The sequence below is a fragment of the Pteronotus mesoamericanus genome, unplaced genomic scaffold (assembly GCF_021234165.1).
Source record: "Pteronotus mesoamericanus isolate MK-2021 breed Mesoamerican mustached bat unplaced genomic scaffold, CSHL_Meso_final scaffold_174, whole genome shotgun sequence".
Taxonomy (NCBI): Eukaryota; Metazoa; Chordata; class Mammalia; order Chiroptera; family Mormoopidae; genus Pteronotus; species Pteronotus mesoamericanus.
Genome location: NW_026555309.1, coordinates 3,519,716 through 3,808,073, shown reverse-complemented (window position 1 = coordinate 3,808,073; position 288,358 = coordinate 3,519,716). Strand labels below are relative to the sequence as shown.

The following is a 288,358-nucleotide window of genomic DNA, read 5'->3' as shown; positions in this document are numbered from 1 at the left end:
AGAATCTATTCAAAGCATCTTTTCCTCCTTCTTTCAAATTAAGGGGTTCCATGTTACTTCTGACCAGTTCGTGATAGTGATATTGGAAGTAGGGAGGCTTCCAAGGGATATTTCAGTACAAGCCTCTCGACGGTGTATGCAAATTCAAGCATAAAAACCAGACAGGAGAGTGCAAGGGAGAATGCCAAGTACATGCACAGTTTTCTGGGAAATCTGTAGGTATAATTTCTACCTTCGATCAGTCTCATTGTGCAAATCATTTTGCATGTAATGTATAGACTTTTTTTTTAGCTTGACTATCAGGCTAAGGAGAAAAACACTGTGGCCTTTTATAAGGGAAAGTGTTTCCCTAAGGAAATAATTGAAGGCCCCAATTGCTCCAGTCTTTCAAAAGAGAGCGTACAGAGCTCTCCTGAAAACACTGTGGGGAATAATTCCGTGTCAGCTGGGGAATTGGCTAGATGATCTAATAGGTCTTTGCCCTCACTCTAATTTCTATGATTCATGTGTGACTTATTTAATTGTTATCAGCTATTGCAGGTATATAAAGAATGCTTTTATTCTTTAAAAAAATCTAAATTCAAATCATCTTTAATATCACACCAAGTTCTCACTCCCATCACCCATCAGAACACTGACATATTAACTTTTTGACCTGCCCTGAACCCTCCTGCTACCTCCCAGGATACAAAAAATACATCTGCCACGCGCCGCTGGGTGTAATGGGGAGCCCCCCCCCACAGTGCGTTGAAAACGGGTTTGGGAGGACCAAGGGGTAAGTGAAGTCCCCCGGGAACTCCAATCTGTTGCAGGCTGCTAATTCCCGCGCTTGCCTGGGGTCTAGGTGTAACCACAGCTAGGAAACAATGCCTAACTGCCTTATCCTCCACAGCATTTAGCATTTATCATGGTCAGAAAACCACCTGTTACTTGGGAGAGATTCAAAAGAATTCTGAGCCATAATTAAAGCAATAATGAATAAAAACATATTGTGAATTGCTACCCAAACCCCAGGCAGATGTGTTATTTAACTGTGGGCTTGATCCGTGCTATTAATTTGGAATAAAAATAACAGACAACAGAGCATATACAAAGCAAAGACCCCGACTGCCCCCTTTCAAGTTCTCGAGAGCTGTGGTTAGCGACCCATTGCAAGTGAAGCTGACTGTTCTTGCAAACCTGAGTGGTGTCTGGCAGCAGGCAGCCCATCAGAATTAAATGAACCACTGGATCACTGTGACTCCCCGCAGATGAACTGCAGGAGGTGGGCGAGCTGCGGGAGCCAGGTTGCATCTTCCCGAGCTGCTGAGAGCTCTGGCAGGCAGAGGCCTTCTAGCCCCGCGGAGGCCAACCGCAGATCTTCTCCCCTGGAAGGATACACACACCCGACCTCTCGGATCCCACCCAGAGACCAGGCATTCCACGGAGAAACATCTGAAAACACATTTTTCCCACTGTCAGCAGAACTGCAATTAAGTACAGAAACTCACTTGGAAGCGACAGTGACAGGGAGGGGTCAGTTTCTAACGGCCAGTTCTTTCTGGTGGCTATTGGTTCGTGTTTAATGCTCTGAGTCTATCTCTTTAAGCTCCTACGAAACGTTCAGAGAGAAACGTGCTGTAGAGAGGGTGAAGGGGAGGGCAGTGGGGGTGTGAAGTGCAGAAGAGAGGGGCAAAGCAATTTGTGGTACGCGGGTGTTCATAACTTTGTATTAAACATTGCTCTTAAAAGAATTCAGAATTCAGTTGACAGATCTATGCAAATGTATGAAAAGTGGAAAAAGACAAGTTAGCGTTCATTTCAAAAGTTGAAAGCATCACTTTGATTTGCAATGATCTTTAATCTACCTCTTTTACCACAAAGAAACACTGCAAAGAATGGAGCCACAAATGTCACGAAATAAAGCCTGATAATGTTCTGTTGGCATATATTTTAATTCTTGAACAATTACTCTGCCATATACATTTATTCTTGAATTTTATATATTGACACATTAAATTTTGGAGCTGAAAGAGAAAATGACACATGTAAATACCCCCAGTTGCAGAACTGACTTTAAACTGCAGCCTACTAACACGTGTATGTGCGTGCGTGCGTGCGTGTGTGTGTGTGTGTGCGCGTGCTCGCATGCGCTGCAGTAAATCTGCAACAAGTGCATAAGTAGTGCTGGTTTACTGCTCTTGACTTAATGTCACCCTCAAAGACTGAATATACATGTTCATGCCATGAAAACGTTTCCAGCAGGTCTTTTCTGGGATAGGCTATCATTTATTTAGGACATGATCGCTAAATTAACTAAAATAAGTTGCACTAATGTCAATTCATAGTTGGAAGTGGCCTTTATGTGACTGCAATCAGCTTATTGCCTTCCAATGGCTTGCCATTGCCTCTCACATTAATTACAAAATTGCCTAAGTACGTTCCCAAATGCCTTTTCTGAATTCAACTTCCATTACTCTATAAACTTAACCTGGCCACAGATGACTCCGGATCACTTTACAAAGCTTGCTTATTTTTTATTTCTAAGTCTTTACTCACCCAATTTTGTCCTCTTGAAATGCCCTTCCCAACCAATCCCAGGTGAAATCCCATCCCTAAGACCACTCCCTGGGTACCACGACCATGTCTTAGTTTCATCGGTATCCCCAGCATCTACCGTAATAACTGGCAAACGGTAGAGCTGCAACATTCATTGAGTGGATGGATTTTCATATCCTTTCCAAAAATTAGTTTTTTTAAAGACTATATTTATTTGTTTGTTTGTTTTTTAGTGAGAGGGGAAAGGGTAGGGGAGAAAGAAAAGGAGAGAAACATTGATGTGAGCGAGAAGCATCAATTAGTTGCCTTCCATATGCATCCCGACCAGGACTGAACCTGCAACCCAGCCATATGCCCTGACCAGGAATCCAACTGGTGATCTTTCACTTTGCGGGGTGGCGCCCAACCAACTGAGCCATATCAGTCAGGGCTCAAACAGTTTTTTAATGAAGCCTTTCTGATCCTTTCTCTACTGGACCTCAGAGTGCAGTGTTGGGATTCTTTTGTGGGACTTTCCATATTCAGGGTGGTATTACTCCTCTTCCCCAAGCCCCTGTCTCCAGCACCTCCTCCCCAATGGTAGCCTCCTCGTCTTGCTGTCTGCTAAAGCTATTAATTCACATACCTTACATATACTTTACACTCAGTCAGTGTTTAATAACAAAAATAATACTACCTAACATTTGAGCAGTGCAGAATATTTTACAAAGCACTTCACATTCATTATCCCATATCATTGCTATAGTAAGTATGTAAAATAGAAAGGACCACCATTTGATAGATAGTAATAACAGGTAACATTAATTGAGGGCTTACTTCAAGCCAAGCATGTTAAACACATGGCCTTATTTAACTCTCACAACCCCATGAGGACACTCCTCTTTTTGTCCTCCTGTTATGGAGGAAGAACCAGTGGCCTCAATCAGATAAGTAGAGGACACCCAGCTGGTAAGGGGCACAGCAGGGGTGTGAGCCAGGACTGGTCCTGCTCCAGCATCAGGACACTTAGCAGTTGCCCCCAAATAAAGCTTAGGGAGGCCCATCTGGAAATAGAGCTATAAACAGTAGAGCTGGACAGGAAGGCAGTTCTTTCCACTACACTGTACTCCTTCTTCTGTCTTCTCTGTAAAGGACTCTGAAAAAAAAAACAAAACCTAAATATAGTTTGAGAGCTGAATCTCGATTGGTGGGATAGTGGTTAAGAACACTCATAATGGAACCTGACTTCCTGGGTTCAAAGTCCAGCTCCACCACTCACCAGCAGTGTGACACAGAGCAAGCTGGTTAATTTCTCTGTGCCTTCTATGTTCACCCATACAACAGGACAACAATAGTATCTGCCACTTAAGGGTGTTGTGAGGAGTAATGAATTAATATTTGAAGAGCATGAGGAATGGTGCATGCTTTATGCACACTTGGCACCTTGCCCCATTTGGCAGCGTTCTGAAGTCCATTGGTAAGTCCATCCATCCAAAAAGCTTTCACTTGGGCTTCCAGGATCTCCAAATGCTAGGGCCATGCCTAAAAATTTAAGAGAATGATTTTCACTCTACGTAGAACAGGCCTTCACATCTTAGCCCCAGTATGATGACCTGGTGGGCACTCTACCATCTCCCCAGCCTCATGTATGAGCAAGAGGCTGAGGGTAAAGCCTCCTGCTGTGAAAACACAGGTCTTCCAGCTCACCCCTCCCAGAACTCCCTCCCAGCCCATTAAGGAAATACTAACGACCATACAGATGCTCACTTTGCCCTCATTTCACACATGGTCCTCCAGATGGGACTGACATTCTACACTATCCCATTTTCCATTTGTGTGCACTTAACCCAACTAAAAGGCCACCAACAGTGCCCGTCTGGACATGCTCCCAAGCCCTCTTATCTGTCCATCTCTCTACTTCTAGTTCTCTGCTTCTTTCTTTGTTTCCTTCTGTCCGTTTCTCTGTGTCTCCTTCTTCTCTTAAGTCTCTCTCCATTTCTCTTTCTCTGTGCCAGTTTTTTCTTTCTTTTTCCTTCTCTCACACATACCCCACACACAATGTGACATGCTAATTGGGCTCTCAAGTGAGTTTTCCTCACCCCTACAAGCAGAAGTGAGTAGAAATGGGCTAGAAAGGACATACTTTACACCTGTCAGTTAAGCTCAATTGCTTGTGGTGTGAAAATAGACCCAATGCCCAGGAACAGGCAGACCTGACTGGACTGGGCCCAGCCTCAGCTGTCCCCTACAGTGGGCTCAGGGAACAAATGCTCCTTCTGTTCTCAGTGGATGAGAGCGTCTCCTGGAATGTCCCGGGAGCAGGTGTGGGCCCCTCCACAGCGTGGGTAGAGGGGCCCGTTCCCAGAGAGTTTACAGAACTATCTGTACTGCAGTTGGTCAGCTATTTTTACAAAATTCCAATTACACAGCAAAAGGACAAATACCACATAAGAAGGAAATAGGTGATGTCCCAGCGCTGATGTCACTGGAATACATCAGTAGCAAGGAAATGTCTTAAGACTGAACTAGCCATAATAGGAAAGAAATATTACCAGAAACAAAGGTGCCTCTATTAATATATTACTTTCGATTTAAAATGAGCTGCCAACTGGAACAGAGCCCATCAAGAATAAAAACTGGATGTTGCTGCAAGGGAATGGTAGGAATATTTGTAAGGTTAGGCCAAGATCCAAGTCTTCTCCTACCACTTTATTCACTTGACAATTATTTGATGGCACATGGCATTGAAAGCATGGTGCCAGCCAGAGGATGTCCCCCAGCCTCACAGAGCTCACAGGTTAGATAGAGGAGGTTAAGGACCAGTGAACAAGAAATGACCACTTTGTGTGCTGAGTGGAGGGAATGGGAGAGGGACTAATTAGTAGAGCAGTCAGGAATGGCCTCCAAAAGGCAATGACAGGGAAGCTGAGTCCAGACTGATGAGTAGGACGAACAAGCAGGGAGAAGAAGAGTGTGTTCCAGGTAAAGAGACAGAAAGTGTAAAGGCCAGAAGAGAGAGAAATTGGAGAAGGGTGGGAAGCCAGATGGCAAAGGGTCTGATGGGCCTGTTGAGGAATCTGGGCTTCATCCTAAGGTCCCTGGAAAGTTATTAAAGGGTTTTAAGTAAGGTACAACGTACCCAGAACTGCAGTTCAGAAATGTCACTCTGGCTGCTGTGGAAAGAAAAGAATGGAGGCAAGCAGGAGACTGTTACGGTAAATGGTGGAGGGAATGAAGGAATAAGTGGTATTTAGGAGGCAAATCAATAGGGCTCAGTTGCTGATTGTATGAGAGGCTGGTTAGGCAAAGGAATCAGGGAGGATCTGGACCTTTGGTTTGAAAGGTGGCACCATTTCCTCCTGTGGAGAAGATGGAAGAAGAGCAGAGTGGTCAGGAGGTAATGTGTCCCCTGGGGGCATGTTGATGATATCTATCGACATCGGTGGCACTCAGATGCTAGAGTGACCCGTGATCCAACCTCCTGGTTTTCAGGCGCCTGTATAATCCCTTCCTCTTGAATGTGTGCAGGACCTGTGGCTTCCATCTAACCAAGAGAATATGGCAAAGGGGTTGGGATGTCATTCCTGTGGTCCCATTATGTTATAGAAGACTCTCTCTTAACCAACTGAAAACAGACAGAGGCTGTCCTATAGGCTGAGAAAGTGAGAGCCATTTTGGGAAAGTCCACGTGGTGAGGAATGGGGAGCAGCCTCTAGAAGCTGAGAATGGCCTCTAGCCAGCAGCCTGCAAACAGGCAGGCCCTGAATCATATAGCCACAAGGGTATTAATTACGCCAACAACCCGGGTGTGTTTGGCAGTGGATTCTTCCCCGGTTAAGCCTCCAGGTGAGAGCACAGCCCAGCTGACAGTGAGTGTGAGTGCAATCATGGAGGGAGGACCTAAGCGAAGGACCCAGCTAAGCCATGCCTGGACTCCTGGCCCAAGAAAACAGTGAGGTAAAAAATGTGTGTTGGTTTAAGACGCTAAGTGTATAGTAATTTGTTATGCAGCAATAGAAAAAAATACAGCATCTAATTGCAGATAACAAACAAGCAATTGTATATTTGGATCTGTACCACAAGATAGATATTTGGTGACAGATATTTGGCCGGCACTGACATGCAGATAGTAGCCAAGGCTATGGTCGGGTATGCAGTGGTCAGGAAAAAGTCTAGGACAGAAACCTGAGGGCCCACCTTCACTTAGTTGATGAATAGATTAGAAAGAGCCTCACAGGATTCTGATAAAAGAGTACCCAGCAAGGCAGGAGGAAAACTGAGACTATGGTCTTATTAACTATAGAGTTCTTACATTTATTAAGAACTTTCTATGTACCAGGTATTGTTCTAAGTGGATGATAAGAATTAACTCAGGTAATTCTTACACCTCCTCTGTGCGGTATTATCATGTTAGTATCCTTAACGCTGCAGATGAGGTGACTGAGGCACAGAGAGAATAAGTAACTTACCCATGGTCACACAGCTAGTAAATGACACAGCAAGGATTCTAACTCAGGTGGCTGCCTCCAGTGTCCATGTTCTCACCCATTTATGCCAAGTAGACTCTTTCTGTTCTGAAGTACAGAAACCCAACACAAGCTGACTTAACCATATGTGCGAATTTGCTAGTTTACCATAACTAAAATGACGAGGAATAAAACGTAGAGCAATTTCAGGCACACCTGGGGTGAATTAAAGCAATATCATTTCTCTCTCTCTCTGTCTCTCTCCCTCTCTCACCTCCCCCTTCCACCTCCCTCTCCCACCCATTCCTTCCTCTCTCCATCTTTCAGCTCAGCGTTCCTTCTCTTGGCTTTATTCTCACACACTCTCTATTGACAAGACAGCAAAGATAGCTTCCCGCAGGTCCAGACTGACATTATCTTCATACAAGAGCTCCTCTCCTATCACTTGCCAACACTAAATCAATTATTGGGTCCAGATAAATGAGTTCCCCCTCCCTCACCTCAAATTTAGAATTAATTGAGAGGTAGGTACAAGAGCCAGACAAATAGAGTCCATGTGTCAGATTTAAGTGGAGAGGGAGCCCTGGCCGGTAGCTCAGTTGGTTAGAGAATCACCCCAATAACCCAAGATTGTAGGCTTGATCCCCAGTTAGGACACATATAAGAATCAACCAATGAAAGCATAAATAAGTGGAACAACAAATTGATATATATCTCTCTCTCAAAAAAATCAATCAATATTTTTTTTTTAATTTAAAAGCAGGGAGGGAGTGTTATAATAAAGACATGCCTTATGCATTTGGCAAAAATGGGATTTCTAGTATTGCATGTAGAAGTTACCCCCGGTCATAGGTAATACTGGACAACTGGAAGCAGCCCAGCCGGGGTACAGCCTGGGAACAGAGCCTGCCCCGCTAAGCTTGCCACACAGCGTCTTGTTGCACCTTCTCTTCAAACAGAAGAATAGAAGGGAACTGGGTCACACAGGCCTTCTCCCAACCCACCCATCAGATGATTCACCTCTCTACACAGATTTCCCCCTACCCCTCCACCATCCCCTAGGGAATAATGAAGAAGGAAAAAATAATCCTAGGTACATTCCTATTAGAAGGGCTAAAATTTAGAAACCTGACAATACCAAGTGCTGATGAGGGAAGTCTCATCCATTGCTGATGGGAGTGCAAAATAGTCCGGTCACATTGGAAGACAGTTTCTAATGAAGCCAAATGTACCAGCAATCCCACTCCTAAATATTTATCCAAGAAAAATGAAAACATATGTCCACACAAAGGTCTGTACGTGAATGTTTACAGAAGTTTCATTCATAGTTGCCAAAAACTGGAAACCATCCAAGATGAAGAATCTCAAAAGCACTGTGCTAAGTTAAAGAAGCCAGTTTCAAAGGGCCATATACTATGTGATTCCATTTATACAATATTTTGGAAACAACAAAATTATAGGAACAAAAATAAGACCAGCAGTTGCCATGTGTCGGGGATGGAGGAAGGGATTAAATACAAAGGGGGATAAGGGAGCTTTTTGTGGTGATGGAAATATTCACCTTATTAATGATAGTGATTACCCAACTGTACACATTCGTTAAAGTTCTTAGAACTGAGTGTCAAATGAGCAAATATTCCTGTTTGTAAGTTCAACTTCAATAAACCTAAAACAAAACAAACAACAAAAATGGGAGTGTTATGCTAGTTCTCAAACATTAATGTGCTTCAGAATCACCAGGAGAGCTTATGAAACAGATTGCTGAGCCCCACCCAAGTTTCTAATTCAGTGAATCTGGGGCAGGGCCTGAGAACCTGCGTTTCCAAGGGATGCTGATTCGAGCAGAAGGGGACAAGTGTTCCTTCTTGGCCAGGTATTTGAGCCAGCCCGGGACAGGTGGTGGATCTGTGAGGGAGACCTATGTTTTCATGGACAGCCGCACAAGTAAGGCTGGGAATTTCCAAATGGACAAAAGGGGTTCTTTTCCCAAAGGATGAGGATCAGAAGGTAAATAGCCCAAAACAACATCTACTTTGGGTGCACATCAAAGAAGCCAAAGAAAGCATTTCTCCAAGAAAGAGTTGGGAATGCTGTCAGGTGCTCACATAGGTCAAGGGGATAAGGACTAAAGTGCCTTCACTAGATGCCTTGGAATGACCACATGGAGAGACAGTGTCAAGTGTCAACAGTGGAGTCAGTTTGCAGAGGGGTGGGGATGCCAGGTGGGAAAATAAGTGTGGGAATTTACACCACCCGTCTAGCAATCATAGAGCACATGGGTACTTATGTGGAGAGCTGTGATGGCAGGTGTGGATTACATTTCTTTTTTTAATATGGGAGATACTTACGTGAGGAAAGGAGTCAGTAAATAAGAGGAGATTGAAGGTAGAAGAGAAAGAGAATGTCATCGAGGGAAGTCCTTAAGAAGGCAGGCCAGGGTGGGACCCTGAGCACAGATGGATCCAGCAGCTGCAGAAAAGCACAAGGTAGGCACAGGGGGAAAAGGTGCGGTACAGATATAGGTAGGTTTGTAAGTTTACCAGAGGGAAGTGAGCGTCCTCCCATCCAATGGCTTCTATTTGTCTGGGAGAAGGTAACAAGTCAATCAAGGGAGGTCCTAATACACTGGGTTGAGAATTCAGTCTTCTAGGTCAGAGTGCAAACTTGCTGGATAATATTGGATGGGTTACTCCAATGCTTAATCAATATCTATAGAGCAGGAATAGTAATAGGACCTTTCTCAATGTGAAAGTGCTTAGAATTGTGCCTTAAACACAAACACAAGAAAGCGTTTGCTTACTGCGAGTAAAGAGCTTAAGAAGTAAAGAGAATATCTGAGGTAGAGACTATTTTCCATAGAATTGCTAATAGGTCACAGCTATTAAAGTTTAACCCTCTACCCAAAGAAGCGAAACCCTCATTAATTCGGTCACCTGCAGTCTAGGCAATCTGTGAAACGTCATTAGCTGACCCTCTTCAACCTCAAACAGAAGGTCAACTTTGTTTGTAAAACTCTGGGAGCCAGTGTGCATACGAGTCCCAGATTCTCCCAACGCCTGAGCCACCACCAGCTGTGGGAACATGAGCATTCTGTAGGCAAGGCCATTATTAAGGTCACCTCTAAAGTTCCATCAAGATCCAACACGTTGGTGTTTCAGAGGCCCAGAAGTGACTCACTAGCCTACAGTTGGCACCTTCTAATGGATCCTTTGTGTAAGACACCTGGATAGCAAGAGCAGGGCTCACTGGATTTAGTTAACCTGGGAGGACCAAAGATGACTCTTCTCCCCACTCAGACCACCAGGCACCACGCAAGGCCATAGGTTAAGGACACAGCTTCCCTTTCATATAGCAAGTGATAACAAGTGAAAAAGGGAGAGCGTCCCCGCCTGCCCCCCACCCCCACCCCGGCTCAAAGCATTCCTTCCTCCGTTCTGTGTGCCAGAGCTGAGCTTGCATTTCCAGAGAAGCTTTTTCTCCTTGGATTCTTTGGGCATGAGTAGGTAGGAGAGCTGTCCCAGGTGTGGGCTTCAATTTAATCACAGGAAAAACAGGACTGCTCCAGTTCCTTTGTTCCTTTTCCAAAAGGTGAGGCTTTTCTGAGCTTCTGTTTTTTCCTTTATGACCTTTTACTTAGGAACTCACTAAAAGGCAGTTGCCACATCTCATCTGTTCTAGAATGCACATTTGCCTCACATTTTAACATCTGGGAAATGGGGGTACATTTTTCTGTCCGTGGCACCTCAGCTTTGTGTAATAGTTATATTGCCCACCTGACAACCAGTGCCTATGTTTTGATAAACTATGCAGCTGGCCCTGCAGCGAGTGCCTCGGTGCAGCGGCTTTACTTAAACGTTTTCCTTAGGTCTCACCACAGCCTGGGGCATTTGATAGGATGCCCCCCTATTATGGTGGAACACAAGGATTAGACAGATTTAGTGATGTGCCCAAAGCCACAAGGTTAGTAAGTAGCAGAGCGGGATGATACAAAGTCACACTGCTTCCTGGATCAGAACCATCAGCCGACCATATCCCTGGACATTACAGAGAGGAACAAGGTTCGCAGGAGGATATGAGCTGAAACTACATCATAATGTATGGACATATACAGACTGCCATGTGCAGGGAAATTTAGAACCAGCCGTGGGAAGAAGCAAGCAGTGAACTGTTACTTTCCCTGGGCCTCAGGGGCCTTGTAAGTTTTGTCACTGTAACAATGGACACCAGTTCTTGAGGACTTGCCTGTAACTGGATATGTGCCAAGCATTTTACCACATTGTCTTATCTATTTCTCCAAAAACCCAAAAAGTAGATACCATTTTCCTCAATAGAAACTAGTGCTCCGAATGTTTAAGCAGCTCACCAAAGATTACAGATCCTGTAAGTAACAGAACTGAAATTCGATTCTGCCTGGTTGGCTCCAGGAAGCCTTAACCCTGTGCCACCCCATCCCACCTGTCAAAGGGAGTAAGTGACCACATGGCCTCTAAGCCCTGTCCCTGAGAGGCAATGACACTTGTTTCATAAATAAGCACACAGTGGGGCTGTGCTCGAGGAACATGCTCTAGGGTGAGATTTTTAAAAGTGATTTGGGGTTGGTGCTTTCTCAAAAAGTAAAATATAAAATGACCACATCATCTAGCAATTCTACTGTAAGCACATACACATAGAATTGAAAGCAGGGACCCAAACAGATACCCGTATACTGTTGTTCACAGCGGCATTATCCACAATGGGCAAAAAGATGGCAGCAACACAAATGTCCATCCACAGAGGAATGGATAAACAAAATGTGGTATACAGAGGGTGGGACTAAAGTAGGTTTACCATTGTTGGTATGGAAAATAAATAATAATTAGTAAGTAATAATACAAGAATAAACTCTTTCATGTACTCACGGCTGTATACCGACTTTTGTCCCACCCTGCACTTGAAATGGAATATTATTCAGCCTTGAAAAGGAGTGAATTCTGATATATGCTACAACATGGATGAATCTTGAAGGCGTTATGCAAAAAGAAATAAGCCAGACATAAAAGGACAAATACTGTGTGATTGCACTAATAGAAAGTACCTAGAATAGGCCAATTCGTAGATACAGGAAGTAGGGTAGAGGTTACCAGGAGCTGGAGGGAGAGGACAGGCACAGACCTGTTTGAGAGGATGGAAAGTTCTGGAGATGGACAGCGGTGATAGCTGCACAACACTGCAAATGTGCTTAGTGTCTCTGAACTGCTCATGCCATGTATGCTCTATCACAATTTTTAAATCACAAAAAAAAAAAAGAAAAATTGGGGACTAATCATGCCACACCAAAGCAAGACTAGGAAACCTTTTGAGATGTGGTTGAAGGTAGAGTAAGGAATCATGTTCCGAAGTCTGTCTTGGAGACAGGTGAGGGGGTGAGAGGGGAAAGTCGCAGGTGCTGGCAAGAGAGAAGATGGGACGCGCAGAGGATGTGAGTTCTGCTAGACAATCCCGGGCACAGACCCGGAGCATCTCAGAGCAGATGGCAAGTTCGGTCGTGACAGCCAGGACCAAGCAGAGGGATTCCATGCCGCTGAGAAATAAACCATCTATTTCAGGACTCTGGGGAATTCGTTTAAAAACAAGACACACAAGCCCTTTCACATATTAAACAATACTGCATCCTTCCTCAAGCCTGTAAATAAACATCTGTGCATCTTAACTTTCCTTGCAAAGGAAGCCGTTGACTTATGAAGTCACTATTTGGCCTTCAGGAGACGTTCAAGTAATCTAAGATGTTTACTCACACCAGATCCCAAATACCTGGATTATAGAACATTGTGGTACTCAGGATAAATGTGTGCTGACCGGCAGGAAGTGTTCTGCAGGTGGCCTGTCGGAGCTCTGGCCCCCGCAGGGAGGCCAGGGTGCCAGCTCGCTGAAGGAGGGTACCTTGCCTGCCTCCAACTGAAACAAGCTGCACCCCGGTGGGATGCTTTCATAGTGTTTTTACAGAGAAAGGAATAAAGTCCTCTGTTCAGAAGAATCAGGAAGGACTCTAGTATTCAACCCGTCTCAACTCTTGTTTGTGTGGGTGTTGTGGGTGGAGATGAGAAGGAAGATGAGACAGTACACGTCTCATCTGGGTATCGTGGGGGCTGCGGAAGAGTCTGTACTGGTTTCGAGATTTATCAGAAAAACAAACAAAGGAAAGTATTCTCTGAAAATGTAGCAAAAGTCCCAACTCAGGATCAGAGGACGATCTCACTTAATCCTCCTGTCTATTTCCGTTGGCCTGCATAAATCTAAGAACCAAACCAACTAGCTCCCTGCAAACTTTACCTGCCTGGTGCAGGCAGAGCGCAGAGCTGGGGCTGGGTGCGGCTGTGTCTGGCAACTACCCTGTCACTCCATCTCAGCTTCCTTTCTCCAAAGTGAAGAGACTGAAATACATGGTTTCTAAGGGGAATATCTGTGCAGTGTCTCCATTTATTTTGCATTTATAATTTTTAACGATAAAGATGATATAACAACAATAAAATTCATGAAATAGACACATTTATTCAACTCTAATCCTATTATCCTCAGTCACTTAGTTTTATATTTAAATGTTTTAAACCTTGCAGCATAACTGATTTTAGAAAACATACTGTCTCAGAAAAACACTAAAATGTTTTAGCTGGGTTTTAAAAAGAAATACTTATTAATACATTTGATTGTTTTTTCATCGTTAAGCCCCTGTACTTTCTAACTTCCAAGGCCCTGTCCTATGTCATGATGGTTCTTGGTGAGCGCTCTGGGTTGAACGGTGTCCCCCTCAAATTCATATGCTGAAGCCCTAATACCCAGTACCTCCGAAAGTGATTGTATTTGAGGCAGCGTCTTTAAAGGAGGTAATTAAGCTAAAATGAAGTTATTCTGTTGGAGGCTAATATGACCGGTGTTTTTTATAAGGAGAGATTAGGACACAGACATACACGGAGGGACCACGGGGGGAAGATCGTGTCCGACAGAGGGGGAAGCAGGGTACAACGAGCAATGGAGTCTCCTCGGAAGGAACCACCTCTGCAACATCTTGATCTCCAACCACTTCTGGCTTCCAAAACTGTGAGAAAACTAATCTCTGTTGTGTAAGCCCCCCCAGTCTGTAGCGATTAGTGTGGCAGCCCTAGCAGAGTAATACAATAGGATGTGGCCGTCTTTCTTGGTAAAATATACCGATCACACTGAACGGTCACTGATGGCAAGACCCAGGAAAACACCTGCACACCTACACACACACACACACACACACACACACACACACACACACAGTTTCAATGGCTATAAGGCTATTAAATTCTAACATGAGTGTGTTTTGCAACAATTTTTTTTTATCCTGTAGCAGAACAGGGTCTTGCAGAGCAACCACATCCTCTCCCTCAGCTGCTTCTCCCTTCCTGCCAGCCTGCTGCTACACGCTGAGAGGCTCTGAGAGAGAGCCCAGGACAAGGGTTAAGTGGAATACCTCCTTCCAAGCGGGCCGCGTCTTCTGTCATTTCAGAGAAGGCTTGCTTAAGTCTATCCACTTCTCCCAAAAGGAGATGAGAAACGTCTCACGCAGCCCACATGACTGCAGCTTCTTCAGGGCAGCTGGAAGCAAGAAGCACTCTCCAGGGATCAGACCTTTGATGGCTCATTCCTCCAGCTTTGTCCTGACAAACACTGACAGACACAGTGGCTTGCCAGCAGCAGCTGGAGCAGCCTCATTCACCTGCCTAAAGGGGAGAATGCTTCCCAGCAGCACGATACTGTTTGCTCTGAGATTTAAAGCACCAGCTTCCCTTGTGCAGACCAGCGGGTAGGGCTTGGCAGCTGCACAGAGACTCATGTACGCAGTGACCAGCACAGCATTAAACAGCAACAAAGAGGACAGAGAGTCAGGCTGCTTTACCTCAGGGGAGCAGGCCACCAGGTCCCCTGGTTTTAAGTGGGCATCACCAGGAACCACCAAGAATCAGAAAGGTAAACAGTTCACCCTTTCCTCACTTTCTACAATGTTCTGAAGAAAGAATGGAGGCTGAAAGGGATGTGCCACTTCTGGACCAAACTGCACAAACGAGTTGCTGCCAACAGTTGTAGCCCAGCAGCCAGGATGACCTCAAAGGGGTGGGAAGTAGAAATGAACATTAAACATAGTACATGCAGGAAAGGATGGGGCCTGAACACCCCCGAGGCTTTCTGGTCGATCAGACAATCAGTTACTGTGCAGGGGACAACTGCTGAAAGGAACAGCAACTTTAATGAACATCGACAACCGACTGCTGCGGTTACAACTGAGTTTCAGCTTTTGCCTCAGCCAGACAGTTCCTCCTCTTTCTCATGGGGAACTCTCCCATGACCAAACTACCTCCTCTCATTAAAGATCAGCCTCTGCATTATCACTTCCTTTGCATTGTCATTGAGGCCACAAAAATGAACGGGAGAGAGCGACACCCACTAGTCCTGCCCCTCGGTGTTCCTCCAACCTCCCCAGTGACATCATGTTTTGCCGGGTTGGAGAGCCATTTGGTAGGCTGCCCGCAGAGGTGCTCCTCCAGGCCTGGGCTGACCTCTGGGAGCAGGTAACAGAAAAACGCCGCCCAGGCCCGCAGAGGGGTCCTAAGCTTATGCTCATTCAGAGGCAATGATAACACCTGCAATTTCCGAAGAAGGCACTGACAAAACAAAGGCAAAGGCTCCAGCTCTGTGGGCAAGCCTTCCACACACTTCATCCCACTTACCCCTCACAAATTTGTAAATTATTCATCCCCATCCTGTCCTTCTGGCGTCTGTTCAATGTCACCTTCTCAGTGAAGCTTTCCCTGGTACCATGTGGCCTCCTTCCTGGCAGAAGCGGACAAACTGCTTTATCAGCTGGCAACATGGGACATGGAGACCAAACAAAATTTGGTGCAATAGGACCCATTGGGGAACAAACACATGCTGTCTGCATTTTCTTTGAGAAAGGCTAGAAAAGCAAAGGCAAGTTGAAGGACCCCTGAGAAAAGAGAAAAGTGGCAGCTGATTCCAGGCTGCCAAAAGAAGAAAAACAGAGGAAGGGGAGGCAAAATGAAAATAGGAACAGAGCTGGGGGTGGTGGAGCCCAACCCAACCCTGGGGCTTTCTTTAGCAGCAGATGGAGAAAGAAACAATTCATTCAGCTTCCTGGAGAGTCCGGAAAAGACAGAGAGCAACCAACTTGTAAGAGACTGGCCTTTTTAACAGCCTGAGAAAGCTCTGAGGGTTGGAGGGGGGATGGGATTTCAAGAGGTTAGAATAAGAAAGTTGGGGGTGGGGGACTTCTTTTGGGGTCGTCTACAGAAGGCTCGAGGAGCCTGGGTAGTACTGGCACATTGAAGACTAGCCCAGTGGACTAGAAGAAGGAACTCCATGCCTCCCTGAACAAGAGCTGCCCACACAGCCAGGCTGTACAGGATACACTGATGCAGGCATTCAGGGGTCCAGGGACCCAAGGGTTCGAGACCCGCTGTGGGTACTTGGCTGTGCAAAGGAAAGAATTCAAATTTGAGCCAGGATAGAGTTTAAAGTGTAAGCACAGTGTTTAAAGTGTGAGTTTATTAGTGAAGCAGTGAGACAGAGTGGGCTACTCCACAGACAGAACAGCCCCCTTTAGCAAAATTTGCTTCCTTTATTGGGGTTCATTTAATGGGAGGTTAGGGTATTCAATAAGGGGGATGACTAAGGAACATTCAGGATCTTCCCAGGAGAGGGATGATTTCTCAGAGGAGCTCGGTTGGCCATTTTGCGTCCTTATATGGGCTTTCGGTTTCCAATCACGGTGGGGCGGGAGGGCGGTGTCTCGTTTAGCATACTAATGTATTACTGCGAATGAGCATATAATGAGGCGAGGGGTTACCATTAGGTGAAATTTGTCACCATGTTGGATGGAGCTAGTGTCTGCTGGTTTTAAGCCATAAATCCATAAACCCAGTGCGGTGGCAGGGGTGGGGGAGGGGTGGTCTTCCTTCTTCCTGACAGTTCCTATATCTTTTATCAATTGCAGCTGTTTTGCCACATACCCGATCTCGCCACCGCTAAAGGGAGGTCGAACTGGGCTTCACTGATGGCCATTCCCAGAAGCTCTGAGCTGAAAGCTCCCCTTTTCCAATACCAGGAAGTACAAGATGGGCAGGCAGTTCCTAACACCTTCCCTTGGCGTGTGAGCCCAGGATTCTTAGAGAAGGATGCAAAGATTCAAAATATCTCTGAGGGCTTGCACTGTTGTGTTTCCACCCCCCACCTCTGGAGGTTCAAAGCTCCGTCCTGGGAAAGGTGCCTTGTTAGGAAAGCACTTGAGGGTACTTGTGGTCATGGGAGTACATGCTGACAGACTGAGGATAATAACCCAAGCTGCAAGACGGGGCCCAGGTGGCAGCACCAGCTGGCTGGAAAATCCAGCAGCGGCCTGAGGACCGGACAAGTTCTGTTGGTGAGAAACTCCTTTAGGGTGGTCTCGGAACCAGGATGCACATGTGGCTTTCACGGAGAGAGGCTCTGGACTTGGCCCCCAGGTGAACGGGCCAGAAGGTAGGCTGACCTGACTACTCCAGTACCTCTCAGAGCATTTAGTCCTCTTGGCTTAAGTTACTATTGAATTAAAGATCAACCCAGGGGTGAAATGACATGAGGCCTGGGATTTCCTTAAAAGTCTCCAGCAAACCAAAGAGTTGGGCCGGGGGGGGGGGGGGGGGGGGGCCGGGGATTGAAGAAACATGATGAGGTAAATGTTACATATTTTGGAGCTGGTGAGGGTTACAGGGAATTTATGCTGCCCATGGATGTCAAAGTGATTCTCCCAGACCAGCAGCAGCACCTGGAAATTCTAACAAGCTGCCATTCTCAGACTGAAGCAAAAGACCCCAAATCTACTAATTAAAAAAAAAAAACTGTAGGGGAGGGGGACGGGCAATCTGTGTTTTCACAGGAATGCCCGGGGCTTCTGCTTCAAGATTCTGATGCTTTCTCAAATTTAAGACCCCCTGCATTATACCATTTTCTCTCCTCTAGTGTTTATGCGATTATTTCCATCACAAAGGCTTTTTAAAACCATCCCCATGGATGTATTTGTCGTTGAGTTGTTTATTTCTTACATCACTTGTCCTCATTGCTATTTAACTATTGTTTTGATCTTTTCCTGAAGCCAGAACAAAAAGCCAGGAAGCAGATGCGACTAGGACTGTCTCCCTCTCTCCCTCGCAGTTTGCAAATGTAAACTTCCTGTAAGAGTCGCCCGGGCCGCGAACACCACTCACACCTGCAGCACCGTGGCTGCCGGGGCGGGCGGCCCAGGAGCAGCCCCGGGCCAGATGCATGTCATTTCGGAGAGACCTTCCTGGGGTCTCGGCCGCTGGTCTCGGTGCGCGCCAGACCTCCAAGAGCCTGGTCCCTCCCGGACCTCACTGCCACGCAGGGGTCCTGGGGGAGTTACCCGGCGCTCGCCAGAAACATCCCCCTGCGTTGACTTTCAAAACTGCAACTCACAAGGCACGGGTACTCTGGTCTTTTCCATTCTCCGCTGCAGAAGTTCTTTAGAGAGAAGCCGAGGAAGGGGATGCTAAAAGGCGGAGGCCGGAGCACAGGGCGGCCCCTTTAGCACCGTTATCTCCTCCCCACTGTTCCAAGTCGTGGGAGGCAACGGGCGGCCGCGGGAGGGCAGGGGTTAAGAGCAGGGGACCCGTCTCCGTCGCCCAGCGCTCCCGCCCCCCACCCCCTTGTGCTGTAAAACAATCCCTTTGTCTCCACTTTAAGACGTTAGCCTCAGGGGCCATTATAGGAAGGAAGGTAGCGGGGCTCTTTTATCTGCGAGAATCCATTAAGCTTGGCCTCGGTCAGCGGCCTTTCGTCTCTGGGCTTCTGCACGAGGGCACCCTGCGGGGACTCCTCCCCAGGGACGACCCAGAACTCCTGGGGAAATGTGGTGGCCGTGGCAAGTAAGACGCTCCCAAGCCAAACAGGAGTTAAAATAACAGACCCACGGAGCTGTGCTGAGCTGGGGGATGGGGGAAGAGGGTCCTCCAAGCACCCGGTCACACACCTTTGGGTCCTTGCAGCAGGCCTTCCAACACAATCCTGGAAGGAGGAGTAAACTTTCAAAGGCCAGAGGGAAAAGGAGACACCCCTTCAGATGCGGATGAGGGCAGCTGCGCCTCGGGGAGGCGAGGGCACATGCCCACGTGGGCCGTGGGGCCGTGGGTCTGCGTGGACACGTCTGCGCCCGGGTCTTGGGAAGGCAGACACAGGCTCCACGTGCGTTTGGCTGTGGCGCTGCGGGACAGTGTGCGTCTTCCCACTAGAGGCTGGAAGAGGGCCCTTTTCCTTTCTTCGGAAGCTGTGATGCAAAATGCCGACTGGAAAGCCCTGGAAAAGGCATGAGAGGTTTCATGTGGCTCATCAGAAAGTCAGTTAACACCTGTTAATTATCAAGCACCGGTTGCCCCAAACGCCCCGCTTTGCCTGTCTGATCTCGTACCTGGTGCCCCAATGAGAAGGACAAGAGGGGAACACTGATAAGCCCAAGGCCCAAGGCCCAAGTGGCCAGAGCAGCTTTGAATTCTAGTCTGGAGATCAGAGGCGGTGGGGAGGGAAGGTGGTGGGCGCTTGGCGGGGCCCTGGGAAGATCCAGTGTGATGCTTTAATGGCACTTAGAGGGAGGGATGGTCCTTTTTTAAAACTGCCTACAATTCAGATTAAGAGGAGCAAAGAAGGCAGGACAAACAACAAAACAAAACTCTTTAATTTATCTGTTGTATCCAGGCCAGAGACAGAGTATCAAGCCTGGGAGTCTCCTGCTTGAAACCTCTGTGGAATGACCTTGTTTGGATCTTCTCCTGCTCTTTCCCCATGAATATAAATATTTTCTCCACTTGCCATATGTTACCCACGCACTTCCACAGACCCCACCGCCACTGCCCTGCTGGGCTCCTTGAAAAAAGAAAGTCTGCCCTCCTCTCAACCTGGAGGCAGGGGGAGGAGGGAGCAGCCTTGTTTAAGGGACAATGTCACTTTCCCCTTCGTCAAGATTCTTTGTCAATTGCTAGGGAAATAATTGACCTCAAGCTACTTCAGTCACAACCAATAGAAAAATGGAATGATGACGTGTTCAGCTGCTAAGGGAAGGCAAGCAGGAGAGCTGGAAAACAAAGATGGTAGGGAATAGAGCTGACATGAAAAATATGTAAAGCTTCATGTTGGAATTCCTGGGCAATAGAAGAATTTCAGTTAAACATACAGCAAAACAAAACAACTAGTATTCTGTTGACTTGCCACATCTTCAAGTTTGTGGTCCTTAATTTATGCCTTTGCATAGCTGAAAAGGAGAAACCCCAACACAGAAGCCCTTTAATTCAGCTGCAGTCTTTTGGGTTCTCTGACCCTTAACTCACACAATGGTACTTCTTTCCAACATCCTCCACTCGATTGGCAGCCAGAGTGACTCAGTTCTGTCTGATTCAGGGGCCTAGGGAATGATTTGAAGTTCAGCGAGTATTGTTTGGGTTTTTTTGTTTGTAAGCAGTGGGAGAAAGTAGCAGGAGAGAAAGGAGGCCATGAGCAGGAGCAAGAAGGCTTATTGTTGCTGGACAGGAAGCCAAGAAGAAATTCATAAATTGCCTTTACTTGGTTCCCTGGGAGAGATGCTGGTTAAGATGGTTTGTTAAAACAAATCTCATATTTCAGACCACAAGATGTCCCATTTATGAAGCTGATCCTGTTCCAGGTTGGACCAATCAGGAAAAAATCAATAAGGACATTTGACGCCATCAGTGTGGTAACAAGCAAGAGCAATTCCAAACAGCAGCTCAACTGGACCTCAGACATGAGCGCTGAGCCCAAACTGTGCAGTTGGTCTTGCAAAGGAGAGAAAAAAGGACTTTGGAGGAAAAAACTCCAGATACTACAAAAAAAGCCCAACAGCTTTGCTAGTACAAATTCCTCTAATAAGAGACTAAACCTGTATGGGGGGTAAGTGAGTCTTGACCAACAGTCACCATAGGGAAGAAGTAAGGTCCTGCCTTCTCCAGGCTTAGCACTAAAACAGAGAGTGAGGTGTACTATCAATATGGCACAAACCCCTGTCCCCCAGGCAGAAGAAGCCACCAGAGCCCACACATGGAGCTCCAAACAGCCTCCATCTTCTTCACAGAGCTCTAAGAACTGGTGGGTATGTGTGCACCGTCATCTGGAAAAGAAAGCACATCAGTGTGCAGAAAAGGTCTCGTGGTAGAGCAAGGACTGGTAAAGCTTAATGGGAACTTTCAGCAGCAAATATTTAGTGTCACTGAAGAAATTTCCTCAGTATGTGATACATTTTTCTCAAAGAGTATTTTTGAAATTTTTGTGTCGGCTCTAAGAATATCTCAGGTAAACAGGTTAATAAATGTATTTCCTTTTTTAACATTTTTTTAATTTATTGATTTTTAGAGATAGAGAAACATTGACTTACTGTTCCACCTATCCATGCATTCATTGGTTGACCCCTGTGTGTGCCCCAAGTGGGGATCGAACCTGCAACCTTGGTGTAGGGGGATGATACTCCAACCAACTGAGCTACTCTGCCAGGGCCTGCACGTTTCCCAACCTCTTCAACCTCTCAGAAGTACTTTCCAGGATCTTTTTCAGATTCATTCAAGTCATAGCCCAATGGATAGCTATACCTTACTACCAGTGGGATGGTGTTAGAAAGAAAAAAAAACCTACTGAAAGAATTCTCTAGGTTTCATCCTTATTTGAAGCTGTTGATCCCTATTTCATTCTAAGCTGGAGAGATATTTTTTCCCACATACTATCCTTGAAAAGAGCTGGATCTGAACTAGTTTTGTTTAGCTGGATCTAGAATTTTCATTCTAGAATCCAACAATTCTTTAATCACTGAATATTCTAATTGTGCCTATTAAGCATCCCTCACCGAGTTCACCTAATGTTTCAAAGATGAAGCTGGGAGTTTGCTGTCTAGTACTGGTAGTGGATTTGCATTGGAAGTTCCATATTCTCTTTCAATCTCCCTGGTGACTCCTGCCATTCATTTCACCAAGCTTGAGGTGTAATCTGTGGCTGTAATACTTAGGAAGGCTAATTGGCTCGTGTGAGGAGAATAAAACCTGTGGCTTGGCCTCATTAGCCTTGCATTAAACCTAACATATCAAAGTACAATTGAATGGGCATAGCTCTTGCCTGGGACATATTTGTAACTCACTAGAATTAAATCTGGTTCTAACTGAACATTGCCTCATCTGTGAGATGTTCTGGAAAAAAAGAGAGAAAATTAGAGTAAAATACCAAAATCTGGCATAAATCTGGAATGTTGATTCTAAATTTATGAAAATTAAATGCTTTTCAAGTACAAGGTCCGGCAGAAGTAACGCCTGCTTGAGTGTGATTGGTAGGGTAATTATAGTTTTAATTTGAACATTTCACCTAAAATGTCATATGGTGTGCTTGAGTGTGATGTTATGTTACAGAATTATATGCTTATGATTTTGTAAAAGATTTTGTAATTAAAAAGGGGCGTTATTTGTGGAGGACTCTGCATATCTACTTTTATCCTACAAATCATTTGTTGAAACATTTTAAAACACTGTATTTTATTATGTGTAAATTATGATTCTATTTCATTTAAAAAATGCATAGGAAAAGAGCTGAAGAGAAATATACCAAATAGTTTGAGTTTTTATTTAGATGGATATGGATAAGTGATTTTTTCCTCATCTCCATTTTCTAAAATGTTATTGAGTGATTACAACTACTTTTAAGGGAATAAAATACATGGTCATTCTATAAACATCTATTAATACTCATGCATAAGAATCACCATTAAAAAGTGACTTGAGTATAATTCCCGTTTTCTGGGAAAACAGTGACTTGAACAAGCAAGCGTAAAGGAGAAGTAAAAGGAAGGAAGGAAGGAGCAGTCGCCGAGTGCTTCCTGCCATCTGTCAAGCGTTTCACAGTATTGTCTCACTTGCTTCTCTCTCCCAGAGAGGTAGACCATCACTGACCTTACAGAGGGGAGGAATGAAGCTCTAAGTATGTATGTAAACCTCCCAACATCTCACTGGGAAAGGAGACATGCAGACTCTGTTTTGTCTGCCCAGGCTCTTTCTTCCTGCCAGAGGGAACACAGGAAGAGCAGAATCAACATTTAATAGCTTAGACAAGTAAATAAACAATGTGCCAACATTGTATCCAACCAAAAGTTCTGTAGTCCACACTACAACTGGCCTGACCACTCCCCTCAGACAAAATTGCGCCCCCACTCATATACACACATAGACATATATACACACACGTGCATATACACACAGGTACACACAGACACATATATACATATACACTCATGCATATGCCCACAAACACACATATACAAAACACAGAGACACACACGCTGCTGCTCTCACTGCTTGGACCAAGGATGATCACCTGACCCAAAGCTGCCATGCCATTCACTTCTTAGTGTCAATCAGATCCTCTCTTCTTAAGAATTTGAATAAAGAGATGTATAAATGTGAAGTAATAATAAGCTTTTTAATCTAGATGTTAGGTTTGTTGAGTGAGAGCAGGAGTCAGCTCTGGAGGGAGCAAGGATATGGAGGATGGAGGCGTCGTGGATGAGCAGAGAACTCTGGCCAACCAGCAGGGCGTGGGCGGAAGTGAAGGAATGAGGGGCCACGTTGCCCTGTGTGGCTCGGAAGAGCCCTTCCTGTCCTCACAGCTTCCCTGAAGGAGGCAGAGCTCATGAAACTCTGTATCCTCACGATTCCGCATTTTATTTGAGCTAGCTTGAGTGAATTTCTTTCCTTACAGCCAAAAGATCCCAGACTACAGTATAACTAAACACACCGATTATCTGAGTGATTTTCGCAAGTCTCTCCTGGCTTTCCCAATGATGACGGGAGTCCCCAAACTCACATCCACTTAGACGTGTCTCAGGAACCTAAAACCTAACATGCGCACAGGCAGACCCATCCACTTCCCCACGTGTTTTCAAACTCAGCAAATGTCACTAATATCCTCCCACTTGTCTAAGTCAGAAACCTAGGAGTCACCCCCAATCTTCCTCTTTGCTTCGCACCCCATACCCAGACTATTACAAGTCCTCTCAGATACTGCTCAGGTCCATCCATTTCTCTGCCCATCCCCACCCCCACCCCGCTGCTCTGCCGAGCCCGGGCCCGTCACCTCACATTTGGTATGTGCAGCAACCTCCTACCTGGTTTCCCTGCCTTAGCCTTGCTCCCCTCCAATGCCCTTCTAATATCCAGTCTGACCCTTACACACACACACACACACACACACACACACACACACACACACCCCCCAGAATTTAAAACGCTCCCATAGCTTTCATTTACCTTTTAGGGTAAAATCAAAACTCATGTGCACTGTCTGCAAGGTCCTGCTCATTGTACCCTCCCCAGTCCTGACTCTCAGCCTCCTGCCCACACTCTGCTCAGGCTGAACCTCTTTCAGTTCCTCAGACATCTCATGCTTCTCTGCCTGAAGGGCTTTTGTGAGCACTGTTCCCCTCTGTGTGGAACTCTTCCTGTACCTGGCTGGTTCCTACTGTCCTCTAGTGTCTCAGCGTATCTTCCATGTCCTCTGCAAAGCCTCACCGGAGTCTCAGCTTAAAGTGAGGTATCCCCAGTGTGTGGTCCTGTGACCTTCTGTGCCTGCCCACCCACACCACGTGCCGATCCTCATGGTCATTACTCGTTTGTGTTTTTGCCTCCCCGACTTGGCTGCAAAGGCGGTGCAGGCACATCTGCACTGCTGAGCCCGCAGTGCATGCTTGGGAAGCGCTGGGGGGAGGTGAATGCCTTTGTACATCAAAGTGTTCTTCTCATGGGTATTGTCTTTTCTTTTTTCCACTACTTCTTATTTTTACTTATTTTTTTATTTTATTTTTTAATTTTTTATTTTTTGTTCAAATACATTTGTCTCCACCTTCTCATAGATATTTTCATGAACCAGCTCTTCTACTCATTTTGTTACAGCTTATACTTGTTAAGGATCTGGTGCAAAGCCTGAAAGGGAAGGTGGGAGATGAGGCTAGACAACAACATTATGATAATATTGACTATTACTATTATCAGTGCACCTGAAATTTCTCCTCCTTTTTTGCACTAGGCCTGTAACTTATCCTATCATTATTCTTATAAGACCCTCGTGGATCATGTAAATCAAACTTGGCAGGCCTTTCCAGAAGTCCCTCCTCCTAACATTGAACTTAGAGTGAGCATAAGCCAAAAAAATCTCTAGTACACACATGCAGGAGCATGTGATTCAGATGAGGAAATCAATTTCACACAATGAGGCTGAGCGAAGAAACCAGGCTGCTGTCTCCCTCCCACTGGCCGCCTGCGGGGCCCGATCGGCCTGCTGCAGAACAGATCAGACAGAACTTGGAGCCTGGCGGGGAATGGGCAGGAGGCAGGTTAGGTAGAAGCTAGAACATTGTAGGCACAAAGCACTCAGGAACTAGAAATATATGATAGTCTTGGAAAGAAAATAGTTAGAGAAAGATGCTTCAGACTCAGAGTCTCAGAAGATGAAGACAGTGGTGAGGAGGAAGGGTATTCAGGAGAAGGTGGAACAGTCACTCCAAGAATAGCATCCTACACTGGAAGGCTGGGAGAGGATTTCTGATTTAGAGGGAAGATGGTGACTTGGTTTTTAGACAGACTGGATTTGTGATGACATGAGAAGTCCCAGTAGAACTTAGAGCCACAGGAAGTCAGCTGCAGAGAGGTAAGGGCTGGGGATGACAATTTAGAAGTGACCCATATAGAGTTGATAGTGGCAGGATGGATGAGGGAGATTCTACAAGGTGAGCCAAGTACAACGCCAATGGGCACTCTCCAGTTAGATTAATAAAAAAAAAAAAAAAAAAAAAGCAGAGAAGACTGGGATCAGAACTTCAAGGAGATAAAGAAGACCAAAGTGAGAGGTCATCTGGATGTAGTGTGAGATTACAGAAGCCAGGGCAGGAGAGACTTTAAGAAGGGTTGGTTCACAATATTCCATGCTGATCATTTGATTTGAGCCCTTCCCGTGGGCTAGGTATGTTTTGAGGAACTCTTCATCAGTGATTTCATTTAATTTAGCTATGGAATTAAGAGGTGCTATTATTACCCTCATTTGACAAATGAGCTGAGACTCAGAGAAATCATAATACTTACTGATCAGGGCCATCTGGGCCGTAAAAGGCACAGCGCTAGGGTTCAAACCCATTGTCTTGGAAGCCAGAGCTGGATCTTGGGAGATGAAGGGAAAGCTAGAATAGGATGTATTTTCAGTTTGCTTTGACTCTGAGTAGCTTGACAAAATAAAACAGAAGTCTCTATTCCGGATGAGAATTGAAGCTGAAAGAGGTAGGAAGCCTGGATGCTCTTCTGATTAAGTGTCCCAAGGTTAGAGAGCAAGTGTGAGAGAGGAGCCTGGGCCTCGCCACCGGGCTGCTGTTTCTGCTGCGCCTGAGCCCGGGAGGTTCTCCAGGGCCTTCTCCCCGCCTGACTGGCGGTGCCACCAGCCCCAGGCTTCCCATTCTGGGTGCTTTTCAGAGGCAAGGACCCAGGGAGAGAGCACAGAGAGCAGAGATGGAGAACAGCTGACCCACTCCCCAGTGCCCCTTCCGTAAAACTCCCCACAACCCAGGAAGGAGACAGAGGTCCCTAGAGGAAAGGGGTGTGGGTGCTGGCCATGTAGCTCAGTTGACTGGAGCATCATCCTAATATGCCAAGGTTGCAGGTTTGATTCCCCGTTAAGGCACACACAAGAAGCAACCAATGGGTACACGAATAAGTGGAACGAGTTGATATTTTTCTCTCTCTCTCTCTCTCAAATCAATCAATAAAAAATGTTTTTAAAAGTACACGCATACTGCCCTGACTGGTGTGGCTCAGTGGGTTGGGCGTCCTTTCACAAACCAAAAGGTCGCTGGTTGGACTCCCAGTCAGGGCACATGCCTGAGTTTCGGGCCAGGTCCCCAGTTGGGGGCATGAGAGAGGCAACTGATACATTTCTCTCTCTAAAAATAAATAAATAATGTCTTTTTTTTTTTTTTAATTATACACTCATACAAGAAATGGTGTCTGGCAGCCAAGTTAGAGACCCTCCTGGGGGCTTGCCTGAAGCGAACAGCTGTGGGAGGGCAAGGGGAGGTGGGATGGGGAAGATAGCCATTAAAAAGAAAAAAGCCAGAAAGGGTCAGTCAACTGCAGAGCACATGAGTTTGCTTGCAGGTAAAAACAAGTCTCCCAAACACAGGGATCTAGGGATTAAAGCCAGAGGGTTGTCCCACACCCACCTCCCCCCTAGATCCTGTTCTTCCTGCTGCCTCATTTAATAGTCCTTTCATCTTCTCCCTCATATTCTACCCCAAAACTGGAAAACCCTTCCAATCAGAAATCTAAATATAGGAAAGAGTAGAGCAGGAAGAGGAGAGAGGGGGGCTGTTTTCCTAGGAAATTCAGAGGTAACTTGGTGCTTTTATGGGAGTGAACAGCCAGACCTGTCACCTCACACCCTGGACGCTGTGACAGGCCAAAGAGGGTGAGTGAGGGACGCCCCAGGCCTCCTGGAAGAAATTGGAAGCAGATCTGGGGACTGGATGTCAGGGCTCTGGGATGTGTACAGTTAGAAGGAAAGGAAGAGGAGAAATGGAGGCTACCCCAGGTCTGAGGGGATTGCTCCTGGTGGGCACAATTCTCTCCAGAGGGGGACTGTTGGTCCTGTTTTGTGTCATGGATCTCTCACCTCAGAACTGTGTAACCCCAGCCTGTCCCCGCCAGTTGGCCAACTCCACGAGACACATACCCTTCACTTCCCCTCCCCCACCTCAGACACTCCTTTTTTTTTCCTTTGCTCTACAATAGCTGTGTCTTCTGCTTTCAATCAGTATTGCTAGCTTTCAAGTCAAAGAAGGTTTGTAGATAAAGGGACATGTCTGACCTCTCAGCTGTTTTGCTGGTTTGCATGTGGAAGTCAGGGCAGATGCTGGTTGCCAGCAGCTATAAGTTAGGATAGCGCCCCCTGGAGTTGTGCGAATCGCCAACCCTAGAGAGCATAAAAGAATCTGAAAGTGAAGGAACCCTGAGCCCTGAGCCTCCTCTCCACCCTCCTTGTCGCCAACCCTGTGATCCACCTTCTTTCTGCCTGTGCAACTCCAGCAGCTCAGCCCAGCCTCAGGCCTTCGAGTCCTCCTGCTCGGGCTACCTCTCCCAGGCAGCCGCCTTCCACGGTTGCCTTCCTTTTGCTTCTGCATCTCAGCTCAGCTATCAGCTCCCTAGGGAGGCCTTCTCTCTGTCCTGTGTTATTATTTTCAAAGCACATATCCCTATCCAAAAGTTATTTTAAAAATACTGATCAACCCTCTCCCTGACTAGAATATGAACTCCAGGAGCTCATGGCCTCAGGGTGCCTTGCTCCCTTCTGTGTCCTTGGCACCTAGGAAAGCACCTGGCTCCTCCTGAGGCCACTCAAAGTGTGACAAGTTACATTCATTGAAATTGAAGGTCCCATCCACAAGAGACCAAACGTTTAAAATTGTTGATAAGTAATTCAAATTTAGTTACAAAGATTGATTTTTGCCCCTGCCTCCAAATGGTTGCCCACCTTCTCCCTAATCATTTTGCCTCTTCCCTGTCATCTCACTGGATGCTACATTCGGGATGTTGGGAATGGCTGTAAACTCCCAATAGTTAAAGGGAACCTATGACTTTAAAAAAGACGCTCATCTCTGAAGATTGTATAAAACACGCTGTAAAGAAAAATCTCCAAAGGAGATAAAGGGCATCAGGAGTAGGGCGTCTCCTTTTTATAAACAGTTCCTAGGTGGTGCCTGGCCAGCTGCTCCACCCCAACAAAATAGGCCAGCAGGGAGACCTGCCCCTGGCCTGGCTTAACCCTTCTCTGGCCCTCACCTCAGTAAGATGCTGGGAAAGATCAGAAGGATTCAAGCACTACTTGCCGACTGGAAGAAAACAGCAAAAGCTGTGGGTTGGGGTAGGGGGGTGGGGGCGGGGGGGCGGGGCGGGGACTGATTCCAATGTTTCTCCCCACCTCCCAGCTTTCTTCTTCCAAAGAGCCTTCTGTTCAGAGAAATTAAAGGACTCTGATAGCAGATCACAAATTGAGGACAGAAAAGCTTCACTATGCAGCCAGAGACTGTATTGTGGGGAACCAGACGTTGGACACTTTTTTTGCTTATGAACTTTTGGAGACCATTCGAATAAAAGACTATTTGTTCCTGGACAAACACTCACCAGCAAAGAAGCCTTTAAGAGCAGGGGGAATTTTGTTTTGCATTTCCTCTTTGGAGAGAGAGAGAGAGAGAGAGAGAGACAAAGACAGAGACAGACTTGCTCTACTTACTTTTCAGATAAAAGAACCTAAACTAATTTGTTTACTATTGCTGGGGATTCATATTTACAAGTTCCTGTGCCACTGTGGTAAAAAGAAATGCTATTTTTAAAAAGTAAAAACCCACACAAACCTCCCTATGTAGGGTTCTTCTTCCCCTTCCTGCCTCCCACTTTCATTTTACAGATGGCCAAGAACAGACAAGCCAAGTCACAGCTCCCCCAGGTTAACTCAGAGGTGCCTTCTCTCTCCCCCATACTTCCCTCCAGAAAGGCCATACCTGAATTGGGAGAGCAGCCTCTAGTCAAAGTTCAGTGAAACTCTGCGTGCCTCAAAAGGCACAGCCCAGATTTGCTCCTTCTCAAAAAATCCGACTTCTGACATAGTGAACCCACGCCCTAGCTTTCCATCCCCCGCCCCTCACAGGCTTCTTTTTCCTTGTATACATGGAACATTTCTGAAATCAAGCAAGCAAGATGTTGAATAATGTCCCTTTAAAAGAGGGTGTGCCATAACTGGGTCACTAACTGTGTGACTAATCACGGTTGCCTATAACCACAGCTACTGTGGCCTCAATCTGACGTGGTCATTTGTAAACCACAAAATGACCCAGTCATCTGCAGGGGCTGCTGGCTCCGCAGTTCACCGATCATCCCAGGCCCGGTGCCCTCTCGGCCCAGGTAGGAAGGGCCTCTCGGCACACGCAGCTGTGGGAATGGAGGTGACCACTTCAGATCTCCGCTTAGTCAAGTCTCCACTGCCTCAACAAGCATTTGCCACGTTATGCCCTGGTCTGCATTCCAGGGAGCAACACTGAGTACAACGGAGAAAAACAAGGCTCCTAGAAAAAGTTGCTTTTCAAGAAGAAAGAAAACTTTCCCCCAACGTAGTTTGGGTCCTGTGTGGTGCCTATCACTTATTTATTGCACTAAAACTTGATAAAATCCGTAAGTTTTTCCCCAAACACCACAGTAATTTAGGGAACTTTCAAGACAGGAGCATCCTTTGCCAAAGGGTCCCTCAAGGTGTCTTTGCTTCTTGCAAGAAGGAACAAGTAACCCCTTCCCTTGCTGCGACCTAACTCATCATTTTTGCGGGCCTGCAGTGCTAAAAAAAAATCCGCTTAGGGCCCAGGGTTCATCTCTAAATGAGAAAAATGTTGCTGGCGGGCGGTGGAGGGGGGGTGGCAGAGGAATATCTGTTCTCACTACTTCTCAGCACCCTCCACCCCCAGCTCCCTGGAAATAGTTATTTTTTTCTGCACAGTTTGGGTGACATTAGTTGAAGGTACCCAGTGCACAAAGCGCTCTCTCTTTCAGCCCTTCCCCTTACCTGTGTCCCCTCAGCCCCCTCAGCAATCCCTCAAGTGGAAACCCACTCATTTTTCCAATCACATTAAGTCAGGACGTAAATGCCACTGTCTCAGGAAGGGGAAGAGGAGCCTTCTCCGAATAGATGGAAGCAACAAATAAGAAGGGAACAGACAACGCTTGTGAAATCCCAAACCGGACTGGTAAGAACAACATCATAAATTATGGATCCCTCCAACCGCCTCCGGCCTGTCACTGCGTGGTCTGTCTCCATGGACTTGCCCGGCGCTGGCGACACTGGCTTGCCCCACAAGGGCAACACTGTAGTCCAGGAGTGAAGGTCGCCTGGGTCTCCGAGGACCCCGCCCGCCCGCAACGGCCCAGGAGGTGCTCGGGTCTAGGGCCCTGGGACGGCTCAGAGCTCCGCACTGCTGGCCCGGCAGCAGAGCCAAACCTCGCCCCTCCCCGCCCGACAGCACAGGCTTGTCATTGTTCCTGGGGACCCTGCAAAAGCACCCAGCAAGGGCCTCGGCGCTCAGGTCCCAGCGGGATCTGGCCAGGGGACACCAGAGGCACACAGCGAGGGTGCGGGTTTGCACCGGACATCCCTGGGCGCACAGGGTGTGAGGCATCGTGGGCAGCGTGGCCCGGGAGCCGCGGGCGACATCTGCACGAGAGCGCGGAGGCGGGTGGGAGTGGTCACACGCAGGACGCCCATCTGGACCGGCTTTCCTCCTGTGCCAGATGCGAGGAGGGAAAAGTCAAGGTTAAATGCTGGATCGGGGGCTGCGGCGGGGGCTGCGGCGTGGGCTGCGGCAGGGGCTGCGGCAGGCGAGCAAAGCTAAGGCCCCTCCGCGGCGCCCTGCTCGGCCCGCAGGCCGCTCAGCCCCACCTTGCTCTTTGTCTTCCTCCGGAGCAGATGTGCTGTGACCCCCGTATTATTCGTGCTGTCAAGATTAAAGGAGCCCCCACCCTGATTAGAAATTGCAGCTCTTGTCCCCAACCCTCATCAACCCCACCTATTGTTTTGTTTTTGTTTTGTTTTTTGGCAGCAACTCAACCTCTCATCACAAGGTGGGCAAACCCCTCGGTTCACATTTAAATTTGTTTGTGTGCCAAATTGGCCTGCTGTTTCGCCCTCTTAGCGACTGTAACTAGCACCACAGAAACAATGAATTATAGGAGATTAAAGTTACTGAAAACCGACTCATCATGCAGATGTATCTGCTGAAGGCTGCTCTGTGGACCAATGTGTAAAGGGTCTTTGTGTGTGTGTGTGTGTGTGTGTGTGTGTGTGTGTGTGTGTGTGTGTGTGAGAGAGAGAGAGAGAGAGAGAGAGAGAGGGAGAGAGAGAGAGAGAAGCCAACAGCCTCACATTTGTTCTTTGGTAATTTGTCTTCAATATGCCCCACCCCTTTTTTAATGATGATGAAAGGTCAATTATGGGACTCAAAAATAAGCAACCTTATCTGACCAGCCGGTACTCCCAGAAATGAATGGCAGAGTTGGGGTTTCTCATGGGACAGAGAAAAGGGAACTCCAAATCAAGCTGAATTGTGTGTGAGTCAGGCCCCGGAGAAAATTGTGGGTAGAGGAAGTGTGGGGGGCGGTTTCCTGGATTTCTGTCGCAGGAAGAAACCACCAGTGGGAGGGAGGGCAGTGAGGGGAAGGGGCTAGGGAGGGGGGAGGGCGGAGAGGTCTGGAAGGGAGGGAGAAGGACCTCCTTCAGGCCGAGGGGGAAGGGCCTGCGGATCGGTAGGAAGGCTGGGCGGTCTTTGTTTTGTTTGTGCGGGCAGGGGCCCGGCCCAGTGAATGAGCCTGAGTGTGCACCAGGCAGTCAGCTGCCCGGCGAGGTAACAGCTGGCACCTGTGCGTGAAAATGCAGCGTGCATTAGCAGCATCATTATTTAGCATTAGAGCATTACAAAGATAATTACTGCCAGTTAGAAAGGCAGAGGACAGAGGGAATTGAAACCCCAGACCCCTTGGCTTTTCAGACTTCCAGGTTACAAGTATATTCCCAGCAGCCTTTGGAAGGCCACCTCTCACTGAGCTGCAGAGTCCGTGCCTGTAGATTCAACAGCTGGAGCCAGTGCCCTGGGGCTCTTTTCTAGGTCTCACCCTGGCTCCAGGGTCAGATTAGGGTCATAGATAAACTATCAAACATCATCACACTGAAGTTTTCTGGTAGCCAGAGAGGTTTTTACCTGGAATGCCAAAACTATCCTTTTTATCTCCAATTAAAGCAGTCAAATAACAGAGAGCAGGTATTTTGGTCTTCAAATAGTAGTAGTAACCAGTTAACAATTGTTGAGCTCTTTTCATGTGTCAGACATTATGAAAACATTTTAATGAATTCCCTTCCTTTATCTTCACAGCCTTCAAAGGATAACACAGTTATTTCAACCATTTGCTAGATGAGTAAACCCAGGCTTAGGTCCAGGAGAGTGCACAAACTTACTCAGCTGTTTTCAGTTCTGCCCCACTGCCTAAAGGTTAAGATGTCCTTAGGTGCTCAAAACTGACCAGAGAGCAAGGAGATTAGAGTACAATAAGGACCCTTTCCCAAAGCTTGAGATTTAATTCACAATTGCTAGTTTTCCAAACACACATTCCCTCTACATAGATCCTTGGTTTGGTCAGAAGTAAATCTCCTAAAAGAAAACACCATGATATCTAAAAAATAAAGTGTTTTTAAGTATCTTCTTAAATATTGAACCACTATGCTGTGCACCTGAAACTAATATAATATTGAATGTCAACTGTGATGGGGGGGTCTTTTTTAATGGATTGGTATAGTAATTTAATTAGTGAAAAAATGTTGGGACTTCTGGTCATGATGGCAGCATAGGAAGACATGTCTCAAATCTGCACACAGCCGCACCAAAATTACAACTAAAATATAGAACAACCATCACTCAGAACCATCAGAAATCGAGTTGAGTGGAAGTCCGACAACTACGGAATTAAAGAAACCACATCCATCCAGACCGGGAGAAGGAGTGCAGGTGTGGAATGGACTGGTCCTTTACCCACACATAGTGGATAAAAATTCAGGAGGGATATCTCAGGAGTGAGGAGTCCCAGCCTGACACCAGGCCCCACAGCCCAGGGTTCCAGTGCCAAGAAGATAAGTCCCTACAACTTCTGGCTGCAAAAACCAGCAGGGATTGAGTCAATGGAAGAAATTTCTGGAGCCCCAAGCAGTTCCTCTTAAAGAACCCACATACAGACTCATCTTCTCAGACTCACTCCTTCTAAGCTCCAGCACCAGGGTAGCAACTTAAAAGACACCAGTGCCATAAAGGAAGGAACTGAAGTGTCTGGCATTAAGGTGAGCAGAGGCCATTGTCCCTTTTCTAAACCCTCCCCCCACAGAGCCAGCAAACTGCTGCCATATCTGAGACTTCAACAACCTGGCTAACACTGTTTGACCCACCTTGGAGATCCCCAGAGACTCCACCCTACCCAACTTATGGGCCTACCCAAGTTGCTTTTCCATAAGAATGGCTGGTTTTGGCTCATGCTTCACAACTTCCTAAATCCTATCTAATAAACAAGAGATGGCCTCAGTGAGTCCCAGGCCCAGCACTAGCAGCAGCCAGCCTAGATTCACAGGTTGGCTTCACCTGGGAATCTCCAAGTCCAGCACAAGTAGTAGCCATCTCACATTGCTTTACAGCCAGGCAGAGTGGCTCTGGGTGAAATACAGGTGGTGACTGACCTTGGCCTGCACCACCTGGGAAACCGCAGGGCCAGCGTAGCCACTGGGTGACTATAGGCCATGTCAGAGCACCACCAACCTGCCCATGCACAGCTGATTCCCCACAGAGGGTGGAAGTAAGTGGTCACAGGAAATCTTTGCAGTTGATTGGCCTGGGTAAATCCCTCCCATTGATCTGCCAACAGCAATCAAGGCTCAACTACAAGAGGAGGTTGTACTCAGCCCACACAAAGGGCACACCTTGAGTACCTAGCTTGGGTGATAGGGGAGGCTGTGCCACTGGACCCTATAGGACATCTACTACATTAGGCCTCACTACAAAGACACTGAGTCAGAGCAGCTCTACCGAATATGTAGAAACAAACACAGGGAGACTGCCAAAATGAGGAGATGAAGAAACATGGCCCAGTTAAAGAACAGATCAAATATCCAGAAAAAGAACCAAACAAAATGGAGATAAGCAATCTATGAGATGCAGAGTTCAAAATACTGGTTATAAAGATACTCAAGGAACTTAGTGAGGACCTCAGCAGCATAAAAATGAAGTCAGAAGTGAAAGATATACTAATTGAAATAAAGAACAATTTACAGGGAAACAACAGTAGAGTGGGTGAAGCCAAGAATCAAATCAATGATTTGGAACATAAGGAAGCAAAAGCAACAAGTCAGAACAACAAGAAGAGCCCTGGGTGGTGTGGCTCCATGGATTGAGTGCCAGCCTGTGAACCAAGGGGTCTCTCGTTCAATTCCTAGTCAGGGCACATGTCTGGGTTGCAGGCCAGGTCCCCAGTTGGGGGTGTGTGAGAGGCAACCTATCTATGTATCTCTCACATGTCTATGGTTCTCTCCCTCTCTCCCTCCTTCCCTGCCCCCCTCTCTAAAATAAATAAATAAAGTACTTTTTTAAAAAAACAAGAAGAAAAAAGAATCCAAAAAAAAAAAAAAGGAGGCTAGTATAAGCAGCCTCTGGACAGCTTCAAGAGGGACAACATTTGCATCATAGGAGTTCCAGGAAGAGAAAAGAAAGAGCAAGAAACTGGAAATCTATTTGAAAAAATAATGAAAGAAAAGTTCCCTAATTTGGTGAAAGAAATAAACATGCAAGTCCAAGAAGCACAGAGAGTCCCAAATAAGATGGATGCAAAGAGGCCCACTCCAAGGCACATCATAATTAAAATGCCAAAGATTAATGATAAAGAGAGAATCTTAAAAGCAGCAAGAAAAAAGAAGTTAGTTACCTTCAGGGGAGTACCCATGAGACTGTCAGCTCATTTCTCAAAAGAAACTTTCCAGGCTAGAAGGGATTGGCAAGAAATATTCAAAGTCATGAAATGCTGGGACCTACAGCCAAGATTGCTCCACCCAGCGAAGCTGTCATTTATAATTGGAGGGCAGACAAAGCTTCCCCAGACAAGAAAAAAATAGAGGAGTTCATCATCACCAAACCCTTGTTATTTGAAATGTTAAAGGGGCTCGTTTAAGAAAAAGATCAAAACTATGAACAATAAAATGGCAACAGATACATATCTATCAACAATGGAATCTAAAAAAAAAAAATTAAGCAAACAAGAAGAACAGAGAGAGAGTCATGGATACAGAGAGCATTTTGATGGTTGCCTGATGGGAGGGGGATGTGAGGGGATGGGTGAAAAAGTGAGGGGATTAAAAAGTACAGATAGGCAGTTACAGAATAGCCATGGGGATATAAAGTACAGCATAGGGAATGGAGTAGCCAAGGAACTTTCACACATGACCCTTGGACATGACCGATGGTGAGGGGATCTCCTGAGGGAGTGGGGGGGTGGGACAAAGGGGGAAAAATCAGGACAACTGTAATAGCATAATCAATAAAATATAATTTAAAAAAAGTTTCACAATCTTGCTCATTAAAAAGTTTGCGCTCAACATATATAACTTACTATATGAACAATACCACAGTAAGGAGTTTAGGAATCAAAATTGGCTTTACTTTTGAGTCCCAGCTAGGTCAATAAACTCACCTCCCAATTCCTTATCTAATTTGTTTTTTGACATTGTACTGAATGGAATCAGAGAAGACATTTCATTTCAGATGTGCATGTTGAATTCATACCATTAGATTATGATGCCAAACTAAAGTGTTATTATTATTAATATTAATAATAATTATTAATAACAATCACTAACATTAACTGGGCAATTATTAGGTGTCGTGTACTGCACCAAATGCTAAGCATTTATTATCTCATTAATCCTGAAAAAGAAGGCCCTGGCTTCTGCTCCTTTCCCACCCCTTCTGCACCAGAAAGTAGCCAGGAAGCTCTTTGAAATGTAAGCAAAGTCCTGCTTTTGGTTAAAGTCCTCAGGTGGCTTCCCATCCCAAAGCTCTCAGAAAAACTCCAACTGCTTCCCTTGGCCTACAAAGCAGTACCACCGAGACCAGCCTACTGCCTAGCTACTCCAGCCTCCCACATCACTATCCTCCAGTCATGAGCCAGGAGCACATCCTTTGCCAAAAACATTCATATCTCAGGGCCTTTGCACATCCTTCTCCTGCTGCCTGAAATATCCTGCTTTTGCCAGGCTAATTTTTTTTTCTTTCTTCAATTTAAATGTTTCCACATCATGAAGACCTTCCTTCAAACCATTCAAATTACTCTAGCACTCTTTTACTTCACAGCACTAATATCATGTCAAATAACTTATTCTTTATTTGCTTACTTGTTTATTTCCTTCTCTGAGCCATAACAGCCAGCAGAACAGGGGCACACATTCAGTGTTGTTCTCCACTCCATCCTTGATGCCTGGTGCTTCTGGGACAAGCAACGATATTTGTTAAGTTAGTAAACAGAGAAACACTCTCAGAGGTAGATATTATTTTGAAACCAAAACAAAATGACAAACACACCTGATCACGAAGAAATGTTAAAATCAAATTGGAGTCAATAGAAAATGAACTTAACATGTAAACAATTTAAATGTACATCAGAGTAATATTTCCAAATGCATCAGAGGTTAATTCATCAGATTGCACACTTATTCCAGCCACACAGGTTAACATTAAATATTCTGGGACTTCAGATGTAATGTTTCCTATTACTTCTGAATTTTCAAAGTATTTTAGCATTTAAATTATTTGTGGGCGTTCCGTCTAGTCATTTCTGCTGTTACCTAAGGAAACCAGCAGAACATGGTTTTATTGCACAGGGGTAGGAACCAAACGTAGCCACAAACCCAGTGACATAGTCTCCAGTGCTGCTAAATCTTTGAACAACTCACAAGCAGCCCTCACCCAAGGGAAAGGTGACATTCAAATAAAAGAGGAGAGGCCATGTTCATCCGTACATCCATGGAGTTCCTTCAAAATAAAGGACTCACTGTTTCTCCAGACAGTAAGCAGACAGCTTTTTTGCAACAAGGAAAACTTCATGGGTCTTATCTTTGTGTTGATTTCACAGCTTAGCTAAACCTGCATGTCCTACCAAGGAAATGGGTTCCAGTAAAACAGGCTTCCAGTAAAGGTCTCCGTGCTGCACACAAAGTAGGTTCCCTTTAGAGAACTGAAGTTTTCTGTTTCCTTCTGGCAGGAAAATAGATGCTCTGTAGGAAAATGCAGGAATCAGATTCCCACAGGACAAAACAGAACAACCCCAGAGGAAGGGGGAGATTTTCCTGAAGTATATACACTCCCCTGATTTCACATGACACTGTGAATGGTTTATAATTCATGTACCACAGGAAGCTGAAATTGTCACTTCCTCGCCCCTCCAATGGTGGTTTTCCAGCGAGGAGAGAATTCTGACTAATCAGTGCAATTTTTTTTTTCTTTGAGTCTTCATAATGAAAGAAAGCCACCTTATGATGGGGAGGGGAGGTGGTTTGAGAAAGTGGGCTACAGAGAAACAACCTAGAGTTGGTCTCGTTATCAATCATGTCCGCCTCCTGTGAGAGTTTTAACAAGCAAGACCTACCCACACAAACTGGCATTGGTATGCATTTTCAGTATGTTATTTAGAGCACAAATTAGACATCATCTACCCTTCTATCAGAAGGACTTTTTAACAGACCAAAGTCAGACCAAACTTGATCGTGAAAACATAGGCAAGAGAGATTATGTGTACATTCAGTGTTTTTTAATGAATAATTACATTTTCCCCAGTTGGCTCACTTTCATATGCAGACATGTGTGTATTGTGGGATAGAGTTTTCAAATCTTGAGACTTCTATGTAACATTTTTTTGCTGTTACACTTAAATGCAGGTGACCTTCAGCAGAAGTAGGCAAAGTGAACTTTCAGTTTGCTGTGGTTTCATAGAGACATCAATCATTTCTTCTTTTTTTGTGTGATCATTGTAAAAATTGTCTGAGCATGGAAGTGACAGCAGAGCCCACTCAGCCCTTCAGGAAGGCCCCCTGTGGTGTGGGGAAAACCTCGGCAGACTAGGTGAGGTCAGCTGTTCGTAAGAACAATAGACTCTGACGGGGAGTCAGTGCATGTATGGCTTCCAGAAATTTAAGAACCGCAGTTCCACAGAGTGATGAGCTTACATTCTCAGGAAGGTAATATCAAGTCACCAAACAGGAGCTTGGGCCAAACATAGTGAACAAATGAAGGGTAGCAGTCTCAAGGAAGACTCTTCATACAAGATCGAAAAGATCAGCATGGGAACTAAAAGGGAGTTAGATCCAAAAATTGTCACTCTCTCCCAGGTATTGCTGGGGGAAGAGGAAGGTGATGACCTGACCAATGAATACTATTATCACGGGCTCTAGGATATACCTCCTTACAATGGAAATGGAAGCAGGAAGCTTTTATGGACAGATGTCAGCAGCCACCAGCGCTTTACATATTCTTGACCATTGATTGGTATATTTTGCTTTAAATATGAATTAACTGGACTTTTGGTTGACAAGTCAGTTTCTTGGGGATTTTGGTAAGCGAGAGGCAACTCGAAGGCAAATGCTCCCTGGTGCCCTGGGAAGCCCGTGACCAGACTGGGGACTTGCCATGGTGGTGTCCCTGGGAGACCATCCTGACCAACCAAATAGCCCCCAGATGACATCATCAGTTTGACACTAACTGAAACAAACCAGTAAACTGAAGCAAAACTCCAGGACATGGTGAGCCCAGGAGAGGGAAAGTGCTAGTTTCTTCCCAACACTGCATCCCAGAGTTGCAACACCAATATCCGATTTTTTTTACATGATTCATAACTTAGCCGAAAAATGTAGTTATTTTTCAATGTAGTTTTGAAAACAGACACCCCAAAGTCAGGGTTTCTAGGGATTTTTCCTCCAGAAGTACATGTTTGAAGAAGAATCTTCCTGAAAGAATATAAATATTTCTGGTGGGGCAAGAAGCATGGAATATTTTCCACAGAAATTCCATGTTTACTCTTATGAGGTACATGCAGCTTCGAAAGTGAGGCCTCTTAGGAAGCAAAAGAATGACTGAACGAGTGAGTGAATTCGGTACCACTCCAACAGCAAGGGAACGAGGGCTCTCTGGCCCCATTCTTTTCTGAGGAAAAGCACTTACTTGTTCTCAAGACTTTTTTTTTATGGCTGGAGGAGAGCCACCCACGAGGCGGTTCTGTCAGGCAAGCTGGACACAATTAGCCAGATGTTCAGAGAATCTCCTGCTCCAGTCCAGGTTGGGGATTGCCTCAAAGCCGTCCTCATCAGCTTCCAGTTACCCAGGTGATCCTTCCACTAACCGGAAGGCGCTGGAGGAGTCATGTAAAAATCTGGAAGAATTGAGCTCACGAAGTGATAAGTAACGCAACTCTGCCAGCCTGTTAGAGGGGAAAATTGAAAAGGCCGCAGCCAATTATTAATAACACAGGTGAACATGAGATGTCTAGAGGGGCACTAGGACTCCAGGAAACAGATTGCAGATCCGAGAGCTCCTGGGGCACAAGTGGCCACCTGGCAGCCCCGCGGGGGAATCCAGACAGGAGAGGAGGGGTTTTGATAGCCCACAGGGATTCTTTTTTTTTCTTTTTAAGTGAGCTAACACGAAATCAAGATTTTCTTTTTTACATTTAGGAAAATCTGAATTTTTACCTTCTCTGTCTCACAGAAAAGTCTTTATTTTTAGTTTGAGTCCACTACCAGGTTCAGAATGAGCAGAATAAAGTGATTCATCTCATCTAAACAACCCAAACATTTTATTTTTAAGAAAATGAAACCACCACAGTTCTGTGAAGAGGGCCAGGGCTCAGGGGCGAGAGGCAGGATCGTAGGGCACAAACGCGAAGGGGTTACTGGCTCTCAGGCTCCTGCAGGTATAGAGTCAGCACCTGAGAGGGAAGGCCTCCTTAAGTTCTGTGCTTGCCTCATCCTAGTTCCAACCTACTAGTAATCACAGTTAGGAGGGAAGGAAGACAGCGTGGTAGATAAAATGAAGGCTCATCTATGAAAATAAAATCAAATAAGTATGGGGTTTCCCATTTCCTAATATATTTCAGAACTCAAATGACAAAACAATGAATTTGAATCCCCCTTATTCTCTTGAAGTAGTCAGGCATCTCTTCCATCACCTCATCAAAAACATGCTCTTAGGAGCGTTCAGAAGCTTCTCTCAGTACTACAATCTGTGGTTTTAATAAGGTGGTTTCTTGCCCCTGTTGAAACCACTCTGCCAGGTTCAGCACTCCCTGTACATGTGGAATAGCTGAGCAATGTCCTCTTTCACCTTTATTTTCCTAAAAACACCTTGTGGTCACCTTTTAGCCTTTCACAACCCCTTTCATCTTTTCTTATCAAACCCATTTTCCTTTAGTCATTGAGACTGTTGGTTTCTAGAGTTTCCATCTAGTCACACACACAACAGTGGTATATGAGTAAACCTAACATTTTTTTTAATAAGGAAAAGGAAAATCATTGTCTCTACAAAGATCTTTCTTTCAGTAAATATTGTTTAAGTTTTCTTGCATATACTAGAATCAATGGGGGCTGGCCCTTTAGAAAATATACTGTGTTCTAAATAAGTTCTTCAGGCCACAAAGCTGTGATTATCATGCTCTCTGAACAAAACCAAAGGTTATACCTTCTACATAGGCCCTTGACGGATGACACAACACATGGCTTTACTGTCCTGCTTGATCTAGGAAAGGGGTCTGAGCTGAAAGAAACCATGCGTAGGCTATGAGGTGGCCTTACATGACGACACTACTCAATATGGACACTGCCCTAGATGCTAAAAAACCCAAGCAGATGGACTTTCAGGGAATGCAGCATGTCGTTAAAAAAGGAACAACAGCGGAGTAAGCAGAAATGGAAGTAAACAGAAGGCATGAAGGGGTGGAAGTTGGGAGGCAGTGAGAGCCGTGAGTTAATAGTGTCCAGGAGGTAAGGGGAAGGAGGGGGAGAGAGAGGTTAGATGGTAGTGACAGGAGAAATGGAAGCAAGAAGCGGGGGCTGAGAGATTCTGAGGACCTGACGTGGGTTGTTGCATTTGCCTGTGAATATCTGTGGTCCTTTCTTCAGGCAGCAGCGGCATGATTTTCCTTGGAGCAAGTTGCCTCCCTGTTTTCAGTCGCTTTGTTTTTGTAGGCAGGGTCCTGGACCGAGCCCTGCCTGAGCTCCAGCCCCAGGACCGGCCCCTTGGAGCGTCCACCTGGCCACAGGGACTGGTGCAAGGATGGGCCTGTGACCCAAACCACGTCAGTGAGAGCCCAGGGAGTGGCTTCCAGAACTGTTGCCATAGCTCTGCAAGAAGAAGCTTTTTTTTTTTTTTTTTTAACTGCACTTGGGGGGATAACAGTGCCAGGAACCACCGTGTGGAGAAACTCAGCCCCCAAAGTGAAGTCAACCCATAGAAGAGCAGAGCCTTGGGGTTGAGGGGGGCCTCCCTAGCCGTGAAAGCGAGGCCTGCCCCCAGGCCTCTCTGATGCAGTGGAGGCACCATAATGGAGCACCTGCAGAGTGAGAACCGCCAGACTCTTGCTTCTGAGGACAATAGCATAATTGGATACAGCATGGAAGGATCAGCCCTCATTATTTCTAGGATATACTACATAAACCTAACACAATACTTGCTGAAAGAAAGAAGCTTGGAATATAATTGCTTCTTAGCAGGTGATAGTTATGATTATCAGGACGTGATACACTCATTATCATCCAATGGAGTGCCCTCCCAGAGTCACAGGGCTAGGTCACACATTTTCGAAAGCACCCTTGAGCATCCCTTAGAAAGCTGCCATACTGGAGAGAGTTGCTCCAAAGTCCAAAACATCTAGATTTGCCTCATTTCTGGAGGAAATCACTGCTCCTTCAGCAGAGCACCAACTGGGGTTGTGGGTTTGCATGGGGAGCTCGTGGAGAACACAGAGCTCATACACAAAGGCACGGGGCACCTGACTCACTGAAAGAATGACAGACCTCTGACTCCCACAGCGGCCTCCTAGGGCTGTTGCTCAGCAGGTGGCCGTGCGGACATCGCCTGCACTACTGCTTTGTTGTGCCGCCGCCTCTGTCATGTTTTTGGTTTTTGGCCTGAGTGCTTACGGCCAAACTCACTTAGGCAAAGGCACATATGACTATTATGCTATAATGTTACTGCCAATACAGGCCTTTATCACCATCAAATTACATACTATGTGGACCAGCACCCAAATACCCATTAACAGGTAAACCCATCTGGAAAATATCTTGACATTTGGATTGCCTTTCCCCCAGCTAAAGGAAGCATTTTCAGGAAGCAAAGTTTGTAGTATTTCTAAAATCATTCTTGGATGCTTGAAAATGTTCCAGTTTAGCAACTCAGAGGTTTGGCTTTCCCCAGAAAATGAATGGTTGATGATAACAACGCGAGCACAAGTGACAAGTGTCATTTCCTCCGTGACTGAGCTGGCCAAGGGAGTGTTTTCGTGGGATGCCTGCCCAAGGCGGGCCGGTGTGGTGAAACCCCCACCATGGAGACACATGGGAAGTACAGGTGTCCTATCAATTCGCCTCAAAGGAGGAAACTTGACTCAGTTTGCACCCTCTTTACACACGAAACCCAGGCCAGATAGAGACTTGATGGGATTTGCAAGCGCATAGGAGGACCTAGAAAAGCTGAGACCACAGAGGAGGGGAGGAGATGGGGATGGAGTGGAAGGAAGGGGGAGAAGGAGTGAAAGTCCTTGAAGGAAACCATTCCAGTCAACTTTCTGGAGCCACACCTGCCACCTGGGAGAATTAGGGGGTGGGAGGTGAACGGAGCCAAGGAACATTGTTGACAGGTCGGGAATAATCTGCCAGAAGACATGGGACCCTATTAACTATTTGTTCTAGGTCTTTCCACGCCCCTTCCTTCCAAAAGATAATAGACAAATAAAATGGTTGAGTTCAGGGTCCGAGTCAGATACACTTGGATTCAAATCTTGACTTTATCACCTGGTAGTTGTGTGCCCTGGGACAAGTTATTTCACTTCTCTTTGCCTCAATTTCCCCATCAATGAAGATGATAATAATACTGTCTGTCTCAGAGGATTATAAGAGATGATGGATGAAAAGTGCCCGACACAGAGAAAATGTTCCGTAAATATTAGTTGCTGCTATGATACCATCTTTCCCATCCTTAATTATTTACGCAGTGCCTGCAATAACTATTTATTGACAAAGCAGCATTCTCCTCTGGGCATCCCGAGGCTGCGCAGAGTGCTCGGGATGTCACTTTGATCTTGCATGTGTTTACAGTCAGCAGAAATTAATTCACATACTAGATTTGTCAATTGCCATAGGCTTCGGGGTCCTGATCAGGAAAGACCTTGAGCAAAATAAGAAAAAAACTTTCAATGTCAATAAGTAAATTTAAATCTTCACCAAAGTGAGCTCTTATTCAAATGAAATAGTATAAAATGTGAAACTTTTTGGCATGATCTCCATTCAAAATCAGGTGAAAGCTTTGGTCTTTCCATTTCAGGAGAGTATTGCAAGAAATGGGCCTTGTCAAGGACCCTAAATTCACACCAGAAAGAAAACATGTAGAATATCTCCATAGAAGCCATCATAGGCAAACTTGCTGAAAAGTGGTTGTGACTGTCTTTGCAACTTTATATTTCCATTGAGGGTGGGTTTCCTCAATGTTCGCCCCACAGGGAACTTAAACTACAGTGGTTGTTTTAGAAGAACAAAGGGACATCTTTGATGATGAGATTATCACATCTATTTTCTGCTGAATTACCCAATTAATTGTGGTTTGCCATCTTCTGCCTCTGCAGAAGGAGATTTAGATTCATGAAGTCATCTACTCATCTTTGAAAAATAAACTGGTTAAGAAAGTAGCTCTGGTAATATTCATTATGGTTTTAAACAACTCTCTTTTTTCCATTTCATCACAGTCGTAATTAATTTCATGGCTCAGGTACACGAAGAGATTTAAAGCGATGTTTATGAAATGAATTAGCCTCTCCCTCATCTTATTTAGAGTTCTCCATTGTGAATATACTCAAATTGTAATGGAGAGGCAATTTATGAGAAAGCTCTCTGGTGTCCTTGATTCTGTAGCCTCTAGAGGGTTTATTATCTAGTTCTTTTCCTTTCTTGGGGCCAGAAGACCAGGTGGCGGAAAGACAGCGGCTTTGGGATATTTTGATGAGGCGCAGCAGAGGGGGCTAGGGCGAAGTGAGGTGGGCAGGGAAGGGTGGGATGGAGTTCATCCACAGCTCATCAGTATGTGTGCAGGTATAACATGAATGGGGTGCAAATGTAATCTTTAGTTCCCCATGTGTGAGGCCACATGCAATCGCGCACAGCCCTGGAATGGGGCAGGGGACACCTGGTTCTTGTCCTGCCTCTGTCCACGAAAATCACATACTCCTTGTGGTCTCCAGCTTTCTTGGCAGTGAAATGAGGAGTTTGGAACAGAGGAGCTCTAAGGTGTCTTCCACCCATGAAATCCCACAATTTACCAATTTATCAATTGTCAAACTATTCATTTGGCTTCTCCTTTTTTCAACTTTTCAATTTATCTTTGGGATTTTAAGTACTTGATTACCAACATACATAGACATCTTGAAAAGTTTATCTCTTTACCTATATTGGGCCATATCATGATCAACAGGAAAAAAGAAAAAGGCTTGAGCTAGCTACTGGAGCTCTCTGTGAGATATGCCAGCTATTAGTCTCATATGGCTGTCTACCTTTAACTTGTTCTTCCATTGCAGGAGCCACTTCTCAAGTGCTCCACAGCCACATGGGTTAGTGGCAGCAGTACAGGACAGCACAGATATAGAACGGTCCCATCACCACAGAAATTTCTGTTGGATAATGCTGTAGTTAGGAGGAAAATCGCTTCTATATAGGAGACTAGCTCTTCCTCCTAATCCCAGATTGATAAATTATGATCTCCAAAGCCAATCCCATAAGCAAATAGTCATCTTAGGGGCAGAATTTAAAGCATCCCAAAGCTCTGCTTTAAAATATCTTCCCCGCGAGCTTGTCATGGGGTCTCCCCACCCCCTCTTGCCCACCTCTCTCTTTCTCTTCTCACCCTTCCAACTTCCTCTTCTCTCTGCTCGTCACGGGTGTCTAGGAACCCTGATGTGGTAACTCATGAAAGCAGCAGATGGAGAGGGGAAAATATAGCATTTTCACTCTGTTCAAATGTGCCATTAGTTATAAGGCATAATATTGTTTGTTTTTACCCTGTTGTTTTGAGATAATTTTAGTTATACAGATGAATTGCTGAAATAGTACAGAATTCCTGTATACTCCATACAGCTTCCTCTGTGTTAACACTTCACATACTATAATACAAGTAAAACTAGAAAATTAAGGTTAGTGTAATTCCATTAGCCAAATTCTAGGCTTTATTTGGACTCCCCCTGTTTTTTCACTCTGAACTTTTTCTGTTCCAGGACACAGTACAGCATCCTAGATTGCATTTAGTTGTCATGTCTCTTTATCTCTTCTTCCAGTTGATGACCATTCCTCAGTCTTTCCTTGTCTTTCGTGACCTTGACACTTTTGAAGAACGCTGGTCAGTCATTCTTGTAGGCTGTTCTTCAACTTGGCTTAGCCAGATGCTTTCTCATAATTAGCCTGAGCTCATGCATTATTGGGAAGATACTTCCGAGGTAATGTCTTTCATAATACATCATACTGGGAGGTACAGAATCTCTCTCTGACAGAGTGACAATTGTGAAAGCAGATTCAACGGTGCTGGTCCTTGTGCCTCATGACTGCAGCCAATGATGCCAGAGGTGGGAACTGTAACAGAGGGTACTGGGGTTCAGTAACCATGGGGTCCTCATGGGATAGATTCTGTGATGTAATTTGGGAGTATTATTCTTTCTTCTTTCACTCTCCTAGAAATTCTCTGAGATTCTTGATACCCTTTTAATGAATTTCTTTTCTACTTAAATCAATCACGGTAAATTTCTGCTGCTTACAACTAAGAATGTTCACAGGTGGAGAAATTGGAACCAGAGGTGGTTATAGGAAACAGACCTCAAGGTAACGAGGGAAATCTGGGATTGGTTATCATGACTCACTGGGGCAGATGTTAGAAAGAAAGTGCAGGTAAAGATGTGATTCTGTCAGGTCATGTGGTACAGTGGCAAAATGGTGTTCTGAATAAAGTGCTTATTCACAGCAGGCATTATGGGGACATGTGACTGCTGCTAAACAATGGCGTGAAGGTCGCGGGGAATGAAAGCACTAAGGGTGGGTGGGTATCTCTACAGGAGATGAACAGTTAAAGAAAATGCAAATATATAACTTCTTAGCCCAAAGCATAGTCAAAAAACATGGGATTGTTACAGTAACCTCTTATTCTTGCAGCCAGAAAGCTGAGGAAGCCATAAGCAACCGCTTGACTACACTGTCACTTGAATTCACAGCCTTACTAGGTCTTTTATAGAAAATTTAGGGCATTGATGAGGAAACGGTAAAAACCTAGGTGGTAGAATGAGGATTTGGAGGGCAATCCAATGGGCTTCAAGGACTAGGATCCTCCGGCACCCCCTGACCTTTCCACGAGGGCTTTAGCAACCATTCATCCTCCCTTCTCTGGCAAAACCATTGGTGCCTTGTGAAAGACCCCTCGCTGCTTCATCTGAGCAAAATTTGTGCTTGAGCTGCACACTTACAATACTCTAAGGCTTCTAGTTAGCTTCGGAACTAGAATCAGGTCTCAGGATGCTTCTAGAAGAACACCAAACCTAAGCAGAGAAGACTTACATAGCAAAATAAGTAGTTTATTTTCTCACAAATCAGGCAAATGCATATGGAGATGTATTCAGAAGAGCAACACCAAGGAGGGAAGGGCATATTTGAAGATTGAACTGAATTTAATTGATGTAGGGTGTTTCCCAGAGAGTCTGGATTCAGTGAACTAGCTCAGACAGCTGAAACAGTTTCAGTTGTTTATTTGTTTAGTCAACTGAAGTCCGCACTCACTCACAGTCCCCGCTAAATGAGACTGAGATGTCAAAAATTCATTGATGAAATGTAGTTGAAGGAATCTAAAAACTTGGAATTTAAAGAGGAATGTTGAATAAGTGAAACACATTCCGTCAAACCTTTCCATTTCTTCAAAGAGGGCCCCAAGAGAACAGTGTCTTCATCAAAGCATCAGGAAATGCATGGGTGAGGTGAGGGCCAATGTTTTCGTATGTCATTTTCTACAATCTGGGTTACTGGTGGTCTTAGGAAACATCCGCTCCCAGAGACCCGGGCACCACTGTCATCCTTCAGTCAGAGAGGAAGCTTTTGGTGAGTGAAGTAAGAAATTGAGTTTTGACTAAAGTCCTCTCCCAGGAGATTCCTTGAAATCTTAACCCCATCCCTCAGGTTACTAGCGTGTCATCTCAACAATTGGTAGAATCCTCACTTTGGTTCTCCCTGAGAAGTGAAGGCTTCTGTGATCAAAGAATTGGATGGAAGTCTCTAAAGCATACTGACTAACCCCAGCAAATAGTAAATCAAAAACTGTGCTTTATCTTTGGGAGAATTGCAGAGATAAGTTCTCTCACCAGAGATACAGGGGGCTGTACATAAATCAGCCAGAGTCGGTTACCGTTGCTACTGATTGAGGATGTTCATTGATAAAAGAACTGGAATCAGAAGTGGTTATAGGCAACAGACCTCAGGGTGATGCAGAAGGTAGGTGGGTTTTGGAGAATGAATGACAGGGACTTATCACAAGGTTAATAAGGTAGTTGCGCTAATTGTGCTGCTGCTCTTCCAGATGTGGTCTCTCTCCACTGAAATAAATCAGCATAGCCCCTGGTACATTCTGTGCAAGCTCTGATCTTAAAAAAATGCTTTTTCTCTACCCCAGTAAGTATAGAACATAAGAAGTTTGTTTTTGCCTGCTTGGGCAGGAGGACCTTGTCATCATCTTGTTTCTCCTGCACAGGGTGAAGAGACAGACGGAAGGAAGGAAGGAAGGAAGGAAGGAAGGAAGGAAGGAAGGAAGGAAGGAAGGAAGGAAGGAAGGAAGGAAGGGAGGGAGGGAGGGAGGGAGGGAGGAATACGTGTGTGTCTGTGTGTGTGTATTAGGAATTTGGGCTGAAGTAATTACCTCGTCATCATTGCACTGCTCTACTTCATTGAAAACATCATAATAACAGAACAATAAGCAGAGCAGGAAATAGCAGGTGCCATCGATGTCTTGGTAAGATATATGTAATCCAACAGTATCAGACATATCAAATGAAAATAAAGGCTGCCTCAGTAAAGTATGGAGGGGAGGGAGGTTAGGAATCTGGGCTGAAGTCATTGATCTGCTCATAATGAGGAGATGTTACGTGAGATCCAGCCTAGATGGGATCCAGGGAAGTCCCCAGGGTATCTCTTGGAAACTGAGGTGGGTGAATTTTTCTTTTTCTGCTTAAATGAGACAAAATTGGTTGCTACAATTTGTCACTAAGAACTTTGCCACACTGGGCTGTGCCTCAGGTCCACAGCTGTAAAATAGAAGTAATAAAAAGGCCCACTTATAGGGCAATGGTTAAGGCCACAGCCTTACGTATCAGAGAGTTCTTAATTCATGTTCTTTTTCTGCCACTTCCTGGTATGGCATCTTAGGGATGTCACTTGACTTTTCCAACCTGCTTTGTCATCTATAAAACAGGAGTCACAATAATAGCACTCATATCATACAGCTTTTGTGGGGATTAAATGAGATAATCCACATAAAATGCAAAAAGCAATGATATTAGCTATCATTATCTATATTTTTCTAGTCTTAAGGAAAAATACCTAAAATGGTAGTGTTGGTTATTATTTACAATATATCTCCCCCTCTCCCCCCTTCTTTTCCTTCTGTGTCATCCTTGACGTTTACTTTCAATGGATTTCACCTGTTGGAAGTAGAAGGCAGGACATCTGTGTGCTGGTAGGAGTTCTGGGGTGATCGTGCGCCTGAATGTTTATACCTGCCTCTGGCTCTGTGGGTTGGAGGTGGCTGATTTCCTCATCTGTAACTTGAGAAAGTTGGACTTAATTTCTTTCAGTTTTTTCCAGCTCCAACATGCTCAGTGGTCAAGGGGAAGGATTGAAGGCTTCACTTCTGGAGCCTCATGTCTCAGGGGTATGTCCCATAATGGACTAGTTGAAAGGTGTTGAATAAAATAGAAATTGTTTCAGATTCCAATTTTCCCTGCACCAGACCTAATGACAGTTCCCCTAAAATATTTCCGTCAACAGAATTAGAATCTTCAAAGGAGCTAGGTAGGACATGGCAAACACTTAGAACAGCTTTGGGTAACCATGCAATTATAAACTATGATACCACACACTTCCTCGATGTGTGCAGCTCAACTAATGTTCCAAGTTATGTGTTCCCTTTAAAAAAAATAGGATGTGAAATTGACTCGGAAAAAAATGATTCAACCTTTATAGACTAAGCTGGATTGTTATAGTTTACTGACTATATTAAACAAATAACAAGAGGGGAAAGGAAAAGATTGAGTAATCAATACCCAGAATGTTGAAAGAAGATAATTACTGGGAACATGATATTGTTACAGTAAGTGTCATATTTTTAATTCTTCAAGTTTTCTGAATTTCATTCCTCCATTATATGTTATAAGGCTAAATTTAAAGTCTTGACTAAACAAGGAATGCTAAAGAGAAAGTCTCAACAAGGAGTGTATATTTAATAATTTTAAGTAATTACATCTTTGTAAAACATTACCCTTCTTTTCTTGTTTTCCTCACAGGTATACGGAGATAACAGCAAGGCAGCGATCATTAAGTACATTTCAAATGTTATTATACTCAACAAAAGGAAAAGTGTTTTGAATCAGGGACTCTCTAATTAAGGGAATAAAGATTTCATTGGATTTTGTGAGGGGGGGGATGTTTTCTAAAGCATTACACAAAAAATCAAAATACAATTTAAAAATATAAATAAATAAAAAATATATACTGGCGTCGTTTGCAGATAATGTGATCATCTAGCAAGGGGTGGGGGAAGGCAGCTGGGGAGAATCAACAATCAACCATGAGAGCTAATCAAGAGTTTAGCAATGTTGTCAGTGTGATCAACCTTTTAAATCAATAACAGTTTTTTATGCCAGAAAATAAACAACTAGAAATTATCATAAAAATAAAATCATTTGTTCATAATAGCAGCAAAATCTGAGAATTGTCTGTGAATTGACCAAAAATCTTTAAGTCTTCTACGGAGAAAACTAAATTTGATGAAGGACATAGAAGGTGATCTGAAGGAATAGGAAGCTATTCCATGCTTTTGGATGGATGACTTAATAGTTTAAGTATGTCAGTGTGTCTTTCTAAATTAACCCATAATTTCAATGCAACCATAATCATGATTAGAAATCCAATTTTTTGAGGAACTTAAACTTAAATTAACGTGTATGTAAAAGAACAAAAACATCTAAAATTATCTTGAAATTAACAGAGAGGATTTTCCACACTAGATAATAAAGCACACCATAAAGCCAGAGTAAAGAAAAAAAAGGTGTTATATTGGTATGAGAAAAAAGAAGTTAATGGAATGCTACACACACACACACACACACACACACACACACACAGGAATTTTATATGTGATAATGGTGCTACTACCAACCAATGGAGAAAGGACAGAATTTTTAGTAGCTGGCAATGAGAAAATTGGCTCATTCTATGGGGGAGAATATCATTGCATCTTTATGTAAAAGCCCATACATATGACGTTCATATAGATGAAAACCTATATGAAAGGAAAACTACAGAATCAAGAAATCTAGGATAAGACCTTTCTGAGATAGGCATGGAGATGACCTTTGTAAATAAAATCAAATTAACCAGGCAGAGGCAACCCCAACAGAAAAATGGGTAAGGGAGCTGAACAGAAAGTTGACAAAGATGAGCCCCAAAACACTAATAAGCATAAAGTGATGTTCAAACTCTTTGATAATTAGAGAAATGCAAAATAAAACCATAGGACATAACTTTACAATTGGCAACAGTTAGGAAGACAGACAATGGCAATTGGTGGTGAGGATATGGAAACAGAGAAACGTTTTTTCATGGTTGGTGGTGGAAAGTCTTTCTGGAAAGCAACCAGTCATTGCTCAGCCACAGTAAGTGTACACACACATCAGTGACCCAGCAATGACATTCCTGAGTACAAGTTTGCACACCAGCCCATAAGAAGACATGAATGAGGATGCCCTTTGCAGCAGTTTTGTAGTAGTAGGGAGTGGGGGTGGCCTGGCGTCCATCGCTGGGAAAGTGTGTACCTAAAATGTGGTGGATACATGGATGAATAATGGCTCCCAAATATGTTCCCATCCTAATTCTTGAAACCGGTTTAGGTTAGTTTACATGGCAAAAGGGACTTCGCAGACATGGTAAAGTTAAGGCTCTTGAAATGAGGAGATTGTCCTGGGTGACCCACAGGAGGGAAGCAGGAAGCTCAGAGTCACAGAGGGAGATGCGATGACCGAAGGAGGTTGGTGTGATGTGTTTGGAGACGGAGAAAGGGCCGCAGCCACAGGACATAAGCAGCCACTCAAAACTGGAAAAGGCAAGAAAAAGGATGCTCAGCTCAGAGCTTCCAGAAGGAAACAGACTGACTGACACTTTGACTTTCACCCAGTGAAACTGACTTCAGGCTTCTGCCCTCCAGAACTGTAAGAGTAGATTTACGTTGTTTTAAACCATTAACCTTGTGTAATTTGTTAAAATAGTAAAATGAAATTAATACACATTCAGATTATGCAAGAGTCGGAAGCAATGTACACATAGCAACATAAATTAGTCTTAAATTTTTCAATGCTATAAGAAAATTTTTTTTTAAATATCATGCTTACGGGTAGGAAGATTCAATGCAATTCAATCAAATTCTCAGCAGCCTTTTTTTGTAGAAATTGACAGGCTGATTCTAAAATTTATATGGAAATACAAATGAACTAGAATAGCTAAGACAACTTTGAAAAAGAATAAAGTTGGAGAACTTTATGAATTGACTTCAAGACTTACTATAGAGCTACAGTAATAAAGACAGTATGATTTGGGCATGATGATCAATGGAACAGAATATAGCATTCACATACAACATCAAAAGTATAATCTGTAAAAATAACAAACTGATAAATTGTACTTCATCAAAATTAAAAATTTTGCTTTTCAAAAGCCTCTGTAAAGAGATTGAAAAGAAAGCCATAGACTAATGAATTTATTAATAATCTATCTGATGAAACACTTGTATCCAGATTATAAAATAACTCTCAACATTCATTAATGTAAGAAAACAAGCACCCTCCTCCACAAATAGGCAGAAGATATGAATAGACACCTCACCAAAGAAGATGTACAGATGGCCAATAAACACATAAAAATATTCTCAACTTCATTAGTCATTAGGGAAATGCAAGTTAAAATCATGGGATACCACAATACACCTATTAGAATGTCAAAAATTAAAACAACTTTTTATACAAAGTCTTGGTGAGTCTGTGGAGGAACTGGAACATTCAAACACTTCTGGGAGGAAAATGAAATAATGCAATTGTTTTGGAAATAAGCTTGACAATTTTGAAAAAGTTAAATGTACACCTACTATATAATCCAGATATTTGATTCCTATGCATTTATCTAAAAATAATCAAGACATTTGTCCATGAAAACATTAGCACATGACTGTTCATAGCAGCTTTATTTCTAATAGTCAGAAACGGTGAAATCCCAAATGTCCTTGAGCAGGTGACTAGGTAAATAAACTGATATATTCATACAATGGAATACTACTCAACCACAGAACTACTGTGCACTACTGATTCACACAACATTAATGAATCCCCAAAACAATTATGCTTTGTAAAAGAAGTCAGACCAAAAAAAGGACTACGTACCATATAACTCCACTTAATGGAAATTAAACTACAGTGATAGACAGCAGATCAGTGGTTACTCAGTGATGAGGGGTGGAGGAGTGTGAGGGAGGGGTTACAAAGAAACAGGAGGAAATCTTTGTGGGCGCTCTGTTCATTATCTTGACGGCAGTGATGGTTTCACTGGTGCCCAAACTTATCTAGACATGTTCAGTATAATTTAAGCCAATGATATCCCAATAAAGCTACTAAAAATAAGATAAACTCATAAAAGTTAACAAAGTAGAATGACACGGAACAATATACCATTTACACAATTAACTACATGATATGTATATGCACATAAAACAACATCCGCTTTGAAAAAATAGAAGCAAAAATAAACACATCTACACACAGCGATTATACACAATAAACTCTTTGGAAAGCTACCTTTCGGTGAGTGGCAGCCGAGGGGCTGGCACTGGGGGAAAAGAGAACCGAGAAAGCAATGCAAGAGGAGAGAGCCTTGTCCACACCAGTGGAGAACACAATAAACCCTCTCCAGAAAAAATTTTTCTCTTTCTTGACTATTTTTTAGAAAGTTTCCTAGGACAAGATAAGTTGGTCTTGATTTCTGCAATTTTTATGAAACTAGTGCAATGATTTTGCCTCCAAAGGAACACAAGTTACATTTTAGAGATTTCGGAGGTTGACTTGTGGCTTGTGTGTGTCATGTCTCTGAAAATCCTGCTAGAAAACCTACTAGAGGCAGAATGCAGCCGTTCGATAAGGATGTAATTACCTCCCTGTTTGCAAAGCACCATCACACCCTATATGTAGGCCCATTGCACAGATGTTCAAGTACCTGCAAGCTGTGTTTTCACATGTACAGCTCATAATTCCTAGCTGCGGTTTCCCTTTAAATAAAGCCAAGAATAACCAACAGATATGCTGGCAGAGAGGTTTCTGTATGTAAAACGTTGTTTATTTTTAGTTTATTGCAGAAAAATGTGTGTGGGGAGGTGGTGGTTAGAAAATAATTAAAAGTGTGTGCTTCCTTATAACGTGCTATCTCCACTAACTGAACTTCTAACCTGACATAAATACATTGCACACTGTAACCTGTTTCTCCTGATTATTAACCTTGAGTGTGGCAACCTATAAATCATCCCCGAAACAGCTGGCGCTCAGCATTGCCCCAAAGGTACATGATTACGATCGTTTTATATATATCTTGGTATGCAGACATGAAAAATTCATTGAAGAGGTTGGTATTGTAAGACTCATTGTAATGAATTTTCTCCAAAACATAGATCATGCTTAAAATAGGTGTCTGCTTATTATAATGCAGCCATTTATATCTTCTTGAATTACCTTGCCCATAGCTCAGCCATTCTCTTAAAGTCAAACACGATGATACCTAACCAGATTTACTGCAGTCACTTTGCACTGCTTAAAAGTAGAAGTTTGCTTTTTCCCCCCTTTTTGTGTCAATGTCTACAGAATCCAAGGGTACAGTATTTTTTTTTAAGGGAATCATTTGGAAGGTCATTCCTACAGGCATCGCCATTTACTTGGGTTCGTCAACCATGAACACATAGAATATAGAAACCCCCCAAAGTGTTAGGCTTCTCACAACTCACCAAGGTGTTCCATTACTCCCTGCAGAAGGGTTCATATCAATATTTATTAGGATAATAAAATGTCAGAGCTGAAGGGTCCTCAGCGATCACTGTGGTCTTCACTGTTCCCGTGAAGCAGCCCCAGGGAGGTGGTCACTTCCTCAAGGTCACACATCTGGAAAGGAGGGGGTCCCAGACTGGCAGCCATGACTCAGGTTTGTAATGCTAACAAACTAATCAATCAAAAAGTGCAATAAATGCTTGACACACGTCAGCCCGTGGAATCCTTGCTGCAGGCTTGGCATGGGAGCGCTGTCACCACCGTCCTCGACCTCATCGTCACTCGCACTTCATATCTAAGGCAACAGGCCCAGAGAGGCGGGGAAGCTTGCTCTGGGGCACAGGCCTTGTCGTTGGTGGAGCAGGATTCGGCCGGGCGCGCCCAGCCGAAGTCCATCGCCGCCCTAACTACAGCATTACTGCACTGCTTTTGAACCACTGGGTGGGTCCTCTCTCTTTTCTTTCCTGTTGTGGTGGGTCCAATGTATGAACTGTTAGTATAGGAATTTATTTAAAAAAAAAACAAACAGGTCTGAGTTTGCTAGGGCTGCTGTAACAAAGTGCCACAGGGCAGGTTAAAAAAAAAAAAAAAAGTACTCTTTCATGGTTCTGGAGGCTGGAAGTCCAAGATCAAGGTGCCGTCAGGGTTGGATCCTTCTGAGGCCCTTCTGCTTGTCTGGTAGATGGCTGTCTCCTCCTTGTGTGCCTTCACGTGGTCTTCTCTCTCTGCCTGTGTCCTAGTCTCTTCTTATTAGAACACCGGTCTGATTGGACTAGGGCCCACGCATACTTTTAATTGTACCTTAGTTACCTCTTTAAAGTCTCTATCTCCAAATAGTCATATCTGAAGCAGAGGGGCGGGGGGTGTGTGGATACAATTCAGCCTGTAGCACGTGGTATGCTTTTTTTCCAGTGGAAAACCTACCCAAACATCTGATTACAAACAAACAAACCCAGTTCTTGTAGGAGTATAAATCATCATTCTTTACCAGTAGGCGTGAGCTGTTAAACCAGTAAAGCCTTTGTCTCTGTGTCCTTTTAAACCAAGCTTTGGAAAAGAAGAGCTGGTTCCTGGCAGAGAACTTGTCTGCCTGCCTTCCGTCCTCTCCTTGGAGGCTAGGACCTTATCCCACGGTCCCTCTGGGGCCTGTGCAGCCTGAGCCTGCTGCATCCCTGACTGAGCCCCCAAGCCTGAGCAGCAAGGTGGCAAATTATGTGGCGGACCTTTTAAACAGGAAAGCAGAAATTCAGGCTCCCCTGTAGCAAGCACCTTATGCAGAAAGGCCTTTTACCTTTCACCTCAGCTTCTTCCTCATAAAGACAGAAACCTAAGGGCAACCCTCCAGGACCTATTTTGTTATATTTTAATTTGATTTTTATACCAAAAGTCACAGGTATGAACATGGGGCGGGGGACACGTCCTGTGCTTGCTGGGGCAAAGGAAGTGATGACTAAGGGGCTGTTTGCCATCTGGCAAGCGGCTGGGAGGCGGGGTGGGGGGACACACCTGTATGTCCAGGAACCTGGGTTAGCTCGGCAGGGGTGCCATTCAGGTCCCAGGGCCTGCTACTGGCAACTAGGCAGGGAGAAAAGTACTCATTCCTGTGTTCTAGCGTTGCATGCAGACCGAGGAGAGGCCTCCAGGTAAACTAGATTGCCCTGAATTTCCACAGGCCTTGATGCTGATGAATGAGGGAAATAATTCATCCCACTAAAAATAAACACACTCACACAAGAATGGAACAAATACAATGGGGACAACCTTCCTGGTGGTACCATCATCATGCAGGGACCGTATGCACAATAGTTGACATTGTGAAAGTGTTTATTTTGTGCCAGTTCGGCTCAGTAGTTCCACATGCATTATCTCATTCAGCCTTCACAGCAAGCCTGCAAGGCAGGTGCTATTACCACGCCCAGTTTGTGCGGGAGAAAAAGGAGGCAGTCACGACTGCTGGCTGGGACACAGTGGAGGCAGGAGTCCTCTGTGCAGGGGAACTTCGAGGGGAAATACTCAGTTTAATTGCAAACTGGGTTTTCCTCTTCAGGGACTGGTCTTTCATCAGTTTTCATTTGTAATTGGCATTTAAATACAATCCCAAATGTAAAGTACAGAATAGGGAATATAATCAATAACATGGTAGTAACTATGTCACATGTCAGATGGGTACCAGACTCAGGGTGATCACTTTGTAATGTACATAAATATCTAATAACTATGTTGTACACCTAAAACTAATATAAGTCAACTGTAATTAAAAATAAAGTATAAAAAATATTTAAAAATACGAGCAATTCCAAATCAACTCAAATTTAATTTTATGGCTCTTTCTCGCTACCCTCTCAAAGAGGGAGTCATAGATACTTTGAAGACCAGATGAAGCTTAGGGACTCCCTTTCCAGAAAAATATATGCGCACAAAATTGTGCATCCAACTTCAGAGGCCTTGAGGCTACCTTCACCTTCCTCCCTCAAAGCCCATCCATGGACCCTGGGTAAGAACCCTTTTATTAAAGCATGATTTTTCAAAAAGAAGGACCCTGCCCATTATTGAATCTTAAAATCAATTTAGAGGGGAATGATGAATTTTTTTAATGAAATAGAATACAACAGAAAAGATTAGAGTGCATTACGGGGAGAAAGAATATGTTGCATTTCGTGAAGTTTTGAAACAATTCTTATCCAAATATAAATGTGTAACTGGTCCTGGTGTCACTGTACTTCTCTCTGTTGTTTGAGAGCCAGTGTTCTAGGGACCTCCTGCCCCCCCCAACTCCCTCCTCCAGGCCCACTTTGCTCTCGTCAATACAGGATGCCCTATGTTTTCAGGACGGCACCGGCCTCGTTTCTGTGGATGTTCCTCACAGAGCAGATCACCCCAGCCACTCCCTCAGGGTTCTTTGCTGCACCCCACCTGCTGTGCCACTTCTTTGAAACTCATTATATGATGGTTTAAAATGGGGTGTCCGGGGGAGAATCGAGATGGCGGAGGAGTGAGTGGAAGTCACACTGAGCTCCTCCCAGGACCAATCTGGAATTACAACTAAATTGTGGAGAAATCACCTGGAACAAACAACTGAACTACAACAAGAGAGGAGCCTTGTAACCTCGGAGACAGAAGAATAGGTTTTAGTGCAACCTAACTGGTACAGAGTGCGGTAGAGACTTGGGAAGGTGGGCAGGGCGCCCACGGGTGGCAGCACCAGAAGGATGAAGAAATGGCGAGTTGGATCCCCCTGAGAAGAATGGGATTAAACCATAAGCAGGGATCTCCAGCCTACAGCACCAGAGCCCAAAAAGTACATAGAAAACAACCAGTTACAAAAAGCGGCAGGATTGCTCTCCGTCACAGACAGGCGGCTGGAGACACAAAGAGCCATTTAAAGGGCCAACGCATAAATTTTTACTTGCACCCACTTACCCTGGTCTCTGGCAAAGGTGGAGGCAGAGTGGGCTGGAGACTCCTGAGGAGAAACTGGGGAAGGAGGCTTTGGGGAGAGACCTGACAGAGTAGCCAACGAGATCTGAGTGTTGACTCCTCCCCCATGCGGCAGCAGCCATCTGGCCCAGGCAGAGACCCCTGCCCTGAGTAGCAACAGCGTGAGAGGACACAATAGCTCTACCGCCCCCCAGGAGGGACTCGGCCCCACCCTGTGGTGTCTAAGCTGGCCTGCTGAGTGCCGAGTGACTAAATTAACAGCTGAAGGAGACAGCCACAGACAATAAATTCCTGGAAGTGTCAAACAGAATGCCTAAAATCAGACAGGATCGACATATGACATCATCTGAGGCAGATCCAGAAAGGAAAAAAACAGTGGTCTCCTACCATAGAAGTTCACACCACAAAGTCAGGAAATCAAGACAGATCAACTTAAGAATCAGAAGCAAAAGAGAATAGTTTCACAAATAATGGGAAGACAAAGAAATGCCCCCCAATTGAAGGAAAAGGAAGAATCCCCAGAAAAAGAACGAAATGAAATAGAGGCAAGTAAGCTATTAGATATTGAGTTCGAAACAATGGCTCTAAGGAAGCTCAATGAGCTCAGTGTGCTCAGAGAGAATTACAAAAAACTACAAGGAACTTAGTGTAGACTATATGAGCGTGAAAAAGGACATAGAAACTATTAACAAGAAACAAGAGGAAATGAAGAATACAATTTCTGAATTGAAGAACACAGTAGAAGGAATGAATCAAAAGCACGCTATATGAAGCAGAGGAATGAATCAGTGAGCTGGAGGATAAGGTAGAAAAAAAGCTCCCAGAAAGAGCAAGAATATGAAAAAAGACTCAAAAAGAATGAAGAGGCATTTAGGGAAATGCAGGACAACCGGAAATGTAATAATATCTGTATAATAGGGATACCAGAAGAAGAGGAGGAGGAGGAAGGGATAGAGAACCTGTTTGAAAAAGTAATGATGGAAAACTTCTCTAATTTGAGGAGAGAAGAACTCACACAAGTCCAGGAAGCACAGAGGGTCCCATTCAAGAGGAACCCAATGAGGCCCACTCCAAGACACATCATCATTAAAATGGCAAATATCAAAGACAAACAGAGAATCCTAAAGGCAGCAAGGGAGAAAGAGGTAGTAACATATAAGGGAGCCCCAGTACAGCTAGCAGCTGACTTCTCAACAGAAACACTACAAGTCAGAAGAGAATGGCAAGAAATATTCCAAGTCATGAAAAGCAAAGACCTGCAACCAAAGCTGCTCTACGCAGCAAGGCTCTCCATTAAAATGGAAGGCAAAATAAGGGGTTTCCCAGACAAAAGAAGGCTAAAAGAATACACCGCCACCAAAACAGCACTGCAAAATATGCTAAAGGGGCTGTTTTAAGAAGATGAAGAAAAAAAGTCTATGAATACCCTGTTCCTTTCACAGTCACCATTACTTGATATTACCAATATTTTTAATACTTATTAATCTGATTGTGACAATGATGTGTTATTTTAATTGTTACTTTGTGATTTGTTGAAGCTAAACCTGTTTTTGTATATTTCTTGCCTATTTTATTATTTTTAAAAAGCTTTAAATGACTTTTTGGTATTCTTTATCCATTTTTTGATTAAATGTTTGTATAATTTTTGCCCCCCCCCAAAAAACAAAGAACTATTAACCCTGCTTTAGATGTGTGGCAAAAACTTTCCTATTCTATTACTTGTCCTTTAACTTTTTTTATATGTATATTACTGTATAGTCTTAAATGTTTAATATAGTCATATTGTCAATATTTTACTTTATAGCTTCTGGGTTTGAATATTTTACTTCAGGGTAAGAAAAATATTAGTTTGTATTTTCTCCTTAAACTCCTTAGATTTTACATATTGATTTTTAACTCACCTGAACGTTTTTTGTATAATGTGTGAAATAGGGCTCTATATTTGTTTTATTTCAAGTAATAGTGGTCCATGCACCTTATTTATTGACTAACCCTTATTTTCCCATTGATTCGAAATATCAATTTAATCATATATTACATTGTCAGACAGGTATATACGTTTGTTTCTAGAATGCTCATTTTATTTCATTGATCTACTTGATTATTTCTGTGCTGGTGTCATGTTGTTTTAATTGCTGAGACTTTATAATGGATTTAATTTTTAAATATTTTATAATGGATTTTGACATTTTAAGAAAGAAAGAAAGAAAGAAAAAAAATCTGCATTAAAAAAAAAAAGAAAGAAGGAACTCCTACCTTTTGTGACAACATGGATGGAACTGGAGAATTATGCTAAGTGAAATAATCCAGTTGGTGAAAGACAAATACCATATGATCTCACCTGTAAGTGGAATCTATTCAACAAAATAAACTAATGGACAAAATCAACCACAGGCAAGGAAACATAGAGCAGACTGAAAGTGACCAGAGGGGATGGGGAAGGAGGACAATGGTGGAAAGAAGAAGGGACTAAACAAAGAACATGTATGAATGACCCATGGACATGGACAACAGCCTGGGAATTGACTGTGGGAGAGGGGGTGGGGTGGGATGGGTGGAGGAGGGCAAAGGGGGAAAAATTGAGACAACTGTAATAGAATAAACACATGATTTAAAAATAAAAATTTTTTTTAAAAAGAGGGAGAAAAACATCAATGCATGCATGAGAAATACATCTACTGGCTGTCTCTCTCATGCCCCCAACTGGGGACCTGACCCATAACCCAGGCATGTGCCCTGACCGGAAACTGAACCAGTGACCTTTTGGTTTGCAGGCCAGCACTCAATCCACTGAGCCACACCAGCCACGGCCACAGTTAAATATTTTAAAAAGACATATGAAAGTAGTGCTTTAGGCAAAGACAAATGAACATGTTTCTAAAATATGCATGTAAAGGAGAACGTGGTACATTCTGGGAACTGCACGTGATTTTATGTGCCTGGATGGACTTGACAATATAGGACCTCATAAACCATGTTTAAGAATTTAGACTTTAGCCCTGACCGGTGTGGTCCAGTGGTTGGGTGTCATCCTGCAAAGTGAAAGGTCACCAGTTCAATTCCTCATCAGAGTGCATGCCCGTGTTACAGGTTCATTTCCTGACAGTGCATTTATGAGAGGCAACTGATCGATGTTTCTCTCTCACATCAACGTTTCTTTCCCTCTCTCTCTCCCTCCCTTCTCCTCTCTTGAAAAATAAATAAAATCTTAAAAAAAAAAGGGGGGGTGTCCAAACTTTTGGCGTCTCTGGGACACACTAGAAGAAGAAAAGTTGTCTTGGGCCACACATTAAGTACACAAACAAAAACTGATGAGCAAAAAAAGATTTTAAGTAAAATTACGATTTTGTGTTGGGCCGCATTCATAGCCATCGTGGGCCACGTGCAGCCCATGGGCTGCGGGTTGGATACCCTTGGACCTGTCAATTCAGTGCTGAATGTTAAGGACTTCACAGCTTCACTATGTCTAATTTTCATACAATGCTACCAGGAGGGCACTGTCGTGGTTAGAATGATTATTACTCCAAATTTACAAATGAGGAAGGTAAGGCTCAGAGAGGAACGCAAGATCTTGTGTATGGGGCTGCCACACTGTACGGTGAAGTTGCCCATTTGGTGTCTGAATGTGCTAGAAAGAAAGATCTCTGGGTTTAGAGTGCAGACTTGCCTGCAAGACCCAACCAAGCCCCTCACTAGCCTTGAATTGCCGAGCCTTAATCGCTTTAATCTCTAAACTTGTGGTTTCAAAGTTGTCTCACTTAAGATAATGCATGCAAAACGTTTTGAAATCTGTAAATTGCAGGCAGATACGTTATTTATATCAACTATGTCAGCAACATGCTAAGGCCCTTGAGATCAAAAACCCTGACTACATTCTTTGTCCCTCACCCCCAGCCCCAGCATACCCTCCAGCTGCAATGAAATGTTTGCCAAGTGACTGCTGCTGCGTCCTTAAGAATGATGCCTATCGTTTCTCTTCTCTAGTGAACTTAACAAAAAGTGTCCTTAATATACACTCCAACGCATTTGTCCTTGAGTGAGAGGAGGCTTCATGTAGGAAGGCCCATTGTGCAAAGTGTCCGCAATGAATCCCTCAGGCGAGGTGTCCGGTCCCAGAAGGAAATCAGCCTGCGGACACTAGCAGCAGCGGTGCCACTCTCAGCCATCGCTGCCATCATTTTTAGATCGCTGTTGGTGGCACCTTCAAGAGAGGTGGCATCATGACCGTGTTCATGCCGGAGAGGCTGACGAGTGAGCCATTAAACTGAAGTTTCTAAAGTTATATGTATATATTTGGCAACAATTCAGAAGCCCTGATGGCCACACCTTCAGGTAAAACCAGGTAAGTTTAAGCTGTTCGTGCTCTAGAGGAGGCCGCCTGGGGCAGGGAGCAAAAATCACCTACAACTGAGGACAACCAGTCATGTTACCTGCCCTCTCCCAGGATCTACAGGCTCAGGATCTTTTAAATTATTCAATACATTTAGCTGCAACTGACAACCAACAGGCCAGGATAATTTGTACTGGTAACAGCTATTCAAAGTGTAAGTTTGCCTAGAGTCTCAAGTTATGGTGAATTTCGGTGTCTCCTTGAGGCAGGGAGAGGCAGCGTGCTTTGCAGCACCCGGGAGAAGTATGTCACATCAACAGCGTTTCAGCTCCTTGGGCCTGTGTCCAGGGCACGGCACTGCCGTCAGTCCTCTCCATCTTTAGGCCTCACTGCTAGACCACACAATGAAGTAAAATAGTGAAGTACTTAGAGTAGGCTTTATGATACACGCAGACATGCATACAGACATAAGTACAGGCATGTTTGAAGCATGTCACCTAGAGAAATTTTTAGCCATGTAGTCATTTGAGTGCCAACTACAAGGAGAAACAACAAATGAGTCTCAAAGTTGCTTCTTGCAAAAATTTTACACCTTGGTCTCTTAGTTCCTTCCCACTTTTCACAGGTCAGTGTTGTTTTGCTCATTCGGCCCACCCCCAAGCCGCATTAAAAAAAACAACATAAATACAAAAAGCTTTTTTTTTCCTCTGACATCATAAAGTTTTCAGGTTTTTGCAGTAATTTTATCCACAACAGGAATTTAATGGGACTAAACAATTGATACTTGCATCGATAGACAGGTTGGGGGTTGAAATATAGATTTTCAACTTTGTTTTCTCCCCAACCTCTCCCCACCCCCCACCACCTCACTCCACTTATTCTGATGGCCAAAGGAACTTCTCAAATTTCTCGTGGGGGCTGACGGGCAGGGCCAAGCACCTTGCCACTGAGGTGCCCTTGCTGTTAGTCACTGTCTTTTCTAAAACACACAGGTTCTATACAAAATGGGACCCTAAGGAAAAGGGGGGTTGGGGTTTGTTTGTAACTTTACATTGTGGAGAAGGAGGGGGAACGGGAGACTTTTAAATGGTTTTATGCAACTCTTTGGGCTATTCTGAGTCGGCCCAGCTGCTCCTCAGAAGTTAGCCATGGCTGAGGAGACAGAAATCGAGGAGCTGAGGCAGAGGCCAGCTTCGTCTGGGGGAGAACAATGCCTCCGCAGTCAGAGACAATGGCGCCTCTCATTTTCCAGGAACTCTCACAATGAGATGGAAAGGATCCTGGAGTTGCCTGGCAGGGCCCCTGAGCCTAGTGAGAGAACATTGGCTCTGCAGCCACAGATATGCAAATCCGTTTTGAGTGCTATGACAGCCTAGAAAACCTTGTGCGCAGAGGTGGATGCGCAACACCATGCTGCCGGGGCTATTTGCCATCCGTGAGGGAACTTCAAGTTCCAGACTTAGCTGGGGCTGGAAATTCAGCACTAATTTACTACCCAAAATCCTACAGAATAAGCTTTAATAATTTACAAAAAAATATTTAGACTATAAGTTGCATAGGTGATATCATAAAACTAGCATGGATGTAAAAGCATGCCTGTAATTGCTTAAATATTTTCACTCTAACATCTTTCAGTCACCCTTCACTAGTACTTTGGTCTCGCAGCATGAGATTCTGGAAACTTCGGATTTGTTCTTCAGATCATAGTATCAGTTGTTATTAAGAGTTTGCAGCTTATCCTATTTTAGGTTTGGGGGTTTTAAGACCGTATGTATACCTGAGCTGATGTGAAGGGCAGGTTTCTATTTTAGACATATAGTCCACAGCTAGACACAGCCCACACTGGAAAAGTCTAAATTTTACTTTTCTCCCACCACACTTGTCTTACCACTGGGCCATGGGCAAGTGACTTCGCCTCACCAAGGGGTGGTGGCAAGAACACTAGGGTGTGGCATGGATTAACTCACAAGTGCCTATTAACAAACAAAAATGCTGAAGTTTAAAATGTTGAGCTTCCTGACTTGTAAGGAAACATGGTGAAACATGTTGCCCAGGAAGAATGCTCTGCTCTAAATGTGATGTGTACTCCCCAAACTATTCAATTTGCAGCCTGCTTAGGTTTCAGGTATCCAGTCCAGCCTACCTCCAAGCTGAGGTCTCTTGAGCTGCGCCTGGCAACCGAGATGGTTTTGGGTTGCAAAGGATACGAAGCCACTGTGGTACCTGGCTCCAGTCACAGAAAGGAGTCGGGTTTCTCTCATTTGTAATTTTGAAATCGAGCTTTCGGATCCAAATGCAAAGGCAGGCAAGGGACGATGGAGGAAGCCACCTCAAGTAGATTATTGATTCCTGACCAGTATCTGACTTAGTGTTTCTTTTTATTATACATTAGAAATCTGTTCTGCTGTCCTTTAGCTATAACTTAAAATTCACCATGACAAGTTTATCTTGGTGTACAGTAAAAACCTCGTAAGAAGTGTTCATGGGAAGGAGCCTACAAAACTAGGCACCAATACACTTGCATGTCTGTAAGCATTTTGAGACTCATTCTGCCATCTCTGTGCCATTGATGGAAATTTCGACCAGCTTAGGAGCCAAGCAAATTATAATATTAAATTGTTCTGAAGATAAAGATGCTAGATGAAAGAGTATTTGAAATTTAAATTGTTACCCTATTCTTCAATTTTATTTAAATTGCACGGTAAACATTCATTGGTTAAGGAGATGCAAATTAGAATTCAACTCTACATTGGTAGATCCAAAATAAGAACTACAGGCCAATAGACCGGTTAGGAGGTGGAGCCACATTGCCAACACATATACACAAGGGTTTTTTTTTTAGTGTCGCTTTAAGAGATTCAGTAAGAATGGGAGCCACAGAGAAGTGGAGCAGAAACCTTAAACATAAAAATGACTTAATAGTTCAAAATACTTTGAAAATCACCATCCTAACCCCTACCAGAAAAACCTCCAAATTGGGTGACTCTCCCAATAAAAAAATTATATGATGAAATACTTTTCACTGAAGGAGTCTTAATTTATTCATCTATTTTGCAAAATGTAGTTTACTATAAAATATCTATGAAACTGTGGTAAATCTTATCCACGCTAATACATAAAATTGCTCATTAGAGAGCCAAGTTGAATGAATTAGATATATTCTAACCTTTAAGTGCTTGTTAGAAGCCATTTACATTGTTTTGCTTCCTAATTTAGATTTATTGATGGCTCTGGAGACGCAGCGACGCTCACTGCACACACACATTTCAACAACACACATACAGTCTTAGCTCCAATACCTGTTAGAAATAATTTCTTAAAACCCTTCCCAAAGACAATTAACAAGTAATTTTCACTGAACTGAAAAGATACTTTTATAACAGGGCATGAAAGGAAAATTTTCTATTTCCAGTATTTTGTAACACAAATCATGGAATTCTTTAGGAGAGAAAAAAAGCATAATGAACATTCATTCATCTTTCGGTTTTACTTTTCGGTACTATTTCAGTAGGAGTAATCGTGAAGAGTTAACACAAATTATTCACGAAATTTAAACGGGAGGCTCTACCTCTTTAACATTTATAAGATTAGGTCACATTCCTGAATAAATCCTTCCAAAGACCTTGTACCGTACTTACAGGGAAAGCCAAACCCTCCACCAGGGCGATCCTGGTCGCGGCCTAATTCTTCTAGGCAGACAGGCTCCCCATGCCCCCTCTTCCAAGCTCACGTTCAATTCATCTTGCACTGTCTGTTCCCCTTGCTGGGAACATTCAGCAATCAGTTCTCGCCTGCCTCCTGCTTCTGTTCACCTGGGTGTAAGCAGGGGCCTAGGCTGTCTTCGTGTTCATTGCTGTATCCTTGCCATTAAACCAGCATCCAGCACCAAAGTTTTGAAGAATGTTCATTATACTAGCGCACTGGTCAAGGGCCTGGACTTTGAAATTGGATGAATCTGGGTTCAAATTCCAGGTTTGCAATTGACTGGTTCTGAAGTGTATGTTCATGTTTTTTAAAAACCTGATTTCTTCATAAAGACAGAAATACTCATAGTGCAAGATAAATCCAAATTTAAGGGAGTTAACTTACTCTCAAGTTTCTTTAGAGCTCACACTATTCCAGGCTCTACTTCATATAGACTTTAATTCCCAGTCTCAAATTTAAGATACCTTACAGAGGGGTTTGTGGAAAAAAACATAAAAATATGGAAGGCAGTAATGTAGGAGAGTGTAAGTAGACTCTGAAGTCAGAATACCTGGGTTCAAATGCAGCTCCTGTATTTACTGTTGGCCACTTAAACTCCCGCCTGTTTTCCTCCAAAATGTAGAGAAGTGATGACTAAGCAGTAAGGCCATGGAAAGCACTTAGCACCTCAGTGCTCCCTTTCCACTAAGCACACAATGAAGTTACTCAGTAAGTACCAGATTGCATTCAAAGTATTTCTAACTTAGGTCAATCCAAGACCTAATATCGAGAATGAATTCCATTAGAAGGGAAAAAAAAAAAAAAAGCATTTTCCAATGTGGAAAATTGAATGACTTTAAAGCCGTAATTACAGATTAATTCCAGTAAGTGCAGAGCCAGCGGTTGACTGTCTACTCAGGGTTCCTTCAGGCCACCAGCAACTGATGCCTTTGCTTTGAAGGCCATCACTGCTCTTAGCATTTTCTTCTAACAGCTACACAGACACATCGTCACATCGTATGCTCCATTTACAGGTCATAGGAAAACTCTGAATACTACTAGGAGTTTTAGAAAAAGACCCTGTTATGACTCGTTTTAATAAACAGAAGTGTCCGTACCTAAAATCTTATTTTAAGGCTTCAATTTTCAGGTATTTAAATATTTAAATTCCCTATACTTCATGCAGATCTAGTTTTATTTTCCACGTTCCAAGAATTCCATTTCAGAGGGTACGCTTCCAAAGGCACTTTCCTCCACTGCACCCCACCCACTTGTTAACTTGCAAGTGGTAATAGCAATGACGATAAAAGCGACCACAGGATCTCTGAGGTGGAGGTATCAAGTTGCTCCCTTTCCAGATCATAATGGATACACTTTCACCTTGGGATATAAATTAAGCAAATCTCGTCTAAAAGGCATTGAGACGGCCTGTCCTGTAACACACTGGGTGGGAGTGGGCTGCGCGGGCACCCTGGCGGGTGTGGAGGGAGGCACATTTGCCCGACTGCAGCCACCTCTCTTCTCCTTTTTCACTGCATGAAAACATGGCTTTGTGTTTTGTCAGGTGACATAAAAAGGTAAAAACAGTAGCTCTCAAATTAGACTTTACCTAAATATCAAAGGTCACAAAGGGGTGCACAAATCAGCAGCTCTCAAGCCTGTGCGTGCGTGTGTGCACTTGGCGTGCTTGCTTAAGTGGGTCCCTTTTCATTCTGCATGGGTTTCCCATAGTTTCTGGCATGAAGCACTGGTCCGCGGGACACCAGAGCGCCTTTGTGTCCCTTGCTGACACTCGAGCATTGTGTTTTTCTACCCATTAACCAAGGATAAATGACCTAGATATTGTGCCTATTAAAGCCTCATTTTTCTCTTGCCCTTTTGTTCTGTAGTGTACCACATTATCAGACGCTGCACACATTTCTAAGTATTTTCAGTCTCAGATGCCCTTTTGAGGGAGTAATAGGAGGTTTTTGTGTGTGGTTCTGCTGAGATATCTGGAGTGGAATTATATGAAAGTAATTTAAGGTTTTTCTTCCTGTCTAGTCCGAAGACAATCAGTTTAGCATATTACCAACAGCTAATCTAGCAGAAGAGGATACATCAAGAAACTGTACAAAGGCCAGAATGCTGTATTTGCATCTATTGCGAATACAAAAAATAGAGTGAACACCAGTTCCCCTACATACTACATTCTATAATTACATTTCTGCATATCATGGGTCACTTTTATTAAAAGCATCATTACTACAGTTGGCAGCAATTTACATTTTATCTTACATGATAGCAGTTTTCAAAGAAAAAAATAAAAGGACATCACAACAAAGAAAAACAATACATTTACAAAGTCATGTCTGTAAACTTCAAGGCTAGTTTAGAGCTGAGGTAATGCTGTTTTAGCTTTGTGGCTAAAGTAACAAAGTCCTTTAATTTAAAAAAGGTACCTGATTCTCTATTCTTCCACTCTTTATTTATTCATCTATTTATTTTGTTTATACCAGTGCATTACAAGACCACGAGACAATGGAACTGTAGTTCTGTCTGGCAAGAACCCTCCCAGTAGGTTAATTTCCAAAGGGACCCTTCACATTCAACAGCTGCCTTATTATTGCTGCGCCTCAGGACAGAGACGTTCACACTAACGTGGAGATTGTCAGGGTGTATGGATGTGTGTGTATGCGCAAGTGTGGGAACCCCCATACAGTCAAAAAGGAAACAAATGAGCGAGTATGATATGTATGGTAAATTTCATCTTGACCTTCACAGCAAAGAAATTAAAATTAAAAAATTAAATATATAACTTCATACTTCCTTTGAGCAGCACTTCCTTCCATTAGTGCCACTCAAGTTACAAATTGCTCTTTATTATAATACCAATGGTACCAGAAGAAAGAGGAAAAAAAAAAAGCAGAGCATTATGTAAGTTTCCTTAAAAAGACATGATCACCTCTCAAATTTCATCTCTCCTAGGGATAATAAATAATGCACTGCACAATACTTAATGACCAAGATACCTTTTGACACACCTGTATAACATGACTTGGACTTTTTTCCTTTTTTTGCTACACTATGTTACAGAACAGCTTATAAAACTAGGTATGAACATTAACTGTGAGTGTAAACAGTAGGACTACCACTTGTCAAAAGTTTTAAACACTTTAACGGGAACTGGTACTGGTTATTCATCATTTTCATTGTTTTCTATTTCATCCCCCCCATCAAGTGAGTCTAGCTCTTCACCCTGTGCTATTTCGTCTTCTAGGATGGAGGACTCCGCAGTCTTGTCCAGGTTCTCCTCCGCGTCGCTGCCTTCTGGGTTCTCCTCTTCCTGAAAGGTGCCCCCCTCAGCCTTGTCAGGGGCCTTTTCTGCGCTGGAGCCCATGGCATTCTGAAGCCCTGCTAATGCAGGGAACCCAGGCAGCGTCAATCCTCCCAGCCCCGGAGGTAGAAACATGGATGGGTAGAAGAGGCCTGGAGCCATGGTGGACAGGAGGAAAGGGTTGAAGGCGAGTGGGTTGGAGGGCAATCCGGCCGGGGCAGTAGCAGCACCAACAGTTCCATTCGCAGAGTCAGTAGCCGAAACAGCATCTGTGCTTTTCTCAGAGTCTTTGTTCTCTTCTTCGTTCTCATTGCCTTTCTCTTCTACCTTTGAAGTGCCGTCTTCCGGTTCTCCTTGACTTGAAGCAGTAGTGGTGTTTCCAGTAGCAGCGGACAGAGGGTTATTCAGCAGCCCGCCCAGTCCGAACATGCTGGGCAAGCCCGCCATGCCCGGCAGCATCAGGGGCAGCACGGCCGCAGGGTTCTTAGCGTCGCTTCCGGCAGCGGCCGCTGTTGCCAGACCCGGAGGGAAGCCCATGAGACCTGCCAGCTGGAGAGACTGCAGATTCTGGAGATTCTGAAGGCTCGTCAGGTCCATTCCAGCAAACAGGCTGTTCACCAACAAAGGGTTGATGCCTGACGTGGAGGCCACGGCGGCAGCGGCAGCGGCTCTAGCAATTTCACTCTTGGGCCTTCTTCCTCTTCTGCTCGCTCCTTCTCCCCTCACCACAGGTCCAGTGAGAAGGCGGTCGAACATGGACTCAGGAACAAAGCCCTGAAGGAAATGGAGAAGCAAAGACTGGCTATAAAAGCTGAAGAAACTTACTTTGTGTGGCCTTTGGAATGATCTCAAAATTGGCATTCTGAATGGAAATACAAAAACAATTATTTCCACTCAGCTCAATGATACAACTTACAAAAGCAAAAAATTCTGTAGTTTAGCATTACATTAGCTCACGGTTATGATGAGTTGCAAATAAACTGTTCAAGGCTACACTATCCGGTAAATGTCATCTTATCTGCATACAGAACCAGAGGACTGCTCAGCAATGAAAAGGAACAAACTTTTGACACATGCAACCACTTGGATGAATCTCAATAAAAGTGAAACAAAAGGTTATACACTTCATGCTTCTGTTTATGACATCCTCAAAACAAACAAAACAAAACCAAAACTCTAGAGATGGAGAACAGATCAGCAGCTGGCAGGGGCTTGAGGTAGTGAGGGAGAGAGTAACACAAAGGAATTCTGGGGGGAATGGAACTTCCTGTATTCTGATTATGGTGGCAGTTCGCACACTATACTTATGTTAAGGCTGATAATACTATACACCAAAAGAAAAACAAGCTGTTTTACTGTGTACTTCAAAAGACGCAGACAAGAATCAAGACCTCGTTAACAAATTAATTGTAAAAGAAATAGTGAATAAAATTTAGGCAGAATTTGTTATATTTTTTATTTTTTTAATCCTCACTGAGGATATATTTACTGATTTTAGAGAGTGGGAGGAAGGGAGGAAGGAAGAGGGAGAGAAGGAGTGAAAAGGGTGCGGAGAGAGAGATCATTGATTTGAGAGAGTAACATCAATTGGTTGCCTACTGTATACACCCCAACCAGGGATGGAACTGCAACCTGGGTATATGCCCTGACCTGGGACTGAGTCCACAACCCTTTGGTGTCTAGGACGATGCTCCAATCAACCGAGCCACCCAGCCAGGGCAGAATTGTTTTATTTTTTATTTGTTTATTTCAGTGATTTTCAACTAGTGTGTTGCAGCATTTTTGAAACATTCAATACCTTGTCAGTCAGGGGCACTGATCTCTTTTCCCTTACATTGTCTAATTAAAAAAAAAAAAATGACAACAGGCAACACAACAATAGTGACCTGGTGTGAGTGTCCTCTCTTGAACTGTAAATACTGGGTTGGTCAAAAAGTTCTTTGGTTTTGGCTCTAGTAGCACTTAGTTATCTTTATGTCATTTTAAACAATTTTGTTAGATTGTATTGTGACAGCTGTCATATCAGCATGCATTAAAAAAAATCAAAATTGGTGAACTTTTGTGCAGCCATTTTAATATTGAGGGTAAAAGAAAATACGCAACATTTTCAGCATATTATGTTTTACTATTTCAAGAAAGGTAAAATGTAACTGAAACGCAAAAGAAAAGATTTGTGCAGTGTGTGGAGAAAGTGCTATGACTGACTGAACATGTCAAAAAGGTTTGCGAAATTCTGTGCTGGAGAGTTCTGGCGGGACAACGCTCCATGATCAGGTAGCCAAGTTGAAGTTGATAGAGATCAAAATGAGACATTAATTGAGAACAATCTACATTGTACCATGTGGGAGATAGGCAACATATTCAAAATATCCAAATCAATAAAGTTATTGGTGAAAATGAAAAATGTGTCTTTGATTTTACAGAAAAAAACCATATGGACTTTTTGGACAACCCAATATATAGGTCATAAATGGTCTTATTGGTCACACAGCATAATAAGGTTGCATCTGATTGGTTAATTCTTGGTACCAGAAATCCTTATATACAAGTACAGGCACATGATTTTTTAAAAAGTCACTTTGGAGCAAAAAGGGTAGGTAGGTGGTTGGTGGTAGTGGTGGTGGTGGTGGTGGTGGTGGTGGTGGTAGTAGTAGTAGTAGCAGCAGCTCAGTCAAAATTATACCTATTTTTTTTTTTTGCCAGATTGGCAATGTATTTTTTGATGTGCTGCAGAATTTTAGTAATTAGTGTATGTGTACCACAAAATTTAAAAGGTTGAAAATAGCTGGTTTATTTTAATATCAGAAATCAGAGTTAATCTTAATACTCTAAACCACCTTAGTGTTCCACAGATGGGCTGTAACCTAGGATTACCCGGGGCATTCCCCCTGTGGGAAGGTCATCTCCAAGACTGTGAATGCGCATTTCTCTACAATCCTTTTAAATCCCAAGCTAACTAACACACTTTGGATTAATGATGTATTGACACAAGACACAATGTATTTATGATGTATGAAAATGATGGATTGTGTCAATTCCTTTAAGCTATTCTTTTATTTCTTTGTTAATGGCCAACAGAAAATTAAAAAAAAAAATTCAGGAAAGAAAGAAAACAGTTACATTTAGATACCTTCCTTAACAGTTATGCACAGCTTGTACTTACAGACTGCTTAACGATATCAGTCCAGTCAGGAGCAACTGCAAACTCAGGATTTTCTTCCAGCCACCTGGGTAGATCCTTCATTGGAGGCGCCATAGCTCCACCCATCTGGGGAGAGGCATGGGAAACAGGTTTTAAAAATATGTAAGTTCTTCCCTCTCCCTCTACCATCACACTATATACACATATACATACATATATCATATCCATATAGTCTGAAAAAAATGCAATTATTTTTAGAAATAAAAAATGTCAGGATAAAACACTTATAATAGATCAATTCCCCTTCCCAATGGTCACCTTTTTCCCATTTCGTTTATTGACAACAGGCACCCTTTCCTCTCCTGTCAAAGTGTTTATATCCAATTTATTAGGGTTTCGACATCTATGTCGTTTTTGTTTCGGTTTCTGAAATGAGGAAAACAGCACATCTGCATTCTTCTGCAAAAGAAAAAATGCATTTAGTAAAACTGTATTTAATACTTATTTTTTTCTGTATAAATAACAAACAAGTCATTTAAGTATTATAGAAGGTTTAATAATTATTTGAATTACTAGAAACCAGTTTTTCTTTGAAAGGAAAAAGCGTTACTTTCCCGCCCATCCCCCTACCGGGCATTAAGGAGCTAAACAAACACGTAAGTTGAGAATCTGCTTTTCCTTCTGCCTACCAGTAACCCCACTTAAAATCTTTTCTTCAAATATTTAACCAAGTCATTGTATTTTTGAAGAAAATTTTCTCTAGTACCTTTGCTAATTTCTATGCAGTGACATGAATGAATGCAGATATGGTATCACATCTATGACACAAGGCTGTACATGAGAAGAACCAAGGATAAAATGACCCTTGCAGAAGGGCCATTCTGAGTGGCAGGAACTCAACTCAGGCTAAACTTAACAAAATAAATGCAAAATCCAACATTTAAGTTTTTCAAAATCAATCACATTTAAGTACGGGAGTAAAAGATTTGCATTGCTAGCTAGTAAGCAGTTTACGTGACAAATCATCTGGAGATACTGTCTAATGTTTAAACTAAGGCTAAGTGTTAGCTGCTTGAAAAAGAAGCCAATAAAGTCATGGGCTACATGAGCTGGTCGAAATCTCTGCAAGTAACATCATACTATTCTGAGCAGGTCGGACCTGGACTGGAGACCAATTAAAGTGCATTCACGAGTGTTAGCCTAGTAATGAGACCACCTGGAAACCACGCCAGGCAGAGAATAACTGAAGAAATCATGTCAGTCTGGTGGGAAGGGGAGACAGTAAGAAAATGCATAATAGATGTCTTCAAATAACTACAAGGCTGCCTGTCCTTCACATGGGATAGACCTGCAGCTAGTTTCTCGAATGTAGAATTATACAACAAAAACTGAAAAACATTTGAGACGAGAAGACATTTAAGCTAAAGACAGAGGGACCAGGTATTTCTGTGTTGTACAGGAAAGTAAAAGGGATTGTCCTAGCAAGATTCTTCTTACTCCAAGCTCCATTATACTTACTGGTACGTAACTTGGCAAATCAACAGTGTAAGTAGGGTGCACCTTCAGCCATTCAACTAAGTCCTTATTTTTAGGAGCGTCATCCCCCACCAGCCTCGTCCCATCTTCAAGATTTACAACAGGGATTCGTGTGTCGGGGTCCAGCTGTCCAGGAGAAGGAATGTTTCTTGTTGGTGGGGTCTCTATATCTTCCTCAAAAGCTTTGGTCACCTCAGCATCCTCCTGCAGAAAGTTGACAAGAGTCTGAATTCTCACATGAGGAGAGAGATTCTGGCAACATACTATCCCAAGGAAATGCTACCCTAGCACAATGGATCTTTGCTCAAAAAGAGAAAAAAGTTACTTAAAACAATGTCCGTTTTCGAAGAGCTACTGTATTAGAGGATGAACTTTAACATCATCCTTCATGTCGTAGAATTAGTAATTAGGTAGAAAAGTCACAGTCCATCATGCTCCACATTTTGAGACCCTAAGCAAGCCACCAGGCATACAACATGGGCAGCGCAGCCTGAGCCTTGTATGCACAAAGGCAGCCTCTCAATCTCTCTTGGAGAACACAGATAAATTCCATTAAAAATTTTAATTAAAGAAATGTTCCAAAAGCCAGTTTATACATAGCTTTATGGCACTCTGTGAACAGCACAATTTCATTGATGGTACAGTACTGTTTGTTAGGTATGTGCGGCAACACCGAAGATCAACTGAAGTCTACACTCTTACCATCATCCATCTACTGGTCCTCAAACTGGTTTGTCAACTTTCTGACATCATTTATATCAGCCTATTTCTCCATTCTTACTGCTCACCTGTATTACTGCACTTCCCACCTGTATTACTGCAATATTACTAAACAGCCTTCCTGATTTAGTTCTGTTCCACTCTTCTTCAATCCAACCTCCACAGTTCTATCCTGGAGTCAATTTTCTAAAATGCACTCTTCGTAGTTTAAAACCTTGTCACACTCTGCTAGTTAAACCATTTTGATAATTGAATCTCCACCATCTTCAGTATAAAATCCAGGTTCTTGCATGGCAATCAATGCCTTCCACGGCTTGCATCCCACCTCATCGCCAAGCTCGTCTCTGCTGAGGCTTGCCTCCTCACTAAACTTCCCCGCCGACAGCTTTCAGATCACCAAACACGATAGACTCTCTCTGGCCTCACGCCCTCTGAACGTGCTCTCCTCACCCCCCCGTTTCAAATGACCAACTCCTACACAATCTTCTAAACTTAAAGGAAGTGTGAATACCCCTAGGGGTGCTTCCTCATCTGTTTCTTCTCCTAGCCTCCTCTGTCCATTCCCATTCTTCCTTTGGGTTCACAACGAACTCCAGCCTCCAGCCATACCTCACAACTATGATACATTATTATTTATCTTAAACACCGAGCTGGTTAGTGTGTGAGCACCTTTACTCTCGCATGCCAGTGAGTGCCACAGGGACAGGGCCCGCTCTCACTATGTTGCTGAATGCATGCTGGCTGCACCCTGACTCTTCTTGGCAGCACAAAGCGGTCTCCGGTTTGAGTGCTGATATAATGCATAACCTTCCACAACGCCAACAAAACAGTAAAGTAAAAAAAAAAAGAAAAGAAAAGAAAAAACAAACAAACAAAAAAACCCTTTAACATCTATTAGGAGTTTTATAAAAATAAAAATATCAATAAATTCTTAGGTATAGCTTAAGATATATGAAATGAATAACATCGGACTTAAGTTTATAGGTGTATAATTACAATAGGGAAATAGCACCAGTTGCAATGACTATCAATCCCTATATGTGCCATGATTCAAATATTAAGCACAAGAGTAAATTAAAGAGGTGTGAACTGCAGAAACCCCCCAATTTATGATGTTGACAAAGGATTTTCAATGAACAAAATCTGTCTAAGTGTTAACAGGGTGGTTTTAAGCAAGAAGGCTAATAACTAGAGATACAAGTTTGGGGAGCTCATACCTAGAAATGGCATTTAACTTAGGGATCAACCGGCCACAGCTGACCCAATGAAAGATTTATTTTCACAGGGTTCCAAAAGTAATCATATGCTCAACAAACATGACCACTTTTGCAACTGGAGCACTGACAATAAATTTTGAAAATTAACTTTAACCACCTGGATGCTTCTATTTTACTCAGATCTCACCAGGGTGCAAATTTCAGTGAATGCTATTTTGTAATTTCTAGGCTTTAATTCAACCACACCTTTTTCTACCCTTCTAAGTTATTAAGCTTTCTCTAGGTTCAAGAAATAGAAAATTGGAAAATAATAAAAGGGATGGAACAGAATGAGAAAAAGAATATTAAAACAAATAATGGCCCCCCGCCATTTCAAACTGCAGGGCTCCCCACACTGGGTCCTGCAGCCCAGGGCAATCGTCCCATTTTGCTGGAGTGCCAGCCCCTCGGGCACAGACAGAAAGCCTTAGTGCCACTATGTTGATGATTTGGGTTTCGAATCAATAGGCAAAAGATATCTAGTACTAATCAGCTTTAAAAAGGAGCCGCATACAATCAGGCTCTTTGGGGTAAAATCTTCACCGTTAGCTAGCTCATTTTTAGGGGGCGTGGTTGACACAGATTAGGGAAGACAGTTTTGATTATAATGCATTTGTTTCCTTTGAATTGGAAAAAAAAAAAAAAGTCAAAATCTTTTGGCATATACTTTTCATTCACACCTACCTAAGCACATATTTTGATTCAGTTGATATTTTCAAAATATCCAGTTATGGAGGTAGGAGAATTTGCAATTCCTTACTTGATATATGAATACATATTTTAAGTCTGAAACTAAACATTCATACTAATCTAATAAACCCCAGGCCCAAAATGTATCAGTATTTTTAAGGGCATGAGCTTTTTCTACCACAATTATTCAGAGATAACAATTACAGGCTCCAGAGAACATGTTTCTGTTTTGGGCTAGTCTTCTGAGAACAATCAATATAGCAGAATCTTGGGAAGAATAAATCCTCCAGCTACATTTGGTTCAGGGTGAGTGATCTGTATCAATACTCAACACAATTTTCCAGCCCAGACACGACTCTGTTCACTCTAATCCTATTTCTTTGGTGGAAGAAGCCGGCTGTAATGCCACGTCCCTGAGAGGGACACAGGCCAGCATCACCGGCAGTGCAGGGACCTTGGCTGCCGACATGGGCACAGACAATGGGAGGGAGCGTCTGAACTTACTGCACTCAATGATGTCCGTTTGTGGCTCATGAAAAGCAGATCGAGGCCCTCCACGTTTTTCCTCCGCCCCCGCCTCCTCTTCATTGGAGGCTCTCCATCCACCAGGGAGCCATTGAGCAGATGCCTCGTGGGCGTGCGTGACAGCCCTGCCTGGAGCAGCTCCATCTGAGTCTTAAAGGCATCAGACACTGGGGTCGAGACATTAGGCAAGATAAACTTTGAAGTAAGAGATGAAAAATTTGAGGTAGAGCTTGTTGCCTCTCTTGAGGCCTTTGATAAATCTACAACTTTCTCTTGTCCATTTTCGGAGACCACCTGAGACTCCCGAAGCTGGGCGACCATCTCCATGAGGTTTCTCCGCTTGGCAGCTCTTTCGGCCTCGATTTCTATTTTTCTCCTCCTTCTCCTCCGCTGGCGAGGGACAGAGAGGTTGAGGGCATCTTCCTATTGAAAAATTCCAACAAAGCAATGAGCCCAAACTGGATCTGCGATATGAGCTTGCTTTCAGAACTAAAGAACATGAAGTATAAGGAATTAAACATTCATGAGTGTTCAACAGAGCTGAGGAAACAGTAGCCATATTTCTAAGTAGGACCAGTGAAACACAAGCTTCCAAACTAGGAAAAGATTTAGGGAGCTGAACTCTAAAATGCAAATACAAACTGCTCTGACCTACCTTTGACAGCTGCGGAGAAGCCGTGAGGTCCTCACTCCCACTGACGCTGGCCTGGCCGACCATGGAGAGCTCCGCAAAACTCCTCTTCTGCAGGGGACTGTCCACGGTGGGCGGTGTGTACCCAGGGAGGAGGCCCTGGAAATCAAACATCTGGCGCCTATTTACTGGCCATTTGCCTTTCAACACTGCTTCACAGATATTGTCTAATCGGTTTATCATTACTCGATCCTGGAGGGAGAAGAAAGTCACATGAAATTGCAATGAAGGCTTAGTGAAAATTAGTAGATAAGTATTTCTATCAAGATGCTAAAAAAGGTTTAGAAGTCAATTGGTGGGCAAATTGTACAAGAAAACAAAAAACAAACAAGCAAGTAAATAAATAAATTCCATCAAAGTTGCCTTGCCATGGAGGAAGGTCCTCAGGTGGCGCTAATACAGAAAACCTAATATTCTGCAATTATGAACATGGAATCTCATAAATTAGGAAGCATTGCAGGACCACCACCTCTAAAATGTTCCCATATTTTAAAAGTAACTTTTATTCAAGCTGAAGAATTGGTGGTAAATGTCAGCAGGTAACAATGGAACCTGCATTTAGCTTCTGAATGCTCTGGTGCTTCAGATCCACAGGCAGGATCACAGCCTATCCCAGGAAAAGGGACATCATTAGCGTCACTATTAATAAAGTTCAGCATTACAAAATGGGCACCAGCCTAGGAACACCTAATGAATGTCAATTTGCATTCCCTACCTATTATCACTTCAAGTTTCATTGAAGCGTGTACATTAAAAATTTCTAATTACAGCTCTTAGACCCAGTTTCCATCGATTAAAAGTGCCTGCCTGCTACTATAGACCTGACTGATCTGGGGAGCTCCCTTCTATACCGGACAAGGGAGATTAGCATAATGGGGGAAGCGAGAGGGCATATAGAGAAAGATGTCTTTGACAGTACACTTTTCAGTTAAAAATTTCACATGATTTCTTACGCAACTAGCAGTATGGAAGGCCAGCCTAGGGATGAGTCGACTAAAGCTGTTTTTGTGTTGTCTGTTTTAAACCAGACAGCCCTGCTACAGTAATTAGGATAATTATTTCCCCACCCTGAAAAACAGACCCAAATTATATAGGGATTTATTATAAAATTATACTAGTTAGCCAAAAAAAGTAATTTCGTTTTTTGCTTTCAGTTATAGATAACTACATTTGTAATTACTGCATAAAATATTGGACCAAATGGGTTAATAGCCCACCTCCTCCCGAATGAAGATGACTAAGTTTCTAAATATATGAAACTTGTCTTAAATCTGAAAGCTCTATTTCAAACTAAAAGAAAAAAATTAGAACACAGTTTTACAAGTCCACACATTTTCTCCTGTGCATTGTTGGTGGGACTGTAATTGGTGTAATCACTATAAAAAAAACAGTATGGAGATTCCTCAAAACATTAACTCTAGAACTACCGCATTAGCCCACAACCCCACTTCTGAGTGCATATCCAAAGGAACCAAAAGCAGGGTCCCAAAGAGATATTAATGCTCATGTTCACAGCAGCACTATAATGAACAAAGGCATGTAAGGAACACAAATGCCCCAATAATGGGTTAACAAATAAACTATAGTATATGCATACAATTGAATACAATTCATCCCTAGGCAGGAAGGAAATCCTGTCATATGGGTAAACCTTGAGGACATTATGCTAAGTGAAATTAGACAACCACAAAAGGAGAAAATACTGTATGGTTCCACTCATATGAGGTATCTAAAGAAGTCAAATTCACCAAAACAAAAAGTGGAATAGTAGTTGCCAGGGGCAAGGGGAAGGAGCTGTTTAATGGGTATAAAGTTTCTGTCACACAAGACTGAAAAGTTCCAGAGATCTGCTTCTCAACAATATAACTATTCTTAAGACTACTAATCTATACACTTAAATTTTGTTAAGGTCATAAATTTCATGTTATGTGTATTTTATCTCAATAAAACATCTCTTTTTAAAGTCACACACTTTATACCGCCAAAGGGTGAATCTGCTGAAACAATAATCACATATACTGGATAATATGCTTACCACCCTAAAATACCTCACAAAGCAAAAGGTTTGTATAAATGGTTCTATTGCTTATTATCTTTCCTTCATGTCACACTTCCTATCCTATTACAAAAGTATTCTACAGAGTTTTTTCTTTGGGCTTTTCTAGCTCATTCTTTAAAACACACAAATAAAATCTACAGTCTTTATACATTGTGCCAAAGTTTAGCTTAAAATTATTTGAAAAATCAAGTCAGAACAGTATCTTCCATCCCACTCTTTTTTTTTGGTCAACACAACAAAACAACAAAAAAACAACCTTAGGCCAAAATGAGAAGGCAAATGTTCTTTCATGAAGGAGCTGAGCTACTGAAGGATCTCCATCCTCCATGTAGAATCCATCTCGGGTTTCATCCCTAGCAGTGCTCATAGAAGCATTGCTTTCTTCATCAAAATTCTTCCCTCTAGAGACAGCTCCTGCTGAGAAATGAGTTAAAGTGCATTACTCACAACCAGGATACCACTGAAAAAGAAGTTTAGAAAGGACATGATGAAAAACTGAATACCAATCTGCCCTATTTAAAAAAATTTGTTAATCCTCATCTGAGGACATGTTTATTGATTTTAGAGAGAGAGGGAGGGACAAAGAGAGAGAGAGAGAGAAGAAACAAAGGGATGGGGGTGGGGAAGAGAGAAACATTGATGTCAGAGAAAAACACTGAGTGGCTGCGTCCAGTATATGTCCCAATCGGGGATCAAATCAGCAACTTAGGTATGTGCCCTGACTAGGAATTGAACCCACAACCTTTTGGTGTATGGGATGACGCTCCAACAAACTGAGCCCAATCAGAGCCCAGTCCGCTCCATTTTACTGAGCGCCTACAATGTGGCTAGAACGGTAACAGGCATTTCACAAATCTTGTCATTTAAAGCTTGTAATAGCTATTTCATGTAAATGGTTAGTCCCATTTTATAGATGAAGCAGCAGAGGCATAGGGAGGTTACATCACTAGTCATCAGACACTGTGCAAGCACATCTCAGAGGCACCGGAAGGACAACCAAGCCTCTCACTCAAGAACCCATGTTTTCCACACAGGAAAAAGGGCTAAGGTATCAGCTAAGTTCAAAGTTCCAGCTCCAAGAGACAGTAAGATATGCCTGATTTTGTGACTTAGAAAACTGGTTCTTTTCAGACTCTACTCCTACTTTTTACTTCTAAATTAAAATTGTATTAATCAAGCATTATTTGTTTAAAAATAGCTACCGATATTTACAGCTACTGATATTTACTCAGTGAATGACTTCTCCCTTACATTTAATTGTCCAAATTAAAATCACTTGGAATTTTTAATATACTGCTCCTATACAGTTAACCCCTATCTTTAATTCAGAGATTGTATGTCCATAAAACTCTTGAGAGTTTAAGTTGTTTGAAATATCATGTTTCCATGCCTTATCAGAGCAGAACATACATCTAAACATAACCTAAAATTATCCCTTCACAGAGGAAAATGTACACTGACTACCCTAAAGAAACAAGAAAGAGCTCTTGTCATGTGACATGAAAACTCGCATGTTGCCACTGCCCTTATGAAAGGAGAGGGGCTGGGTAGCGAGGCATTACCTTCAGGTTGGGAAGATTCTTCTGACTTATCATCATCCTCCAGCTTTTCTTCTTCGTCCTCTTCAGAACCTTTCTCTGAAATTGACTTGGGCCCTGTGTCTGCACTGACCTCCATACCTTTCAGCTCATTTTTTACAGAGCTGGCCTCAGCCTCACATTCCTGCTTGCTGTCCTTTTCCCCACTCTCGGTTTCTTCCTCCTCTTCTTTCACTGCAGGTTTCTCTTGGGCAGCTGCGTTTTCAGTCTCCTCCCCTTTGCCTTCAGTTTGTCCCATCACCTTTTCATCATGAATGTGAGTGGAGGAGATGACTGCAGGAATCTGGCCAAACCCAACTGCCAAGGGATTCAAGGTTGATATATTACCAGACCCTCTGTTCTGAGCAAAATTTTTATGTGCATCCAAGAAGGACAGCTCAGGGTCATTGAGGATGTGGTAGTCTGTCCGACTGACCCCGTGTTTAGCAGCACCCACCAGCAAGTCTCGATCATGCCTTCCACATTCCCACCACTCTGGCAAGTCCAAGCTCGGCTGGCAGAGCTTCAGCCTCTCCCCCAGCTGTGGGTGATGAAGAACCTGCTCACGTATTTTCCGGAGCAGTTCGATCCGGTAGAGAGTTCTAGAGGCACGCTCTTCTGTGATTGGCTCGATCATGGAGAGGTCGGGTGGTTCTGAAAACATGAAAATAATCGTATTTACTTGGGAAAAACCCAAGTAGGCTTTAAATTGTTCACTCTCTTATTTTTCACTTTACTGGCCTTTTAGTATGAACTTTTGTTACTGAATAGACCTACCATCATCTGGCTTAGTGGGCATTCGACACACTCGCCTACACATGGCCACAAAACAACTGAAGTATTTCTCCAAACTTTCATCAGACTTCTTGTCCAGTCTGGCAAAGGCTCGAAATTGGTTCCAATCAAACTGTTGTTTCACAGGGTCAAAAATAACCCCAAAAGTGGATACCACACGGTAAAAATCAGCCTCTTCTCGTCTTGTCCACCTATTAGAAAAGAAGATATTAGCTTCAATTGTACTTAAGTAAAAAGGCTTCAAGTTTACTATTTCCTCTTTGGCCCTAAACTTATTTTGGGGGTGGGGGGGGACAGAATGCTTTGATGGTCGCTGACCTGCAGGCCTCTAAGAGCACAGCAGAGAGGAACGTATCAGGAGTTGAGTAAAACCCTGAAAAAAACTCACTTTTGTCGCTTCTCAGATATTATAGCTTCCCTTTCCGCTTCTAGTGCTCTCACTTCCTCTCGAGGCCGCCGTCTCCGCCGGTCAGTCTTCATTAGGGCCTCTTGCCTCATTTGTTGCCTTTTATAGCTGCGCTGATAGGCAGTAATGAGCCGGCGCAGACGGGTGGTCAAGGTTGAGGTGTTAGGCCAGTAAAGTTGGCCTAACTCAGCATTACTCTCACTGTGCTTGCCTGGGGAAGTGGAAACAATATTTTTGAAATGTGTAGCTGCAATCTTGTTATACACAGGATTTTCCATCAAAACAAGATGACTCATTAACATTCAAATGACAGTGTGGGAAAGGGCATCAGAGTGTCCTCATTTTGAAAATATAAATAAAGAATGCTATTAGTATGGGAATTATAAACCATTTCTTTTTTAAATCCTTAGGGGGAAAATAAATTTATTTATCAATCTTACATAAACATACTCTGTCATGAACTACCTTATAAGAGTGTTCTATTATAATGTAATAATCTTCAGCATAAAAAAAAAATCACGTAATTGTTAGCTAATGATTTCACATTAGACAAAAGATCAGTATTCTCTATAAACTGGCAATATTTCAGATACATGGCAAATGCCCAACCCCCAAGAGATGTATTTCAGGGTGGGTTTGTTTTTTTTTTTGAGATACATTTCTCAAGTTGCTTAGAAGTTTTCACTAACTAGTATAAAATAAATTCATAAATTATCTTAATCCAAAAACTAGTTATTTTATCAAAGAAATTCAATGAAATGAAAAACCAACAATAAACAGGAATTAAAATTATTCACAAAAGAATGGAGTTAGTGTAGAGGAAATAACATATTGAGATCCACCGTCATAAAGCCACAGGCCCCCGACACGGTGCAGCCGGCGCAGCACATGCCCGCCTGCCTGCCTTGCTCCTCGAGTCTGAGGGAGCCGTACCTGTGGTGCGCATTTCCATGGACTCTTCCTTATCTTCAGGAGAATTGGCAAATTCCTTGAAAGCAAAGTGAGAAACTAAATTATTTTAATTTGGGGTTTCATTTTGCTTTATTTTTTAAAATAAAGGTCATTATCTATAAAGTTTAACAAGTCTTATATGGGCATACAATATTTTACTGGTGCTGTAAAAGGCAATATACTCGAGTTCTTACATCTATTTCGTCCTTGAATGGTGTTCTGGTTGGTTTGTATTCTGGATCTTCATCTTCTCTATCAAATTCTCCCCTATATAAAATTTTAAAAAACATTTAAATCACACTGCTAGGAAGAGACTGAAGAGGACTGCCTAATGCAACTTTCAATTCTGGGTTCAATTTCAAAAGCCATTCTGTCAGCACCTAAAATGTGCAGCCATGGGTGGAGGGGTTGTGGGAGGACCAGGGGTGTGGGTGGGGAAGTCTGTCATCACTTGGAACAGATAAACAAGTTTCAGATTATCTGGATACTCTACCGTGTTTAAATAATCATTATGATATAGACTCAGACTATACTGGTAAATGTTACTTGGTTCAAATCAGACGCAATACAGTACATTGTGCAGTGTAAGAACTGAACCCTGCCAATAGATGCAATACCGATGTAAAGTTTATTAAAATTTTAAAATGTCCTTCTTACCCGTCACCACCATCTGCTAGCATGTCTGTTCCTCTCTGCTCAGCAGCTATGGCCTTGGCATCAGGCATCCCAACTCGTTCCAGGAAGCACAGTGCGGGGTCAGCTCGCATGGAATTGTACTTCTCATAGCCTATGCCATCCCCACCGGCCCAGAGGACACCCAGAGACAATGAAAGACCCGTCACTGACAAAATCACAGCACTGCCACAACACATGAACTTCATTTCTCAATCAAGAGGATCATTTAATGTTCTATTTTAAAGAACCTTGTTTTAGTAGAGCATCCTATGACTGCTTCATTCCAGAGCAGATTTTGGGGGGCCAAGTTACATTCCAAGGGTATTACCAGAATGGCCACAAATATAAAGAGAAAAATGGGTTTAGAATAACTGCGAGATGCCTGGGAAGATTTCTGACCCTATTTCCCCCAAGATCTAATTTTGCTTGACATTTAAAAGATGTTCCTTCACAACCTCCACAGAGGTACTCTAAGTCCATCCCTTCCTTCTGGTGAGCAGCCTCAGTTCTGCAGAAACTTCCACCGCTGGCTGAAAACCCCTGTCTACGTCAGGCTTGTGAACCTGTCTTATTAGGTTGAGGATGATGCATGTCAGTAAGATGACACTGTTCCCTCTATGGTTTTCAAACTGCAATTTGCTTTTTGACTGCCCAAGTTGACTAAATGGGAAATGGCAGATCCCAACAGTGCACTGCGGGAAAATGATTTTTAGGCTGAACTCACAAAACACGGCTGCAGTACACAGGCAGAACAGCACAATTCAATTAGGATGTGTACTACACACACCGCTCCTAACTGCTGTAGAGCCGCAAGCCAAACTATAATCATGAAAGGTTTTATAAGCCATCACTCTCCCCTTTAGTCAGGCTGGGCTGCTGGGACTACCTCGGCAACCTCCAGAGAATTGGGATTATAATCAGGAATCGCTCACTGTATATATCATGCCAGTTCTGCATCCCCAGCCTTTCAAAGTTAACAAGGCTGCATCCCACTCAGGGGAGCTGAGTTCTCAGCACTGACATTTGTGAAATATTGCTTGGAACAAAGCCCAGGAGGCACTTGTACAGATTAATAGCAGAGGTTAAGCCCACCGTCCACTTTGACACGGGTTGGCAGAGTTAGCAAGGGGAGCCGTGCTGGAAGCAAAGTTTAGGGAGAGCTATAGGACAATTTGGCTATTATTAAAACAAATATGGTTTTGGTTTTATTTACAGCCAAGAAAGAAATGTTTTTTCTCAAATACTCAACAAACATTTAAAAACAGCATCTGATATTTACAGTTCATATTAGATTTTTAGTGCAGGAAAATGGGAGATGCCAAGAGTCCTTTGGAACTATCCTTGTTAATATTATGACTTTGGAAAGAATATGCAAAGAGCTCTAAATAAAGACAAAGCCACATGGTCAAGATGCGGTCAAATGGACATGTCACTTACCGTGTTTGAACACCCCAATTAGGAGGGACTTATCGGCTTCCTTATCCCACCAATCTGCAGGGACCTCAGCATGGAAAGGCTCAGGTATCCACACATCGGCTTCACTATAAAGACAATAGTTTACAAAATATTTAAAATAAATACTAGTATTAAAAAAGAATGCCAGGCAATGAACATGACACACACACTCACGTGCCCCACTCCCACAACAAGCACCTGAGCATCATGGAGAGGAAAGAACAAAGGCTAAAAGAAATGGCAAAGTTAGTCACTTCCCACCATGACCAGAAATGGACTTTGTCACCCGGTGTCCCATTTTAAATGTCATCTCAGAACACCAGTAATTTAGTTCACACCTTTTTTTTTTACACGCGCACACACACACAAACAGGCTTTTCCCGATTCTCATCACTTCCCCATGCTCATAGAACAAACACTGCATCAAGATGCAAAAAAGGTGTGCTTCTAATGGTTTGTGAAGGTTTTGAAACATGACCCATGATGTTTTCCGACTACCCGGACTACTGCACGCAGGCAAAGAACCAATGTGAGCTCGCACTAACCTTGAGTCAGCACCCTCTAAGATCTTATCTGCCTGGTCTCCTATAACTTCTTGTCTTAGGTAGTACAGCATGCGGACACGCAGCAGGACCCTGGAGAGGAAGACAGAGGGGGAAAAAGTTCTTAACTTCAGGACTGTTTGCCAACAGTGGCTTTTGGCAGCTGCTGCTGTTCATCCATCATCCTGCCAAGGCTGATTAGCCATGCTGTATGGTAGGCTTGAAGCGTGACAGATGGTGGCACATAATCACCTCTGTGTGGTGCTTTCTGCTGGCTTCCAACAGGCCTGCCTGGCAACCGCTCACACTGCACAGAGAGGGACCGAGCTCAGCCCAGCCCAGGCGCACTCCATTTAGTTCTACCTAGTGCAGCTTGTGAAGTTCAGACACGTACCCTACCACTGCCTCTGAAGTATTGAAGCAAGTTTGTAAACAACTGAGCAGATGGCTTTCAGTAACTGTTCTGCTTCATTATCTCATAAAATTTCCTCAGCTGCTGCCTTAATACCATTTTTGGAAGCACATCAGAAGTTGTAGGAATAAATGCGATATAAAATCTGGTTTTACTACCTTACAATAAACCCTCAATATGGACTGTCAGGTTTTTCAGATTATAGAACTTAGCTTCTGAGAAAGGAAGAATGGCAACTGAGGGTGCGGCTTCACTCTTCTCCTTTAAGGAATATGAAATGTTTTTTATTCTTTCTAGTTTATATTACCTGGAAGCCTAGGTTGTAGCTTAAAAAATATTAAAACATTAAAAGGTGATTATACTATGCCAAAATCATTGAAATTCTGTGTCATTTTCAAGGAATCAGTGTTTAAAAGCCTTTGGAATTCTAGGAAACAGATTTGCAATCTCACCCGGATTTCCTTAATGGCTCTAAACATAATTCTTCCAATAAAGCCCACCTGGTAAATCCCAAAGGCCCACATCTACTCTGAGTCTCGCATCTCCTGCCAGAGAGCCCAGGTATGTAGTCAGGACTGATATTTGAGACTGACTACCTCCTTGGTCATGAGTAAATGACAATACCAGGTGCTATTTCCCCATCTGGGTAATCCCAACATAGTCTTTAAAACCAATGTTTCGCATATACTACCTCATTTCATCTTCTCGATGACACTATGATGGTATGAGACAAGCTACGGTTTCTACAATTCCATTTTACAAACAGAAAAATTGAGGCTAATAGAAGTCAAGTGGCATGGCCAAGAGCACAAAGCAACCTTGAGCATGATCACTCTGAACTAGGCCTTCTCACTCTACCACTTCACACTGTCTCTCAGGATGTGGCGACTGTCCTTGAACGTATCAAATGCCAACAATGGGTAGCTTCACCAAAACAGACTCCTGATCATGCATGAATAGTCATACCTTCCTCCCCACCAGGAGTCTGCCCGAGGCGGACGTGGGCTCTAGCTGGGCAAGGTGTGCAGCTGTAACTATCTGAATACACTCGAGAGTAAACAATCACTTCAGGTAACATTTCTTTTGATTCCTTTCTTTTGATAAAATTAAAAATTGGCTGTGCCACAATGAACCAGCAAAAGAAAAGTGACAGCACAGTCTTCTTTGTCTGGCACCTTGTGTCTTCTCTGGTTAGAGAACTTGCAGGCCGGTTCTTCTAAGAACCTAACAGAAGATGCTCAGCAAGGGCGGCTTCAAAGAAACACCCCGCTCCTTGCGCTGGATTCTTTCACTCACCAAAACTTGGTATCATGGCAGTGATCCTAATGGCTTCTCTTTCTATTTTTGGGAGAAGACAACATTTTCTACTTCAGAAAGAATTTCAGTTATGTGGAGATTTTTATGAACTAAGTGAATGTCTTTTCTTCTAGAGGGAAAAATTCAAACCAACGCAACTGGCGAGCTCAGTGCCATTGTGAGGATGTGGTATGTACTGGGAGGGCAACGAGGTGAATAGGAGGTGGCCTCTGACCTCCAGGAGTTTACACCTGGTAAGTCAGCAGGACAGGATGAGTCCCCAGACCTCATTTACATTTCAATGGCTTTCCCACTTGTGACCACTTTCTAGACCAGCATCCAGTCTAGGACCACACATGGCATTACGCTGTCCTGTCCATTTTGTCTCCTTTATACCCAAGGCAGTTCCTCTGTCTTTCCCTCTTAAAAACTTTGAAGAGAACTAGCCAGCTATTTTCTAGGTTTTCAACTTGGGTCTTATCTTCTTTCTTACCAGCCCTAATGCTTCCTCACTTTAGCTCCTGAAGTCTCAGGGAGTGAATGACTGAACTACTTGCTCATCCCAGGGAGATGTGAAGTGTTGCCAGTCTTGAGGCCAAAGCGGGGAGAGCGGCGGGGAAGATGGGAGGAACACTAGATACAGCTCACATACCTGTCAGGGAGGGCACCCTATGGATGTCTGTTACTGACATTAGAATGGGAAATTAAAAACTACTGCTGCCACGTTGGACTCAAGACCACAGCCACTGCTCCCACACTCAACCACTTTACTTACAGTTTGAATCCAGAACTCAGAAGGCTATTGACCCAAAGCTCATGTAAACCACAAGGAAACAGAAGTTCTCCAACAGCGTAAGTGGGGAAAGGCTTTGGGAAGAACTATTATGCTGCAGCAGTAACAACAAAACCGTTTCTAAGGCACCAAAATGGCGTGTATTAATGGTCTTGAAGACCCAAAAAGAAAAATATTTATCAGTCAAAACCTAAAGATAGAGATCAAACGTAGGCCCTAAAAACACTTTCATTTAAAAAGCAGGGAGAACCATTAGTCAGTGCAACCCAGGGGTAGCACGTGTTCTCCAGGAATTATTTCATGTAAGGACTGAGACAACCCCAGGGAGGAGGCAGGCTTCTGAGGTGAGCAGGGCTGGTCAAGAGCGAGGGCACTAGCTGCGTCTGGGCTGGGCCTTCAATCTGGCCCAGCCCCTTAACTAGCGGAGGCACCTTAAGTACCCAAGTCTCAGTTTCCTTGTCAGGTAAATGAGGATAAAATAGCACTACTTATCTCAGACAACTCAAACACAATCCATATGAAGTGCTTGGCACACTGCGGTATTATGTGCTCAGTCACTGGTTGCTAATTTTAAAAAGAGAGATACACATACATTTATTTATATCCTGCCTCACCCAACTGAGATCTTGTTGCAGAGCTCTATTTGACTAACATGGAAAGTGAGTCTTAAAGAGGCTGAGGAACTTGCCCAAGGTCGCACAAAGCTAGGAAGCAGAAACACTGTTCAGTAGCAGTGCGGCCAGTGTTACTGATACAGAATAAATGCATGCTCAGAGTGAGGAAAAAATCAATAAATGTAGATATTAGCTTAAGATGCAGACAGCAGAGCTCCAAGCAATGAAATAAATTTTGATTCAATATTATTTAATTGAATAATTATTCAATTATTCAATATAATCAAAAGCTGAAAATAAAGGTAAGGAATATGATCCTAAGCTCATAAGATAAACCAAAAAAACAAACAAACAACAAAAAAAAAAACAGTGAGGTATTACTAAGCAAAAAACAACATGAAAATTCCCCAATTCCTCCACTGAAAGCAGCCAGTTGAAGGTGGGATGACACGAAGCCATAATTCCCTAAATTCCCTAACACACACACGGGTTAAAACTCAGCGTTCCACAGGTATACCTGAAACTAATACAAAATAATACTGAATGTAAACTGCACCTGAAAAATAAAACTAAAACCTTAATTATCTACAGCATCACAGCAGCACTACTCACAGTAGCCAAAGGTGTCCATCAACCCAAGTGCCCACTGACAGATGAATGAATAAACAAAATGTGGTCTATTCATACAATGGAGTATTATTCAGTCATGAAAAGGAATAAAATTCTGGCACAACTGACAGCATGGATCAACCTTGAAAATATCACACTAAGTGAAATAAGCCAGGCACAGCAAGACAAATACTGTGTGGTTCCACTGATGAGGTACCTAGAACAGGCAAATTCATAGAGAACGGTGGTTGCCAGGGGCTTGGAGCCATGGAGGAGGGGAAGGTTAGTTATTGTTTAATGATACAGAGCTAGTATTGCAGTCAATGATAAGGTTCTGGGTATAGATAGTGGTGAGAGGTATACAGTATTTTTAATGTAATTAATGCCAATGAACTGTACATTCAGAAATGGTTAAAATGGGAACATTTTTAAATTGTGTTACATATCTTTACCACAATTTAAAAAATCAGTCATCTGAAGGTATGCTGTCCTATGACTTGGCATCATGTTTGAAGAAAAACAGGCAGGCTGTACAAAGACAGTAACTACAACTTAATAGTCTTTACTTACACACACACGCACACACACACACACGAACAAAACAAGCTCTCCGCATCCACCCTTTGAAACCTACTTGTTGCAGTGGTGCTTCAGGTGTTTCTTGTAGCTGTCCTCCTGGAACAGAGTGTCGGGGTTGCAGCCCGCCAGCCAGTCGGCATCCTGCACCACCGGGTGTGCGCTCTGGGCTTTCACCTTCTTTCCCTTCCTCCCCCTTGGCACTGGGGCTGATAAACCTAGAATTATAATGATAATAATTATTATTACTGTAATAATAGAAGCTTTCTACTGCCCCCATGTTAGCGTCATAGTCAGATCCTGACATATAAGGCTGGGAAATGCATGATCTAGGTTGCGTTGCAAGGGTCCCCGGTAGCTTTTTGTGACCCTGCAGCACAAAGAAAACCTACCAGAATGATTGACCAAGGCGCGCGTCTGGCCGTCAGCCGTGGGCGTGATCAGATCCCAGATGAAGCTTTTGATGTTCTCATCCCCCTTATAGTGGTTGAGACAGTACACGAGGATTGTTCTGCAGATGGTTTCCACATCTTGTTCAGTGAGCTGACGTTTGTAGCGTCCATGGGAAAGGATGTCCGTCCACCGTCCCCAACTGCAAAGCAAGTATTCAGCATGCACATGGTGCCTTTCAGTTTAGATCTGGAGCTTATTTTCACAGCCAGGTTCTGGTGTTAGAAAATCTTGGGTGCTCCATGCAGGGTCTCTGACTCTCATGTGTGTGGGGTTCCCATAGATACAAGGGTATTAAATGTGATTATTTTCTCTTGCTAAAAAACAATCATGAAAACAAAACAAAAATACCCTAGGAATATTTGATGTCAGGTGAAAGGAAAGCAATGCAGGACCAAGAGTTAAAGACACCCGTCACAGCACAAGCTGTGGAGCACTGTTCCTCTGTGCAGGACTGGGGTTGCCACCGAAATGTCACCTACAGGCTGACACAGGCTTCCCCACTCAGATTCACACCGGCAGCAACTCTGAGGACATGAAAGGATGCCAGGACCGGGACGTTTTATACTTTGCTTCACTCTGTCATGGTTCGTATGCTTCTATGCTGACCAACCATTGGAAATGAATGGGGACTCAAGGTGGGGATGACAGCCCCCAAGTCAAGGATGCAGTGCTGAGGAGCGTGCTAACATCAGCCCACCTCAAAGGGAAGTCACAATAATTACTGTAAAACTGTGAACAGGTCCAAGCTTCCTTTTGAAACAGGACTGTTATCTCCAAGTACCAGAGCATGCCCAGGAAGAATGTTCGGCCAACTCTCAGGTCCTCATGTGAAATGGGTGCGAGAAGACACTGTGGCTACAACCACACAGCACACTGTGGAACCTGAGCCACTTATGTCAGGTCACAACCGCAGGTTTAACACAGTGCAGTGCTCTTTCGCCCGGGTGCTGTGGGGTCGGAGCATACGGCAGATAGGCAGATGCTAAGCTGCGCCTCCTCCAGGGCACTGCTGACCGAACTCCCAGGGCAGTCTCAGCATAGGAACGAGCCCCTCCGCTTCCTTCTTCCTGACTGAGACCCATGCCTGGCTGCTGGGGAACCTTGGCTAAGAAGCACAGTGTACACCCCAGATTGCCCTGCCTTTTTCGCTGGCCTGGTCTACTCTGGCTTTTGTGAACCTCTTTCAGTCCTCAACTCGTGACGCTGGCCTTCACCTGTAGGCCTTTGGACACACTGCTCTCTCTACTGGAAACTCTCTTCTCCCTGTCCAAGGTCCAACAGTCCCTCTTATGCTGCTTACTCATGATGTCCATCAGTCACAGACTATCCACATCACCTTCTGTGGGATTCCTTCTTCTATTCCCCTGAGCCCCAGAGGTAGAAGGAGAACACTTGAGCTGAGTCTGAAAGGAGAGGAGACATGTTTCCATGCTCCACTTGCACAGAGCGTCCCTGCCAAAGCATTATCACAGTTTACTGTTTTTCTACAGGTCACCTGCCTGCCTTGAGGCAAGGCTGCGACTGTCCTGCTCACAGCTGTGTCCCTGGTGTCTGAGAGTATCCTAGTACAGTGCCCAGCACAGAGCAGGTGTTTAATATACAGTGATACGTGTGGGAGAAGGGAAGGGCTTTACTAAAATACAGTATGCCCTAGGCATACTTTTGAGCTTCAAGAGTTATTAATATGTCCCATTTCTGAAGTTTTACCAGCTAAATTCTCAACTTTGATCTTTAGGTTGAAACATGGAAGCAGGTGCACACAGTAAAGCTCTTAGGTGGGGAGGTTCTCTACACCATGTGGGAATCGACAGGAAAGGTTGTCCAGCTTGCACAGTCAATAGCAGAGGGGACAAAGCTACCAGGCATAGGATGGGCTTCAGCTGAACTTCATTTATTCCATAAACAATCCCTGATTCAGCACTCACTGTGTCTGCCGGCACTGCATTCTGCCCTGAGGACACAAAGAAAGAGCCCCAGTCCCCAAGGAGCTACTAACTGGGTTGCTAGCGGGAGACACCAACTACTTGAAGTCATAAAACAACATCCTGAGTGTGACAGCGCAGACCAGACTTTCTGGTGCAGGGTTTTGAGGTGACGCCTGCCCTGGACATCAAGGACAGGAGATGTTGAGCAGGTCAAGCCTAGAAGGTCGGGGTGGGATGGGGGATTGGCTCTAGGCAGTGGTACAGGGTTGTGGAAGGAGAGAGATGAGACAGAGCGTAGCACATTGAGGGAGATGAAGAGGTCTGTCCTAACAGAAGTTTGGACTGTCCATGGAAAGAGCCGACAAGGCATACAAAGGGCCGCTCAGAACCCTGTATGCTATGTTAAACAAAATGTTTGTGCTTCTTTTGAAACTACTCATGATCCACTGGGAAAATAACTGAAGGCAGGATATCATCAGATCCACAGAAGTATCGTTTGGTGGTAGTCTTTTATTTGAATGGCATTTGCCTACAGTCCCACAATATGCTAGAGATCTCTTATTTACAGATTCAGGTATTTACTGAGCACCTTGCCCTTCAGAGCACTGTGTAAGGAGCTGCAGAGATTCAGAGGAGACACATTCAGAGACTAAAAATGGGATCCATTGGAAGAGCTTTACAAGTGAGACAATTGCCTTTAACAAATTTTTTAACAGAAAAGTGTTAAAAGACAAATATAGTAAATTTTATGTGAAGGTAAAGTAAAAAAGATTTTGTAATTTTGAGACTTTGTTCTGAGTTATTAATAATCAACAAATTTGAATCTAACATAATCCCTTAAGGGACAAACTCATGCTCCTTCAAATCCTTGAGAATTTGAACAACTGTGAGCACTTTAACCACACGACCCAGGCCCCATAGGGGTTGCTGCATAGTTCACTTGACTATGGGGAATCACAGACATCCAAACACAAATATTGTCTTTCTATGCCAACTGGAATTCTAACTATTTTAAAAATAAAATTCCGTTTCTCATGAATCTGACTTACCCATAGACGAGCAGATTCTTCTCCACTCTAAAGCACTCACTCCTTGCATAGCCCTGGGACCTGTCCTGGGGCCGCCGGGGCTTTGTGCAAGGCTTCTCTTCAGAATCACTTTCCAAGTCTGAAAATTCCATCAGCTCATCTTCTTTTACTGCACTGTACAGCCTGGTTTGCTTCCTCACTCTTGGAGTGTCAATAACCAGGTTGTTCTAAAAGAGAGAGCAGATACATTTGAAAACTTCTATAAAAGCAACTTTGGGTTGTTAGATCAGATAGGGTTTGAATGGAACCTCTCACTCACCCTCCCATTTAAGGCATCAATATCCAATTCAGCCTTCTTAGCCCACTTTTGCCAGAAATTTGGATCATCCAGAGAAATATCTGTCCTATTTCCAGACGCAACAAAACTGGCCTAAAAAGAAGGAAATTATGCATTACTTTGGGATGCTTTTCTCAGAGGTAAAATGCAAAACAGTTTTCATTTATTCATTCACTCAAACATGTATGCATTCTTCCATGTGTGTCAGATGCTGTCATTGATGGCACTAGGAGGAAGACCGTCCCTCAAGTAGCTCACTGGCCAGGGGTTGAGGCAGATCAGGAAACAAAAGATGATCATGCAGCACAATAACTGACAGGTAACAAAGGGATGTACAGATGCAACTGATATACAGAGGAGAGCCCTAACGAGGCTCAGGTGGGGTTGAGGGTACACAGAGAGCATTGCTGGGAAGAGAGAACAGGCTCTCCAGAAAATAATGCCTGGACCAGATTATTAAAAGCTCAAAGAACAGGAAAGCATGTGCAAAGGCACAGAGAAGAAAGGCAGTCTGTCTTACGACTGGGGAAACAGTAATCAAGAAGAGAAGCCAAAGATCAAGTTCTTCCTCTTAGAAGAGTCTGAACTCTATCCTGGGGAAGCAGCAATCTCTTTGAAATTGGGAGTATCAATATGGCCACTGTCATATTCAAAGGCACCAATGTCTTGGAGCATGGAGGGCAGAATGATGTAGAACAGGCTACTGTAGTTCAGGAAAGAAACAGTGAAGACTGAAAACAGCTCTAGCGAAATGGATAAAGATATTCTTTAAAAGGTAACTGAAGGAGTGAAAATATAGATAAATGTGAAGCATGAAAAAGGAGGAAGCCAGGAAAAACTGCAGCACCCAGCTTTGGCATCTGAGTGGTGTTAACCAGGTGAACCAACTGGCGTGTGTACACACGCACGTGCACACAGAGGGTGAAAGGACAGGATGATGGGTTTCTTTTTGCATATACTGAAAAGAGGCAGAAAGACAGGAACAAGGAGGTGTTGGGTTACAGAGCCCAGAGGAGCAGCAGCTGGGACAACTTACTGTCCACGTGCAAAAGAAGGGAGTTGGACCCTGTCTTACAACATCACCACACATGAAAACTCACTCAAAAGGGTTACAGATCTGAATGTAACAGTGAAAACTATAAAACTCTGAGAAGAAAAATCTCTGTAACCTTAGGTTAGAAAAATGCAGCAAAAGCACAAACAATAAAAGAAAAAGGGGATTAAACTGGCTACTGTAGTAATCGCCATTAAGAAAAAACAAGAGGAAAATATTTCCAAATTATATTATCTGATGAGAAATTTCTATCCAGAATAGATAAAAGATTCTTAAACTGCGATAGTAAAAAGATAAATAACTCCAAAGGTGAACCAAGAACTAGAATAGACATCTCTCCAAAAATGACACGCAATGGCCACGAGCAGGGGATAGATGTTCCATAGCACCTCAGAAACCCAGGTCCAACCCTCGTGGGCTCTCACTTCACACTCGCTAACGTGACTACAATAAAAAAAGCCAGACAATAGAATGTGTTGCTGAGGATGTAGAGAAACTGGAACCCTAAAAAATACTGCCAGTAGGAAAGAAAGTGGTACATTCACTTTAAAAAACAGTCTGGCAGTTCCTCAAGGGTTAAACATGGAGTTAACACATGACCCAGCAATTTCATTCCTGGTATACATGCAAGAGAAATGAAAACACTTGTCCACACAAAAACTTGTATGCAAATGTTCGTAACAACATTATTCATAATAACCAAAAATATCCCTAACAACTGGTGAATAAATAACCCCAATGTCCATCATCAGCTTGCAAATGAGGTATAGATACATCACAGAACATGGCTCACCCATACAAAGGAAGGACGTACTGATTCATGCTACAGTGTAGATGAACCTCAAAAACATTATGCTAAGTGAGTGAAGCTAGGCACAAAAGACCACATGTTCTATAGTTCCATGTATATGAAATGTCCAGAGTAGGGAAATCGAGAGAGACAGAAAGTAGATTAGTGGTTGCCAAGGACTTGGGGGAACGGGTGAAGCGGGATGGATGGGCCTGCCTCTTAATTGGCATGAGGATAGTTTGGGGTGATGGAAATGTTCTAAACTTAGATGTGGTAACAGTTGCACACGTCTGTAAATATGGTAAAGGCACTGAATTGTACATGTGGAACAGGCTAATTTTATGGTAAGTAAATTACATTTCAATAAAGCTGTTAAAAATAAAAGCGTAAGTTGGGTCAGGCTGTGGGTGGGTGGACCAATATGCAGTCGAAGCCTCAGAAAGGGCTCTGGGTGGAGTGGCACACCGTGGTGACCTTTGCCAGAGCTGCTCTGATGAAGGCATGGGGATGTGCTGCAAGCTGGGAGTTGAAAAATAAGTAGAAAGGGAGGCAATGGAGACAGCAGGTGTAAATAATGTTTGTGTGTATTTCAGCTATGAAAGAAGGCTTACGCAATGGAAGGTGCGGGGCAGAACAGATGGCAGTGACTTAATTGTTCTTATAGACTATGTCAGAAAGTAGGATCTCAAGAAGGGAAGAGGACAGAGTCAAGAACCCAGGTAAAGGATTAGCCTGGGGAGCTGGGGAGCAGGTAGGAAGACAAGGTAAAAGTGACCACCGGAGCCATGTAAGTAAAACAAACCCAAAGCACAAAGAATTTTTTATGCATTAAGTGCTCCACAGGGAGTTAGTAATTAATTTCTCAATTTGGAATAGAAAGCAAACGCTATGTATACATTCTGTGAGCAGTTTACAAAGTGCTGTGTATGAACTCTATTAAACTTCTATAGAAAACCTGCCTCTCTTCAGATCGATTCGCACCTTAGCAAATGTGGAACCCTTCCCTTCAGACTCAATGGTGATGGTGTGGGTTCGCCGTAAGAGAATCTGATCAATATCTTCTTCACAAAATTTAGATCCTTCATCCTCTTCATCCATGAGTGCACCATAGGCCCCTTTTCGCAGAAGATCCTCTATTTCTTTCTTGGAAAGCTGTTGTACCTGTTTTAGAGAAATATTTTAAATAATTTAGAATTTAAATGTTTTTAGGCTAAACAAATGTTGTTGTTTTTTTTCTCAAAGAGGGTAAACCTAAATTCTAGCAAAGGAAATGTGAGGTTGAAATATTGCTTGAAACAAATATTGACGTTGAAAAATAATCTGATGCTGGAGGATTTCTCACTCTTAGCTAAATCAAGTAAGGAGCAGAACAAATGAAAGCTGGGCAAGTGTGGCTTTACCCCGTTGGTAGCGTTTTCCCTTCCGCTCATGGACTGCAGCACAGCTTTATCGAGACCGAGCTTCAAACTCGCCTTGTCAAACATTTCCCTTTCGTAAGAATTTCTCGTAATCAGCCTGTAGATTTTCACAGATTTGCTCTGTCCTATTCTATGACATCTTGCCTGAGCCTGGAAGAAAAGAGAAAGGAATGGCTACCAAAGAAAGAAAGACTCGATTGTCAGTTATAAGAGCATCTGTTCCAATAAACAGAGGTGCAGTTTAGAAGAGGATTAACATAAGAAGAAATTACTTTTACATTATTAATAAATTGATTACTAGCTGGTTCATTTGCCCCGATCATGGGACACCGCCTGAGTGACTACATGACTTTAATTTATTGGTTTGACAGGGATTCTCTGTCATAGAAGAATGACTTTAAAAAAAAAAAAAAAAAAAGGCACCAGGAAGATTTTCTTGCATGTTTACCTGGAGATCATTTTGGGGATTCCAGTCAGAATCAAAGATGATGCAGGTATCAGCAGCAGTAAGATTAATGCCTAAACCTCCTGCCCGTGTACACAGGAGGAAAACAAACCTATCAGAATCAGGTTTGGAGAATCTGTCAATAGCTGCCTGGCGGAGATTGCCTCTTACTCGGCCGTCGATTCTTTCATATGGGTACCTGGAAAATATAAGTATTAACAAGGAGACCTGATAGACAGCTACAAAATACCTATTCCCTTTCTTTTCGGATTTTTAAGATAATAATACAATTTGGAATATATATTAACAGAATAATATTATGTATCAGAAATTATTTCAGAGCACATGGGTTTTGTTGTTTTCCATACAATCGGTTGAATGCCCAAAGATTAGATTTAATTTTAATTTCTCTCCAGTGAAACATCTAAACTCTAAAAATAGCTGACACCTCCAACAGTAAAATAACAATTTCAATTTTAGGTAGGAACTACTCTCCTTCGGTCAAATCAAAGAAATGGAAAACAAAATTTCCCACAAAATTATGCAGACCTACTGCAGTCACTATACCAAGTAACACTGTTGTATACACCCGTAGTTTTTTTTAAAAAGAGATGTGACATATTTTCCCCATTCCCCTTTATCATAAATATCACTCCAAGGTAATATCTGGAGCCCTGAGAAAGGTCACTTTTTAGTTTCCTTTTTATTCTTATGGTACCATGGCCTCACCGTCTTTGAATGAGGTAGTCTTCCAGTATGTCCAAGCAGCGCACCATCTGGGAAAAGATAAGCACCCTGTGGCCACCAGCCTTCAGTTTTGGCAGCAGCTTGTCAATCAGCACTAGCTTGCCAGCAGCCTGGATCATTGCCTGGAGCTGAAAATCTGGAGAGTCTGCATTGTGTGTTTCTTTAAACTCTTCCAAAATTTTCTCTTCAGCACCTGCAGAGATTGGACAGCATAAACTGAATACAGTAAAAGGTTTTTATTACTAAAAACAATGAACTTGCTTTCAAAACCCACTGCAAACTGTAGAAACCAGAACACTATACTCATGTTTATGAACATGAATCTATCCACTTAAAGTTAGGTCTACACAAAACTGGGAAAGCATAAAAGGGATCAAAGTTTTAAGCACAACACATTTAGGCATTTAGAGGGAAAAACCACGTTTTCCAGCAAACAAATGTTTGCTGATTGTAGAAACTGAATTTCAACAACAGACTGTCAAGCCAGAAGTGACAGAAACAAGCCAAGGGCCAGATACCTACAGAAAATTTGGAACCTAAATTGCTGAAGAAGTAAAGAACTGTTTACTAGCTGAATATAAACACAAACAACAAAATCTGTTCTGAAACTAAGAAACAAAGAGATAGAGTCCTAATTATTACAGTGTAAGGGCAGTAGTTTGTATTTATAATTGTACAATAACAAAGTCAAGAGGACTACAACAAAAGGGAATCATCTTTCAGGATAATTCTTAGAGATTTTTTTTAGGGGGTAGCACACATCTATTGCAATCTGTAAATCTCCTTCCATATTCATTCTCATCAGATAATTTCATAAGGGACAAAAATTCTATCTTGAATTACTCAAAGCTTGAAAAACTTTAAAAATGAAACAAACCGTTGTTTCACATAAGACTTCTATGTCTAACCCTCCTTTTCTCACAGCCCCAACAGATTTCTACTTGTTTGAAGACTTTGGGGTGCATCAGAGAGAAGCCTCAAGGGAATGACATCTTGCTCAGTGCTTCCTTCCCTGACCCCAAACACACGCTTATCTAGAAAGCAGCAGGCTAAGCTTCCTTCAACTGCTTAGTTGGCTTAACTAGAATTGTGCAGCAACGTCTGGCCTCCACCCATCTCTAGGGCTAATCAGGGCACGGCTGTAGCACTCAGCTCCTCTCCCCAAAGGACGTGGATGCGGTCATGGTCCCTATTCTCTAGGAAATACAAACAAACTAATCCATCTAATGGGATTAGTTCCCAGCCTGAAACTGTGTCAGAAATTTAAACTACTCTTCTTACCACTGGTTTTAAACATGTGAACTAACTATACTATATATAGACGGGGATACATAAACACATAAACCTCAGAAGGATTTTAAAGGTTAGGTCAGTCAGGCTACCAAGCCACTCATATGGTCAGTCCTTCTGCAAGTAGCAACCGATGCAGTAAAAGTGCCTTATTTCCATTTTAAGGCCACTTGTAGAAATTAAGTTATGACGTGGTCATATGCAAAAATAAAGCTTGTTAATTATTAATCTACAAAGAATCTTACTGAGAACAGATTAAAAATCACTTAATGCCTTTCCCAAGTACTAAGGCCTTCTGGAAAGCACACTGTTCATTCTTTTTTATTTTTTCAAGATTTTATTTATTTTTAGAGAGGGGAAAGGAGGGAGAAAGAGAGGGAGAGAAACATCAATGTGTGGTTTCCTCTCACATGCCCCGCACTGAGAACCTGGCCCGCAACCTAGGCATGTGCCCTGACTGGGAATCAAACCAGCGACCCTTTGGTTTGCAGGCCAGCACTTAATCCACTGAGCCATACCAGCCAGGGTGCACACTGTTAATTCTTATGCAGAGGGACTGGCAGAAAGTGCCAGTCTCTTGCTCTCCTTTCCATATGAGTAAAAGGCTAATACTCAGGATTTTCCTCTAAGAGGAAAAAAGGTTTTACTAGGAAAAGGTGAAAAACAAAATGCTATTTAAGAATATTAGCAGGCAGGTTCTTGAATAAAGTTAAATAATGTTTTTCAAAATGTAAAATTTAGAAATGTAGGTTCTATATTCAGGACAAGAAGGTCCTCAGGAGACAGGATAGATTTAAGCCTATATACTACATTAGTTCTTTTTCTTAAAAAGTTTGTTCTTGTTGGACAATGTATTATAAGCTCGTTGCAATTCAGGAAGATACAGATTTTACTCTTAAGATATTTAGGTAGTGACTTTGTTCACATTATTATAATCTATACTCAAAATAAAAGAGTGTTTTAGTTTAAAACAAGTTAATGGTTAATGAATATATTTCAAAAATGAAATAACCATTTTTAACAAAGTAAGTATCAGGCATGTTTGGATTATTTTAGTAAAAAATTTAAAATAAATATATAATCCAGTCAAATTAGCAAAGAAATTTAGTTTTCATTTTAAATTTACTCAAAGATGAGTAAAAAACTTTTCTGCTTTTCCAATGCTACTAATAATTTCTCATCTCATGAAAAATAGTCAAAATTAGAATATACTCTTTCTTACTGACAAAAGCTACTGCTGAATTAATCAATTCAGATCTTTATTATAAATTTTCTTAAGTGACAGGCAGTTTACACTAACAATACTTCATTTTAAAACATCAGCAAACATATTTCATATATGACTCCTTTAGCCCTGTATGTGTCATGACCAGAATGAAAAAAAGAGGGTGGGAAAGGTGTCAGGGAGAAGAGCAATTTCTAACTTCTGATATCAGAGCCAAATTTTCAAGTTAATCAGTCAGATTCACCTTAATGTTAGATTTGTATATATCAATCAGAAAATGAACTAGAAATAGGTTATGATAAGCCAAAATATGTAGTCTGTTAGCACTGCCCTAAAGTAAATTACTGTTCTCACTACATTTAAAAATGTGTGTGCATGTGTATCAAAAAATTTCTTGCCCTGGCTGATGTGGCTCAGTAGATTGAGTGCAGGCCTGCCAAATGAAATATCGCTGGTTTGATTCCCAGTCAGGGCACATGCCTGAGTTGTGGGCCGGGTCCCCAGTTAGGGGCTTGCAAGGGGCAACCAATCAAATGTATCTCTTGCACATTGATGTTTCTTTCCCTTTTTCCCTCCCTTCCCCTCTCTAAAAATCAATTAATTTTTTAAAAATTCTTGGAATTAAGTGTGGAAGTCTTTCTTTCCACTTAAACAGATGATCACTATGAGGGAAGAAACTGCAACGTTATCTAGCTATATTAGCCACAAACAAGAAATTATTTGCTTTTGAAGATTACTAGAAAAAAACATGTAACTATACTGTTTTCTCTCTGAAACTCATTCCATTATATAAGCATAAGTCCTGTGTTCTTCCTGCTCATGATTCTCTATATTCCTACCTACCTACCACAACAATTGACTCAACAACATTATTCCTACAACAACAATTTGACTCAAGTCACCCTAACCATTAAGGGACCTTGATCAAGTTTTCAACATTATTTTTACTCCACATAGTGAACCTACAATTGGACATTCTATTTTTTCTTTTTTTCCTTTATTTTATTACATTTATGGGGGTATCATTGGTTCACAGGGTCATTCAGGTTTCAGGTGTACATTTTCTGTGATACGTGCTCTATATATTGCATTGTGTGCCCACCACCCAAAGTCAAATAATCTTCCATCACCGTATGTTTGGCCCCCTTTATCCTCTTACGCCCCCAACCCGTTCCCTATGGTAACCACCATGCCATTGTCCATGTCTATGAGTTTCAGTTTTATATTCACATATGCATGAAATCAAATGGTTCTTAGCTTTTTCTGACTGACTTATTTCGCTTAGCATAATGGTCTCAAGATTGATCCATGTTGTTGCAAATGGCAGTATTTCATCCTTTCTCACAGCTGAGTAGTGTTCCATTGTATGTATGTACCACATCATCTTTATCCGATCCTCTACTGAAGGACACTTTGGTTGTCTTCATGTCTTGGCCACCGTGAATAATGCTGCAATGAACAGAGGGGTGGCATATATCTTTGCAAATACATGTTTTCAAGTTTTTTGGGTAGATACTCAGAAGAGGAATTCCTGGGTCATATGGTAACTCTATTCTTAAGTCTATGAGGAGCCACCATACAGTTTTCCATTGTGGCTGTACCAGTTTATTCCCATCACACATGAATGAGGGATCCTCTTCCTCTGCAAGCTCTTCAACACTTGTTATTACCTGTCTTGTTTATATTAGCCATCCTCACAGGTGTGAGGTGGTATTTAATTGTAGTTTTGATTTGTATTTCCCTAATAACTAGTGAAGTTGAACATCTTTTCATATTTCTGTTGATTTGTATGTCTTTGGGGAGAGGTGACTGTTCGGGTCCTCTGCCCATTTTTTAACTGGATTTTTTATTTGTTTGGTGTTGAGTTGCATGAGTTCTTTATATATTTTGGATATTAACCCCTTGTTGGAGCTGTTGTTTGCAAATATCATCTCCCATCTGGTTGGTTGCCTTTATATTTTGTTGTCAGTTTCTTTTGCTGTGCAGAAGCCTTTTAGTTTGATAGAGTTTCATTCATTTACTTTTGCCTTTACTTCCCCTGCCCATGGAGTCAAATTCATAAAATAGTCTCTATGACCAAGGTCCGTAAGTTTAGTACCTATGTTTTCTTCTATGTACTTTATTGTTTCAGATCTTATACTTAGGTCTCCGATACATTTTGAGTTACTTATTGTACAAGGGAGCAAGCTATAATCTAGTTTCATTCTTTTGCATGTGGCTTACCAATTCTCCCAGGACCATTTATTGAAGAGGCTTTCTTCATTGTGTGTTTTTGGCTCCTCTATAAAAAATTATTTTCCCATATGTCTGTGGTTTTATTTCTGGGCTCTCAGTTCTGTTTCCCTTTGGCGCGCGCGTGCGTGTGTGTGTGTTCTGCCAATTCCATACTGTTCCGATTATCACAGGGCTGCAGTATAATTTGAAGTCACAAAGTGTGATACCTTCGGCTTTGTTTTCTCTCAGGATTGCTTTGGCTACTCGGGCTCTTTAGTGGTTTCGTACAAATCTGAAAATTTTTTGACCTATTTCCTTAAAAAATGACATTGGGATTTTGATGGAGATTGTATTAAATTTTCATATTGCCGAGTAATATGGCCATTTTAACTATGTTCATTCTTCCAGTTCATGAATATGGAATATCTTTCCATTTCATTGTGTCTTTCTCAATCTCTTTTAATAATGCTTTGTAGTTCTCTGTATATAAATCCTCCACATCCTTTGTTAAGTTTATTCCTGGGTATTTTATTCTTTTGATTGCAATTGTAAAAGACAATGTTTTTCTTTCCCCATTTCTTTTTCTTAAGTTTCATTACTAGTATATAGAAAAGCACTGGATTTTTGTACATTGTTTTTGTATCCTGCAACTTCACTGTATTTACCATTTCTAATATTTTTTTGGTGGAGTCTTTAGGGTTTTCTATATTCAGAACCATGTCATTTGTAAAAAGTGAACCTTTTACTTCTTCCTTTCCAATTTGGATGCCTTTTATTTCTTTCTCTTTCCTGACTGCTCTGACTAGGACTTCCAGAACTGTGTTAAATAAGAGTGGTGAGTGTGGGTGTCCTTGTCTTGTTCTTCCTGATTTTAAAGGGAAAGCTTTCAGTTTTTCACCATCGAGTATAATATTGGCTGAGGATTTGTCATATTTGGTCCTTATTACGTTGAGGTACTTTCCTTCTATACTCATTTTACTGGGCGTTTTAATCATAAATGGATATTGTATCTTATCAAATGAATTTTCTGTATCTATTGGTAAGATCATATGATCTTTATCCTTTGCTTTGTTAATGTAGTATATTGCATTGATCAATTTGCATATGTTGAATCATCCTTATGCCCCTGGAATGCACCCCAATTGATCGTGGTATATTATTTTTGTAATGTATTATTGTATTCAATTTGCTAATATTTTATTTAGGATTCCTGCATCTGTATTCATCAGATATTGATCTGTAGTTTTCTTTTTTATGTGTTATCCTTGCCAGGTTTTGGTATCAGGGTTATTTTGGCCTCAGAAAATGTGTTAGGAAGTATTGCTATCTCTCTAATTTTTTAGAAGAATTTGAGAAGGATAGGTATCAAATCTGCTTTGAATGTTTGGTAGAATTCACTAGTGAAGCCATCTGGTCCTGGATTTTTATTTTGTGGGAGGTTTTTGATGGTTTAAATTTCCTCACTGTTTAGCAGTCTATTTAGATTTTCCATTTCTTCATGATTCAGTCTAGGCAGGTTATACATTTGTAGGAATTTATCTATTTCTTCTAGGTTATTGAATTTGGTGGTAGAGTCTTTCATAGCATACTAGCATGATCCTTTGTATGTCTGTGATGTCTGTGGTAACTTCTCGTCTTTCATTTCTTTTTTAGAAAAGCATTAGCATTATTTTTAATCTTCACCCACATTTTTTTATTGCTTTTATAGAGAGGAAGGGAGATAGAGAAACATTGATGCAAGAGAGAGCATCGACTGGCTACCTCCCGTACATGCCCGGACGGGGGACTGAACCCACAACCTACTTATATGCCCTGACCAGGAATTGAACTCACAACCTTTCTGTTACAGGACGATGCTCCAACCAGTTGAGCCACACCAGCCAGGGATCCTCTTTCCTTTCTGGTTTTGTTTATATGACATTCCATTCTAATAAAGCTCGGGCCAATAATAGTACCTCCATTTATGTTACCCAGTGACCTGCTTAACTTTTAGCAAGAAAAATAACTAGCAACATTTATCTAGTGTTTAAAGTGCACCAAACTTTGTTCTAACCACTTAAGCACTTAATATTAACACACATTAAAAATACTTCTCATTTATATACAACTGGTGTTCTACCATCACTTCCATTTTTCTTTCTGCTTTGCTTACGTTACCCCTTTCAACTTACGCATATAGTTGTTTGTTTCCAAGATTTACAGAAATGTGCTTTGTTGAGCTGAATTTTAAGTTTGATTAGGGCTGCCACAACCAATACAAATTTCAATTTAACCTCCAAAGCTGAAAACTTCCTTTATCTGCTCAATAACTATGTATAGAGGTGGCACCATGTCAACATTCTTTCTACTCCAGCAGATTGTGGATAAGAATGGACACTACTAGCCCCTGAGCCACCTCTGTGAAACACAAGGTCTGCATATGTTACCTGGCAAGTTGTAACACTGTGTGCGTGTGCGTGTGCGTGTGTGTGTGTGTGTTTTACAGTTTCACAACATAAAGGCATATAAGTATACCTGCTTAACAGACACTTCATAACTTGTTGTAAGGACAGAAAAGCTGACCTCAAGGTGTGACCAATTAGAATAAATGTCACAGATCCAAGCCTCAGAAGTCCTAGAGCCTCCTGGAGAACCATAAATGATGTAGGATGACCCTGGAGAGCAATCAGCTACAGAAAAGACCCACCAGCTGCGTTTTGGGAGAACTCCCCCTTCTCAATGCTCAATGCATGTAATTAGCATGTAACCAAACAAGGTAAACTAGGTTGAACTGGGAATGGATACCGAACAACCATTGCTGAGATCATCCCTTTCACACAGATGGTGCTGGAAGCATTTAATCTCTTTTGTGAGTGCCTTTTCTCCCCCATTGGAGGCTCCTTTTCCCCATTTTATTTTCACCAGGTATTAAAAGTGTGTGTGTGTGCGCGCGCGCGCGCACGTGTATGTTTCCACTACCATCAACTGCTGTATCCACAACTCTATCTCCCCAACTTGAACAAGCTGGTTGACACTATGAATGGCCTTATAGGCTCTTAAACAGATGGTGATTAGCAGGTTGGCAGCATTAAACATATAATTTTCACACACGATACTCTCTTTAAAAGACAAAGCTACAAGCACAAAGTTTGAAAAGGAAATTCACTGATGTCACACCACAGCAATGACTTCAGGTGCTACACCGAGACTCTTCCAGGTATGGACCATTTATGTTTGTATTTAGTAATAGGAATGTCTGGATCTGAGGTGGCTGATACTGTATAAGCTATGAAAGAAAAAAAGATGAGGAACTCTTTAAATCAGTTGCCCTTGAACCTCATGGGTTGTGATAAAGACAAAAATCAGGCTTGTTCCTTCTCCTGTAGAAAGGAATCAAATTGCACTACTGGCCAATTACAATTGTACACAAACACCCCCTGTAGCAGGTCATCACCTCTCCTTACCCTGTATTAGCTCTGGCCTGGCCTACAGCAGTAGCCTCCTGGCTGGTCGTTCTGGCTACCTATCTTTCCGGACTCCCATATGTCTCATTCGCAGTTGCCAGACCCATCATCCTGAATCACATTTCCAACCATTCCCCAGCTTTAAACTGTAGTTCTGCACTGCCTACAGACTAAAGACAAAATTCCATAACCTAGCATTTGAGGCTCTTCCCAGCGGGTCCCAGTATGTCTAGGTTCACCACTGTACTGTTTCTTTCAGGTCCCTTATACTTTGGGCAAGTTTCCTTTGCTTTCCTGAGTCGTCTTCTCCGCTCAGCATAATGCCCTTCCTTTTTCTAACCCTGACTGGCAAACTCCTCCCCAGCCCTGTAGGCTTGTCTCAATGCCATCACTTTCTAATGGCTTTCCTAATCTCAATCCCTGACAAACCGTAGGCTCTTGTACTCCCCAGAGAACTGCCACATCAAAGGGATGAAGCATTTATTCCTTTAATGATTTTTGCAAGTATGTAATATAGGATTTTACTCATATCCATAACATAACATTATCAATTTAGTTGAGAAAACAGGAAGACCATGAAGTATTCATTAGTAACAGGGACTATTCCCAAAGCTTTAAAAAAACAATCTCTCATTCTTAGGGGATAGGTGTTAAAGGCCTCTGGACTGAGAAATTTACTTCTATCAAAATCTTGAGACAGCTAATAGCTGCCTTCTCATACCAAAGTTCCTCTGTAACTTTGCAGATTTTAACACACACACACAGCAAGAAAATGTCAATCAGGAGCTAATTTCTCTTTAACTGTGAACACTTTTGATGGTTTTTAGCCATGGAGACTAACACCTCCTTTCAACGAGTGAGGCACAGATACAGGGACGCAGGAGAAAGGTGAGGTGAGGTCCTGCTTCAGGGACCAGCAGGACACACCACAGAAAAAGGTACCACAAAGAATAGGAAGGTGGTGAAAGCTACACTGAGATGAGAGGATACAGTAATGACTACAAACCACAAAATCCTCAGTCTGGAGGGAGAAAAAGGTTTCTGGTACTTTGGTTATCATTCAGTAAGTTGACAAATAGCCAGGCTTACCGTTAATAAGGTATGGATGATTGCAGCACTTTCGTAATTCCATCATAGTGTTTAAAAGGTTAGGTACATTAGCTTGACCACCACCTTTGGAAAGAAATGTAAAATTCTTCTCAAGGATGGCTCGGTAATATTTCTTCTGAATGTTTGTCAGCTCAACTTCAATAATAGTTTCTTCTTTGGGGGCCAAGTTCTTTTCTACATCCTCCTTGAGACGTCTCAACATCATTGGCTTTAGAATAGCCTGGAGTTTTTGCACCTAAAAAAGGACCTTAAGTAAATACTGGTGTCATGAACTGCTTACATGTTAAGACATATCCTAACATGAAAAACCAGGATTACCGCCCTATTTGTTTACTGCTCACTTTCATTTGTCAAAGCTCAGTAAGGGTATGAAGGCATGAATCTTTCAGCTTTTGTTACAGAAGTTCCTGAAGGTGGAACGATTTGATTTCAAATGGACCATTTCACCTATCCTGGGGTCCTGAACAACCAGAAAAGTACACAGCAGAAAAGAACCAAGTTTATTCATTTCTTTTTCCCTTTTGTTTGCCATAAGCCAGAGGGATAATGAGGAAGCAAGTGTCAGGGGAGTCCTCTGCTTTAGTTCTCTGCCTTTCCAGAAAGAGCAAAGAAGCCAGGAGTTATCTAGTCTCTGTACCAATGAACAAGCAGAGACGTCCCTCTCCGGTTCCCTTTTCTGTTGATTGGCAACAGATATAGCACACCAGGTAGTTTTAAGAAAAACAAAACAAAACAAAACAGATTTCACTTTGACCTAAACTGAGATACTGAGAGGTTTTAAACAGTAAGTTGGGGGAGGGTACAGAAAGACCAAGACTTCAAGAATATGTCTGTATATACTTCAAATATCCCCATAAACTCTTATCATGTGTAAAATAACCAACCGCTTTTCATACACAATACCTCATTTATTTCTCACAGAAATCCTGTGGGGTAGTTGTGACCCACATTTCTAAATGAAAGTATGTAATTTCAGAAAAGTAAGCAAGGTGACCAAGTATATACATAGTTAAGAAATAAGACTAAACCTTAAAACTCCATCAGGCAAACGGCTCTACAAATTTCAGTGGCTTCTGACACTATCCCCAAAAGTATAGGGAGTTCAAAAGTATACCTAGAAAACCACCAACCTGAACAGCACAGTAGTCTCTGAAAATTATATGAAGAGTTATGTGTGTAACCCCTACAAATCTCAACAGCCCATCATACAGATGTGGACAAACAGACAAGAAAACCTCTGTAATGAAGACTTGGAATGCCCAAGGAAAGGAGACAGAAAGCTCACTTGTTTACTGGGTGGTAAAAAATTTTTACATTTTTAAACAGTTAAATAGTAATCCTTTGCCATTTCAGGATAATCTTCAACTATATAAGAAAAATACAAAGTAGACGTGATGAATACCTGTTCTTCTGTTTTCAGATCACCAAATTCTTGCATAAAGGTGGTTTCTGAAGGGAAACGAGTTGGTTCCAAGAAATGGAGCAAGCTAAAGAGCTCTTCCACAGTGTTCTGCAATGGGGTCCCCGTCAGCAGCACTTTGTGTTCCTACAGGAATACAAGAAAAGCAAGTGACCAAGTCATAACCACAGAAGTTTCCTAAAACCAAAGCCTCTCTCTAGATATCCACGTTCCTATTTCTCATTAAAATTAATTCAGCATCTACCCTACATGAAGTGTAGGAAATTGGCAGGAAGGCAGAAATACAAGAAAAATGGTCCCTGCTTCAGATCCACACACAGAGGGGCCTTCTAGAACTCCACAGACCCAGTGGTGATTGTCCTGCCATTTCGTCTCTTCCTGGGGTTATTAGATCAACAGTCTAGTGCCATGGCTTCGCAAGTCCCCTAAGTCTCTGCTTTTTCCACACCAAAGTGGAAGTTTTTTCCTAAAATCCCTAGACTTAGACAAAGCTTACGTGACTCTTTCTGTTCTCTACATCAACAGCACCCAAGTCTCCCTATCTGCTTCCTGCATGACTCACGTAGGAGACAAAAGAAGTCCATCTACATAAAACAGCACATGAAAAATTATTTTGTTCTGCAAAAATTTCAAACTAGCAATGGGGTCAGCTTGGTTTTAAGTATCACAATCCTTTTTTTTTAAAAAAAAAGACAGATCCAATTTCTAACTTTGTCTCTTTGAACCAAGTTAGGTATTTCTTTAAAACAGTTCTTCCTATTTACAAAAGTTCCTGACACGTTTGTGCCACTGTTCTTCCTGTTTCTATACATCAAACATGGAGGAACCATTTGGCAGTGACAGATCTTAACAACAGAGTGTTTATTAATCTCAGGGGCTTTATAGTACTTTCGAGTCTGGTCAGCTGATACATAGTCCAGCTATTAAAACTATTTCAAAAAGTGATTATACCTTCTAGTTGGTTCAAAAGTAATATTCCAACTTCACTTGGAATCTTACAAGACTTGGTTGCCAAGCAGAAAGTATATTCTTGGTAAATACTGGGGGAATGATGTAACTAAGGGCATTCTATTTTTCTCAGTACCTATCATGTCTTATCTAACAGTGAGGCTCTTTAAAAGTGAGGTGATACAATTCAATTTGCTTTTATTCTTCCTTTTCTCCCCTTTGAATTAAGAGGTCTCTGGTTCAGAAGATACACAGGTCACCATCATCTTTAGACTCATTAAATTCACAGACTAAGGACTTTGCAAATCAGTTTGAGATTTTCTAATGTATAACCATACTAGTAGGTAACATGGGCCATAATCCCTGATATCCAAAATTTTTAAAAAATACTGTCACAGATTCAGGAAAAGAGTCACTGCAGGTACAGAGCTATACAGATATAAATTGTCTCCCAGTTTTTTCATGCCCTTTATTACTGAATTAAATTGTGAACCTCTTATGAAATACTACATAAAAAGCCCTTTAGCTTATTAATCTCAAAATAAACTTATCTGAAAAAAGGAAAGAAATTCCTTTTTTGATGCTGCTTCCCATCCAGGGCTATTTAAAGCCAGCCACACCAAATAATTATTTGCACACACAACCCTTTTATAAGGTTGCACAGGAGCAGTGGAAAGAATACAACCAGGCTTCCATCTGAAAGCAGGTAACTATGAAGTAACATACGATGAATACACCGCACATCCCAAAATGTCAAAATGTCATGTAAGAGACTCAAGCCACCAAGCGTATCACCTCTAAGTCCACTACACCAGCAAATACACTTTTGGTTTGAAAACATTACCATTCCTTTTAGCTCTGATGGAATCATGTCCATTTACTTTCATTTCAGCACATGTTCCATGTGTGTGAGGCTTCCTAACAGTGAAAGATGAGGTAATGGGAAAGAATGAAGAACTACTACCACCTCCAGAGAATTCACTCCTGGTCAGTGAGGGACAAGGAGATGGCTTTGCCTTCCAGGGTCCTGTGGAGGACAGTGAAGACTGTAAATGTCCCTCAATATATCATCTCACAAGCATTTCCTTTGTGATGGGAAAGCTGAAGACGCTCACTGGTCTTTCCTCTCTGAGAATGAATGCACTTGAAGATAATCCTCATTAAGCACATTTTCATCCTAACTGAGTCTAGTGCAGGTAACAGCAATTTTCTATGAACTCTGTAGTTGGATATAGTTCCTGTTTGCTGTTTTCACTGTGACTTATTCTAGAAAATAAGAATAAAAAGGTTTAAGTGTGTAAGTTCTCATGATGTTAATTTTAAAGTAAGGATTTAAAAACCAGGCAATAACCAGTTCAGAACTGGACAAATACAATTACTGAATGATTATGTGCTACCTCTTAAAAAGATCTTTTCTGAGAGATTCCTGATGATCAGAAAAACAAGCACTTTGTTTGCTAATCAGAGCTTCCAAGCTCGTGCATCAAGAATGATGTGATGCTGAGCCCTTGGGGTGGTTGGCAGGGCAATGACAGTCAGGGTCCCAGGACTGCTCACCTGTGGCAGTGGGCTGCCTTCTTGGCTTAGCCCAGTGTAACATACATCATTTTCTATATGTGATACTATGTGAAAAAGGTTAGAGAACACTGCAGCGTGTAACAGAAAAATCATCTGGGTAACAAATTCTAATCCATTAATGCAATGTTACTATAAACAATGGAAGACCAGAGTTCAACCAATGGAAGACTGTTCTGCAACAAGAATTTGGTACCTGGAAACATGTGAACTAATAATAGAAAACAACTTACATAAACTCATTTGAATGACTATTCAGCCTTCAGGAAATGATGCTATAACTGTCTCTTATGTGGACCACAGTGAGGATGAGGCCCAACTCAGAAGATATAATTAGATATTTCACGAACATTAGTGGTTACCTGTAAACACAGGTTTACTTCAGTGTAACGCTAAAGTATCACCTGAAGAGACCAAATATAGCCATTGCATTTCTTTTTTCCATATGCTTAGCCACATCTTCAAGAACGTTCACCATTTCTAAGTATTCTAATTTCTTTTGTGGATTGGCAACCAAATAATATACACTACTTTGAGAAAGGTCTTAGGGTAGTCTTAAATAATTAATTAAGGGAAATAAAAGGAAAATCCAATCCTAAATAGGATAACTCAGTCAAATTTTTCCTTTAAACAAAGCTAGATTTTGTTTGTTTTTAATTAAAAGAATAGCTGGCTAGTCCAATCCCCTAATTTAAGAATAAAAGAAACTGCTTCCAAGAACCTGCTGCAACAGAAAGCTTAAAGTGTTCTTTCAGTTAGTCTTCAGTAAAAAAAAATCTGTAGCCATGAACATATAGAATATTCCATCCCATCTCAAACTCACAATTAACAAGAGATCAAGTGAACCTACAGAAGACAAGAGTAGATTACAAGAGTTCAGGGATTTAAAAAATCTTTTGGTACTTTTTGAAACTGATCAAAACACCCAAAGACATGCTAAATAACTTCGCTTTTAAAATGTACATTAAAAATAAAAACAAGTGATCAAAACCCACCTTGCAAAGTACAGAGTGAAAAGAAGCCTGACAATGACTGAGGCCATGTAGTAATTTCCACTAGGAAATGATAGGCACAACAGTATGGAATTGAAAATCAATCAAATTCTATCACTCCTCAAGATATTATCCCATGATACTCCTACTGAAGAAAATTTAGAAAAAGGTAGTCAGGAAGACCTGACCATCTCTTAGGAAGCCGAAAGCGTATGAGATTAAGTGTGGCCTAAAACTCCAGATCGATTTCAAGGTCCGGTAACACCCCAAACTTCTAAGTGTCTGTGCAAACTGGACCAATTCCAGATTTGGCCCAAATTATGAGAACCTGCATGTACAAGTGGGCCCCCCGTATGCCAAAACCTGTGAGTCTTGGAACATAACTGGATCATAATGGCAGTATTTACAAACAAAGGGAAAGCAAATACTTGAAACTCATTTCAGTGAAAATATGATGACTATATTCTGCTGTGATACAACTGTGCAGAAATGCCAGCCAGCAACATTAAAATCAGGAAGACAGCAGCCACTTTTAAGTTAGTAAAAGCTCAGGAGGATGTATCACAATATTTGACAGGCTTTGCAAACACCTTTCATGAGCATTAGTCAAATTCAGAGTGGCAGGAATCCTAAGCCAGTAACAATTTTACTCCGAGTCATCAAATGATCACCGACCAAGTCCATCATCTTGAGTCCTTCCAACAGCTTGCAGTTCCTATTCTTCAGCCGGTGGGCTTCATCAATAACTACACAGCGCCATGGAATATTCCGCAGCTCAGGACAATCAGTCAAAATCATCTCAAAGGTAGTGATGATGGCATGAAACTTATAGGACCCCTTTATCACGCGACCCTGCAAGAACAACTCTGAATTATTATTTAGTATTACAGATTACTAACAACTTTAAGGATAAATAAAGAGCATAAAACATACGGATTTATCTCTTTGGGGACATCTTTATTTTAGGTAACACATATTTTTTCCCAAGATACTTGGGAGGTTTTATGCTATTATGGTACAACAAGGCTTTAAAATCTTTTTAAAAGAAGTTAGAAATTATTAGCAAAATTTCTGATCCAATTTCTTTACAGATCACACCCAGTAAAGTGCCACTAACAGCATCCATTCTCCTCACACCCTACAGACTCCAAAAGGTGAAAGGCCAAAGGCATTATCTACTAACTTTAAAAAAAACTTTTACTTTTTAAAACTTTACACATTTCCTTACTTTTATAACATTATTTATTTTTAAAATGTTAAAATGAAAAACAGTCACTTAGGAGAGAATTTATAATTTCCCAAATTTAAAGATAAATACAAAGAACAGATTTTGATATTTTCCTCCTTTAATTAGATGGAAGGCAGATTTGTACACTTAAAGCAAAGACATACATAAAACAAAAACTCTGTCCTATGTCCAGTTATAGACTACCATTTACTACCCATAGCTTAAAACTAATTTAGCATATACTATTTTTCTTTCTTCTTTAAGTCATTTATAATTTCAATATCACAGAATAATTGCATGCAGGTAACTTGAATAAGTAAAAATTCATTGTAATCGCTACTAAGAGCCAAAGTATAAATCCTTCCCTTTGGATGTAGTTTATTCAATGTGTCTCACAATATTACATGCCTAGCATTTTTAATTTCTAGTAATAATATAGCAAAATAAATATTCTTTATGTTCACATTCAATAACACCTTTTTTTGTTTAGCTTTCTCACAGAATTGCAAAAGAAAGCCAATAAGCAAATCAACACACTAAATGATTTTTAGTGATCATCCAAGGTAAAAAATTTCATTTGTTTTTAATCTAATAATCAGAATAACTAAAGTTATAAAAACAAAGAACTATAATCATAAGATGTAGAAATATAATACAAACATAAATTGGGTAAGAAACCTAAAGTAAATTCCTCAATTTTGCAAACTCTAGACCTTTCTCCCAAATCTCTCAGATCATATTAAATCCCAGCACCCTAAAATGCACATAATAAGAAAAACCACCTGTGATGTTTTACCTGGGGATCTTTGAAGTACATTTCATACAACTGAATGGTCCGACGACTAGCTTGACTCCCATGATACACAACCACGTTCAACTCTGTCCAGGTACGGAATTCCCTTTCCCAGTTGGGGATTGTGGACAATGGGGCAATTACTAAAAAAGGGCCATGGATTCCTTTCAAATATATCTCATAGAGAAATGTAATGGACTGGATAGTTTTTCCCAAACCCATTTCATCTGCTAAAATGCAGTTTCGCCTTTGGGAAGGAAATAAAACAAAGTTTAATGAGTACAGGTATTAGTCACTGCTCTCTTTTTACAAAATGTGTATGCGTATACTCACAAATGCCTATCTTAGATGTTCTCTTAGATTCAGTAAAATACATTTTCAAACAAAATCTAAGAAATAACAATTATTTATACATACTTCTATCAATCTCTGTATTATTTGTTGAATAAGTAATAAGCATACTTCCAATGGTTATTTTTTAACAATTCTTATTAGGAAGTTAAAATGTTAAGTTATATTTGAGTACTATTTTCAATAACTACAAAGGAAAAGAACTATAGGCCATTTTAAAAGTGAAGGAAACATGTTTTACATACATGTTGTACCAATTGAAAAGTAGCCAGTTTACTCCCTCCAACTGGTATTCCCTGAGTTTGTTATTGTTTTTATACTCCCTGGAACTCTCCGATTTCTTCCAATCATCAGCAGGAGGTCGCTCCTGTTTCAAATATAGCAAATCCCATTAGTGGTTTTTCAAAGACCACACCATGATGCTTGTTTTCAAATTAAATCCTCTACCCTTAGCCAATTCTTACCACGCGCTCTGTTTCCGGCTCCCTGGACATTAGTTTCTCAAATTCTTCAATCTTTGCTTGATCAATGTCCTGCCTTAGCTCCCAAGTGCTGTCTTCGTAAGGCAGTGAACACCACTTCACCAGATAGTGAGTCACAGGCTGGGCCAGGTTTAAAGAAATCAGAATTGGATTCATTTGACCAACACTATATGTATAAAGGAAAAACGTGCTCTACTCCATTTATCAATATACACCACCCAGGCAATAGTAAGACTGAGTGGGCAGAAGTTTGAAAAGTAGTCCCTAGTTATAGATTCTCAAGTCTAAACTTGGAAATAATATTATTGAGTATTACCAAAACAAATTAATTTTTATCTAAGTCACTGCTAAGTAATGTTCAAAAACCAAAAAGTACAATATAAAGAAATATCTAGTAAATAACAGCTGAATCTGAGCCTGTGCAAATCATTCACAAAGTGTCCAATTCAGGCTTATATGGTAAATTATTTGAGTATACTGATATATTTATATAATTGGTTAGTTTCCTAAAAAATGAGAAACAGGCTTGAATTTATTAGGCTCTCTACCTTTCTCTTAAAGAGAAACATAGTATTTATATACAATCACTTTAATGTATTTGAGCTCTAGAAGATTGGTGAACAAAATATTTTGGGTAATGTAGATCTTTGAATTTCCTTTGTCTTTTCCTCTAGAAAATACTCAGGTTTGTGGACTACTATTTGGGGACCGAGATACACTGACCTGGTTGTGATGTTAAAACCATTTGCTGTACTATGGAAATATACTATGAAACAGATTTTTTTTAAAGTAAAACTATACAAAACTAAAAAAGTCAAATATCATGTTACAGATATGATCTTTATTTTATAATATCTTCTATGCATCATATTAAATAAAGTTCATCAACTTCACTAAGGGTGCCCCATGTTAAATAACATTAAACTCCATTCTGCTATAACAGCACTCTTAACTGCATAAGGAAAATTTGTGCTACATAACAGATTTATACCAAAATGTACCGAATTCTTTTCACTGATCAAATTCTGGAATTGTACAAAATGTCAATGTATTTGTTTCATATTGAAAATAGATTTCTTTTTAAAAAGCTCTCAGACTAAACATTAAAAACACATTTAGCACTATTATTAAATCATAAAACCAACAGTAAGTCAATAAATTTCAGTTAAATTTAGAACAAATGTGCCATGATCCAAGGCACTGACTAGGACCAGATCTAGGACTTCCACAATTCTCTGTAAACACACATAAACTGTCTGAATCGCCACCCCCTAATATAAGTGATCTTCTGTTACCTCTCCCCGGTCATCTGTGCTACGTGAACAATCCATTATCCGGTCAACCTCCACATAATCTGGATTAAAAAGTTCATCTTCAATCTGCACCAAAGGAAAAAAAGTTAAAACGTTTAATTTCTGAGAGTAAACACTGTATTTCACTTTTCACCAGGCAGTAATATTCTGGGTCACAGCAATACAAAATTTATATTTGGCAAATTCTTTTATATTAATTGAAATGCAACAATTTAGCAAAATCATTCCCCATGAGGAAATCAGACTTCTCCGACTTTGTTAACTGGGACTTTTAATTACTGTGTGAAACCTTTTTACTGTGAGAGAATGTTTAAGAATATTTGAAATGAAGTGTGAAATTACAATTCACTAATGAGCAGTCCAAAAGGCTTATGGCATGCAATGCGTTTAGCATTCTTGAAACTACAGTCTGCAATAAAGAACCAGAGCCATGCACAGTAAGCGCTATTGGAATCTCATAACTACTGGAGTTGTGTGAGGCCTTTGAGCATCATTTAAAGAATGTTATTCAAAAGCTAAAAGCACTGAAACCAGTGAATTTCATATTATAGTGTGAGCAGAGTTTATAATGTTTGGTTGTCTTTACCAATCAATATCAGTACCTCATTTGAATACAGTCTTGTCATTAAAGGTTCTAATTGTTTATTTGTATGAATATAAAACGTTTAGCTAAAAGTATTACGAATAAAGAAATGAGGCTTAAATAATTGGGTTATTTAGCCAATATATTAACAATCTTTACAAAAGAAAGTAATACTACCTGCTTGCAAAGTTATCACACATAAAAGAATAAAATATGACTCAAAGGGAAGTTACAGACTAAGCCATACTTTAAATTAGAGTCAGATAGGTTAGAAAACACAAGTCATATTATTGTGTTCCTATCTATTAATTTGTCAGTAATAAAACTACATTAAAACACTTTGCAGGGACATGTGAGAAGTCACTTAGACACCGTTTGTATTCCCTGAATTGCAGGCTGAAAAGATAAGCTGTTCGATCACAGTTGGCTCAAGTATAACAAACATTCTCTGGGCTGCTGTTCCCATTAAAACACCCAGTTTGGATGCTTTGAACTGTGAATTATGAAACAAAAATCAGAAATACAAAAATGTGTTTCAACTGCCTCAGGCCTTTACATAGAGTTGATTAGTGAGGCAAAAAAATTCATTGAGATTTTCAGTTGATTCACAATATTAATATATTAATGGACTGGTTTTGTCAAAAGCTTCTAGATTTAGGCACACAACATGTATGTATTATTCACAGACAGCATAAACACTAAAACTTTCTATAAACTAGTTTTGATGACAAATGCTTTCTTTAAGACAGCTTATTCTTAAACAGAAGATGTCATTGCTAAATTTAAATTCTTAACTGTACTCCTAAACATGCCTGTCCTTCAAATGATTAATCTATGCATGCCACCATGCATGTGATGCATTTCCAGTTTCAATAACCTCTTTGACTAGAGATTTTAGTTGCAGCATATTTATAAGGAAGCCTAAGGTGAAGCAAAGAATGAAAAAGTGGTCATAGCTTTGTATGGAAAACCTAAAGCCAGGACTATCTATGGGAATCAGACAAACAACTGAGTGAGTGAGTGAATGAGTGAGTGAGTGTAAAAGAGGAAGAGGAAGGAAATATCTTTCATCCTACTCTGCTACCCCCTGGATTCTCTTTTCAGACTTCCATTCAACCCAAAACTTAAGATTCTGTTTGACAAGTTACGAGCAAGATAATGTATTTCAACTTTGCTGCAGGTGATGCACAAAGACAGACCCAATACAAAGGCTACAGAGCTGGGCCAGGCAGAAGTCTGTAAAATGCATCTGACTCCAGGAAATAGAGTCCAAATAAACTTAATAAGCAGGACCAGGATTCAAGGCTGTAGGGGGAAGTTACCATAGCATGCTTTCCTTTTCCTTGTCACTAATCCATAGAAAAGGTCAGCAGAATATTCGGTGTTTCTTTCTAAAAGGAAGCTAAATGATTTCAACTTGCCCAATGTCGCAGACATTTCTTAGTTTCATTAAGAAGGGCAAGAAAAATAGAACTACCCATTATTTTCTCAGAAACTGCCCTTTCAAAGAATCACCTAAATATTCTCCAAGATGTAAGGAGTGAGTCACATCCGCGTACCTCCATTCCCCTCAGTGCTAACTACTGCACTACAAAGAGGCTGAATACTCAGAATAACAGAAGTGGTGGTACAGACATATGTCCAGTAAAACCACCACCATCTGATCCTCCAACTAATACAAACTTTACAATCTGCCTGTTGGGAGCATGGAAATCAGATTCCAGGGGAACGTAGACTTGCCACCTGAGATTATAAGGATTTTATGACATAAAAGTACTCAACATTCTTCTGTCCCTGCCCCCATCTCTAAAAAAAGGTGGGGGTGTGAAGTAGCTTGTTAAGCAGGTATTATTTTGCATCAAATTTCACACTTCTTTACATTTTACATTCTGTTAACTCCTTTATGGAGAAGAAAGCTAATAAATCAGCAAGTTTAATCTTTCAGTGCAAAGGTTTCTCTTTTAATCTACTTGAGGCTGTAAGTGAAACCAAACTAGTGATCAAAAGTCCAGAGACCCCAGTAAGCAATTTGTGAAGCACTTTTTAAAATGTAGTTGGCTATGTTGCAGGGGAACTTGGCACTTCTTAAAAATGCAGGTTTTTCTCCCCTGCCCTAGGTATGATTATCTTTTCATCATAATTGATAACCTAGGATAAAGGGAGACAGACAACGATATTATACCAACTTCTATACCACAGTATATCATTTGTGAAAATGAGGTTAGAGAACTCTCTGTAATGAAGCACAACTTGCACAAAAGAAATATGCCTCATACCTTCCCTAAGAGAAATAAATTTTTATTTCCTAGAACTTGTATTTAAGAGTTTTTAACCTGCTAAATCTTAATAGAACTTGTGTCTACTTATATTTTCCACCATCTACTAGCTGTACTTTCATTACAAGATTGTAATCATACCATCATATTTCCACATAATATCATAAGGACCAGTATCTTCTAGACTAAGCAACAGGAAGAATGAGAAATTTCCTGTTTACACATTTTTTTTTTAGCAATAACCAGTTACCAATATGCAAGTAACAGCACAAAGTGAGGCAAACTAATTTTTCTTAATAAACTACTGAACTAAAATTCAAAATTCAGAACATTTTTAATAAAGTAACTACTTTAGAAAATTAACCAGGTATTTCATACCTCTGAAAGGAATTTGTTCTGGCCCTGCTTTGCCTTAAATCGTTTAATCTTTTGCTGAATTCTCTTATCTTTTTCCAGATCTTCTACTGATGCCCATTGACAATGAAGATAAGAGCTAAAAGAATAAAATAATATATTTGAAACATGTTGAAAATAATTAATCCTTTATTATATCTTTTACCGTTCCCCCAAAATCAACTAAACAGATAATTAGCAAAATAACCTGTTTACTTACTTATAGAGGCTGCTGAGCAACATTCAACATAATTACTAATGCTTGAGAATAAGAAAATCAGTAACAGTGCCTAAAATTTGCTTTCTGTCCTAAGCTCCCTGCTCTCTTATCCACTCCCCATTAAAAAAAAGAGAAAAGACCTAATGACAAGCTGTTTTCATAAGTGAATGTATTACATTTCAATACAAAACAATTAACACTACAAGGTGGCCTTAACTATGAATTTATGTTTTGAGCATTTACCATTAAGAAATTAAAGGTTTTAATCGAGTTAAGAGAATTCAAATTTAAAACAGCAAAGACAAACCTAACTTAGTCCTTTTAGAGCAATCAGGGAGAAAAGGCCCACCGCCCCACTCTCTGAGCACCCATGCCCCCCACAAGCTCCTATTCAGTTCCTGCCCTCCCAGCCCAGTTCTCCCAATCTGAAATGATGTCCCTTGTTTCCTTGCAAATTCTTAGTCTCTCATGTCTACCTTCAGATTCACCACCAGCCTGCTCTAAGCATATGTAGTATTTTCTCTAACCTTAACTTTAATACTCTCGACCCTTCCTTTTTCTTCCCCAAGACACACAGGTATAATGTTTTCTAGAACCTCCCACATTATTTTGTTTGGTATTTCAACATTCTTTTGTACCATCATTCTTTCCCTGCCCCGATAGCCTCAACTGTTTTTTATTTCTGTCACTAGTCATGACATTAAAAAGAAATGTGGCGCTTGAATATACAACAGGAGACCAAAAAAACCCCAGAATTTATTAAAAATTGTGTTCTTACATGTTTAAAGTTTAGTCACCATCAAAGTACTCTCCACTTGATGCAACACACCTATCAAGATGCTTTTTCCACAGCTCAAAACAGTTTTTAAACTCACTGATTTCGACGCCTTTTAGTGATTCTGCCATTTTTTTGTTTCACCTCTTCCACAGTGGCAAAATGTTTCCCTTTGAGGATTTTTTTCATCCGGAGAAACAAACAAAAGGTCGCCCGGGGCAAGAACAGATGAATAGGGAGGCTAGGGCATAGGGGTCATGTCATTTTTGGTCAAAAGCTGCTCCATACTCAGCGCAGTATAGGCAGTTGTGCTCCTAAATCACTCATCATGAAAGGGGCAAATGCGTTGAAAGAGTTTTCAAAAACAATTTCACTGAAACCAAACGCAGCCTCTCACAACAATGCCAGGTGGTGCACTGATACAAATGAGTTCCTAGAACACTCACCTAGTGGGGGAAGCCTGTATTACAAGAGGCCCACCCTCCAGAAAGTAATTCCTTTTGGGGGGATGGTCCCTCCTAATATATCTCTTTCAAAATCAAGGTAATACTCTCAGAAATTCTGCAACCACTATAAAATCTTTCAAAAATAATTAATGACATGGAACCACTTATGAGATCAAGTATCATATCATTTACATGTAATGTCTAATATGCATTGTCAAAAGAAGGATTGATATAATCCTACTGATTGAGGGAGATAAGGGCTTTAAATACATACATCTTATATCACTATGAATTGACATAAATCCTATACATTCATATACAAAGAGAAAACAGGCTAGGTGAAAATGCAACAAAATGTTAATAATGATCAATTTTGGGGGTAAGGTTGCAAGTATTTTATTTTCTACTTTCAACTCGTATTTCCCAAATTTTCAATAAATACTCAATGCTGCTGTAACCGGACAAATATAAAAGTAACCTCGTCTAGTCTCCTAATTGCTGGGTAGAAAAGGGATGCGTGCAGTCAGCACTCTCATCTTGGCTGAGGTGCACAGGCCTTTATAGCACCACCAGCGTGACTGTGAGTTGAACACAGGCACTTCTCCCTCTCATAAATGGGGCTGAAATTCTCCATCAGTGATGCTGTTTTATTAAAGGGAAGAAAACCACAAGCTTTTCAACCAAGATCAGAAACAAAGTAAGGATGCCAGTTCTCTCCACTATTATTCAGCATCATATTCAAGGCATTAGCCAATGCCATTAGATGAGAGAAAACAAGAGGAACAATAATTGGAAAATAAGAAGTAAAACTATCTCAGATGATATAATTGCATAACTGGAAAACCTCAGAGAATCAATTAGAAAATTAATTCAAGAAATAATTCCAGTAATGTAGCAGGATATAAAGTTAAGTCAACAGCCTCCATTCACACAAATAACCAGTGAGAAGATATAATGTTAGAGAAAACCTCTTTTACGATATCAATAAAGATAAAATACTCAGCAATAAGTTTAATAAGAAGTGTGTGAAACTTTTATATAAGGGATATTTAAAAATCTCCTAGATAAACTTCTGGGCAAGAATGACAGCATAGGTAAATACAGCTTGCCTCCTCACACAACCACATCAAAAATACAACTAAAATATAGAACTATCACTCAGAACCATCAGAAACTGAGTTGAATGGAAGCCTGACAACTAGAGGATTAAAGAAACCACGTCCATCCAGACTGGTAGGAGGGGTTCAGATGCAGAATGGCTGGTTAGATAAAGATTCAGGAAGGATATCTTCCTTGGAGCAAGGAGTTTCAGCCCCACACCAGACCTCCCAGCCCAGGGTTCCAATGCCAGGAAGATAAGTCTCCATAATTTCTAGCTACAAAACAGAGCAAGGATTGAGTCAGTAAAAGAAACTTCTGGAGTCCCAAGCAGTTCCTCTTAGAGAACCCACACACGAACTTACTCAGACTCACTCCCTCTGAGCTCTAGCATGGGGCTAGTGCTTGAAAGCCACCAGTGGCATAGAGGGAGGAACTGAAGTGTCTGGCATCCAGGCAAGAGCTGGGGGACAGCTTCCTCCCAGACAGAAAGACAGACAGAAATCATTGTCCCTTTTCGAAATCCTCCCCACACAAAGCCACAGTGCTTGTAGGCGGATGCCATGGCTGAGACTCCATCAACCTGACTAACACTGTTTGCCCCTCCCTGGAGATCCCCAGACACTCTGTTCCACTCAATTTATGGGCCCACCCAAGCTGCTTTTCCATATTAATGGCTGGCCTTGGCTCGTGCTTCACAATTTTCTAAATTCTCTCAAACAAAAAAACAGCCAGGCTTAGTGAGCTCCCAACCCCCGTACCTCTTGCTAAGTGACCCCATGTCCAGCACTAGCAGTAGCGAGCCAAGACTGGTTTCCCCTGGGAATCTCCAAGCCCAGCACAAGTAACAGCCATCTCAGTTCACTTTATACTTCAGGCAGGGTGGCTCTGAGCAAAACGCAGGTGGGGGCTGACTTGGCCTGCACCACCTGGGAAACCCCAGGGTCAGTGCAGCCACTGGATGGCTACAGACCATGTCAGAGCACCACCATCCTGCCCCTGCACAGCTGATTCTCCACAAAGAGTGGAGGTAAGTGGTCAAAGACAATCCTTGCAGTTGACTGGCCTGGGTGAATACCTTCCATTGATCTGCCAACAGCAATCAAGGCTCAACTACAAGAGGAGGGTATACTCAGCCCACACAAAGGGTGCACCTTGAGTACCCAGCTTGGGTGATAGGGGAGGCTGTGCCACCGGACCCTACAGGGCCCCTACTACATTAGGTCATACGACCAAGACACTGAGTCAAAGCAGCTCTACTTAATACATAGAAACAAACACAGGGAGGTTGCCAAAATGAGGAGACAAAGAGATGTGGCCCAAATAAAAGAACAGATCAAAACTCCAGAAAAAAAGCTAACCAAAATTAAGATAAGCAATCTATCAGATGGAGAGTTCAAAACACTGGTTATAAGGATGCTCAAGGAACTTAGTGAGGCCCTTAACAGCATGAAATAGATCCATTCAGAAATGAAAAATACACTAATTAAAAATAAAGAACAATTACAGGGAAACAACAGTAAAGTGGATGAAGCTGAGAATCAAATCAATGATTTGGAACATAAAGAAGCAAAAAATAATCAACCAGAACAGCAAGAAGAAAACAGAATCCAAAAATAAGAAAAAAGAAAATGAGGACAGTGTAAGCGGCCTCAGACTATTTTAAGTGTTTCAACATTCACATCATAGGGGTGCCAGAAGAAGAGAAAGAGCAAGAAATTGGAAATCTATTTGAAAAAGTTATGAAAGAAAACTTCCCTAATTTGGTGAAGGAAATAGACATGCAAGTCCAGGAAGCACAGTGAGTCCCAAACAAGACAGATGCAAAGAGGACCACTCTAAGACATATCATAATTAAAATGCTAAAGGGTTAAAGATAAAGAGAGAATCTTAAAAGCAGCAAGAGAAAAGCAGTCAGTTACCTACAGTGGAGTTCCCATAAGACTGTTAGCTGATATCTTGAAAGAAACTCAAAAGAAACCCTTTAGGCTCAAAGGAGCTGGCAAGAAATATTCAAAGTCATGAAAAGCAGGGACCTACAGCCAAGATTGCTCTACCCAGCAAAGCTATCATTTAGAATCCAAAGGCAGATAAAGATTTTCCTAGACAGAAAAAACTAAAGGAATTCATCATCTCCAAACCATTTTTATATTTTATTCTTACGAAATGTTAAAAGGACTTATTTAAGAAAAAGAAGATCAAAACTATAACAATAAAATGGCAATAAATACATGTCTATCAACAACTGAATCTAAAAAACAAACTAAGCAAACAAAAAGAACAGAGACAGAATCAAAGATATGGACAGTGTTTTGATGGCTGCCTGGTGGGAAGGGGATGCAGGGGAAGGGGATGTAGGGGAATGGGTGAGGAGGTGAGGGGATTAAGAAGTACAGATAGGTAGTTACAGAATAGCCACAGGGATGTAAAGTACTACATAAAGTAGAGGAAATGGAGTAGCAAAAAAACAAAACAAAACAAAACCAAAAACAAACCTACACATGGCCCATGGACACAACAATGGTGTGAGGACGGCCTGAGGGGAAAAGGGGGGGGGGGCTGGGTAGAGAAGGGTAAAGGGGGAAAATTGCGACAACTGTAATAGCATAATCAGTAAAATATAATTAAATAAATAAAAGTCTCCTAACGGACACAAAAATAGAGTTGAGCCAATTGGAAAGATATCCTTGTTTTTAGATAGCATGATTCAACATTATGTATTTTCAAACCTAACACAATGTAAATAAAAATATAAACAAGCATTTTTATAGAGCTACACAAGTTTGCTGAACTTACATACAAAAATAAACATGCAAGAATATCCAAGAAAACATTAAAAAGAAAATGCTCTTGGGGAAAACTAGATATACCAGATATTAAAATATACTCTAAAGTCTCTATAGGGAAAATAGTGTACCACTGGCTCATGAATAGACAAAGGATGAAAATAAAGTACAGATGTAAATCCAAATAAATACAGAACTTTAGTATACAATAAAGGCTGCATCTGAAATAGCTGGGGCAAAGAAAGACTTTTAACAGTGCTGCCACAACAACAATATTTGGAGAAGAATAAAATTAGAGTCACGCTTTATGCCATGAGAATAAACAACCAAGTGGATTAGGCACCTAAACACAGAAAATGAAACCATGCAAGTACTAAAGGAAAACATACAAATTCCTCTTTAATCTGGATGTACAGAAAGGCTTTCTAATTATGACTCAAACACCAGATCTGATAAAAGAAAAGATTAATAAATGTAACTATATAAATGTTTTTTAATTTACATTGCAATAAATAACAAAGTCAAAAGATAATTGAAACTGGGGGAAAAAGGAAGTTACAATATATAACAGAGTCAGAGGACTAATATCCCACGTAGATAAAGAACTCTTAAAAACTGAGGAAAACAAAATAGAAAATGGGCAAAAGACATGAACAACTGACAAAATAAGACATAAAAAGGCCATTAAACTTAGGAAAATATGTTCTACTTCATTCATAACAAAAGAAAATGGCAATTGGAACTACACTGAAATACAGTTTTTCACAAAAAGTAAAATGTAAACTACACTATGTTGGAAAGACTGTGGGCACACAGGGGCAGTACACTATGGACTGGAACACTGACACAACCTTATGAAAGAAAATGTGACAATAACAGGACTATATCTACCTTTGGCCTTTTGATCTAGCAATTCCCCTTCTAGAAATTTTCCCTAATGCTATGCCTCCAACAATTTGAAAATAAATAGCCATGAGAATATACACTGCAGAATTATCTGTACCTAAAATACCAAAAGCCACTTAAATAGGAGACTAGCTGAATAAGTGATGATACAGCCATGCAATGGAGCACTATATAGGTGTAACAAAGAGTGAGGAAGATGAAATAATCAGTCAAGTAATTTTCAGAACACAGTATTGTGAAAAAAACAAAGTGAAAATGTGTACTGCTAGTATGCTATTCTTTGTGTGCAAAAAACAAGGAGAAAAAAAGACAGTATGATATTTTATATATGTAATAGTTGTATGTATGTATGTATGTATGTATGTGGCAAAATTTTGGAAAGGATAAATCCGGGATTAATAAGAAAACAAATAGGAATGGCATGGCAAGGGAGAATAACACTTTTCTGAGTCACCTTTTGTGTACAATGCTGACTTTTGAACCAGTGAACTGAGTATCCAATAAATAACCACACTGGAAGGGGCTAGAAGGAGGAAAAGAAGCCAAAGAAATTTTGCAAAGTATTGTATTTAGCCTCTACATCCTCAGGCTAAATTTTTTAAAAAAACAACTCTAAACAAACAACAAATGAGCTCGTTAGTAGGCTTTTTACAGAAATATGTCCTAGTAATTTAGAAACCACTGCCTGTATATTCTAGGACTGACAAATAAGCAAAAACATTATGCAGAATAAGAACCAGGTTTCTTGGGGTTGAAGAAGGGAGTTATTAATATTGGAAGGGGAATGATGGACTGAACTCTGTGGTGTTGAAATAAATTTGGACATTATGAATATAAAGGCATTGCTTTTCACTGTTGTTAGGTTGGTAGGTAGGTAGAGGTATGTGTATATGTAATTACCACATCTGTGTATAACATATGTATATATGTCAAAAAACAAACAGGTCCACACACATATATGTACACACACAGAAGCATGCCCCTCCTAGCCCTAGAGAGGGCCTAGAATGACTCTCCAGGAGCAATGAGCACACCTAGTACCCAAATCTTGGTTTCTAAATGCCCTCCTCTAGTAAAAACCACCGAGTCTCCTTGGGGAAATAACTGGTTCCAAGACTTAAACAGGAAAATTACAAGATGAGTCAGGAGCATCCTCTTGTGCCAGAAAGTAAGGAAGATCTCAAAGAAGGACAGGAACAAGGCCAAAGGACAGAGGGGCCAGCACGAGGGTCTCCCAATGGCCAAATGAAGGATAATGGTAGCAAAATAAATGATGATAATGATAATAAAGAATTATGACTCATTGAAAAAAGTAAAATGCCACAAGTCTACACTGCTATAATAAATAAGCAACTAATAAATTTAGGAGGAGTGATGAAATTAGTCAATAACCACTTAACAGCCATTACCATATTTAATAATCTCAAAGTATCTTCTTAGAAGCTACCTTTTATTTACAAAAAGAAAAACATCTTTTATACTATTTTTGCATTTTTTCTGTAAACCTAAAATTGTCAAAATAAAAAGTTAACAGAGACTGTTAACGCTACAGAAATTTTGATTTCCCATAGATCTCAATAATGTCAAGTAAGAAAGCTGTTTTTTCAGAATAACCTATGACTGATGAAGGGAAATGATGAAGGATGGCTGGTCTCCCCTGGCCTCCCCTGGCCTGGCAGTGGTCCCTGGTCAGGATCACTGGGAATTCCTCTGGGGTTGTATACAGGCCACATTAGGTGTTTTCTGCAAGTCCAGCACCCTAGGTCCCACTGCTCCACACTGATTTGGTGGATGCCTATCTCGTAGTACCCTTTTTTGGAAATCAACACTGAAACATCTTTGTTCTGAGTGTAATTTGATAACTGTACAGAGAACTCGTTCTCTCTGGCTTACTTCCTTATTTCCTCCTTACCTACACATACCACCTTCTTTATACAATTCTATATAAAATCATGTCATATGTATAATTTCCATCTGTGTACTCATTCTGAATATAAAATGATGTTTAATGTTTACCAAGCATTTTTTATTGCCAGACTCTGTATTTCCTTGTACTCTCATAGTAACACTGATAAGAGACTTCATCTTCTTACTTGCTAAAATTCAGATGTGCATCAGTTCACTAACACAATGCCACGTGCAACAAGAGAAAATGATAGAAAGCATGAGGCCTGATACTTTTATTATCTAGGGGAGGGTAAGTTTTAAGTTTTCTTAGGCTGTTTTGACAGTAACTCCCAAAAGGCTCTCTTTAAGCCCTAGGATTTATTAATATGATACTTGAGTTCCTTTCCTTAAAATGTTTAAAGCAAATTTAATGCTTATGTTATCAATGAATATTTCTGTCTTTGTTCTGCAATTGTTGCTTAGGTTAGGAAATGGTTTAGTCTCCTTCAGCAAGATGACTATTGATCTTTAAAACGATGCTGCCTCATCAAAATGTGTGTTTGGTCCTAGTATATTGCCTACATCTATAATGCCGAACAACTCACTGTATTTTCAATTCATTTTTTTAAAAGTTATGCAATTCAAATTCTCCAAACAAAAATTAGAAACAGAAACAGATAAACAGAGCTCACTGCATTTTAAAATGTGGGTGACGTCACAGTTTTCGAGAACATTTGCCTGACAGTTGAGTTCTTGTTTCAAGTGCCTGGCATTCCATGCACAGATGAAGGGAGGAAGGGCAACTGCACAGAGCAAAAGTGCCCCTCAGAAGACGGGCAATTATTACATTACTCACTTTTCTCTTACTGTATGAGTTTTTATCTCCTTTACAAAGAACTTCTTAGAACACATGAAAGCTAGTCAACTTTTATACCCATTACACATTTTCCAGAAAACTAAATTCATAAAATATCAGAAGCTATTAGGCAATGGTCTTCAAAGTTCTAAATAAATCATACCATAGTTTCCCAATTCCTAGTTATTTTTTATTTTCCCAGTGTTTTTAAACTGTTGTTTAGTACTTTGAAAATATATTCCCCAATTTTTTTTAAAAATCACAATCTACTTACAAGTTTTTGTATTTCACATAGAATTCCTCAACTTCTATTTCCTCTCCAGATTCCTTCTGCAACGAAAGAATATTTCAGGCACATATTTAAAACCATCTACTAGAATATTCGAAAAGTAATGATTTACTCCCATACGAACATAAAATGCAAATGACAAAAGTAGCACAGGACACTGTCCTAAAGATGAGCACACTGTGAGCTGGTAGGCGGCCAGCATGACGTAGACCGGCACACTTAGGCCCGTGCACGTTACTTGATGTGCTACAGCTTCTAAGACATGAATCATTTTAACTCCTCCCTAACCACATGCAGCTTCATTCACAACAACCTGACCCCAAATCTGGCTTTCTGCCAAACCCACAGTGTTAAGTAGACGCCAAGTGTACCATTTTCTCAGGCAGCAGCCAATTAGCAACTGCTCTCCTGAATGCCATATGTATTATTTTTGGCTGCCTCATGGCAACTTTACATTGTGGGTTTTGTAATGTTTTAAAATATTTAAAAGACATTTATTCCTCCATATAGTTAATAACTCTAAACAAGAAACCATATAAAACTAAACCTTGTGCTTACGCTGTAATTTCAGTGCATCACTATTCACAGTTTTAGTTTTACTCAGTGGTACAATTAAAATCTCTCAGACAAGATGTCTCACATACGTAGCAGCCAAATAAAATTAACACTCCAAATACTACGTTTAGGTAAGGTTAAAAATGTGATACACGTCAGCCAAATCAAGAGTGGTCAGATTATCAGTAACTTCTCCCTTGATCCTACTGATTGTAGCATATGCAAAAAGATACGACTCACATGACTTTTAAGCATCTCTTTCAGTAGGGTTTTTTTTTTTTTTCCTTTTGGTTTTAGGCCATTAAACAACTCATAATATATAATTTTCTTCTGGAACATTTGATCAGATAAATCAGGGATGTAAATATAAACACCATTTACAGATGTTTAGGAATTGGTTTTACACTCTTACAATAGCACTCAAGCCTGCCTTGAGGGTCACATTTGGCTAAGCTGCCTCAGAAATGCTGCAAAGAAAATTACGGCAAGTAGGAACAAGACAAAAGACAGATACAGAAGCAAACTCCTACTAGATGACAGACTAGCACAGGATCTTTTCAAAGAGACTAATTTCCCCCAATCCTTAATCTTCAAACTATTGCCAAAGACTGTGTGAACTTAAACTTTTCTTTGAAACTCTCACATGTATCAGTTAAACCTAAATTTGAAAGTTTTCCTACCTGCCTACAGATCACCAGGAAGAAGGCTGTGCTCAGTAGTGTGGTCAAAATCCATTAATATCTGATTCTGCCCTAATGGATCTATAAATGATCATAACCATAAAGCAGCTCCTTAAAAACCAATGTATTTAGAACATTATCTTGCAAAATAAAAAGAAAGGTTTGCTGTGTGCCTTCAAGAGCAAGCAACATAAACCTGGAGATAATTTAGAGATAAATTCTAGCCTATTCTAGTGACCCACTTGACTTTTTTTCTTCTCCCAGCATAACCCCATTTTACTCCTGCATTTCAGCAGTGATTTCAAAGTATGTTATTATTGTGAAGAACTGGAGATTCTGGTAGAAAGGCAAAGGCAGTAGACAACCAGAGAAAATGGAAAACCAAGGTGAACCTACATCTTTTGACGCTTCTCATAGCATATCATGAAATTCAGACCTAGAATGGAATTCAAATGTCTAGTCTACTATTTTTACTTTTTTGACACTAACTGTATTTTTTTCAATCCTGAAAGGGTTTTTCAAAATTATGTATGTTTGAGGTAGTAAAAAGACAAGCTTTATCATTTCTATGCGCTACCATTTCCTGATTCCACTCCTCCCGATCTTTCCTCCTATACTGTCCTTTCCACCTCACTCTAGGTGGTCTCACCATCCCATAACTTCAAAGTGGGCACAAAGCACACTGGATCAACTCTTGAACCCCAGAGAGGTTTTCATTCTGTCTCATTTCTGTTCCAAGAAAACTCTGACTCTTGCAGCCACCAACTGTCTGTCCCTGACTCCTGCTAATATCCACTTTCTTGTCATGATGAGCTACTCTGCTGTGGAAATGTCTAACAAGAGGTCTAGAGTTGTGTTGGAGGAAGCAACTAGGTTCTGAGACCTCATTTAGTAGCACCTGGAGTTCATGCATAACTGTCCCAGGGCCTATTCCTTTTGGGCGCCCCAACAATTACAAGCCTGTGGTTTACCTGACCACACATATTGAATCACCTTCTTGCCCCTAGAACTACAAAGAGAACTGTTTGGTCACCTTTATTTCATATAAATATGACCATGCTGACCTCTTCTGCATTAACAGCAAAACAATGAACAAATGTGTGATAATTCATAGGCACTCAGTAGCATTATTTTAATTATTCTAAATGGTAGTCAGTTTGACTAGCCTCTGGTAATAGTTGAAAACACCTCCAACCCCTACCCTCTATGTCTTTAATTTTCAGAAACTATTTTACAACAGACATATACAATAAATGAGTCAAGACACTATTTCTGCACATACCAAAAAAAATCAAATTTAATCCTTGGACAATAACCATTAATTCTGACAGCTCTCTTAAGTGATTTTATGTGTTCAACAGAATTGTTTGAGAAACACGTATATCTTTTCATTAGACTCCAAAACTACTCTGTCAAAATCTGTATTATTCATATGACAATTAAAGTTCCAAACATATTTAGCCATTTTTGTCTCACTGTTCACATGAACCAGAAACCTTGATGAGGCAATAAAGAGACTCTTCCAGTCACCTGGATCCACAAACGATAATCTTGTAGCCTGAAAGAATGAACAACCTTTCCTAAGCATCTTATTACTAAATTAAGCAGTCCCTCTAGAGAAACAAAGTTACACTATAGAATAAAAAAGAACAAAATATGTTAATACACAAAAGAATGAGAAAGTACCTCAATAAAGTATCAATAATGCAAAGGTATGAACCCATCATATTTCTGGCCCAACCCACCATATACTCTACCTGAGATGCCTAATCATAGGTTCACTTGAGTAGAAAAATAAGGACATCAGAACAAATGTGAGGACAAGTTCTGCCTTCCTTATACTTTTTTGTTGTTGTTGTTACTGAGTTCAGCTAAAGAGTATTAAAACAAAAAACTTGGAATTTAAAGTAAGCTCTTAAAAAGAAAGTATACCATGTAAAGAAAAATAAAGAATTTTAAGGAATACAGTCAGAATTGACTGAAGGGGCTACACAATGACTAAACAGGAAAAAACAAAAGAACTGAACTTCATACCATCCAAAAGTCCACTCTTAGACCTACTTCAAAATTCAAAGACACGTATCAACTATATCCCTTCCACTGGGTCTTACCCACATTAATTTGGGTTTAGAACAACACAGATGCCTGAGCTACCTATGTTTAACATGAGCTGCTGACTTAGGGAGGCTCTGCCAGATGCGCTCTGTGAGTTTGGAGACTCCAGTTCACAACAGATCTTCCTCTGGTTACAGTGATGAGGTCAACTGACTGAAAACCACTAACTGAGTCCCCACTATGTGTCAGCACTGTGCAGGGTCGGTTCTGAGAGCTCACAGCCAATTTCTACAGTGCTGCCAGGGGGAGATAAAGGCACCTTCTCACAGCCACTTCTTCAATTATTCATGGTAATAGGAAACAGAACAGCAGGCAGAGCTAGAATCCACAGGATAATCTTCAATTTCCTTTTGTTTCTATTTTCCATACTCTTCTCCAATATTATTAAAACTGATAACTAACAAAACTATTTTGAGAACATTAGCAGTTTAAAAAGTTAGTACCTGCTCATGTGTACAACCTTCTAATGGTTTTCTCTTGTCCTTTTTATGAAATACCAGTCATTTAAGCAATTTGATGAGTTCAACATCTCCTCTTTACTTTAATTATACCTCAAGGCCTATCTCCCCTTCCAGAGAAACTGTTCCATTCCTTTTCTCTATCCTACAATTCACCAACTCAACAAATACTCCATCCTCATATACATTTTAGTAATTTTAAATTCTTATGATAAGATAAACCTGGTCATTTGTAATTAGTAGTACCTATTCCTAATATGGGTACCTATCTGTAAAGGGTAGTGAAAAGAAAAACAAAAGATTAAAAAAGCTCTAAAGTGAGCAAAACAGAAGGAAAAAAGCACTACATAATGCATAGTCTAAGTAGCTCTGAATAATACAGCTGATTATAATTTGCAACCCCAAACCTGCTGAGTATGCCTGCTGAAGCACTTTTAACTGAATGAAAATTAACATATCCCATCCAAACTACAAGCTATTTACTCAAATAAGTCACTTCAACTCAGTGAAGGGGATCATTTTTTAAAGCATGGGAAGTATTTAAATTTTACGATATATATCTATAATTCACAAACTAACAGTTCTAGAGTCGTCAGTAGGACAAAAACACACACTTTTCTAATGAATTAAATAGTACACATTTCTCCTTGAACAGGTGGGGAAATTTGGTTGAGATTTAATTAATCAAAGAGGAAATCTTCATGTTCAAAGAGTCACCAGATAGCTACTCCATATGTCCCCCCATATCTCCTACACTCGATTTGAATGTGAATGATAGAAAAGCAAACAGTATAGCAATAAGGTAAAGGTAAGTTTACTGCTGGTACTCTACCATTTTTAAGGATCTCTAGATAGACAGTATTATTTAAGTAGTAAAGGTTTCCTATTTGGTAAGTTTGGGATCTCACTTTAAGTCCCGTAATCCCTTCATTCCTACCTCTCTCAATGGGAAGTTACACTTTGTATATATTTTACTTTGGGGGAAAAAACTCTTTTTACATGCCAAGACAATGAGATTGTACTTCTGCTCACCTTGAAAACAAAAAGAAAGAATTGTGTGTTTAACAATGATTCTGAAAGACTGACATCTGTATCTAAAGAAGAGCACTTTCTGGAGATATCAAAAATTGTATGCCAGATTATGTAAATATACCTGGATACCTATGCAATTCTTCAAACTAAATTAAGCGTTTTCTCAAACTGGGCAAGAAGAGCAATGGTGGGATGAAACCAGGAATCTCAATCAGTAAAAGAAAACATAGTGTTACTATAATTCTTTGACACAAAGCATGTATCCCTCAATGACAAAGTCATCAGACTAATGACTGGTACTTACAGCTCACCTTTACAGATGGACATGAATTTTTAATAATTTTTAAGAATATGTCATACTATCTTGAAAAATCACACTGAAAATAGTTCAGCATTTCACCTTTGCACTGACAAAAAGATATTAATGAATATTTTAATTGTATATAAAAAGTGTTATGAAAAGTATGAGAAAACACCTACTCCCAAAATGTTAAACTTCCATGAAGGTGGGGAGGTAGGGGAGGGCAGGGAACCTTCTCCCTAAGGGAGATGAGAGGCTGATTCATGTTTATGATTTTTATGAATATTATTTATGAAAAAGGCAGCTTATAACCCTAAAAGTCCTATACATTTGTTTGAAACTTTTGAGTTTCCTGCTTACTCTAAATGGTGTAATAAAGCACTGGTTGGATGACATATTTTAATTTCATCTGGAGGAGAATATCCCAAAGATTTATATTGGGCTATATATCAGACAGTATAAGAAATACCACCAGAAGTTTTATTTTCCAACAGCATATTTAAAAAATTTTTTATTTATTGATCTGAAAGAGAGAGAGAGAGAGAGAAGGGGAAGAGAAAGAGAGAAAGAAACATCGATTTTTTGCTCCATTTATTTATGCATTCATTAGTTTATTCTCGTATGTGCCCTGACCAGGGATCAAACTGGCAGCCTTGGCATATCGGGAGGTTGCTCTAACCAACTGAGCAACCTGGCCAGGACCCAATAGTGAAATTTTTAAAAGAAATTACAAAGCAAAAAATAATTTAAAGAGTCACACATACACCATAGGTTTTAAACGCTCTCAATGGCGCTTACCTGTTTTTTCACTGAACGACTACTCATGATTTTTTCTACCACTGGACCTTCTGCATCAACAGATTCCTAAAAAATAAAGTAGAACGAATCCATTCTCATGGAAAAGACTTCATTATAAGCTGTAAATGAAAGAAATCATTCCCTTTTTCTATCTACCTCCATACCCTTTAAATTCATATCCTTTAAAACACTGGGTGCAAAGTCAATGGGAAAAAAAATGAATGAAAAGAAAATCTCACTCTGCACAAAGACAAAAGGCAGATCTGTGTTTATTACTTCATGATTATGGTTTAATTATGTGGTCTAGCATGGATCCCTAAAGCTAGAGAGCATTCAGAAACTCCAGCTGCCAAAAGAAAATCATCTCTGCATGAGAGCAGTCAAAAATATAACTCTTCTTCATCTATACCCATGGGGTAAATATACTCATCATTTTGCTTCTGTAGGCAGCTTTTATCTATGGAGGTCACATAAAATATTGCATAACAATCTAACAGCACCCAGATTACCAAATAAAATACAAAACTGCATTTAATATACTTTTCTATGAGTTACCAGTTTGTTAACTACACTACAGTTTCGGTAAGAAAAGGCCATTATTTTTTTTTAAATCTTTACAATAATCAATCCTACATTACTAACCACATTTTACACAAACTATTTTACCCATCATTTACATTGCACAGAGAATAAAGTATGCCCTGCTGGGTACTACAAGGCAGTAATTTCATAAAGGAGCTCTTACAGTGCCTAACAGCAGGAGACAAGCTTGAGTGGTTTATTAAAGTCCCAGAAGCTACAGCACTGAATTCTCAAAGGTAAATTCATCCTCCTTGCATCCTACTTCAGACTCTTCCTCAGCAGAGACCATTTATTCTCCAAAATTGTGTCAAATTACATATCACAGGCTTGTATAAAAACACATTTTAGCGAACAAAGTTTTTGAAAAGATACTGCTGAACAATTCATTTCCCATAGCACGTCAGCCCACATTAGAAGAATGTTCCTTGGCTCCAACTCCAATGCTTCAGCTGAACTTTTCAGGTATCAGCTACAAAATTCCAGTCCATCGTTCCAAATGCAGTGGGAACCACACAAATCTGAATGCTAACCTGCTGCTCTGATTGTGAGGTGTTTGAGGGAGAGTCTCTCCCAGCAGCATCTGCATCATCTGCCTCCTCATCAGAAATCTTGAACTCCAAGTCTTCAGTGTATCGCTTCCTCTTCACCTGCCTGCTAGACCGTCTCTTCTAAAACACAAACCCAACAACGTGAGTTGAAAAGCAATGCACTGATGCACTTTATAACTTCCCGAGATGGTGAGATGAATATTTTTAGAAATTAATCCTTAAAAAAAAAGCTAGCTTTAACCCCGTATATCATATTAGAGATTGTAGTGACAATGAATTTAATGGAAATGGGGGTGCATGTGGGAAAGTGGGGAGGGATCTGCAGTCAGCTGCCTGGGATAGCTGTGGCTCTACTACTCCCGACTAACCTTCAACTGGGAAAAGGAAATAGCAACAAATCTTATTCATTACTCAACGAGTGTACTGCTCAGCAGTAAAGGCACTATTGAGGCTGGGTGATGGGTATAATATTTTCTCTCCTTGTGTACATTTAAAATTTTATCCATAATAAAAAGTCCAAAAAAAGGGAAGTTATTGGAAAATAATCAATTATTATTTTCTAATTATAAAGTTCTATATAAATATTATTATAATAGTATCCAAGGTATCAAGAACATTTCAAAGGGCTTTTTAAATAGAAAACTTGCATTTTAATCTTGGTCCTAAAAGAAACAGTCTCAAATTTCTGAAAAAATGAAGGAATGAATATCAGAATTTATAATGTAGAACTATGAAAAGTAATTTTACTTAAAAAAGTATTTTTTACCACACTGATTAAAATGTAAAAGACTGGTAATAGCTAGTATTAGTAGGATTATTGACAAAATAGGCCCTCTCTCACTCCAGTGGTCAAAATAGAACCTGGCATACCTTTGCAGCACAATGTGGTCGTTATCTACCAAAATTTAAAATATGCCCACCCTTTGACCCAGCAATTGCACTTCTGGTAAGCTAAATAACATTATCTGCAGAATATCTGCAAGATAAATTGTGAAATAAAAAAGAAAAGCAAGTCACATAATAAGTAGCTTTTAATTCTATTTAAAATAACAAACAACCTGTGTATTTATTCATATGTGAGGATCATCAATACAGGGGTGGGCAAAAGCAAGTTTAAATTACCAGCCATCATTATCTAAAAGATAAATCATAAGTAAGGATATGAAATAATAACAATAGCAATAAGAAGAAGAAAATACAAATAATACTATAATTAATAAATAATACAAGAATAAACCGTTTTCTGTACTCACAACTGAAAACCTCATTTTGCCAACCCCTGTATGTAAACTCGAGACAGAGACACTGTATGTCTTCTTTATTTTATGACTTAATGAATATTTGCTAAAAAAAAAATGAATGTACAATATGTAAGTTTTCAATAACAAAAAAATGTGAAAAGGCACACAAGTTGTTAACAGCTATTAATTTGGGGGAGGGGAAGGAAAAGGGTTTTGCACATTTTAAAAATAATTCTATATTGTTTAATCTTTTTGATAAAAAAATTAGTTTTGTCAGTTATTTACAAATGAGGAGAAAATAATCTTTTCATTAATCGGTTGCTACAAAATCTAAGATAACTCTAAAATGAGATGTTTTAAATCACTGATAAATAGAAGAATACAACCTACAAATGAGTTTGTAAAGCACACAAAAAAAATGAAAATATTAAGAAAAGTAACTCAAACTTTTTTCTGAGAATTATGTAATAAAACTTTTCAAAGAGCCTCGTGGATTTTAAAATAGGACAGCCAGGCAGAGAGGCATATTACCCCATCATGTGGACCCCAGGAGGAACAGGCATAGCACCTGTATGGCTAATGTCAGGACCAACAAACGCAAGCACCTTGTCTCAAAGAGTAGGACTGATGTTTTTACTAAGTTTCTGCTCTCTCTGCTCTCAAAACCAGATCTGAGGCAGCTCAAAAAACAAATTCAGTATACGATGACCATGAAAGGGATTGTCTAAGATTGTGAGCTCAGTCTTGCACAGTCATGGCTGCAAAGATACAAAGCACCTTTCTGACACAAAGTATTTGGCGTAACATATTAAACAGATTTCCCAGTGGCTTAGATCAGGGGGAGTTCCTCCCCTGACCCTTTCCCATCAGCCCTGCCCAGAACAGCCAACTCAAGGTCAAAGTGAAGCAGAAACCAGGAGGGGTTCTGCCCTCTGCCATCCTTCCCCACATCGCAGGGGGCATCTTGACCTTGTAGGCTCTGGAGCTGAGTGTCCATGTTATAAATGAGCCCAAGCTCTTACCTAGTGACATTAAATGGGTTATGTTGTGGACCTTAGTTTCCTGGTCTGTAGAATGGGTTAATGATAGTAACTACCTCATGAGTAAACTGGAAAGACTGCATAAGGGAATTCATTTCAAGCATTTAGAAGTGTGCATGGTACATATTAATGCCAAATGCAATTAGTCAGATTAAAGTCATCATTAATTAGCACCACCTTTCCAAAGAAAAATCAGAAAGCAATAAGGCTACAAGGCCTAGCTACTTTGTAGAGCTTTCTCTTTTTCCAAAGCTTATCTAGACTAACTCCAGCTCATGCCCACTTTACCATCCCTCACTTCTCAAGAAAACTGTCAATTTCTTCAAGATAAAACAGGCATAATATCTGTATTTCATTTGCTGTATCAATTTAACTAAATTGAAACAAATTAATATATATTTTCATCTTTATGTCATTACTATAAGGAGTAATGTGTTACTTATGATACAGCTATGATGTTTTGTCAAATCCCCATGGTTGGGGCCACAATGTCACTGTATTCTTCCAGAGCACCTAAACACCCCAAAATAAGTCTAAAATAAATCCGCTTTACATTAAATACCACTCTGATATTAAAGAAATGCTCAGTACAATAATACTTGGGGATTTTATCTTTTTAAATATATATTTGTATGTTGATAGATATAACTTTTACAACAAAAGTTTCTCTTCATAACAAGTTTGTGGTATAAATCTGTTCAGTAGTGATGGATTTAGTGAGTAATGGATACAAGGGTACTTAATGATAGTAAAAAAAACCTAAAATACAATTAGAACTCAATTTTCTGACATTTCTAAGTGTTACATGGCTTCTCTACTTTATAATTGATCATAAGTTCATTTATTTTGGTTATAATAGTTTCTTTTGAAGTTTTCAACTTCCCAATACAAAGTAAAATTACTTATTATAAAATATGCTTTATTATGGTCTGTTAAAACATTACTATTTAAGTGATTTTTATGAATAAAAACGAAATGTAAGAATTACATTTTAACAATTCAAAATTTTGAAATGACAGACTCATAGGTCGACTTGTTAAACTTGGATTGCTTTAGAAAAGCTACTTATTAGTTAAAACAGGTATACTGAAGAGAAAACTTAAATGTGTTTCAACAATCTCACTGTTGTAGTATTTGGTGATACAATTTTGTATTCATTAAAATTATAAGGCACTTACTAGAGTTCAAATAAACCAATCGTAAAACTCAAAAACTTTAAGCCTCTTATGCATGTGCTACAGGAAGAAAGACAATAAACAGAAGTCAGCATCACTTCCTGTGTCAAAAGATACCAAGAAAGGCCTGCCTTCCACATCAGATCTACTTCTTTGGCTACTTGTATTAGCTATTGAACCTACGACAGTTAAGCATTAGCCAAATAAAAAGGTTGCACTGATGTTCATTTGAATTGATTATCATTTTCCTATAACTAAAATGTAGAAGGAAAAAAAAAACAACCAAAACCAGCATTTCATAACGTCCATTTCTGTATTAAAATAGACTTCTAAAAAACAGTAGCAGTATTTGTGACAGAACAGAATTTTCTTGACTCATGTAAATAAATCCTCTTAATATTATCCAAATATTATTGTCATAAAAGTCCTAGTTTAAGCAAACACAATTCAGAGGGGGGGAAAAATCACCACTGAGCATAAAAATGAAATTCAAAATCATTACAATACTTTACTTTAAAGCTCCTTAAACAATTAAAAAAGATATCTACTTACCTTCCCGATATCTTTTCACTGCGGTGTAAAATTAAAGCAAATTACAAAATTAACCCAAACTGCCAGAGGTATTACTAAGCTAGTTACAGAAACAAACCAAACCAATTCACAACACTAGTTCTCTCTCTCCTCTCCCCTTCAGATTTTAGATTAGGCCATTCTGTGAAGTTACAGATATCAGGGAGTTCTACTAAAAAGGAAAAAAAAAATCTGAAATTCTTTAGAATAGAGCTGTATATGACAAATGTTACATTTTGTTTCTAACTTTTAACTGAATTGGTAGACGTGTGTAGAAAGTACTTAGTGCACTGAATGATTAGGAAAAAATCAAGCAAGCTTCTAGGGGCTGGCTTCCTATATTAGCAGGACTCCTCAGTAACTGCTCCATGATAACCTAGATGTCATTCACAGAGGTTACATTCCCAGCCGTCCCAGTGGACCATACTGGCATGCTTCCAGGGAACATAACAAGGAAATAATTTTTAACGATCATGTGTAAGGGTCCCTTACCTTACAGTCTAATCAGTGACAGCAGTGGGCTTTACATAAAGGAGCCTAATTCCCAATGTTTATTTCAGGGCTAGTTTTTCAGCTGATTCCTGTGGAATTCTTCAAAAGTCAGGAGAATCTAACTCTGAAAAATTTTTCAGCATTGCCATCCAAAAAGTCACTAGCTTGTTCACAGAAACCTTAGTATTACAGGAACATATCTCAGCTCTCACCATGGGATAACAGAAACCTTAAGACAAGCTACAGATTACATCTTGTTTGTTCTGCAAAATGAAAGAACTGGTAAGCAACTAAACTTGAGAGAAAATCAGAAATGTGAATGAAGCTTTATATGAACCAATACATTAACAGTATGTTAACACTAACATTTACATAAACATCAAAAGATACATTTACAGAAGTGAAGATTTTCAGTTTTACTTATCCCAGAGCCAAAGATGGCAAAAGCAAGAAGTCAGGGGTTTAATTTCACACTGCCCCCCCCCAGCTCTCGTCACTATGGATATAATGTTCCAGACAACAATAAAGCCATCTTTAAAGCAGCTCTATAACAAAGACAGGGGAGGTCTAGTGTACTTGATATGCGGCTAGAGTTACCCAGGCAGAGTAACCGAGGCTCGGGATCAGAATAATGGTATTACCTGAACACCTGGGTCCTCATCTTCTTCAGGAGGAGGAGATGGTGGGGGTGTTTTGTCTAAGTCTGAATTTTCAGAACCTTCTGTTTTTCCCTTGTTGACCTTTTTCTTCAAAGCACTTGCTTCTGAATCAGGTTTCTTAGTACTAGAATTCAAAGTGGATAACTTAGTGTTCACTTTTTAATGAGGTTTTACACATGCCCCATGCCTTATATTTTTCCCACATTAATAACCCTGAGTATCACTGACAATTGATAAATCAATGCATGTTGGCCATTTATAGTTAAATGGTACTCTCAATTAAGTTTTTATGGCAAAACCCCAAATTGATGACCTTTAGTAAATATCTAACCTAATTAAAAAGAAACTGCAGGAAAAAACTCCTAATACCACACAGAGTACATTTGTTCCTCTAGACAATACAAAAATCCCTGCCAATACACCAAGCAGGATGAAAAATCAGATTATGAGGTAGTTTTGCTGTGGAGTATTTGATATGCAGAATGTTTTTAAAAATTGTCGAGGAAAACTAGAATATAATGATCATTTCTCTGTATGTCTTGTAGATAGTTATAAATACTATTTAATCCTTTTTTGACCAGTACTATTAGGTGTCCTCTTTTAGATCATCCAGGTCCATTTTTATCCAATTTATAACTTTATGAAATATAACAAAATATATAGCGATTTCCTTTTCTACCTAATTTTAATTAATGCTGTGTTCTTAATTAAAAATAAGTTTTATTCTGGTGCCAGGAATTTTGTGAGGCAGTCACAATAGCCTTTTTTATAAAAAAAAGCTAGGTCTCTGAAATACAAAAATATAGCAGAGCAACCCCAATAATTAAAGTCCATGTTCCATAGTACATTTCTGTCCAACATTAATAGGATTTGAATATTACATAACTCAAAAGTCATGGATGAGTTCTACAAATTTTTTAAATTTACATTTACCATCACCTTTTGAAACTTTGGAATTCTTTTAAAACATAAATGCAGTGTTACCTTCCACTCGAATATCCAAACCTGCCCCAAGATTTTCTAATATTTATTATCATTTGTTATCCAACATTTAAAATAATACAACCTCGGTAATAATTATATTTATTATTTCTAGAAAGCCTAAAATTCTGATGAAATTTTAAAACTAAAAATATTATTTTTAAAAAACTTTTTAAAAGTTTATTTACTGAAGTTTGTAATTCCCAGAAAAGCATGCAGACAGAACACATTAAATAGCATTTTTCAGCCTCAGCTACTACAAAAGGAAAAGAGACCAAGACATCACTTATTTAAATAAAGCATGTGTCACATAAAATATTTCAAAAGTATTTGTTAATGTAATAAAGTGTTCATCACACACCTAAAATGTATTTTAGTAATGAATCAATAACATCTTGATAATCTGAAACTAGTTTTTAAGTACTCAGAGCTTGTTTTCATTCTGTTTTGTTAACATTTCACATAGTAAATAGCCGCATAAGGAAATAACTTACAAGTCAAGATTATTGCAAATGGAAGTTTGGAGTGCTTTTTATTTAAAAGCGAGGGGCAGGGGGCAATATCCTAAAAACTTTAAGTACCCAAAAGATCCATGGACAGAATATTTTTTAAATTAAAAAAAATCCATACAACAGTTCCTCATCCAACTGTCCTAGTGTTTACGATACACATGGACAGAAGTCTCCCCCACTATGAGGCTCCATTTCCAGCATTTATTTCCGCTCTAACTGCCACAAATTATACAATACTACAGCTGAACGCTGGGCCCCTTCCCTTTCATCTGCACGCCAAGAGCAATCAGATTACCCTGGTAACCAGCGGTCACATGACCAGCACCTGCTCTTTTGGCTGGATGCCACTGACTAAAGCCATCTGCTTCCCTCAATCAGCTTTCAAACATTCTCAACACCTGCGCTGCAGTGTTTTGTGGTTTCTTTTATCAAATCAGTGCAAAACTGCTTCCAAAACTTTACATATTTCTCAAATTTGTTTAAATCAGAGGTAGGCCTGTCAGATTTGAACCACTGCCAGGTAAAGTAAGTTGGCAGCGAGTACTTTCCACAATGACCTCTCTACACCAGAGTGAAGTACACAATTTAATTTAGTGGGGTTACTGCACCCTGTGTGAACTATCATATAGGAGTAAAAGGCTTACTGTCCTGCAGCCCAGCAGAGCCCAGGTTTGATGAAATATCAATTTGCTGCAGGAGAGAGGCACTAATGATTTTCCATCTGCCCTTCCCAAGAATGAGCTACATGGAACCCCCAAGACTGCTAAAAGTTGGACAGTACCTCTCCAAACGCTTAGACAAAAAGCCTATAGCCAAGGGAAGCACTTATCCCAGATCTGATTACTGAAAGATTTCTAAACTCATTAGACCTTGCACTATTAATGTTGCTCAGAGACAGCTAAGCACCTCCACACTAATGTCTTCTCATGATGCCAATAAACAAGCAAAAACAGACTAAGAAGTCAAAGAAAACTACAAAATCTTCAGTGTCCACCCAAAGACATTACAGTCAAGGACAAGATGGAGCTATTTAAATTAAATGGCCTTTGCTACTATTCTGCAATAAACTAATTTGGTTTTTCAACTAAGTGTCATATAAAAACTGCTTTGCCCAAAAAAGGCCAGGGTTAGAATTTTTCTTTTAACAAATGAGAGTAATGCAGATTGGTGGTGAGAAGAGTACTTGGTCTTTTCACACTCTAACTCTGCCATTTGTCACCTGTCTGTGACCTTTAAGTCATTTTCCCTCATCGTCAGTTTCCTCATCTATAAATTAGGTTAGTATTTCTATCTTCCTCCAAGATTTATTATAAAGTTTAAATGAGATAGATAATGGATGAAAACCTTGTCAGGGTCCGGTACAAATGGCCAACACCCACACATCTGGAAGACAAGCAGCTGGGAGGTCTGGGAACATACTCTCTGGCTCTGGCTCAAACCTACTTGAGCTGAATCAACTGCAGAGACTTATGAACAGGACCCTACTTCATCGTGATCACTTCATCTAAGCAACATGAAGAGAAGGAAAGTCCTTTCTCAACATTCCTCAATGCTAGCTAAAAGAACAAGCAAGCAGGCCACTCCTCTCCATACCCATGACCACTGTTTTAGTTCAGACACGTCATATTTCCCAGCTCAACCTATGCAGCTGCGTCCCAACCACCTCGTCACTCTCATGGTCCCCGGGCAGGGTTACCCATTATCAGACTACTGGAGAAAAGGACACATACTCCACATTCCCAGTCATTACTTCTGTAAGGTTCAAAGCTAGCCTTGTATCATGTCAAATCCAAGACATAGCCATACAGAAATTCCTCTTCCAAATTATAATTTGGAAAGCTGGAATGCAAGAAGAGGGCAGCTTTTCCAACTAGGGATAAAAAAATGTTATTAAAAAGGAATGTCCCTTAAATCAACACAACAGTATTGAGGATGAGGCCTGAGTAGCCTGGCACAGGCACAGAAGCTGGATACACCTCCCACAGCTGCAGTGATGGCTCTGCAGAGCAAACTGTAAGCGAGGGCTTCAAGAAAGGCCAGGTGTGTGTGGGGAACACTCTCTAATTTTGTCCTGAATGGTCTCAGCCCCAGAGAAATCATGCCGCCTTCACTCCTCTCCTAACCTGCTGCTCTGCCTCCCACATGTCCTAGCTCAGTGCCACCAAAACATTACCCACAAGCCCATCCTCCACACATCAGCAGAGTGACCAGTTAATGCAAATCTCACTTGATCATTCATCTGCCTAAAGTCCAATCCCATATATATAAGACGGAGATTCTCAGCACTGGCCTACAAGGCCCTCTGCGATTTGTGCAACTGGAAACATTAACTTTATTTTTCTACTTTTGCCACACCTCATTCAGAGAAGCATTTTTTTGGCCACCGCTGTCTGGATCAGTAAGACCTCACTCCTCCTGCGTGCCACAAGATGCACCCCACCCAGGCATATTTAAAATACACAAAATTTGGTACACTACTCTAATGAATTAAAACAAAAGCACGTGCATGCGCGTATTTGTGTCTCCATCCTGTAAGCTTAAGAAGAGGAGAAACTGCCTCTTATCTATCTCCATATTTCTTAGTGTCTGATCGGGTAGGTTCCTATAAGTGTTAGTGGATTAATTTAACTAAACAGTACAAGTCACAGCAATTACAACACATGTACTGTACTTATTATGGCCAGGCACCACTCTAAAATGCTTTTCTCATTAACTTATTTAAGAAAACCCCACGTAGATTCTATCTTTATGGTGAAACATTAAGTCCAGTAAAATGGGGCTAAAGTACTACCAAAATAAAGTGAATCTTATCATTTTTCAAAACCAATATATCTATATACTTCCCCTCCCTACTCACAATGTACTTTCATTTCCTGATCCTTATCACCCGTCATTACTGGTGCAACCCAGATACAGAGCCACCCACTCCTGAAGCCAGACAAGCCCTGTGATGTTGGAAGGAGCACATTCTTCTGAGGTGGTTGCTGGCAGTTTTAAGGACCACTCTCCCTTCTCCAGCTTTGCTTACATTTCACATTTCATTATGAAAGTGTGGTCACACTGGTGGGCAACTGGGTGTGCTTATGGTCCAAGTTAAATGACACTTAGGTCACCTCGGCCACACTAACCTCTCGAGTTCTGTGACTACCTTCAATGTGATCAAAGCATATACCATCTTGATGAGAACTCAGTGAGAACTTGGTAAGAAATAGCATCAGGAAAACACAAACTTTGTATTCAGGAAAGAATATCTGTCATATGGAAGGGCATTCTAAGGCATCTACCCTAAGGAAGAATTCAGAGTCAGCTTATAACTGTAGGAGTCTACCACAATGGGCTGAGTGATACCACCTGAAATGGGATCGAATGAATTCACCTAAGCTAAGATACAGCACATAGATAGCCAATCATTTTTGGTGAGAAACAGTGCAGGCTCTTATAGCAAGGCTTTATATGAAGGGACAGAACTTACTAGAAAGCCAACTAACTGCCCTGATTTATTACAAAACAAATGTAGCGAAACACTGATCAGCATCAGCCTGAGGATCCAATTCCTAGAAAAAAAGAGAAAGAGAAAGAGAGGAAGGGAGGAAAGGGAAAGGGAAAGGGAAAGGGAAAGGGAAGGGAAGGAGCGAGGGTGGGAGAGAGGAAGGAAGGAAGGAAGAAAAGGAACCCTATTGTGGAACCAATGTGATGAGAAGACTATGGTCAGTTAATGAAGATGTCCGCACAATGGGAGTGAGTTCTCCATCCAATGGACCCTTCAGATGGGGTAAATTAGTGAAGATTTCCATCACTAGGGAAAAATCAACCTTGAGGTTTGAGTCATACAGATTGATCAGATTCGTTTTCAGGGACTCAAGGCAAAATGCCATACTACAATCTTTTCGAAGAGCAAAAGGTATTGAAGCATAGCCTCTTACCTTAAAACACCTCAAAAAGTGTTTTAAAAAAGAAATAAACCTAATGGATAAGCTGCCATAATAAAATATACACTAAACTGTTAGGAACAATGGCTCGATGCTGGTAGACATAAAAGCATCAAGCCTCTCAACTTAGGAATATAGGACTTTCCTCTAAGTTTTTAATCAATGAAAATGAAAAAAGAGGCAAACTAAAAAAGAGACAAGATAAAGTAGTAAAAGTTTAAAAGGCTCAATTAAGGCAACATGATTAACCCAACAAAATAAAAATTTTAAAGTTCTAAGACTAAAATAAAATTTAACAGCTAAAGTAGAATGCAATAAAATGCAGATGACAAATTAAACTAATATAGTCAGTAAGAAACATAAACTCTGTGGCACAGACAATAAACCGGAAGGTCAACACCTGCACACTAAGGCAGTAAGAACTCCCCAAACAAGGCCCCAGGAGTCTCAGTGGATGGTCTCTACAAAGCAGCCTTGGGCAGAGGGCATCTGGGCAGGATTGGGAGACAGGAGCAAGACCCTTGGCCTGACCCTTTTAGGCCTGCCTGGCTCAGGCACAGTCAGCCTTCAGGTGCTCTGAGTCCAACACCCACCCCATCACTTCAAGCAGGTACCTTGCCACCTACGACTCCTAAACCCCACCCACAAATTCTTCACTCTACTCTCCTAGTTGAGAGAGAGAAAGAAAGGGCGGGGATTCTATTTTTGAATAGCAAACATGATTTCAGTAACAAATTATTAATACTTTGTTTTTTCAGTTCTCTGAAAGTCAGTGGAACACCTCTAAACAAATCATTGAATTTAAATTGTTAACTTAAGTAGCTCTTATAGCATCAAGTACTCTCTAAATACATTAACTATGCTAAATTTTTAGGGAAAGAATAGCAAAAAAAGTTAGAAAGATAACAAACCTAACCTGTTTTCATTTAAAAATGTGTTTTTTCAAACTCAACCTGCCTCACCATTACATTTTGCAATAAAACTTCCCAAGGATGAGGAAACAGAAGGTCAAACAGGTTACCAGAAGTGGAGTCTAGAAGTGGAGCCAGAACCTCTCTGATTGCAGAGCCCATGCTTGAGTCCTCAGACGGGACCACTGGCCTCTAACCTCAGGAGATCTCCTTAGGAGTCCAGAGCTGGCCTGGCCTTTTGCGGGGTATCCTTCAGGCCTCAGAAACCTTTCACAGTAAATTGTCTTCTGTTACCTGGGACTACCCCTGGGGAGTCTTCCAATAATATTAGGGCCCTGTCCTGAGGCCAGCTACAGCGCTGATCATGTTTTTTAAAAATGAAAGCAAAACAAGGTACAGTAAGAAAGCTCTGTCCTGGCCAGGTGGTCCAGTTGGTTGGAGTGTGGATCCATACACGAAAAGGTTGCAGGTTCAATCCTCAATCAGAGAACACACTTAGGTTGTGTATTTGATCTTCAGTAGGGGTATATGTGGGAGGCAACCAATCAATGTTTCTCTCTCTCTCCCCCTTCCTCTCTCTCTAAAATCAATAAACATAGCCTCGGGTGATGATTTAAAAAAAAAAGAACGGGGGGGTGGGAGGCCACTCTCCTGAAAGAGCTAAGTCCATTTGTAACATTCTAAAGGGAAAACACAAGACTCTTCATGCAGTCAGGAATGATCACCTATAAGGTTATTGAGTTCTGCAGACTGAATTAAGATCTGCCAGAAATAACATGGAAAAAGAAGTCTGGTTAGCTAATATGTTACCTGACCACAGAAGCCCAACATAAACATTACGCACTTTGGCTATATAGCACTGTAATGCAACACAAGGAACTGAATAAATTAGACATTGAAAAATGATGCCAAAAGTATGCCTTTCGATGTCCTTTTACTATATATAGTATATTCTTCCAAGTGGCAACAGTAGAGCAGATATTTGTCTGCTTGTGCCAAATTCTAAGATGCCATTCTTATTTATGCACAGCATTCCCATGACCCAGGAAGGGTGGCAAGTGCTGGTAACTCTGGCAGTCACAACCACCCTCCCTACATTCGTAATTATATTCTCTGATCAGCCAGTCGCTAATATAGCAAATGAGATGTGCTGCTCACCCACATTTTCATCAGATGCCATAGGTAGGTGGAGAATTAAGCAGAGCAAATGGTAAAACTAACAAGGAGAAACTATCACCACCTTCACAGGGGAAGCCTAACTGCCATGAAATTATAATGTTCCTACAGGAATCAGGGCTACATATAAAATTAGCATTCTAGTGGAAGTTCAAGGGTATTGTCTTTTCAACATTAAAAACAAAAATGAACAGTGCCCCTTTTCTTAATTCACACTCTCCATTTCCCTATTTAGCATTTTAAAGCTAAAGGCACATAGACGTCTATGTAAAGGTGGCTGAAGTGAGATCTGGCATTTCAGATGACTGATGCGCTTGCAGTGGTTTCCACAAACATTCAATGACTCAAAGGGGCCTTTATCGAAACAGAAGACAACCAGCAAAAAAAAAAACTTACATATCACAGAAAAAAATCTTGCATTTGTACAGAGCTTCATACTTTTCTAAAGCATTTTTATGCATAGACATTTTTAATAATTTTAAAAATCACTTATGAATCCTTCTGCTCTTCATCTTCCAACTCTAACGTTGCACCCACATCTACTATGGGAACACATGCCTCATCCTAAAATTCAACTTAACAGAGACTTCAAAGGACTGTGTCTCCAGGAAAATCCCCCTCAATATCCTCCTGCTGCCCATGGCCTCCTCACCTCTCAACTTTCATTTGATGAAAGCTGAGAGTTGAAAATGGGATCTACATCACCCTCTCCCACATAAACCAAAGTGGCAGCAGGCCACTGCTTTGAGGTCACTGAAGCTCACTGACAGGGAGAAACGAATTTCCAGCAGGCCCAGTGTGGTCCACTAGGCATCTAGCACCGAGCTTGAGTTAGCAGACGAGCTTGAGTTAGCAGACCTCGCTTTTCAGGGTCAATGTGGCCAGGCATTCTCTTCCCTCAAAGAGTGTAAGCTGAACCACATGAAGTCAAGGACATTAGGGTCTCTACTAAAAAGTGGCCGACCACTCTCCCTCCCTGCTCATTCAGCCAATTTAAAACAAATCAGATGGATGGAGGGCCACAATGTGGCTTGCCAATGGCAATGAGAAGACTGGTGGTGGTTATTCTGAAGGAAAGATTTGGAGTTTAAAAGACACAATGACCCCTTTGACAAAGAGAAGGTAACCTTTGAGACCAGCAGAAAAGAGGGCACCTGGTCCTGTCCCTGACCTGGAGCTTGGATTTAAAGAACCAAAGACAGGGCAGGCAGGGCAGTGGGCAGAGATGCGTAACACTCACGGGCACTGTTTCTTCCTCATTCCTCTCCAGCACTGAAAGGACTCAGGAGTCCATCCTGTGACCACACGTGAAAGAAGTCAATACCCTCTCCTGCAAGCAGTGTCCAATAATCTAAAGTCTTGGATCAAGGCTAAATCATAGCATGTTGAGTAAAAGAAAGACTAAGAAATGAGGGGAAAAAAATAAACTATGGGTTTAATTTACTTTATTGCCTATGTACCCAATGGGAAAGATCTATCTGGGTTTTTCTATTTATTGGCAAAAGGAGTTTAATGGTTTGCTTTTGCATCTATTGCCTCCAAAAAAATTTTACATGTACAAGAGCACACTATAAAGTATGTATTAGTTCACCAAAACATAACATCATTGGGCTTGCTGGCTGAATAAAAATATTTCTTGGGTAAAATGCTGCTACTTTCTTAGATCATCATTGAGGAGACAGTATCTGAAAAGCTAGGTTCCTCAGAATGGAGCTCCCAAATAAATATTAATGATTATGAGAGAGTAGTTTGCAAAAAGTATACTTCACATGTTTTTAGTATTTAATATATTTTTTTTAAAATAAGACCAGTATGTTATTTTTCCATCTAAAATAAAATATCTTGCACCCTGGCTGGTGTGGCTCAGGTGGCAGGGCGTCATCTCTCAAAGTGAAAGTTTGCTGATTCATTTCCAGGTTAGGGCACATGTCTGGGTTGCAGGTTTGGTCCCCAGTCAGGGTGCCTACAAAAGGTAACAAATCACTGTTTCTCTCTCACATTGATGTTTCTCTCCCTCTTTGTCCGCTCCTTCCCCTCTCTCTAAAAAAAAAAAAAAAAAAAATCAAAAAGCACATCCTTGGGTGAGGATAAAAACACTAATAAATATAAAATACAACACAGTATACTAAAATAAAAAATATCTCCACTCTTTAGTTTTTGATTATCTTCAATGTCAAGAGTGGAAAACAGCAAGGAACAAGACATATCCCTAGAAACTGCATCAGAAGCAAGTCTCCATGGCTTCATTTAACTGAAGCTTCAGTAGTCAAGTCACAATCTTTGGCCAAGTTCCCTTCTTTATGTACACTCAAAGAATCTTTATATAGCTAAATGGACCCCTAAATCCTTCAAGAGTCATTCAAAGGAAGTACTTCCTCCAAATTCCTGCTCACTTCACAAGGGCCATGCATACCCAACAGAAAACGCATTGAAAAGAAGAGTGCAAATCCCCATATTTCAGCTCCGTGGATCCCTCCATATGCAAAATGGCATCCTCTCAGCCCACAAATGTCTTCGTTTTTATTTTCAATATTAACTGCCAATATCTGAAAGCTGTAAAGACACCTAGGGGGAGTGCACGCATGCGCACGCACGCGCGCGCGCACGTAGGAAAAATATATGCAACAAAAAAAGGAGGGATAAAAGATATGTTACAAATTTAAAAAAAGGGATGTGACCCATTTGTCTTATCATTAAGATTTTAAACATCTCTTTCTGAAATGCTAAACATCTTTTTTCTGTTTCACTACCATTCTATGTAACAGCTTCTGGGCATATTCTGTTAGGTTCTCCTGCACAGGCAAGACAAATGTAATTTTACTTTGGTTGCCAAAAAGGCCAATTCACTGACAATGGCCACAAATTCAAGCCTCAGCTACTTTATAGAATGAGGTGGGATGAAAGGTAGTTAGAAGGACACCATAAAGGCGCACAAGGAAAATCAGCTCCACTGACAACAGCCACCCCTTCTCACAGCCTTTATTACTACAGAGCGTGGGTGAGTGACATAGAATAAGCTCTCTCCCTGTCATAGACACAACACAGAGAGAGCCAGACCACCAGTGGGTCACTTCTATCACCAACCACAGCATTCAAAGGGCAACACATTTTTTCATAGAACCTCACCAACGATATGGCACACAGGCTGAACAGGAAAGATGTGAGTGGTTCTGCACTGCATTTTTCATTTCACTTCTCTTTATTCCCTCTATTTGAGCACTCTGTAGGAAAATTATTTTCTGTATAAACAAATTCATCAAGTTAACTTATTCAGGGATGGAAATAACTGGTATCATGTAACATTTTGCAAAACAAAATTGTCACTGCTGTATTCCAGTGCTTAAAAGCAGGCTGCTATGGCAATTCAACCCCAGTACTAACATAACCCAAACCCCCTATTACCTTCATCACTGCATATTCAATTTACATAATTATTCTGCTATGCTATTCAGAATTTACATGTAGTTGTATGCATTCTACTTATCCTTGCTTCAGGATGCTATTTCCTTTCCAGACTTAGCAGAACAATGAGACCACAATTGGACATACTCAATTCATCTAACCAACAGAAACGCTGTGGTTCAACAAAGTAATGGATTGGTTTGTTAATTTACTGAAAATCTCTATTCCATTACCATATTCCTGGACAGGCATCCCCATTAACAACAGGACAGCCTCTCAGGAATGTCCCTACCACAATTCATTGTAAATCAGCAAGTGGTCCTGCAAGTGATCAAGTCACCAGGGCCAAGAGAGGTGCCACCAACTCTTTCAGTGCCCCCTCAACATGGTCTCCTGAGCCTTTGGGCCATGTGACATCAGCTCCCTTTTCACTTGCATGTCTCCATACACAAGTGTTGCACTCAAGTATTTTCATACCACTTGGGGAAAACCTATAGGTGGCATCAACTGAAACTACTAGTCAAAAAAAAAAAAAAAAGAGAGAGGGAAAAAAGAAAAAAAAAAAAAAACGACTAGACTTTCTTCTTAGGTGAAAATAATCACATGCCCTTCCTCCTATCAAAAAGCATGTGACTCTAGAGCAAAGCCATTACACAGATTCAGCAATGCCAAAATGTACTCCACACAGACAACTCAAACTTCAGGATGAGCAGCTGAGACCATGCCAATAGTGCCTGTGTTGAGGTTCCTCTACTGGATAAAGATAGGTCTGTATCTGTACCAAGGAGGCATGGGTGCCCAGCACTTACTGGACTTGATGCCCCAAGTTCCTAAGACTTGTTTAGTTGTTAGGGAAATTGTAATAAGTTTCATTGTTAAATATAGCATTATAATATCTGCCCCAATATATTCTAGGGTATGCTAACGTACCTTTTTAAAGCGAGGGCCAGTTCTACGTACACTCAGAGCTTGAAAGAATATACTTGGAAATTTATGCCCAGGTCCACAATATAGTGGGTTTTTCTTTTCTTGCTTATTAACTTTTAACATTAGGTGACAGACTCAAAAAATTAAGATAGAAGCTAAAGAGAGATACATCTTGAGGCTAAAACTAGTCTTGGTGCTCTATTTTCTGAGCTCTCTAAAGCTTCTTTAGAACACAGAGTCTCCTTATGCATTAAAAAAAACCATGCTTTTCAGATTTTGCTTTGATGTCTTTCTCCAAAATAAGCACATGCTTTCTCCTTTCACTTGCACACTACTTAGATTTAGGCAATTATCTATTTTCAAAATCCTTCATAAGTCACCCAAATTCTAACCAAGTCCTTCTTGCTCAGACCCGTAACATTAACACAGTACCTATAAATAGCAAGTGATTCATGAAATATTTCTTAAATGAAAACTGAATTTATAATAGGTTGTGAGTTTAGAAGGGTGTTCATAAGGAGAAAATAATGACTTTCAATTAAAAGACCACATAGTAAGGCATCAAAGAACATTCATAAATAAATGAAAATACTAAGTTGCCTATAAGATTGAGTTATTGAATATAATTCAGTTATTCTGACACCATAAAAAGTACTGATGGTAAAGATTTTTAAATGACTATGATTCAGACTTTCAAAACACTAAAGAATAATGTATTTAGGTCTGTTTAGGTATTTTCAGCAGAAAGTTGAAAATCCAAGTTTGTTCTTTCACTTTGCAGCATCTGTAGTCACAGAAATCATGTCCTCTCTTTGTGTACCTGCACATGCACACACAGAAAGGCCTACAAGAGGAGGTTTATGGGCCAGCAAGCTCAAAAAGTTCACACTGAGCACATGAATCACAGAACTGAGCATGCATATGCACACGGGGGTAGGAGGTGGAGCGTGTTTTCTAATGGAGTTTGCAAACAGGTTCAGATTAACCAAGTCTGACCATACTTCCATCTGGAAACTATATTTTCTAACATGAGCCATATTCTGAAAAATAGATTCAGATGTTTGGAACTGGTTCAGAACAGTTGTAAGAAATGTTCAGTACAAATGAAAAAAATTAGTCTTCAATGTCTTCTCCTCTCAGCTTTTCTTACTGAGTAAATATGCCTTCTGGGGGGTCAGAGAGTTGGTGGGGGGAGTACAAAGGGGAAGTATGGAGTGAAGGAGGCTCTTTTCTAGAACCTAAACTTCATGCTCTTCTTGAATGCATATCTAATGGATAACTGCCATTTGATTTCTCCCATGTTGCCCACTAGGATTTCAACCCTGCCCCTGGAAGCCTTACCCCACCAAATGGAGAGAATTAATTCTCCTATTTCAACTTTTGGGAATCAGGGCTGAAAAACTTTGTGAAATATAATGACCTGTCTTGATTATATAATCCTCCTTTCCCAGTTTTGCACTAGTAAGGCTGTTGGTCAGTACTTAAAAATAATTATGCTGGTGACTTAGCTCTGTTTTTTAAATGACAAACTTTCACAAAATACAAGAAAGTCACTTTAAAATAATATTTTTTCCCAGTAGAGTGTAAAATTTATCAACCAAATCAATAGTTCATAATAATTGACTCCTCTAAATTTCAGAATGCATAAAAATTTTAACTTTTTAGTTTGGACATTAGAGAAAGAAACTCGACAGTGATAATGACAACCAAAGTGCTCCCTTCTCTCCCTTCCCCTACCCCCAAATCACAGGCTGCTCACTTCTGAGCTGTTTGGTGACGGTGGTTCTGCACACAGCCTACCTTGACTTTTTGCTGGGCTTGGGTTTTGGCGTGGCAGTTTTTGCTTTCTTTTCCTTTGGCTCTTTGGGAATCTTAGGGGCTTTTGGGGTCTTGGGTTCCTTGGGCTCTTTTTTCTCCTTGGGTTCTTTCAGTTCCTTCGGATCTTTTTTTGCCTTCGGCCTTTTCTTTTTCTTTTTTTCTTCTTGAGACCCATCTAGTGAATTTCTATTTAGTTCTTGGTTATCAACCCCACCAGGGAAGTCATCTTTACCAAAACTTTTATTGGGATCGTCTGCAACAATGTGGTTGTTTTTCTTCTTCTTCTTCTTTTGCTGTGGCTGTTGCTCTATTGACGGCAGGTAATCCTCACTCTTCACTAGCTGAGTGTTCGGTCCACTAACCTGAGTCATATCCGGCACTGGTTTCTCTAGAAAGGGCTCCGATGGAGAATGCTAAGAGACACAAATAGGAATTGAAATTAGTTTATCATTCTTCGTAGTGAAGAAAGGAACTGAAAGTTACTGGCTGGTGTTTCTAAAACTTACTCTATACTCAAGGTAGCAAACATTTTACCAACTATATAGTTATAAAATGTATCATTTTCTCTCATCAAAAAAAACCCTTATTTTTTTAGCAAGAAAGTTTTTAAATAAACAGTAAAAAGGGACAACTTAGTAATACAGTAAAAAAATTAGTTCAGCATGAGGAAAACATTCTCATTCAGCTGAAGACACTGTTCACTTTTTTTAGCAGCCTGTATAGGAAATGATGAATGACAAACTAGTAGCAAAGCTAAACCATACAGGATGAATTCAAATGGAATTCTTTCCCCCATGTGGGAATGGGAACTCAAATAAAGATATATAATTAGGCCACTTTCAAAAAGAACAAGTCTACTGAGTGAGCATCGCAAGGCTCAGGTCCTGTGAAAGTTTAAAATCAAAGTGTAAACACATAAATCTTACACAGTACAGGTCATTTCTGATTTGAATAACATCAAAATGCCATATTAAAAGCACCCACCCAGACTTAATGGCTTCAAATTGGTTAAATTTCTTGTACTAATATGAAATGCAGATAGTTTTTCATAAATTAGTAAGGATTGCATTTCCAAATTTCACTGAGGGAAAGAGAACCCAAACAGTCATTTCGGCATGCTTTGCAGGAGATTATATTCACTATGTGTTTACCCAGAGAGGGTCAGAAATACTATAAAGAATACCAGTAACTGGGATGGGAAGCTCAAGTGATCAGATGAGATCAGAGTCAGTGACTAAGCCTTGCAGTTCACAGTGCAAACCAAGCCAGGAGTAGAGTGTTATGTCCACTGTCAATTATGACATCTAATGAACCTTTACATTCCAACAAGATACTTGAAAATGTTATTAATGTATCTGCAAATGCCACTCATTTTCTGCCTTTTTCATATAGTCTCCAGACACCTACTAGTAACCGTAACATAAACAGCAACAACAACAGCTGCCAATGTTTACTGAACAATCTTACTATGTGCTAGACATGTGCTAAGTACATTATACCCCTGACACCATTCAATCCCCACATCAGTCCTAAGAGCTAGATACGGTCACGGTCACTCTTAAGGTGCAGTGACGAGCCCAAGGAGTTACACATATGGTTGAGTGACAGAACTGAGACTGGCATCCAAGCTGATGGCTACAGAGCCCATGCCCTTGACCACAGCACCTCCAAAAGAGGAGTAGGCAGGAGAGCACAGGTCCAGGTCTGAAGGGGATGCAATAGTAACTCAGAAGATGTGACTTACCATCAGCATTAGATGGTAATACAACTAACATTTGCTGAGCATCTATTCCATGCCATGTACTAAACTGAGTGCATCCAGAGTTAGCTCACCTGAATCTCACAAGAAAGATGCGATTATTTTCCCCCATCTTTCAGAAAGGAAGTAAAGTTTAAGCAGGTTATGTGACCACCAAAGGCCACACAGCAGGGAACAGAGAAGAGATTTGAGACTAGCTTTCCTAAATCCAGACTCTGCCCATCTCCTGAAATCTTATACATACGTATCCTTCTGGGAAAGGTGTTCACAGGTTTCATCTGATTTCCAAAGTGTTTGGTGACCCAAAAACCACTTAAAAAAAAAAAAAATCACCGCCTGAGAAGAAAGGTAGTTATACTGTTTCCATTCAATTCCCCATCTGCAAAAGTACAGGAGAAAGCCCAGAACTATGAGGGAAGAGATAAAAACTCCAGTCCAGGCACTTCCATTAGCTTTATTATCTGCGGAAAATCATTGCACACTATCGTTTTCTTCCACTGCAAACTGAAGGATTTGGGTTAGGTGATTTCCAAAGTCCTTTCCAAAATCCTATGGTATTAGAAGAAGAACCTCAAACAGTGAGGATACAAGAGAAGAGAGAGAAGCAAAGGCACAAGTCTGAGAAGAACACACAGGTGTTAAGTCTACATGAGCAGGTTCCCTGCAGGGACAGCACAGCTAACCAAACACTGAGGAAACTTACCCCTGGCCTTCTATTTTTCCCTCACAAGCACCCTTTATAAAAGTCAACCGAGGTGCTTCCAAATTAGCGTCACCTGAGCATAAATGGCGATCTGAGTTAACTGCTTTATTATATTTAAATTGAAGTCAAATTAATTGTTACATATTATTTTCTAATGTAGATCAAAGAGAAAAAGCCGTATTTTTGAAAGGGACATAGACATCAACCTTATTTGGGACAGGCTATTTTCCAGGAAATGGAAGAAAAAGCATTTCCTGGAAAGGGGAGGAAAGAGAAAAGTCTACCAGTAAACAGTGCTTAAAGCTTAGAACGGAAATTAATTCCAGTGTGTGTACCTGTCTCTAATCTACATGGCACCGACTCCAGCAGCCACATGCCGGCTTCTGTGTGAGATGCCTGGTGCACACTGATGATTTAGAAAAAGCGTAGAACACCAAATATAAAAAGACTAAAAATTTATTTACACACTTTAGCATACACATAATTTTAGATGCTCCTTTCGGTAATAAATGAAGCCATAAATTAGTATCCCTTAAAAATTTTAATCTTTTGTAAGAAGGAGAAAATGTAAAGATTAAATACAAAAAACTATTAACCCTGTTTGATAAGCAGCAGAATTATGTTTTGGTACTATTTGAAATTGGGTGAAAGAGGTGCTCAGAAATATTACAGTGTTTACCAGACCTATATCTCCTTAAATCTTTTAGAGAAAAGCTGTTTTTGTAAACATTTAACAAAGAACAGATGGCCTGCCTTAATCATGTGGGGGGAAAAACCTGGAGCTCACAGTAATACCGTGACAGAGTCTCCCAGGCCCAGCCGTGTCCTGTCCTCTCCCCCATCCCCCACCCGCACATGGTAGAGTCTTCTCTAATGCTATTTAATTTTACAGCAGACATTTTTCCATCAATTCCCACTGCCTGGCAGGTAATCAATGCCATTAACATCTGATATTACCATACAGGGCACTCCTAAAACCTCTAATTTATTAGAGTAAATGTAGAGAATATTAGATACCAAAGGTATTTTGAAATACACCCTGTAAGATTTTCTGCTTGACACAGTTTTCTGTTGGAATATTATGCAATATATAAGGACCAGGCCATGAACTTTTGGAACTAAAACAGAATTACTGATATTTACCATATTTTGTCATGTGTAATGTGCACTTTTTCCCTAAATTTTAGAGGGAAAAATAAGGATGTGCATTATACACAGGTAGTACTAATTCTTTATCTATATAAATGTTTTTAATTCTTTTACTTATGTTTATGCATTAGAAGTATAACTCTAGAAAGCAATAACAATGTCTGTATGCAAAATAATACTCGAATACAATAATCAGTTTAGTTTCTAAATATAAATAATTGAATTGAAAAACTAAAACTAAAATTTTTTTCCTGAAAGTTTGGGCCAAAAATGTGGATGCACACTGTACACTGGAGCACACTATACACGGCAAAATATGGTAAAACTTTAAATGAAAATGATTCAAGGTGTGTATGTGCACGTAATCAAAAAAAATTACCATAAATTAAAGGTAATTGTTTTTATCCTTAATTTCATTTTTTGTAACACACACACACACACACACACACACAAATGTGTCTTATATGAAACAGCAGCATGGACAGGATACATATTAACCAAAGGAGAGCTATGGTGGGAAAGTGAGGGTAATCCCCCTGTCACTTTTCAACAAAGATGGCCCAACATGTTCAGGAGTATGAAAAAAGTGAAGAGGAACTTTTCCTCTATCTCAAGTGTATTTTTCATCCAACATCCATCAGTATATTTCTGATTTTTTTTATTTTGGATTATTATTATTTTTTAATTTTATTTTAATTTATTTTCTCAAATACATTTGTCTCTGCCTACCCCCCACCACTTTCCCGTGTCCCCTCCCTCTTTCCCTCCCTCAGCTCTTCCCCTTTGGTTTTGTCCATGAGTCCTTGCTATATGTTCCTTGACTTTTTCCTTCCCTTCCTTTTCCCTGCCCCCCGCCCTCCTTCCCTCTTGTCTCTGTTGATTTCTTTTCCTTTCAGTGTTGCTGGTCTTATTTTCCTTGTATATTTCTGATTTAATCTAATTCAATTGTGTTGTGCCTTCATTATAATCTTGAAGCCTCAACCTGTTATTGATGTCGAGTAACATGAGCAACCAACATAATATTAACAGGGTGCCACGTTCCCCATGCATACAATCTCTACAAACTAACATTTTGTAATATAAGACATCTATGGAAACTCCATTTACCAAGTGATGCAAACAAGTCTAAAATCAAAATACTACTTTATGATAAAGAAAAGATACTACCGACTAGACAAGGGTAACATCCTTCGTCTGGGAGACACGTCCCTTCCCGCAAACTAAGCTAGAGGGAGGCACTTGTGCTGTGAGACAAACGAAGATTCTGCAGGACAAGTGGCAGACCAATTAAGACCCAAGGAACAACAAACACCCTAAACTATTATTTAAATGATTTGTAAAAATATAAATATCAAGAACTCATTTAAGACTGAAACTTACTTTTCTTAATATGGCTTTGGAAACACATTTCTATTACCGATATTCTTCACTCTTATTTTTCCAATATTTCCCAGGTTCTCGATCCCTTGATACTCTTTGAAAAAGGAATTCCAGTTTGAAAATAAAAGCTCAATCTTCAGCCAAAGAGTGTACAAGGGTTCAGTAAGTCCTGTTGAGATTTTAACACCCTTTTCTTGTCAATGGCATTGATAAAAGCAGCAGCACTCAATATCTTGTGTTCAATTCATTTACTCATTCAACAAATATTTGAGGATATAACAGTAACCGAGGCTGCTACCGGAGCTGCCAGGTGAGGGCAGAGCACCTGACCCAGGCTGACACTGAGGAGGCTTCCTGAAAAAAGTCAGCCAGGTCCTGGCCCAGGGTTGTCGACTCCTCAACGGACCTAGCCTTAACTGAATCATGCCTGAGAGTGGATGACTAAAGGCATAAAAATGTATTTCAAACCAGTTTTTAAAATCTTCTTTGTGGGGAAGTAGATCAAAATAAGCAGATACTAGTTTAAACAGTCAACTAAAATAATTTTTAACTTTGATTCTTTGATGTAAAACAAGTATAAAAATATTCTTAAGAGAATCAAGGGTTGGAATATTTTTTGTTTGGCTAATTTGGTACTAGAGTCAGGGCCTCAAGTTCAAGCCTTCTATATCAGTTTTATTCAGCTCATTCTTAACAAGTTCTAGGAAAAACGATATAGTGAATGAGTACATTTATGGACCAAGTAAAACAAATAAACAATATTGGGATTGCTGGTCATACAAATTAAGCAGGTAAAATGTATAGAACATTTTTAAGTTTAGGATATTAAAAGCTGTCACATGAAAAGACAACTCAGTTCACATGAGTTTAGAGATCTCTGGGCTAAGCAAAATCAAATGGTTTTCTCTATAGCAAAACTCTCCAAGACCTTTCTATACTCTGAGGGGAGATGGTACACTGTGTGTCCTAAGGGATGCTACTTAACCACAGCATCCCTTTTTCCAAGACTATTTTGAATAAAAATGTTCTTCAAAATATACTTTGGATCATATTGAAACAAGCTAAAGCAAAGCAAAGTCATCTGCTCCTCCGGGGTGGGGATGAATATGTGTGCATGCATGTGTGTGTGTCTGTCCCTGTCGGCCTCAAAGCAGTGGTTATCCAATATTTTATAAGATAGCATATGACCCTATAAACAAATATAATGTTATATAAAATGTACTTAAACAGCTCACTGAATTGGCAGTTTCTTCTAGGTGCAATTTAAGTCACTGGCAGGAATAAAATGGGAATCTTAGTATAATCATATAAAGATGACATATAATTTCTGTTATATACACAGTCAAGATAATTACCAAGTTAAATAAAGTGAATGTTGAAATATCGTAATGTAATAATTTACATTTGCCTGTAACTCAGAGTCATTAAATTTTAGAATTAATTTTTTTTAAATTACTAATGAAATATCTCTTTTAAAAATTATCTGAAGGCATTTCTGAACCCCTGGTTTTCCGCTTGTGTTTTTAAACTGTCCTTAGAATAGACATGCCATACAAGCAAAATCTTAAAGAGCTACAAATTACATGAGCCACTTCAATGACATGACAATTACAAACACATTTTGAATTAGTACAGTCCAAAATAAGGAACAAAGTGGTTATGTTATATTTAATGTTAAATAGTTTCGCATCTAATATTGAATACTGACCATCTTCTAGGTATTTAGGAATAAAACTCTAGGAACTGTCACAAATAGCATTTTTAATATGTAAAACACTGTTGCAGTGTTTTTACAGTCAGTGTGACTAGAGTAACACAGCAGTGAAATCCCCACCCTCAGTCTCTGAGAAATCCTATGTGGACTTGTTCTCTGTGCTGAGCAGGCCATCACACTGTCCTGTGGCACCTGCAAGGCTGCCTCCAGCCTGGCCCCACTCAGGGTGATGGCAAAAAGGGAACAGGGTGCAGGCTGGTGTTCACGGAGAGACAACTCTAAGACTGCCAGGCAGTCTCTGCTAAGCACCTTACATCCCTCTTCTCCTCAGCCCCTATAATAACCCCATGAGGCTGGTGAGATGGTGATACAACTGCTCTTTTATAAATGACACTTTAAGATGAACTTGCCCAAAGTTACGCAGATAGAAAATGCCAAACCTGACATTCTCGCTACATAGTCAGTGAGAAGGTGACTGTGGTCAACACATGGCTGCAGAGGGGCAGTGAGGTCTCCAAGCCTAGTTGTGGTCACAGTACCACAACTGTGGAACAAGCCTGGGAAGCCACTTACTGTCTTTCTCCAAAACCATAAACATCTTAGTTCTAAGACCCTAAGCCTAATCTACAGGCTAAAATAGCTTTTAATCTACTACAAATTTAGAATTTTGCCTTCAAAGGGTCAGAAGAAAATTCTAGTTTAGTTTCAAACTAAAGCTGTAGAGAATCACTAACTTTTCTCCCAAAGATAAAAATGTGGCTAAGAACTGAAATTCATATTGTACTTTTCAGCTAGCAAACATTATCCAGTTTGAATCTCAAAATCACCATATGACAGAAGCTGAATTCAATTCAATCAACCTGATTTGTCAAAGGAACTGAACTGAGTCTTCCAGAACCAGAAAAAGGTTAAATAATAATAATAATAATAATAATAATCCCACTGCCTACTCTCTACTATATTTCAAGGACTCTCACATAGCCAGTTCTTTTCTCCAGTTTGGTATAAGATCATTCTACTCCTTAGGAAAAGCATGAGATGAAGTAGCAGGCTTGCATTTAAGAAACATGTCATCAAAATAATGTATCTACACAAACACACACACGCGCGCGCGTGCACACACACACACAGACACCCCCCAGGGCACAGAAATGAGCTGATGTTAAACTGAACATACTTTACATGTATCTCAATTGTTTCATAAATGCTTGGAAAAAATAGCTTGTTTATAAAAAGATTTGAATTATGTTTTTCATGTGTTGGTTCTCAAAAAAGTGTATGCAGGTAATCAGACTGTATTCCTGATCTTGAGAATCATTTCCTGAAGTACTTTTAATTGAAAGGAAAAAAACTGTGGTGGGGCCAAGAGAACCTATCACTAATTTGTGCAGGGGAGAAACACAAACAACCCCAAATTTAATGCTATTCAAAGTCTACTACAGTAATGGCGAATAACTTCTTAGGTCTCCTGGGCCACAAGCAGAGGGGTAGCCCCCAGTACACAGCATGCCTGCTTAGAGATGGCATCCATTCTCCTCCAACAGCATCTCCTCCAAGAAAAAAGCACCATCTGCAACATGGACATCATGGTGTTTCTGACTTACAATAAGCAAACCATAACATGAACCCATTAGAGGAATCTGAAATGCAGTCACTTTCACTCTTTTGTTCTAGATTTCTTAGTGCCTTAAAGCAGGACATATAGAGTACTACAAGTTTTACCAAACATTATTCTCTAGAAGTAAAAATTGGAGGGGAAAAAAAAGAATACACTCAGCATCCTTAACAAAGTCAATTTCACTCTCTCTCTCTTCCCTCTTTCTTCTCTTTTCTTTACCACCTTGCATGTAGTTTTATTCCCTTAGTTGCCTGGACTCAGTAAGTATCAATGAATGAGAATCTATAGACCCAAATCCCAGTTCACAGGCATTTATCAAATTAGCTCTTAGGTCCATATTGTTCTCAAATGAGCACGTGGAGGCTTGAATTTAGCAGCAGCTATCTAGACCTGGAACTACCTAGCTTACTAGGGATCAAACCCAGCAAAACATAAGATGACAATGCTTCCGGGCTGGCCAAAATGTTTTGCATAAATAGGACCTATTCAAAGACGGCAAAGACAATGACCAAACTCACTTAAAAAGTTAACTAAAAAGTTAAGCTCAATTCTAAAATTCTTTGCTGTACACTTACACTGTATTTTGCTATCACTGGTACACTACCCTACAAAGGTCAATGTTAAAAGCAATTTACTATGCTATTCCTATGAATTTACGAAGTCAGTCTTCGCCAGACTGAAAGGAAGGTGTGTGTGTTATCTAACACTGAACAACCACAGAAGGTTTGTGTAGAAATGGGAATAAAACAACCTTTGAGGGGGAAAAAAGTCAATTTACAAGGAGCTTAATGATAAAGCTAATTTACACTCTAGGCAAGTTTTCCAGGATTCAGAGATCGTCAGTTTAGCAAATGTAGTTGGCAATAAATGCTTAATGACTACTTTGGTCCTATAAAAACTCACCCACATCTTGTAGGAGGTAGAATTCTAAGGTGGCCTCATGCTCTCCTCCTTCTGACTGTGGGGGAACCTGTGGCTTCTGGCAACAGAACATGGCAAAGGTAAAAGAATTTCACAGGTGTGATAAGGTCCCAAATCAGTTGGTTTTGAGTTACTCAAAGAGGAGATTATCCTGGCTGGGCCTGAGTTAATCAGGGGACATGTGTAAAGCAACTGACAGTACAGGGAAACCCACCATGGTGAGGAACTGTAAGAAGCCTTGAGGAGCAGTGGGCGGGGCAACAGCCGGCAGCACTGAAGCCCCAGTCACAGTAGCAGGAAATGAATTGTCAACAACCTGAATGAACTTTGATGCAGATTCTTCCCTAGTCAAAATTCCAGATTAGAACGCAACCCTGACACCTGAGAGTAGTCTTGTGCGATGCTGTGCTCAAACCTGGGCTTGCAGAAACAGGTAGATAAGAAAGGGATGTTGTTTAAAGCCACAAAATTTGTTATGCAACAATAAACAAAAAGCACATACTTTAGTGTCCTCTGCAACTCTCATCTGAAATTTGTTCAGTCTTTTTTCCCATCCAGGATCCCCTGTCCATGCTAGACATGCGTCATTCCACACAAAGGCAGTTTAAGAGTATCTCCCTATACCTTTGTAACGATGCTGCTGTGATGGCAGCGCCGAGCACTTCTGTGACAAGCACTGTTCCAGGTTCACAACAACCTTATGAAATTATCCCCATTTTCTAAATGGGAAAACTGGGGCACACAAAGAGGTTAAGAAAGTTGCCCAAAATCACAAAGAGCTGGTTTTAAGAACAGTCAGGATTCAACCCAGACAACTTCTCTGCAGAGCCCACGTCTCCACCATTACGCCTACTTGCCGAATCGCTGCAGCTCGTGCACTCCTGCTGAAGCTTCTCCAAAAGCAGGAAGCAGCGATGGCAGGGAGAGCTGGTTCAGGGAAACCACTGGACAGTGGTGGGTCCCACCCAAACATGAAGAGTCCAGATGAAATCAGAGGCGTGGCAGTCACAGGCAAGCTGTAGCCTGACATTGTTAGTTAACTACCACTCAAACCATCGCAGGGAGGGGATTTTTAAAAGAAAATAACCTCATTTGCAAATTTAAAAAAAATATAAGAAACTGCACTATCAACAATATTAAAGGCTCTTGATACTTATTTTAAAAGAAAGTTTATTGTACATCAGAAACAGTCAGTTAACACTTACAGGGGATGGTGTCCCCGTGACTCCTTCCAGCTGGAATTACACATGAAACAGAAGATACCAGAGCAATTAAGTATTTTATAAACACTGCTGAAGGGTCAAAAAGAGGGAGGTTCACTCACTGACTAATAACGCAGTAATAAACAAACAGCAATGTTATGCAACTGAGAAAATTGTTATAATTGAATCTACACAGCTGGGCAGGAATAGAAGCCTGCTTATATATATTAGTTCACAAATGCTTTGTGTGGGGTAGGCTTTAGATTTAAACTGTTTCAGATTTGAGTCCCTCTCACAGTCAGATTTTTTTAATCTGAATATAATTCCACAATTACAATTGCAGAACAGACAGTAACTTAAGAAACTGCTCCACCAATTATTTGCTTTTCCATTTATATTACAGAGAAATAAGTATGTACCTATGGGTTAGGAAGTTAAGCTTTCTTGAGATGTACTCTTTTTAAATCTGTCCTGGAGATACTTACTTTTACCTTGTCATGAGCAACCATCTAAATAATGAATGAATGTACCTCCCAAGCATGCTAGACAAACAAAGTAGCTTTTCCCATTTTAATATTTAGCCCCCACTGTGTTCTTGGAGTTTCCTTCATACCTTGGTATTTTCCCCTTTGAGAACATAGGCAAAAAAATGCTGCTGATTAGCATACTTAAGCTCACATATACGTGTCACATACAGACAAAAAAGCATGATTCCTATTTCTCAGCATTAGAATCAAAGAACCACTATCCGCTTAGACTCAAGAATGAGCTTGACAGAAGTCCACCATCCTCCCGTCAATTAAATGTAGTTAAAACGCAAAGTGAAACAAAACAAGTTTCTTTTTGGGAGATATTCTAGATAGATATTACCCTTATTACTATATGGAATTTTTTTCTTAACTGCCTGACTAAAATCTGAACAATTTTGTGATCTATGTCAACTTCCCGGCTGCATAAAACCTAACTAACTTCAAACAAAAATGGATGATTAACTAACCAACAGGGCAGAGGTACAAATGTATCTTCTACAGGCACACATTTTACATCAATGGTATCTATTTTTATGAGATAAAAGTACTAAAGCTTTAATGGTGGCAATTAAAAGAGCCCAGAGTTTGAGTAGCTCAATGGCTGAGTCACAGACCTTTTACCTATAATGGGATCCATTATATCCCTGAACTCAGTTTGAGGGAGTGAAAGAGGAACAGATTTTTAAATATGGTTATAAAACAGCAGTACCCTCTGAACTAAGTTTAAACTGCTGTGTGATTTACCCTGCACCTTAATGTCAACATCCATTCAGCACCTTCTTTATAGTTCTTAAATACTTACATCTATTTAAAAACATTGAACAATTTGAAAATGCTACAAAGTTGCTGTTATGTAATCATTTGTATGAGCAATTTGTTTCTGTCTTAATTTATTTACATTAAAAATGTGTCTGTTCTACAAATGCATAACTGCAGATGACTTCTGACAAAATATCGTCATTTTTGCCTAAAATATTTATATTTTGATATTCTCTATTAAAATACAATTTAGAGGGAGTGAACAGAATATAATTTGCAATAAGACGGTATGTTCTGGTAAAGGAGTGGGGCTTTTTTATGGTAGTTTAATATTATTCAAAAATATTAGGATAATAAGCTCTGTAGTTGCAAATTTTAATAATCAACTAACATCCAATACTAACCACTTCACAAGTTCAAGAACCTAAAGACATTCTCTTTGACTTCTATTACAGCACATCCAGAAAAGTAAATAAGTAATTATCCTGGGAACGATCTCACAAGTTTTTTAATGTTACCATCATTCTCCTCAGGGACAACTGACAAACAGAAAACAACACACAAAATGGATTTACCTCTGACCAGGAAAGACCAAAGGAAGAAGAATGGGTGACAGTCACAGAGCAGCCGTGGCCCAGAAGGTCTTTCAGGGTTGGTGGGTCTGCTGTCCCCACCAGCATTAGATGGAGAGCACCAGATGCTTACCCGAGTACATATATTCCTCTACATGATGGCAGCTCTTTTTAGGTAAGATGTCTAAAGGAAGGATAGCACTTCCTTTTGAGGATCCACTACTAGGGTTGGTTTTTCACCACTTACTCTGCGGCAGCTTTACCAATCAAGTAGGAAGACAATCATCTCAAGATGCCCCAACTTCCTCATCTGTGAGACGACATTGGGTGAGCTGATTTTACGAGTCCCCCCCCAACTCTAAGACTAAGTCTCTACTGCTAAAATCTGGCTTCAGTCCTGCTACAATGATAAGTACCCCACACACCTAAAAAAGACATGAGCGTTTGTATGGGGGAGTGGGAAAATGAAGATAATTTCAGAGGGAAATGTTAAGGAAGCTTCTCAGATAAACATGAAAAAACTAATAGAACTGATTAAAAAATCTACAGTAGAAAGCCCAAAATTAAATAAGATATACCAGAATTAGCATAACAAAATCTTAAAATACAGTTTACTTCCCCCACAAAAAAGGAAAACTTTCAGAACAGTATTCTAGTAGTACATAATCTCATTTCACATACCTAATGAATGTCTACTAGGTTTTTTCACATTAAGCTTTGTCTCTGCTGCATATAACACATTTGTGAGCCTCTGGAGTCATAGATCCATACCAAAGCAACCACAGAGAGGTAAGAGACGGGACAAGAATTAAAGATAAAAAAACAGACATCACTCAGCATGAAGCCAAGGACCATGAGAAATCATATACAAGAACTACTGCACAGGGTAAGTTTCTCACCCAGAAAAGGTCTGCTGAGACTTTCAGAGGGGGACAGTGCTGAATTCAGGGACACAAGGACAGGGAGTTTTCAGGGACCTGAACTCCTCAGGGCACAGCTGAGAATGCAGACTGCAGCAAGAGATCTTCAACTCTGAGCACCGTGAGCCTCCAAGGCCAAAAACACCAGCCAAGACATGTGCTACACTGGCTTCAAATCACCCCCAATACATGATGCCCTTGTAGCAACACTCTTGAAAATAGTCATTTAAATGAAGTCCACCCTACAGAATGATTTAAATAACTATGCCCTCCAAATTTATCTACCAACCTAGTTTTTTATTCGCTTCCTGCCTTTCCACAGTTCCCCACATCTTCCTCTAGCTCTTGCCACCTTTCTTCGCTACCTTTATAGCAGAATCCTTGACAGTATTTGCTGTATTCTCCCTCCTTCCACTCACTCTTAAATTTGTTCTAACCACACTACTATTCTACAAAAACAGCCCTCGTCAAGGTGATCTCCAGTGGCCTGCTCTTTGCCTCTCACTGCTCCTGACCCATTAGCAGGGCGGGCACAGCTATCATTCCTACCTTCTTCAAATGACTTCTTCCAGGGCAGCCCTCTCTCCTCCTACCTTGCAGGCTCTTTCTCTACTGGTTTCTCATCAACTTCTCAACCCATAAGTGCTGAGATGCGCCAATCCTTCATGTTTGGATCTTAGCCCTGTCTATGCATCCTCCCTCCTCAGATGCCATGCTCTAAACACTATCAATAGGCTGATTCCCAAAGTTCTTTACTGAGCACAGACTACTCCCCTGAGTTCTCTATTTCTCTATCCAACTGTCTACTTGACATATCCCCTTGGATAGGCCAATAAGCATCTCAAATTTAATGAATTCTAAAACAAATTCTTGATTTCTCCACCAAACTCCATCTCCATAAATTGTTATTCCACCAGCAGCAGAAGGTAAATATGTGAAGTTGGCCCTGATTCTTCACGTAAGAATAAACTGCCTTCAATCCAATCTGTAAATCCTATTGGTTCCACCTTCAACAGAGAAAATACTTCAGCAACCCCCTCCTACCACTTGCTCCTTCAAGGACTGTAAGACCTTGCCTGGGCTCCCCCAAGAGCCCCTATAACTGGCCCCCTGATTTGTAGCCTTGCCCCACAGATAGATTATTTGCTACAGTCTGAGTGATCCTTTGAAAAAGCAAATCCACTCATGCCACATCACATCTGTTCAAAACTTCCAATATTTTCTAGTTTTATTCACAGTAAAATCTGAAGTCTCACCATGGCCTATGAGGCCTTAAATGATATGGACTCCTGCTACCTCTCTAATGTCATCTGCAATTCTCCCTCTGCCTTCTCTCCTCCACTTCAACCACATTGTTCCTTGCTTACAGTCTAGCAACAAAGGGCAAGGGCCCTTCTACCTCAGGGTCTTTGCACAGGCTGCCTCTGTTCTCAGAGCTCTTACCCAAATATCTCATGGCTCTCTCCCTTGCTTCCTCCAGGAGGCTTAGGCACCAGCATATTAAAGCAAGTGTGACAAAATGTTAACAATGGGTGATTTTACATAAAGGATAAACATGTGCTCATTGCATTACTTATTTCTGCAACTTTTCTGTAGATGGGAAATTTTTCAAACATCAAAGTTAGAAGAGGCAAGTCTCCTTGCTACCACAATATTACACTCCTTTGTACCCGTTGCTAATCATTCCTCCCTCATTTGCCCTTTCCAGACTCTCTCCCTCTAGTGTTTTCTCCTACATATCGGTGTGCCTCAGGATTCCATTGTCCACATGGCACAGTCCTGCAGACCCAGATGCTTGTTTCCACCTAAGACTGGCTATTTTCCCGGGCACCTTCAGATCAGCAATCCAAAATCACTCTCCTCTGTTGACAACCCTATTTTCCTGTCTTGGTTAATGTCAATTCCCAGTCACTCAACCTTGCTTCTTCCTCATCCTCACTGGACACATCCAAATGGCAGTTAGGACCTGCTTCTCCTCTATCTACTACTCTAGTCCCAGCCTGCCACCAAAGGGCTTCTTCGCTAGTCTTGCTCCTGTCAGACTGACCTTCTTCAATGTACTGTAGTCCCTCCTTATCCACTGCTTCACTTTCCACAGTTTCCATTCCCCCAAAGCATTAAATGGAAAAGACACAGAAATAAACAATAATTTTTAAATTGCATGTGGTTCTGAGTAGTGCGATGAAATCTCACGCCCTCTTGCTCCATCCCCCCTGATACGTGACTCACCCCTTTGTCAGCATCTCAGTGCTGCACACACTCCCTGCTGGGCAGCCGCTCAGCAGCCGGCTCAGCGATCAGATCCACTGTGGTGGTTTCGCAGAGCCTGGCTTCAAGTAACCCTTACACGTTACTCAGTAATGGCCCCAAACACATTCACATAACTTTTATTAGAGTATATTGCTATAATTGTTCTATTTTATTAAGTTATTGTTGTTAACCTCTTACAGAGCCCAATTTATAAATTAAACTTTATCACAGATATGTATGTATAGGGAAGAGTAGTATATACACAGGGTCCAACACTATCCGTGGTTTTAGCCACCCACTGGGGGTCTTGGATAACATATCCCCGTGGATAAGGAGGGACTACTGTACTCTCTGTGTCATAACAAAGAGATCATTTTAAAACACAAATCACCTCCGCTACTTCTCTTTGTACAATCTGTCAATGATTCTCCATCAGCTACATTTAAAACTGAGACTCTCGTTGGCTGGTTAGGGTCTTCCCCATGCCCACCTCTCCAGCCCTGCGCCCTGCCTTTATCCACCACACACACTGGCACCCGCTGGCTAACAACTGCAGTCACACAAATGCACTCTCTTCTTTCCCAACTGTGCTGGTAAACATGTCACTCCCAGCTGGAATGTCACTCCTACTCTCTCCTCCCAGATAAATTCTACTCAATCTTTAAATCTCGCTTGAAACATAACCTCTTCCTGAGGCCTTCCCTGATCTCTCTAGGTGGAGTCAAATACTCTCACGAGGCCAAGTAACATTTATCACATTACTTGACTGTTTATTATTTATTTATTTAAGATTTTTCTAGCCCTTTCAACTGTGAGCCCCTGAAGGACAGCAGCATGTTATGCTCCTCTTCTTATATATATACACAGGAGTAGATACATATAGGAATGTGTGTGTGGTGTGATATATACCATAGGCTCAGCATTTACTGACTGAATACCAAAAGCTCCCCAAACCTCCTTGGAATACTAACAGGGATGTCACATCCGCAGCCTCTGTCCTGACCGCACATGCTCTTCAGGTACTCCCACTGCCTCATTCGTTTACACCTTGCAGCAGCTGTAGCTCCAAGGTGCCCAGAAGACTCTCCGAAACCACTTGGAACTAAAAATGCATACATAAATAAATGACATTGACTAGTCCAAAGCAATGTTGAAACATCTGCCATCCTTTCAAAGGACCATGCTCTTCCCTGATTCAAGGACCACCTTTCTACCTAGCCCTGAAATAATTAAGCTGTGTATCTACTCCCATACAAGTCTTTATTTCTTTCTTTTCACTGCAGTTATATCACTGCCAAACTGGGATTTTTTAAGAGGAGAGTATTTTTTCCCTTTATTTTTATTGTTGACACTAGTGCAAATGTCCCCATTTTCCCCTTTTACCCACCTCCACCCATCCCCCGCCTCTGTTTCCTCTGGCCATCACATTGTTGTTTGTATCTATGAGTTATACATATGAGAATAGATTATTTTTATACCTCCATGACCTCACATAGTGACTGGATGCTGTAAATGTTCAACAATGTTGCCTGATGAATGAATGAATGAATGAATGAATGAATGAATTGAATGAATAGATAAGGTTTTCATTCCATCTTTGAATATCCTAAATAAGACTCAACAGGCAAGAAATGTTGCCTCTCTACTGTGAACTAATTGCAATCACTCACCTCATTCCCAGAGAGAGGCTGCCCAACAATAGCACCCCCTAGAGAAAGACCTAGAAAAAGTTCCCAGAATCTGACCTCCCAAAACAAAAGGGTACAGACATTTTCCAGTAATTGCTGAGCTACACTGATCATATTTTTATTAAAAATGGCTTATAATTTTACTGTTGCAATTTTAAAATAAACTTTATAATTCTAATGGCTTTGAATTGTGAAGTACTTCAGTCACTTTAGGTGGAGGTTGAGGCATATTTGCAAATGTTGACATGTGAGCTTTTCTCCTTTTGGCTCTGACCACAGCGCATCTACTGGAGGGAATGGGGGGAGGGCTATCTATCCTCTGCTGAAGTCCAAGGACAGCCCTTGAGCCAGAGACAGGGCAGGAGACAGGGAGGTCTGAGTGGGCAATGGGCTGGGTTGGGAATGGAGCGTCCAGGGGGTCTGTGCTGGATTTAAAGGGCTTCAGTTCCATTTCCAGGCCCCAAGATCACAGAGCCTGAGATTAAGCTCAGTATACATGAAACTCAATGTCTAAACCTCAAATTCCAAAGTTAACTCATCATTTCACCTCCTCTCCTCTGTTCCTAAAAACAAAACAAAAATCTTGTGTTCTTTTTCTTGAATTCTTCTACCTAACTGTGATGCCACCACTCACCTAGTACCCAAGCAAGAACTGTGGTAATCCAGTTCCACGTCCTCAGCTTCTCTATGCACACTACCACGGGCTTAACTCAAGACCTGTGACCTCCCAGCCATCTTTTCTCAAGGCCCTCGTCATCCAAGACAGCATCTAACAGACACATGTGGCTACTGAACACTTGAAATGTGCAAGTCTGAACTGAGAAGTGCTACAAGTGTAAAATCGCATCATATCGCAGACTTAGAACAAAAAAAGAATGTAAACTATCTTGCCAGCATTTTTATATTAAGTACTGTTTGTTGAAAAAAATATTCAAATATTACATGCTGAAACAATGTTTTGAATATTACATTAAATAACATATATTAAAATCTATATCAAGATAAGGAGATAAAGCAAAAAAGGAAAAAAAAGAGAAACCTCATAGGCACAGACAAGAGTATGGTGATTACCAGAGAGAAATGTGGGTGAGGGGAAGAAGAAGGTAGAAGAAGGAAAAGGGGGGATAAATGGTGATGAAAAGAGACTTAACTTGGGGTGGTGAACACATAATACACAGATGATATACTATAGAATTGTACACCTGAAATCTAGATAATTTTATTAAGTAATGTCCCCCCAATAAATTCAATTTAAAAATTCTATTTCACTGTTTCTTTTTGCTTTTTTAATGTGACAACTGAACAATGTTATACAACATATGTGGCTCACATCCTGTTCCCACTGGATGGCGCTGCCCAGGATGACCTTCAGTTTCTTTGCTGACCTCACCCCTGCAGTCTCACCTTCTCTGCGCCCCCCCCCGTCCTCCAGGTTGCTGTCTTGTGACCTGCATGACTCCTATGCCTCAGGTACAATTCAGCCCAGAAGGCACCTCCTCTGGCAAGATGTCTCTGTATATCATTCTCTCCACATACCACTCTCCCCACCCCAAGACACCTGTTCTCTCCTATACCTCTGTCACAGCAGGCTGCACACTGGACGAACACCTATAAAACATACATGCCATGCACTGAGGATATGACAGAGAAGGTGACAATGAACAAGAGCCCTGATCTCATGCCGCTAAGAATATAGTTGAGCAACGATATTTTAGCAAACATGTAGTCACAATGGTAGTAATAATATAATGTAACATTAACACAATAGCAATTTACAGGCAATATACTGTGTACCATGCACAATTCTAAGTACATTTCATGTATTATTACTTCATTTAATCTAACATCATTATTAGATAGGTACTAATGTGATTCCCATTTAAGAGGTGAGAAAACTAAGGCCCAGAGAAGCTATGCAATTCACCCAAGGTCATACAGCTTTTCAGTGACAGACCTGGGACTCCCAGGCCACATTCTGCAACACCGTGCCATGCTGACTTCCAAGATGAGTCACTGCAAAGTGGAGAGAGCATGGGGCTGCGGTAGGTGCACGGAGGGGCTGCCTTGACCCCACCAGTCATGGGGTCAGAAGAGGTGTTGCAGAGGGAGTATTTTCCAAACTGTGGGGTGAATGTTCTGGACGAAAAACTCTGGGGCCGAAAGTTCTGGAAGAACTAAAATCAACTTACTATGCCTGAGGAGAAGAAAGAAAAAGCCATACTAGAGAAAAACAGTGCATTATTTACTGTAGTTTAAAAGGGAACTTTTTGAGAGAAATTGCAGAGTCCATGAAGACAGAGACAAGCTAAGACCAGAAGTCTGGTAAAGGACTAATCAAAAGCAGGGAAACAGGGCCTCCTCCCATGGCACCTAGAAGGAAAGAGGAGGCAATACTATAATCCCCATTCATTATCCTGATGAGCCCAGCCAGAACCTCCACATCTCTTACCTAAGGGAAACCTAGGCATCCCCAGTCCTCTAGAAGGAATTCCACTGGCACTGGCCAAAGGCTTCTGAAGATTTTACTAACTATCCAATGGAGACATACATCTAGAATTGAAGGAAATTTCCATTTACAAGGCTATGAAGTAGAAATGTTTCGAAACCACCAGCATAAGTATCTACCCAAGAGTACGTGGCAAGCAGACCAATGGGGATTCAAAGAAATCAAAAGAGCACATCCTTCTGTAAGGATCAGGATTTTTGCATAAGGGTGGCAGGGGGAGTTAAATAAGCTACTATACAAGCATGACATATTTTTAGTGCAGTTTACAATCATTATAAAGATAAAGTGTGAGACTTAAAAGAAATGCTTACCTTACCAATTAAATGAATACCACAGACATCCCCCCAACACACACATACACAGAGTCATACTTCTTTGTTTTTAGTGGTAGCAGATGTTAGGAAAGTGAGACAAGCAACACACAAACACTGCTATGATCCCCTATCCATGACCCTCACGGGAACTTGATTTCCTGTCTTGACCAAAAGATTTCTACTGAAGTGTGGTATGCTGGAAGTATAGTAATTTTGTTTTGAAGTGAATATCCTGACATAAATATATTTGTAAGCTTTAAGACTAGTTATTTTTTACATGTATAACAATGGTATCAGGTGGAGGAAGGAAGAGTAGAGACTGAAAATCAATGAATCTTGGTACTAACACTGGCCCTGCTACCAACTAACCACAACTGTTTTATTTTATTTATTTATTTTTTTATCTTCACCTGAGGAAAATTTTTCATTGCTTTTCTAGGGGAAGGAAGAGTTGGGAGAGAGAGAGAAACATTGATTTGAGAGAGAAACATCAACAGGTTACCTTCCTATGTGCAGCCTGCTGGAGATCAAACCCAAAACCTGGGTATGTGCCCTGACCAGGAATTGAACTCATGACACCTCAGGCCATGGTACAACACTTTAACCAACTTAAGCCACACCAGCCAGGACCCACAGCTGTTTTATTATTAGCTTCATCCAATCTTCACATATTTATCATGCCAAGCATTGCACTGAAATTTTATATACACTCTCTCCTAAGATTACAACAAGTCTAGGGAGTTTACAGGGGATTTTTTTCTTACTTATCTTTGTATCTCAGGAGCCAATACAGCCTGGTACATAGTAGATGTCTACATACTTTTAAAATATCTCTTGGTCAACTGCTATCTCAAATTCAGAAATATGCTAAACAACTAAAAAAGGAGTTTATTTGTTATGATGTAGGAAAGCATATAAGAATACAAAAAAAGGTGCCTTGGCCTGTGCAGCTCAGTTGCTTGGTCATCATTCTGCAAACCAAAAGGTCGCTAGTACGGATTTCCGGTCAGAGGACATGCCTGAGGTATGGGCTCAGTCCCCAGTCAGGGTGAGTGCAAGAGACAACAGATCAATGTTTCTCTCACATCAGTGTTTCTCTCCCTCTCTTTCTCCCTCTTTTCCCCTCTCTCTAGAATCAATAACAGAAAAAAAAATTAAAGATTATGAAAAAAATTCATCTTTAAGACTCAAACTAGTGGGATTCAGTCCTCATCTTACTGGACCTCACAGTAGGTCCTGGCACAATCAGTTACTCATTCCTCACCACCCTCTCCTCACCTGGGTTCCAGGACATGCAACCTGGCAGTGGTTTTCTACCTTCCTGACTACTCTTCTCATTGTACATTCCTGGATCCTCTAGTCTAGAGTATTAAATGATGGGCTGCACGAGGACCCTATCCTCACAATTCTCTTCTACCTACCTACTCTAAATGACCTCACTGAGGCCTATAGCAGAAAATATCATCTACAATAACTCTTACATAACTCTTAAATCCAGCTCACCTCCTGTCCTAAATACCTGTATCCAACTGCCTATCTGAAATCTCCACTTGAGTCTAGTAGAAGCACCTCCAAATTAACGTATCTACAGCAAACCAGAGTTTTCTGCCCTCACCTGCTTCTCCCAGTGCTCCAGATCTTCCTATTCCTCAAGCCAAAACCTTGATTGATGTCTCTCATTAGTAAATCCTGTCACTGCCACCTTGGAATATATGACCACTTCCTACTATCACCACCCTAGTCTAAGCCTGATCAACTGTCCCCTTGCGCTACCGCCATTTGTCCCCCTGTGCTACCATGTTTGCCATCCTACCTACCCCTCATAAGAGAAGAGTAGAGTGAGCCTGTTGAAATACACAGTAGATCATGTCACCCTCATGCTCAAGAACTCTTCAATGGCTTTCCATCTCATGCATAGTAAAATTCAAAGTCCCAACTAAAGTTCACAATACCCTATTTGACTAAACCTCCATTTACTCCTCTAACCAAAGTTCCTACCATTCTCCCCCTCACCCACTACACTCCAAACACAATGGCTTTTCTACTGTCTCTCAAACATACTATGCACACTCTTGCCTCAAGGATTCTACACAGGCTGGATACTCTTCCCCCAGAGAGTTGCATGACTCACACCCTTTATTTTATTCAGGTTTTCTGCTCCAGGTCATCTCCCAAGTAGGCATTCCTTTACCAGGTTACCCAAAATATTACTTACTATGCTTCACTATCCCTTTATTCAGTTTTGTTTTTCTTCATAACTCATATCACTTATTATTATACACACACACACAAACACATAACTTTGCTTTGGTTAATTGGTTGATCACTCCTCTCACTAAAATGTTAGCTCCATAATCATTGCTATGATCATTAAATAATATTTGTTGAGTGCTGCTGAATTAGTAAAAATAAATAAATGAGAGAAATATCTACCAAAGCAACATATCCTAAGGTATAGTAAAAATGAACCTCAATGAGTTTTGGAAACACCAACAGTCAAGTGCACTCAAGAAAAATAAAAGTTGCACAATAATCAATTTAATAAAACCTGGGGCAGGGGGAACCTGAGAAAAAGAAAGAAGGTATTAACAGAAAGGGTACAGTCTGCTAGGGGCCCAAAAAACATTAATTTAGCCATTTAGCCAACAGAATCCAGCAGATACAAGGAATCAAGGAAAACTTCAACAGAGAAGTGCTGTGCTCTGTGACAGGAATATCAGGAAGCCTGGATGAAAGTCCTAGATAAAACACCCTGGCTGGTATGCCTCAGTTGGTTGGAGTGTCAGTCATCTCATAAACTGAAAGGTCAAGGGTTCGATTTCATGTCAGGACATATACCTACGTTTCAGGTTTGGTCCCTTAGTCAGGGGCGCATGCAAGAGGCAACAAATCAATGTCTCTCTCATGTGGATGTTTCTCTCCCCCTCCCTCTCTCCCTCCCTTCCCCTCTCCAAAATCAATGGGCGTGTCCTCAGATGAGGATTAAAAAAATAAAATTTAATTTAAAAGTTCTAAGATATATATAAATAAATGAGAGAAACATCTACCAGTATTTAATCACTTATCCTGCAGGCACTAGATTCTCTCCAGCTCAAGATAAGGCCGGGAAGTGATGGCAGCACTCTGACTCTACTTTACCTTCCCACTACCAAACACAGTTTAGATTTTTTTCTAGATTAAAAACAATTTTTCAATTTTATAAGGAATAGATATTTGGAATTTCCCTTAAAACCAGTTATAGTCAGTGTGTAGACCATGGACTCTTACGAGTCCCCACAACCCTTTCAGAACATCCACAAAGTCAAAACCTTTTCATAATATACCAAGACATTCTTTGCCTTTTTCGCTGTGTTGATATTAACAATGATGGGGCCAACACAATCAAAGTACTCAACAAATATTATTTAATGATCATAGCAATGATTATGGAGCTAACATTTTAGTGAGAGGAGTGATCAACCAATTAACCAAAGCAAAGTTATGTGTTTGTGTGTGTGTGTATAATAATAAGTGATATGAGTTATGAAGAAAAACAAAACTGAATAAGGGGATAATGAAGCAAGCTGTACTAGTGGCCATAATTGCCTTGCGGCCACAAGCTCATTTTGAGAAGACAAATTCAGTTCATTTACAATGTCCTTGACAAAACAGTCAAAACCGATTTTGGTTATTCTTGCATCCACATCTTTCTAATCCTCGGTGAGGAACGGGGAGCACGTCTGCTGCACACTGAAGCTCCAAGGGTTCACCAGGAAAAGCACTCGTGCATCTTTTTTGAGTTGTGAGTCGAACTGCCTGGCCACTTCATGAAACTGTTTTTAATTGAAAGAATAACTGTAAGATAAACCATAGTTATTCAGATTTGGGTAATCTGCCAGTAATTTTTTTTTGAAATGAACAAAGTGAGCTTGTCACTTTGAGGAAAGTAACTGACAGTATTTATTTCCAATACTGAAATCTCAGTTTTCAAGCAAAATTCAGAATTTTAAAAACCAGAGACCACAACAATGAACTTGACAACTTCCCATTTTAAAAGACTTCCATAAGATGATAGTGACATTAACAAATGTGATTTCTAATATTGTATACTAGAATGTGTCAGTGTTTAGATCAGCACAATTCAACAAACCAATATTTTCCAAGTGACCTATCTGTGATGTTACCAAATCATGCATGGTTTAAACAGAGCTATTCAAAGTACTAGGATTTAAATCTAACTGCATGAAAAGTTCACTGATACAACTTCAGACTCCACTCTCCAACTAACCCTTAAGAAACTACCACTTGTTGAGGTTTGGTGTAGTATTAAAGAATAGCCATAATTATCTAAAAAGGTATTGAAATACTCCTCCTTTGTTCACCTATATGCATATGTGTGAGAACACACTCCCTTCATATGCATCAACCAAAACAATATAACAGACCAAATGCAGCAGCAGAGACAGGATCCAGTTGCCCTCTATTAAACTGGAAATTAAACATTAGCAAAATAGAAAATATGTCACTTTAATGTTACCTATGTCAATGTAATGGGATTATTATTTTTTAATAAATTAGTATTTTAAATTTTTCCTAATGTTAATTTCTGATATAGTAAATATCCACAGGAAAACATCTCATAAGCAAAAGATCTTTGGGATTGTCAATACTTAAGAGCATTGTTTTAAGCAAAACATAGTTGTACATAGATGAGCAGCTACCTGTAGATATTAGCATCATTTACAGAACAATCTGGACACATGCCCTCCTGCTTCTGTAAGATGAAGAGAAATGTTCTTTATTGTGCTCAAACCTTATTTCTAGAATGATCCTGGAATCTAAATAGCAAAAGAGAATCATTCAAAGTACATTCTATCAGAACTAATATGGACATCTTTGGTACCTATTCTCTAAAGGTTACTGATTCAGACCTAAATAAATCTATCCAGTAAATAAACTTGTTCAGTTTCCTGGGCCTAGTTCCTACTAATTCATCTTAGTAGATGTACAAGCAGGCTATACTACTCAACAACTTATAGAAAAGTTACTAAAGACTTTCTACACAGATGAACAATGGAGAGTAAAACCTGACTGAGGTTTTCAGGCCAGAACTATCTCCACAGTACTCTGAGGCAGTCCTTCTCAGCTTTTGGTGCACATAAAGAACCATGAGGCCCAAGCCTGAGGCTTAGGCAGCTTTGCTTATATCACAGGCAATTCTGGTGTGCAGAAGATACTAAGAACGACTACAAGCATCAAAGTTGATCACTCTAGCGGTCTTCAAACCAAGGTAATTTCATGAAATCCTGGAGAACTCTAAAGAATTTCTATGGGACAGGGATAGTTTAAAGGGTTATTTTCCAGTTTCCTACGGGCAACATGAACTGTTTACTAAAATTAATCAGCCTTCTGGTGCTTCTCCTTTGCCATATTCCTTTCCACAATCACTTTTTACCAAAATGCCTTTCACTTTCCCTCTAGAGTACCAAACAAATGGAGGAGTCTTCTGGCAGCAAAGAGTTTCAGTAAAAATATCAAAGCGGGGTAGTGCCAGGGGACAAGTGCCTGTTTAGTAAGACGATGGTCATACAAACACATTTTAATACATTTATTCAAACTGAAAAATAAAGTAATTTCAAAATTTTTCAAAATTCTTTCAGGGGATAAAAACACTTGAATACTACGGCTCTATCAATTATGACTCTAGAATAGTGCTGTCAGATTGGCAATCACTAGCCAAATGTGGCTAATTAAGTTTAAATTGGTTAAAATTAAATAAAATTTTTAAACTTAGTTATATGGTTACATCAGCCACAATTCAAGAGCCTCATAACCACAAGTGGCTACGGGCTACCATAAGCGACAGTGCAGAGAATATTTCCATCACCCCAGAAAACTCTACCGAACAGAGCTACCCTGGAGTCTTGATCAACTATTTAATAAAGAGCTGAATTCCTTTTGCGGGGAATTCCTGCATTTACTTAGAATTATGGCCCCAAGTGCCAGCAGGTGAGATATTTCTATCCCAATGATAACGCATGTTAGGAAATCAACTTTTAAAACAGAACATTTACCATACAACCCTCTTATCTGGTTTTCAAAGAACAGAGCTCTGCAACAAGACACAAACTTAGTTCTCCAGACTCTTGTTTTTATTGAGTTAAGATTCACATAAGGTTTTAAAGTCAGTGACACTTAATATAGTCACAATAATTTAAACTTCTGATAACCTTTAGAATGTGTCCAAATTATCTTCTATCAAGGTCCTATCCATGACCTACTTAAAAGCCCAAAAATCCAGGGGAGACTGCTTAAGGTGTGCAACCCATCCACTTCAGGCATCTTAAGTCACTTATTTTACCAAGCAGTGTCTCTGGGATGCAGACACCTAGGCCAGATCAACGTAACCCTCGCAGCATGGCCTCCATCATGTAGTCCTGTGTTACACACTTCAGTGGTATCATCAAGGGGCAAGGAAAGATTATTAAAAAAAAAAAAAAATTACAAACAAGTACTTCTATACTTGTTGTAAATTGAGACTTGTGAATAAAGGTATTTGTGCCCTAACCAGTGTGGCTCAGTTGGTTGGGAGTCCACCCATAAAGCAAAAGATCGCCAGTTTGATTCCTGGTCAGGGCACAAGTGTAGGTTTCCGGTTCAATCACCAGGCAGGGCAAATACGAGAGGCAACTGATGGATCAATATTTCTCTCTCACAATGATGTTTCTCTCCCTTCTCTTTCTCCCTCCCTTCCCCTCTCTCTAAAAATAAAAAATTTCTTTGAAGATTTGATGCCAAGAAAAAAAAAACATTTCTGAGAAAAAAGAAATGAACATACATCTCCTCCTTTCTAATTATATACCTTACTATATTTCCCTTTGCACACTCACCAGGAAACTCAAAATATAATTCCATGCTCAGTCCCAGCAACCAAGGCCATAATTAGCATAATCCCTTGCTCTTCCATTCCAGGACTGAATTTCCTCTCTCTCTCTCTCTTTCTCTCTCTCTCTCTCTCTCTCACACACACACACACACACACACACACACAAATGCGTACATGCATGTACACACACACAGACATTCTTTTGCCAAAATGTCTCAAATTCTTTTTGGAAAAATATTAACTAAGGGCTATAACCTATATTTCTATAAACTGTATTTACCCTTTGTCACTAATCATACATTATAAAATTTTGGGGTAACAATATCAATCTTAATATAAAACCAACTCACCCTAATGTAACATCTTAAGACAACTAACATTTTTCTGCTTGTTTTCAAAGGCAAATAAAGACACTATTGCCTTCTGATCAAGACAGTCACAAAGATATACACATTGACCAGGAAATATGAAAAATGTAGCTTAGGGATCAATGAGCAAGATATTAGCAATCATCCATAAGCAGTTGAGAAATATTTTGAATTTTTTTCCTTTCAGGAATTAGGAGACTGAATTTAGCATCAAATTTTGAGAAATTTTTCCCAAGGGAAAAAAAAATGTTATCAAGTGTGATATCCTTTAACTTATAAAACCAAATAACAACAAATGCATGAAGCATTTGTGAAGGAAAGTTCTTTGGGGGAAAAAAATTAAAAAAATAACTTTCTAAAATATCACATATACTTTAAAACAAGACACTATTCACATTACTTTAAAAAGCATGCTGTGTTAAGCAACAAATTGGCCGCTACACAGCAAAGATTTATTCCAAAAATAACAAAGTGAATTGTGTCAGTGTTACCACTGTGGATCACTATATTCTATCACTATCGGACAGAGCCAAAAGATACAGGGTATCCATAGTTTTAAGGCCATCTGGTAAGAGGTGAGAGAGAATAAAAGTAGAAACACAAAGCTTACACTGGCTACACAGACAACAAAAAACTCTTCTCTAGTTCTAGTTATGTTCTACCTCTCATTTTCTGGTGATTCAAATAATTTGTCTTGTTTGGTTATACCTGAGTTGTCCAACACATAAGTCACTGTCGACACACAGCCATTTAAATATAATTAAAATTTAAAAAATTAAAACCTCAGACGCACTAGCTTCATTTCAGACGCTCAAAAGCCACATGTGGCTGGTGACTAGACAGAACAAATATCCAGTCACATCATCAGAGAAAATTTACATTTTCTATAAACACATTATTAATGCGATATTAAAAAACATGGCAAGCTTTCTTCAAAAAAAATAACTTGAAAAAATAGGTACTTTCTGGCAAACTGCACTACTCAGATAAGTATATTTATAAGGTATTTTTATTCCTAAACCCTGAATCAAGAGAAATCACTCTAGTAGTTCTATAATACAAAAAGGACCGTTTCAGATTGTGAACAGATTACAGCTCAATACAATAAAATATAAAAACACCATATGTGATGTTTGCTAAACACATTATTTCTGATGGACGTTAGATCATAACTATCAGGTTTCCTGTTTACAGTCTTTTTTTAAAAATCTGATTTTTCTTTAATACATAAAAAACGAAAAAAACTGGGTGGACCCGGAAGTGGCTTGGCGCAGAGCGGTGGACACGTCGTAGTCGACTTGTTCCTTCTGGTTTAAATCTGAGCAAACCTGTGCGCCTGGGCCACCGCCCTACACACCTGAGGCCTGCGGGTCCGGAGGCGCGTAGAACTCCCCGCACTGCGCCTCCTGCTGCGCTGAGCCCCAGTGGGCGACGGGTGAGCCCCGGCTCCCCGACCACTGCGCAGCCTGGTGGACATCCGCGTTAGGTCCCGGCTAAGCTCTTGCCGACGCCGTCCCACCCGAGATCTCCCCACCCGTGGGCAATTAAGCCAGCGCTCCACGGGCCCGCCTGCCCCGAACCATTCCGAGTGCTGGGCGAAGGACTCAATTACTCCCTCCACGCACTTAGAGGCCCGCTTCTTCGTGGGTCTGGGATTCTGCAGATACCCGCCCGACACAGACACCCACCCAATTTAATGAGAGCTCGATGCCCAGGAAGAGCGCTTTTCCCAGTGGGGTGTGACAAAGAGGTCACCTCCCTCCCATGGGGAGTGGCGTGAAAGCTGCAGTACTAGGGTGTGAGGATCGCGAGAAAAACAGGGAATGAGAGAAATGGACACGTGATGGAGAAATGGTCAGTGAGGGATCCTTAACGAGGCCAAAATCCAGGATGTGGGAGGGACTAGTAAAGCAACAGTAAGTGAAAGAGGAACTCGGGAAATGAGCAAGAGAAGGAAGCAAATGGAGAAATGCAGACCAAAGGGTCGTGCTGCAGAGACGTGAACGGGAGCACAAACGGAGAGGGGCCCTTGTTAGCAACAGTGAGGGCGACAATGGACAGAGGGACAGAGTGGTGGGGAGAAGAGAGGTGGGGTACGAGCTCAGGAACAGACCGCGAGGCCAGCGCCCGGGGAGGAACAGCACTGAGCCCCGCCGGCTGCGAGTGCCAGCGAGCCCGCGCAGGTATGCAACAGGAAGGAGAGAATGTTCCAGGGAGCAGAGGAGCCCGGGGACTGGAGAGAGAGGCGGGAATACAATATGGAGTCGCAGAGAAGTCAAAGATCAAGGAGAAAGCAACTGAATGTGAAATAGTTTTCAGGAATTTCACAGAATAAGTGTAGGGAGAGGAACAGAGAAAGGGACAGAAAGCAGGGAAGAGAGAAGGAACACAACAAGGACGCACAACAGTGGACAGAAACAGGCAGGAGACAAACAGACGACTGACAGACACAGCAAGGGAGGAAGGAAATCCCCAATCAGGATGAGTGCAGAGTTGATGGGATGTGGATGACTAAATTGTGATATACTGACTTATGGCTTTATAATCTAACATTTGTGGAATTGTTTCAATTACACAGATCAGAAGGAGAATTGTAAAACTCCAGTTTATAAGGCTTGTGCATTTTATAATTATTCACATCACCAGATAGCTTCCATTTTGCAACCCTTATTCAGCCAAGTGGGAGAGCCTTGTGTCAGTCAGTCATGGGTCCCTTTTCATTTCCTGGGATGGCATGAGGAGGATGATGGGGGAATGAAATGACAACATCTGTCACTACATGATGCTTTTTCAAGGAATATTAAAAGTGTCGCGTGTTTTCTTTTTCTCTTAAATGGATTACTTTTCTTTTTATACCTCTCCTCCATTTAATTCATTTTTTTTAAAGCATAGAGATAAATCTTAGTTTATTGAAAAAATGAATAAAAAGAAAAACTGTAGTATATAATGTTTTTGAAGATGATAAGCAAAAGGGCTTTCCTTTATATTCAAGTTGGAGCAAAGATGCAACTGTGATCTTTCTTGAAGAAGGAAACTGTGTGCTCCAAGTCATTGTAACAGGAGTCTTGCTCCAAGCTAACAGGAGTCTCCTAACTCTAAATTTCAATAGCTCTAAATAATGAGCTTTAAAAAATTGCAAATGTTATGAGTAGAATAAAAATTGTCTCCAAAATTGTAACCTTCACATGCTCAAAAATGTGAATAAGCTTACTTGACAATTTTTTTAAATTTTGGCTACTAAATCAAACAACAACAATCCTTTTTATCTTTGGTGACTGTCTCACTTTAAAGTGTATAAAGTTACTTTTTAAAAATAGATTAGGGTTTTTAAAAGAAAAAACATTAAAAAGATCATAAGCAGTATGACTCCCTTAGACCAACAGAGTTCAAAACTGCTATCAGTGCTTCTCAACAGGAAACCACTAAGTAAACAAAATTATAATATCATCTGAAGATATGTGACAACACACCATGAAAATGCACAAGATGCTGTTATAAACAACAAGGGTGGAGTCAATCACTGAACTTGTAGTAAACATCTGTAAGTTTAAATTTATCTTTAATAAAGACTTACTATGCAGGCTTGGGCAAAAGTAGGTTTTCAAGTTGTTCATATGGAAATTAATACAATGATTAATAAATAGTAACACAAGAATAAACTCTGTGCTTCATGGACTCACAAATGTAAACCTATTTTTGCCCTCCCCAGTATACATAGAAGTACATACAGTTCAGTGGGTTAACCCTCTTACATGCTGAAGGGAATACTAGCAAACTTCCCTTGCAATACAAAACAGGATGCCAACTTAACCTTTGCTGCTTGAAAACTAAGTGATGATGTTCACCTTGATCAAAACTAGGAAGAAATTAGACACTGAGAAAGAGGTTGATATTTTATATATAGTATCCCTTTTCTTAGCGATTTGATTTAAAAAATTATAGTAGTGTGACAGAAATTTTTGTCTCCCCCATAAAGATCTTAGGAATTTTTTCACCTCATAGAGAATCTGATAAATTGATTTTAAGACACTGAAATATAATCTTCTGTTTTACAAAAATTAGGGAATTTTTTTCTACTTTAAGGAAAAGGAGTAGAAAGTTGGTGGGAAAAAAATTCCAAGAGCTCATTTCAACAACCACATCAACAGAAGTTATAGTAACATATTTAACACTCATTGGGGACTTACCTGCATGCCACATACACACTGGTAAAAACTTTAGAGCCATTATCTCATTTAATTCTCATAATAATCTGCGCAATTGGCGCTATTTTTTTTCCTCAAGAAACTAAGGCTCAGAGAAATGAAGAAAGAATCCAGTAGTTTGACTTAGCAAAAATTTGAAAGACGGGTTCGAATGCAGTTCTTGTGCCTATGATGCCCCTGGTCTCACCATTCTGCACTGTCTCCCCCATTGACAGGCAGCACCCTAACCAACTGCCTGCTGTGTGGCCCAGTGGGGTAGGAGCCACTTAAAAAAATGAGAAGGGAGCCCTCCCTGGCTGGTATGGCTCAGTGGGTTGCGCGCTGGCCTGCAAATCTAAAGGTCACCAGTCTGATTCCCAGTCAGGGCACTTGCTCGGGTTGTGGGTCAGGCCCGCAGCTGGGGCACCCGATCCCGACCAATGTTATTTCTCGCACATTGTTGTTTCTCTCCGTCTCTTTCTCCCTCTCTTTCCCTTCTCTAAAAGTAAATCTTTTTTTTTTTTATTTTAAAAACTGACAAGGGAAACACTAAATTATACAAATAACCTGACACTCAACTCTTTCCATTAATTTAGTCTTGTAATTTAATTTATAGTTAATATGAATTATGATCTAGCATCTCACATGGCATGGCACTGAAAGAATTTTCATTTAAGTCTTCAGTAAGAAAAACTTATTAAAATTGATCTGATGATTTGGCTCATTTTTGCTCTACGAATGAGTAGTCTCTTATTGGGTTTTTTTCCCCTCCCCTTCCCCAGTAATAGCCTAACTTAGAGAACAATATGTAAACATTGGTTTTTAACTTTCTTGCAAAAACTAAAGCTGTGAGCTATAAACTTGGCTCTAAGGACAGATTTTTCCCCAAAGTCAGACTCTGGAATATTTCCTTCCTTAAGATAAGTCTTCTACCAATATTTCAAAGTAAGAGGGATACCTGGTTGAACAGAAGTTGAATTCACATTGAGCGGCTATGGCATCTACCGCCAGTGTGAGTAAGAGTGAGCTCCATTAACATTCCCCATTGTTAGGATAAACATCGTTAAAGAAGAGAAAACATGCTGATAAAAGAGACTAGCTGATACAAATGAATATTACTTAACTCTACTAAATCACCAAATTTTTCCCTACAGAGCTCTCTCTTGTCTCCTTTAATCCAAGGTCCACGTCCATGCATTTCAACAGCACTCCTTTCTGAAAATGTCTTTGCAAGAACAGAGGGGCCAAAAATGGAGCTGGCTTAGTAATTGGCCAGTTTAAAGCAACCTAGGCACATCCCACTTGGTTATGGCCTCAGGTCCACTTCTGCCCATGGTTACTTACAGATTATCTGTGGATTTACAGCTGTACCTACAAGGAATAGACAGTAACATTAGAATGTCGAGATTACAGTAAACTCCCCGTTAGTCCCTGCTGTCCATTTCTGTTACTACCAGGGTGATATTAAACTTTAACCATATCTTCACGCTGACCAATATTTTGACGTGTTTTTATCATTAACAGCAAAAACACTGTAACTCTGAATAATCCCACAATATTGTTGTTGTTTTTTTTTTTTAAGATAAAGAAAACGTTCAGGCTATAAGCGTCCATCAACAAGCATGATCACTCTGACTGGTGTAGCTCAGTGGGTTGGGTGTCATGCTGCAAACCAAAAGGTCACAGGTTCGATTCCCAGTCAGAGCACATGCCTGAGTTACCACCCAGGTCCCTGGTTGGGCACATGCAAGAGGCAACTGATCAGTGTTTCTCTCGCACATCAATGTTTCCTTCCCTCTTTCTTCCTCCCTTCCCCTCTCTCTAAAAATAAGTAAATAAAATCATCTTTTAAAAAAAAAGGATGATCTAAAAATTGAACTTTTATTTCAAATATTCCTGTCTTCAATAAAAACTTTAAGACTACACACAGCCCCCTCATTAAAGAGTACTTTTAGAAATATAACTTCCAAAAACAGTTTCATAAAAAGGATGATCTAAGTGTCCTTGCCTGTTCACTAGAAGGAACATCCACCCTTTAATGCTTCGAATCCCTAAACTAAAGCAAAAGGCAGGGACTTCACAGCCCACCAAATGGGTAAGGATGGGATTCTTATGCTAAGACTGCAAACCTGCTCCAGCCAGCCCATGAAGAAATAGGAAGAGCACAAGTTAGAATGTCATTCAAAAAACTCTTAACGTTTCCAACACTACTACTTGCACTTCCTCAATATCTCTTTATGCCTATTGCCAAAGCAAATAAACCAAAAACTTTCAAGATCAATGCCTCTTGCATACAGCTTTAAACAATTAGTTTTACTATCACACAGTTAGCATTAAAGTCTAAGAGCTCTGCTGAAATCTCTGGTACAGAATTATTTCTATTAAAACAGAAGCCAGTAGAGAAGAATAGGCTAAATGCACTATACAGCAAATCAGAATTATTATGCTCATTAACAAGCACCCCCAAAAATGGTATGTTTCCTTCAAATAACTGCCTGGGTAAAAACTTTGATTCAAGCATTAAAATAAGTCATAAGAAAACACCTTCCAACTTTACCTGGCCATCATCTAATAATCTAAACCAGGAAAAAGCAAGCAGGATGATGAGCGGTCAGTACCTACGTTGACTTCAGACTTTCTAAAATAATGCTGATTCCCTGGCATTTTGTCAAGTTCTTTTAAATTTTCTACCAGCACCACCTCCAGTGCCAGACCCTAGAAGCTTCTCTTATATTTTAGGAAATGAGCTCTTACTCATAGTGATGCACCATCACCTACTGAAGTTTTACAAGGGAAAAAAGCACAAGGTTGTTACTGACTTTCTTTGCTGATAAAAGAACTGTATTCAGTAATGAAGGAAGAATATGGGCCATCTCTTTGTGGCTATTTATAGATTATCTACAGATTAACAGCTGTAACTACTAAGAATGGACAATAATATTTACATGTCAAGATTAGGGTAAATTCTCCTAGTTAGGTCTAGAAACACTTTTCTCCTATTTGTCCCCCTGATTGATCCACTTCCCAATACTCCTTCCCCAGCCAACTACTGCTCTGCAGTGCCAGATAGTGCCTTTCAGAGAGATCAATAAAATGAAGTAGCAGCAGCAAAGACAGAAAAAACTGAAATGAAAGGGGGGAGGGGTGGTGCACACATGCATAATAATAAAAATGAAGGCTTTCTCCCTTATCCTTGGAGAACCAATTTCACAAAGAAACAAGAACTAGTGACAGAGAGACAAAGAGAGACTCTGAGTTGGGGGACGGGAGCGGGGGCGGGGGCGGGGGCGGGGTAGGGAACACTACTAAATAACTACTGAAAGTATTAAAAAACCACTAGAAACCAAAATCTTGAAAATGGTTGTAATCCACCTTTCAGAGAAGCTGGCTATTTTCTTTCTTCAAGACCAACAGAAGACATTCAGACAGCATTCTTTAAAATCCAAACAAATGGAATTTCACTTCACTAATGTATGTGTTTTTTTTATTCTTGTTGAAGTACAGTTGTCTCCACTTTCCCGCCACCACTTTCCTCTGCCCCACCCACCCTTAATCTTACCCCCCTTTGGCTTTGTCCCTGGGTCCTTTAAACATGTTCCTTGAGGACCCTTCCCCTTCTTTCCCCCTTTATCCCCCTTCCCACTTCCCCTCTGGTTACTGTCAGTTTGTCTTTATTTCCTTGTCTCTGGTTCTGTTTTGCTTGCTTGTTTATTTTGTTGATTAGGTTCCACTTACAGGTGAGATCATATGGTATTCATCACCGTGTGGCTTATTTCACTTAGCATAATGCTCTCCAGTTCTATCCATGCTGTCTCTACAATACCCCTACAACACTGTACGTACTGTTGATACCTAAAAAAAAAGTTACTACTTTCCCAACATTTTAATGAAGGTACTAACACCTGTTTTAGAAGTTGACTGTCATAATCAGATTGAACAATTTTAAATTTATTTTTCTGCATAAATTTACTCATACTCAGATGTTTTCAAAAAGAATTTGAAGCAGTGCTATGGAAAGAGTGTGGTGCTGCTGATTCAACATGGCAGCCACCGGCCACTTCCTCCTGAACACCTGAAATGCAGCATGACCCAACTGATGGGTTCTGCATGTAAAACACATACTAGATTTCAAAGACTTGTACAGAATATCTCATTAGTACTTTTTATACTGATTATGTGTTGACATAATATCTTGGATATATTGGGTTAATTAAATAGGTTATTAAAATTAGTTTCACCAGTTTCTTCTTTTTTAATGCCACTACTAGAAAACTTAAAATAATACACATGGTTTACATTTGTGACTCCCATTATATTTCAATTAGACAACACTAGTCTAAAATATAGTAAGGACAGAAAGAAATAATAGCCTGAAAATTATACTGAAATAACAAAACTCCCTATCCATCTTAGTGAAGGCTTTTATCTCCTCACTGCTTTCCACCACACCACCAATCTTTGTCCTTAATATAGTGCTTGGCATATAATGGGCACCCAATAAATATTTCTTTAGTGTAGTTTAACAAAGGCAACCAAGATATAAAATTAAAATGCAGTACTGAAAAGGAGCTTTGAAAGTAAACTAAAAAAAAACTTCTTGTTACCCACAAAATTTTTGAAAGTCACAAAAAACAATACTTTTTTTTACAAATTAAAAGACACTAAGAGGCAAGGCTACCACTTAGCATGTGGCTCAGCTCATGCTTTCAGACCACAGGGTGCAAGAACAAATGGAGAATTTTTCCTTTGCTTTAACTCTACATATGGTATTTTTCATTTTAACCCAGTGAAACTCTGACCTCTGGCATAAACCAGCTATGTTGAAGGCAAATGCAGAGAGGTGTTCATTAAGCGGTACTGTATACAAATGGAGGTGGTGGCGGCCAGGAGAATACCTTAACAGTCTCCATGAAAAACAACAGGGTGCTGAGAGCACCCGATTGGCCAGTAGAGTCGAGAGCAACCAAAATGGATGGCGTGCTTTAACCAAAGGTGTCATGAGCAAACAACCAGGGAGCCACCAACACGTGGAAAAAGTGAACTCTCCCACTTCCCTCTGTGAGCACTGGAAGGGTAGCCTGTTCCACTGACATCTGTCTCACTATGGGCGCTTCTTCTCTGAACAGCCCCTGAATTTCACATAGGTCAGAACTGGGATTCTTTTAGAGATATTATGTTTTCCCTATTTCCACAAGGCATCTTTAGGGATGTGAATATATAACTATATTAAAGAGTTGTATTCATAGAGATACATCTACTCTCTACTAAAAAGGCCTTTTTCTTCTGATCACAATTTGCTTGAGATACAAGAATACCTTCTCCATAAAACTTACTAATTGCCAAGTAATCTGCTCATATCTGGAATTCTGTACTTACTGGGTGAAATGAGAGAATTTCAGTAGAATATTGAGTCTACTTGAGATTTACCAGGAGAAAGGTTTTCCCAGAAAGGCAAGTTTGGGTTTTTGGGGGGTTTTTTGGTTTTTGGTTTTATTTTTTAAGTATATTTTATTGATTATGTTATTACAGTTATCCCGTGATTCTCATTATTCTCTCCTCGTTACCCCCTCTGCCCTGCAGCCCCCCTCCCATCAGCATTCCCCTCACCCCCGTCAGTTCATGTCCATGGGTCATACATATAAGTTCTCTGGCTTCCCTATTTCCTATACTATTCTTAACCTCCCCCTGCCTATTTTGTGCCTACCAATTATGCTTCTTATTCCCTGTATCTTTTCCCCTGTTCTTCCGCAATACCATCCCTGCTGATAACCCTCCTTGTGATCTCCATTTCTGTGTTTCTGTTCCTGTTCTAGTCGTTTGCTTAGTTTGCTTTTGTTTTTTAGGTTCAGTTGTTGATAGTTGTGGGTTTGTTGTCATTTTAGTGTTCATAGTTTTGATCTTCTTTTTCTTAGATATCTAAGTCCCTTTAACATTTCATATAATAAGGCTAGTTTTATATGCCTTTTAGGCCAGAAAGGCTAGTTTTTAAAGGTATTCATAAGACATCACAGAAAGACAAATAACTAGACAAGCTATACCACTGGTTCTTCCAGGCCTTTAAAAAAAAAAATCTCCTAGGGGAAAATTGAGACACAGAGAAATTATCTTCTCAATTTCAATGGTCCATTAAAAAAAATTTTATGCTTCTGTTCTCCCTCATTACAACTAGATTTCAGGACCAAATTGTTGAAAGGGGCACAAATATATACACACTATACATAACCTGAGAGCGCAATGTTAAAGATCCTAAAATTTCTTCAAGACCTCACTTATCTGAGAGTGTAATTCATGAAGTGAGATACCTGTGTAGACTTGTAAAGTCTAAGTGATTCAAAAACTCGGGGATTTGCCTGTAACTTGAAGGACAATCCACTTAACCAGTCTTTCTTAAATAAGCTCTTCAAATGAACAGAAAGGTGTTTGTGCTTTCCTCTCAGGTTGTTCCCACCTCCATCCATTGTGCACTGATAAACACTCCATTCTCTGCTCTCTACTTCTAAGGTGCTGCAAAGCTTATTCCTGCCAAAAACCTGCCATGGACATAGGACCTGGTCTAAGCTTCTCACCATGACCAATGAGGTCCCACAGGGGTCTGACCATGCAGCCTCATGCAGCCTTCTCTCTCCCATGCCCCAGTCTCTACATTCCAATAACACTGAAGGACATTTCCTAAGCCCTAGATTCTTTTTCCTCCCCCTTTATCCATCCTCCTCACACTTGGCCCTGTCCTTCACATCAGCTAAGATCACTAAACCTAGAACACCCTCCCAGACCTCAACCTCACCCACTGGAAGACTGGGTTAGGAGCTGTTCCAAAAGCACGCAGTGTTTATCTCTGCAGTGTGCTGTTCCTGGGAGAGGCTTGCCTGTACCACTTCTTCCCTGCCCCTGCAACAAGATCCCTGCATGGCTCTGAATGAGCAGTATATAGGGAGCCTCAATATTTGATAGCTATTCCCTGAAACCAAGTAAATGAAAATGAAGTCACACAACTCTGACAATAGTTAACACTAAAATAAATGCTTGAGATTATTTTTCAAACTTTGCAACAAGCAATTTTGAACATGTGCCAATGATAATGTGTCTACCAGGTTAAGTACCAAAAGATGCCATTGCTAACCTCACTTTGCCTCTAACCAAAAAGGCATATCACCCCTCATTTAAGAGATAGCGCAATAGAGGCCCTGAGGTTAAGTTACCCACCCAAGGTCATGGGGTCAGTAATCAGTTGCTAGTGCTTCTACTCCAAAGCCTGTACTCTTCTCTTTATAATCAGGATTCTCAGAGTGGGGCTGGGGGCCACCAGGTCTGTGAGCTCAGAACTGTTTGGATAGTGACCCTGAGATGTGATTTCCCTTTCACTCTCATTCTCTCTCAATGTAAATGGACTTTTCCAAAGGCTCATAACTTGCATGCAGAAGCAGATGGTAGAATTTGAGAAAATATAAAGCAATGTCATTACTTTTTGTTTTAAAAAAAGTTACTTTTCGTTTAAAAATGTTATTTATGTTAACACAATGATTATTTTAAATTAATGAATAAATATTTCAAATTGTCCTCAGTTTAAGATTTTAAGGCAGTAAATAGCAACACATATAACCCTTAAGAACAAAGGATCTTTGGAGTCCTCAATAATTTTTAAGAGTATAAAGGGATCTGAGATGACAAAGCTCAGGAACCACTACCCTGAACAACTGTTGGAAAAAAATATAAGCTAGACTTATTTCCCCCTCTAAATTTTACTAAGTAAACAGAACAGTCTAGACACAGGGGTGTCCAACCTTCTGGCATCTCTGGACCACACTGGAAGAACAAGAGTTGTCTTGGGCCACACATTAAATACACTGCAACATGTAATCACAAAAAAAAATCTCATAATGTTTTAAGTAAATTTGCGATTGTGTGTTGGACCGCACTCTTAGGCATCCTGGGCTGCATGTGGCCAGTGCGCCATGAGTCGAACGCCCTGGTAAAGGTTCCATTAAATATGTCCATGCACCACAATTAACGTTACAGACCAATGATCTCTGACCTTTCTCATCCAGTGTTTTCCTTTGTTGACTCTTTCATATAAAGTTAAATTTGTCTTTAAAAGTACTTCAATGTGCTATACAATTTAGAAAATACCTGTCCAGAACCCATTATACATTTTAAACACTTAACTTCTATTTTTAAAAAGTGAAAAACTCAGGATAAAAAAGTTAACAAGCCTATCTAAATATGATTCTTCAGCAAAGTGCATCCGTATCTCAACCTACTCTGGTAGCTTTCTTGCTACACAGCATGGTTTTGAACCACCATTTTGTCATATATATAAATGCAATAGTTTTAGTAGTTCTAAAAGCAAAACATGATTAGATAGATATATCTGCTAGAGTAGAATGTGAGTCGTTCACAGGGAAAGAGAGGTTTTAGGATTCTCTGATAGCATTTTGAATTACCCATATCATTATCCTCATCACACCCAGCAACATGGGCTAAAAGGGGGTAATATATGTACAAATCAAATTTAGTGTTTTATAACTAAGGCTGTATTTCATAATATTTAACCTGTTCCTTAAAAATAAAAATAATTTTACATTGCATGTACATGTGAAATGACAATTAAGGCTTACATTGCCAGAGATTAGAAATTAAACCTAGAGTAGACTTAACATATATGTATCCACGAAAGGCTGAACATGAACATGTGGTATTTGTTACCTGACTTGATCTCAACACCCTTTGAGGTGGGTACTGTTTTATGTTCAGAAGTTAAGTGTGTTGCCTAAGGCCCCCACACTAATAAATAGTGGAGCTGGGATTCAAATACTTTTCTGACTTTAAAGTCAATGCTCTTCCCAAGACTTTACACCTCCTCAGCATTATTTTCATAACTGAGAGTTTCAAAATCTGAAGACAATGCAATGTTAAGCAGCAATAAGAAAGCAAATGCCATGACCAAAATTTTAAAATATAATTGAACTTATATAATGAAAATTCCTCAAATGTACTTTTTTACATCCCTTACTTAGTTTTTAGCTTATCAAAAATGGCAGACTTTAGAAGAAGGGGCTAAAGAAAAAGGGAAATATACTTGATGTCCCCCAGCATCTGACCTGGGCACAGTACCTAGGGACCCTCCAGCATACAATGAACCAAACACCACATACTCACATTCAACCTCTGAAATGCCCATTGAGATATTCGTACTCTTAACAATTGGGAAAGCAGGAGGAGATCAACAATTCCCATCGAGGAATCAGATTATATTCACAGGTATCTACTTCAACCTGCACTTGCCCTCCAGTGAAAGAGAAGGTGCTGGGACAAAGACAAATCTAGAACCACTGCTCTGAAAAAAACATGTTGCTTAATAAGAAACAGTCCAAGGAACGAGAAAAGAATGATTCCTGGAAAGGGGGTCACATTTGCGCTGCCCTAGAAGCCACTCAGGTCCACACCCCTCAGGAACAGCAGGCCTCAGGCAGAGGACACTTTGGTAACTTTTGAGGAATACTTTCCTGTAAAATTGGAGATAAAGGAAAACAAATTGGCCAGGTTTGATCTTTTCCATTCCTTTCTTCTCCCTTGTTTTCCCAAGGCCCTCTGTTCCCAGCCTCTTGTCAGACTGCCCTTCCCACCTTCCCTTTCCGGTTGTCCAGGAACCACACGTTCCAGAAGCCCCTTCCCCTGAGGTGCAGGTTAGGAGAAGAAAGGAAGGGGGCTCTCCTGGGCAGCAAGCAGGGCAGCTCCCACTGACCTCGGATCTCCTCCTGAGAATCTACAAATGTGCCAGGCCTCTGGGGGCAGCTTCTCCCAAACTCCTATATGTCCTGTGTCCTCAGGTCCTTCCTGACCTCCACTTCCCCAGTTCTGTCTCTCCCCCAACCCTCCCACCAACACGCACGCCTGACACTGAAGCTTCTGAGTCTCTATTCTAAATGCCTCTCCAGTTGTGATGCCCCATTCAGCTCTGCTTCCTGATCAAACCCTTGTACTTTCATATTGCTTCAATCCCTTCTGTCCCATTCCCCGATCCCTGGTCCAAACTGTCCTCACAGGCCTGGACCACAGGCTCACAGTTCTTCTTCTGGTCCCCCAGTCATCCTGTCGACTATCTAATCGATTTCACTGGCTCCCCACTGAAGTGCAAATCCCTTAAAACAGAATGCCAGACCTCTACTGCCTGCCCTTCTCTGCAGCAAGCTTGACTTCCCATGCCCCATTCTACCTATCATCGTCCAACCCGAAAAGTCATCCCCCAACCCAAAAAGTGATCCTCAGTGCACTCTCCATGGCTAAGTCCCAGCCAAATTCCAAGCACCCTTATCCACAGGTATTTGCTCTATCTGGACAACTGTCACATAGTCATGTGCGATCTTTTACTCTGCTTTATATTTTCACATACTGATCATGTTTCCCCAAATTTATAAGGTCATTAAGAACAAGCATTGCGGCCCTGGCTGGGTGGCTCAGTTGGCTGGAGCATCATCCTGTACAGCAAAAGGTCACAGGTTCGATTCCCGGTCAAGACACATACCTAGGTTGTGGATTTGCTACCCAGTCAGGGCACATACAGGAGGCAACTGATCAATGTTTCTCTCTCACACTGATCTTTCTCACCCCCCACCCTGCCCTGGCCAACACCTACCTGTCTTTAAAAAAAAAAAAAATCAATAAAACGTAACATCAGGTGAGGATTGAAAAAAAAAAACAAGCATTGTGCCTTACAGCTCTATCATTGCCTATTGTACCATTCAAACTCAGAGTTGCAATCACAGTGGAAGAGCAGTAAGTATTTTTTACTAGTACTCGGAGTAACCTGTACACAAAGGTATTATTTTTCTTAGACCTAAAGCAAAAACACCAACATTTATAATGGAAAGATGTCCTTGTGAATGCTAGAGCTTAAAACTTAAACCTGTCTGCTTCAAAATTCTATAGGATGACAAAAAGCCCAGCTTACAAAGAGGAAGACTCCTGTTTCAGTGCTGGAAACCCAAGTCCCTCAGAGACCAAGCACTTTCTCTGTTTACAGTGATTTTCTACAGTTTGCAATTTAAATTCACACTAACATTCAACAGTTGGTAAAATAAATACTACAGATGAACATATTTTTCAGCTTCCTAAGGAAAAAAATACAATTTTCTAAAAGAGGTGGGAGGGACCACCACAAACACATAAGGCTTCAGTTTTATGGGTATTTTTAAAACAGAAAGGAAGACAGAAATGTAAAGAATAGAAAGAGAAGGAAAAGACATTTGTTCTGAGTCCAATGTCCCCCTCCTTGCTGACAGTGACAACTTAAGTTTCCTATGCATTCTCAGCTCCTAGCACAATTCCTGGGATAGGAGGAATCAAGACTTTTTGAATAAGTGAATAAATGCGTTAAGTCAGTATATGAGAGGGTAAATAAAGGGAGTAATATTTAAAAATGAGATTATGGGACAGCTTAACAAGGTTAAAATTAAAGCCTCTCATAATGAAAATGCTTTGTGTGAAGTTTAAAGGAAAGTTCTATTAGATAAGTTCACCAAGTTACATTTTATACCACAAGGCAGGCAGGATCAGAGTTCCCTTACCTGAGGCACAGGCACTTTCTGCGGGGTGTTCTGGGGTGATGGGTGGAGCTGTGCCCAAGGCTGGTGATGCGGGTGTGGGGGTGAAGACTGGTGGTGCAAGCCTGGGTGGGGCTGCATCGGAGGACAGGTTGGCAACTGCTGAAAAGACGGCTGCTGACCAGGGTGCTGCTGGCCAGGTAGCAGCCGTTCCTGGATTGCTTGTGGATCTACAAGGCCAACACCGGGACAACCATTTGGTCTCATGTGCCCGGCCAACTCCCTCGGTGCTGAGGACATGCCCATAAACGGACGAGACTGTTGCATGTTTCTGGGGCCCATATTCCTCTGTCCAATTCCCATGGCACCAGGGGACTGGTGAGATGGCTGAGGGTGGGGCATATTTGGATAACTGCCAACTTCCATTGGTATCCCAGCACTTCCAGGCCTGACTTGCGGAGGAGGAGTACCTGCTGGATTATTCATTGCTTTCATGGGTGACATGGGAGGCGGAGAGGCGTAAGTTCCCTGAGGCTGTGAAGGATGCATAGTTTGTGTGTTCATTTGGTTAAGTGAGCCACTGGGGTGGATGGGCTGCTGGTGCATTAGTCCTTGACCACTGTTTGATGGGAATCCTACAGCATTGGGGTATCTGGGTACGGACTGATTCATTGGAGTATTATTTGTAAGGCCTAAATTTTGATTCATCCCTGTATTGTTAACTAATCCCTGATTTAGGTTACTGTAAGGATATCGAGAATACTGCCCTGAGTTGTTCATAGTAGGTGAGGGGACTGTCTGGCTCCGAGAACTAAAGTTAAGGGTTTGTGGCCTAACAGCCCCTTGTTGAGGAGGATTAGGGGAGAATCTGGGACTGTGGGCAACAGATTCTCCATGGAGAGCAGTGGGGGGGTGGTGGTGGAACTGCTGCACTGAGTGACGTAAGGAAGGTGCCATGCTGGGACTCTGCTGGGGCACGTGGGACAAGTGGCCAGGTCCTGAGGTGGCAATAAAAGGATTTCCCTGATTGAGGCCCTCTTGACCTTGGGAAAACTGGCTCATCCTCTGCTGTGGCTGACCGTGCTGTTGCATGGAAAAATCCCCACGTGCCATATAGCTGCCCATCTGCTGCATGTGCTGAGGGTGGCCCTGCGTGGGGGGCCCCGATGGAGCCGGCTGGGGCTGCTGCGGCTGCTGCTGGTAGGGGGCTCGTATCTGGTCTGGTACCTGAACAGCCCGGGGGCCCCACATGGAGCCACTGTCCACAAAAGATTGCCCGTGCCTTTCATTCTGCATGCCAGGGTAGACTCCCATCTGACCACCGCCACTGCCACTGTGAGGGACCTGAGGAACGGGAGGGGTGTGATACTGCGAGTGAGGAGATGCCAGTCCGTTCCCAGGGGTGCTACTCATCATCCTGCTCGGCTGATCCATCAGGTGCATCTTTTGTTGTTCATACTGATTATAGTGATCGAAATGGGTCAACTTGGTTTGATTCTGATTAGTGGAGGGATGATGAAGGGGTGGCTGCAAAGAGGCAAAGCCCTGGTCCATCGGCATTTGCTGACCCATGGGGTTCACTGGATTTTCAGGGTAACCACAATCTCCAAGGCCTTCGAGTCCTTCGCTGAAAATATTCCCATCCTCCCCAAAAAGACTCATCATTCCTGGATCCGCCATCTTCTTCCAACACACGGCTCCTCCAAACTACAGCCCAGGAGCTTGTCTGTGCTTCACTTCACCGTGGTGTTCGTCCTCAAAGCCTGTAATCCTTAACTAATCTTCTTCATGTCATTCCATATTTCTTTAATTCTCCTGGACCCTGCAGCGTCAGGCAAAGTCTGGATATAGGTCCTGGAAGAGAGTAGGAGGTGGAGAGGAAGAAGGAAAAAAACAAAGAATTAGGAACAAATGACAAAAACTGCCAGTATTTTATGCATTTGAATTTGGTTTTTATCAACAATAGTAATCTAGCCCCCTTGCTGAGCTGTATTTTATAAACCTAGTTCCCTTTAAGAGAAACTCATTAGCTTCTATCAGAAGCATTATTGTGATCAGTTACTTAGAAAGCAAGCAAAACACTAACCTTAACCTTAAATTAATCCATTCACTCCACTTCCTAGCATTCCATTCTTGGATGGAACAGAACAAAAGAACACAACATGAAGCAGCAGCAGCTGCCACAGCAGGCAAGCAGATGTATGAATATAGCCAAGCAGCCCATCTGCTGAACCAAAGCCCTAGAAATGCTCTGGTTACCAACAGCCCGCCCTTAACCTTATTCCCCTGAGCAGTGTAATCAGATGAGCAGCCGCAGCACTGACGGCTGCGAAAAGCCCAACCTAGTTAAACTGACTAGAGGATTATACAAATACCAAAATCAGTCATTTATTACAAATTAGATATTTGCAGCCCACCTACAACTATGTAACAGCAATGGAGGCATCGAATGAAAAGCGTCCAAACGACGTTGGAAAACAAGTTTCAGAGTACAATAAATTCATAATTTCATTATGTTTAATGGCAGGAATATACAAGATTCCGAAAGGACCAGAAGAAAAGCTTTCATTCTCCAAGAGGACCTATTTCACTTGTGGCTCTGGGCCTACCACGTTCCAGGTCTGCACTGCTGGCAGAGCCAGTCCAATCACAGGTTCATTATTCACCCAGAGGCTCTGGGCGCTGGATAAACCAGGGGCCCATGTGACCACTCAGACAAAACTCTAGGGGATGGGTAGTTTCTATGACTGTTTTCAACAGAAACAGAAAACTTTCCCCAAAACTGGTCAGAACTAAAAACTCTTTTAAGAGAATGAAGTTCAAAATACCCATACAAAAATTATATAGATATATCCATGCAGCCCTCACCCTTGTCTTAACCTTTTGGGATAAGGCAGGACATGACCAGGTAGGAGGAAAGTGGGCAAGCCCATCCATCAGCATCCTATGTTTACAGCACATGTTACACGCTATCTAATGTTCTGCATTTTCTTCAAACAGCTCCTACAGATTTTGTGTCCAATTAAAATAACCAATTTAAAGAATGTTTCGACAAGGGAAAGAGGGAAGTATTTTTGTTGAATGCTAATTAAATAAACAACCTAATAAAGAACTAATTCACATAGTAAAAAATGTCTGAAATCTTAAACATCCACGGAATTTAACTCATTTTTTTCCCTCTTTCATAAGCACATTAAGCATTGTACAATACTGCCCAAGTTGAAAAAACAATTTCTATGGAAGAATTTCCAAAGTGATGTTCAAAAAAAGCTCAGTAATAAATTCCACTGACACACTTCTCTATGAGCATGAGGAGGAACAATGGGCCACCTAACACTGCTGAGAGCTCACCAATAAGGCAGAATTAAAAAAAGAAAGAAAAAAATCAGTTTCTGCTGCCTGATTCTAACATATTCCTAACAAGCGAAGAATTTTGCTTACAGAAAATGTAAACAACATTCCTGGTTTGCTGTCAGAACTACAGGCATAACACCTGAGGGGGTTTCTAGGTCTGTAGTTTTCAGGTGACAGCTGTCAGGTAAAGTCAAAGGTCTCCTCACTCTGCTGCTAACTGCCATGAATTTTCTTGTGTACTTTCTCCAAAAACAGGTCAGATGGGTGAAAATAAGATGAGCAAAAAGCCATTTTATTTACAGACATGCCGCTTTACTACACAACTACTTTAAAACCCAAAAGAAAGAGAAGGAGGAATCTCCAGGGCCAAATAAAACAAATACTTATAAATTAAATTTACTCCTTAAAAGCCTAAGCAGTCAGTCTTCATTTATTCAAGGCTCATTCTGGCTTTCAAGGAAATAAATACTGAAATGGACTTGATAATAGCTTAAACCAGCCGTGCAGACTAACCACTTACCAAAATAACCTTTCAAATTAGCTTAAGGAAGGCAATGTCTACTTATATGTCCTTGATGGCCTTGTTTTTATAGGATAACAGCCGCATCCCTCCAGGGTCTACCACATGTCATGGGAGGAAATGCTACGGACTGGATGGGGTTCCCAGCCAGCTCCAGGGGGCAGACCCCTGGGTGCAGAGGCACAGCCAGCCTGGAGGAGAGGCAATGGAATTGAGCAGAGGGGGAAAGGAACGTGCCTACCAGCATGGCAAGGGACAAAACAGAACACTCACTGAAAGTAACCCTACCAGACTCTTGGGTTTCTACTTCCCTACTCTCTGCCACAAGAGTTCATTTTCCAGTGGCATGGAAAACAGCATTACCTGAAATCAAGTGAACACACTGCCCACCACAACCGTGACCACAAACAGGATAGCTCTGGGCAAAGAAGTTCAAAACTATGGTTTCGTCAGCCATTAGTGACTGCTCGCACTTGCTCGGACAGCCGCCACCCACCACCGCCTTCATGCCCCTTTTCTGACCTCAAGACTCTGCTAGCGACTATGCTAGGAATCCATCTGGTAGTTGGATTTCATATTTCTCATTTGAGCTAATCTAATTAATTTATTTTGGTCTTTTTAAATTTGATCAAGACCATTTGAATACCCACATTCCCAAGTCACAGCTGCAACATATAATTTTGTTTCTAGCAGATGTTCATTTAAAACTTCTTTTAGAAGGTTGCTCCCTTCTCTACACTCAATGTCTACATTTCTATGTCTAGATCAGCAATGTTCAATGGGCCATCAAATCAGAACCATATGTAATTTTAAATATAACAGCCACATTTAAAAAGTAACCCAAAAATGAAATTAATTTAATAACTATTTTTATTTAACATAATATATGCAAAATATTATCGTTACAAAATGCAATCAATATTAAAAAATGAATGATAGTTTACATTTGTTGGTACTGAGTCTCTGAAACCCAGTATGTATTTCACACCAGCTTATCTCAATTCCTACTGTCCACATTTCAAGTAAAAATCATACACATGGAGCCAGTGGCTATCTTACTGAACAGTGCATTTATAGATTGTTAAGAGAAAGATAAATTTTAGGTGTTATCAAATAATTCTCATAATTATTACCTGGGTAATACATATTCAAATTGTATTTACGTTTGATTTGGTGTTCAATAAAAAAGTTAAACCTCAAATCACATTTTTTATTCAAAACATATTTACTGAGCACTGTGATCCAGACACTGATATAGGTGCTCGGATATGACTAAATAAAAAGAAACAAAATTTCCTTTGTCCTCATGGAGCTTACATTTTTCTCTAAGTAATCAACCTCTTAAATAAGAATTAAGAGTTGGGGGTTATGTTGTAAAAATTAGGACATCATTTTACAAAACATTCCTTAGTAATTTATGATGGCAAAGTGTTTAAACCATGTGTGATATTGTAAGGTACACGGTAGAAAACACAGTGCCCTACTGGCAAGTATGTGCTGAGACAAGAACAAGATCAGAAGGCGCATGTGTTTAGGGGTGAGAGGGAGCCCCAAGTAGACAGGTCAGCTGATGGAATCGCCACCACCGCAGAGACTCACAGAAACCAACTGTGAACACTTCAGAGCTGGCAAGCACTTTGGAGAACTTCTCATCCAAACCCCTCTTCATTTAACAGGTGAAAAAACCCTTTTACAGACTGAGAAGGTAAACATCTCCCACAAACTATTTTAATAGCAAACAATTCCCAAAGATGGAAGAGAACTGTATAGAGATGGCAACTTACAAGGGAGGGCAAAATGTTAAAGGCCTAAATCAGGTTCATTTTACTCAGATAAGTCACTAAAACAATTACTGAGACCAGCAAATAGAAGAATTCCCTTTCAAAAATAATGTTTATTTATACAATCTGTAACTATTAGGAAGCAGCTTCACATTAGCACCACATTAAAGCTGTTAGTTAATTTCATTGGAAATACGCAGGGTAAAAAAATAAGCAGATCTAAAAAAAAAAAGTAAACAGCACATATGATGGGAGATGGAAGAAAAGGGTATACAACAAACCAAGATGAAAGAAATAAATTGTGTAAAACTATATATTAATATTTTGAAGTGAATTTCTGACCTTCCAAAATTTCTGTAATCAGTGCGTAACTACTGTGTAGCCACGTTTTAATTTGATATCACAGTAACCTGGAAAGCTACCAAGGAAATAGGTGAATACAAAAACCTTTCTCATGGTAGAATACCATCCAAAGGAGTCTTTTTTCATAAATATCCAACACCTGGACAAGTGCAAAGTTAAAGGGTGGCTGCCTTTTAGATGCTGAAGACTATTACTGTTTTGTAGCTTCATTTCTAGTTGTTCTCCTTAAATTTCTCTCCTCCACCTCCAAAGAACCTGGGGTATAGAACATAACTGTGACAATGATGCTTGTGAGCCAGTGAAAGATTTTGACGTATCAGAATTTCCAAGGGAGTGTCTAGCAGTTGGAAAAACACTCATCACCACCCTCAGCACAATTCATGAAGAAGTCTTGATCATCAAGGGTACAAATCATATCCAGGGAGGAGAAGGATCCATGAGCTGATAAATGAACACACAGAAGATAAAGGGTTCAGTACCGCTAGTTTCTATCCAAAGTGAAAGTCCTTTCAGGTAGAGAATGAAGCCTGAAGACAGCACACCGGCAGCCCCCACCAGCAGCTGGGGATAGAGGAAAACCTAGCCAGGCCAAGGCTTGCCATGGGAGAAGGCATCGATCCAAGGACAACGACCCAGATAGAGAATCGGAAAATGCCTCCAAATTCAGAACATCAGCTCACCACAAGTCAATTCCGGATTTGCCTCATGGACCAGATAATACCCTTCCTGAACCCCCTTGGCCAAGACCCCATTTTCTTCCTCAGTAATATGTGTGGGCGGTGCCAATACACTGTGACTGTACTGTCCTTCACAGCAGCCACTTGCCACATGTTGCTACTTAAATTAATTAAAACTAAATAAAATTTAAAATTTAGCTCAATTTTAAAATTAAAATGTAGCTCAATTGCACAAGCTACATTTCAAGTGCTCAATAACACATGGAGCTGGTAGCTACTGTGTATATATAGAAAATTCCACCATTGCAGAACATTCAATGGACAGCTCAGCTACATATTTCTTCTTAGAGGTAACACTTTTAGACAAAAACCGTATCAAATAGTAGCAATTCTCTTTAATTAAAAATATTTTGCTCAGCGATTAATATTCTTTCAAAGGTCTACACCTACCCCTGTGATGAAAAATTACAGGAGTCTTTCCATATATCATATTTTATGTTAATTAACTGTATTCTTCAACCTATAAATTATCTCCTTTCTGTATTACCTCCCAACATATATTTCTATTTCCTAATAAGTAATTCTTATTATGTTAGGAATGATTCTCAACTACACAAAATTCATGCACTTAGGAATGGCTGATTTTCAAAATCCTTTCCACTTAAAATTGCCTTATTATCATTGCCCTTCAATAATTTGCAAGCTTTATTTTTACAACTAAAAATCTATACAACTATAGTAAGGTCACTATTTTTCTTAGTGGTATTGAACATTATTTTCATTCACTATTTTACTGGAAGAAAAAGATGTAGAAAGAACAAAAATGGACCTGAAGTCCTTCAGAAGATCTGTATTAGTCCAAGCACCAAAAGAAAAAAAGGGTAGGATAAGAATTGCATTTAGAGTTAGTTTCCATTTTTATCACTAGGTAATCTCCAATTTTGCTGATATTAATGGAAGATATGTATTTTTTAATAGGGAACACTATGCTGGACCTGATATTATATTATATAGAGTAATGCTATGCTTTACATCAGTATTCCCTGCAGCACGTAACAGTTATCCCATCCACACCTCCCACCCAGCCAAAGGATGGAATAACCCTCAATCCTTCCCATCATTCATTTAAAAAATATTTAACGAGTACCTACTTTGCATAAAGCATTTCACAGACACTGGGAATACAGAATTGAACAATACAGATGTGGTCCCTGTCCTGTACAGCCTGCTGTTGTAATAAATGCCCCAGATATCCAGCATATTCAGCCCCGTCCACCAACCTGCTGATTCTGCCTCCCACATATCTCACAAGTCTACTGCCTCTCGATTCACACTGTCTCTGAAGAAGTCAGGCCTTCGTGGTTTAGTGAAGGACAATGCATTACAGGCTGGCTGGTTCACCCAAATCTGGTCTCAACGCATTCACACAGTTGATTAAATGATCTTCTGTTCTAAACCACAAAATTCATCATGTCTCTCACCTGATTAAAATCCTTAAAGGAGTTACCATAGCTTTCAGGATCAAGTCCAAATGCTTCAGCATGGCGGAAGGCACTTCGTAATCAGATCCCCAAATTCCCTTCCCGCTGCATGCGAAACACTCACAATTATACTGGCCAGTTCTGTCAGACCACTGAAGTTTACTGCCAATGATGCATTCACAGCCTCACACTTTCCTTGCCAGTACCCTTGCCTCCTTACCCTCACCTCCCCACCCACACCCCCAACCATGCACTGTGCAGTCTAGCCTCCTTTAGTTTCAATTCTTTTGTTACACCCATCCTGGGAAGCCTCATAACCCTCAGCCCTCCTTTTTTTAGGGTGATTTTGAAACCCTCCCTAAGATTTCCACCGCACCAGGGGCAACAGCTACAAAACCAGCACATGGTGGTGGTTGTTTGTTCACCTGCCTTTCTCCCTTGCCTTTGGAAGGGAGTCCTGGAACCACTGGCACCCCCTAGGAGCTGGTGAGAGATGCAGTATCTTGAGTCCACCCAGACTTCCTGATCTAGAATCTGCATTTTATTAACAGGGGCCCCCGGTGATTCCTGCACATTTTTAAGTACAGGAGTCCTGCTCTCAGACTCTGAGCTCCTCTTTACTATAAGTGTGAGTGTTCTTCAATTAATAGGAGAACAAATGATCAGTAAGAAATAAATCATCCCAAAGAATTACAAAGCAAGTAATACAGATAGTCCTGACATTCGTGACTGACAAACAATACTGACCTTATCCAAAGTTATGAATAACTCTTAGGGACAAATTTTAATTTATAATGGTTTAGAAGGAGTGAACATCTAAAAGTGGTTTAATTTTAAAGATTATCTCCATCTGCTTGCAATCATTTTTGCAAGACAAAAAAAAAGTAGTTAACATTAATATCTAATGCTATGTTACATAACACACTATTTCACAGGTTTCTTGCAGAAATCTTTCAGTTATTTCTACATAACTTTGAGGAGTCTGAATATTCTGAGCTGCCCTTCAGATAAAGATGTGTTGTGTTTTTTGTTTTGTTTTGTTTTTTTAACCACATAAGAGTGCGAGGACTAATATGTTTTCTTTCAAGGCCACTAATGAAATAGCACTCAACCAAAAGTTGCTAAATAGAAAATGCATGGCCATAGCACTAACTTTTTTTTCCTAAATGGGTCAAAAGGCGCATTCTGTCCAATATGTAAGTTGTGCCACCAAAGCACAACAATCATGGAAATCAATGTCCTTTAGAGAACAGCCTTTATGCCCCGAAATTCAACACTGAAATATCACTCCCCGAAATTAACTCCTTCAAAAACGAAACCACTGAGAAGACAGCCAGCAGACAGGTGGGTAATCTTTCCATCCGGTGTAGTGTGCCCAGCAATGGACCATTGCACATTCTAGTAACACTGACAGTACTCAACATTATATGGCAGAAGAGGAATGAGGAAAAAGATGTGTGTGTGTATGTGTGTATATATATATATATCTGTACATATCTATTTATGTAATAAGACATGTATCTATGTCAGATATGTGGATCTAGCCTATATCTTTTTATTGCTATCCTAATTAGTTTTATTATGGACAAGGGGAAAAGCTAGCAAAGATAGGTACAAAAATAAGTAAATTAAAGTTTTTTAGTGTAATTTACTTGGAATAGGAAAAAATTAAGCTTCAAAAATGTATTTCAACCTGCACTGAGGATGTTTATTGTGCAGACTAATAGAAGAATAATATAAATTTTACAAAATGTGGCCAGAGCTAGTGTGTCTTGCTCAGTATTGTAAAATACCCGGGGATAGCTTAAACTAGCAAAATTTCATTGGTCTGTAACAGCAAATGATGCCGTTTGTTCACTGGCCTGATAAAAAAAAAAATCACCATTTGAAAACATTTTCCCACGCACTCTAGACCTACTTCAAGCTACTGACTACACACACACACACACACACACACGCACGCATGCACACACACACGTGCGTGCACGCGTGCCTTCCCCCGCCCCCCCCCCCGCCCCCAATCTGGGTGATGTCAAACCTACAAAAAGAGTAGGGCAGGAGCAGCAAGGAAGGAACTATGAGGGCCACCCTCTGTCTAGGGTCACCTGGCAATCAGAAACCTCCCTAAAGCTGCCCCTAAACCACGGGAGGATGCTGAGGCAGAACATGAGCAACATGTCAGGGGCTGGAAAGCAACAAACAGTCAAACGCTCTTGTAAGAACCATGCCTTCTAGATACCTACTACAGTTGTCACTGATTAACTAACTGATCGGCAATTTCCCACATTCTTTTGCATTTTAAAAGGTTCTGGAAAGCTGAAAGGAGGGATCATATCCTATGTTACATGTGGATTCTGCCTGGTTTGAAATGCAAGGAGAGAAAGGGTAGTCTTTTGTGATACACACACTACCAACATTCTTTTCCAATAAAGAAAAAGGAAAAGAGAAGGAAAAGAGAAGGAAAGGAGGGGAGAGGAGAGGGGCAGGGAGGGGAGAAAAGGGAGGGGGGGGAGGGGGAGGGGGAGGGCAGAGAGGGGAAGGGAGGGGAGGAGAGGAAGAGGAGGGAAAGGGAAAAAAGAAACCCACCTTGAGCAACACCACAGCTGAAAATAATTAACCTATTTTCTCTGCTACAACAGAGCACATGTGATGAGAGGAGCCTTATCCATCATGAATAAACCTGAGCAGGGACAAAGTGTCACAGGACACCAAGGGCAGAGATCGCAGAGTAATCCCTAACAGTTTTCTAAGACACCATATTTTGTGCAAAAGAGAAATATATAGTGTTTATAAAATTTCAAATTTCCATCAGAGAAGCAAGCAATACAAAAGTGAAACAGAACAGTTGAAGAGGTCATTGGAAGATAATTGGAAAAAGTATTTTGGAGAACTACACATGGTCTCAAAAAGGTAAATCTATAGAAAATGTAACTTATTCAGTGACTACAGTATTAAATTTCTATTGCAAATAAATATTTGACAAAGCAGTGGAATAGAGGCTAGAAGATATATAGCAAACAGTTTTGCATCTACTATTTCATAACCATTATGACTTACAACAAAGTTGGAAACATTTTTCTCTACCTACATTATCATAAACGTGAGTAGGTTCTACAATGCTACCATAATTGACATTATGTGATGTTCAAAATGTTTATCAAAAACTATTATGATAAAATAACTATTGTTAATCAAAACTATCCATTTCATGCAGCTGAATAAGCCTGCTTTATCTTTTAGACAAATTAAATATCTTCATTATATTAGAACATGATAAAAAGACAAATGTATTATCCATAAACTCTGTATGTTTAACTTTATATTTTCCTGTACCCACAGAAAAGTTCGACCCTAAAATGGCCCCTCTCTTCATTATTCAGAAGTCTTCTGACCTTCCCTTCCCCAATCAGCTGTGGGAAAAACTACCTTTATGAAATATCTTTTATACTATTCTAAGTAAATAAATTCATAACTGAAATTGCCTCAAAAAAACTACAATGCATTCTGTAACAAATTATTTTAGTATTTTACTGTGCCATACTTTTCTATTATCAGTGAAAGTTGATTGCAGTGGCCTGCTTTATGTATTTCCCATAAATATCATTCAACTAGCCAATTCTAAGTACTTTTTACATGACTGTACCAGATTCCTTATATTGGAGTATCATTCTAACTTGCAAATAAACTTTATTATTTCAGTTTGAAAAGGGATCCTACTCATGTAGTTATAAATTTCTACACTGTGTCCATTTTGATTACAGATTAAGTTCACTCAAGTTAGCAAGTATAGGAGACTATAAATATGAGAGAAAGGCAAAGTGAGAAAATGAGCTTCTACCAGGTGTGACATTTGTTTTGCATAATGAGCATGATCAATATAATTTAAGGCTAACAACAAAGCCTTATAATTGAATTTGTACTTGATTTAATCTAACAATAGTGAAAAAGCCAAATACTTAGCTTTAAAATAGAGTTTACTAAGGCCTCAGACTGCTGCATCTACCCATTTGTATAGTTTCAATGAGTTTAACTACTACACATCAGTTGCTAATAAAATCATGATCCAGGATAAGGAAATCTAAATAATTAAGTTTCATCAGTGATAGTATTTACATCGTATTATACCTACCCACGTTTTTCAAATTTCCTCTCCCGGATCTATTACATCCTAAACATACCAAATTCTCTACTTCATGCCTATTTCTCAAAGATGATTTGAAAATATTCACAATTTTTCTTATATACAATTCTGAAGAATATAAACAAAAGTTTCTAACTATGCTACTAAGAGCTTACTGCCTTTAAAGACCAATGGCTATGACAAATATCATCTCAAAGTTTCTAATACACCCTTAAGGATTCTGTACATAAAGCAAAGTGCCCTGCATTACACAGAATACTTTTACTGCCTGCACTACATCTGCAGAATGCATTTTATGTGTAGAAAGAGCAAAAAATGTTCTGAAGGTCCTACTACAAAAATATACTCACAAGCCCTCTGTGCTCTGGTCTGGTCACTTGTCAAGAGCTCTGCACGTTCAACTGCCAAGATTCCCTAGCAACTAAAATTCTACAATCCTAAAACAGTGAGAAAGAGTTTTGTTTTGTTTTTTTCCCCCTCATCGTAGAAAAGGGAAAAGTCTTTAAATACCATTTGGTACTTGAAATTGTTTAGGTCATTAATATCCAAATAATTTCTACTGGTTGCATACAAACTTAGCAGCTAGTACCTTTTTTAATCTATCTCAGACTTACCTCATTTATAATCTTATGGTATGATGGATTTAAATTTGTTATTTTACTTTTGAAAGCATTCTTTTCATTTTTCCATAGCTTTCTTTGAATAAGTTATGTCCTGTTGAAAGGTTAACTTGTGAACATAGACTATATTTCAATATTCTTTCATCATGAACCATTTAAATATCTCCCTATTACGTCTCTATAAATATGCCCAGAGTGCCCAGATAGGTGAGTGCATGGAAGAAGACCCTGCATGTTAATGTCTATCACTTTGTAATCCCAATGCCAGACCCAGTGCCTCGAAAATATTTAACATCTCAGTATATTACTAGAACACCACCCTCTTGCCACAAAAACATGGGAGAGTCAATGAGCTGTCCTGCCTTCCTAAGATTCTGTTCACACAAGCAAATTGGTGGGACAGGGGGTTAAAGCCTTTCATTTCTCTACTCATACTGTGCCATTTAAAAGGAAAACCACATACTGGTAACAATATTCTAGCTTTACAACTTGCTGTTTGTGTAATGACCATCCCCAGCCTTCAGGGAGGACATCTAGGTCAGCATGGCCTAGGACAGTTTCCAATCAACAGGTTCCAAAGAACTAGGCAATCTCTTCTCAACTTTCCATTCTACCTATATGTACACCCAAGGAAAAAATGCATTAAATGCTATTCCTTGCTTACATCTGAACATCTTTTCCCTTAAAAAAGTTAAAAAAAAAAAAAGGTTCATACTGCTCTCACCTATTTTAAGTTCCACTGATATTTGCTAACAATCTAATATCAAGTTACATGAAAAACTATAATGCTATCTGGCATCCACAAAAAAATAGTGTTTGAAGTGAAGTTTAATAATTAATTTCACCTAGCCTCTTTGTTCTGTTTGTATTTAAGCATTTCAGATGTAAATCCAGTATAAAAGAAATAGCCACGTGAATATGCTGGAAGGAACTGGTTCATGATAAATCAAAATCGTTTTTTGATAAAATGATTTGTCTGCTTTGTAATATTCTTATGTCTTCATATCAATGTAATTTTAATTCCTAAATTTGTTTTTTGTGAACTTTTTCTGACCCCTCCAATACTATCAGCTTTTTACTGTTCTTGGGCGTTTCGGTAAGAACAGAATGCCAAGAAGCACACAGGCCCCCCTCCCAACAGTCCCTACGCTGTCTAATACAGTAGCCACTAGCCCCATATGGCCATTTAGATTTAAATTGATTAAAATTACATATAATTTTAAGTCCAGTTCCTCTGCAACACTAGCCATGTTCAAATGCTGGATAGCCATATGTGGCTAGTGGCTACCAAAATAGGCAGAGCAAACACAGAGCTCATTTTTCATCATGACAGAAAATTTACAGGCAGTGCTGGTCTTAAAGACTCTGTCTAAGCTGAGACCTAAAGGACAAGGAGGAGACTAGCAGGTAGAGAATCTGGGCAAGCAAGGAGCAGAGGGGACTGAAAATCCATTCCTGAGGCTTAGGGAAACAGAATGCACTCAGATGTCTGCAAATACATCAATGCGGCTTACGCAGAGGACAGACAATGAAATGCCTTGGAATTCATTCTAAATTCATGGAGAAGTCATGCAAAAATTTTTGTGTTACAGCTGTTTAGAAAGACGTACCTTTTTAGAAAGAATGCCCCTTACTAAAAGGTGTATCACAGAGTGGGAGAGGTGGGAATGATACAAGACTAGGGACAAGAAAAACAGCCTGAAGGTTCCTACAGGAATTCAGGTAAGAGATGATGGTACAGCAAAGGAAAAGGTGGAGAGACTCAAGAGACAGAACTACCCAACAATCTGACTGCGTTTCTGACTGGATATTGGAGGACGAAGAAGAGTCTAAAACAACAGGACTCTGGCTTGGGTATCCAAGCAGATATAATACCACTCACTGAAACTTGGGTAACAGAAGAGAAGTAGAGTTTATATGTGGTGAGGGAGAAGTGTAGAGAATATTCATATGGAGCTATCCAATTAGCAGCACAATATAAAAGGGAAGAGCTCAAAAGAAAAAGCTGAGCTGAAGTCATGGATGTTCAAGTCACTGACAAACAGAAGGAAAGCAAAGTGTGGGAGTGGACATCACCAAGAGAATATGTTTAGAGTAACAAGAGAACAGGACAGAATCCTGAAAAATACCAAGACTTACAGGACAGGCTGAGAAGTCAGCCAGCAAGACAGAGGAAAATACCAAAAGAAAGTTTTAAGGAAGTGATCAAGAAGCTCTAGAGAAAGAAGATAAAAGTATCCATCAAATGCCACAAGTAGATATTGCTACCTTTAAGAGTAATTTCTGTGAAGTAGAGGAGGCAGAAGCTCCAGTGCTCAAGTTAAGGTGATAATGGGTGGAGAGAGAGAGTAGATATGGCTCCCAACTTCTATCTGAGCAGGTAAAGAGAAAGCCAGCTGCAGTGGAAGTAGACTGATAAAGGACTAGTTATTTGGCTAATGTATAAGGGAGAATAGGACTGTGTCCAAGCACAAGTCATGCAACGCTGGGCAAGTTAAGTTCCCTAGTCTCTCTGTGCCTCAATATAAAACAGGGGTAATAACAGTATTTATTTCACATGGTTATTAAAAGAATTAAGTGCGTTAATATTTGTAACGCACTTAGAACAGTATCTGTCACTTACTAAGCACTATATAAGCATTTGTTAGATAAAATACACAAACACTAATAAGAGGAGGCATAGAAAGCAAGAGGTCTAAGAAGGGACGTAGAAAGAAGGGAGACAATTAAGGACATGAGCCCCACAGAAGGGAAGTGGAAGAAAATCCAGGGCACATGGGGTAGGATCTGCATCTTCCACCGGGACAAGAAGAGGGAGGTGCAGATACAAAGAGGTAAACAAGAAGTGAATGTGGTCTCACTGCAGTGGCTTCAATTGGCTTCTTGAATTCAGAGGAAGCCTACGGTTATGAGGCCAAGTTTTAATGAAAAAAACTGAGCCCTGACTGGTATGGCCCAGTGGGTTGGGCAGCATCCTGCAAACCAAAAGGTTCCAGGTTCAATTCCTGGTTAAGGTACATGCGTGGGTTGCGGGCCAGGTCTCTGGTTGGGGTCATACAAGAGGCAACTGATTGATGTCTCTTTCACATATCGGTGTTTCTCTCACTCCCTCCCTCCCTTCCCCTTTCTATAAAAATAAATAAAATATTTAAAGAAAAAATTGACAAAAACACAAATAAATGCTTATGGGTTAGAAGAACTAACATTGCTAAAAATGTCTACACTACCCAAAGCAATCTTCAGATTCAGTACAATCCCTATCAAAATTCCAATAGCATTTTTCACATAAAATGAACAATCCTAAAATTTGTATGGAACCACAAAAGACCCTGAGAATAAAACAGAACAAAATGGCATAGTCAGAGGACACTATGAACCCACTAAGTTCTGAGACCCATTCTGAAATGACATCCCATTCTAGAACTACTTCTTCTCATTTTTAAAATACAGATAATACCACCTCCCCCTAATTCATGAGGACTAAGAGTGTATATATAAAGCACTTTAACACAGTGTTCAGCACATAGTTAGGGTACAATGCAGATGGACCACTTTCTCCTTTAACATGAGAAATTTAAATATACAAAATACGTCAACCAGGCAAGGCTGTCTCTTTGCTTCCTGCTTCTCATTGTAGAGTAGAGAAGTGAGGAGGCAGAAAGGGGCTGAACAAAATGGTGAATACCCTCTACTCTAAGATAGTAGCTTTGCAATCAGAAATATGCAAAGTACAGCTGTCCCCTTCCGAAATTCACACTCCTAGTGGTAGAAAAATAATAAAAATTTCAAGCAGCACAGACAGTTGATAAAAAGCAGTTACACAGATAAATCAAACACAGTATTATGTAAATAATTATGTAAATGCAAAATTACCCAGGAACCATTAATAATTCTAAAGTAACTGTTCCTCTCTAAAAGTAAATTAGCACCTGGTTTACATAGCTTAGGAAACCATCATTTATCAGAACACATTCACTTCAATGCTATGAAGCTGCAGCCTGCCTAGAGAAAGGAAAATCAGGGCAGTGGGCCACCTCCAGGCACTACCTCTTATTTTAAAAAAAAAAAAAAAAAAAAGTCATCCGATGCCTGCCAAGGTCCCTTTTTGAACATCTGGAATGTTAGTCCAAACACCAAGCAATCACCTGAAGGAAATTTCTCAGAAAAGTAAAAGTTCACGCCATCTTTACCTTTATTCCTAAACAAGGCTGGCAGCACATGATCTCTCCCTAATCGCTAACAACATAAGTTTATGGCCACACAACTGCAACCCTTGCATTAAATTAACAATTAAAGGGTTCAGAATGTAGCTACAAGGCATCCTACAAAGCTCTGAAATAAAAACTGAATACTAAATATAGTCTTTCCATTTCCCATTTATTTGCTGAACAAACCTGAATGAGATTTGTTCATCTCTAATTTCTTTTTCCAATAATAAAATAGCTTAATGTTGACTGTAATCTTCAGGAATGCTTGGAGGATGACTTAACTTCTTCAAAAATATGCTTAGTAATATAAAAATATATAACTTTTTCATTCACCACTATGATTAGTCTTGCAGGTCTAGCTTTTAGGACACTTCTTTCGTCAGAATACGTGGCCACGAAGGTAGGTGGAAGAGCTCTCACTTCAAGAAACCAGAAGAAATTTCATCTTCAAACCATTCTTGACCTCTGCTTCTACAATTCTGAACACTCTCCAAAGAGATTACAGACCATTTCTCTGTAATATCTATTTCCCTAACAACCTACCACCAGTACATGGCCCCCACCTGGAATCCAGAGCACCCCTTCTGCAATTTGCAGGGCCCTGGGGACCACGAGGAGCCAGAAGACTCCCACCACCACGGGGGCCCCCACCCCACACTGGGCACTCTTGGAGGACCAACTGCTCATGCTGCCACTTCTTATCCCCAGAACTTACCGTTGAGGCTCAGATAAAACAGGTGCACAAACATGCTTGCTGAAGGGATTAAAACACAGGAGTCCTTTTCAATAAATAACCCACAAAAATTTGAATTTCTAGTTCTTGATATGGAAGGGCAAATTGGAAACTCTTGAATGTTGTCTGTACATTGTCATTTATTTCTGAACTCATCCCAGAGCTGACCTGTCCTCAATTTTACATAACTAATAACCTTGAGAGGACCCCTTTTCAACACAAGTTTGTGACTTCACTTCAGCATGTTTTCATCTTTATCTTTTATTAATCACTGTTACAAATTAAGCTCATAAATGTTAAAAGTTTACTTATAAAATCGCCACCTCTCAGCAAAGATAAATGGTGGCCAACTATGACAACTCTTCAGCACTTTAGGGTAAAGCTGCAAACAGTCGCAGAGAAAAGTGCAGGAAAAGAGTATCAGGGCTGTGGAGGAAGGTAAAAAAGATCAGCATCCAGAAATTTGGGGAATACCAGCTGTGAAGCCAGACAGACCTGACTCAAACATTGTTTCTACCTCAGGCAAAGTAAAGCAGCTCTTTGGACTTCAGCTTTCTCATCTATGAAAATATGAAAATAAGTATCCCATCGCCCTCCTCAAAGGGCTGCTTAGAAGTCATTTTGCTTAGTCATCACAAGTGGCCATTAACAGAATACACTGCACACAGAAGGCAGAGTCAACATCAGCTGTTCTTCCCCATTCTGCACCAACCTTAGCCTAGGCACTGAGATTTCCCTGCTCCCAGTTTCACCCACCAAATATACTGGCTATCTCTATGGAGCCGACGTTATGAAACTCAAATGGTGTTACAACCAAGTTCTGAACATTTCTGCCCTATTAAGAATAAAAAAATTACTTTAAAAATCATCACCACAGCCCTGACCGGCATGGCTCAGTTGGTTAAGCATCGTCCTGCAAAAAGAAAGGTCACTGGTTCAATTCCCAGTCAGGGTACATGCCTGGGTTGCGGGCCCAATCCCTATTTGGGGCATGTGCAAGAGGTAACCAACTGATGTTTCTCTCCCTCTCTTTTCTCCCTCCCTTCCCCTCTCTCTAAATATAAATAAATAAAATTAAAAAAAAACAAAAACAAAAACCTCTACAACAGGAAGCCTGAGATTTTACCAAGGCAGAGATGCAACTGGTGGGAAAAGACAGGAAGGCTACAAAGCTGGTTGCTCGCGGGTCACCTTCCCAGATTATGAAGGGAATCCTGCTTTCATGGGTCTAGTATCTGGGAATCCCAGAATATGAGCACTAAGACTCAAGAGAAACAGCAAGAAGTAAATGCTTTGTTCAGCATTATCCAGCTAGTCAGGGAGAGAGCTAAGACTTGATCACACATCTCAGACTCCAAGTGCTGGGTCCTACTGTAATAAATATCCTACACTGCTAAAGAACGTATGCCCCTTGTTCTCAGTTAGGCAACAGCATCCTCTCAGACTAGATAACTGTATTTATATATCACTGAGAAAAGATTAAGACATTTGAGGTAATACAATTTTAAAACAGTGTATCCAAACACAATCTATACAGTAAACTTAAATCATAACTTGAAGCAATTTCAAATAAGGAGACATTCTAAAAACATTTTAACCATTGGCATTATCACTGAATGCTGTGTCCTGTCTCCAAGGTCACTACGCTGAAGGAAATAACATTCATTTGCATAAAGTCTGGTGTATTAAGTCAACAATGTTATGAGAATTTTTTTTCTTTTAACCAGCAGAGTACTTGCTTCCTCAAAACATGAGTAGTCCTCTATACCCAAAAATATTTGCCCTCTATGCCATCATTTCTATACACCTGCATCCTTCTAGATGGTGGTGGTTAATGTCATAAACCATTGAGTTTAAGGTCGATTAAGAAACAAGTTGGGCAAATGAGCTGCAAGCTTTTTTCAAAGAACACTGTTTTTACTTGTGAAAAAATGATTGACAAATTATGGTTATTCAAACTTAAGCATTTGTCAGGCATTTTCTCAAAAATGAACAAAATAAGTCTGTCACTTCAAGGAAAACAATTGACAGCTTTGTTGTCAATGATAAAATTTGCAAAACCAGATTTTTGGAAAATCTGTATGCACCATTTTGACCTTGGCAGCTTCCCCATACTTAAAGACTCTTCTGATTATTAGCTAGTGATATTAACAAATGTGACTTTTAAAAATACTGCATAATGAAGTATGTCAACACTTGAAAGTTTCAACACTTGAAACTCACTGAACCAATATTTTCCAAATTAGCTACAAAACCATGCATTCATTCAAAAGATCCATTGAAAGTGTAAGATACATCGATGAATTTTGATAAAACTAAGTATAAAAAAATTTTACTGATATGATTTCACATTCCACGGTGCAGCTAAGCTTTAAGAAATACTCCTCATAGTTTTAATGTATTATCAAATTATCTGAAAGAGTTATTCAAATATTCTTTCCTTTCAATTACAAATCTGCATATTTTCTTCATGTTCTTGAACCAAAACAACATATTACAAGAGATGGAATACAGAAGCAGTTATCAGAATTTAACTGCATTCTCTTGAGCCAGGCATTAAAGAGATTTATAAAAGCATAAAGTAATGAATCTTCACTATCACTAAACTTTTGTTTTGGAAAATAATCATGTTTCATAAAAATTATGTTTATATTAACATGTAATGAATTTAATGTTATTTTTAAATGAATTAAATAAAAAGTTTTAATTTCTAATATAGTAAATATCAATAAATATAACACACATGAACAAAAGCTCTTTAGGCTTCTCAGTAAGAGTATGAAGAAGTCCTGAGATGAGAAAATTTAAGAACCACAGATCTAAATGATTAGCATCGTTATTATTGGTCAACAATATCACTGAAAATGCAATATGCCTGTAATAATATACACACACAAAGCTTTTAACTCATGAAACATTTTAAACATAGCAAAACAAAACAAAGCCCAAAAAAAGAACTTTCCAACGTGGTACACCCTGGACACGAAAAGCACAGCCACAAGTCTCACTTACGAAGAACCAGAACCTCAGTCACTTCCATGGCCGCCAACAGCAAGAAAGCCACAGACACCCCTGCCCAGGGAGAGCCAGAATAAGGAGCAAACTCTATTACAGACTCTCTAATAAAGACTATCTGTCTAAAATGTCTAGCTTTCAAGAGAAGCTGGGGTGAGAAAAGTAGAAACAAGAAGTGGGTTAAGAAAGTTCCAACAGCCAGCAAATCAAATGACAAATCACTGTCCACTAAAGAAAAGAAAGGGAATAACTTACTTTTGCGTTGTAGCTTACTATTTAAATACTTTACCACTCATCCATTTCTTCTCTTTTTACAAGAATGCAACATCCCCCTCATCCTCACCATTTTGCATGAAGATCAGAAAAGGAGCCAAAAGCTATGATTTATGTATCTTAGCTTCAGTATCCCCATTTTACAGCTGTGAGACTGAGTCTCTCAGAGTTGAAAAGACTTTTCCAGTTAGGTGGAAGAACCAATATCCCCTCCCCGGTCTCTGGGCTCTTCTCTGAAACCTCTTTCACACACTCTGACTGGTGAGTTTCTACACCAGCAGCATCACCACCCCTGGGGAACTGTTAGAAATGTGACTCAGACCAACCCAGATCTGCTAAATTTGAAATTCTCAGTGTAAGCCTCAAACCCTCCAGGTCATTTTAATGTATGAACCAATGTCCTAGAAACAACAGAACCCCGGGCAGGCACCCATCCACCAGAACAACTATCTTAGTTTGCTAGAGCTGCTGCAACAAAATACCATTGACTAGGTGGCTTAAGCAACAGATATTTATTTCTCACAGTTCTGGAGGTTTGAAGCTCAATATCAAGGAACTGGCAAGGTAGGTTTCATTCAGAAGCCTCTTCTTTTGGCTTGTACATAGCCACCTTGTCATGGTATGCTCACGGGACCTCTTTGTGCACACAAGGAAAGAAAGGAAAATCCTTCTCCTCCACTTTTTATAAGGCAGGCCATTAATTCTATCACATTAAAGCTCCACCCATATGATATAATTTTACCTTAATTATCCCCATATAGGTTATATCCCCCAATACAGTACAGTCATGCTGGGATTGGGGCTTCAACCTATGAATTTGAGGACCACAAATTTAGTCCCTAACCAAACTCAAAAGAAAAATGTTCAGGCCTCATTCTGAGGATGATGGTCCAGGACCTCACCTGCAGAGCGCGTGTCATGGAAAGACTGACAAAGAGAAAGACGTTCGCTTGGAAAAGCAGAAACTGGCAAAGGAATCCCAGCAGAAACAGGGATCCAAAGCAGCAAAGCAGGATTCATGGAGATTTCCACAGGAAGAGGCAGGGAAGTCATTTCCATGCTGGTGTCAGATGCTGATGGTGGCAAACATTTTACTGAGCATTTACTCACATCCAGGCCCTGTGCAAAGCCTTCTGATGCACTCCTCCACTTAATCCCTGTTACCCCCATTATAGGGATAGAAGACAAGGATTTCAAGGTTAAGTGGCCTGCCAAGGAGCCACGGCTACCACGTGGAGGCAATGGGAATCATCCCCAAGACTGCCTTCAGAGCTAGTCGCCTTGACCTCTTCCGTCTACCAGAAGGGAGAGAAGAGCACAGGCTCACATCCCATCTCAATCACAAGGAGGATTCCAGGCACTGGAAGCCATACAATACAATGACACAGACTCACAATCGTACAGGGGTGTCCAACCTGTCAGCATCTCAGGGCCACACTGGAAGAAGAAAAGTTGTCATAGGCTACACATTAAATACAAAAACACTAACGAAAACTGATGAGCTAAAAAAAAAAAGATTTTAAGTAAATTTACGATTTTGTGTTGGGCCACATTCATAGCCATCCTGGGCCGCATGTGGCCACCTCTCACGGGCTGGACACCCCTAGGAGAATAGATATTGAGGAAACACAAAAAAAAAAGATACTTAACTGATAATGAAAGATGTGCACCTATCAAATGGCAAAGGACAAGAATGTCTTGAGGTGACAAGTGCAGGAAAAACAGGCAAGTCCCACACCGTTCAAAGGACTGTGAGCTGAGGATTTTCAGGACAATACAACAACACCCACTATGTAGAAAGTGAGCACAGCTGTGACCCCACAATCCTCCTTTCCAGGAACATACCCCAAAGGTCCATGAAGATGTATGCAAAGGGCTAGTCTTTAGAGCAGCACTGTTCTCTATAGGAAAACACTGGAAATGACCTAAATGTCTACTAAAGGTGGAGGGTAAATGAAGTTACTTGGAATTGGGAGTCACTGTTTGAGCTATTTAAAAAGACAAAGTAAAGCTCTATATATTTATATGAAAAGCTCAGCCACAATATTTGGGAAAAAAGGAGTTATACATGTATAATATGTTCCCAACATCAAAACTTTTCTCTCACCAAAAGGCCTAAAGGAATGATTAATGTTCCAGAGTTATGGGGGGTGGGGCTTTCACTTTCTACACTATACATGTTTTATGGCATGAACATTTTGGAATAAACATAGAATCATAATTTACTATCATTTCTTTTCTACGTTTTAACCTCCATCCAAGTTCTGCCTGCTGGTAACTCTGGCTCAGTTATTAACTCTCCCTGCGCCCCGATTTCCTTGTAGGTGAGCAGGAACCCCCATGGGGACAGCACTCACCAGGGCTGCACGCCCACCCTGCCTGCTGGGACAAGTGTCTGCTGGGGATGGAGCTCCCTGGCAGCGGGCCATGTGTCCTGCGTGCCTGTTATCCTAGGGCCCCACAGAGTACCTAGTACAAAGAGTCAATCGAGTGATAACTCATACACCAGGCGATTTATAACTAGTGTATTTAATAAATAATAGTTACTTAAGAATGTGTGAGTCTGAGGCTGATATATATTTCACTTTCAGGGGAATTTTGGGGGAAAAAAGTTTATAAATATCTGAACCACCATGCACGCTCCAAAGAGCTTAAAAGTATAAAACCAATCTACTTAGCTAAATTTCTTAACAATTGTGAAAGTTCAAAATACAAGATGTCCAGATTTTCCATATTCCGGCTTTGGATGTTTAAAAACTATTTTCAGTCCACACATTTGAAACCGTAATTCATACTTCTTTGAAAAAAAAAGTCTTTCATCTCCAAAGTTCCCTACCTCATGGTGATAATTCTTTCCCACATCCAAATAGTGCTACACATCACTCAAATGATGGTCCAGAATGCACCATGGACTACATGAACATATGATCAAACTTAAATCAATTTTACAACTACTTATTTTACAGTAATGAACTCATCCCACCCATCCATCCTATGCATCACTACATAAACATTTGAGTGTCAACAGAACCAACAGGAAAGCACCTGTGAAGAAAGGGGGGCTACTTACTGTGCAGTGGCCAAGATCTACATCAAAACCATAGTAGTTCTCCAGAATAACAAAATTAGCAGTGAAATAACAAGTGTGAATAATTTTCAGCTCTCAAAAAAGTTCTACCCACAGCCATTACCAAATCTAAGAACCAACCAAAGTATTTATAGTATAGCCAACAAAAAGTAACTAAATGAAAGCACCACAATGATACACTTTCCTTCATTTTCAAGCAAGCAAATCACCGTAATATTAATTTGACTATACACTAAGGTTATGAATGAAATACTAATGACTTCCTTTCCGAGACAGAATGTATCACTACCACCAAATGATCAAACTAAACATCACCAGGAAACAGGAAAAAGAGGCGTCAGGCGCCCAATGTGATTCCCTGAGGAAAGACACATTGCCCAAGCATTACTCAGGTCAAAAAAGGATTACTTAACTTCCAAAGACATGGTGTAAATAACCATGGTACTTGCCACCTCCCACAACCACATCAAAATTATAACTACAGAACAACCATCATTCAGAACTGCCTAAAATCTGGCTGAATGAACCCCCATAACAAGAGAATTTAAAAAGAAGCCACAACCCGACTGATAGGAGGGGCAGAGATGAGGAATGGGCTGGTCCCACACCCACGTGTGGGGTTTTAAAATCAGGAGAGGTATCTTGGCTGTGGCGGTCCCCCTGAGGAGCAAAGGGTCCTAGACCCATACCAGGACCCCCAGCCTGGGGTTCCAGTGCCAGGAAGAGAAGTCCCCCTAACTCCTGTCTATAAAAATCAGATGGGATTGAGGCTGAGGGAGACAGAGGGCTTCTACAGTCCCAGGCCTTCCTCTTAAAAGACCCACACACAAACTTACTTGGACTCATTCCCTCTGGGCTCCAGCACTGGGGCAGCAGCCTGAAAGGCACTAGAGACACATGGGAGAAAACTGAATTGTTAGGCAACAGGACGAGCAGGGGGGATGGGGGCAGCCTTCTACCAGACACAAGTGCTGGCAGAGGCCACTGTTCCTTTGATAAGTCCACCATGCCCAGAGTGGGCAGGCAGGTGGGCGGGCAGGCACCACATCTGAGTCTCCATCAATGTGGCCCACACTGTTTCCCCCACCCTGGTGATTCCCTGTGGTCCTACCTCACCCAACTTACAGGCCCACCCAAGCTGTTCCAGTGGCTTCTTCACTGAAAGGGCCCGTCTTGATCATGCTTCAGGTTCTCCTAAAATCTCTGAAACAAGCAGTAACTGGCCTCATTTTGCAGCTTGGCCTTGCCTGGTACCTCCAGCCCATCAGTAGCAACCATTTGCAGGAAACCTTTCAGCTGAGGCCAGGTGGCCCCAGGCAGAACACAGTTGGCAGCTGACCTTGGCCTGCACTTCCCAGGAGACCCCGAAGTCAGCATACCCAGTGGACAGCTTCAGACCACATTAAATTATCACCACACAACCATCTCCACAAGCAAAACACTCAAGGGGTGGACTCAGAGGGCACCAGAGCCCTGCTGAAGTAAATCCTGCTCTGCGGGGTGGGCCCCTGCACAGCTGATCTTCCATAGTGGTCGCAGTGTTTGGTGGCCACGACCAGTCCTTGCAGCTGATCAGCCCAGGGTAAATCTATCAAATGATGTGCCAACCGCAATCAAGCCTCAACTCTAAGAGGAAAGTGTGCTCTGCCCACCCAAAGAGTGCACCTTGAGGACCCAGGCTGGGCTGTACGGGAGGCTGTGCCACTGGACACTACAGGACCTACTACATTAGGCCATGCTACGAACACAGGGAGTCACACAGCAGCTCTACCTGATGCATAAAAACAAACATAGAAAGGCTGCCAAGATGAGGAGACAAATAAACGTGGCCCACATGAAAGAACAGATCAAAACTCCAGAAAAAGAACTAAACAAAATGGTGATGAGCAATCTATCAGATGCAGAGTTCAAAATGCAGAGTTCAAGATGCAGGGTAATAAGGATCCCCAAGGAACTTAGTGATGACCTCAGCAGCATTAAAAAGATCTAACCAGAAATGAAGGCTACAATAATTGAAATAAAGAACAATTTACAGAAATCAACAGTAGAGTAGACAAAGCTGAGAATCAAGTCAATGATTTGGAACATAAGGAAGCAAAAAATAACCAACCCAAACAGCAAAAAGAAAAAAAAAAAAACCCAAAAATGAGGACAGTGTAAGGAGGCTCTGGGACAACTTCAAGTAATCCAACATGAGCATCATGGGGGTGCCAGAAGGAGGAGAGAGAGCACAAGGAACTGAACACTTCTTTGAAAAAATAATGACAGAAAACTTCCCTAACTTGGTGGATGAAATAGCCACCCAACTCCAGGAAGCGCAGAGTCCCAACAAGATGAACCCAAAGAGACCCATACCAAGATCCATCATAATCAAAATACCAAAGGTTAAAGACAAAGATAATCTTAAAAGCTGCAAGAGAAAAGCAAGCAGTTACCTACACGGGTGCTCCCAAAAGACTTGTCAGCTAATTTCTCAACAGAAATTTTGCAGGCCAGAAGGAATTGGCAAAAAATATTCAAAGTGATGAAAAGCAAAGACCTACAACCAAGATTACTCTACTCAGTAAAGCAATCATTTGGAATTGAAGGACAAAGAGCTTCCAGACAAGAAAAAGCTAAAGGAATTTATCACCGCCAAACTAGTATTATATGAAATGTTAAAGGTACTTCTTGAAAAAGTAGGGGAGAGGGGGGATCAAAAATATGAATAAAATGGCAAAAAATACATATCTACCAACAAATCTAATAAACATAATAAACAAGCAGAACAGAAACAGACTCATAGATACAGAGAATTGACAGCTGCCAGGTCGGGGGAAGGGGGGGTATTGGGGGATGGGTGAAAAAGGTGAAGGGACTGCCCTGGCTGGGAGGCTTAGTTGGTTGGAGCATCATCCTGTGCACCAAAAGGTTGCAGGTTTGATCCCAGTCATGGCACATACCTAGGTTGTGCATTCAATTCCTGGTCAGGACATGTACAGGAGATAACCAATGTTTCTCTCTCACGTTGATGTTCTCCTTCTCTCCTTCTCTCCTCCTCTCTCTCTCTCATCAATAAACATATCCTTGAGTGAGGACTAACAAAAAAAAAAAGGTGAAGGGATTAAGAAGTACATATTCATAGTTACCAAACAGTCATGGGGATGTAAAATACAGCCTATGGGATAGAGTCAATAATATTCTAATAACTATGTATGATGTCAGATGAGTGCTAGATTTGTCAGAATGATCATTCAGTAAGATATGTAATGTCTAGTCCCTGGGGTGTACACCTTAAACTAATGCCATAATGTATGTCAACTGTAATTAAAAAATAAAAATGATTTTAAAATGGAGGGAGAAAAAAGGCTTACTTATCCTGTACCTAAATAAGAAGAAAAAAATCTAATTTGCTAATCAGGTTGCTCTTTGACCATCTGAAACAGAAGAGATGTCTAATTTCTGAAAGCCATTACAGTATAACAACATTTACTGTCTTTTATAGATTTCTGCTGCACCATGCTAAAAAATGTGTACTACAAAGCAGCAACTGATGACATTTTCCCTCCAGTAATTAACTTCCATATACTTTTATATAACAAATTTTTTATGTATTGATTTTAGAGAAACAGAGGGAGGGTGGGGGGAGAGAAAGAAACATCAATTTGCTGTCCGCTTATTTACACATTCATTAGTGAATACAAAACAAAGTTTTACTGAGCACCTCTCATATGTCACACATTGTTCTGGGCACTGGGGCTGCATTAGTAAACATGACAGAAACAACTCTTTCCTTCATGAAGCTGAGCTGCAGCCTAGTGTGAAGGGACTCAAATAAAAAACTACTGTAAGTAAATAACTAAAGGGCAAACAAGAGAAACACTATAGTGCAGAAGGGGACAGGAAGTTTGGAAGAAGGGATGCGATTTTAAAGTATAAGATGCAGGAATGCCTCCCAGGGAAAAGGCCTCTTAAGTTCAGGAACTTGTGGGTCTGGAAGGAGCCTGAGGTAGAGAGGAGCTCCTGAAAAAAGACCAAATGGGGATCCCAACGACCCATGGAAGGGGGTGCAGGCTTCCTGCTTCAGTGAGAATGGTGTTTCTAACGGAGGGGGGGCCATGGAAACTTTCAGGGCAGGGGTGTGATCTGACCGGGCTTCACCCCTTTGCTGTCTGCATGACTGGAGAGAGCAACGAGAGAACTGCAGTAATGCCAGCAGGAAACAGTGGCCACTTAGGCAGGGTGACAGAAGTAGAGAGAGAAGTTGTCCAAGTCCACACACACTCTGAAGGCAGAACCAACAGGATCTGAGGATAAACGTGAAGCAGCATACAAGACAGAGAGGAGTCAGAGGATTCCAAGGTTTCCATCTGAGACCACAGTGTGATAAAGGTTCTGAGAGCAATGCTGACGTCGAGAGCTCTGTCCTATGCCATCACACTTGGCACTACAGTCCTATGATGTAGGATAAGATGGTTCAGTGTTAATGGCTATTATAAAGGCAGGAATGAGGCCCCAACCAGTAAGTGTTTTGTCCATATATAGTAGTGTTCGAAACAAAACAGAAGCCTAGATTTCCTTCCCAAAGTTAGGGGTTTTTTCCATTATATCAAGTGGCCGTTTCTTTGTTTACCCTTTTTTTTTTTTTTAATGCAGAGTGTTACCACATACAGAAAATGGAGACGCCCTGCCTCCAGGGGGTTTCAAAGGCTTGCTTGCACCCACAAACTCACTAATGTAAACTTATTTGCAGCCTGAGGTCAAGAAGCTCCCCTTACCAAAGAGAAGCTGTATGCTGAAAAGTTCCCTCACTCAGCTAGAATGAGTCTAAATTAAAGGATACATACAACCAGAACAGCAATGGTTCATCCATCCATATTAATCAAAAATGCACTCCATAGTTTAGCCCTAACCTGTCAGCAATTTACCCTGATGTCTTTTAGGAAGCAAAATTGTTGTCAATGTTGCTGCTATTTCTCAACATCACCTGTAAAATTCTAATGCCTTTCTCCAGTCATGTCTCACTGATCACACGAGACATGCATCCCATAAACGCAACAAATCAAGTGGCACATAAAGAATAATTTCTCTTTGACTCTTCTGTTGCTGCCAGAATTTCCCTCTTTCCCTCCTCACTGTGCTACTTGCACCACCCTTACCAACCTGGTAAGTCCTTCCATCCATCCTTCCTTCCATCCATCCTTCCATCCATCCATCCAGCACATCTTTAACGGAGCTAAGTCTGTTCTAGGCTCTGGGATTCCTGCCTTCCCTGCTGGCAGCAGTCACAGAACACATTATTACAAGTGGGATGAGGACAATGAAAGCAGAATAGGCTAGAGGCCGACAACCTAGGTGCCTAAACAGGGCTACAATCAGGGCAGGTCTATCTGAGCAATGACCAGTGGCGAAGGAAGGGCAAGAGCCAGCCAGGTGGGGGAAGGCGGGTGGGTAGGGTTCTAAGCAGAGGGAGTGGTCTTATAGCACCTGAGGCAGAGAGAGCACCATACATTCCGGGCTGTGAAAGAGAGCAGTGCAGCTAACCAGAAAGGCCAAGGGGGAGGAGGAGGGGCAAGACAGGGATCCTGGAGGGGGTGAGGGGTGAGAATGTCTTAGAAATCACATCAAAGTTCCTGGGCTGTAAAAGGCAGTGAGAAGCAGACATATGGTGCTAAGCAAATAAGTGAGAAGATCAGCCCTGACCAGTGTGGCTCAGTTGATTGGGTGTCATCCCACAAAGTGAAAGGATGTTAGTTTGATTCCTGGTCAGAGTACACACCAGGGTTTCAGGTTCGGTCTGTGAGAAGCAACCAACCGATGTTTCTCACATCGATTTTTTTTTTCTCTCCCTCTCTTTCTCCCTCCTTTCCCCTCTCTTAAAAAAAAAAAAAAAAAAAAAAAATTGCCTTGGCTGGTGTGGCTCACTGGATTGAGTGCAGGCCTGCGAATCAAAGGGTCACCAGTTCAATTCCGAGCCCTGGGTACATGCCTGGGTTGTAGGCCGGATCCCCATTGGGGGGCGTGCAAGTGGCAACCATGCAGTGATGTTTCTCTCCCTCTCTTTCTCCTTCCTTTCCTCTAATAATAAATAAATGAAATCTTTAAAAATAAATAAAATGTTAAAAAAAAGAAGTGAGAAGAACAGGTTTTTGTCCTGATGGTCACTTTGATTAAAATGTGATGGCTTTTCTTTGATTTCATTTTCCAGAGTCACTGTTCTTTTGCCCAATACAGCAACAGCTCTAGATAAACTTCTCATCAACCCTGACCACCTCCCGCATATCCTCTGGCCTCTAAAGAGTCTGCAAATCAACACCGTATAGAGAACACTGCTTTTCTAAATAAACCATTTTTTTATTCTGTCATTCTAATTTCAGTATTGTGATTATTCCTGAAATCAAATTCAATCTAATGATCCTAACTTTCCAACAACTGCCTATCACCCATTATATTCCAGGGAACAAAACATGCCTACAAATTGCTCCTTAAATACAGCACTACCTTTAAATTTAAAAATTTAAAAAAAAAAAAAAAAAAGCCTTCCCCAAATTGCTCACACAGGTGCCCTGGCTAGTGTGGCTCAGTTGGTTGGGCCTTGTCCCCACAAACTGAAAGGTCAAAGGTTCAATTCCCAGTCAGGGCACATGCCTGGGTGGCGGGTTCCATCCCCAGCTGGGGTGTGTACAGGAGGCAAACCCACTGATAGTGTCTCTCCCTACCTTTCCCCTCCCATTCCCCTCTCTCTGGAATCAATAAAAGAAAAAAAAACTTTAATGTTCACACTTGCTTTTACAGCAATTTAAGTTGGGTATATATTATTGTATCCAACTTTTCGTGACATATACTCAAATATTTTAAAATAAAATATGCTGAAATTTACTTCTCAATAACACAGAACAAGGTGGAAGCTGCTGAGGGTGTGATGGCGGGAGTTAATGAACCTGGTGAAAAGTTCCTGATGGTTTACTCTACTGTTCTGTCTGCGTTAGTGTGCTAGAGAGACTCTACCATTTGGGCATCCTGCGGCACCTCAGGAGTCCTCAAGCTTTATATAATCCTCGTCTTTTGTTCTGCTACTTTCTCCTACAAAACTACTGCTTAGAACGATACCAAACATAACCCTCAGAGATTATGTTACAGTGATTCCTCGGACAAATGTTTCAAAGAAGAAAACTGTGACTTTAGAGCACATTACTCAATGAAGCACTTGTAATTATTTTTTAAAGCCATCCTGCCTAAGCATCTTCCTTCTGCCAAAATTATTTTAGTCAAACAATTCTACTTATCACTGACAGCTTTGTAAAGATATAGTTGACTTGTGCTAACAGATATGTATGCACTTTCAAATAACCTTCCATCAACTATTTACCTTCTACTTCATTTGTAACCCCCAATTCTATGAAAAATGTTCAATAAATGTTGTACACCACATTACAGAGTCATTGACTTTCATGGTTGAAGACAACATGCAAGGTTCTGTAGTCAATCAGCCATTTGATGTTTTTGTCTTTAGATTAACATGCATATGTAATCTGTTAAGATTTAGTGGGTCATTCAGATACTATGTACAGTAAACACTGTGAAGAACCAGGAAAAGCTTCCTCCATCCACAATGGCAGATCAATTATTAATATTTCACTCTAAATTATTATCACTTTAGGAAATAAAATAATAGTAATATCTCTATGTCATGTTAAAGCTACAATAGTAGGCAATTACAGGCAACAAAGAAATTTTGTGCTCAACACCTCTGAATAGCATACCTTACCATATTGTGTTCGGTTGTTGGTGCTTCTCCACAATTACTGTGAGGAATAACACCATTTCCACTCCTTGCTCAACATGTAAAGTCAAAGTCATCAAATAACGAAAGATTTCATTACCACCCTGTACTGACAGAGACCAATATTAATTATTATTTGAATTAACCTCTGAGCCATGGTTTCCATCAGTACTCAGAAAAGACAGAGACAATTTCTAATTACATGCCACCCTCATTATAAGTCACTAGGCCGCAAAGTTGTATCTGATGAGGCTGCCACACTTTGCCTTGAAACTGCTTTGGACTCCATTATAACCTCATCTCATCTACGAAGAAATGGAATTCAGCAAACTTCAGAGATTCATTCCCCACAGAAGTTACTATTTTTTCCTTTAAAATTTTAAAGGGGACCCTGTCCAGGTAGCTCAGTTGGTTAGAGCATCATCCCAATATGCCAAGATTGCGGGTTCATTCCCCAGTCAGGGCACATACAAGAATCAACTGAACCACAAATCAATAAATTAAAAAAGAAAACTTTTAAGTTGTAAAATCGATGTGGGACTGTACTTAAGTCCTTAATAGAAGCTAAACAATATTCAACTTTTACTCTTTACTATAATGCTGAACAGTAATGGCCTTTTTCACAGTTTTACTAAGTGGCTACTTGAAAGGGCTTACAGTTTAAAACTTAAGAAATTTCTGGAATTTTCAATTTAATATTTAGGACTGCAGTTGACTACAGGTAATTAAATCTATGAAAAGCAAAACAGCAGATAAGGGGGTACTACTATATATATTTCATTATATTCTTAGAAAAATGAACCATTTTTAAATTCTAAAAGTTTCAGGTTAATCATCCATGACACAAATAACCACATATAAAAACACCTCAAAATTAAGGATTCAGGTATGCATTATACGATTCCTAAAACAGTGCCAAGATGAGTGGACTACGTTCTCAACAAAAAAAAAAAGACACTGGGTTTCTGAATCTTGATTAGAACTTGATTGTAAACTTGAAGAAATCAATTATAAGTTAGGATGACAATTTACCAACTTTAATATTATTGGTACTCAAGCAGAAAGATGTCATTTCCCAAAAGGCAGAGAGAAAAAAAACAAATGATGCATTTTTATGTGCGACCAACTCGATGCTTGACTATACAATGGCAGTCATGGCATCTGTCATCTACCAGGTTCATACTTCCGGTTTAAGTGTTGTTCCGTATTACTAAAAAGAACACCGACGCCGAGGCTAACATCATCGGTAAGACAAACTGAATTTTAAAAATTAAAATATCTATATAAGAATTATAATGAATTAAGAACATGTATTTTGGTATCTAAAGTATCTTTCAAGGATCCTGTCCACCCTCCTCTTCATTTTATGAATAAAAAAGAAATTTTCATCTAAATAAAATGTAAAGAGGTTGGAATTTGAAAAATTCTTTCCCAAAAACTAAAAGTAAATTTGTGTAATCACTTCAAGAACTATCATAAACATCATTACTAAAGTAGTTAATATCTGAGATTTAAAAGAATCTCCAAAACTATCCTACCAACTTATATATGTGAATCTCCAGTCTTAAATACCTGATTACTAATAAATTTAGGATACTTTAATTTATACAAAGTTCTATAAAATAACTTTTAAACTTCTCCGTAAGAGAATCACTCTTTAAATGCCATTTTCTATCATCATTGCTATCACAGATAAAAACTGCAACTAAAGTTCCCTTTCACCCTTAAATACAATTCAGTTTCTATTTAAAAATATGTATAGGATGTGAAAGATACTGTGCTAAGTCTTAGGAATAAAAAGAAATTCTTGATGAACCCAATCTAGTCACAAGAGCCAAGAATGCAGTAACAAAGACACATGATTTAGCACTATAAATATAGTTACAAAGTAACAACTTTCACCTAAGAGTTTCTATCTAATTTTCAATTAAACCAAAACATCAACCTACTCCCATAGGCTGTTTGCTCTGGGGATACAAGAATAAAATGAATACATTTCGGTGATTTTTACAGTCATTACCATCCCGACCTTCTTCTAACTTTATGCTAAATTCTAGTCAAACATACATAGGATGTTCTTCTGTAAGAGAATCTATCATTTTATCAAGTTAATCAAAATATTACAAGCTGTACAAAAGCACCTTGGTTGCTTATCAGGGAAATACACAAGTACCCACTTTGAAAATCAAACTTTAACCCTTCATAGGCAGCATCACAAAAACTGTTAATAAAATATATTAAAATAGTCCTAGACTGCTTTCAAGGCGCTTACAACATAAAAGAAGAACACAGGAATACAAAACTCCGCAAAAGCAGCACGCCGCAGGCTCCCAAGGCGCAAGATGTCGCATGGCGTAAGCCGCCGGCGCGACCGAGGCGTCAGCCTGCGCGCGCACTCGCGACGTGAGGAGCGCTGTGGGGCGCACGAGGCGCGCAACCGCACGCGGCCGTGTTCCCGCCGCCGCACTGCCAACACGTTCCGGGCCGGAAGTGGGTGGCGGCGGCACTCTGTGTCTTCGCCCGTGTCTTTCCATGCGAAGCAGAACACGATCTTCCTCCTGGAGACGGAGGTGGGGAACCACTTACCCTGAGTCATGCCCCACCTCAGCAGAGAGCAGGAACGCAGCCGTGGGTGCGCTGGCGCAAGGGGCGGCCACCTTCCAGGGCACCAAAGAAACCAGCTAGTCCAAGTCCCCAGCCTTCCCTGCCCCCACGCAGACGCCTCATCAACCAGCTCAGCTACCTCAGTGTCACCAAGGAGTAGTCCTAACCCGGAGTCACTGCCCTCTGGTCACCTGATCTGGAACAGGAAACGTTACCTCTAGGAAAATGTGAGTCTTTGGACGAGTCTTAGGAAACAGACAAAAAACATAAGCATACCTCTCCGCATACACAGTACCCAGGCTTCAAGCTTTAATACTCCAGTCCCACCTCTGTTGTACTGTTTGTTTTTCTTTACCCTGGTAGGAAGATACTAGGAATGTCCTGGGTCATGGATGAAGTAAGATGTATTTTGAATGAAAGCTGCAGTAAAGGTACAAACTATGGTTTGAGGGAGGAAAGCATGCGGCAGGTAGACACAGAGCAACAAGGACAGAATGATGAGTCCTCCAGGAAAAGAAAGGGCCAGTGAAGACCCCACAGGGACAATGAAGTGTCAGGAAGGCAAGACATTGCCCCCTTTACCTTTCCATGTCATCTGTATGTTTACTAACTTAATAATCTGCCGGGGGGGGGGGGGGGAATGTGCCCCAAATAACTGGAAAGATAAGGCAATATAAGGTAAGGAAGTTGCACCCAGCTGAAAAGAATTAGAAATGGCTTTCTCGAAAAGGTAGCATTTGAAACAGTATCTTGAAATAAACTAGGATTTGACAAGCAAAGATGAGTGGACAAAAGTACTTGAATTAGTACAAGCAAAAGCAGACGTACAGGAGAGAGAAACTGCTGTTTGGGGACCATGATTAATCTAGTTAAGCCTGATTATGGGATATGTTTAAAGAAGAGTAGATACATTGGCATTAGGAATGGAAGCCCCAAGTGCGAGGTGGAGGAAGTCAATTTGGTTTCCAAGGTGGACACATAAAGACTGGTGTAGAGACATGTAAAATGAGATGTGGGGATTAGAGAGACTTCTAGAACATGCACAGGTTGAGAGTTCATGTAAGAAGTCTTTGCAATAATAGTCCAGCAGAGAAGGCCAGTAGACACTGAAATGTGGGTTAACAATGAGAGGCCCTGTCGGGAGATAGAATCTACAAATCTACAAACTTTGACAAAGTTCTGGATTTTGAGGACTGCCAACAAGAGAGAAAAATCAAAGACAAAAGTAAAGATAATATTCCTAGGTAACTTAGTGAATGGTGGGAGAAAATCCAGATATGATTCTCAACAGAGGATACAACAGAAGTCTGATGCCCTCCATCCTACTGTGAAAACCTTCAAAGGCTCCCTTTGACTATGAAATACACCCAGGTTCATTCAAAAAGCCCTCCTTGAGCTAATCTTCCAACCTACTCTTATTTCATTCAGACCAAATTCTCCCTATTTCTAAATATAAAATTTTGGGTTTTTTTCTTATTTTTCCTCCTCCCCATTCCATCACCTCTCTCTCTCCAGTTATCAACCATTCTTTAAATCCTGCACAAAAGCTAATTCCAAGAATTCTCCCCAACACTTTAGACAAATACTATGTGTACAGTCTTAACGCTTTGATAGAGACTATACCCTTAGAATTTGATTCAAATATTTAAGTGTGTATGCACCTGGCCATGCCACAGCAATTTGTCAATAAGTATTGGATGAGAGTTATCCAGCAATACCCATCCAATTCAGAGGATCAGTCCTTCATAATTACTATGAAAAGCCCTCAGTGTAAACTCTTATAGAAGGGTAACTTGCAAAGCTTTTTCATGAATCCAATCCATTATCAATAAATGGGACATATGCTACATTAAGAGATATATCTAAGTCACACAATTTCATGGAGAACAAGTGTATGACATAGGAGTAAGAAAGTAAATTACAATCTTCACATATATCAGGACTACAAAAGAGGCACTCAGTAGAAAAGCAAATTCCTGTCCACAGAAAGAGCTGCCAATCAAGAGAGACTACTGGATGCACAAACTCAAGATACTTTCATTGAAATCACTTATCAATAAATCTAGTTGTCAATATTTGCATATTTCAGCCTCTGTAGAGGAAGGAATAAACAAATTCTAAGACTATACCAGACAGCATCAAAAGGTTTTCCTTATCAACATTTATCAGATTTTGTATCACAGGTTCAGGACTCTTAAGCAGAATCCTAATGCTAATATATATATATATTAAACGATCCTGGTAGATTAGTAAACAATGTTTAAAAAAACTTCAATTTTCTTCATGTATGGAAACTTTCAACATGCTGACATTTTTAAGTGGCAAAATATTTTAACTGACAGATTCAAAATTTCTTAAATCACTAAATCATAGCTAAATTACAATACTTCTGGCCTCAAAATTTGAAGGTAAGTATGTTACCCTCTTTTTAATAGAGAACTTTTAAATTATTTTTAATTCTTTTACTGGTTTTTAGAGAGGGAGGGAGAGAGGAAGAGAGAGAAGAAGAGAGAGCATCATCGATTTGTTGTCCCACCTACTGATGCATTCATTGGTCGATTCTTGTATGTGCCCTGACCGGAGGTTGAACCCACAACGTTGGTATATTGGGGGATCCTCTAACCAACCGAGCCACTGACCAGGGCTCTAATTCATCTTTTTATATGTTGCACTTCGAATTACTTTTCATTACGACTATTCAATGATTACAGCAAGATCCACCATTAACACAAAGTTCTGTAACATGCAATTACAGAGAAGTGGTCTATCACACCCTTGATTTTTCATCACCTACACTATTTTAGCACATATTTAAATTCTATCTATTGAATTACATGTGAAATTCTTGTCATGCAGAAAAATAGTCCTTGGTATCATAAAAGCAACTATTTTACCAAGTGTTTAAAAATATTAAATACTGCTCTGGCCAGGTGGCTCAGGTGGTTGGAGCATCATCTCGAACACCAAAAGGTTGCAGGTTCAATCCCCAGTCAGGATGTGTACAGGAGGCAACCGATCGATGTTTCTCTCTATCTGGAAAATCAATAATACATATCCTTGGGTAAGGATTTTAAAAATAAAAATAATACTATAAAAAATGTGTCACACTGAATTATTCCTACCTACTTGCTGAATGTAACCATCTTAAGTAATTCATAATAGCTCAACTACCTAAACCAAATCAAGCTTTAACCATTTTAAATAATTTTGCATAGGCATAATTAGAAAATATATTACTAATCAGAAAACTTGCTACACCACCCAACAGCAATCAGATCAAATGAGCATAATCACCACAGTGTACAAAGTCTGTGTTTCTATTAAATACTCATATTTGAAAATGCATGGTTAGAGTCCACTTAAAAAAGTGTAATTTATTGTTTCAGGATATTCATGTTAGGAAGGCAGTTGACATTGTTTTAGAGTCACATGACCTGGAATCAAGTAGGTCTCATCCATGCATGTGGCTTTAGGTAAATCCTAAATTTCTTCTATTATTGGCCATATGGATTATAGTCTAATGTGTGCTAAAGAACCTCAGAAGCAATAAAGCATGATATAAATGTGATTCACTTTATGAAATAATGTTGATCAGTGAATGCACAGCAGTTGAAGAACCATTATTCCACGTAGCTTTTCTCCCTCTATTTTCTCTTCTACACGTCACCATTATCTTTGCACTAACTATATTTAATCTCAAAGAATGGAGAGTATGCATTTCTCTAAAATCCAGGCATCAAACTGTTAGCAAGAATCCTGCATTTTTACTCTATGAGGTTTGTTTATTGACATCTTATTGTAAATCAGATTGGTAATATTCAGGAAGTAGGAATAATGTCATATGTCACATGCTTATGGCATTTAATATCTTTGCCAACTTGATAAAATAGTGAATTACCTTTGCAACATAATATTTAATCCCAACTAACAAGTCTAAATTTTCAATTTTCCAATAAAACCCAACAATTTAAGTAACTATCAAACTAATGCTATGACAGAAGGAAAAAAGCATATTTATGCGTGCATACCTCTTTGTCCTCAGTGAATTTATACTCTGGTTGGAGAAGAAAGGCATAAATAAGTAACCTCATTTCCTACTTTGTAGGGAAACAGAAGCCCTCCGTGGCTAAGTACGCTCACTAACATGCACCCATCCATTCCACCTACCTCCCTGCTACCACAGAGCAGCTATGCTCTTGCAAGTTAAGGCTCATCCCTCCACCTTTGCACTCCATCACTCCCCACGCCCATCAAGAATTTTACTTTATCAGTTATTCTCTGCTTTCCCTTCAGTCCTATATAATCCATCCCTCAACTGGATCCTTTCCACTTGCTTTTGCACACTTAAGTCTATGCCATTTATTTAAAAAATAAATAAAAAGTGGACGTATCGCACCTGGTTGGGAGGGGAGGAGCGAAAAACAGCTGGAAAGCCTTCATCATGGTGACTAGCCAGAGCTGCTACAGTCAAGCGTATGGCTGTACAGTCCTTCCATTACACACAGGACTGGGGAAAGCAGCTGGGTGTAAATATCCAGCCAATACTCCACCACTAACCATCCCATGTGCCCTAGAGAAAGAGCACCCTATGGCCCAGGGGTGGCCTCACAAACATTGGTCACCCAGCCAGCCATTTAGACAAACCAACCAGAAACCCAGGGGTCATCCAAGACACGTTCTTCCTCCTGTGTCTCCCCACACCCAATCTATCATCAAATCATACTGATTTTACTCTTTCTTAACCGGCCACTTCTGCCTGTATCCACAACCACCACATTACACTGAATCACTCACTATTACCTCTCACTGGACTAGACAGTAGCCTTCCCCCACCATCTCTGGCCCCCTCCAATCTATGCATATAGCATAATCAGAGTAATTGCTCCCCATTTTCCTTGGGGTACAGACTAAGCTCTCCCTAGTGCAGCCACTGAACCTCCAGGCAGAATGACCCTAGGTCACACCTTCCTCAGGTAAGTCAGTCTTTTTGCCTCTAAGTCAAATGGCCGTTACCTACACCATGGGACCTCATATTTCTCCATTTTTAAAAATAACTGTTGAACTTTTATACGTTTTTGTGGTTATTAATAACCATCTATCTCACTAGCTTTAGGTGCCTAGTATAGTTCAGCTTCAGCTTACTTCTGTATCCCCAATGCTCAGCAAGATGCCCAGCCCACAGATATTCATAATTACTCTTTTGGATCAATACAGAAACATAAAACAACTAATTTCACAGCCAATACCTTAAGGGGAGATGAGATAAGATACTTGATCAAGTACGTGAGCACCAAGAAAACTCAAATAAGGGAGAAATTCTTCTGAGAAGGTTTAATATGTTAAAGGAGGGGGAGCGGTCAAGAGAAAAGGCCCCAACTGGGCACAGTTCAGAGCACAGCACAGCACAGCACAGCATGGCATGGCATGTGTGGTGAGCAGAGCTGAGCCACACTGGGGAGGAGACAGAGAACTGAGACAGAGGCAGAATGGGAATGGGAGGTCTTGAAAGAGTAAGTAAAGTTTTTACATTGTGGACCCAGGAGCCTGAAGCAAGATTAATTTGGCAAAACGAAGTCAGATACAGGAAGAGGTGGGAGTCATGAGCTGTTTCAAAGATGAGGCTGAACAACAAAATACCAGGCTCAATAACTGGCCAAGTGTAGGAAGCAGAGCAGTTTGGGAGATTAAAATCTGAAGAGACTGTCCAAGATGGCACCAAGAAGGTAAGGCTGTTGGTAGGACACTCCTTCCAGATGAACTGGAACAATAACGGTATTCAGTGTACAAAGACAGGAATGTAATATTAACTTTATTATGCAGCTAAACAAAACAAGAGCTGAAGCAGTGGTTCCAGTTACTGAAGCATCATGAATGTTTCTCCTAGGGGGAAAGGGTTGGCGGGGGGCGGGTATAAAGACTATAATTTCAATTGAGAGAGTTTTAACCAAACAGGATTTTAAGAACTTGCCCTAAAACAGCTCCTAAGATTTAAGTACCATAATGGGAAAAATAAAAGCATAAATGGCCTTCTATTCTTGTTTTGTTTTCTCCTTTTGTTTCCTACCCATAACACTACCTTGACCAATGAGAAGAGAAAGTGATGAAATTCTAACATGTTCTCCCCTAGTCTTTTCATTTCATTGCGATCAACAAATGGCCAAAGGCAGTTTATAAAAGAATTAAGAGATAAGCACATTCACTGTGGAAGATTTGTTCACACCTCCCTTATGTAGTGCCCCCCACACTGCCTAGCCATGTGATCAGGTAACTGATAAAATTCAGAAGACTCCACTTATACTCATCTAAGCATATAAGCTAATTCCTTGTCATTTTCACATTCCACTCACCAGCAACTAAAAAGCTTTGATAGTGAAAGGATTGGTATAAGAGATTTTGTTTTTAAGTTTACAATTAAAACCACAGTTTCCACCTTCTCACAAGCTTGTCACTGGGAAGTCTTAATGTTAAAAATTGTATTTAGTTAGGGGACTAAATAGATTCCAGTTGTTCTATGAAGTTGGAATGCACAGTTAAGTTGAAGAGGAAACCAAAATAAGAGCTACAAGAGACAAGGTATGATGTGGCTACAACAAGTATACTTACACCTGTGTAGAAATCGTATCAGGAAGTATACCTCTGCTTTAATATAAAAAAAAAAAAAAGTAAAATATTTAAAATAAGAAAATCCTGTATTTTCCAGATTATATATCCACCACATTTTGAAAATAAGCATCAAGGGGCGGGGGCGCGGACACAAACTAACATAGTAACTGTCTACTATGGAGAGAGCACTGTGCTAAGTGCTTTACATACTCCCTACCCACACACACACACCATCCTCACAACTACCCCTGTAGTATTTTCTGCTCGTATTCTGTGAATGAGAAAAAGAAATTAACTCTACAAATCACAAAAGTAGTGAATGGAGGAGCTGGGTTTTTTTCATTTTGTCCTTACTCCAAAATCCAACATTGCAGGGGGAAAGCACAGGTCTTCATTCCCCATCCATTTTGTGCAAAGCCCTACACCAGGGGCTAATTTTGCATAAGAGACAGAACACACACCCTGGAGCAAGGTAAACTTCCTCTATAAAGAAACCCAATAACCTACAGTGGTGATGGGTGCCTCCATCCAAAAAGAGGGAGGGTGGAACTTTTAAAAACAGACACAAAGATCAATGGAAGAGAATAGACAGCCCAGAAACAAACCCATGCCTTTATGGTCAATTAATATTTGACAAAGAAGGCAAGAGCATACAATGGGGTAAAGATAGTCTATTCAATGAATGGTGTTGGGAAAATTGGACAGGTAAGTTCAAAAAAAATGAAACTAGACCACCTTCTTATACTATATACAATAAAAAATTCAAAATGGATTAACGACTTAAATGTTGGACTCAAAAACATAAAAATTCTAGGAGAAAACATAAGCAGTAAAATCCCAGACATTTCTTGTAGCATTTTTTTCCAATGTATCTCCTCTGGAAAGTGAAACAAAAGAAAAAATAAACAAACGGGACTACATCAAACTAAAAAGTTTTTGCACAGCTCGGGAAACTATCAACAAAATGAAAAGACAACCCACAGGAGAACATGTTCACTAACGAAGCATCAGATATGGGGTTAATATCCAAAATTTGTGAATAATTTATACAACACCAAAAAAACCCAAGGAATCTAATTTTAAAATCGGCAAAGGACCTGAATAGACACTTCTCCAAAGAGGACATACAGAAGGCTAACAGACATAGGAAAAAATGCTCAACACCACTATTCATCAGATAAATGCCAATTAAAGCCACAATGAGATTCCCTCACACCTGTCAAAAGGCTATTATCAATAAATCAACAAACAAGGGTTGACTACGAAGTGGAGAAAAGGGAACCCTTGTGCCCCGTTGGTGAGAATGACATTGGTGCAGGCACTGTGGAAAGCAGTGTGGACTCACCTCAAAAACATTAAAAATAGACCCGCCTTATAACTCAATGATTCCACTTCTGGGAATATATCCGAAGAAACCCAAACTAACTCAAAAGAATATATGCACCCCTATGTTCATTGCAACATTATTTACAATAGCCACGACCTGGGAGCAGCCCAAGTGTCCATCAGTAGGCGAGTGGCCTAAAAAGGCTGTAGTACACTAACACAAGGAAATACTACTTAGCCCTAAAGAAAGAAATCTTACCCTTTGCAACTGCATGGATGGACTTGGAGAGTATTATACTAAATGAAATAAGCCAGTCAGAGAAAGACAAGTACCATATGATTTCATTTATATGTGGAATCTAATTAACAAAATAAACCAACAATCAAGATAGAAACAGATTTACAGAGAAGAGAGTGACAGCCGTCAGAGGGGAGGGGGGTTGGGGGCTGGGTGAAAAGGTGAAGGGATTAAGCAAAAAAAAAAAAACCCTCATAGACACAGACAACAGTATGGTGATTATCAGAGGGAAACGGAGGTGGGAGGACACAGAGGAGGGTAAGGGGGGATAAATGGTGATGGAAACGACTTGGGGTGGTGAACACACAATAACAGATGATGCATTATAGAACTCTACACCTGAAACCTATATAATTTTATTAACCAATGTCACCCCAATAAATTCTATAAAAATGTTTAAAAACCCTCAGGAAGGTGAAAAATATAAGTTCACCAGGACCTTTTGCTGAAGCAAATACCTTTCAAACAAGTAGAGTTTTTTTTGTCACCCAAACCCACCTTTACAAATAAAATACACTCTAAAAATAGTAATTACCAGCCCTTGCCAGGTGGTTCAGGGGCTGGAACATCGACCCATACACCAAAACATTGTGGGTTCCATCCCTGGGCAGGGCACATACCTAAGCTGTGGGTTCGATCCCTGGTTAGGGCACATACAGGAGACAAACAATTGATGTTTCTCTCTCACATCCATTATTTCTCTCCCTCCCCCCCTTCCTCTCTCTCTCTCTCTCCCCACAATCAATAAACATATCCTCAGGTGCAATTTTTTTTTATTGTAATTACCTGAGAAAAAGTTCCAAAAGAATCAGATTAAGAAATACCCCCATGACATACAAAGCTACACAAAAGAATTGTGGCCCTGGCCAGCGTTTGGTTGGAACATCATCCCATACACGTACACCATAAGGTTGCAAGTTTGATCCCTGCTCAGGGCACATACACAGGTTGCATGTTCAGTCTCTAGTGTGGTCATGTGCAGGAGGCAACCAATCAATGTTTCTCACATTAGTGTTTCTGTTTCTCTCCCGCTCTTCCCTTCTCTCTCTCTCCCCCCGCCTCCTCCCCATATCCTCTCCTTCTCCCTCCCTCCCTCCGTTCCTCTCTTTCTTCCTCTCTCTCTAAAATTAATAAACATATCCCTGGGTGAGAATTTAAAAAAAGAAGAGAGAGAATTGTGATAAAATAGAACAGTCCATGCTGTACCCTGACCCGTGTGGCTTAGTTGATTGGGCATCATTCTATAAAGCAAAAGGTCCCCTTTTTCCTGGTCCTTGATTCCTGGTCAGGGCACTTGCCTGGGTTGCAGATTCCGTCCCCAGTGGGTCGCATACAAGAGGCAACCAATAGATGTTTCTTTCACATCAATGTTTGTCTCCCTCTCTTTCTCCCTCTCTCCCTCACTTTCTGAAATAAAAATAAAATAATCCATGTTGTAATTACTATGTATGTGGAACAGCCACATTATACTCTTGATAATCACCCTCAGCATAATAACTTGATAAATCCCATCCATTCTCAAACAAATATCCAGTACAACTATGTCAAAAAATAGAAGAAAAATACCTACTTCACCTTAAGGGATGATTTCACATTACACTTACTTGGGGAAATAAAAGGAAAAAGACCTCAAATAAAGATACTGAGAATGCAAAACTTCCATAAATTAATGAACATCTGAAAAACTGGCTCTCCAGGCCGTGGTCTTTTCTATCATGACTGCATTCACGGAGGACTTTATTAAGTACTCAGGACTGCATTCCCTCATGGACATTTTACGCATGCTGTATCGCATACAGTGACTAAAGCCACTCCTGCCGCTTATAAAGAAATGTTAATTTCAAGTTTGTATTTTGTCTAAAGTCTGCTAATTTAGTCGAAATGCAGCTACATATCTGTTCCTATCACATAAGATATTCTGAATTACCTCACGTTTTTTGTCAGCATGTGTGTGCTCACTTTCCATCAGACTGTTTTCCAGCCCAAATATACATTATTCACAAACCTCACTCTGCTCAAAATTCAAATGAACATATTGTTCTAATCTGTGAAACCAGCCCTCATTACTGGAAAGTGTTGCCTTCTGAGGCAATGAGAGACTTGAGGGAACTGCAACCCCCTCATCCTCATTATCATACCCGTTGTCCTCTTAAGAGTGCGTGCGCCTGGCACTAGTGTCTCTTCTGACACTTTCCTAAGATCACATGGTCCAGTGAGGAGTCTAAATGAGAACCAGGTTCCAAATCCAGAACCCACGCTCTTAACTGTTAGGTTATACTGCCTCCAATGGTTATCAACAGCAGATCTAGTGTGTAACAACTTTCATATTTATAGACCATCTAATTAGTTTAAACAGGCACCCAGCCAGCATCAAAGCTGGAGATATTTTTAAGTTTCTAAAACTACTTGGCCACCTGATATGAAGCATCTCATCATGATAGGCTAAACATAAGGATCTCCTAATTCTGTGGTCCTGACTCTTTTGAGTTTAATGTTGTCCTCATCTAGTTCCAGTTGAGATATATATGAGGCCTTGGTTTTTGTCAATCAATATTTAGTCTCAGCATCGCATCAAATGAAAAGTTCCATAACCTGCCAGATAGCACATGCCTACTACGAAACAGGCTCTGGCTGTTAACATAAGACAGAAGCTTCTAGAAATATCCTCAACACAATTTGTGAAGGTGCAAAGCTGCCGATATGGTTGAAAAGAGATTAAGGAAAGCAATCACCAAGTATCAATTTAGTATTTAGTTTTATTCCTAATGATCTTTTGAAGTTTTGGCTGTTCAGAATCTAAAATATTTTCACAGACACAATCTCTAGCTATGAAACACAAAAAAATAAGACAAAGAAAAAACACCACCACCACCACTTCACCTAACTCATAGTGTGGCTGAAAGCAGAATGTGAGATGATCCCAAAAGTCAATGGAACACAGGGTTGAAGAGGGAATGAAAGTTAATTCACCATAAGCTCCTTCAAAGCCCTGTCCTATTTCCTATTCTAGTTTTCGCTGACCACCCCCACCCCCACCCCCCACCCCATCCAACAGCAGAGAGAGGCTCTCAGGAAGCAAACAGAGAAGTTGAGGCATATTCCATAGCAACGGAGAAGACAAGATGCAGGGCTGGCTACAGCACAAGCTATACTAGTCTTTAAAAGGGGCAGGGAGAGGGGCCTGGCCAGTGGGGCCCAGTTGTTTGGAATATCTCCCCATAAACCAAAAGGTCACACATTCAATTCCCAGTCAGGGCACAACTGAAAGGCAACCAATTGGTGTTTCTCCCCCTCTCTCTCCCCTTCCTTTCCCCTAACATCAATGGACATATCCTCAGATGAAGATAAGAAAAGAGGATGGAGGGATGATAAAACAGGACCTATCACATAATTCTGACTCACCCTAGGTGACTGAAAACAAAACAGTTAAAATATCAATATTTGGCAATTTTGAAATCACCTCAGCTCTTCCTGATGGTCATATAATTTTTTGGTGAAATTAAAATATTTGGTCATATCACCTAAGTCATGGGAATCTACATTATAAAACAAGAGACTTCATGATAACCTAAATCCACGCTGCCATGTTACAACCACTCTTTATTTAACCACATGACACAAGGGGAAATCCAGAAAACCCAGACCAAGATATTACTAGCAAAATGTTCTACAGGTAGTTGCCGTAATCACACTTTCAATCTTTTCTTTTCAAGATGTTACTAATTGCTCACAAGTTGCAGCTACAATGCCAAGAAAGGTATTATCTACCATCTTTATTTGAAACCTCCAGGTGTACTGACACCAAGGCTCTCAAATCTTGATACCTCTCACTTTCATATTCTCTTTACTAAGAAACAAAGCAAGCTGTAACAATATTAATAACTGCTCATTTTAATGCATGACTGATATTTGCCAGACATTGAAGAAGGCACTATTAACCCCATTTTGTAAGTGAGGAAACTGAGGCGCAAAGGTTAATTAACTTGCCCACAGTCCCAAAAGTAGTTAAGTGTTGGAACTAAGCTTTAAACCCAGGCTGTCTGACTCCTGAGCTCTTGTCTTTAACCTTTATGTCATGTTATCTTTCCAATCTGTAATTATACACTTAAGGAATCTTTAAATTGCTATTATTTTATCTGATATTTTTCTTTTTCTCTCTTTTTTTTTTTTTTGTGGCTGGTGAAGGACTCTCTGACATCATTATAATAGGTCCACGTTTGTGTCTCGATAAATCTACCTACCTTGTATTCTTTCCATACTAGCCTCACACTATCTCATGCAAATTTCTCTCAAAGTATTCCAGATACAAAAAATTAAAGAGGACTTTTTCTTGCTTTGTGTCACTGAGTAATTAGATTTTAATGATCTTATAAACAAGAACTGATTTTGCTACTTTTGCACATGTACAATGGGGGCACTAGCCCAGTATTAAGCTTAGAATCTATACTCAAATACTTGATTTTTTTTGTTAAATCAGGCTTTGAGTGGTTAGCAGTGCACTTCTTGTTTTACTGTGAGTTTTATAGATTCTGGCATCACTCTTGTGGAACAGTCTTGGTGACACTGCTTTACGGTACCCAATGTGTTGACAGCAGTCTGGCAGATTAACACTATAAAAAGTCGCCCACTGTCTGCTTATATTAGGTCCAGTAGCCAAGCAGAGTCATGTTGAAATACCAGATTCATGAGTCCATCTATGCTGTACTCACAACATATGCAGCAAGGTGTATAAGAGGTGGCATCAGGTGTGAATAAAGTAACATATGGCTATGAAATCTTTTTGCTAGAGATTAGAGGCTTAAATTCCAATTTCAGATGCATTCAGGTGATTCTTTCTGTTCGGGTAACAAAATAGAAAAATACGAATGACTGCAAACTGAAGTTGTGGGGGGTTTTTTTCTCATTACTATATTCCATTGATTCTAAGACATACTTTGGTCACGTTTCAATATATCAGAAATAGTATCTAACAACTGGTAGCATGTTAGATTTGGCGAACTACAATAAAAAGTAGTTGCACATATTCTGGATTGTATGATTTTCAAGTTTTATGTTACCATCAACCCATTTATTCATAATTAATCTGGGGACAATATTAACAACTTGTCTTTGTTTTCCCTTTTCTTCTCCTCCTCTGTTTGCCACAGGAGACATAATAAAGAACATTTGAGGTAAATGAAAGGTAATGTAACTTCAAGGAAACAAAGCTTTGAAGCTATTTTATAATAAGTGCAAAGCTGTTACCCTCCTGTGAAGAAAATATAGCCTGAAAGTTTCTCCAGGCTGTATGCAGCCCAAATGTGTTTCTTCTAGGAGAAAGACACAATTCCAAGGTGAAAGAGTTCCAGATGCTAAAGTCTTCCTACCAGCTTACATCAGCTGACTCTGAGACACAATAAGCCTTTTAACTCAAGCTTGAAAATCTCAAGGGGTTTCCCCTCCACCTCCCAAATATCAAAATCATGCTCACATATTTAAACAATTAGGTGAGATGTACAGAAGCTAGCACTAAATATGTCTGAAATTTGAGTGCTAAGTGTGCAGTTAATAACAACCAGTTAATATAGATTTCATCTATAGAGAATTTTAAAAACATGATTGTTTTCTTTCACTTCAGAAAAAAGGAGGGTCTTTTAAATTCAACTTACTGCAAAAAAAAAAATTTCTTTGGGAATAGAAAATATAAACCAAATACTGCTATGGGATCTGGGGGCGGGGGGCACCCTAAGAAGCAAAATTTTTTAGAAATATAACTAGGTAACATTACTTTTGCAAAAAAATTTTCCTGTCTATACCACAAAATACTAAAAAATTGTCAGAGTCCTTTCTTCCATATAAAGTACCAGATGGCTTCTTGGGCTGGCTGCTGTTGTTTTTCCTGATTATAAAAGTACCTTTCATTTTAAAATTTTAACATTAAAAAAATAAGGATAAAAATAAAAGCCACTTGCAATCCAAATAAATAACATTTATTGAGTTCTAACAATGCAACAAGCCCTATGTGAAGTATTTTGAATGCACTGTTGCATTAATCCAAATAGACCTAGGAAATAAGTACTGTTACCATCCCCCAATTATAGCTGAAGAAACTGAGTCTTAGATAAGTTTAAAAACATGCTGATTGTCATAGAGCTAGTAAGTCACTCGTCCAAAGTCACACATCCAGTAAGAGGCTGGCCAGGGATTATCAGATGTTTAACTCTGGAATCAAAGTTTTTAACTAAGTGCAACTGTCATTCCTTGAAACTACTCATTTCTAAAACTAATGTATTTTTCCTAGTTTCTTCCTAAGTTTATGATTTAATTTGTATAAAATTGGAACCATAACTATTATGTTATTTTGTACTCTTTGTTTTACAAACATAATTTGTGAAAAAAATGTTCTTTTTTATTCCTAATAGTTGAGGGATTTCAGGTTTTTTCTTAGGACAGATGACTGCTACAACTGGAATGGCCATTTTAAAAGGTCTTAATACATACACTCCCTAATTTTTTCCCAAAATGTTTGTACTTACTGAACTTGGACAGCAGAGAGCATGCAGTTCTCATTATATTCTGGCAGCAACAAGAACTTTTTTAAAAATCTTCACTAATTTGATGAGAAAAAGTATCTCATTTTAATTTGCATTTTTATTACTCCATAATTTGGAAATTTTCATGTTTATTGGCAATTATCATTTCCTAAACATTACTAACTTATAACCTTTACTGCTTTTCTATTGGACTGCAACTGTTTTTCTATGGTATTCTCTCACAGAATATGTTGATGTGCCTTTTTAATAAATCCATACCCACAGATTACAGTAGCTAAAGTATAAAAACATGATCCGTTCTTCCTAATATTAGAACTCACACATTCACAAAAAAGTGAACTAGAACAAAGTGACCAACTTCAATCTGTGGTGACTGTATTTGTATAGCCTTTTCACATGCTCCTAATCAAATCACCATTGTGATGTTTTCACTCTGAAAGAGTAATATTAATATTCTACAGAATTCTGTCATATTATTCTGTGTCCATGGTATAAGGACATTTACAAAGATAAAGTCAAACTACATGTGAAAATAATTCCAAAATTTAATTTTTTAAATGTACCCACTCTCTTTTTTAAATTTTTATTTATTGATTTTAGAGAGAGATGGAGAGGGAAGGGGAGAGAGGGAAACAAAGAGAAAGAAACATCAATTTGTTGTTCCAGTTATTTATGCATCTGTTGGTTGATTCTTGTATGTGTCCCGACTGGGGATTGAACCGACAACCTTGGTGTATCGGACAATGCTCCAACCAACTGAGCAACCCAGGCAGGGCCTGGCTTTTTTCTCTTTTTAAAGGTTTAATATCTTGCCATTTCTTGACTTGCAAGTTGCACAATTTCATCATGAAGTAGCTTCATTTTGGAACCTCTCCTAAAATGATTTTTTTTTACCTTTTTACATATCTTACACTCCTCAAATGTGTTTTTTTTTTTTAATCTAATCTAATTTCAAAACATCAAACCTAAGTTCTCTTCAAAGCCATTCTCAGCTCCCTGCTGGGGCCCCTTGGAAGGAGAGGGTACTCAGGCCCCTCCCCGAGTCTCTCCCCTCTTCTTTAGTTCTCCCTGTTGTAGTCACAGCTTCTCTGCCTGCTGGCTGGGCTATTTCAACAGCCTCTGACATTTTGCCTCTAGTCCCTCTTCAACTGCAATCCATCACATGTTGCCAAACTAACCTTTCAACTCCATTTCCATCACGTAATGTAAGCCGGGATCTCACTCTGACTAAACTTCCAATTTCGCCATAGCCTACCCTCACCCTGTCCTCTCCTCCTGGCTAACTCAGATCCTGCCTGAGCCTAGCGCCTGCCTTCCTGTCCCAGAAGCTGAGAGGAGGAGGGGCGTGTGCAGGTCCCTCTGCCCCAGCTCCTGCTCCCCCTAGGAAAACACTTGGGGCGAAGGTCCCTGCCCTGACCCCTGCAGGTTGCTCTGGGCTGGCTGGCTGTTTCCTGCCAGGACCCTTGGCTCTCAGTATCTCCGCGATATCATTCATGTTATTTCTCAGTTCCTCCAACCTATCAAAAAAAGAGTGCTAATTTCTTTCTCCACTACCAAGCCCTGTCCTGGCCATGCTCATCGCTACCACACTGACGGCACCACACCGATAGCACTTAATTACATACTGTGCTATCCTGTCCCAAATCCTTGTGTGCGTGTTAATGTTCTTAGCATATCCCACAGAACCTTAACACAGTTATAACCAGGTAAGCACCCCTTCACAAACATTAGTCATGCCTAAAAGTTAGCAAGAATATTCTAAAGATCTGCACACTTATGAGTCTTACCCTTCTTTGAAGTGAGTTAATAAATAACTTTTATTATGAGTCTCACACAAAAATTGACATTTACTATTCAGAGATGTAAATCCAAAAACATTGTAAAATTTTTTCCTTGTCATTACTAGCTATGTCTTTGCATTCATTAATGTCTTTCCTAGAAGTGACTTGGGTATGGCCCTGTACAAAAGCTCACTCTAACATGAATTTGGATAGGTCCAGTTTTCCCAAACCCCATTCCTGAAAGCCTGCTGTCCAATCCGAGCTTGTACGGCAGACGTCTTCCCCAACTCCAGTGTCACCAAATGGTTTCTCAGAGCTAACATGATCCACTCCGGTACAGGTCCTTAGGAAATGCTCGTTTCGGCAAGAGAGTCCTTCCCAAAAGGATTTTAGTTGCTAGTTTAAGTTTTTTCTCCAGCACAATATTATAGTATGAACATTATTGCATGTTAACCTACGAAAGCACTGGATTAACTCACAGTGCACCTAGTACCGAATCAAAACAATGCTTCCATGGGAAAATGCTCCAATCAGATGCCAGGAACATGGTGAAGGGGCTTGCCCTAGAAGACAACACTAACTCTCACCTCCTCTTCTTCCACCCGTGTTCTGAAACAGCTGGGAGGCAACTAAGCAGGGGGTGGTATCTGTCACTGAGGAGACACAGAGGGGACAGACTTCAGGTGCAGGACAGCCTCACACCATCCAAGACACAGCCTCAACACCGAATTCATCCTGCCCCGCTGCACTCAGAGGTCTCTCCCACAGAGCAGGGCTGGAGGTAGGCCCTCTCTGCAGGCAGCCATGCCCCAGTGGAGAGCTGAGGGGCAGGAGCTCGGGCAAACTCACAGTCAGTGGGGAGGCATCAATAGCAGAAAGTGGGTGGGAGGGGGTTCCCCCACACACTGGTCACTACCCTGCTCTCCCTCCACTGCAAATGACAGCAACGGCCTAGCAGGCCTGGAACTGGGCTCTAACAGTCAAGTGGGTGTCAGGAAAGACGCAATGTAGCAGAAGGAACAAGGATGCCAGGACACAAGGACACTGGGCCCACTGAAGAAGAAACCTGCAGAGCAGGAACCGCCAGGATGCAGGAACAGGGCAGAGGACAGCAGTGCAGGATGGAGATGTGGAGCTGAGGTTCAGGGAAAAAGCCCCGCTGACTTTTCAGCCTTTTGTTTTGCTTTCACAGGAAGGAGGTGATGTGAAGAAGACTTCAGATTTTTAGACAAGCTGAGAATATAAAGGACACAAGTTTTGGGGAGATGCTGGAAATAAAAATACAGATTTAGGCCTTAATCACATGATAATAGGAGCTGAAGCTGTGGGCCTGAGATAGCCCCTATCCAGGCCAAGATGAAAACCCTGAATACAGGCTGTATTTAGGGAGCAGAAAAAGAGGAACAGGGAACTGAGAGAGCATGGGAGGGAAGCCCAGGACCCTAACAGTGCCTCTGTGCCAAGGTCTGGGAGCTGGGTGTCAAAGAGGATGGGCTGGTTAGTAGAAAAAAATGAGAAAGGGAGAAGGAGAGCTAAGAAAAGAGTTCCATGTTGGTACTGCCTTTAGCTTCTACCTGATATCCTGTCTCTTATGTAGGATTATCCTACCAAGTCCTCAAGAATGGCAGTGACCCACTCACCAAAGTACCTTTAAGTACCTTCCATGGGAAAATGTACTGCATGCCCTTGGAAATAGCGCTGGCTTGAAATGGGTTACCCCGAAATTGTTACTGCTGCATAGTAAATCAATTCTTTTTGTACCACATAAACTAAAAGTACACACAAAACAAGTTTTTAATTATCCTGCGGCAGTAATGAAAAAAACAAATATATACAAAACATGCTATATGCCATCTCTTTTAACTCCACCTTTAAAGAGACTATATTTTCACACTCCTGACCACTTGCCCATCTTTACCTTTTACATTAATTAGTATGCCTAACTGCAGCTGCATTTCATTCATTTATATGTAACAGAAAAACATTACTTGCAAAATTCCAAAAAATATTCTAAGACTATGACTTCCCATTTTTCTAAATTGTTTCATTTTCCACAGTATGTTAATTGTGCAACTTAACATACTGGTCTAAACATGTGGCTTTTTAAACTTTAGAGTACATCAGAAACACCTAGATACAAATTCAGATTCTAGATAGTCCACAGAGATTTTAATTCAGTAAGACTGATGTGGGGTTGAGGAATCTGCATTTTTAACAAGCATCCCAGATGGTCGTGTTGATTTTAAGGCCCGATTAAAAATTTATTTTATTAGTTCTCATATTACATGAACTTTTTAAATAATTACATAAGATCCTCAAAATCACTATCAGACTCATTTTACAGGTTCCTTGAACTAAAACGATGAAGAGTTACACCAGTCCCGTTCAGTATTCTCCTCTTCCTTACACACCAATGGATGCATGGTATCTGCAAAACCACCTTGTACCTTCCTGGCATGTCCTGGCAAGGTGGAAGGGAGAGGGACTAAGAACCTTGTTGAAAAGATGCAGGATGGAGGCCTTCCTTCATTAGTTTTCTGTCCCTGGAATGATGGACAAGCATCTTCTACACAAGTGTCTCCAAACAATGAAAAAAGGGGAAGCTGGAGTTCCTTTCACAAAACCAAATATTGGAAGAGTAAAAGCTGCCCAAGGATTTTTCATAAGGATATGAATTAATACTGCAATGTCTTGAATCAAAAAGCCTAGTGTAGGTGAAACAAATCAGAGCACACGGTAGATTAAATAGCTAGTCCAAGCAGTCTTTTTTAAAGGAAGTAAGGTAGTGAACAGTCACTTTCAGGTTTGTCAAGTGGTGATGATGATGATGATGATGATGATGATGGCAATGATCCACAAAGGATAGTATCAATGATGTCGGCATTTCCCTGAGTTCTGAAAAGTCTACACCTGGAGAATGATAGCCGAGCCTCAGCGTCAACCGTTCTGTGAGGCAAAGCCTGGGTTTCTGTGCAGATCCTTGGACAGGACATTGCCCTTTGTTCACCACACCAAGACAGTGAAACACAACAACACGCATTTTCCAGCTGTAACATGATGGCATTGCCTGCCAGCCAGCACTCAACGACAGCAGCAGCATCACCACCTGTGGGCTCAACTGTGCAGGGCAATTACCTTTGTCTTTGTACTGCGTCCTTCTCCAACAGCACAGAAGACAGAGTTTTCCTTGTCCTGCTGAATCCTAGCAACTAAATGGGAACAGCTCTCAGCAGCAACACTAGCCACAAAATTCCATATAAATTTGAAGTTTCTTTCTAACACCAGTGCAGAATTTTATTTTTGTTTTTAATAAGAAGGAAAACAGAAAACTTAAAATGCTAGTCCTGGTGATGAACTTGTCTCTGAAAATTCACAAACGAAATTAAACAAAAATTAAAATTTTAAGTGCACCAAAGATAGCAGAACTGAAGTTATAACTAGAAGCTCAATCGTTAGTTGTACTCATTAGTTGACATCTTGCTCAATTATGAAGAAAACTATCAACCTGTACAAAATCTAGAATATGTCACCACAGAATATTTCTATGAGACAAAGTAGTATTCAAATTTGGGATTTCACCTTTTTACCAAGAAGATAGATGTCTACAGATTCATACATTGAGTTTTATACCTATTTAAACCATGCAATATAGCTGTAGAAGGTGGACTGCTGTCCTGTGCATTAGCAAAACAGTTTGCAAGTGCTTCATGGAGGCTGTATATTTACCCAAGTTAATGTATCTATGAAAAACAAGAGCGTAGCATCCTGGGGCTTTTCAAGTCCTGTGCAGTGAGAAAAAAAGATGCTAAGCAAATTAATACATGTTTTATAAACAATGGAAAAAAGTTTGAGGAAAACCAATTCTGTAGCAAGCTGAATATTTTGATGTTGGCTACATCTTAGATGGCCTGATAAATGAAAACAGGGCTGGAACACTAGTATCTCTTGCAACAAGCAAGTATCCTAGGTTGAAAGTGTTTGAGATTGGTAAAATATGACACCTGAGGAAAAGAAGCATCTGACTATAATCCATTAAAAGACACCTTTGAGCCTTTCAATTTCTCTCCAGGAGTCAGCCCTCAAAAGCACAACTGTGTAAGTTCTTGACAAATGCTCTTCCCAGCCTCCTAAAGTCTGTCATTTTAGTGAGACCATCCAAAGCAATTTCTGCAGAGAGGTTTATGCTACAGCCTATCCTGATTTGAGTCCCAACTCCACCATTAACAGCTCTGATTTGGACAAATTTATTAAATGATCTCTAAAACTCTGTTTCCTCACCTATAAAATGGCAGTTACTGTTCCTACTTCAACATTTTGATTAATCATACTTTGATATTTAGTGAAAACACTTATGTAAAAAATAGTTTCAGCAAAATGCAAAAACACATAAAGCTATGTTCCATAATGTTAGCTATTGGGGTCAAGTCCAAGAGTCACTGTTATTTTAATACATTTTTTTCTTTCAAATTTGCAAAGGAGGAAGAACAGTACAAGAACTCCCATATAGCTATCAACTGTTTTTACTTTGCGATTTTATTTTTTCCCCTAGAGTCACTGGTGACAAAAAAAAAAAAAGTATAAAATAAAATAAAAGTTGTCTATACTCCACCTCTTCAATTTTCATGCCAATGTGGATAGCAGTGGAATTCCAAGGAGGCTACCACAGAGTCTTACTCTTCCAGAAGGAGGAATTTCCTTACTTTCTAGTTGCAACTCATATCCAAGATCCCAACCCCAAGGCTACTCTCATTTTAGATCCCCTCTTTTCTCTTTCTGAAGCAATAAATAAAATTTCAAGGGAAAGGATTTAATCAAATGTTCTTTTAGAACACCCTGTACCACTTTGGTCTATACTTGAAAATTCTCATATTCCAGAGCTGACTGAATATGCCCCACCACTTTTCGTCTAGGACAGCATCTCCCATTTTTTGAGAAATGCAGCTTTGAGGAAAAGAAGGAATGACTGGTTCACTAGCAAGACAATTGTAATCCAGTTAGTAGATGACCATCTTTGTAGTTAGAAAAACAACTGCTCCTGCGAATCTGTCATTGTTAGTACCTGGGATTTCTGAATCACCTCTGCATAACTGAGAGGCTTGGGTAAATAACATCTAGTTACACACCTGGACACAGACATTCATTAATGCCTACTCCTGGAAAAAAAGTGAAAATCGTGTAGCCAATCACCACTGCAGGCCACTCTTTCTCTTCTAGTCATAATCTAAGATTAGGGAGACTTTTTAAATTAAAAACAAAATCAAAATATATGGTTTGACAAGTACAATGATTAAGAGTGAGCTACTGACTACTAAGCAAATATGCCCAATGCTATACGAAGTACTTCAGATAGAATTCCTCCTTAAATCTTCCACCATCTCTGGGTGGTTGATAATATTTCCATTTTTATGACTCATAGCTAATCTGTCTGATGTCACAGCTCAAATTCTCAGTCACCACAGGGGGCGGAAAAAAACCTCCACAAGAACAGTTGTTCTCATCTCCATGGGAGAAGGAGGAAATTAAAGGTGATGGCCATGGAACTTGGTCATCTTAGGTGCCAAACATCCCAAGACATTCGGCTCCACAAATACACTGGGCACAGAGGAAGTATGGACAGAAATAACCTGGGCTGACAGGACACAGCGATACAGGATTGCAGGGTGTTGCCCAGTAAGACAGCAATGATGTAGGCCTCAAAGCTGGTCTAGACAGCAAGGGGGCATAATGGTTACACACACAGATTCTGGAGAATGAATGATCTGGGTTCAAATTCCTCCTCTACTGATTGCTCCAGTTGTAGGATCCTGGGCAATCTGACCTCTCAGGCCAAGTATCCTCGTCTGTAAAATAGAGTTAATAATTCTACCTATTTCAGAGCTGTTCTGATGAGTAACTGAAACAATCCATGAAAACACTTAGTATAATGCCTATCTCACTGGAAATGCTCAATAGCTGTTACTTGTTAGGGTTATTACTGTTATTCTTAATGTTGTGGTGGTGTTTCTGCACAATTTTAGTTGACTGCCCCAACACACACCTAACAGAGAAAATAAACACTGTTTAATCAAGATTTTTAAATTCTCAAGGTGAGACTGCATGACTTTTATGACAAAATCAATACACTTACAATGAGCCAAAGCAAAATTTTAAGCACAAACAAGATCAGGTATACAAGAACATATAATTCTGTAATAGAGATTTATTTCTTTTTAATTCATCTTGAGAGCCCTGACCAGGTAACTCAGTTGATGAGAGCATCCTCACCAACTAAGGCATATTTTTTATCACACACCTGTGTTCAAACTGATTTTATTATTCACTTACTGCAATGGCAAGCGCTGCCTTGGAAACTAAAGGCATGCACACTACAAGGGAATTCTCACTGTTTGCCTGCTAAGTATCGTGTTAAAAATGATAGTTTTGAGGTATGTTAAAATAATATATACATTTAATAATTATGTTTTTTAATCCCCACCCAAGGACATGCTTATTTATTTTAGAGAGAGCAGAAAGGGGGAGGGAAAGAGAAACATTGGTAAGTTGCCTCTTGCACGTGCCCCAACTGGTGATAGAACCCACAACCCAGGTATGTGCCCTGACCAGGAATCGCACCCACAACCTTTTGGTGTACGGGATGAGGCTCAACCAACTAAGCCACGTGGCCATGCTTGATAATTATGTTTCACATATCAACAGGACAGATTCTACAATGTTATTTTTTTTCAGAAGGATAAAAAGAGAACAGATTCTATAATCAGTTAAAATAGTCCCAGCTTGCGAGAGAACTAGGGGAAAAATGAGTTACTGAGGTACTATCAATACGTACCCTTCATCAGACACAATGCAAATAAAATATGGTGTGGAAACCTCTGACTTTTAAGTAGAGGATACCAGGGAGAGTAAGTGACTTGTCAAAACTAACACATGTGTCTAATTCCCTGCCATTCCCTACACAAAGGCTCAGTGACAGTGGCCCTTTGCCCACCCCCATGTTGATGAAACGCATGGTAGAAAACCAATCGGCTGCCTCCGGGCCACTCCTGATGGGTCAGGGAAGAGCCCCAAATAAACATCCTCTTTATTCTTCCACTAAAACCCACATCACAGAAACCTGCATACAGCTTTTCACTTAGTATTTACACCTTTGAGAAGGCAATGATTTCTTTAACCATAACACACTATTGGTGGGATCAAACAGGAGAATATATTTTTTAAGATTTTTGAAAAGTTTAAAACTAGCAACTTGAAGAAACAGTAGTAAACTGCCACAGAATAGTTGAGACAAGTCCATCTGAAGCTAAGTCAGCACACAAAGCTTTTCTTCTATTCCACCATATGAGAATATTACTAGCCCTAAATGTATCCAAATAGCCCTCAAAACCACTTATGGTGAAAGTAAAACTTGCCTCTTTCCCATCTTGCAAGATGGTGGGTGAAAAAACTGAGAAGTCAGATACTAAGAAGAAACCTGAAGCCAAGGTTAAGAAGGGTAACCTCAAGGCCAAGAGGCCTAAGAAGGGGAAGCCCCAATGCAAGCAGAACCCTGTCCTAGTCAGAGGAATTGGCAGATATTCCTGGTCGGCTCTGTATTCCTAAAAGGCCTTGTTCAAGAGGAAGTACTCAGCAGCTAAATTCAGGGTTGAAAAGACAAAGGAGAGCTCTGGCCCTGTGGCTCAGTTGATTGGAGTGTCATCCCGTAAAACAAAAGGTAGAGGGTTCCATTCCCAGTCAGGGCACATACCTGGGTTGAGGGTTTGGTCCCAGGTTGGGGAACGTATGAGAGGCAACCAATCGATGTTTCTTTCTCACATCTAAGTTTCTCTCCCTTTCTCTCTCACTCCCTCCCCTCTCTCTAAAATCAGTAACAATGCCCTCTGGTGAGAATAAAAAATAAAATAAAATAGTTTCTTTTTTTAAAAAAAAGACAAAGGAGAAAGTTCTTGCTACTGTCACAAAACCAGCTGATGGTGACAAGAATGGTGTTACCCAAGTGTTTAAACTGCACAAAATGACTAGATATTATCCTACTGAAGATGTGCCTCAAAAGCTGTTGAGCCACAGCAAGAAACCCTTCCATTGGCACGTGAGAAAACTTCATGCCGGCATCAGTCTCGGGACCATTCAGACCATCCTCACTGGGCACCACGGAGGCAAGAGGGCGCTTTTCCTGAAGGAGCTGGGCAGAGCCCTGCTACTTGCGAGTGGACCTCTGTCCCTTAATCGAGTTCCTCTGCACAGAACACACCAGAAATTTGTCATCACCACCTCCACCCAAATTGGTATCAGTGGTGTGAAAATCCCCAAACATCTCACAGGTGCTTACTTCAAAAAGCAGAAGCTATGCAAGCCCAGACACCAGAAGGGTGAGATCTTCAACACAGAGAAAGAGAAATATGAGATTACAGAGCAGCACAAGGTTGATCAGAAAGCCATGGACTCGCAAATGCTGCCAAAAACCAAAGCTGTCCCTTAGCTGCAGGGCTACCTCTGCTCTGTTTGCTCTCACAAATGCGCTTTGTCCTCACAAACTGGTGTTCTAAATTTCTCGTGAAGAACCTAATTAAAACCCTGATCTGTTTCTTTTTTCTAAAAAAAAAAAAAAAAGGAGAGAAGGAAGAAGGGAGGGAGGGAGGGAGGGAGGAATGGATGGATGAAGCATGTCCCTACAACCAACGTAAGTCTGTAAATTAACCTGTAAAGACACACAATCTTGCCTACCCTGAACAAGACAGAGAGGGCCTTGGTGGACTTGGCCAATTCATGCTGGCCACCAGAAAAGCCAGTGAGGAACAATGTCAATAAAAATACCTTTGAAATATACCCCTAACCACAGACAAAGAGTCCCAGGAAGAATATCTACGTATACAAAGATCAAAGTCTGACCCATAACAAAAATAAATGGATGCTAGTGTTGCCTATAGAAACTGGCAAAAACTAAAATACAAACATTTCCCTCAACAAGTTGTTTCAGGATAAATGTTCAGGGTTTCCGTAATTTATTTCATAGAATATTAAAGTCAGCAACTTAAAAGGTTTTCTGTTCTGAGTTTATCAGTTAGCATCTCTCACTTACTACCAACCATGTTATAAAATCCCCTTTTTATAATCATTGAATAGAGTGACTTCTTAGCTATTTTATATATAAAACCAGCTTATAGATACACTAAAAGATCAGATAAATATTCTGGCCAGGATGCTTTTTTCTTTCTTTTTTTTTTTTTTTTTTTTTTTTGGACAATTATTTAAGTAATGTATTTATTTCTACCATACCTATGTGTGACTGAAACTAGGTCCTAAAATACAACTAACTCCTCCACTAAGAGCACAGTTGGACCCACTAGCTATCTGTTGGGAGGCCAAGGACCTTGTCCCAATACGTAACTAGCAACAGAAAGCTGCTTCCAGAATGTGGAGATACAAAAGAACAAAATGTAGCAAAGTCTGCTTGCCTAGGATTCTAATCTCAGTCTATGATAATTAAGCTCATACAAAGTGCTACATAGTAGGCAAGGAACAAGCAAAGTGCTACACATTAGGCAAGTAACAAAGGAAGTGTCACATGTTAGACAAGTAACAAAGGTTCCTTCCCCTCTCCCTTTCCATTGACCCCCAACGGTAATCCTTGATGGGCTCAACATGCACCAACATCTAGGGGAAGCTAGCAAATTATTTTGGAAAGTTTTGGAATGCTACTAGGCTGCATCAGTCATTTGCTACAAGAATTCGTGTACCTCCTCCTCAAATCTAGTCCTCAGGAGCTCCCTGTCTCAGTAAATAACATCACCAGCCAGGGAATACACTGGAAATCTACATTCCCTGACACCTTCCTCTCCCCCTGAGAACAAATCTATCCTCAAGTCCTATTCATCGAACCTCCTAAATATTTCTCAAATCTGTCGATTTTTCTCCATCCCCATGGTCATCAATCTAGTCCAAACCATTATTTCCCCATGCCATGGACCACAACAATAGCAGGCAGGATGCTGTTCCCCGTCTATTCTCCCTCCCCTGACCCACCCATCAATTCAGTCTTCAAGTCTGCTCATGTCCAGCACTGCTTAACCCTCATTGGTGATTCTGCTGCTTTTTTTAAAATCCAAAATTCCATATCCTGTAAGCCCTTCCCAAGCTAGTCTTTACGTGCCTCTTAAGTCTCATCTAGCTGCTCTCTGTTGACCTCAAACATACTGCATCTCTCCAGATTGGCTAGTGCTGCTCCTTCCTTCTACCATCATTTGAATAGCACTGCTAAAGCCATTCCCAAAGAGTAATACCCCACACAGAATCTACCTATGACGATGCAGTAGCTTCATTTATTTTATGTGTGGGCCTGTCGTATCTTCTCATGGCACCTCTGTATTCCCAACTCACACATACCTAGCACCTTTCAGGTAGCAGGTACCCAATAAATATTTGAATCAATCGATGAACAAGAAAACAGATGAAACAGGAAAAGTGATCACAATCCAGAGTCAGCTGCCACTAGAGCCAAGCCTGACACCTACAGCAGCAGTGTGCGGCTAAAATGGCCAATAAAAAAAGCTTCTCTGATTCCACATTGGCCTAAACAAACAAGCCCAAGGACCAATCAGCCTTTTACAACCAAGTTCTGCTTCTTCATTACAATTGTACATTATTTTTACTTTTTAAAAGATAGTCTTTAATTTTCAAAGTAAAAATAAAACACAACCCTCCAAAAATACTTCACTGAGAAAACTGTCATGTTTGCAGTCAACTAACATTAACTTAAAAGTACAGGAATCAAAAACAAATAAACAAAAAAGGTACAGGAATCTAGTTATGGTAATGAATACATGCTTGCAAAATGAAAACAGTAATCAAACCCTGGAATAATTATCTCTGAATTTTTCTAGATGGATAATCATAGTTTCCCCACCCACCCCACCCCCACCAAGAAAAAAAACTCTCTAAACTATTACACAGGAGAGGCAAATTATTATTGGTTTAAGAATACCTGTAAGAGCTATGTTAGCAGATAATGCTGGATTCTGAACCCAAAAGGTACTCTGAGTCAGAATATAAGACGAAGAGAGCTAGGCTCTTCCAGAGCCAGCTCAGTCATCCTACAAAGGCAAACCCACGCCTGCCCTGTGCCAGCACCGAGCTAGGCACCAGGAAGACACCTGTGACCAAGCAAGCTCTGCAATAACTGGGTGACCAGCCAGAGGCAATGCATTTAATTAATCTCTCTGGGCTTTAGTTTCTTACTCTGTAAAATGAGAAAGTTTGACTAGCTCTCTAAGGTCCTCATGCTCTAAATATCCAAAGATTCATTAATGATTGTAAAATAAATTTCTATTTGACAATATCATTATGATTTCCTATTCCTATTGGTAATTTTTACCATGCAGGTGTAATTTCATTTAAGATTTTTAATATATTGATACAAGTAAAATAAAAGAGCAGCAGTACTGTTTTTAATTACCTTTCCAGCTCTTAATAACCACCATAATCAGCTATGGACTGCCATAATTGCAACCTGACCTGAGTAACACCCAAATTAAAATAAATCGTCGCATCACCATATTTTTGTAGAAAAATTAAGTGATCATTTATTCCCAATTTATTTTTTATTTTAACATTATCCATCGTCTTTGAATAACAGCTTTTTGAGAACTAAGACAAAATAATGTTTTCTAATGAAAAAAAGAAATTTTTATCTCCCAAACTAATAAAGGTACAATGGCTTTAGAAACCTGGGAAGATACAATACTAAATTCTGAATTCCTAGTGGCATAAAAATAAGAGCTTGTAAAAAACAGATACACAAATGTGTCCATGTGAATGAAAAAGACAATTAAAGAGTTGCACAGAGCCAATATATGCCTGACATCACCTCAACATTACCCAAAATGCTCCTTCTCCATCTTTTTTAGTGAATTTAGCTATGTGACCCATATCTATGTTAGTACTTGTCTGTTTACATCGAGAAAGCATTTGAATACTGAAGTAAAACAATTTAGTACAAAGCTAAAGTTTTAAGGATCATTTTTTTTGGTAGTCACACTTTGCTTAGCCCTGACTAAGCATTTTTATTCTTGCAATGCCTTATTTATAGTAAATGTTTATAAGATGGCCACGGTGTCTGCTATCAAACCCTCAAGGCCATATATGGGTATGGATAATAAAGGATAAAAAAATACTACCTTCAAAGTTAATGTTAAAAGTAAAATGTATTTGGTTAACGATGGAACTCTCTTTCCTACTAGATGGTAAACTCTCTGAGGGGAAGCACAGCCTCTTCATTTCTCGTTTGCACACTCACAGTTTGCCAATGGTTGCTGAATCAAAAGTAACTAAAGGGTTATGACTGCATGGCAGACAGCCTTCCTTCAGCATAGGGAGTGAAACACTGTAAGCTTAGGTTTGCAATAATGACTCTAAATTAGACATGTAGACTGTTCTTAGGGGTTACACAGCATGTACATAAGAGCACTCAGACTGTATTCTCATAGAGGAAAATATTTTTCTCTTGACCTAATTGCTTAAAAACTATACTATATTACACTAACTGCATCCATCTGTATGAAGAAAAGTTGTAACATATCTTTGACACAGTACTTAAAAGTATTTCTCACATATTCATCTTAACCCAATAAAAGTAACACACATGAAAAAAAAGTTTTGGAATTGGTCCTATAAGTCAAACTGATTAAAAACTAGATCAAGTACAAATGAATCTATGAACTAAGATTCTAGAGACATTATTTCAAACTTGGCTTCTATATTTTCACCTTGAAAAAAAAGTGTTATTTTTTTCCTCAAAAGAAAATAACATTGGAATTTTAACCATCACCATTATCTATATATGACCTATGTCATTTCTCTACCCTGACTTCTATGTTAAGACACAGAAAAGGAAGTAATTTTTTTAATTAATTTGAAAATAAGTTCATTGATTAAACCAATATAACTGGAGTTTGGAATTGACATGCCAGTCGTTTATTATTATTATTCATTTCTTATCTAGAAACTCATTTCAATCTCCAGACCTATAATAGAATTAATCAAGTTTCAATTTACTGGCTTGCACACAGGAAGAAAAAAATAGAAAATATCAAAAGAATATAAATGATAAAGTCTATAGTGCTAGAAAACAATTCCTGCGTAGCGTGGCGAGGACATTCACCTGTTAAAGCCTCCCAAAGATCCACTACGTTTTTTTATCTGGTCACCAAAAAGGAGGGAATGCCATATTTCAACTCTTTGGCAAAATAAGAAAATTTAGTTCCTAAAACTTGCTGGAAGCCCCTTTTCATTTCCAAATTGTTTGCTTTTAGTAACTTTTTTTACAGTACAGATTTTTCTCAGGGAAAATAAACTTTTCCTGAGCAAATCTGGAAGACATAAAATGTCTCCTACTTATTATCACCTAGAAAGGCAAACCACGTGCCCCAAGCATCTAGCTTTCAGCCTCTTTATTATCATTGTCAATGAATGGGCCCCAGTCAAATGAAAGCTGCCATTTTAGGGTAAAGACTGTAGGGCTTCTGTTGTGCAACAGCAAGACAAAAACACTCTGCGACAGATGTACTCTGGGGGGCTGGGAGACGGATTCAACTTCATAAAATCACTGCTCAAGTTATTTCTGAAATAAGAATGACCCAGTACTTACGCATTACTACAATCTAAATGGAATTATAACTGGGAATAAATCAGGTTCCCATGCTAAGGTCAGTCCCCAAGATTTTTTTGTCATCGTTAGAATTGATCCGTGAGGAAATCCAGACAAGTTTTTATTTTTCTGTTTGATTATTACGTATGATGAGCACTCCCCCACCTATTATTAGGAGAGGATTGGGTGGAAAATGCATTCAACCTCTTTGAAAGATATTACCTACTACAAAGACGGCTTAAATTAACATGTTTTTAAAAATAAAAAGTAGGGCCTTCACATAATCCTTTAAAAATAAATTTAAATATTTCATACACCCCAGAAATCAAGCCCAAAAGATGAACATATTTCAAGATAACTTATTTAAACCGATTGTTAGATAATATGCAATGGGAGACTAAAAAGTATACTTAACAAGTGGAGAGCTAGATAGTGTATCTAATTCTAGCAATTCAAAAGGAAACTCTCCATGTGGGTTGCTACTTTTCTTTTGTCCATTGTCTGTTCAGAAGAGGGGGGAAAAAACTAGTTTAAAATCGAGGCGTGAACAATCTCTAAAAGTGACCTCCGGGAAAACCGTCCGACCCATAGCAGGAGCACTCCCTGCGCCGCCCGCTCTACGGGGGCGCTCACAAAGCGGGCGGCCGGCCGGGAGTTTGGGGTGCGCTCCCACAGCGCTGGGTTCCTCGAGGAAGAGCCATTCGGAGAAAAGGCGGCTCGGTAATGATGGCTGCTCGGGGCCGGCGGCTCCTTCCCCGGAGCCTCCCGAGCCCCCCCTTCCCGCCCGGGGTCCGCCGCCCTTCCCCCTCGACCCCCCGGCCGCGCTGGCCCCGAGCGGACGCGGAGCCCCGCACGGCAGCCCACGGGGTGCCCGCGCCCCCGCGCCCCCGGCGAGCTCAGTCCCCGGTGCGAACCAAACAAACAACGCGTCCCCCGTCGCCCTCCTTCCTCTCCCCGCTGACCGCTTGGCCTCCAGCCACCTCCGCCGTTCACACTCCGAACCGCGGATCTCTACGGGGGCAGAGCGCACCCGGGCCACCTCGGGGGCCACCTGGTGACCCCTCCCTGGGCGGGCTTGGGGGTGGGAGAGCCGAGTTGCCTTTCAGGGGTTAGACTCGCTATTATGCAGCCACCGCCGCCGCTGGCCCGGCCAGCTCGGCAAGGTGGGGTCCCCTCCTCGCCGCGCCTCCCCGCGCTCGCCCCGGCCCCGCTCCCTTTCTTCTCCTTCTCGCGTACTTGGGAGCCACCGGGGAGCCCCGGGAGCCCCCGGCCACGGGTCCGCAACTGCGCGCCCGCGGCCGGCTAGGGCTGGGTTCGGGACGACCCTAGCGCCGCGTGTTCACGCCGCCCCCGCCCCACGCGGCGCCCCGCGCACTTTCCCCGCCGCCGACCCACCTCGCCCGGTGGCCGTCCCCGCGCGGGCCGGCGCCGCCGCGCCAGGAGGGACGCACTTTGTTCGCGCCGGTGCGGCCGCCGCTCCCGGCGAGCGCGGCGTGGTCGGTCCGGAGCGGGGGGCGGGGGCGGGGGCGGGAGGCGGGGGTCGCCGCCGTCCCCGAGCCGCCGCCGCTCAGCCGCCCCGCGCCCGCGCGCCCATAGCCCACTCGCACTTGAGTTGGAGCCCAACTTTTTCTCCTTCCTTTTTCTTTCGAATGGAGCCGGCAACTCGTGCTCGGCGCCGGCGGGAGGAAACGCGCTCGCGCTCCCCCGCGCGCAGACACGCTCCCTCCTGTCCCCCGTAACCCCCCCCCCACGCCGGCAGCACAACAAAAAGCCATTTACATGCGAGGAAGTGACCCTCGGCCGGACCGCGCGCCCCCGCCGTCGCCGGCCCCGCGGACGCAGGCAAAAGTTGGGGCGCCGGGCGGCGCTCGGGGCGCGGGTTCGGGCCCCGCGGACGGCGACGCCAGCGACACAGCACGGGCGACGCTGCGCTCCTGCGCCGGCCCTGGCCCCCGCCCGCCCTCGCCCCTCGCCCCGCACACGCCCAACTCCTCGTACCCAACTCCTCGCGCGGCCCCAGCCCCGGCCCGGAGCGATTTCCTGCCGCCGCCGCCCCTCCCGCAGGCGCCCGGCGAACTCTCGCGCTCACCGGGTCGGTCGGTCGGGCTCCTCCGATGCCCTGTGCCGAGAAGAAAACAAAACGCAGAGCGGGCTCCGGAGTTGGCTGGGCGGCCGCGGCCGGGGGTCTGAATCCACGGGCGCGGAGTTGGCCGGGAGCGAACGGGGCTCTGGCGAGTTTCAGGGTCTCCGGGTCCCCGGGCCGCCTTCTCAGTGGCGCTCCTTTGTGTAATTTCACTCGATTCAAGTTTAATCCGATAGTTCCCGAGCACGAGCGCGTCCGCACTACCACGGCTCAACCCCCGCGCCGCCGCCGCCACCGCCGCTGCCGCTGCCGCCGCTGCCACCGCCGCCGCCGCCGCCACCGCGGCCCCAGCACGCCAGCGCCTGCGCGCACCCGGCACGCCGCGCGCGCCCGCCGCCGGCTCCCTCCGTGCCGGGCCCGCGCCCGCGCCCGCGCCCGCGCCCGCGCGCCGCCACCTGACGTCAGGCGCGCCTGGCATAATTTATGCAAGAATTCGGCCGGGGTGGCGGAGGCCGAGGGAGAGGCCGAGAGAAAGGGGGCGGTGCGGGACTGCGGGGCCGCGGGCGGCGGAGGGCGGGCCGGGCGCCACTTCCCGTCCGCGGGCGGGCGTCGGTTCTGCGGACGACTCTTCCCGCCGGCCGGTGCGCGGCTACCGCGCAGCCTGGCTGGCAGGGTTCCTTCGAGCGCTCGACTGCCGTTCGTCAGCGCCCCAGGCGCAGGCTGGAGAGGGTGCCACGTTTCCCCGCGCGGCACCTTCCCTGAGTCAGGGTGCGCCGCCCCGGGGCAGGAAGCGGCGGCTCGGAGCCAGCAGCAGTCCTCCGGCCACAGCGAGGGGTTTCCAAGGCTACGCGGACGGCAGCGGCTCGAGGGGTTTGGATGTCTCTTCTGTAATTATCCTTCAACTTGAAATTATTTTCCCACATGAAATTATTTAGAATGGACACATTCCATTTCAAATACATTTATCCTGCCTCGCCACATTGCTTTTCCTGCCTCCTCGTTGACAGAACAGCGGATCCACTACTAAATCAAAAAGTTTAACTAGATGGAGTAGATTTTGTTGAATTTGTTGCCATGCCAAAGGAGACAGAGAGACAGCGCAATGGTTATGAGACAAAGAAATAGGTTGTGTGCCCATTATTAAACGTGTCAGAACTAGAATGTTTTAATCATTCTTTGGCAAAATGGCACTTTTATATGATCTTCTAAGCGTTAAATAACCAACCCTCTTATTCGATTTCTCTTCCCGGTGCAAAATAAATATTAAAACTGGATAAATTTTTCTTTAACTAATTTTCCTTTTAGGAGATAGATCTACAAACATTTATCAAGGACCCTCTCCATGCAAAATACCGAGCAATCATAATTCTTTTAAGCTGTCAACGATTGTACACTTTAAGATGATTTTATTAGATTAAAGATGACATTTAGTTTTTAAATCAAGAAAGGAACTTATATAAACCAAAGATTGTTTTATAGTAGATATAAAGTAAAGCAACTTTGTATTATTGGACTCCAGAATAAACAGGAAAATTACAAAACTATGCAAAATATATTTTCTCTTCATTCACCACCTGTCGTGCTAAGACTTTAGCAATCACAATATTTGTATTTAGACAAAAGAGTGATCAAAACTACTTTGTTATATAACTACTACAACTATTCAATAACTAAGTTTTAGTATCCTAAACTTAATTAGTAAAATATTTATTTTCATTACATTAGTATTAATTTTCTAAATATTTGTTACATTTATACTGTAATTTATTGAAATGCACTAGTCTGGGCTTTCATCATACAGGTAGGGGCAAAAGTAGGTTTACAGTTGTAATACAAATAAATAACACAACAATTAATAAAGAATAAAAAATAAACACTGTGTTTTGGGGCACTTACAACTTTAAAACTACTTTTGCCCACCCCCTGTATATTATTTGAGTGGTGTTTTTTACAAGGTAAATGATTCATTGAAAGGATTTACAGATAAAAAAACAGAAAAGATTGACACCACAGAAAATTCTGACATTAAAAAATTGGAAAACACTATGATCAATTTCTACCTTTCTTATAGTTTCATATCATAAACCAAAAATCAAAATTTGAGGTTAGATTTACATTTCCATTAAGTTTATATGGGGAATGCTTTGGTGAGAGAGAGAGAGAGAATGAGAGAGAGGCATGGGGTAGGTTAAAGAAAGGACACAATGTCTACGAAGAAATCACTAGTACCTGACTATATCACAGAATATAAAAGTGACATAAAAGGGATTTCTTTTTCACAGTATACCCCAGCTCCTTGTCAGATGTGCATATATTTCAAGTCAGTTTACAAGCTAAAAAAAAAAAAAAAAAAAAAAAAAAGACATCTACATATAGTGAAAGTATATTAGTTAACCTTTAATCAACAAATAGTATTAAGTGACTATGTGCTCTTGTATATTTAACTAGAAAGTTGGGACACTTTTCTTTGAAATATAGGGGACAGAGCAAAATAGTACACCCAAAGCTCAAAGTGAAAACAAACAGCCCTGAAGCCCTCTCTGTTTCTTGTTCTCTCCTCATTGCCACTGTAAGATGAAGTCTCTAAGCTTTTAAGAGTTGTGCTGGTGCAAAGCTTGGGGGGCATTGAAAAGCAGAAAGCCTCAGGGGCACAATCCTAGGCAGCCCTGGCCTGCTTAAATCCTAACTCCCATCCCCCACCCCACCCCCCACTACCTTTAGCCTCCAATGTTTCCTCTCCATTTGCTTCACTATTGAAGTTTTCCCAAAGAGAATAATTTGAATTCACAAGCTTTCCTTTTAAGTATGCAAATACCTTAGGGAGAGATAAGGGACTCTGGGTCATTCACAGACGAATGTAAGTTAGTTCAATGGGTTGTTTCCCTCCCAACACTGGCTGAGACTAACAGATTTAAAGATCTATTCATTAGTTCAACACTGAGTGCCACAGAGGTTCCAGGCATTGTTCTAGGTGCTAGAGATACGGTACTGAACAAAACAGACCAAAATGCCTGCCCTATTGGAATTTACAGTCTAATGGGCTGGTAGTTTTGATTTAGTAGTAACAGAAAATGGTGATTTGGGGGTCTGAGTTTGTGGTAGCAAGAGGGCAGTGAAAGGTTCTAGGGACCCAGGCAGTACTGGGACATTAGAGAACGGAGCGGTGCACCCAGAGAACCACTGAGAAAAATACTGAAGACAACTCGACCCGTTACAAAAAGGTTTCCAAGACCACATGACATGAATAAGAAGTATCTTCCAAGAACTCAAAATAATAGTAACTGACCTACAGTTTAGCTACATTACTCTTTAGACAAATAAATATTTATTCTTGTTTGGGAACATAGCCGTATGTGTCAACAACTAATACTTCATGGAGGGTACATTCAAAACAACTGAAAATTACCCCAACTTTAGAACACTTCTCTATCTGTTCTTCCAAATGTTGTAAACTTTAAAATACTACATAAATTACACTAATTCCAGTGTGAAGAATAAATTTTGATTCATTTTTGGAACTTATATTTTAAACTGTTCAGAACCCATTTGCTAGTCATAGAAAATCACTCTCTTTAGAGCCATATGCCCTTTTTGTCACTAAAAACTTTCTTACTGTACTTCATCATTTACCAAATTTGCATCCAAATAACTTTGGTGAGCTCCAAACAATACATTGCCTTTAAATGATGAAGATTTTTTTGCCATTGAAAACATACAGAAAAATAAAGGTATAGATATTTAGAGGTCTATATTTACTGCCTAAAGCTAAAGAAAGTACAAAATAAAAAAGTCCAAAAAGCATTTCTAGCATCACTGGAATAACAGCATAACTTCCCTCTTTCATAAGGGAAAGAATCCAGTTGGATATGTAAGCTGTTATTCCATGTTCCATTCATCATCAAACCATTTGCTATGAGCTTTTGCTGGCCAATGTCAAGATCCATAAAGTCAAGATACCAAGTGAAAAAAAAGCCAATAGGACTACAATTTAGGCCACTATCAGCTCCCAAAGATAGCATGTTTAGCTAAGTTTTAGCAAATATTTTATTGAATGTCTACTAAGTGTCAGATTCTCTATGAGCACTAGAAAACATGGTTATCTCCCATCCTCAAGAAGCTCATGGTTTGTGGCAGCATAAAGAAAGGAATGATTCTTGCTGCCTGGGACAGCACAGAAGGCTTCTCAGAAGGGAGGCTTAAGCGGGGTCTTTAGTAGGCACAGGAGTTCATTGGAACCAGGAGAGTGAAAGGCACTCCCAGCAGACAACAAAGAGGTCTGGAGGGTTCAAAGCCTGGTGAACATAGGCTACTGCGGTGATTTCATACGGACTGGAACATGGCCAGTGAGCCAATCTTCCTCCCCAGTCTTCTCTGTTCCCCTCAAGGATGAGTTGCCTGTCCTTCCTTCGTTTCCCCAAAGGTGCCCATCTCCATCAGTCCTGGTTTACATTGAAGTATAATCAATTCCTGCTGTATCTTCTCTTTGGGTTGGGAGTTACTTGGAGGCAGTAGCTGTGTCTTGTCTGTTGTTAACCCCTGTGAGCACAGAGCCTTCCATATAGAAAGTTCTCAGTAGATACTTACTCTACAAATGGTGGGGCGGGGGGGCAGTAGGTTAGACTGGAGAGGTAGATAGGGCCCGTGAGAGCGCTAGGCTTCACCCCAAAGCTTTCAGAGAGCCATTGAAGAGCTCAGCAGGAGAGCGACAAGGTAGACCAGTCCTTAGAAAGATCTCCATAGGAAGGTAAAGGATGAGGGAAACCAGACCTGAAACAGGGAGAAGACTGAGGAGGACCTCATTAGACAAGAAAAGGGAAGCTATAAAAGCAATTACCAACTTCTTTGTAGTGTTCAGACTCAAGATGTTACTAAATGATTGTCACACAGGCTGTCATGCCATGTCAGGTCAGGCAGACCTGAAAATCCACTCTGCCCTGTGGTGGAGGAAGGCAGTGCTCTGCCTGGGGAGCATGAAGGCAGTGGTTCAAACATGCCACCCCCGCACCACACCAACCCAGGGAGAGCCATTTTGCGTGTTTCCCTCGAGTTACTCTCTCCCCAATACTCTGTGACTTACCACCAGACTTATCCTAAGTAATATTGGGCAATACCTAAAGTTTCTCATTGTCTCCATTTCTAGACTAATAAATGGAAATTTATAGTGCTGGTTTAGCCAATTATAATAAACTTTTACAAAACACTTAAAATGGGAAAATATAGTGTCTTATTCATTCATAGTTATCGAGCACTTTCTGTGCAACGCACACAGTCCTGGGAGCTTCAAAACAAAAATAAAGCAATCCCATGCCCTGGAGGAGCTCTCTGAATCTATTGGGGTGACAGACATTTAAGTCTGTCATTGAAATTAAAATGTGTACCATAGTACACATAGTAATATTGGGTACAGTCATAGCTCAGAAGTAGGAACGACTAATTTTGCTTCTGTCCAAATAGACAGGGGAGGCTTCACAGAGGATGTGACATTTAAACAGAGTCTTCAAGGACTCTGCAGATGGCAGGGGTGGGGAGGTACACCAGGCAGGAAAACTGTCCAGAACATCCATAGGGCAGATGGCTAGTGTTGGCATTGCAAGGAGTTTGGCTCAGAGCACAGCATACACAGGGAAAGAGCAGGAAATGAGAATGAAAACATAAAAGTAGGGCCAGATTTTGAGGGTGTTAGAGTAAATCTACTCTTGTTCCATAGGCAATGAGGAGTCATGAAAGGACTATCAGCAGGAAAATGATCAGGAGAAATATGTTGGCTGGCTGTGTGGACCAAAACTCCAAGCAGGGAGGCAGTGACCATTGCTGATGGTCAAGTAGGACACGACAAGTCCCTTGACAAGGGCAACATTTGAGGTGCTGGAAATAAAGGAATAAATGCAAGCGATATTTAGGTGACATATTAAGATTTGGTGAATGATTGTTGGCAAAAGAATGAAAGTGAAGGGCAAAGATTCACTTCTACACTTCCTCCTTGAGTGACTGTTAACTAGTTGCATCATTAACCAAGACAAAGACTACAGAGCAGGAGCAGTTTGTGGAAGAACACAGAACTTTGGTGTGGGAATTTGAGATGATCTGTGGAGTATTCAAGTGGGATGCCCATTAAGAGATGAGAGCTTAGTACATCGATCTGATCTAGAAATATAGGTGTAAGAATTATGAGGTATAAATGGTACTTTAATTCATCAACAGATGATGTTGCTTGGAAAAATATGCAACATGAGACAAAAGCAGGCTGACAATGGGAATCTTTAAAATACCATGTTACCTGTTATTTATTACTGTATTTCAAACCAGCCCAAAACTTAAGGGGCTTAAAACAAAACTTTATTTATCTAGTAGGTTGACTGGGTCTTGGGCTTAGATGAAAAATCTGGAATAATTCTCTATCTCTCCCTCCCTCCCTCCCGCTCTCCCTCCCTTCCCCTTCCCTTCCCTTCCTTTCCTACCTCCCTCCCTCTCTCTTCCTCTCCCTCTCCCTCTCTTTCTCTCTCCCTTTTGTTCAACTTGATCTTTCATCTTAGTCATCCAAATAACATGGCAATCTCCGAGGAGTATTCCAAGTAGGCAAGCCCCCAAACACAAGCACTTGTCAAGCCTCTGCCAGCTTCATGTTTGCTGATGCTCTGGCCAAAGCAAGTCACATGGTCAAGCCCAGAATCAATGTGAGCAGGAAACTGCATGATTGCCTAGAGGAATGAATCATTAGGGAACATTACTGATCCATATAAAACACATGCTAAGACATAGAAAAAAATAATAAAGGGACAAATCAAAAGAGAACCCATTGAAGAAAACTCACAAAGATCAATTTGAAAGGAAAAATAAGATATTAAGGGAAAAGAGTTTTGCCCTGATCAGTGTGGCTCAGTTGGTTGGGCATCATCTTCAATGTGAAAAGTCGCAGGTTCAATTCCCTGGTTTGCAGGTTTGGTCCCTGTTCAGGGCACAAGGAAGAGGCAACGGTTGATGTTTCTCTCTTACATCTATGTTTCTCTCCCTCTGTCTCCCTCCCTGTCCCTTTCTCTAAATATAAATAAATGAAATCTTTAAAAAAAAAAAAAGGAAAAGAGTTACTAGAAAGGAAGGAGCAACCATGTCAAACGTCACAGAACATGTAGGGAAGGAATGAAAAATGTTCATTGAATTTGGTCTTGTTAACCTTTTCAGTTTCAACTGTTGAGGGTAAAGGCTAGATGGGAGTTAGGGAAGTGTAGACACTTGGTGCAGACTTAAGATTCTTTAATTAGAGATTTGGTTATGAAATGAAGAGAGATGAGTAATCTATATTTTTTTTTAATTCTCACCCAAGGATATGTTTATTGATTTTAGAGAGAGAGGAAAGAGGGGGAGAGAGAAACATTGATGTGATATATGCACACAAGTGGATGTGGATAAGTCATCCTAATCGATCAACTAGCTAGCTCATGCCCTTCAGTTTCCCAGATGATGATAGAATGGGCTTGTTGCACAGAGGTAAGTTAAACAAACTGGGCTTTTTAAGGCCTTCTCTAACCTGGACTTCATATGATTTACCCTAATAGCTCTCATATGAGCCACTATTTCTGGATTCAACCTAATGGTTTAATTATGTTCTATAAAGGGTTCTTTGGGAACTCTTTATAAGAAAGATTTTATTTTAAAAAGGAGTGTGAGGAATATAGGCATGGATTTTTTTTTTTTCATTTTATAGGAGAAAAATGTCAGAGAATAAGAAGGAGCAGCCACTTGGGGTTTAGAATCATACAAACAGTGTTAGAATCCCAGCTTCCACTTGGTAGCAGTGTAAATTTAGATTACTTACTTAACATCTCTGAACTCAGTTTGCAAATGTGAAATGAGATGATAATGTATACTTCATAAAGGAAGCATGAAAATTAAATGAGGTAACTCATGTACATGGTTGATGCTTGATAAATAACAGTTTAAGGGCTATTACTGGAGGTTGGGAGGTTCAAGGTGACAAAGGTACTATGCGCAGAGTCCATGATGAATCCAAATGTGTCTTGATTGTTAACCACCTTGCTACAGTAGTCATGCCTTAAAACCCAGAGGTGCCTCTTGCTCCATAGCATTCAAATTTTCTATAATCATTAGCAGGAAACACCACATAGTCATCAGCTTGTTTCAGTTTACTATTTCTGTAAGTCTGCAAATACTTGAAACTCTGCCATCATGTTTTAATCTTCTTTTTGAGCTTTCATTGGCGATTAGCTAAATAAAAGCTTTTACGCTTCCTTCTTCAAGAAAGAAAGAAAGAGAGAGAGAGAAAGAAACATCAATGTGAGGAACATCAATCAGCCACTTCCCACATGTGCCCCTATTGAACCTGCAACCTTTTGGTACAAAGGATGATGCTTCAACCAACTGAACTACCCACCCAAGGCAAGAGAGATGAGTAGTATCTAGAAAAGAAGTCACATTAAAAAGAGGGTAGCAGGGGTTTTTTTTGAGGGGGGCAGGGTTGTTTGTTTTTATAAGTGTTAGTCATAAGCATTATTTTAGAGTAAGAGAAGAAGCCGGGAGAGTGCGAGAGTAACTCCCCAGCAGAGTCAGGTTTGTGGGGAAGGAGATGTGAACAAGCTCAGGACTGATGGAAGAAATAACATCTCTTTTTCCTAAACCAAAGAAAGGCTGGTGAAAATAGCAGGAAGTTTATATGTTGGGCTAGAGAGAGATGGCAGAAAGTTAAGCGAATTCATTTATAAGAGCTTCTGTTTTTCATATTAATTGAGGGGTTAATCATCTACTGAGATTGAGATATTAATGGATGATTGAGAGACTTGAGGAAAGTGTTCAAGTTTTGCGATAGTTCCCGTGGGGAAGAACTAAGCTGCAAAAAGAAAAGGCTCTCATTGAGCCTCTTTGAGTCCTGGGATGCCACGAGTGCCGAGCTGATATTGTGGTGGCACCAAGCTGTTATACAACTTTCTTAGGTGATGTTCACCCCTAGGGAAAAGGAGTAACAATGGTGAATTGCTGGATTCACCCAGGGGAGTCCTTGTCTTCTGTGGAGACCCACACGTATCATTGGCCGCATAGCCAGAGCAGGGTCCCAAGGGACCAGGCAAGCTCAGCTTGTATTGTTACCTGGAGCCATGAAGTAGCCAGTCATGGGTCCTCTGTTTACATGAAAGATATGAGTTGTATGTGACTATAATGTGGTATATAGAGATTTCTGGCCATATCAAATCTCTTTCTTTGGAAATAAATACATATGTTAACAAAAACAAAGGAATAGCTAAGCATGTCTCCTCTTCCTTTTATTCCATTCAGTTCCTTCCTTGGTGGCTGGTGGGCTCATTCGGTTGGATTCCAGTGTTAACCGGGCCACGGCCTTGGGTGCTGTTTTGTGTTCTGGTGACCGCAGTGGTGTCGGTGTCATGCAGTGGGGCATAATATTATCTTTGCAAGTTCTCGGACAATTCTAGGCTAAAGTATGTCAAATCAGAGTTGTACTTTGATATGTAAAAGGAGAACAGGCCCTAATTTAAGGTTGCCTAATTTCATAACTCATGTATCAGGCCTCATAATACTCCTACATTTGCCTGGTGTAGATATTTGCCAATAACTATTGCTACCACATGGTACTCCAGGTCCTCTTCCTACTAGATCAAAAGGTTCACAGTAGATAGAATATTAGATTTGGTTCCTGCAGATCATAGACACACAGCCCACTTTTATACATGAGGTATCTGAGGTTTTAGAGATTGCACTGCTGGGAATGACAGAGATGGGATTCAAACACTAAGTCTTCTCAACCCTGTGCCTTGCTTGTCCCTAAACAGAAATCTAATAACTGCCTAAAGGCTACTAACCTTCCTCCTGACCTAGTGTGAAGTCAACTCCTTTGTTTACCTTTCTCTGCATTAAAGGGGAAAAAGTCACTTTAGAAAGACAAGTCTGTGCCTGGATTTTCACAAGACCTTGCATGAGGCTGAAGCTCTGGATAAGATTGACTTGAGAATTATGCAACCAGTTATGACTAATCCCTTTCTCCTGGTTGGAAAACTGGTGACTCCATCTAACTGATCCAGCATATTGGAATATGCAGGCACAGGGACCCACAGATTCAGTACGGCACTCAGATTTGTGAGAGGTTGGTTCCAGCACCTAGTACAGTGCCTGACACATAACAAACGCTCAAGAAATAAGCATTGCATTTAATATGCCCAGATGACTGAATACAGAAAGGCAAAAATAATTTTTAAAAAATATTCTTTGTACTTGAATCTGAAAGTAGAACCATTCCTAATTTTGCCCCCTTTTTAAATGACTTTTTTAGAGAGAGAGAGAGGAAGGCAGAGAAGGAGAAAGAGACATCAATGCGTTATTTCATTTGTTTATGCATTCACTGATTGCTTCTTGTATGTGCCCTGACCAGGGATTGAACTCGCAACCTTGGGTTGAACCCACAACCTTCGTGTATCAGGATGACACTCTAGCCAACTGAGCTACCTGGCCAGGACCCTAATTTTATCCTAATTTGTGTTTTAACATAGTTCTCTTCCACCCAAGTAATATATTTATACTTTCTGATACATTTACAGTGTGTTTATAATATGATCAAGCTGCTATACTGGGACTTTTCATTTAGAAAGCCAGCAAGAATTCATATTAACCCATCACCTAAGCTCCTCTCTGGAGCTTCTCCAGCAGGTAATGCCGCCGCTAACTTCAGTTCACAGGGCAGAGCTTCATGGGCTCACAGAGGCAAAAGCTGACAAAACGCAGAGCCGTGCCCCACTGCCCTCGTCCCGGTGCCCACCCTCACACGGCTGCTGTGGGGGCCCTTGCTCTCAGTCACTCCTGACTCACCTGGGTCCAAAGTCGTCAGAGTATGATTTCACATTTTGACCTGCAGTCTATTCATTCCTTGCCCCTCTCAGGAAAAGAAGATGTAACACCACCAGACCTGATAGCACATGCGAGCTCAGGATAGCAGAGATCGGATCAAGGCAGCGCACCGAGAATGCCTGGGGGTGGGGAAACCACATCACACTGTAGAGTGTGCTGTCCTTGCCTCCTGCCTTTGTAAATGATAAAATGCCTTTTATGTGATTTTATATCTCACACAAAATATACCATTTTAACCGTTTCTAAGTGTACAAGGCTATGACATTAAGCGCATTCACAGTGCTGTGCAACCTCACCTCTATCCAGCTCCAGAATTTTTTCATCATCCCAAACAGAAACTCTTTATCAATTTAATAAACGCTTCCCATTCTCTCCTGTACCGGGCCCTGGTAACCTCTCTTCTACTTTCTGTCTCTATTGGTCTATTCTAGGTAACTAAGTGGAATTATACAATATTTGTTCTTTTGTTATCTGGTTTACTTCACTTAGCACAACATTCACCCATGTTGTAGCGTGTCAGAATTTCCTTCATTTTTAAGACTGACTAATATTCCACTATATACATATACACCTCATGTTCCATTATATATTGATATAATATTCTATTACATATATCTACCTTATATTCCATTGTATATAATATTCATATATATATATTCACCTTTTGATGGAAAATTGGACTGTTTCCACCTCATAGCTATTGTAAATAATACTGCTATGAATATGGGGGTAGCATAGTCCATTTATTTATTTATTTATTTCCTTTTTTTTTTTTTTTTTTTTTTTTTAAATGAGAGAGACATAGAGAAACACAAATGTTTCTCACATCGATCAGTTGCCTCCTGCATGTGTCCCAACCAGGAATGGAGCCTGCAATCCAGGCATGTGCCCTGAAACAGAATCAAACCCACACCATTTTGGTGCACCCCACCAGGACTGTAGCATACTCCTTTAAAGAACAGGACCCATACAACAAAGGCCCTGGAACTTTGTAACTCCTTCTTCCCTAGGACCGGTTCTTGCCAGCTCCCCTTGTCCCTTTGACTACCCCACGGTGAAGGCTCAGCCCCCACGAGCAGAACTGAGGCTGGCTTCCTCATGCGCCGCTGTGCTCTCTCCTGGGGGTGGTTCTCCTGGTCCTGCAGAGTCCCTGCTCTTGTCTCAGCACATGGGATCCCAGCCCCCTCCGCCCTTGTCTTCGGAAGGTGAAGCTTGGTATGCCTCAAGGTCTAGCCTTTCTAAAATACGCTGTAGATAATTCCACAGGAATATTATAACAAGGGAAGTTTCTGTGAAAGACAGACATGCTTGATTGGATGAGGCTAGGAGACTTTCTGAAGTTACTCCTAAAATATTTTATACAATAGAATTATTTACTTCTTGACTGTTTACTGATAACATTGACAAGCAGTAATCACTAAGCTTTTCCTATGCAGAAGATGCTATACTCTAGAATTGTGGAAGACTATACAAAATGTAGACATATCCTCTCCATTGCTTTCAGTAAGAGTACATTTAATCAGACAGATAGAGACCATGATGGCATAACTAATTAAGTAAAGCATGGTTTATGATAGAAGCTACACAGAACAAGATAGATATTTATGTACTAATTGCTATGATCATCAAGCTGTACAGTTATGTGCAAAAAAAGTGTAAATGCGGATGAATGTATATGGCATGTTCAGAGTTGTGGGGAAAAAAAGATGGAAGGATTTATAAGCGCATGTATACATATATAGGAATTTATGTGTGTGTGTACTTATATATGAGTATTCACATGTGTCTGTGAATGCATAGGCATGTCTGGAATGCTACACAAAGAACTAGCAGTAGCGGTTGCCTCTGAGACAATTAGGGATGAAAGAATACATGTTACCTGGGCAAAGTTTCTTGTACATTTAAATTTTTTACTATGTATACATATTATTTTTAATTTTAAAAAAATGTACATAAAACCAACAATAAATGACAGTGTGTGAGAAGCGGTCTAACTAGCAGTGCACAAACAATATGAAAGGCCTTCAGAGGAAGGAAGGCTTGCTCTAGGCTGGGGCAGTCAGTGCTGTTCATGGACGGGGAGGAGCCTTCAAACTGGAATACACAGGCTGGGTAAGCTCTGGGGAGGGAGCCAGTGGGAAGGTAGGGTGGGACAGCATTCCAATGAGAACGCACAGAATTAGCAAACGGGGAGTCATCTGAGGTAAATCAAGGGATGGTGCCTGGGTGGGAGAATGTAGTCGTATTTTATTTACTTCATGTACACACTGGCTCATTCCAAAATGCGTAATGTGAGATGAATAACAACACAAAATTATTAAAGTAAAAATAGAAATGGAAATCAGAATCTAGGGGCAAATATAAAGTTGCTAATGAAAAGGATTAACCAGTTAACCATGCTTTGAAATTACATCTCAGCCTCCTGATGGCCAGAGTGGAAGGAACTCTATAAATACGTAGTTTTTCCTATGGAATGAAGCACGGCATGCCAGCTCTTGGAGGACGAGTTTTTTTCTGTCAGAATTGTTAGGGAAGTACCCCCCAGGAGCAGGTCAGCCATGGCCCTGGGGGGATCAGTGTAAGCCAGGGTAATGTCCAAGGGCATCTTGGGTGGACGGCATCTAGGATGCAGTTATTCGCTGGTCTACCTTGAAAAGTTCTTGGAAGAGTAGACAAATATCACGTCTCCTAGAGAAATTTTCCTAGATGTCCCTCTCTTGGCTGAAAGTTCTTTGCATTGTTGGGCATTTGCATGTTTGGCTTTTAATGACAGCCAGAGAACAGGTGACATGAGGGCAAAGCTGAGGTGGCTGTAACTGATCAAAAGCTAGTCACATGTTTTAGGACCAGACAAACAGGTAGTAGTGTAAATATCCTATTAGGAAAGTTGAGAAAGCTAGCAAGTAGTGTTTGCCAGGGTGACAGGCAACTTCCCTTCCCCTAGGTGTTCCCTGAGACAGAACCAGGATGACTCTCAGAGAGAAGCTTTGCTTACTCCAGTGCTGGCTGAGATGATTGTTCATTTGGATCTCCAGTGTTCAACATTGCTCTAAACATTTTCAAGTTTCTTTTTTTCCACGCCTATGGAAAAATATCTATTCCTCAGTAAGGTGAACTGTGTTGGGTAGGCAGGACATGTAGGCGGGGATCAGATTGTGTTGGAGAACTCTCAGTAGTTTAGACTTTATTCCATAAGTAAGGGTAGTCCTTGATGGTTTGTGAGTAGGAAGTATATATTAAGGAGCACATGATGCATATGTGGTTAATCCAGTGGCAGTTTATCGAGTGAAGCTGAAGGAAAAAAGGCCCGATGGGGGAGGATATTGTAAAACATTTAAAGCCTGGCAGGGTGTCCAAACTTTTGGCATCTCTGGACCACACTGGAAGAGGAGTTGCCACGGGCCACACATTAAATACACAAACACTAATGAAAACTGATGAATAACAACAAAAAAAAAGGATTTAAGTAGATTTATGATTCTGTGTTGGGCCACATTCACAGCCATCCTGGGCCCCACGCGGCCCACAGGCCGGAGGCTGGACACTTCTGCCAGGGTAATGGGTGTGGGAACCACGTGGAGAGGATGCTGGTATTCTACGGAGAAATAACTGGCAGGTTTTTGTGACTGAATATGGGAGCTGAGGGAAAATATCCATGGCCCAAGCAACTTAAAAGGACAATAGAAATTGCAGAAACAGAGAAGATGTCAAGAGGGGAAGCGTGGTAGAGAGGAAATAAATTTTTTTTAGACATGTTGACTGAGAGATGATGACAGGATATCTAAGTGGAATGATCCAGTAGTTAGCTGAAGATAAAGGAATGAAGCTGAACATAGACTTAGAAGCCACCTAAATAAATGAGATTCCTGATGGAAGTATGTCATTTAACTTATGAAATCTTCTTGCAAAAAAAACAAAAACAAAAACAAAAACAAAAACTTGAATCATTAGATCTGACTGCAGTTCACTGGAAACTTGCGTGGGTGGAGGGAGAGACGTGTCAAAAAAACACATGGGATGTGATCAGCAAAATCTAGAATGTGGGATATTGCACAGGGCAAGTCAGCTGGCATTTTCTACAAATAAATTGCAAGGAGTAAAAGAAAGAGAGGAAAAGGGCATCTAAATCTATTTAAAAAAAAATTAAAGAGCCACATCAACCAAGCGTGACTTGTGGACCTTTTTTGGATCCGGATTTGAACAAACCAACTCTTTAAGAAATTTATAAGACAATGGAGGAAATTTGATCTAACTGGGCACTTGGTGATATAAAGGGATTCTTTTCTACTCTTAGACATAGTAATGTTTTGTGGTTAAGGCTTTTGTAAAGAGAGTCCTTATAGTTTTTAGAATACATACTGCAGTATTTACAGATGCACTGATACGATTTCTGAGATTTGCTTCAGAAGAATCCCCTGGAGAAAGAGCTTCGGGAACGGCGCAGTGCAGATGAAACTGGAGAGGCCATCACTGGGTGGTCTGGGGGCCGGGGTGCTGGCACCTGGGGGCGGGGCATCACACAGTTCTTTCCATCAGTGCATATGTTAAAAGTGTTCCATAATAAATAGGAAATAAATAAGTAAACAAATATGTTCACCCCGTGGAAGTCAAATACTTGCTTGTGAAAGTAAATGTCTGTAGACAATCCTAGGAAAGTCTCATTTAAGGTGAAATCAAGACAAGAGAAACAGTAGCTAGAGTAAAAGTAATACACTGTATTGCTTTTGGAATTCAAGCATTGAATTCCATTCAATGCTTTGAATGCATTGAAAAAGCGTTGCTTTGGAATTCAAGAAATGTAGCTGGCTAATTCTTTGTCATCTTGAGCACATCATTTACCTTTGTAAGCCTACGAGCCTTGGTTTCCTTATCTGTAAAGTGGGGATAATCATTTCATCAGCCTCATAGAGTTAATACAAAGGTTTGGTGAAATGATACATATAAAGCACCTTATATTCTGCAAGACACAAAAAATATATGCTCACTAAACATTAGCGATTTATATTGTTGTGTTATTACTAATTAGATTCTTCATAAAATATAAGAGAAGAACCATAATATACAGTATGACAGAGGCAAGAGAAAATTTTGATGAATTTGATGAGAGGACAATGACAGTGATGTCATTTATAATCAAGGAGTAATTTAGAGGTCATGATGACATTGACACGTTAGTTTCAAAAAGATGTGGTGGGTACACCACGACAACAAGCAATTGAGCAGTGGTGAAGCAGTGGATACTGTGTATTCCTCATATGGTGATGAGAGAAAGGAAAGGGATAGCGCAGCAAAGACAAGGGTGTTCTTTCTCAAATTAAGGGAGCTCTTGCAACTTGCAGGAAGAGAGGAAGGAGCCTACTGGGTAGGAGCAGTGAGGGATGCTGAGCCAGGAGCAGAGCGTCCTCAGCTGAGGGAGACAGATGGAAAGCTGGCCCCGAGGCGAGGTTAGAGATTCAGGGAAGCTAGTTTACAGTGAGAACAAAAACAAGACAAAGCCACAGGAAGAATCAGGGTTTCTGAGGACACTAGGAGGGATTGTAAAGGAGGAAAAATAATGGAAAGTAAAAAGATAGAACTAGGATGGAAGAAGCACAGAGAAGTAGAGGAATGAGACTAAAAGAGAGAATAGGTGAGTAAAGGGCTTGACAATTAGGTTAGTGGCGGAGATGACAAAGCTGGTAATAATCCGGAGCATGTTTAAGAAGTGTAGACTGGGGTCTCAAGCAGGCAGCATCTGCACTCTGTCCCTTGCAGAGGCTGTTGTGTGGTCTTCGACGATCACCTCTCCTTGGATGATTGGAGAAGGGTGTCAACTGACACCCGATGCTAACCTGCATCCACCGTGGCCCGTGGTGGAATAGAGACCTCCAGCTTCCTGGGGAGGAACTGCAGGTGCTTGATGAAAGACGATGTGAACACTCCCCAGGGAGCTGAGGGAAAAACAGGACAAAGCAAATCCAACCAGTGGGATTCAGGGGTCATACTAGAAGTGCTGAAATGTGACAGCTTCCCTTTGTTACTATTGAGCACTTCTCTCTATTTACACCCTCCACTTCCACTCCTCCTCACCCCATCTTGGAACCTCATCCTAAGGACAAGGTGATAGTACCTATTTTTTTTTTTTTTCCATTTTTCACCTGATCACAGGAAAGGAACCCTGGAAATGTAGTGACTCCCTTGGTGTAAAACTACTGGGTCTACATGTCAAGATCTTTCAACAAATGAGATTAAGAGATGGGAAGAATACATTTGAAATCTAGGTTCATCAGGGTTTTGGTGAAGACATGCAGCAGTCCTCCCTTATTTTGCTTTTCATGTTTTCAGTTACCGGCAGTCAACCACAGTCTGAAATATTAAATGGAAAATTCCAGAAATAAACAATAACTTTTCAATTGAAAGTCATTCTGAGTAGCACGATGAAATCTCGCACAGTCCCACTCCTTCCCATCAAGATGTGAATCATCCCTTAGTCCTGCGTCTTCACCCTGCAGACACTTCCTACCCCAGAGTCACTTAGTAGCCATCTGGGTGACCAGGATGACTGCCAGGTATCAGAGTAATCAAGTCACAGTAATCAAGTCACCTTATTTTACTTAGTAACGGTCCCAAAGTGCAAGAGTGGTGAAATTGGCAACTTGGATATGCCAAAAAGAAGCCATAAGTGCTTCTTTAAGTGAAAAGGTGAAAATTCTCAACTTAAAGAGAGAAAGAAAGGAAGGAAGAAAGGAAGGAAGGAAGAAAAAATCATATGCTGAAGTTGCTAAGATCTGTGGTTACAAATGAATCTTCCATGAAATTGTGAAGAAGATAAAAGAAATTCATGCTAGTTTTGCTGTCTCACCTCAAACTGCAAAAGTTAGAGCCACAGTGTGTGATAAGTGCTTAGTTAGGATGAAACAGGCATTAAATTTGTGAGTGGAAGACATAAACAAAAAATGTCCTGACTGTTGCGCCAGGAAGCACGGAGCCTGGAGGCAGACTTCAACGAGGGGTTTCCTGAAATGAGCGACAATAAGACATTTACTGCAGGTGAGGGATGGAACACAGACTCGGGAATAGGTTTGGACTAAAATATATTCAAATTACTGGAGAGTATTGTTATAATTAATTTATTATTAGTTGTTACTAATCTCTTACTGTGCCTAATTTATAAATTAAACTTTATCATAGGTATGAATGTTTAAGAAAAAAATAACATTTTATATGGGGTTCAGTGTTGTGTGAGATTTCAGGCATCCCCTTAGGGGTCTTGGATCATATATAGCCCCACATGGATAAGGGAGAACTCCTATATTTACATATCCTTTTAAACTCAGGTATGGCCTACCCTTCTTTTTGTCTCCCAAAATTCATTTCTTCTTTTCTTCCTTCCCAGTAGAATTTTTAGCTGGGCATATGGCTGCTCAAAATAAAGACTGTATCTCAGCCTCCCTTGCAGCTAAGTATGATTAAGTCGTCTCCACAGTATGTAAGCCAAAATGTTGGATGTGACCTGCTGAGGAACTTCCACAAAGACAGTAAATAGGTAGGTACACATCATCCTTTCTTTATTTCTTCCTTTCATGCCGCTGCTTGGAATTCAAGGTTATCCTCCATCTCAGATCACAAAGGCAGTGGCACAGCCCGTGGAGGGGGGAGCGAAGCTGAAGAAAATTGAGCCCTGCAGATGTCGAGTGAGGCACCTATCAGCCCAATGCTGTCTGCACTTGAACTTGTACAGAATTGGGATAAAACCTTTATTTGGTTAATGCTAATGTTACTTGAGGATTTTCTGTTATGTGCCGCCATATCTAATTCTAATTGATATACAGGTATTAAAATTAACTAGCCATTGGTTTAAAAACAAGATTGTGTAAAAGGTATTTATAAGAATATAACAAAGTCACTGAAGTAAAATTGTAAGCCAAATTCTCATCCATTAGACCAAACCCATAACAATTTTGTTACACCTTTCCAACAAGTATTTACTATTAATTAAGCCATGATTCAGGATCTTAGGAAGGGATGTACCCAAGTACCCCCTTGCCTCCTTGGGAGAAGGATGGGGATAGGGGACAGGCGGGGTACTGCCAGTTCGGATCTTCCCAGGAAAGGTGACTTCTGCCCGGCGGCCATCCCAGGCCAGCACCCAGGATATGGGGCAAAGGGACTATACACACGCCGGTGCGATTCACACACAGAGACATCACCTCCTTTAGCAGTGACTGCCTTCTCACAGCGGTGGAAGTCCTGGTAGTTCTGCCAAGAGACCCCGATCTGGGTCTGGTTGGGGAAGCAGTTATCGAAAAGAGGCAGTCTTGTAGTTCTTGATTTTGGTCTTTTTGTCTTCTGCCATGTTGCTGACTCCTAAAGATGCCCCTGAAGGAATTTGCAGCTCCATGTCCAAACCGATAACAACGTTCTAAGAAATATATTCGGTGACTTGTTAAGCCAATTTTATTGTTTCAGGCCCTGCATCAGATTCTGACAATGCCGTAATGACGGAGCCACCATCCCCGCCCTGCTGAATCTCACATCTTGGGAAATTGTAATACGGTTATGACAGTAGGAATAAGCAGAGGGTACTATGGGCATGCACACGCTCCTCCTGCAGCCGGGGGTGATGGCTAGCAACTGCTTTCTCAGAGCTGAGGTCCCACCCGAGACCTGAAGAACCAACAGCAGTTTGGCAGACAAAGAAGAAAGAAGCAGACACTGGGCAGTGAAATCTGCTGGTGCAGAAACTTGGAACAGAGGGGACACAGGCTTCTGGAGGCTGCAGGAAGGGCAATTAAAGATGAGGGCTGTTCAGGCAGAACTATGCTGGAACATAACACAAGAGTGCTCTATTACACGGCAATATAGAGGCCTAAAAAGTGATAAGGAACGAGGCTTAAAGAGAGTCCCTTTTTAAAGAGTGTGAGAGGAAGTCACCAGCAGACTTGCAGAAAAGGACTGTTGGGCTGCCCTTTGGGCTCAGCTGGGGCTGCAGACAAGTAGCCAATGTATAGCGTTACCAGTTCACACAACTGTGTGACGCCCAAGGGGCAGAGTGGGTGCTGGGGAAGGGGCTAAGACAATGGGGTCTCCCTGAGACTGAAGAGCAGGTGTACTTAAATGGAAGTCATGGGGAGGATGGAGGCTGTGGGTATAAGCTTCCCATGGACATACTTTATAGAACTGGGCAGTTCCAGGCAATGTCCCTGCTGAACATGGAGAAGCAAGACCTGGGGTTAGAATGACAGCTCCGGAGTGGGGACAAAGGGGCAAGGAGAGAGTTTTGCTTGACAAGAGCTGGGGGAATGCAGACACTAGCCCAGGTTCCAAAGAGTGTATGTTGAGGGAAAATGAGGAGTATTCCTTGGGGAAGACTATGGAGGGGTCCTGTCCCGCAGGGAGAGACTGAGGATCGGTCCAAACTCAAACAACTGCACAGAAAAGTTAGGGGCAAGGCATGAGGTTCATCACACAAAATAGATCTTTAGCCAGAGTTCCCAGTGTGGGTTTCCAGGTTGGCTTGTTTGTTTAAAATATTTTTGTGGTAAAATATGCATAATATAAAATGTATCATTTTAGCCACTTTAAAGTGTATAGTTCATAATGGAAAAAATACAATAAAAATAGAACAGAAAAAAATATAAAGTGTAAAATTCAGTGATCTTAATTATATTCCCTTTGCTGTGGGACTGTCGCCCCGGCTCATCTCCAGAATTGTTCATCATCCCAAACTAAAACTCTGTACCCACTAAAAATAACTCCCCATGCCCTCTCCCCCCACCCTAGGCCCTGGTAATATCTGCTTCACTTTCTGCCTCTATGAATTTGACCGTTCTAGGTAACTCATAAGAGGAATCACACAGTAATTGTTCCTTTGCATCAGGCTTATTTCACTTAGCATAATGTCTTCATCCATGTTGTAGTAAGTGTCACACTTTCCTTTTATTTGAGGCTGAATTATATTCCACTGTATGTATATATCATCTTTTGTTTATCCACTAATCCATGGACATTTGTGTTACTTCCACCTTTGGGGAGCTGCCATGCTTTTTAACACCTGTGGTGGAGGCTTAATTATAGTGAAAAGAGTTGGGAGAAAAGTTGGCAGGAAAAGGGAGAAACCCAGAGAAGGACAGGAATGTAGTCCGCTCTCTCGTTTTACGAATGTGGAAAGTGCAGTCTATAGATGGTCTGAACGGCATTGCCTACCCAGCTCTCCTTCCCTCGCAATAGATGTAGTCTCACTCACAGACGCATTAGGGCTCTTTTCTTTTTCTTTCTCTGAACTCATTTTTTTCTTTCTCTTTCAATCTCTTGAGAGAAAATGCATTTGTATTTATTTAACCATCCCTACAGTGTGCACAATAGCTTTCTGCACGTAATAAGTTCTCAAACCTGGAAGGATGATTAATCGCTGGCCAAATATTTCAAATTTAGGTGAGGGAGTCAAGGATAATAGGTGTGCTTTTTTGTTGCTACTTTATCCTTCAAATTTATCATGGGTCAATAATAACAAATAATATTGTCATTGACAAATATCTTCCTCTTTTAACCTTTGATAGCAGGCACTGAGCAAGATATGCTTCATTAAATATTTGCAGTGTTCTTATCTACTTTTATTAGTTTGTCTCTCATCTCACTCAAATATCACCTTGCTCTTGAATAATGTGTAAAGCACAATATCTAGAGTGTACCAGAATCTTCTGTACTTACAACATGATTATTTTTTAGACAGAGTGCTTCAATTGTCTCTAATATCTGCTATTACCCATAAATGAATGCAAGTTTATATGAACCCCCTTAGGGAATCAGGTTTTATGAAAAAGTAATTTATTTCCTTCATATATATGTATATGATTTCCATGAAAACCAAATTTCTCCAAATCCAAAGCAGAATGTTTAGAATAATCCCAGTAACTGTTTGTCCACTGTTTTAGAGTTGGTGGTATCCATTATCCCGATTTGATCCTCACATCAGCTCTATGAGGTGGTCGAGATGGCAAATTGTTGCCCAATTGATAAATATGGAGACTAAGTCTTGGGCATAACTTGCAAAAGGGATAAAACTAGCTGACTTCGACCTCAGCCTTTTCATTCCAAATCCTACCCTCTTTCCACGGCACTCTGTGCTAGTTGTCACTATCTACATATCTCTACTGGAGCAGCAGTTTATTTTCAATGTCCAGTTGACCTGAAATCACAGCTAAAGCCAACAAGGGTATCAAATGGCAACCTTAGATCTCGTCTTAACCACTCTTCTTTCATATGCTCACATATTCAGGTTTGATATGCTGAAATTAGG

General features: G+C 40.8%; 2 protein-coding genes across 4 annotated transcripts; one reads left to right on the top strand and one right to left on the bottom strand.

Annotated features, from left to right (window-relative positions):
* Window positions 1–68,514: 68,514 nt before the first annotated feature.
* Window positions 68,515–266,565, bottom strand: CHD7 (chromodomain helicase DNA binding protein 7). 3 transcript variants are annotated; one of them, XM_054590164.1, is made up of 38 exons: window positions 266,221–266,565; window positions 199,359–201,188; window positions 156,375–156,805; window positions 142,719–142,860; window positions 137,542–137,679; window positions 136,430–136,495; window positions 130,476–130,531; window positions 121,213–121,327; window positions 117,958–118,041; window positions 116,645–116,782; window positions 116,426–116,547; window positions 115,833–116,076; window positions 114,484–114,660; window positions 110,276–110,419; window positions 108,853–109,108; window positions 99,574–99,784; window positions 98,848–99,043; window positions 98,382–98,549; window positions 97,963–98,142; window positions 95,120–95,230; window positions 94,822–95,027; window positions 91,787–91,986; window positions 91,453–91,612; window positions 87,098–87,187; window positions 86,535–86,638; window positions 85,080–85,209; window positions 84,617–84,689; window positions 84,405–84,459; window positions 83,454–83,682; window positions 83,048–83,256; window positions 82,256–82,924; window positions 80,950–81,110; window positions 78,599–78,826; window positions 77,923–78,366; window positions 74,735–74,956; window positions 73,535–73,675; window positions 73,238–73,342; window positions 68,515–70,848 (listed from the first exon to the last, which is right to left on the bottom strand). In XM_054590164.1, the coding sequence occupies exons 2-38, from the start codon at window positions 201,012–201,014 to the stop codon at window positions 69,934–69,936; spliced, it is 8,976 nt and encodes a 2,991-aa protein (XP_054446139.1). In that variant the 5' UTR covers window positions 201,015–201,188; window positions 266,221–266,565; the 3' UTR covers window positions 68,515–69,933. The 3 variants fall into 3 exon arrangements, with proteins under 3 accessions (XP_054446139.1, XP_054446141.1, XP_054446140.1); XM_054590166.1 differs by having other exon boundaries at window positions 80,950–81,107; XM_054590165.1 differs by lacking the exon at window positions 266,221–266,565 and adding an exon at window positions 236,849–236,976.
* LOC129084160 (60S ribosomal protein L6-like) lies at window positions 258,504–258,968 on the top strand. The gene has a single exon (XM_054590167.1). It carries the CDS (start codon window positions 258,504–258,506, stop codon window positions 258,966–258,968), a length of 465 nt encoding a protein of 154 aa, XP_054446142.1.
* Window positions 266,566–288,358: the final 21,793 nt, after the last annotated feature.

What these genes read in the sequence shown, in the direction of transcription:
- CHD7 (XM_054590164.1), bottom strand. Translation starts at nt 201,014, where the DNA reads ATGGCGGATCCAGGAATGATGAGTCTTTTTGGGGAGGATGGGAATATT. An exon ending in CTGAAGCACCACTGCAACAA is followed by an intron (nt 87,188 to 91,452) that starts GTAGGTTTCAAA and finishes CTTCCTCTCCAG; the next exon opens with GGTCCTGCTGCGTGTCCGCA. An exon ending in GCCCACTAAGCCAGATGATG is followed by an intron (nt 82,925 to 83,047) that starts GTAGGTCTATTC and finishes TCATGTTTTCAG; the next exon opens with AACCACCCGACCTCTCCATG.
- LOC129084160 (XM_054590167.1), top strand. Translation starts at nt 258,504, where the DNA reads ATGACTAGATATTATCCTACTGAAGATGTGCCTCAAAAGCTGTTGAGC.